We start from the raw sequence: 225,527 nt of genomic DNA, 5'->3' as shown, positions 1-225,527 counted from the left end.
AGCGGCCGCTCGCACAGCCCGTTTTTAACCGTACGACGCACCCGTGGAAAAAAAATAAAAATAAAACGACAAGTTCTTCTTCTTCTTCTCCTCCGAGCCATTGTGATAAATGTTATTTCGCTCGGCGCTGGCAGATAAAACCAGGTTTAAGCCTTAAAATAGGAGGTTTTATCTAAGCCGGCTTCGGAGCCTGACCTTTACGGCGGCGCGGTGCCGCGCTCGCAGCGCCGGGAGCGCGGGGGCCGGGGAAGGAGGGAGAGGAGGGAGAGGAGGGAGAGGAAGGAGGTTTTTTTTTCCTGGCCGGGGGCGGGAGGAAGGGTTGGAGGGGCTCGGGGGGCGCCCAGGGGAGCGGGAGGGCGCGGGTGGGTTACGGCAGCCGGCGGTGGGGCGGGCGGCTGGGCGCAGATGGGGGCGAGAGCAGCAGCCGCGGGGACGTGCACCGAGCTGCCACCGGGCTCAGCCACCTGCGGGGTGATGTCACCCCCAAAGCCTGGCCCGCCCCGACCCCTCTCCCACCCGAAAAGGGCGACTCTGTGGGAGCGAGCGGGCGTCGTGCCTGGGGTCCGCGTGCCCCGCGCCGGACGGGGACCAGACCCGCGTCCTCCGCGTCCCAGGTGAGCGCGGAGCCACCGAATTTAGAAAAAAAAAAACCAAAAAAAAACCAAAATAAAAGCAAGCCATTGCTCCTCCATCAGCTTTCTCTGTGTCCCCTGCGACCGTGCGAAGGTGACGTCCATACAAACAGAGTTGGTTTATTTTAATTTTTTTTTTTAATATATACACACATATATTTTTATGTGTCCTAAAACCGTAGAATGTCTCCAGCGGGAAGGCACTCGTCCGGATCGTCGACTCTGACCCATCTCTAGCCAAATGTCACTTCCCTTCACCCACCCGCAACGGCGGCGTGGTGACGGAGCAGGGGACGGTCCCTCAGCAGCAGCCACCTCTTCTGGAGGCAGCGGCGGCTGAGAACGGTCCCGTCGTGACGCGAGTGGTCGCCGGGCTGGGGCTGAGGCGTCCCTCCCGGGGGCTGTGGCTTTGATTCACGGCTGACGAGTTAAAATTTCTTACCCGCTTAACGGGTATTTCGGGCTGGGGGAAGTTATTTGTCGTCCCTCGGGCGGCTGAGTGACATTGCCGCGGGTGACACCGGCACCTCACCTGGATGGGACCCCGTTTTTGATGCCTTAAAAGGGCAACTAAGGAATTTGCGGGGAAAATTAGGGAGATGCTGCCGGCAGCGTGGGCTCGCCCGGGGCTCCGTGACGACGGCAAGCGACGGAAAACCCGGGAGAGAGCGAGCCCCAGACCCCGGGGCGGGGGGGGGGGTGCGCGGCACGACGGCAAAGGGCGAAAAGTGAGCAAACTTGGGGGTTTTTTTTTGTTCTTTTTTTTTTTTTTTTTTTTTTTTTCTGCAGAAGAAAAAGCCAGCCGCCCCCGCGCCAGGAAATCTCTCCTCTCCGCGGGGGCGGCGGGGGCCCCGAGATGAGTTATCTCCAAAGGGCGGCTCCGGGGATACCTAGAGATCTTCATCGGCGTGGATCTGGCGCGCCCCGGGGAGGAAATGTCAGCCTTGCCAGCTGGGGCTTCGAGTTTGCGTGGGTTTTTTGTGTAATTTTTTTTTTTTTTCTTTCAAAGCTCTTTTTTTTTTTTAGCGGCTCGGTTGGAAAATAGGAGCATCCACGCTTCCCAGGGTGGTTTCTCCGTGGACCCCATCCCACCGCCCGGATGCTTCTGGGATGGTTTGGTCCTTCATCCCTCCTGCTTCGCCGCGCGATGCCGGCAGGTTCCCAGCGTAGCGGCTTCTTTTTAAGGTGATTTCATGGAAAATAACGGGAGGCAGCATCCCTTCCCCATCCCCACCAGCCGTCTCAGCCCTCCGCTCCTCGCTGAGGCTCAGCTGTAAAAATTCGCAGCACCCCCAAAAGCCCGGGGTGATAAAACGGAGGCGATCGCCAGCGAAAAATCCCACCCTGTGCATCCCTGCCGGCATCCTCGGAGCTCGCACCCGAGCCCGGCTTCTCCGGGATTGAGAAGGAGCCGGGGTTTGCGGGGCGAGGTAGGGATGCGCAGCGGGTTGGAGCTGACACCTCTCTGCCGCGTCTAACGATGTGAAACTCCTCCACCCACGCCAGCTCCCGCTCCCCTCGCCGAGGGGCTTGACATTTAAGCTGCGGAGAGGCTCCCGCCCCACGGCTGGCGGCACAGCTGGCGGGGATGCACCTGTACCGCAGCCGGAAAAAAAAAAAAAAAAAAAAAAAAAATTAAAAAAAATCACTACCAGGCAGAAATAGGGGGAAACGGGCAGGTAAAAACTCCAGCGCGCTCATAACACAGAGGCATACGCCGCTCCGAAAAGTGCTCCGCACTTTTCGGAGCGGCGTATGCCTCTGTGTTATGAGCTTAAGAACTAAATATATATATTTTATATATATATATAATATCAAGATTTTTGCCTGGATAGGGAGCAGCTGGCTCCAGCTCAGCTCGTAAGCAACTTAAACTGAGGAGGACAGGCAAAAACACCCCTGAAATCCAGCGAGAGATTTCTGAAAGGCGGATGTTTGTCTCCCTCCTGTGGGTAGATGCCCTCAGCTGCCGTGCTCGAGCTGCCTGCTACGTTTATTTTAGGCTGGTGTAAATTGGGTAAATCAAGTTATTTTGTCATTTCACGTTTGATTAAATAGCCATAAAGTCAAGCCAGCCTCATGCAAACTCGAGTGAGCGACCTGTAGGCAGCAACAATTACGGCTGCTGTAATTAAACTTAAAAAGAGATAAAAAGGAGTCGGGGGCACTTTTTAAGGAATGCTTTCCTGGCCTTTTCCCAAAGCATTTGCACAAGCCTCTGCTGCAGTAAAGGAAAAAAAAACCTCGGAACAAGCAGAAAAGAACCCTTTCAATTCCAGTAAGGAGAGACCCTTCCCTCTGGGATTCCCCCCGTCCCCAGTAATCGCGTTGTGGCTGCTCAGAAGCGCATTTAACCCAAGCACCGAGTGTGATTTCAGCCCTATCTCGCCTAAATCCGATCTGCAAACCTTGGTTTCTTTCAACCTAGGAGCTCCCGAGAGACAGGGTCGAGCAGGAGGGCCGCGTGCGAGCCGCAGCCCTCAAAGAGCTGCGACAGCATAGAAAGATGAAAGTTCTCATTCCTGAAATAAACCTCAAGAACACTTTATTACCATTTATTACAAAAAGATTTCACAGCAGTAAAGTCCCAGCCCTCCGTAACTCTGCTCACTAAACGCCTATTTTCGTGAGCGTTTGTGTTCTATGAGCAAGACGACGAGTCTGTTCCGAAGGAACTTTATTTCCTTTGCGTACGACTTGCAAAATAAGTCCTTCAGCCTTTTGCGCAAGGCTCCCAGAGAAGGCAGGCTGTGGCAGCCGGGGATGTTCAGCATGCTCTCGAAGAACTCCTTCCACAGGTCAGCGTTGGCCAGCCTGTAAGGAGCAAAGACGCATCAAAAAATGTTTAAATCCAAGCTGTTAAAACGCTATTTCCCGTATTTCCCCCGCTCGCTCCCCAGTTTCAGGCTGGAGCGACCACGGACGCGGCTGTGACATAATGCAGTTTCCGGTGCGGTACGCTGCTTAATGAGCCAGTGGGATTTTTCCTCGTTAGCTGTTGTTTCCTCCTTCCCGGCAGCAAGAAGCGGAGGGCGCCGTGCAGCTCGCCACACCCACTGCTGAAAAGCTTCCCCTGCTCGAGTCAGTGAATTTTATGAAGCAGTTTCCGTGCCCCGAACGCCCACGATTTTTAGGGCATCAAGCAGCGGACACGAGCACTGCTGAGAGCTGTGACAGAAACGAACGTCCAACAAACCTGGCGTTAACGAGACGTCTTTCTAGCCAAGGGAAGGGTTGGAAGAGACTTGACACCCACCTTCTGAAGGCTCCCTCAGGCTTCCAGATGCCGTTTTCGTTCTTCACTTGCATGTAGGTACCAAAGAGCATGCAGTAGACCGTTGCTGCGATGCCAAAGTAGTCTGCCTGAAGAAAGGATACACAAGTTTTACATTAAAAATGTATTGAGACCACTAAAAATCAGCACGAAAAACACCCTGTGGAGTCACCGGGGTAAGAGGGTTCAGGGTTGTGTTTTTAAAACAAGCAGCTGAATCTACAACTCTGCTGCAAAAGTCTAATATCTCCGTACTCCATCTATTCACACCAGTCAGCTCCAAACATCCAGGCTGCCTACGCAATCCCATACCTGGTAATTCCACGGTTTCTGTGTCAGCATCTCGACACACTGAAATCCAGAGGTTTCGCACTTTGCGGTAAACGCCGTTCCTTCAGGAAAGAGTTTCATGTCTATACTCTGCCCCAAGTCAATGAGCGTCAAGCCGTGAGAGAGACCATCTATGTCGCACGTGTCGTTGTCCAGAAACCTTCAACCATGACGACGCAAAGCGATCACGTAAGTTATCAAGGCTATGATACCGCGATGTGCTGGCATCTCGGGTAGCAAAGGGAAATACTTGCCTTTCTCCAAGTATGAAATTGTCAGGCTTAATGTCACCATGAATGATTTTGCAGCTGTGGAGCTCTTCCACCATATAAAGAATTTTGACAGCAAAGTAGATGACAAGTGCTTGAGGCATCACCTTCTCGGGAAGCTTTTTGTAAATGTTGATGGCATTCTGTAAACCAAAAGACAGGGAAGAACCATCAGCTACGCAGAAACAACTTGACAGGGATGACAGGTCCATGTTGATAAACACGGAATACGTTCAGAAGGAAGGTCCCAAAAAGCAGAGAGCAGAGGAGACATCCGAATATTGCAATATAATAGCGCTCCAGAAAGAATATAGATGTTGCAGAGCACAAGCTGATCACGCTTACCAGCAACGTTCCATAGTTGTAGAGCTCACCAACCAAAATGCTTCCATTTTGAAAGAAATGAGCAGAATAAAAATGGATATAGAGGTGGTGTAGGCTGGGATCGAGCCTTTCTACCAGTTGTGTGGCTATGTAGAACTCCCAAGGGTTGGCAGGCTTCTGGACCTGTAACCGAAAAGTTGATTTACTAGCAAAATCTGTTAGCATCAAAGCAGAAGTTCTTCTCAGGTCGGGATTTCTGTTTGGTTTTTAACGGCAGACGAGGCATTTTTCCTCTTGAGTAAGTAAAATATTTATATCTACAGTAATTAACCTTAGGTTAGTTCACTCAATGATTAACGCTCTTCAAGTCTTCAGTGACACGCCACAAACCCATTCTGACTTATACGCTCTTCTGTGTTATTTAAAATGCCGGTCTTTCTGCAACATTCATGTTTCTGCTGGTAACAGACATTTTGTGTAAGAGAGGCAGCGTTTGAAGTCAAAAGAGGAAAATCCTTCCAATTCCTCTCTCTGCATTAACTACCTTTTCTCGCAGAACGAATCCTACTTGCAGGGCTGTACCAAATCAACACTGCTTACCTTGAACGTGACTTTCTGATTGTTTCTAGGGTTACAGGCATCCAGGATGGAAGCCTGATAGACTTGGGCAAAAGCTCCCTCTCCAACCAAGCAGTCCATGTGGAATGAGCCGGAACCTTTAGGAGATGAACAACGTTAAGTAGTCCTGCTTGCAGACTGCACAGAAGAGACATCACCGCTCAAAGAAAGGAAATAAAAAAATAAAATAGAAAAAAGAAAAAGCAGTAGCCCCATAGGAGTTATTGCTTTAACCCTAGCGCTAATCTTTCTCCGCGAGTCTGTTCTCACCAGCCAGCCTTTCCACAGCAGAGAGCCTTTACTCTTGAGAACAAGAGTGCTGTGGAGTGCCACATACTAAAAAAAAAAAATCAGTGTTTCTATTTTAGTCCGGCTCCCTGGAAGTAATCAAATTCCAAAGTGCGCTCCTTAAAAAGTAAACATTAAGGGTTAAATTGCATGTTGCAACTACTGTCGTACAGATTTTGTTGACACGGGACGGCCACTGTTCTATACAAAGTCTGAGAGCTGTGTCACAGACTACTAGGAAAGGAAAACTCCCTACGCGGAATGCCTAATAAAAATGCCTATGCTACAAAAGACAAACAAAAAAACCCAGGTCTCATTTCAAATCTGAGGTTTAGATAGTCTGGAAGCTATCTGGAGATACACAGAAGTCAGCTGAATTAGAAAAATACTTCAGAGGATCCCAGAAAAACTTCAAGAAATGCTTTCAAGTGAAATGTTTGAAGTAGCTCTTACCCAGCCGGAGTTCAGTCTTCAGTTTGATGAACGGAAGAGCAGATTTCCATTCAAAGTAGTTGGCGTAGGTGTGGAGTGGTTTAGGAAGCTCTGACAAGAATTTGCAAATCAATTCCTTATCCCAAGGGTTCTCAACGAGGACTTCAGGGAGAGAAGGAAAATATTTAAGCTATAAGAAAAGCATTGTTTCAAAGAAGTAACACAGCTTATACTTGAATGGGTATCACTGATTATTTTTTTTTTTTAAAAGGCTCTCAAAAGAGGGCCAAGTTAAGTATTCCTCAATTTTGACAATCCAGCTTTTACACCTCACAAGACAGCTTACTTGCTGCAGTGACCAGCCTCGTGTTGGAACAAAGCACCGCTGCAAGAACACGACACCTCTCCGGTCTCAGACTTGACGGAAGAAAATCGTAGGTGATTCTCCATACCTGCGGCTCTAACGCTCCGGACTGTCCTGTCCTGCCCAGTTCCAGTCAGCTTTTCATGGGAAATTTTGTCCACCCCAACAGACGAGGAATGTTCAGTTCTGCCGGTGGCAGTCTGCTCGTGTAATCCTTGAGGAACCGGAGCAATTCCTTGAAGTCCATTTCCTTGTTTCAAGACATTTCCTTGAAGCTCTTCTTGTTCCGCAATGTGTTCAAGAGCAGGGCTATACATTTAAAACAAGGTATTATTAACTGACAGTACTGCCACAGTATTTTTGCATCTTTAGTAAGCAAAAATGTGTCAAATGTCTGCACTTGCAACTTTGGCCATAACCAATATTAAGATGAATAAAACGACATTTCTTAAGGAAATAAGATTTGGTTGTATCGTGCTACCCATAGACTAATAACTTTCAAGTTTATCAGTCAACAAGTTCAGCCAATGTTCAAAAGAAAGCAGCAGTTTTCCATACACAGCCATTAAAACTTTCTGGACCGTTAACTTTTAATTTAAACTCAGCACTGCTGTATCCAATGCCCACACGTGTCAGAAAACTTAAATCACAGAGGAGCACTGCTGCATCCAATGCCCACACGTGTCAGAAAACTTAAATCACAGAGGCATTTTCAGGGCCGTTATCACCATACCCAGGTTCATTTAACTCCGCAGAGTGCCGAGATGTATGCTTGGCAGAGTCAGCCTGACACAAACACGTCAGCTCTGAATTATTTGGAAAACTTGAATCAAAAGCAGCGTCGCAGGCCTGTCTGCTCTGGCACAGATTTGCCTGGTGCTCTCAAGTCTTGAAAATCTCAGCAAGTCGTGACATACCTTAGCTTCTTCGTTTTTGTCTGCTTGTGCAGTTCTTCAGAAAACTCCAAATCCATTTGCAGCATGTCATCCCTACAGGCTGAAGAAAGGGAGCAGCAACAAACGTTTATTTTCCACAAAGGCAAGCAGGTTTAGAGTGCTCTTACCAAGACAAGAAGGTTCAGTCCCACCGCAGCTGTGAAAGTTGCTAAGGTATCACAAGAGCGAGAACTGAACAAGTTTATTTTAAGATATATAAGGAAAGAGAACAGCTTGATTTCTTTAAGGAGTGTATTCCAAGACTAGAGAGGGGCAGACAAGCGTAAAGGTGCCCCCAGAAGAAGGTGGTGCTGGGACTTCAGTCCATTTTTTGACTATTTACAACCCCTTGGAACAGTCCAGAATGACAGTTCTACAGCACAAAGTCTCTCTTGTCCCTCGCCACCTTCTCTCATCCCCCCAATCAAAAATTCTTGGAAAGCTTACGTGCTGGCCAGTGAGCCAAGCAGGGCACAGAAATGGAGATACGCCATACTGAATTAGATGCTCTCACCCTGAAGTATTCCTTATTTTTACCTTTGTCCTCCAAAGCTTGCCGCGAATGTGCCGACAGGTAATTAAACGGTGTTGATACAAGCTGGGCAGCTCGTGCAAAGTCTCTTGTGCTGTTTGGGCTGGGAGCTAAGGTTTTATTACTACATGGTACATTCCACACCGTATAATCATCCCTCAAGAACTCTGGGGTCCCTGTTTCTTCCTAGATGGGAAAAAATATACAAAAATTTAAAACTGAGCCATCAAAAGTATCCTGCCAGAGCTGCCCTGTAATCTACGAGCAGCCTCTGCAGTTTCAGTGATGTGGAGTCTGCCTGTGTCAACTTACAACCTTAGAAAAATGAAGGCATGGCAATATAACCTAAACGACAGGTTTACAGTTTTGTATCAGACCTGAATGCTGGCAATGGTCAGTATCACAGCAAAATGTTAGACAACAAAAAAATTACCATAGGAGTCTGAAAAAGTCTGTCTGGTTACTTGGTGATCACTTATGCATCTCCTTGGCTACGAAAACTGTTAGGTGGCTATCAGAACACTTAAGTCTCTCTTGCTCCGTCTTTCCTTCCCCAAAGAAGCCAAATCTACACATCAACTGCAGTTGGATTTGCTCTCCACTTCTAAGCTCCTAGAAGTTCCGCGAAAATTAACCACTGAAAAAGTCCATCTCCTTGGCAGGGAATGGGAAAGGGTACCTAGACTTCAGCGAGGTATTATTATCCCCAGGGATGCTGCAGGATTGGGATAGAACACAGGTAGAGCCAGCCACCTCTGACGTCCCCTATAACGACATAACCCATTCCCAAGGCTAATTCTTGCAATAAGACCAAACACTCACTCCTGTGCCCGCCGTACAGTCAGTCAAAGGTTGTTCTCCAACGGTTCTGGGCTCTTCTGGCTTGTGTTTATGCTGCGGGATCCTGACAGAACAGGTAGTTTAGAACAGGCAGACCGGTCATAACAAAGACTTGTTGGTTTTATTTTTTTTATTATTATTTTTTAAAGAATCCCATCCGCAGATACTTAGAGAAGTTGCAGTAGCTCAAAGAAACAAAGCTATCCACAGTGACCCAGAAAATTAAGCATCTAAAGCACGCTATCCAAACAGGGAAGTTGCGCAATTCCACAGAGAAGCAACTACAGCTTTCTCATGCCACTTCCACGCAGCTGCTAGGGGCTGTATTCAAGCCACTCCTGGTGCTACAAATACAGTCACAGCAAAATTGTACGGAATAGAAGCAAATCTATATGTAATTCTTAACAAACTGAACTCAGCTGTTATTTTTTGCTCCTTACCCGCTGTTCTCTTTTTCATTCTCATCTTCAAAGATAGAAAATGCAGGCATGACGGGGGCAACGACGTTAGTTTTCAGACCTCCATCAGGCTCTTAAAAATCAAAGATAATCAACATTACATTCACCCAACAAAGATTATATCAACAGTCACATTTTCATCCCTAAGCAGGCAACTGATGGTCATGGCTATATCCAGCTAGACAAAGAACATCCTCAGAATTACCACTCAAACCGTCTTCCCTATAAGCTCTTGGGGAAGATTTTTCCATTTCAAAACAAGACCGGTCAGGAGCACAGAAGCCTTCTTGGCTGCATCTGACCAGTTGTGCAATATCTCTGTGCTCACTGTTGTAAGCCACGGCTACTGCCCGGTTTTCAGACAGTTTGAGCTGTTAGGATAAGAGGGGAGTTCAGATACTAACACCCAGCCTGCAAAATGTTTTAGAAAAAAAAGCTTTGCTCGTATGAGTACTGGCTGTGCCCTTTTCAAAGTTACGTTTTAAATACAGAGAAGTCTCTACAGAGAAGCGACATGTTTAATACACACATTAATACGCTTGCTAACAGTAAAGAGCTTCTGCCGTTCTCAGACTGTGCATCAAAATTTAGAACCGGTCAGTAAATGAAATTCATTGTCAGGGAAGAAGCGGATTCTTTGCTCCACATCTAATCAAATAACTACTTACCTCAAAATTATGAGGACCAGGTAAGCAGGAAATACAGGAGTGAAATTTCAGGGACTGAAAAAAATAAGGAGTACTTACCGCTTTTTCTGCAAAAGACTTCAAATTGCTCCTCACTTTCTTCAAGAGGAGATGGTTCAGGTAAGATGGGTGTTTGAAACATATCCATTAGAAATCCTAAAAAAAGAAGGAAAAAGCACAAGAATATCACCCTCAGTAAAAGTAAAGAAATTTTCAGAGGTTCTTCCACTGTATAGTAGCCAAATCAAACGCCATAATGATAATATTCTTATCATTTATCAAATGCCAATAACTAATTATTCCCTCATGTTGCACTTAAACACTGCAGACAACTGGGCAAACACAGGAAGATCCAACTTGGCCAACACATACTTCTTGGCACCATAGCCTTTTTTTTTTTTCTTTCCAAGATGAGATTTCAAGTTCTCCCAAAGGAGCAAAGGCTCCTTTATCTTCTTAGATATTTGGAAAATTAATGAATACTACAAGCTTTTTGTTTTTTGTTTTGGTTTTGGTTTTTTTCTGGTTTACAGATATATATTCAGCTGCAGCAATTTGCTACGTGTTAGTGGTTAACAGGCTTACTGTCACAACAGAAGAACATGGCAGAAGAGCACAAAAGGGATAAAACAGCATCGGGATATTATTACTCCACATCTGACATCAGAAATACAATTGCAATTTCCCTTTTAGCATTTTGAAAAAGCAATGTTTAGAACCAACAAAGTTAATTAAATGATCAAAGCCCTTTTGCATAAGTCACCCCTGTTTCAGCTTTGGGGGAAGCTCAACATCAACCAGAGCTGACTTACTTATCAACTTCCTAACATTCTTCCACGTTAGGCCGTCGTAAGTCATCATCTCAGAGACAGGAGTGCCTGATGGTACCGACAAGAGCAGCCCAGAGAACATGCTGCCCAAAGAAGCCTGGCAGGTGTACCACCAGCACTTGTCCAGGAGGTTACAGGATGTGGCTGCTGGGATGTCATTAAAGCATCTATTTCCGCTCAAAAGCTTTGGCTCATCCAGACAATCACAACAGAAGAGTATCAATTTAATTTTATTTTCCTCTGTGACCGAATGGTGCACGTGCCCATCACTAGATAGCCTCCTTGTATATTCATCTCCACTAAAATTACCAAGATCCCATTAGCTCCAGTGGAACCAGCGTGTTATTCCAGACGCTTACCCAACGCTTCCTTCGTATGCACCGTAGGCGAAGGCTGCACTTTGAACGGCGTTGCCTGAGTTGCTCCTCCCAGCGAGGTGTTTGGAGTAGCTTGAGAAGCATTTCCAGAAGCAAAGGAAGAATTTCCAGGTCTAGATGCTAGAAACGAGAACAGCGAGACCATTTCTGAAGCGGCCTGGGATTGTTTATTAACACTTCAGCAGCTAGCGAAACGTTAGTAAGAGAAGTAAACAAGATGAGTAGCAGAACGACAACCCAGAATTTTGGGAGAGCAGATTTTGGCATGTTCAGAGATCTGCTTGGCAGGTTCCCAAGGGAGACTGCCCTGAAGGGCAAGAGGGACCTTGGACAGCTGGGTGGCCTCTGAGGACTCCGTCTCCAGTTCACACGAACAATCCATTTTGACACAGCGAGTCAAGCAGGCAGGAAGCCACCAAGGACAAACAGCAAACTCCTGACCGAGCTCAAACAAAAAGGAATCGCACGGGAGGTGGAAACAGGGACTGGCTCCGCGGAAGCGATATAGAGACGGTGCCCAAACATGCAGGGATGGAGTTAGAAAGGTCAAAAAGCTTAGCTAGGGTTGGAACTAGCCCCATGCTATTGATCCCCAGCCAGTAACAGTCACACCAGTAGCATCACCCTTTATCCAAAGTTGGCTTATTACCTTCTTTCACCTCCACAGAAGTAGTTAGTACGGTGGATCTCTTGTTAGGGTGCCTGCAAAGGAAAGATTAAGAACATGAACTTGAAATCAAAGTGATTATTTAAATTCCACGTTCAGTTCAGGACTTCACAGTAAAGCACTCTAAGCAGTAAGGAGGCCTTTCCCAGTCTAGACAAAGAAAACACCCCAGAGAGACAGCAGCTAGTCATCCTATGCTTCCCCCCCATAAATGACTCGTTTTAGTCACACAAATGAAGCAAGTGAGAGATCCTCTAGAATAATACTAGAGACTGCCCCCAGAAAGTTTCTCATACAGTCGCTACAGGGACAAAACCTGAAAGGCAGTAGAGTCCTTTCAAAAGGTTAAAATGCTGGCATTAAAAACTCTTCCTGGATATGGTTTGCCTCCAACCAGCTCCATAACATGAGCTAACGACAACTGGCTCCATTTCCCCGTGTTGGCCAAGCCTACGCAGCCACGCTTGCTTTGCCAACCCAGGCTTCTCCCTCTGTCCCCCAGTTTTGTTTCCTGTGTTAGCTGAGCCACACGAGCAAGAGTGCAGAAGATAAACACAAGCACTTTTTTTTTTTCTTCTCTGGAGACCTTCGTGGCCCACATGCAACGTAGGGGATCTGCATGAACTAAGCATATCCCGTTTATTTCAGGTGTGCTAGGGACAGCAATGCTGAATAACTACTTCAGTTGCACACTGAATTAGTTCTCAGTCGTTGCAATTAAAACACAGGGTTACAGGAATTAAAAACCAAAACGAAGACTGTAAGTTATATTAAGCTCAATCCATGCCTAAATATTGGTTTCCACAGGCTACTCCAATTTTTTTTTTTTCAGAGGAGAAAGAAAGAGACTGTTTTCAGGTTTTTTTAGTTAATTCTCAGCTGAAACGTAGATGCTGAAGGCTGCACAATTTGCAGAGCGAGAATCAGCCTGTTCATACGTACTGTTCTCCCGTGCTCCATTTAAGAGTCGTGTCGGGGTGTGCCTGTTCCCGAGCGGAAACATTACTGAACGGAGGGTGTAACAAGCTGTTCTGGAGTTCTCCCAGCTCTAGCTGAGTTACGACTGCATCCTTCTGAAGCGTTGCTTCCAACAGGGAGGTGGATGTCATCCAGTGGCCAGCGGGTTTCCCTGGCTGCAGTGGAAGAGCAGTGGATGGCAAAGCACTTGACGGAGGCTGGTCTGGCACCGGACCGCGGGCGTTTTGCAGATCTGAACTTTGACGAGATGCCATCTGGCTCTGCTGTAGAGCTGCGCTGGGTGTCACATGTGGATGCACCTTGAGGGATAAGAGATGTTTTTTTATGCTCAAAAATTCCCCCAAAAGTATAGCCATTGCCATTTTCCCTTTGATTTCTGCATACATAGAACAGGTTTTCAAGCATAAGGGAAATTTCACATGCCACTAAAACTAAATCGCGGAGAAGCACAAGTGAACTTTTGGGTTTAACAATTAAAATGTATTTCTCCAAGTATTTAAAGTTATGTCAGGTGTCTGTACTAGTCAGGTACGGCACCCTGGACTTCCAGATGTATTTAACAATCTACTCTAGTTACTGTCTAAAGCATCTTTAAATTTTGTGAGGTAGAATCTCAGACTCACAGAATCGTTTAGGTTGGAAAAGACCTTTGAGATCATAGAGACCAACCGTTAACCTAACACTGCCAAGCCCACCGCTAAGCCATGTCCCTAAGCACCACATCTACACGTCTTTTAAATCCCTCCAGCGATGGTGACTCCACCGCCTCCCTGGGCAGCCTGTTCCAGTGCTTGACAACCCTTTTGGTGAGGAAATTTTTCCTAATATCCAATCTAAACCTCCCCTGGCACAACTTGAGGCCATTTCCTCTCGTCCTATCACTTGTTACTTGGGAGAAGAGACAAACACCCACCTCCCTACATCCTCCTTTCAGGAAGTTGTGGAGTGATGAGGTCTCCCCTCAGCCTCCTTTTCTCCAGGCTACACAACCCCAGCTCCCTCAGCCGCTCCTCACAGGGCTTGTTCTCCAGACCCTTCACCACCTTCGTTGCCCTTCTCTGGATGCTCCCCCTGGGGAACACCACTCGTGACCGGTCACCAGCTGGATAAGTTCATGAAGACTGCTCCTGTTGATCACAGTACTTACCATCGTCTTATTTGGTTCAGCTGATGTTGTAGATGCTGGTTCCAGTCTAGTTTCCTCCAAGCTTTTGGTGAGCTGGGTGAGTTGTTCCAGCTTCTGCTGCAGGGCTTGCAGTTCAAGGACAGCTGACTCTTTTTTCTTTATGAAGTCTCTCTCTTCTTCCTCTAAGGATTAAACAATGATATTAAGTGAAACAGTTAATCAGTATCCAAATGAGTTTCTCCACACAGACAGTACAAGCTGCTGGAATTTAAAATGTAGATATATATAGTCTGGGCAACTGCAGGATGACACTCGGATCTAGAGATATAAGTTTGGGAGGAGATCTTTGCATATTTGCCCCAGGACTGTGCCTAACCTCTCAGTCCTGATCCCCCAAGGGAGGGCTGCACAACACCACCTCAGCACTGGCCTGGCAGCCAGCGGCTGCCCTAACGCTCTTCAGGGGAGTTCACAGGCTAGCCTTCCTCTCACCCGCTGTGCGCTTGTGGAGCCAGGCTCAGCCACTTGTTTCCAAAACCCATTAGCATCTTCTCTCCCACTGAATCTCTCCCTTTGCCACTGACCACAATTTATCCATTTCTTCCTTTACCAAATGAGATGATTACTTCTTTCCTCCAGCAGCAACTTTTTTGGTGGCAGAGAGCCGCAGCTAGAGCTCACATCAGGGTAACTAACGCAGCTAAGAGCTGCTCAACACTTTCCTCCCATTCCCTCAGAAGGAAAACCACTCTTTACGACAACCTAGGTGTCCAAAGACAAACCCAAGGGATGAGCTCAAACGGCAAACATCGATGCCAGTTGTTTGGCATGTCACCCGATGCTTCCAAGCTCACCCCACCTTATTTCTGTACAGGGATGCTAACCTGGGCTTTGGGAAAGTTTTCAGGCTTCAGCAGAGGCTGAAAAGAAATGAATGCAGCCAAGTACCAGTTTTCCAAGAATACGAGAATGTTTCTGAAAGAGCTAGCTGGAAAGAGAAGAATACCCCATTCTTGCTGTCTTCTGAGGCGCTCGTATTTCTTGAAGTATCTCTTGGCTCTTAGCTCCTCAAACGAAAGTTCAGAGCCCTCACACATGAGCAGGTTTTTATCGTACATGGCAACCTGCTGACATTCGGCAACAGCAGACGACGACTTAGGAAGGACTTCAGATTTGGAGATGTACGTAACGTACTTTCTGTGAGGAAAAATAAGAAAAAGCTCTATTCAAGTTTATCGGGTTTATTCTGGGAGTGTGATAATTTCCCCACAGTGTGACTTTAAAAAAAACCCAAACACTTACACTTCTTCTCTTCCACCAGAAGAGCAGGACTGAGCACCAGCAGAATCAGGACCCTAAGGCAGGGCAGGGGAAATAAAAACATAATGGAGAAAAAAAAAAAAAAAAGAAAGAATTCCAATATTTAACCATCCATTTTGACAAGATCAGCAACCAGGAAGCCCCTAATATTAATTCTGATTGAAGAGATGACAATTTAGACAATGAGCATGGCAAGAAGAGGTCAGAAAGAGATCTCTACAAGTTCTCTCATGAGGAAGTTTGTCCGGCAGGTAAGTTAGAGATCACCTGGGTTTGTTAGGAACAGATTGAACGGCCCCACGCAATTTCTTTCTTTGACAAGCTGTCCAGCCTCAGGGCTAAGGAACAGGCAGCTCCTCAACCTAAATTTTACGTGAGGGCTCCCCATTTTTCCCCCCAATGTCCAAGTTGCTTATGAATAGCCATTTACCTGATCTTTAGGATTTGAAACACCTTTTCGTGGAGCCATTTGATTTGCAGCATGCGAGGTTTGAAGTGGTTTTATAACAGCAGCACCTGGGACAGATAACCAGATTGGGGTAAAAGATTCACCTAACTGAGCTACAGCTCACAGGCAGATATCTTTAGCCTCACCTTGCGAAGGAGGGTTCCGAGGATCGTAATTCTGCAGCCAGCTAAATGGCAAGAAATGTCAGTTATTATCATTAAGTCAGCTGTCCCTCATTCCTCCCCACCTCCCAGGAACCTTTGATTTCCTTCTACAGCCATCAGGCGTTGAAACGTAACACTAAAATACTCAGATTAGCTACAGGACACTCATTGCTGTATATGGACATATCCCGTTAGCTTCGCGTTCCCAAAAATAAAAGAGCCTGCAATAGGCAGCAGTACATGGAAACCAGGTTCCTGCGTTTTCATCACCAGAGGGAACGCTTTCCAGTGCCAGCTCCAGCGCTCCCGACAGCTAAATGCAAGCTCAGCGAGTAAAAGACGCGCCGGAATTACCAACACAGCTGCTGCAGGTTCTCTCGCGGCTGCGCCTGGTTGTGAAGCCCTTTCTGAAGGACAGCTCCTGCGCTCTGCACGTTGCCTTCGTTGACAAGCTGCTGAGCCCAAGCAATGTAGAAGTTCGACGCCTTTGCACCGATTCCCTGTCCGTACAGGTAGTCAAAATACTGGCAAGGAGAACTGATGAACTCCGCCTGTGTAAGACAAAGCCACATAAGCCATAAGCACTTTTAAAACATCCAAGGAAGCTGCAGGCAAAAAAAAAAAAAAACAAACAACCCACAACAGTAACAACTTCTTAGTTAACATCGTAGGAAAACATTGTTTTCTCAGATAAAACCCGCTGGTAGATAAGATAACTCTCACAAGCTGAGCAGCTTAATGACACAGCTTAAAAACAAAATATGGTATCCTTCAGGCAGACTGAAAAGTTCTCAGAGCTCCTGGGGAGAGCGATCCATCCGAATTCCACGCCACATCCCCCAGGGCTCCTTTTTCTCTGCTGCCTTGCCCAGGCTTAGTCACTTATAGCTCAATCTGCACCACAAAGCGCGTCTGTGGGAATGTCTGTTCCAGACTGCGCTTCAGAACACACGAAACTGAGCAGGTTAAAGGAGAGCGGGCTACAGGATAATTAACTAGCCCACAGGTAGCTCCAATTTTCTGTACAGGCAGAGAACTATTATCCCTTATTATTGCGGGTACTGCTGAAGCTGTCAGGGCAGAGCTCAGCCAGCTGGGTGCAGGGCCCCTCTAGGGTGAAGGGCGTGGGGAGCCAGCTGTTGTCCTCCACTTGCAGGTGAAGGAAAAAGGCTCAGGCAGGAGCAAAGACATCCTGTCAGTTAACTCCCGGCTGCAAGGATGGTCCTGTAAGCAGAGCTTTGGGTTGTTTTTTTTTTTTTTTTTTACGATCACAGGCCCCTCTGCGAGGAACAGGACGCACTGTGAGAGGTGGAATCTATTTCACACAGCCTGGCAACAGCACCTCTGCTCACAGGCACGCCAGCCTGGTGAGCGGAGGACGCGGTGGGCAGGAGAACCGTAGGAAAGGAGGCCCACCCCGAGCGTCTGTATACAAACACACACAGTTTAGGAAACAGACAGAGAGCTCAAACTCTCTTCGCAGCCACAGAAAAGTGGGACAACTTTAATTTTCAGGCTAGCTTAATTCTCAGAAAAGTATATACCTACCAGCTTAATGCAGTAGCTAACAAATCGTGGGTCTTGCTGGTACCTCTTGTCGCTTAAGAACGTCTTCACAAGCTGCTCCAGGAGACTGGGCAAGCGGTTTTGTTTTTCCTGAAGGGGAAGACATCCTTCCACCCACTGCGCGTACCTGCAACACAGCCCCAGCCGGTTACACGCCCGCCGCGCCCCAGACGCGTCTCTAAGGGCCGAGGCAGGGTGGCGCTCACCTGTCCCACGGGTCCAGCGGGTCAGGCCCTTGGTAGGCCCGGATCTGGGCCTCGTAGCTGCTGCAAGGCAAAGGGCGGGTCAGGCCGGGCCGCAGGCGAGGCCTGAGGCCTGCACCCCTCGCTGCTCCCGCCCTAACGCACCCCCCCCCCCCCCCCCCCGCACAGCCTCGGCCCCATCCCCGCACACGGCAGCCGGCTGCCCCCCCCCCCCCCCCCAATCCGAGGGCGGGAGCCCCCCACTCACCGCACAGCCCCCTCCATTCCCCCCCACCCAGCCCCAACCGGCCGCCGTCGATTCAAATCCGCCGCGCAGGCGCGCCGCGGCTCCGCGCCGCCTTCCCATTGGTCTGCCGGCTCCGCCAATCCCGGGAGGCCACGCCTCCCCCCCGGGAGGCTGCGCTCGCCATCCCTGCAGTGCCCGGGCCGCGGGCTGGGCCCTGCCGGGCAACCGGTCACCCCCAGCCCTCTCCCATCGTTAATTGCGTCATAATCAGTCTTTTTTTTTTTTTTTTTAATCCAGGCTGTTTATTTAACGTACGAAAGAGCTGTTTAGTTCAGCCTACATCGGTCTGCATACAAAAGTGCTGTAATACACCATTCCGCGTACAAAAAAAAATAGGAATTCTGTAACATACTGAATGCGGCGCCGCTCCGCAGCCGGCACAGTCTGTACACCGCCTCTCCCTCTGCCTTCCCGTGAAGGTAGTTCCAGTTTTAACATTTACACAAGACTTTACAGGAGACACAGCTCCTACGCGCGACAAAGCCCTTTTCGGGATCAGCTGCCCCTTCCGCTGCGGAACGAGCTCAAGACCCCGGCCAGCTGAGAATCAGTTCCTCCTCGCAACCCAGAATCAGTTCCTTCTTGTCGACTGCCGTGGATCGGCCCCCGCTACGCGGCACTCTGTGCCGTGGGGGCAGCAGGGGCGGGGGACAAGTTTAAGATCTCTTCGAAGGAAGGGCCTTCGTCCTCAAGGGGTATCTCTGCCTCAAACATGCGCTGGAGCAGAGCGTCAACTGTCCTGTACCCTGCAGGTGGCCAAAAAAGAAAAATTAAAGCAAGCAACCATTCCTGTTCTTCAACAGAAGTTGCGTAGGAGCTTACTCAAACGCTGCTCCCTGTGTTTTACACTGAACAGGCCAAAAAAAATGTCCCAAACGATGTTCCCTGGTTATTTTACTCCATACACTTTCAAGCAATGTGAGCAGTTGTAAAGGGCAGAGACCATTATTTTACTATTTTAAGCACTTCTGTTCCCAGGTGTCCTCCCATGGGTTTGTGATCCCAATCAGCTGTCATACCAAGAAGCATGAGCTTGGGGAACCACAAGAAAGCCAGCAGAAGAAAAAGCAGTCGTAAAGGGGAGAGGAAAGGGAGCGTAGTCACCTCGTGATCCAAGCCAGGAGGAATGCAGAGCGCACACAGGAAGGAGAAAGGCAGAAAATGGCAGCAGCAGGACCTCAGCAACCGAGGCAGCATCTTCACAGACTGGCTAGTGAAGACAAGGGTGCAGAGAAGGACCGAGGTAGAAGAGAGGAAAAGAAGTTGCTACAGAAGTGAAAACAGAAGCAAATATTAGAGCGTCCACAGTTCTCAAAGTTTCCAGCTGGGTTTTAGTTCCTTTTATAGTCCAAAGGAAGCAGAAGTGCCTGGGAGCTTCCCCAGAGGGCTACAACGAGGGACAGGTCAGAGCCGTGGCCTCTTAAACAAAACACCGGGCACGCCGCAGGGCTGCACTTACGTTTGGAGGCGATTTTAAACACCAGCCCTTTAGACTGTGGCTTCGTTCCACCTTCCCCCTCGAGGTCGTGCTCGGCGCTCTCCATGTTATCAAGGAGCTGCTCATCCTGGAGCTCATCCCTATGCGAGAAGGGCCAGAAGTTACCCCGGGAGGCATTTTCCTGCAGTCCCACAGCCCTCACCGGATGTGCCAGGCCAGCCACATCCAGCGCGACCCTTTTGAGGGGCTTACTCTTGAACTCCCATTCCCAGCTCCTGGATTTTCCGTTCAATGGCTGTTTCCACTTCACTCTTCTCCAGGGAGTACTCCACAAAGAAAGCTTCCAAAATGAACGACACGAAGATACTGAAAGAGATGACGAGCAGAATTACACAGCAGCATTTCCTTACTGGCATCCCCCCTGCTTTCAGGCATCAACTCGGTATTCCCAGGCTCATTCCCAGTGCTCCATCCCCTCCTCTGGGGAAGATGGGGAGCTCCAAGAGCAGCACTCAGTGGAGTTAAGAAGATGCAGCAGGTTCCTCTATGACACACATCCTGCCTGTCTCAGAGTCACACCATCTGTGACCCCGGGACCACCAGTTCCACCCCAGCCGGGGGCAGAGCCTCTCTTCCCTCCGAAACAGAGGAGGGCAACCCAAAACTTACTTGACAATAATTATCACCATCACGATGTGGAAGGCAATGAAATACAGCTTCGCAGGCTGAACCGTCACGTTGGCAAATCCATTGGCAAAGAGTATCGGGGGAGTTAAGGAGAAGAGCGCTAAAGCAGGAGAACATCTCGCTGCAGGGTGGTGCTACGGGAGGAACCAGCTAACACCGCCCAGCGACAATCTTCCGAACAAAGCCCTCTGCAGGGACCGTGTTGTCTGTCACATCCATGGGTGTGTGAAACACCAGGGGAAGAACACGGATCCTAGTCTTGGACTTTCCACCACAAAGGATATCATGCCACTGATTGACTACAGTGAGCTCCATCAGGACGACAAAGGACGATGCAAAGTTGTTGAAGTTGTTCTTGCAGTATTTCGCACGGGCAAACAGCGAATCCTTGAGAGCTGCGTTTCCGCATTCCAGGGCGTGAGGAGCATTTGAGTTTGCTGGGAAGAACTGGATTTTCCCATGGAATAACTCCATGCCGATGATAGCAAATACACAGTACACAACCTGGGAAGAGAAACCCCGTCGCCTGCTTTTCCAGTGAGCAGCAAGCTCTGCAGCAAGTTTAGCGTTCCCGCAGGTTTTCCCGTTTTTACAGACACGGCAAGCTGCTGAGGAGCAGCACAGAGTCCGAGACCCCCAGCCCACACAAGGGCAATGACCAGGCAGGAAGAACAAGCCAAGAACTACAGCTCAAATACATGGAGATGAAATATTCTCAAATCATAAGCAGATAACTTATTTTTAGGAAATTATTTGAGAAACAGGTTTCTCATTCAGTTTCTTGCCCAAATCACAGTTGGATTCCTCACAGTGTGAAGCCCAGACTGCATGGAAGATCCCCACGGCCTCGTGGAGCAAAGAAGGACGCCCTGACCTGGCAACTAGCGGGAACCCAACCCCTTTGCACACATTTACATGTGCAGTGACCAAGAATCAAAACGGACACTTACGGTTCCAAAGGCCAGCCATCCAGAGATTTGCATTTATCCTCTTGATAACAGCACGAGCGTGAGACTTAAGACACATTCCTGTAAAACTGGAGTGCTTTGAGCTAAGATACCAAGATTTCTTACCAGAGTCAGCCCACCAAACGTCAACATTGTCGGTACGATGTTTATCAGCGTGTTCATGATGGCCCGGAACCTACAGCAAACGATTCACGACAACACCTGCTCTGGGGGAGGCTCTTTTAAAGCCCAGGCTTGCTTACAGTCACACCCCATCCAGCACATGCTCCCCACATGACCTTATTTATAAGAAAGTCTCCAGAGAGGCTGCAGCAACGGGGCTCGTCCCAGGCTTGTTGGGACAAGGCCGTGGGATGCTTTGTTGAGTGGCCACAGTCAGTGCAAAGCAGCTACGCAGAGCAGCCTCTGACACAGCCTGCCCTAAAACCATGCCCCTGTCCCACTCTCTTCATTACCTTTGAATGCTGTCAACAATCCTTATCAGCCTGAGGACCCTTAGGATGAAGACAATGTCCAGGATCTGCTGGCTGTTGTACTTCGTGGCTGAGAAAGGAAAAAGTTTTTTTTGTTATGAAACTAGTGTAGAGATAAAACATGCTCTCCTTGTTAAACCTTGTTTATAATAGGTATTTATGAAGGGAAAAAAAAAAGAAGAAAAGATTGGGTTAGTTCTTAGAAACCCTGTAGGAAATTCATTGTCCTGTCAAAAAGCCTCCCAAGCCCAAGGTGATGCCAAAAGGCGACTCAAGACCATCGAGTTTCCCAGAGGCATGCAGACTGTTTAAGCTGCACTTACTCGATTTCAGGGTGGTATTGAGTATCGTTGCAGTCAAGGCAGCAAAGATGATGAGGGTATCAAACCTAGCACGAGGGAAGGCAGTGCTGTTAGAGAATGGGTGCCTAAGCTGCCACACAACACAGGAAAAGTAGTAACCCCTCTTCCTCGCATCCGTGCCAGGCAGCCGTGCATCATCTCAAACGATTTGCAGGGTGGGACGATGGGAAACCTTTGTTTAGCAAAATGCTTTCCCCTGCCCAGCCGCTACCTTCCCACACTGTGGAGTCACCTTTGACTGAGCTAGCAGGGCAGAGAACAGTAGCCTGTCAGAGCCAGATGAGGCCAGGAAAGAGAACAACGTCCTCTGAGGCAGAAAGTCATTTTAATTACACCCTGGCACATGAGCTCGTGTCAGGCAGCGCGTCTCTCAAAGAGACTTTCAGTTCTTGAGGAGCTGAGCACAAAGATCTCACCACACTTCACACCGACTTTAACACAAAGATTCACCCCACTCACCAGTTCCAGAACTGATTTTTGCCAAAGAACGCCCTCGGTTCGTAAGTGTACACTTTCAGGAGTATCTCAATTATATACAGAGCAAGGAAGACCCACTCTGCGTAAGAAATATAGGGGCTTTCCTCATCCAGAGCAATGAAGATAGCATTTATTAGAATGATCACATCGTAAGTCCAAACAAATCCCCTGCAAGAAGAAAAAGATAAACGTTTGTCACTCGCAAGAAGGCAGAAGTTACACAGTTATTTCAGGAGATCTTTGCCTCCTCTCTCAAACACTGCCATTCAACAAATGATCTTTACCCATCAGTTCTCCCCAAGTTTGAGTTTAGGAAAGTTACTGCAGAGTTTGGCTTTGCCCTTCAGGTCCAACACAAAGCAGGGCACCCCAGCCTTCAAGGTACACCACAGCCAATGCTCTCAGCGTTAAACAAACTCTCAGAGACTGTCTGCAGCTGTGTTTCCAGTAAGCCAAGCAGCATTTTCTCAAGCAGAAAGACTGGACAAGTAAAACCAAGTACTGTACACAACTGGGAGGAGTGGCTGGTACACCAGGTGGGGTTTGTTGGAGCCAGAGGGACCCGGACAGGCTGCGGAAGCGGGCAGAGAGGAATCCCATCGTGTTCAGAGGGAAATGCAAAGCCCTGCTCCTGAGGAGGAACGACCTTAAGCACCAGGGCAGGCTGGGGGTCAACCATCTGAGAAGCAGCACTGCAGAGGAGCCGGGGGCAGGGTCTTGGTTGACATGCTGAACGTGAGCCAGCAATGCACCCTGGGCTACGTTAGGAATGTGAACAGGTGGAGGGAAGGGATTTTTGCGCCCCCATCTACTCAGTGTACTGGCAAGGCCACATTTGGAGTGCTGCGTCCACAGCTGGGCTCCCCAGTACAACAGCAACATGAACGTACTAGATCAAGGGCAGCAAAGGGTCACAAAAATGATTAAAGGATAGGATTATCTGACACATGTGTTCAGAGAGCTGGGACTGCTCAGCCTGAAAGAGAGAAGCGTCAGAGGGATCTTAATATGGATAAATACCTGATGGGAAGGTGTAGAGAAGATGGAGCCAGACTCTTCTCAGTGGTATGCAGTGAAAGCACAAGAGGCAAGGGGCACAAGTTGAAATAGAGGATTTTCCATTTAAACAAAAAAGCTTTTTTTTTAACCAAGAAAATTTGCAGAAAATTTATGGAGTCTCTATCCTTGGAGATACTCAAAACCCAACTGGCCATAACCCTGAGCGGCCTACTCTAGCTGACCCTGCTTTGAGCGAGGGGGTTACACTAGATCATCTCTAGCTGTTCCTTCCAACCTCAGTGACTTTGCAATTCTGGGAAGACTCAGATGCAAAACAGAGCACTAGGAGCTCATGGGACCAGCTTAGGAAGAGCTGACGAAACAGCAGCAGAGGATCACTTTTAAGCAGAGCATTAGTCTGGTCTTTCAAGGCAGGCCACGAAGCACTTCTTGCTTTCAGAATGAGCTATTTACACTTAGCACCTACAGAAGATCTGAACAAGTGGGACTGGAAGAGGTATGGACTCACCAATAGCCAAATCTAGTTTCTCCACGCAACTGGGGGTAGGCAAAGAGCAGGGCTGGTCCACAGAACACTTAAACACAACCCCCAGTGTTTACCTAAATGCAGTTTGCACTTCCCAGCATGACAGCTAGATGAGCTTTTGCTTGCAACACCACTGCTCTGCAGCCCTTGGAACGTTAAGAGCTGCTTGCTCCACTAGTAGAGGCTCACCTGTGCCTAACCATGCTGCGCAGGAACCGACTCACTGCCGACTTGTACACGCGAGGCATCCAGCGCCCCAGCGGGTGGCTGCGTATTTTCAGGGTAATCACCTGGATGTTGAGGAGATCTGCCAGTTGTACAAAGGACTTCTTCTCTGTAGAGGGGAAAGCACAACACCATCAGTCCGCTGTCATTAAAAAAAAAAAAGACAGCGTCTGGCAAATGCAAGCCTATACGCACACGAGTTGCGGCAATCTGGACTCAGTATCACTGCTCACCTACAAAACCCTTCTGCTCGTCATCCGAGATGTGTAGCAGCAGCTCTCGGTGGGAATTGCTGATATCTGGAGCCACCAGCTTGACAAGCTGCTTCCACCGGGCTTCTCTAACCACAAACTGCGCTCCCTCCTCTTCCTTCAGGAGGTTGAAGGCTTCTATCATCTTGCGGCGCTTCATGTAAGCAAGCTGACGGATCTCATTCTAGAGAGAGAATCAGGATTCAGGCAGTTTCAGTTACCCTTCCCCCTCCTTTGCTTTTTTAATCCTATTTTCATGGCACAGAGGTGCAAGAAAAGACTCAGAGGAACATATCTGGAGTGATATTAGACACAAAGTACAGCACAGTCCACGGGGTGAGGAGAAATGCTATTTAACAGGCAACCGTGGGCTCTCTGCATGGATCACTAGATTGTTTGCTGCTGGGAGATGCATTGAAAAACCGGAAGAAGAGACAAAGGATAATGTCTAACAGGAAGGAGATGGGGGGATATCTTTCAAAGATCACAGGATCTGCATGCCCACAGGTCAAAAAAAAAGCAAAGAGGATGTGTCCACACATGCTTCCCACCCATCAGTGAATGCTGCCGAGATCAGGGGTGGAGATCCTCCTCCGTACACAATTACAAGCAAGCTAAAGATCTTGTGAGGCTGCAGCCTCTGGGAAGACCTGGCAGCCTGCTTACTGAGAAAGAGCCAGTCCCCTCACGGGAGCACCCAGCAATTTCCAGCTCTCACCCTTTGATCGCAGGAGTACCGAACGGCACCTACTCAGTTTGGGTGGAAGAAGCAAGAGCTCCAGTTTACTCAGACAGCCCTTTACATTTCCTCTGCTTTAAGAGCACACGCAGCGCCAGCAAAAGCAGGCTGTGTATTTATAAACAACTAAGAACAGTCTCCTGCACAGAGACAGTGTTTTTGAGCTCTAACAGTGATAATGCAGAGACACGTGCCTCCTATCTGTTGGAATTTCTTGGGTGCACAGCAGCACAGAATATTTCTCTGTTAAATGCTAAAAGCAGGACTCACAGCAATCTCCGTGACACAAAAGGTGGACCTGCGCTTGTTACTTGCAGAGAATCAGCAGAGGCCAGAAGCTGCACTCCCTTCTCAACACTTTCCAGAAGCAGCTTTCCAAAGGAATGCAAATATTCCCTTACAAAGTTATTTAGAACAGCAAGCAGTCACTGATCACAATTCAACCCTCCAAACGTTACCTTCAGGTGTTTTTTGTAGTTGTTGTACACAACAGCCAGGAAGAGCGACATGAAGATGTAAGTGTTGACGATGACAAAGGCAATGAAGAAGAGAGCGTACCACGAGCTGAAGTCAAATGCTGGCATCCTAGAGAAGAGGAGAGAGATTGCTACTTGCTGAGCAGACACAGAGAAAAATAAGAGGAACCACAAGAAAACAGTCTTTCAGGTGGATTTCTAAGTACTGCTTTGGACAGACAGATCAAGGTTGCCAGATAATACCCAGGCTAGGCAAAAAGCTAAAACTGTGTCTTAGTTCAGTTACAGAACAGTTTTCTTCCACTAGATTTTCATCCTAGTTTTCAGTCCTCAGTTGAAGGGATGCAGGAGAGAAAGCAGAGATTAAGCTTCTGTCAGCGTGGCTAAGTTTAAAAGCAGTCTTGAGGCGAGGTCTCCATCATAAGCCGGTGAGTTATTGACTCCACAGACTCTCGCCGCACTTGGAACTCTCCTCCCACTTACTCTTGGGGGACTGGCTGCATTTCTCGGTCTAAGCAGCCAGGGTCCCTGTAACATCCCAGTTCTGTTCAGTACATCTCCAGCACACAGAGGAGCGTGCCGTTCCTCCCTGCCCTCCTCTTTGATGGCACTTTGCAGCACAGACCAAATTGGGAACGTAGTTAGAACAAATGAGGGTAGAAAGCCTGATCCCCGCTTAAGTTTAACACAGCTGTGCAAATTAAAGTCTGCACAGAAAGCCCTGCAAATATTACAGGAGAAAAAGTCATCTGATCACTAGAGCACACCCTGCCTTTTCAGGAAATGGCTTTAATCAAAGAGTGTGTGTGTTTGTCCCTCAGGTTTAAGCCTTCATCAGCTACTGGGTCATTTGGAAAGCAGTACTTTTAATGTAACTTTTCTAAAAGTAGTTCTAACTTCAGATTCTGGTTCAAAGCCACTTAAAAAAAAAACCAAACCAAAACAACAAAAAAAACCCACAGATGGCTGATGATTCATGAAGCCCCTGCAGGCTGGAAAAGTAAAAGCCCTGTTGCTGCTCTGAAATATGTTGTTGTGCAAAATGCAGTACTGTTCCAACCAGAGATCCTGCCGCTAGGAGCAGGACACCAGCACTCACACCGAAAGACTGCAAGCTCAGCATACATACATGACATCCGGGCTGTTCGCTGTTGTCACCAGCACATAGAGGTCAAACACAATTTCTAAGTAGTTACTGAAATATGGCAAGCCTTCTGCTGTCTTGAGATTCCTAGGAGGAAACGGACAATCTGAAGTCAAGCACAGAGGTCACGTGCCCCACCACAGGAACTGCACGTCTCAGCAGTGCTCGCATTCACTAGCAATCGTTTGGAGTTGCCAGATTCCCTCCCGCCCAGAAGTATCACACCCAGCTCTGAGCAAAAGAAGGATTCACACCTCTCACCAAACAGCTTCAAGGCCATGAGGGAGAACGTGAGAAGGCTAAACATGAAGAGCAAGAAGACGTAGGTGATCTCCGGCAGCGTGTTGCGGATACTGCGGAAGGCTCTCCGAATCTGCCGGGGAGAAGGGAAGCGTTTAAAGGCAAGGTGGTACCTGTTTTCCCCACACCATCCCAAACTCCTACATGCAGGGACAGGCAAGCAAAGTGGACACAGCACTCTTCTGTCACCTGGCAGGAGAGATTCTGACCCAGATGTGCCAGCTTTTTTTTCCCGCTAAAACCTGTGCAAGAGTACCAGGCCTTTCCTCCTCATTGCCCAGAGGAGATGCCAGAAGGAGAGACCTTATCTACATACCATGAACTGAGCCAGCCAAGGGACAGAGGCACTGTTGAGATGCTCTTGCTGCAGGGGACTGGTCAGAGACAGAAGCCCATCACTGCAGGCTACAAAACACATGCTCTGAGCCTGAAAATCCAACTGCTCCCTCCCCTAGGCCTCCACACCACAGCAGTTCATTCCTTTGTAAGTCAGGACCAGAATGGTTTGGGCAGCAGGGCAAAGATCTCCCCATGACAAGAGGAATCAGAGTCCAAATCACCTATCTGGGCTACAAGTTAAGTTTCTGAGAACAGTGTGACACTTGTGCTTGTTTTCCTCAGAGACTTCCAGAAATAAGTAACCTGGCCCCTGACCCAGGGAGAAAGAGTTCTCTCGTCTGCGGTTCTGCTCATGTTCACGCCTCCTGAGGACAGCATCTAACGCTGCTGGCAAACAGAGGTGGCTCCTCTGGGCAGGCTGGACTAAGCACAGCCCATGGGCTGACCTTACAAGGAACATTCTTGCTTCAGGTCACATCTGAGAGAAATCTTCACTCACAGGAAACCTAAATTCTGCCGCTTCTGCCCAAAAACCTTTCTGCTAAATCCCCTGCATCTCAGAAAGCAGCAGGCTGTCCAAAAATAGGACCCTGCATCAGGGGTACATCCCACCAGATCTCTTCCTTACCTGACGACTCTCCGCAAAGTTGATCAGGAAGATGGGCCTCACAATTCTCGACCACCGGATGCTCCTCACGTTGTATATTCTGAGGACCCCGTATATGGCCAAGTCTGATAGTGATAACTGTAGAAGAAAGAAGGAAAATTCCCAGAAGCAACACTGGAAATGCGTTTAGATGGTGAAGACAATAGGGTTAGCTGATACTGGACAGATGCACACACAACAGGTTTGTGAGAACAATCCAAGCTGTTGGGTTGACTTGGCCACAGCTCTTGTAGAGCACTTGTGCGTCATGTCTATGCCACCAGGAAAGCAGCAGGAGGGAAAAGCCACCTCCACACCGGCCACTTCAACCTCGCACGCTCCGCTAGGCCTAACTCACCAGGATCGCAACCATGATGCAGATGTTCTTGGTATCCTTCCAAAATACATTGCGAGGAGTGACTTTTGCAAAGTGTGTCAGTCGGCCAAAGAACACCAGAAGGCACACAACCTCGACCAGAGAAGTGACCTGCAGAGAGAGAAGGAACTCAAGTCAGGACAATCATGGGCAGCACTGGCCCTCTTCACACAGATGAGGCTGTTCAGGCTGGGATACAGGCAAAGAAAAAACAGGCAGAGTCAGTATAAAAGCTTTTTCCAGTGGGTTTTGCCGTCAGCCGTTTTACAGGCTCACACATCTGGCACTGAGCAATAGTTTCAGACTTCTTTTTGTGCAATTCCCTGCCACAGGCAGGTTAAAGCCAGGAAATTTGTATTTGCTTAGGATTCAAGGAGCACATCTCTCACAAACACGCTAGAGCAGAACAAATAAAGGCTACAGAAAAGTCAGTCCTAAGTGCAATGCTCCACTCCTGCTTTCGGACAGGAGGACTGGACTTGGGTCACAGAGAAGGCTGGAACTGTTCTCCGGGGTGCAAACAAGCAACATGACTTTGTCTGCAGTCACATCAGCCATTGCTGATGGCCACGGTGGCTTCCATAGTCCCTGTCTGGCTCCTATGCCCTTTTTTGTCTCCGTTTCATTAGATCCAAGACATCAACAGAAATATCAGCACAGTTGTCTCTTGACGCATTTGACAACTAGTTCCAAGTGAGAAACCCTCGCTTGCCCTACCAAGTGAGTCAATACTAGTTGCCTTGCTGCTTCTGCTCTGAAAACTTACCAGGAAGGGGAGCGGATACACAGCAGGTTCTTCAAACACTGCCAGGGAGAGGTTGAGGAAGATGAAGAAGTAGGTGGCTGTTCGCATGATCCAGTGGTTATAGAGATAATAAAGCCTGCAGAAAGAAGGCAACGGCACCATAAATAAAGGCTTCAGTGCACATTCCCTCCCAACACACATTGGGAGAACATCTCGTGCTGTCCCAAGCAGTCATGGAGGAAGAAGGGTAACAGTAGCACAATTTTTACCAGCGAGGGAATTGGCGTTTTCTTTCCTGGCCCTTCCTTATATAGTCTCATAGCTGATGGACACTATGCTCCCTCTCAGGCAGCAAAAAACCCAGGAAGGTAGAACACAGGTGTTTTCCAGTTCAGTTTAAGACCGCAACAAACAGATTTGTTAAAGCTGCTTCCTTTCTGTAATTGCCTTGCTCCTTAATTTGCTAAGCTCAGGTATCCACATGACACACAAATTAAGTCTGATGAGTTATCTAACACCCTTTCTTTGCAGGTTAAAAAAAGCAAAGAGATAAGAAAAGCCACCAGGCAGAAACACAGAGCTGCACAGTAAACTCTTCTGCATGCAGAGCTTAAGCAGTGTTCTGTCCCCTACGGCAGCAAAACCTCTGGTGAATGCTAGCAAGAACCATGCACACATCCCACAGGAGGTTTCACACAACAGCGGCTCCTCCGGGGACACGCAGCGCAGATCTGCAAAGCGTATAGTTTCTCTGCCAATAAAAAAAAAAAAAGCTGCCAACATCATCAAGCAGCCATCTCATCTGCCCAATAATAGAGGCCACAGGGTAGGTGATTACACAGACAACATGATATTGTATCCTTCATAACATTATCAAGACGCAACCACATGAAACCTACCCGGTTCCCTTCTACACCAGCCACCTCCTCTCAAGCGTTACACGTGGAAATAGTTAGCCTAAAGCAGTCCAGGCCTGAGGGAAAACTCACTGCTCAGCCTCTTCCCAGCAGCTAAAAGGGAAGGGAGTCACCCCTGCAGGCAAAACATGCCTGACCTGGGGAATTTCACTTATCGCCTATTAACACAAGCTTTTAATTGCTCCTGCCCCAGCAGCTACTGCCTGCTACCAAAACCCTGCTGCTTACACCCAGCACGGCCACACTCCAGCACCCCTTCCACACAGGTGAGGGCTGACCCCGCTTCCCACACTCTCCATCTCCACAGAGTGTTACAGCTTCACTCTTGGAAGATTTGATTTTTTTTCTCTAGCAAGCAAAAAAGGTTTTTATTTCCTTTCCCACCCTCAACGTACAGATGCACCGAGCCCCATTCGACTTACACATCTCACCTTAAATCCAGTTCTTTGCATCCCACCCACCCACCCAACCTTCTCAGCACCCAGCTGGCAAATGCCAGGTCCCCTGAACACGGCTGGGGCTGGTTTTGCCCATCCCAACCCGAGCGCCCCACAGCACCGTACACCGCCTGCGATACCAGTGCGGAGCCCAGCTCCGGTATAACGGTACAGGTGCTCGTGGAGACGCAAACCTGCTTACCTGACCGCCTCCGGGGAGGTCTTGAAAGGAATATTTCTGTTGTACTGCGCATCGGAGACAAACGCGGCTGCCAGCAGGAGATTCTGCGGGAAGGGGAAAAACACAGACAGCAGGCGTTGGAGCTGGGAATAGCTTTAAAGCAGAGGCTCAAAGGTCTCTTTCCCCCCAGGGCACGCCGCAGAGGGGAGAAGCGGGACAAGGGATGCCGCAACCTCGCACCCCCGCGCCCCTCTCCATCACCGTCCCAGCCCGGGACCCCCCAGCCCCGCGCTCCCGCTACCTGCGAAACCTCCTCCGCCATGGCTCGGGGCACCCGCTGCGCCGCCGCGGCCCCGCCGCCTTTAACGGTGCCCGCCCCTCCGCCCCGGCGGAAGCGGGAGGAGGCGGTGCCGCCCACCCCACCCCGCCCCGCCCTCCACCCCCGAGCCGCAGCCGGGATGGTGGCGGAGGCCCTGCGGCCCCGGGCCGTGCGCTGGGCGCTGCTGGCAGCCTTCGCGGCCGGGGTGCTGGTGGGCTGGCAGGCTAACGGTGCCCGCCGCCGGTTCCTCCGCTGGCGCCAGCGCTACCTCCAGCGCCGGCTGGCCGCCGCCCAGGAGCAGCTGGATGCGGCCTGAGGCCTCGGGCAGCGGGATGGTCGCCTCCCGTTGTCTCCTCAAGCGGCTTCGCCTCGGTGGACGCGGTGGCAGCGGAACCGGATTCGTCGGGGGAAAGGCGAAAGCCAGGTGGGAGCATCCGTGGGGTGCCAGGGCCTCTCTTCTGTTCTCCAGAAGACAAGATCTTGAGCCGCATGGGACCCACCTGATGAAATACTGAGGCCATACTAACGATGACACCAAACGCATCTCGGGCTGTCCACGTTCGTCCTGCTTGAAGTCTGCTACCGACCCGTGCTGCTGCGTCCTTGCCAGGAAGGACGGAACGATGGAATTGCTGATCCATTAAACTGGCAAAAATCGTGACGTGACGTTCCCAGGCGTGTTTATTTCTCCGCTAACCGAAAGCAAACCTTACGGGTGCTGGTAACGAGCGACAAATCTCGTTGTGAAAGTACACAGGAGAAATAGCCGTGGGGACAATTAAGAGGTGAAATAGCTGCCTGCGTGGGTAGGATGAATGAGCAGATTAAATGAAGGCTGTTTGTGCCTTGGAGTCTGAATTTCTTCTTCGGCTTTGGACGAAGAATTGCGGAGATGGCGGTGGTGTGCTCCTCCCTCCCCTCCTGTCAGTAGCGAGTTTATTTCCTTGAGGCTGAGAGACGGGGACGCTCCTGCATTGCACTGGAGGATTCACTGCATGCTGTGCAGGCTGCGGGTTTTCAAGTGTATTACTGAACTGTAGAAGTTTTAAAAGTCTTTTCGGAAAAAAAATACTGTCTAGAGCCCCTTAAGATGGGGCTTAAGATGCGTAGCCAAGTAAGCAGTCCTGTGGCTTTTTGGCAGAAATGAGGTTTCAGACCTTTGGCAGTTCCTCCAGTGCAAACGCTGGGGTGTCGCGCGGGACCGAGCGCCCGTGTTCAGTGGAGCTGCCGTCCGCAGGGGTCGGTGATGTGCTCTGTACCTGCTTTACCGCTGAAGCGCCCATACCTTTCCACCGTGCGCTTCTCGGTGCTTTTAACCTCCAGATAGGTTAGAAACGGGGGCCAGCGCCACGTCGCGGCCTCGTCCGTGTGCCGTTTTGTTGGGACGAGGGGGAGCGATCACCAGCAAGCGCGAAGCGTGCGCTCGGGCGCGTTCTCCAGCACAAGGCAGAAGCTGGGGTACCACCGCCTCAGGGGCTGCCCCGGGGTGAGGGGTTACCAGCAGGCCGGCTGTGTCAGTCCCCAGGCCAGGCCTGCCTGGGAAGCACGCAGGGGCTGGGTGAGGCCCTTCTGGCCCAAAGCGGGGTCCAGCGGGTGCCCCTCGCGGCGGGGCCAGCCCCGAGGTCGGGCCAGCGCGGGCCTGGCGATCCTTGGGGGAGCAGAGGCCTCGCAATCCCCGCTTCTCCCTCAGGCGGGCAGCCCGCGGCGCCTACAACTCCCGGCGTGCAGCGCGCCCTCGGAAGTGACGGCGTTGCGCCGCGCCGCGCCCGTTGCCTAGCGACCATGTCGGGGCGGCGGGCGCGGAGCCCGCTGCAGCGGGTGCAGCGGCGGAGCCGGGAGCTGCAGGCGCAGGTACCGGTACCGGTACCGGTACCGGGGCTGAGACGGGCGGGGAGCCCGGCGGGGTTCCGCCGGAGGCTGACGCGTCCCTGTGCTGCGTTACAGGTGGAGACGCTGCGGGCGGAGAGCGCGGCCCCGGCCTGCGGGCGGCGGGAGGCCCTTTGGCAGAGGTGAGGCGCTGCTCGTGGGGTCCCCGGCCGCGTTCCACGCGTGGGGAGGTGGCGGCCGTGCCCTGCCCTCAGCCTTCATCCTCCCCCGCTTCTGCTATCTGTCTTGTCTTGCTTTCAACGCAGATGCATGCAGCTGAAGAAACTGGTGGACGAGAATACAAACGCTCTTCGTGATTTAAAAAAAGTAAGTGTGGAGAAAAATTTATTAACGGTTTTCTCCAAAACGCGTCACGGAGAGCATTCAGAGAACACCAGCCTCCTTCGACCGCACGTGCCTCGGGACAAGAGCAATGCCTAGCGCTGGCCTGGATTCTTTGAGCGATTTGTTGCGTTCTTCCCCAGGCTGATGAGCCGGCGCCGGTGGGGAATTACAACCAGAGGAAAGAAGAAGAAGAAAAGCTGTTGCTAAAACTCGCTCAGCAGCTGCAGAAACTTCTTCTTACCTTGGATCGGGATAACGTCACTACAAATCATGCAGCGTAAGTGGCTTAAACAAATACAGTCTGTGCTTTTGTAGAATTGTATGGTTGGAAAAGACCCTGAAAAAATTGTTAGGTCGTCCCCTTTATTATCTTAACGCACTGTTAAAAAGGAAGTACTGAAGAGCCAGCTCTGCAGGGCTTGTTCTCTTCATGCAGTCGAGAAAGACTCCCTGGAATTTTTTGAGGGTGTTGCTTAATGGCTGGAATAGAACGTGGCTGTTGAGAGGAGAGGACGCAATGTGATCTGTATGCTCAGGGAGGAAACTCCGTTGGGATTTGGGAATGTTTTCAGATCAAGACAGGCAGTAAAACACAGGAATGCAAGTTCTGTCTCTGGATAATGTCCTTGCAGAGAAGCCCGTATTGCAAGGCTTTACAGCAAGTTTTGTGAAGACGATAATTTTTAAAGTTGGCTTTGTTTTGGGTAGGGATGAGGAACATCAGAAAGATCCTCAAACAGAAGGTGCAAAGGGAGAAAAAGATGAGAGTGAAGATGAAGAAAGCAGCGAGGAGGAAGATAGCGAAGAGACAGACGATGAAGACGAGGATAAACTGTTGGATGATCCAAACGTTAAAGAATGCGTTGCAGTTGGAAACTTTAACGCACAGCAGGAAGGGGATCTGACATTTATGGTAAATATGTCTCTGTAGGAGGTTTTTGACATGTCAGTACTGCAGCTCATTCTGCATTAAGCAATAGCTACAACTAAATCCTGGGGTTTAGCTAGTTCCTTGCAGAGTTTGGGAAGAAATGGTTTTTCTGGGTGCGCAGCTGGCTTGGTGGAGTCTAGTGGCCTTTGGCCACCTTCTGTAGTGGCAGGGTCTGTCGTGGTAGTCTGTGATCTCTGATTAAGCTTCTGTGGTTTTTTTTTTTTTAAATTGTGCTTGGAGCTGTTCTGAAATATTTGTTGTCTTTTGCCTCCGTTTCTCCTCCTAACGGCAAAGAAAGGTGAAGTCCTGCTTATACATGAGAAGAAGGCGGATGGCTGGTGGGTAGCCGAAAACTCGAAAGGGGAGAGAGGCCTCGTTCCTAGAACCTACCTTGCGGTTAGTGTGCTGCAGCCTTCTGTTCTAGTCTCACCTCTGTTGTTCTACGTATATTAATGATGATACAGCTGCATCAAATTGATCCTAATGCTTACGCAGCAGTGTTTTGCCTGTTACTGGAAATAGCACCATGTTTGTGTACCCGCCTGTGGAGGTATCTTCGCAAGGCGCAGAAGTACTGCTTTTGCTAGCTGCGATGACGTGCAGAGAAGTTTCTTGAACGTGAAAGTCATAATCTGTGTCACTAAAGGTCAGCGCCGAAGACTCCAAGCTGCTATGGACTAATTTGGGCTTTTCATAATTTATACGAAATGTGAGTCCATGCAAATGGAGTATTTTGTAATTTGATATGGAAGAGCCTTTTCAAAAATAGATTTTAAAGCTTTGTAACTTTTGAATGTTCATTTTTAGAGTGGCTTGCACATGTTAGTTTATGTACTTGCACACATACATCCAGAGTACAACTGTGGTGAACACTTAAGCTAGCGTTTCACTGCATGATGCTGATGTATTTCTCTTTTTAAAGAACGCACTTTGCAAATGCATTCTCTTGCTTACTTGTAGGAACGCTCCAGTCCCTCGCTGTAACAGCAGAACCAAGGGCAGTGCTCTGCAGTTACAGTGCAGAGTGGAGTGGTAGCTCATTACAGACACCAAATCTCCTCTTCTAAACTATCAACATGTGCTACGGGTGGAGAAAGCATTTTTTTAAGAACAGAACTGTGAAGGAATCAAGCACCTTCCCTTTCTGAATCTGAATTGCAGGTCCATAATGAAGATGTCGACAGCCAAGAGCAAAGTGAAGAACACATAGAAGTGGTGGATGAAACAGCAGATGGAACCGAAATTAAAAAAAGGTAAATGGAGCGTCGTGAAAGCAAATCAGTATAAAATTATTCTTCCTTCTCCTCCTTAAATCTCCTCCTAAAATAATTTCTTACAGTGAGAATACCTCACAAGGGTATTTGATTCTTTGTGACTGCGTTTTTATTTTCAGCACGGCAGACACTTCCTTTTTTTTTTTCAGCTTGCAGACACATTTTCACTGGGGTGGGTTTGTTGGGGAGTTTTGTTTTGTTTTGTTTTTGTTTTTCCCTGTCATGAAATCAAAGGATGACTGGGCCATGTATCAAGTTTGTTCCAGCTCACGAGACAGTCTTACCAGTTAGTCTTAATTGCTGGAAATACGCCGCTATTAGTATCTCTCAGACATATGGTTATTAAGCTGCTGGTATTTGAAGACAAACCTGTAATTCAGTGTTTAAATTTTTGTCCACACAAGGGTGATATTTTATACAAAATACATTATTTTTCTTGCAGAACAGATTCTCACTGGAGTGCTGTAAGAAGAGCTATCTCAGAGGTAGGTGTCTCTCCCCTACGTGGCAACTTCATCTACCGTAATGCTAATTATTTTGTAGGCGAGGTTTGCCTTTTACCGAACACTGTATCTCGCAGTACAGACCAATGTTTTTAATTAACGTCTCTATTTTCTTTTTTTTTTGTAGCAAGAGATGCTACAAAAATGTTCTGTAATGCTTCAGAAATAGGCTGCAGCCCGGCCTATGTGTCTGAATGAAGATGCAAACGAGAAGTCTTTTGCTTTGCCGCAGTAGTACCACACCGATTCTTTTTCAAGGGTGTGATTTTGTTCTGTAACTGGCTGCTCTGCTGCTGCTTTGAAACAGAAGGGGGATTTAACAAAATGGGAGTCTGGCTGGGTTCATACATGAAACGAAGTAAAAAGTCCTGAGGATGGTCCAAACTCGCTGCAGATGAGAGGAGGTGACTGATGCCCAAGTCTCTCACATAGGTTGTGCGAGAGTTCTAAATTAGGACAGAATTAGCTGTTAAATAGCAGGAATACTAATATCCTTTTTCTTTTTCTTTTTTTTTTTTGGTAATAGAATGACACAGTAGAGGTCCTGGCAACCATAGGAGCAGTTCCTGCAGGATTCCGCCTTTCCACGCTTTTCCAGCTCCTAGAAGAAGGTAAGGTTTTCTCACGGCCCTGCAGTGCAGGACTCTCGAGTGTCCGTGGTGAGTTTCTTATCCTGGTGACTAGCCTAGTGGACTAAAATCAGCATTGCTTAATTATAATTGGTAATCCGTACAGGCTATATTTGACCCATCAAATAGTGTATAAAGGGCTTTGTTTTCTTCTTCAATTGAGTCTTAATTTATCTGTGTGAAATCCTGGCCACACGAAGGCAATGACAAATTTCCCAATGATTTCAAAGATTCTCCTCTTTGGAAGATACTTCCTGTTGACATTGCAGAAAACGATGATTTTTTTAATCTTCCCTTTTTCTTTGAGATCTTTCGGAGTCTCTTCACAGAGAGACACATCTCGTATATTCCTAGTCTTTTTTGTTTGAAACTGTTTCCAGTCAATAGCTCTTTTTGTTAATTAAATTACTTTTTTTTCTGGAGTTAAATACTGCAGAACACTTTTGCAAATAGTAAAAGTACCCTTTTTAAAGGGTACTGGTAGAAGATTCCTCCATAGTTTTGTTTGGACCACTCAAATATTCAAACGGACTTTAGCCACATCTGAATTTTGGGTGTCATTCATTTTGTGGCAATAAAGATAATTAAAAAAAAAAAATCTAAGAATTTAAAAAATTACTCTTGTTGTAGGCGATCAGTTTCGAGCAAGTTACTTTTTGCAGCCTGAACTTACTCCTTCGCAGCTGGCTTTCAAAGACTTGGTGTGGAACTCTGAAAAAAATACTGTGAGTACGACTGGTGAGAAAGCTGCGATGCTTTTCCTTCGAGAGAAATGACGGGATCTGTAGATGTGGATTGCTAGCAATGTCGTATCAGTGTGTAAATATCGCTGTGAAACAGATGATGGATTTCAATGTCAATCTGGACTCCTTAGGCAGGAGATGTTATCACATCCTACTCTCCAACAGGCCAAAAATCGGTACAAGTTGGCGTGCTGGGTATCTTTTAAGAGTTTCATCTTAGGTTTGTGGGTTCCTTCCCTATCTGGGGTGAAGCAGATCTGCATGAACGCTACACTCAATCATCTCGGTAAATAAACACAAACTGGTACTGCACGCCGGAGGAGCCTGCAGATTTAATCCTCCTTCTGTTGTCTGTATTTCAGATCTATCCCAGACCAACTCGAGTATCCCTGATTGTAACTTTATGCAGCTGTAAAATGATTCCTCTCCCAGGAGTCAGCATACAGGTTCTCAGTAGACACGTTCGACTCTGTCTATTCGATGGCAATCGGGTAAGTTGTTTGGCTGTCAAAAAAAGTCTTGATGAGGTGTGGATCTTAGAGGATTTTTTTGCACGCTGGTTCCTCTGGTAGCCAGTTCCTCCAGTTGTCTGACTCGGAGAGAGACACACAATCTGCCTCCCAAGCCTCTTAATTTACTCTCCGATTAATCTGGCTCGATATTCGCCCGTGATCACAGTGTGACACACTACCCTCGCTCTCTCACTTGCAGTCACCTCAGACATGTAGGTTTGGCTAGTTGCTGGCACCTAGACGTACACACGCACATTCAGAATAAAGGGCCCATTCACCCAGAAAAAAAATTATAAATGGAGTTTAATGAGAGAACAAGACAGACTGCATTGATCAGGTGCCGGGCACGGCCAGACAAGCATACTTATCCCTCTTTTCCCACCCTTGTTACTCCACAAAGTGTTTTGATCCCTCCCTTTTTCTGCCCTTGGTTTCTCCCCGGAACAGCCCTATTAAAAGTCACGTGCGGTCCCCAAATGCCCATCCCCTGCAGGCCAGTGTCTCATGCCCCTAAGCAGTCTGTAGGGCAATCCAGCGAGCCACTCCTCTTGATTCATCATGATGGGAGTCACACCCAGCCCTCAGGCTGACGGCTCTCCTGGGCAGCCCTGGGAAGGGCTGGGGCGGGAGCTCCATTGCTCTGAGTCCATAATTTCGGTTCCCCCACCTGCCATTGTGCCTTTTTGCTCCTTGATGTTTGTAGAGATGAGTCTTTCCTGGGCAGATCTCTCTCCTGTGCCAGGCCTGGGAATAGCTGGGTCATATTCAGATTCCCCCAGCTGCCGTTGATCCTCTGTGCTCCTTTGTGCGTTTGTGCAGAGCAGCTTTTTATAACAGAATCTAACGCTGACGATCTGGCGGCTTTCTTCCTGCGGCACTGAATGCTCTTGGGGGCAAAGGGACTGTTACTGGTGTATATGAAGCAAGGATGGTTGGAAAGTGCTCTGTGGCTACAGAGGAAACTTCCTTGGTAGTCCTTTAAACTGAAGCCATCTGATAAAGTTGAAGAGCAAGTGTAATTTTATCTTTGCTGTACGCAGTCTTGGATTAATCTGGGATAATACTGCATTTTCTTAAAGCTGCATAGCTTTCTGGAAGAACTCATCTTAAGATTTTTTTTTTCACCACTTGAAATATTTTAGGTGCTGAGTAACATCCACACAGTGAGAGCGACGTGGCTACCTAAAAGTCCCCAGACGTGGACCTTTTCTCCAAGGGTAGGTATCCTGCTCAGGGAGGGACCTAGCCAGTAACTATTTGTTTACAGCATCTATTACTTCTGGTCTTTGTATTGAAATAAAATGTCTCGCAACCAAAGTGAACATGCAGAAGAGAAGAGACTTGCTGAAGTGCACGAATTCAAACGAAACCAAGTGTTTTAGCAAAAACACTTTGGAGAAATGAGTTAAGGGGAAGGAAAAGGAGCGGGAGGGACTGGTGATCCAGCCGGTGGCACTGGCTAACTTTGAATTGATATCAGGAGCCCACTGCATGGTGTTCACGGAGAAAGGAAGACACTAACCAGTTTGCATACGAGCTTTTGCTTTGATTTCATTTAAAAAAAAGCATATGCTTGCATGTTTCGGGTCCCGTGCATGGCCACGCTCAGAGTAGCGTTGTCACGTTTTACCCCAGTTGTTGCTGTGTTCTTGGAGGGAATTAAGTGCTTTTTGACATCTAAAGTTCTTTAGTAGCACACAAAAAAATGTACCTTGGTAGCATAGCTGTGTTTCATGGCAAGATAAAGAAGAAGGGGAGCAAGGTTTCAACTGAAATTGGCTGTCCACTCACCATTTTCTTTTATATGCACTGGGATTGGGTCTGAGATTGATGTGTTTGATTGGCCTTTAAAAATCAGAGGGTTTTCTTTTAATAGGTACATTCACCCTTTTAAATTTTTTTATTTTTATTTTTTTTATTTTCCCCCTCTCTGTATTAGGTAACGGGCATTTTACCCAGCTTGCTGGATGGTGACTGTTTTGTCAGGTCCAACTCTCTGTCTTCAGACATCGGTATATTATTTGAACTTGGCATCACTTATATTCGCAACGTAAGTGTGTAAAGTTGCAGTATACATCGTTCCAAGCACACGTTTGTAACGCGAACCAGCTGTCCCGTATTCGATATTAAGCTGCAGTATCCCAGCACCAAACTGTGAGATCCAAACAGAAATATAGCTGAACTTTTTGTAGCTTATCGCTTATAAGATTGTCTTCGGACTGCTGTGCTGTAACTGTTTAAATAGCACGGACAGTGGTGGTGCAGGGAGATAAGCAGAGCGTACATCTGTAGGGAACAGGACTATGCAAGGCCTGGTTGGTAAGGGATGGTTCACAGGGACCTGACGGGGCATCACGGCCCTCCTCATGCTAACGGGAGTAGTCAAGATGATGCAAAGTGTCTGCTTCTGTTTGAAGAGTAAGTTTAAATGAGGGCTGGAGCGTTGACAAATTCCTACCTTTTATCAGTGCTTTGTGGGTCCGGAAGGACGGGCTGGCAGACCGGATGAGCTCCCTTTCCAGGCACCGTCTCTGGTACTATGAATAAAGCCTTCCGGTGCACGGGGTCACTGGCTGGGAAACGGTAGATTCTGGAATCAGATGGGTAAATCCTCTGGGTAAATTTTTTTTTTCCCCCTGCTCCTTTCTGTCCTGCGTGCTTTAGAGCATTAGTGCAGGTTTGAGGTGTTTTACCTTTGTATCTGTACACTTCTTCTTTTCCAGGAGCTTGATATACTTAGGTTTCCCTGAAACGTGTATTTCTTGGCTTAATAAATCCTCATCTGTTAAATATGTTAATGGACAGTCAACTTCCGCGTAACTGTGTGCCGTTTGGTAAAACATCTTCAAACACCTGCAAATGCCTCACAGTCAGTGTTTGCTTACCACAAATCTGAGGCTTTTACCATTTTAATGTGATTATTCTGGATAATTGCTTGTGGTTCAGTTACTCAGTCTAGTTTAGCTACTCAAGTTATTTACATTTCTCTTTTTTTCTAGTCAACAGGTGAAAGAGGAGAGCTAAGCTGTGGCTGGGCATTTCTGAAGCTTTTTAATTCCAGTGGAATGCCTGTTCCTTCCAAGTAAGCTTGTTATGTTTTCCTTCTCTTTCTGTATTTATATATTTATGTGTATACATCCATTTTTGGCTAGCAGTAAGGTTCACATTTCATACTTACACACTGACAGAGGCAGGTGTAATCCTGACTAATGTGCAGGTTGCTGCGGGTCTTTCAGTGAGCGTGCTGGTCCTGCTTCCACATCCAGTGTGTGTTCTACTTAGTCTGAGGGAGGAAAGTGCTCTCTGGACCCAACATTCAGGTTTAAAGTGTTGCAAATTAATATTCCTCAGCGGCATTTTAAAGCTGTGGAAATACCCTAGTCAATAGGGAGTTGTGTAGAGTTTTGCTCATAGAAAATAGAATAATTACTTAAATTGAAGGTGAGAGTGTTTCTTTTTAATTCTGGCTCTTCTTTATGTGCGCTTGGCTGTATATATCCCTTTCTCATTTAAAAATGAGGAGACTGGTTTCTAAAACTTGGAAGCGGCTAAGAGTTGTTGTGAGTTTTATTAAATGTGGGAAAGCTTGCTGTTAGTTTACAGAATCGACTGATTGTAGCGCAGACTTGCAATAGTTAATTTCTCCTGAATACATAAAGATATATGTGTATCCTGAATATATTTGGATTACAGGGCAAAAAGAATGCCACAGGAGACTTCTACTATTCTATAAGCCTTTAACTCTCTAAATCTGATCTGTAACGTTGTTTGTCTATTCCATTAAGTTAAACATGGTACCCAGGGAGTGAAATTGCATGCTTGCTTCAACAGTGACGTACTCTCCACAGACCTGGGATTGTATTATTCTTCAACATTTTAAACCTTCCATAGCTAAGTATCTTTGATACTTAAGCCATGACTCCTCAAAAACATTTTAGTGGAACAATTGCTACATTTCATGTAAGAGAAATATTGGAGTCCTGTGGAAGCGAATAAGTGCTGCTCCTTTCTTTTGAAAGAACTAACTAGCGTCCTCATATAATCCAAGTTTCACATTTATCATTTGAGTTTTGGTTACTTAGTAGTTCGTTGTAGTCTTTTCCTGTAAAATACTAGTCATCACCTCAAGCACCGTGTCAGTGTTTCGTTTGAGACAGCAGGTTTCTTTCTTTCTCAGAAAGCAGCTGTGCTGTTCCCACACACCCTTACATCTTTTTACTGTAGCTGTGCTGCTCTTGTTTCACAGGATGTATGAACTGCTATTAAACGGTGGTACTCCCTACGAGAGAGGCGTTGAGGTTGACCCATCAATATCAAGAAGAGGTGTGGTTTCTCCTAAATATTATATAAATGAAACGATACAACAAAGGCTGTACCTATTTTACAACACGCAGTGCTCAGCCAGGGCTCTCCTTAGCATGCAGTCACCACAGCCTGGTTTGGTTTTTTGTGTTTATCCTCCACGTTACTCCATGCGTATTATGAATCCACTGTCCTAGAGAGAGGTAACAGCTTATGTTAGACCAAATATTGATAATATTGTCAGATGTTCAATTCCTCCTGGTTTTTAGACCATTGCAGTTTTAGCAAAACATCGAGCCAAATTTAAATGTCCATTCTTGTAATATAATTCTTAACTGTTCTTTCAAAATGACAGATTTAATATTGGGTATTTATTTCTTAAGCAGGCAGTGGTGTTTTTCATCAGTTTATAACACTCAAGAAACAGCCTGTGCTTGTAGTGAAACTGCAGTCATTAAGCGTGCAGTCGAAAGACATCCTGGAGTAAGTATGCACGCGTGCTGCCGTAACATGAAAAAGCGTATCAGATAGCCTGGAATGGTTCCAGAGATCTGAAGTGTTCCCTTCCCTGAAACACTGCCTCTGGAAAAATCTGAGGGTCGTGGCACCTGCATGTTGTACTTGATCTCTGTTTGACACTTATTAGCTATTTTGTCGAAAAGAACTTAAAAGTCTTTAAGTTTTGATAATACTGAAAACCACAACAGCAGGAGTCTGGCTGTTACAGCTTTACCAATGTACACCATCAAAAGTTGTGACGGATTCATGGAGATGCCAATACGAGCTAGTAATGATCTCCATGAAGCTGTCATTGCTCTCAAGTTTTGGTGAACGGTGCTTCTAGGAGCAATTTAGAATAAAAATCTCAACTGCATTTTGTTTTTTTTTTTTTTCTTTCCCCAATAGTTTGCTACCAGAAACATTAATTGGCAGTATGTGCTACATCCATCTCTTAATATTTTATCGACAAATACTTGGTGATGCACTCCTGAAAGACAGAATAAGCACGCAAAGCACAGGTAAGAACTGCTGTTGTGGAGAACTCCTCAGCAATGGAGAGCGTGCTGGAGAAAGATCAGGTTCCTAAGGAGTTACTCTCTCCAGAGTCTCCCGTTCGTAAGAGAAAGCAGGGGTCTGCAGGAGCAACTCACTGATACAGGGTACCCGTAGGATTTTGTTCCCTGGTATTGCTGGCACTGACAATCTCACAAGGTTAGGAAATCATGCTCCCCGCACGGAGGATTTCAGTGTTTTAACTTTCAGTCTGCAGCTGTTGTGAGGACAAATAGAAAGCTGTTGTCCCTTTTAACAACAGAGAAGAGCCTCTTGCTGTAAATACCAGCCCTCTGTGTTTGCATTTCAAACTAGTGCTATTTCAACTCGCATCTCGTGCCTTGCCCTGTTTGACATCGGTTCACATCGCAGAACGCAAAACTCACAGGAACAGTTTTGTTTTCTGCGAAGTATGAACGAAGTGTTTTCAGTGACATTCTCGTTAAAAATAGCCTATGTGGATAGGTAAAGGGTTACTTCTAAATAAACAAACATAAATAACAAGCAAATAAAGTAAACTATTATTTGGAAGAGAAATGTTTCCTTCTCACCATCTATGCAATGAGACGTTAGGCACGCACACAGGTTTACTCATTCATTTCTAGTGTATGCGTGCTCTCTGAGTTATAGAAGAGATTAGGCAGATGTTTTTGTCACTGAGGCTAAGTCATCCCCTTTATTTTTAATTACTATTTACTTATTGGCTAATGCAGCTGGGAGAGACAAAAGTGGAAGAGTTCTGGTTTTGGAAGTTAGTATCTCGCTCTGATTTCGCAGCTCTTTATATTATTCTTTCCATATCTTTCCTTCAACGGAACTGTAATAGTTTATAGCCTTCTCCACTTTAAAATCAATTTGAAATATGGAAAATGTACACTTCTTAACTGTACTACAGGTTAATTTACATTGGTACTGTAAAGTGATTTTCTTCTGTTTCCTCCCGTGTCTTCTCCAGACTGAATTACATACCATCTGTTCCTATGGCAAATAAATTTCTTTGTCCACTGACTAACTAATTTTAAATTTACAATCTTTAGCCATACTTAGGCATCTGACTTACAGGTTCATCTTTCAGAGGTGCTCGCAACGTAACTCCCTTCCCGATTTTCTTGAACTTTAATAGACATTCTGAGTATACTGACTTCAGTATCTGAAAGTCAGACCCTTTCATAAATTAATGCTTTATTTAATAAGCTTATCACAGAGAAACTGAAAACGCTTAGTTTTTAAAGGGCAGTTGAGAACTTACTTGATTTGATGTTTATGACATAGCACGGTAGAACAGGCCGGTGACCTCTCCTGGAGTTAAATTGCATCCATTTGGATTCAGACTTCATTGGAAAGGATTTAAAAGGCTTTACCCCAGTGTTTCAGAACTTGTTCTGGTAGCCATTTTCTACTTTTTTTTTTTTCTGGTGTAACAAAAGAAGATTTCTCTTACTTCAAAATCAACTGTCACTTTAGAAATAAGCAACTTAAAATGCCCGTTACATACATTACGGCCGGCCTGTTCAGCTCAGACGGGAGACCCCGCTATTACCGGGCGGCTAACCTGAGAGGCACGCGGGAGACCCACGCAGTCTGATGATGTGCCCTGCTTGGTAACTTTACTGTGCCACTTGTTACTGGCTTATCTTCAAATCACACACAACACGAGCCAGATTAAAGTAGAAGGAAGGTGTGTTTATTCATAACATCCAAGTCAGGCAGCACAATTTCAGATGTTTTTGAAAAAAGACAGGTGCAGAAACAAGGAAAAACACCTCAATCTACCCCTAGGTTAAATCAGTAAGGTCTCTTCCTTGCTGGCTTCTCCTAATAAACCAGCAATCCGTTTTTGTGTGTCTCCTCTCTCTCAGGTGAACTGTATCTCAGCCACCGAGAGGCTGCAGACTCAAGAGAATGCAGTTGTTAGCTCTTCTACCTTCCCTGCTGCTCTGGAGTACTATCACAGCTAGTTTTCCCTTTGGAATATCCTGAGGGGAGCCGATGTGCTGAATACCTGGGTGTGCTGGTACCTTGAGAACTATCCTGTTTCTTCCTTAGCCTTGAATGTGTTTGTTTTCTGTTTCAGATTTAATCTGTAATCCTATTTTAGCAACTTTCCCTCAACTCATGGATCAGCCAGACCTGATGGATGCACTTCGGGTATGTTATCTCCGTAGTGTTCAACTACATCTGATGTGTCAGGGTTTCCAGACAGTTTGCAGAATTGGCACAGGGGAGGAATGGGGAGTGTGAAGAAAGTGGGACTGTAACAGGAGCTTAAACTACTGTGGGACTGCAGTGAGGGAGATTTTTGCAGCTAAAAATGGAATTGCTTTAGATCTCAGTCTGATTTTACATTTAATTTCATTTTAGAGTGCTTGGGCAGATAGAGAAAAAACGTTGAAGAGATCTGAGAAGGTAATAAATTACAGGTTTTTCTTTGACATACATTCAGTCTAATTTGAACTTGTGACTTTTTGTCTCGGTGTTTTTATATGGTTGTTAGTGGGGAAGCTATTACAGGTTCATACCCAGCGCGATGTACTTCCAACACTTGACTGGTAAAAGCTTTCCACTGGTACAAAAGGGGCTGTGCACATCCCCAAAATAACCCTTCTTCCTCTAACCTCTGAGCTCCAGCCCTCCCACAGTCTGCAGGGAAAAAGGCCCCCAAATTCTGCAGATCTCCCTACCTCAGATGGTTGTAATCTCCCACTCTGGCGGGTAGAGAGCTGGAGAAGAACTGAATTGGCCATGTCACCAGGCTTACCCGTACCTTGTCCTACCTCCTGTCCTCTGGACAAAGGGAAGCTGCAGGTAACTCAATGAGAAAGGCGTTGGCTCCTGATCCAAGACACTTCACTTGGGAGCAGCAGAAGGGTATTTCATTCATTGTGCGCGCTACTGAATAGATACACAAGATGATCTCCCCGTTTATGCAAACAAACCAAAATGCTGTTGAGTCAGAATCGCTTTTTCAAGGCCACTCATCCAAAAAGAAAGCTGATCTGCTCAAAGAATTAGTAACTCCTCGGTGTCCCAGAACCATCCAGTTTTACCTGACTTGTCGTGTGCCCCTCCCATGGTAGGATTGCTGCCTGGTGAATTCTTACTCCTTGCATGGTTATATGACGCTTAGCTGCTAAAGCTCCTGCCGGGCTCTCAACTGTTCAATGCCAGTCATAGCACTCACGTTTCAGGAACATTTCTGGAAAAGTTGCGGTGGTCAACGTGTTTTCCAGGAGGCAGAGCTCTGCGCGTGTCCTTGCATGCAGGGGTTCTTTCCTGTCTGTTTCTTTCCTGTGTACAATACTTCTGTAGAAGTGCTCGGCAACACCGCATATTTGCACTGAAGTATTTTCAAATACTTTTCTCTGCAGAGAGATCGGGAATTTCTGAAGTCTCTGTTTGTCCTGGTGTACCACGATTCCGTCTTCCCTCTCCTCCAGTCCACTTTCCTCCCCGACTACAAGTGGGCTGAGGAAGAGTCTGAAGCATCTCGCTGGAAGGCGATTGCTGACTTTTTAAAAAAAAGCCGAGAGAACGATGGTGCACTTCGCTATCTGCTGTCGTCAGAAAACACTCACAAAGCCTTTGATATCTCAGAGCTGGCTTACGATTTCTTAGGAGAAGTGAGGAAAAACAATCCTGGAGTGTGAATGGATTACAAAAGATCAAGACAGGCTACGTAAGAATGGAGTAACAATCTAAATAAATTCTTACAAAAAAAACCCTGTGTACTGTCTGAATTGTAATGAATATTTTAACATATTTAACGCTAAATTATTTTATCAGTTTAACTAACGGAAATTATATTTTACGATGTTAGACAAGGCTGTGGTTGCCCGTTACCTGTTGTAGCCACGTCGAGTGTCGTATTTTGCTCAAGCTGACTCAGCACTTCTCTCCTCTCATGCAACTTCCAATTAATTTCCAGTTTTGTTTTAATCAGGGTGAACAAAAGACTCTTTGTCCCCCTACTGCAGCAGACTGGTAACAGGCAAGGAAAATAGCAATGATCTTGAAGAATGCTGCTGAGCAAGGCCAGCCAGGTTGGGACAAAAACTGATCTCTTATCCAAACAGTGGACAGCAGGCTGCTCTCTATTTAGACTGTTTTACTGTTTTTCTTTCCCACTCAGGAAAAGGTTGGGTTATTCACAGGAATGCGCTTGACCCACCTAATACAAATAAAAGCTGGTGAGAATTCAGGGCAGGCCGTGTTTCCCCTGTGCGTGGCTGTGCCGTACGGCAGCTCCCTCTGTGCTGGCTGATGAGCCGCGCGGTATTCCTCAGGTGGAGCAGGATGTCAAAAGCTGCTTTTCCCCGAGCGGTTTGTAACCGCAGGCCGAGCGTGCTGCCCGCTCCCAGCGGGAGGTTATTAATCCGAGGTTTGTTTTTTTTTTTTTTTGCGCTGGCATGTCTGGATGCTTTCTGCACAGGTACCTTGCTACCGTGTCCGAGGAGGCAGAAGTGCACTGAGTCACATGGGGCTTTAGATCAGAGCCAGTCACTAGTTTTGTCAGGTGTGAAATGTTTTGAAACAAGATTCTTCAAAGACCACATCGCGCTGCGCACAGCCCAAAGCCAGCTCCCACTGACAGCGTTTGTAAACGGGAGCCTCCAGACGTGCCGCAAAGCACTTCCCCCTGGCCGAGGAGGGGCTCGGACAGAAAGAAACCTCAGAGATTTGATCGTTGCTCTGTATTGTGCAAGAGCTTGGCACAGAAGCCAAACACCCAGGGCATCACTTGGCTCTCCTAACAGAGAGATACACTATCTTCCTACGATATTGTCCCCTTCCTGCTGCAGAGTATCGCCCGAGTTAGAGAGGACAGAATGACTTCACACTAGGCCACGAGGCAGAGATGTCACCTTCAGCCTTTCATCTCACCAGTTATCGCTGAATTACAGGGTGGGGCAGAGTCCTCTGGAAAAAAACGACATCCAAAGCGCGTCTGCCAGGAGGCAGAAGTTAAAGCTGCCCAGTAGCTGTCCTTCAGACCCTTCTGGGCACTTAGGAGCACGCGGGCAAACCCTTCTACCGGTGTGTTGAGCTGTCTGTCAAAAACTCTCGGCCGCAACTGAAGGCTGGACATGCCCGGTGGGTGTGGGGGACTCTGACGTGAACACGGAGCAGAAAGCTGAACAGAAAGGGGAGGAGGCAACAACAGTGGAAACAAAAATATTTCAGGTTTGAAAGTGTGCCAAAGACAAAAATCGACTGCGTGGTGCAGGATTCCACCCCCCCGCTCTTGTCGAAGACCTTGAATTGGTCGCGTGCCGGTGGCAGCGCTGGGGTCCCATTGCTCCCCCATCCCGGCGCTGGCGGCAGGGCGCGTGAAGCCAGCCGCAATAACCCCAGGGTTGCTGAGGGCTCCTTCAGCCGGAGGAAGCGGCACGGTGCCAGCCCGGGCCGGTTTCTGTGATTACGTCCCCGCGGGTGTGGCGGTTAAAACCCTGCATGGGAGCGGCGCAGGGGCAAATGCGAGCGGAGCGATCACAGATCGCAGCGTCAGCTGAGAAAAGATGGCCTCAGCGTCTCCCTCTGCGGCCTCCACGCAGACCACCTTGCCCTCCGGACTCGCCGTCTTCAAAACCATCCCCTACGCGTTCATCCTACCAGAGATCGTGAGTATGGCAAACTTTGCTGCATTAGAGCACCTCACTGACGGCTCTAGTGAATCTAAAAATCAGGGAGCAGCCCCCAAAATGATCCTGAAGACAGTGTTAATGGGAAATAAGGTCCTGTCTTTGAGCTTATACTGAATGCACAAAGGTGGTCTTCGTGATGTGGTTTTTTTGGGAACAGCTTGAGGACAAGATACACTCCAGCTCCATCCCAGAGCCCATCGTGCGAGGGTCGCTGGCTGCCGTAGGGCTGGGAGAGGCTGCCCTCCGGGGCAGGAGTAGCTCTAGTTATCGCACAGAAACTGCTTGAAAATCAAGGGAATTTTTTTCACTGTATGAAGTCTTTCCAAGGGCTTGAAGGCCTCACAAGGATGTCTTGTCACGTGTGACTCTTTCAATTGCTTCTGGGTCCAGAGGGCTGGCGGTGGGCCTGGCTGAGATAACCGCTGGTGTACTTTGACACGCTACACGGCGCTGGTGACCCACATTGGGTACAATCGCTGTGGCCGGGCTTTGCCGTGAGCTGCCTGTGCCAGCGGGCTCAGCTCCCCGCTGCGAATCTGGGGGAGTTTCATCCACCGGAGCTGGAACGGCGCAGGGCAGCGTGAACTTATCCAGATAACCCCGCGTGCCATTTGTGCACCGGAAATATTCTAGGTGGATCCAGAGCGAGCGACTCACTCTGGGTTGGTGTCTGGAGTCAGGAGGAGACTTCCTCGTGCCACAATTTCAAGCCCAGGAGATTAACCAGCGGGCAGGGCCGGGCAGACGCGGCCGTTCGCCCTTCCCAGATAAAAGTACATGTTCTGGCTTCTCTGCCAAAGCCCTCGGGGCAAGATGTTTACTTGCGTGGAACACAGCAGCAAACCTTTGCCTTCTGTAAAAAACAGTTTGAAGTATCTCCTGAGAGCGTTCAGGGACACCCGTGGCAGCTTGCGGTGCTGCTGTTGCTCCGGGAGGCTGGTCGGTTGCTGCCCAACGATGCAGGGCTTCCAACGGCAGCTGGGGGAGGCGAGGGAGGACTCGGGGAGGAAAAAGGGCTTTCCCCATGCCAAACTCATCGGAAGTTTGTCCCCGGCAGCTCTGCGGTACCTGGGTGTGGATCCTCGTCGCTGCTACCTCCGTCTCCCTCCCGCTGCTGCAGGGATGGGTGATGTATGTGTCCCTCAGCTCCTGCCTCATCTCCCTGCTGCTCCTCATAAGCTACCTCTTCGGCTTTCACAAAAACAACGAGAACTGGAAAGTGCTGGTAAGGAGGGGCTGGGACACCGGCAGATGTTGGCAGCAGCAGCGCGGGCGCAAAACCACTGTGGCTGGTGATGAGTTAGCTGGCCAGCTGCTGGCCCTTCTGCGAGCAACCAGCCCGTTTTGCTCCTTTTGCCTTGACTGGAAACGCTGAGGGAAGCTGTGCCACGCCACGAACGCTGCGTGGGCCCAGGGGAGGGTTCGGCGTGGTACGAGGGTTTGGTCCCAGGCCCTGGCCGGGCGTGTGCATCCCCTTCACGTGCAGAGGATGGACATCGTCCTTAGGGTGAACCAGAGAAGGACAGTCCCGAGCAGGTTCTGATCCTCGCCGCTCCCTTGTTTTGCAGGACAGTTTGTACCACGGCGCCACAGCCATTCTGTACATGAGCGCTGCAGTCTTGCAAGCCAACGCAACCATCCGCTCTGAGTTCGGCCTCAATTCGCCACTTCACTACCAGCTCAACAGTGCCGCATCGGTGAGTCGGTCCAGTAAATCCCAGACAGGTCAGAGTGCTCACGGTTCCCCTCAGGGAGATGCAGGAGTGAATATTAAAGCCACAGCAGAGCCATCCCAAGCCCAGCAGTGTCACACTGGTCAGAGCTTCAGCTCCTCGTCTCTGTTGTGTTGCGCAGCCAGTGTGGGCTTCTTGGGGTCCAGCAGCTCGTGGACAGCCCTGCATGGCTGCCTCCTGGGAAATGCGGGGGGCTTTGCCAGGTTGAGAGCACCGAGAGGAGATGGGGTTAGACTCTCCCAGCTGACTCCAGCTTTTGCTCTTCTTCCTCTCCTGCAGTTCTTCGCCTTCATCACGACCCTCCTGTACATCCTCCACGCCTTCAGCATCTACTACCAGTGAGCCCAGCAGCGCCAGCTTCGCCTCTGCAGGACGAGGGCTTTCCCAGCGCAAGGGATGCAGCCATCTTCCACCAAGGTGTCCCTGCCCCGGCCGCATCACCATGAGGGGCGGCAGTTGCTTTTTCACTTCACAGAAGGAGGGATTTTTGTACAGCGGTGTCGTGTCTGTGTGCTTGTGGGGACGTTTTGCACCTGGCCCACAGGCTACACAAGGGGAGGGACTGGGTGCAGGCTCTGAGCCAGCCTCCCGCTCTGACGTTCCACCAAATAATAGATGACCAAGGGGGGCGGGGGGGGGCCGGGGAGAAAGAAAAAAAAAAAGGAAATCACTGTTCCTTCAAACAATTTCCCTTCTTATATTTCTTGTCTCTGGTTCAGCTAGATCACTCCTAACAATACTATTGTGTTCCTTGACTTTCAGATCATTTCATTGGTATATGCAGTACTATAAGAATAAAGTGTCTACTAACAGTGTGACCAAACAGATTTCGACCACTATGTAAGCTATGTTCATTGAACAAGCTAATTTTACTCCATAAGAATTAAAAATTTCCTTTCAAAAGCCAGAAAGTGTTCAACAGACTTTTTAAACAAGTTAATCGTAGAACTTCCAACAAACTTGTAGATACAGTATAAAAGCATGGCATGAAAAGACTTATTACTGTGAGCAGTAGTTGTTCTCCATTGCCATTACAAAACCTGCAGCCGCAGAGGACGGTCACCGGCAGCACCATCACCTAGCACTGGTGTTACAGGCGTCCCTCCTCTCTGCATCTTCGGCGCTGGAGTGACTGGTAGAGGGAGCTCCCTCCTCTCTCTGTCTCAGAAAATCCTCCGCTTCTGGGATAGCGTTGACTCGCAGTACATCTAAGTAGAGAAGGTAGTCCTGGAGACAAGCCGGCAACGGCAATTCCCGGATAAACCGGTCCGATCGCAGGCGTTCACTCGTCAAAATGGACCGGATCTCAAGACGACAAAGATGAGACAGGGAAGGAATGAAGGCTGAAAAATTAAAAACCAAGTCAAACAGTGAACAGTGTCCTCATTTCAGGAAGGCACAGCACTACTTTACAGTCCCTACCCATATTTTACAGCACATGCATTAATTTGAAGTGGACAACGTAGCCTGAACCGAGAATACCTACTTAAAACACGCTGACCATGAACTGAACGATGTAATGAGTAAAATCCATTCAAATACATTTTATCTGTTTGTTTGTTTAGGGTAACTGCTACTTCTGCTCCCCGGTTTCTGGACAAGCTATGTCACAGCCTGGAAGCTGGCACACACAGACTTTTTTTCCTAACAGCACTGCTTACCAAAATGGCTCTTGGGAGTCCAAGTGAACTTCTCTTTGTATTCTGAAAGGTCTTGCTCTACAGCTGGAGGAAGTCTCTTCCAGTTTGTGAACTCCAGGATGAAATTAAGGGCATTCTTGCTTACAGAGAAAATCCTGCGTAACAAAACTCCCTTAAAATATCATTTTACACAATACCATAAATATAATAATGGAAACAAGGCATGAAAGCTTCACTGATTTGTAACAAATCCTTAACAACCTACATCCTAAGCACAGAAACAGAAAACCATTAAAGAGAAATACAAAGTAATGTTGACAGCACAAGCCTTTACTAATGCAATTTTATCTACCTCTACTTCTTTTTAAAAATAAGTTAGACTGTAAGAGGAAAATATCTGCTCTGAAATTTAAATGGCTCAGTAACAGGGAACATTCTCCTCTGCACTGATTTCTTATTCCATTTCCACCGTAATTTTACTAAGAGGTCAAGACACCAGAGCATCATAAACATTGCCATCACTTTTGGAAGAAAAAAAAATGCACATATATTCAGCTGCTTATTTATTAAAACAAAACAAAACCCCTCCAAATTTGCAAGTGTTTCAAACTCTCCTTCTACCACAGATTGCATGTATATGTATTCAGAAATCAGTACGATTTCCGTTTCAAGTCTTTCGCATGTGTCAAGGATTTTAACAAATAGCTTAGGTGAACAAAGTGTGTAAGGAGGTTTAACTGGTTTAGTATGTCACGTGATGAAGAGCCGTGCAATTTCACAGAACAGCTTCTCGACTAGATGTAGACAATCCTGAATTGTCATCTGACTGGAAATCTAAACGCTTTAAACACACAAAAATACCAGACTAAAAATAATTTAATACACTTGTTTTTTTACAAGAGATTAATGTCAAAGTTATATTATTTCCTTTCTAGTTTTTATTATTTCATTTTTCATGTTTGACTGAACTTTCATACATTCACTGAAAGCCATACAGGAGAGAGATCTCATTGCCTAGCCTTCTTTAATAGAACGGCGATTTTACTTTTCCCACTGGTAATCAAAATTGTCAGTGCTCCAGACTGACCAGTTTACGATTGACTATACAGTTGCTTTGCACAAGGAGCCAGAAACAGTTAATAAACCACGTGCATAAATGTCATTTGCTATCTACTGTCCCCCTGTTATTTTCCAGGACAGAATAGTTAATACTGAAGTTAAGCTTACAAAAACATCAGTTTTGTAGATTACGATGAGCTAAGTGGTATTTTTAGAAGTGGGTATTTAAACAAAGGAAGTGATTGGTATAAAAGTATTTGTGGATTACGTAACAAAATATCAAAAAGCATCATAGATGATATACACGGACAGTGAGGTTTGTTTACTCACTGAATCGCAGTCCTGTGTTTACTTTTGCAATCGCTTAGTCGTCTATGAATAAGTACGATCTACAGAAGCACAGATACACCCGCTTCAGAGATGCTCCTCTTAATTACTGCTCAGGAAGCCACGGATGCCAGGTCAACAGAATCTCGCAAATGAATGCACGTAAAACTACCAACGATATCTTAACCATGATATCTTTAACCGTTACGCACGTAATGAGTTTATATATCTCACATTATCTGGTTAACAGCTGAGACATGGTAGTAAAATTTAAGTGTCATCTTCACAGACAAGAAAAAAAACCAGCAGAAAATACAAATACTCCATAATTTTAAATATAAGTTCAAATCTGTGTGCCTAATTAAATACAAAACATCACCAAGCCGTTATTTGTATGTGGAATAATTTAAACAGAAACAAATAAACCAACCAACCAGCCAGAGTGGAATTTTTGCCATGTTATTCTCTTTAACACAATCTCTAACTGCACCTGTTTTCTCTCCTCCTAGCCTCGGCCCAGCTTCACCTTACATTTTTTTCCCCATCTCTCCTGACCTTCTCGGTATTCGAAATTCTTTTTGCCATTGCCATATTACACACACGCTATTTGCAACTACATTTGGGGGCTAATAAGAGACGTTCGATATAAAAATTGGGAAATCATGCCTTTCTCCAGGGTAGTGATAAAGCACTCTCCATTCTGGCTTTCTTCCTAAAAGAAATTTGTTTTGCTGAATCCAGCCATTACCAGTGAATGACTTATTTCAGACTTTCCATAATCCTCATCACTCCCGATCACGGCAAGTGATTATCAAGCACTATCCTCCGAAAGCACGCGTTAAATAACATTGGCAATAGCTTTGCAGATTAGCATACAAAGTGTAAGTAAACAAGCTGACATTATCTGCTTACCAGAATCCGCACATTAAATTCACGGGATTAAAACCAGCCAAGAGCAGATAAGGCAGCCATTCCTTGTACTCCTCCTGCGCTTTAATTGTGTAAGTGATGAACTCCGATAACTGGTCCCCAGAAGGCAGCGAACAGCCCAGCTTCAAGAAGCGTTGAAACAAAGTAAACTTTTCATGGAATAGGCAATGTCCCAAGTTAATCCCAAGTAAGGTGATCCGGTATTTCAGGAAAATATCAATGAAATAAAAAAACCTGTGAACAGCACATGAGGAACAGGACATCCAGTTAGTTTTCACCCCAGAAAGCATCTACCACTTCGCTGCTTACATCCAAGAAAGCAAATTTCTTCTACCCCAAATCCCCCCACACCAAAGAAAAACCCAGCATGCCAGTCTGACTGCAGTTCTTTCTGGAAAGCATCAGTTTAAAATGTAAGAACTAGTTCAGGAGACCACCACGTGCTTGCTACATCGGGTACGGAGATATGGAAAAGAACATTCTGCCTCGTACCCCGATGCGTGATTTCACAGGCACCGTTTTGGATCCGGATGAGTCCCTGCCTCAAGCAAATCAAAATCACCTGCAGCCTGACCAGAGACACAAGAGGCTGTAACAGGAACAGTCACTGGGATGCACTTTCACTATTTAGAAAAAAAAAAAAAAAAAAAAAAAAAAAAAGAATTCTCTCCTTGATTGTCCTCTCCCAAAAAGGCCCTTTTAGTTAGCCAGATAAACTCAACCAAAATATTACTGTAGTATTTTCACTTTGGGAACATTATGAAACTAGCAAGTTATTTATTGCAATTACGGCATTGTAGATTGATGGCATGTATTTGGTAAAGTTTCAAAAAAACTTCCTAAGCCAACTGCGATCCTATTAATTAACAGCATGCAACTAGTACACACTTTACAAACACATATTCAAACATATTCAGCAAAGAATATCCCAGAAAGGTTAATTCTCTCAATAGCTTTACCCTGGGGGGGAAAAAAAAAGCGCATCACCTCAAGATCATAATTTTTAATTATAACAGGCTTTCTCATAAAAAATAATTCCTGAAATAGCCTCTACCCACCTGTGTACAAGCCTCAATTGTTCACAGGGATGAGAACACCAAGGCAGGTGTTTGGCCTCTTGTTTTCCATGTGGGACTGGTTCTGATTTCTTTTATTTAAGGAAGAAAAATCAAAATATGAAATATTTTAACACTTCTTAGATTCTAGAAGTTTGTCACCTGCAAACATTTTTTATCCAAAATACTAACATAGAGAGAATGTGCCTTGGTGTTCTCATCCCTGTGAACAATTGAGGCTGGGATATTCTTTGCTGAATACGTTTGAATATGTGTTTGTAAAGTGTGTACTAGTTGCACGCTGTTAATTAATAGGATCGCAGTTGGCTTAGGAAATATTCTGTTAGAATCTGAGTTTTAAGAAGATGTAAAAGCCTTTAATAAAGATATTTTCCTTAATGCAGCGCACTAGCCACATTACCTCACATCACTGTTCCTGAGGAGAAGTGTCTACAAAGGGTGAACTAACTAGAATTCTGGCAAAATCTTAAATGATACATAGCAATCAGGTGAAGAAGCTTTTATACCTTATTATATTTCCTCCAAAATTAAATAAATTAAAATACTTACTCTTTTTGGAAAACCATACACATGGGCGATCTGCAGTTGAAGTTAAGGCACTCTTGCGCATCTGGACTGTAGCCTTCTTTGAGCAGCATTTCCAAACATTCTGTATGACCACCGTACACCGCTGAATACACAGGGCTCACTTTGTCTTTGCCTTTGTCACAAATCCGATCCGTAATTGGTATTAGCAGCTCTAATATCCTGCAAATATTTACAAACACTATTTATTTTGTGATCTTACGCAATAATTAATTGTAAACTTATGGGCATTTTTCACATGGCCGTTACAAGTTCGGGAGAAAATCCTACCTGTTTTTTCACTACTGAGGTTGCATAAAAGAACAATCTTTAGCATTTCATACATAGACCCTTAGCAAACATCGTGCTTTGGCACGGATTTAGGCTGGCAATAAATATTTTAAGCTGAACCAGAGACAGATATTCCTATTATCCAACAAACACTTTTACAGCAATACGCATATTAAATAAGCAAACTGACAATGGGAGTTGCAAATAAAATTAATACTTACTTCTGTTCAACAACACTCACTGAGATAGTGAAACAGAAAAACCATTCTGTTTCATAGCTCACACCTCTGGTTCACATCCTTTCCAGCTAACAAGGATTAGTGACAAACACCGATTCCTCTACTACTGGAACTTACTGGTGCTGCTCAGAGGTCGCCAGTTACTTATTGTTGCAAAAGACAGGAAGGTAGCATTTGATTTAAAGACATTTTTAGTACTGACAACTTCACTAACTCATCTTCAGTTTCTGAGCTACTACAGCCATCAGTTTGACGAGAGGCATCAATTTGACACACAAACTTTAATGACAACTCAGCTGATTACCTGCTTTTGCTAGGGGTTAAGATCGAGGCTCCTACTAATTCTGCAGTTAGTTAGTGTCACCATTAATATATTTCACTTTAAGTGCTGTCACACACGTGCAAATCCCAGCATTCCTGAGACACGCTTCTCCGCAATGGCCTGCTACTCTGGGAACTTCCTTCCGCTCATGGTTTTCTGCTGTGAACGTAACTTACATCACTGGGACTGGGGAAAGCTACAAATGCATTTCTAGCGGGATTAAAGGAACTGTTTTGTGGCTTTTGTTTTCTGTCTGGTTCAGCCAATTCATTATTTGTATACGATTACTTCTGCTACTTAATGGTCAGGACTAGAATTCTACGAGCTGTTCAAGTCATGTTCAAAGCACATGCTAGTGTCATTTATATTCTAAAATATGAAAGTAATATGGCTATTGACTGAACTGGTATCTGATTCAGCACCGTGGAGAACCCCCTAAACGCGTCAGGATACGGATTAGACAGACACAGATTAGATGCTGAACTCAAAATGGTCATTCACTTTACTGGAACTACTAGCAAGCACTTAAAAGACAGAAAGAATTAGAAATGCTAAACTACAAATCAGCTTGAGAACTCATTTTCCTTCCTTACAGAGCTGAACTTCCTCTTTGTCGATTAGGTTTTTACTACCAGAATCTTCTGTCTGAATGTCTTTGTAATCACCTACTTTTTATGGCCCATTTCAGCCGCTGCGTGAATAGGTAACTGCCAGTTATCCTCGTTGCAGTAGAGATTTGGATCTGCCCCTTTTGACAGCAGCAGTTCCACACATTCTGTGTGGCCCTCCTGCGCGGCAATCAGCAGGGGAGTGGCCCTGTCCTTAGCTTGGCAGTTCACATCTGCACCTAACAAAAAAAGCCAAGACTTTACGTCACCACTACAGGACACAAAATAACACCCAATTACTGTTATTCATTAATTGGTTTTCACAGAGTGACTTCCCAACACAACAAGTTTTCCACAGCAATAAGGAAACACCAACTAGCTTCTTGCTAACTTTTTAAACAGTCAGTGGTTTAACACTAACTCTGTCAAAGATCAGCACAGCAGGAGATAAAATGCTGGAGGAAAGGCAACGGGCTAGGCAACCTTTCGATTGCGATTATCCTTTAACAATCAATCCCTGTTCGGCAGATCAGTTAGTATGATTTCTCTGGTCAGGGCACGGCACCCTCAGGCTTAACAGTTACGGCAATTAATTCTGGGTGTCAGGACACACACGCTTAGACATGTAAGACTTGTTCATTATCTGAATGAAACTGTTGCTGTCACTTTACGACCAGAGAGAGATATTTTCACTCAGCCTGAACAATATCCTATTACAAGAGCAATGTCATCAAAATCAGACCACTACAGTAGCGCTACTGAGGGCTTCTAGAAGACCCCGATGATCCTTAATCTTTCCATTAATCTTTTTTAATTTATTATTTCCTACCATCGCTTGCTGAAAACTACCTTAAACTACTGAAACAAGATTTAAGCAATTAAGATGGTTTTGCATACCCATCTGCATCTAAAATTACATAAAAAATACTAAAATTTGAAGTTATGACAATTTTAGTTCTGCTTTGGCATGTATCTGGTGACAGGCTGATGCAAGTTTAAGAACCATGAAGCTAAATGAACGATCACTCTTACCGTGGGATACAAGCAGTCTTAAACTCTCCAGCTTTCCATACTGAGCAGCAACAAACAAAGGTGTAATTCCAAAGTCATCCTTAGATTCCTTGCTTGCCCCTTTCTCCAGGAGTATTTTCATTATCTCAGTGCATCCCTGAAATAAATGTTTTTATTCTTAACCAACAGAAAAAAAACCCCAGGGAATAGGTATAATCTATTTTTCCCATGCATTCCAAATAGAAATAAGAAAAAAAAGCAATACAGTCAATATTCTAAAGGTGTACCGAAAAATTAATGGTAGAAAAAAAAGATTAAGACGAGTTTAATTCTATTTTTCACATCTGCTCATTTACACAACACATAGAAATGGAAATTAAATTAGTTTATTAGAACCATTAAGCTAAGATATTTCTATTCTGGGAACAGGTGATATATCGCACTGATTACGAGATATTAAACAGAACTCTTTCTCAAAAAAAATCTTGTACAATATCTGAGCGTGTAAGTACATGCAATATTTGTAATACTTAAATAATTATTGCTTCCCAACATCAACATCTCATCTAGTTTCAGATACACTCTTCAGTGCACAGCAAGCCCTTCAGCATTTAGACAACCTTAACGTTAGGACTCCTAGGCTAGGTTAGGAAAAATTACCTGATAAAAAGGCAAAAAATAGACAAATTAGCACTCAGAATACAGCAGGTACAGAAAAATTATATGACACACTTACAGGTTACCTGAAAAGAAGCTTGGTGCAAAGAATTCCATCCAGACCAAGAATGAGGGCCTTCAACATTTGCTCCGTGTTGGAGCAGAAACTTTACAATGTCTACATGTCCATTTTCAACAGCTTCAAATAGAATAGTGAAAAAAGAAAAAAAAAAAACCAATTCTTATTAACTAGATTTACAGAACTCATTGAATAACTCAAACAGTCTCACCGCTAACTTCCTGACACAATGATCGTAATTCTTTTAAACTTGCCTTACATATGCTTGCCTTTTACATTTACACCTCCAAAATAGAGTTGGAGAACGGAAATTTACCCACAAAATTTTTAGTTATGACTTGTTAAAATTCCACCCATGCTGTGCTAACGCAGGTAACAAAAGCAAGTCTCCCTCATCCCTTGTTCCCGTGGAACAGAGACACAATTCTGCCGCAGGCAGGTAACTGCAGCAGCTTCCCAAAGCCGTGAAGCCCAGTGGCTAGCTTAGAACAAACTCCTCCAAACTTAAACCTCCTTTTAAAAAGTTTAAAACTGTTTTAAACACTTATGTAAAACTAATTTATAATGTGTATATTTACTTTATGCTACTGCATTCGCTGACAAAGCCTTCTTTAGCACCCTGATTCATCCTCAAGTTTTTGCCAACAACAATTCTACCAAGGCACTGTTCCCGTGTAACCGCCAAAGCCTGATGCGGTGACAGATGACCTGCCAAGAGTTGCTGCTGAATAATTTTTAGAGTATTAGTGCACGAGCACACCAAAGGAGTGCCTCTGGCTTGTAGTACTCAATATCCAGCACAGAGCTGTGCCATAGCCCCATTACACAGTCTGGACTAACCCGACCATAAACTTCTTCCTTTCTAAAAACATCTTGGATATGCAGCCCTAGGACCGTCCCTTGGCCCTGTCTAATCTATGTAAGCACTTACACAGAGTGTTAATTATCATGACCCAGTGCGCTTTTAGTGATTATTTCCCCACAAGTGCTGCCTGTTACCAACTGTTTTAAGCAAATAACCTATTTAGTTGTTTAAAAATAAAATGTGAATAGACTTGGAAACAAAGGTAACGTTGCAGCCGTGATGTTTGCCTGGGTACGGAGGTGAGTAAAACTATAAGTGTAAGTAATCAGATGATTTAAACTCTTGAGGATTCACCTAGGAACAGTGCAGTGGTCGCTTCAGTGGTAACTTCATTTGGGTCAGCCCCAGCTTCCAGAAGAACACGAACACTTTCCAAAGACCCGTGGCGTGCCGAAAGATGCAGCGCGCACATCCCTTCAAACGTCTTTGAATTGATGTAGTCATCAGATGGAGCTACAAATGGGAATAATGGAGGGAAAAAGAAGCATGTTTAGCAATGAATGAGAAAACACAGTTATTTTCTTAAAATAACTGAGATGTGTGGCCTACAGCGTATCCACGAACATGCTGTCACCAACTCCTTCAAACAGCTGCGTCAGTTATTGCTGGCCCTACGCGGACACCCGCCTTGGGCAGAGAGGGTAAAGTAATATGAAATGTCATTCACAGGCTACAACATGTCAGTTTGTCTTTACCAGAGCTGGTCAGTGTCTATGAAACTGCACAGAAATCTACAAAACAAGTTAGAATTATGGCAAGAGAAATCTATTTAATTTCTGTTTCATATCGCAGGGGGATTTAGAAGAAAAATCATGCTATTTCACACGGAATTTTCCTTACCTGCACGAACCAGCAGCCTCAGACATTCACTCGAATTGTGAGCTGCCGCTTCGTGGATGGGCACCCACCCCCTGTTATCCGGGACATCGACGCTGTACCCCTGCTTAATTAATTTCTTCAGCATTTTCACGTTGCCTTCTCTGGCTGCCAGCCCCACGGCAGAGCACCGATCAGAATAGGCCTCGGTGAAATCCATCCTCGCGTACGGCAAACTCTGCAGGGGGAAGGTGGGAGGAAGAAAGAGGAGAAGAGAAGCCTGTTAGTGCAAGATATGTGTATGAGGGCTCGGTTTGTGGGTTTTTGGGGAGGAAGAAAGAGGAGAAGAGAAGCCTGTTAGTGCAAGATACGTGTATGAGGGCTCGGTTTGTGGGTTTTGGGGGGGGAGTTGCGGGGTTTCGGGGGGACAATAGCTCCCTGGGAGGCACGGCTACGGAGGGCTGGGGCATCTTTTCCCGGGCCAACCGACCTCAGGCCGCCTTCCCCTGCCGCAGCCCGGCCGCCGGCGCAGAGGGAAGCCCGCCGCCTTTCCCGCCCCGCCGGCAGTGCGCAGGGCCGGGGCGGGGCGGGCCCCGGCAGTCGGTCGGCCATGTGGGTGTTCGGTTACGGTTCCCTCATCTGGAAAGTGGATTTTCCTTACGAGGAGAAGATGGTGGGGCGCATCGAGGGATACAGCCGGCGGTTCTGGCAGGGCAGCACCGATCACCGCGGGGTGCCGGGCAAGGTGAGGCGGGGCGGGGGGTGGAGGGGTGGCCGCGGGCCTGGGCCTCCCGGCGCGGCGACCGCCATCCCGCTGCCAGCCGGGCGGGGAGCCGGCCCGTGTCCCGGAGCAGCTTGCCGATGCCAGTCATTCCGGCCCTCTCCGGCAAATCCCGAGCTTAAAAATTGCCGCTTTCACTTCTGATTTATTGCACTGTGGCGAGAAGTGTTGCCTGAAGCCCCAAAATTCATCTCCTTCTGTGCTATCGGTGCAAAAAAAAAAAAAAAAAACCCAACCAAGCAACATAACGAACTTCAGAGAGAAGAGTGGTAACAGAAATAACTGTCGGTCCATTCTAATAGCTCAAAAATAACCGGATTAGTTATTAATCTAAATAACCAAGGGAAAATGCCTCGGTGTGCGTGTCAGGCTTTGAGGAGAAAGGCTAATTAGTAAGTAAAGGCCAGAAGCGTTGACCTGAGTTAACTACCTCGCTGTTTTTCAGCTTTTTTTTTTTTTTTTGCTTTCAAATGAAACCTCATGGAGAAAATATTTACCATTTGTAAAAAAAAAACAAAAAACAAAAAACCAAAACCCACCAAGAAACTAAAATTCCAAAGTGAGCATTCCCAATTTCATGCGAAAATACGTATTTTTAAGCCACAGGATGAGAATAACCGAGTCTTATTCTGCTTTGGAAACCTGTATCACCCTCCCCATCGAAGGGCTATCACCCTTCTATAATTCTGAATAGCTCAACAAACGTTCAAAGCAACAACAGGTTACAGAAGCAGCCAGCAAGTTAGGTGAATGACATTGATGTGGCAGGACTGTTATTTACAGCTGCAGACGCTGCTTACGATTTCGTAACCAGAAACGCAAACTGATCATAAACGTGTAGGAACTGACACTTGCGTACAGCTCGCTAACAGTTTACCTACTGTGAACGCCGGTTTTGTGTCATGAAAGTGCACTTTCCTGATCCTCTGACCTGGTGACTCCACGCTGTATCTGCGGCTGGCTCGGTCGGTTTGTCTCACTGGACAGCTAGCGTTCGCTTTCTCAGGGGGAACACTCATTTCTCATCTGCCAGTCATCCTTTGTCAAAGATTATGTTTGTGTGAGCACTGGGGAAATGTCTGTTCCTCTCTTAATTTGGGTGAATTGAAAAGGATGTGCAGAAGTTGTTAGGGTGGGGTATATAACAGCGTGATCCCATCAGCCTCCCCTACTTAGGAAACCAGGCTTTAAAAAAAAGAAATAAATAAAATAAAAAAACACAATCAGTCAACAGAGAAAGTCTTACTCTTCAGGCTTCAGAAAGGAATAAAGCCTGGACAGGCCAGTTTTTCTTCCTTTCTGCAAGTAGCCTTGGTGACCTCACTGCATTACCTTCTGCCGGGAGAGATGAAATTCCAGGGAACGCTCAGAGTGACTGTCTGTGTGCAGATGTTGGAAATTTTGCAAAATGGCCACGCCGGGTTACTACTAACCAGCATATTTCTGCCCCAGTGAAGGTCATACCCAGAACCTTCATCTGCAGGCCTACCACGCCTTAAAACAAGAAAAAAACCAACCCCACAGAAGCCCACGCTGTGTTCTGTTTAGATGCTTGTTTGGACAGACTGAGGATACAGGTCGTTATTTATGTAGACTGGTTAATGCATTTTATTTTATATTTTATACAAAACACTTAGCATTAACAAAATACGCTTTTTCTGAGCGTCAACAAGCGAATGCCTTTTTGTATTCCTGCAGTCTGTGAGTTGTTACTCCTACTTGCAAGGCAAAAAGGCTCCCTCAGCGCACACCGAGAAAACACACAGCTGGGACCTCCCGCTTCACCAGGCCAAACGCTCTAGGATATAAAATCTTTACAGTCCCTGACGTCGGAGATTAATTACATCTCTTGTGAGCGAGCTACAAACGCGACTGCCCCTTCAGCACTAACACGTTTTAAATAAAACAGTAATAGCAACAAAATAGTAGCCAACAAGTTAAAAAAAAATCTCTCCTGAAAACACTCATTGCTCCAACATTCCACGCTCGGCGCAACAAAAACGTACAGAGCACTTTTACGTACAATGGCCGCAAGCTTTTAGCGCAACACTCTGTTGACCTTGTACTCGCACTTTGAACTGCTCAGCTCATACTGTAATCAGACAGTTAACTAGTTATAAGGTGACGTTTAATCACGGGGACATAGTTTACAGGATGTTAAATTGGAAAAAGTTTTGTCAGGACACATCAAGAAATGGTTGATTCTTTCTTTTGCATTCTTAAAAAAAAATAATACTGCGACTTATGCCTTAGCTGTATTTAAAAAAAATAAGATTTTCAGAGGACTATTCCAAGTACTATATTAAAGCAGCTTGAATTTTACCAGGCAATAACAATGTTCCCTGGAATAAAAAAGTTACTGGCTTAGAAAGACTTGAGTAAGTAACAGAAGTGTTTTCATAAATGGCAAATTCAAATTTCTTAGTGCATGTTTCAGGAAGAAATGGCATCAGAATTGCAAAGGGCTGAAGCCTGAAGCTGTTATTATCACAATATGGTTTGAACCAGACTACTAGCTTGTTGCTACCAAAACAGTGAGGTCTGGCTTCTTCTTGCAACCCTCCTCCCTCCCAGCTTCGGATCGCTCGCTTTAGCGGCTCTCCCCAGTCCCGCACGGCACAGCGACAGGCCTGATGTTTGGGGAATCTCAATTCTGGCTCTGCCAGAGACTCTCTTTGTTCCTAGCCCTCCACTGTGCTTAGAAAAAAAAAAAACCAAAAAACCAGGGAAACTCAAGGACATGATTAATCTAGCTCCAGCTGTCTGCTGCTACTGTCCAAACAGAAAACTCGGAGTTTCTGCATGCACAGAATTACTGGGTCAGCTTAAGGCTAAATCATTTTAAGATAATGAAGGGCTTTTAGTTTGTTAAAGGTGAAACGGAGAAAAAAGGAGGTTGGACTAAAGGATCTCCTGAGGTGCCTTGCCACCTCCGCGATTCCCTGATTTCCCTGGGTGGTTTCTTCCCGTTGGATGGCTGCCAGCGAGGAGCTGTAGGGGAAAGGACGGATAGATAGGCTCCTATTACGCTGTAATGAGCCATGGGAAAATAGAAAAAGCTATGCTTTATGTTTCAATAAACTTTTGCTTTTAAGGAAACCATTTAAGATTATTACATTCCTGCTTATTAGCAAACTTAACACCTCCCTTTCTGAAAAATAAATAAATAAATAAATAAATCAAGAGGTTGGCTGCGTCAGCCTTCCTGGCAGCAGGCTGCATAGAGCTGACAAATCCCTCAAAGACATCTGGTTTAGGAGATCACTCAAGTTTGCCCTTGCCAGTACTTGGGCACGACAAAAATTATTTTGGTTTATGTTACACAGCCGGACATTTATAGATGTGTTGTTTTCTTTACTTAGCTTGCAGGGGTAATACCTGTGTTTCGTTTTGGTAATTCCACACAAGACGAGGACTCTGCAAAACAGTACAAAAAATATCCCGTCCTTCCCTAGACGGGAAGATCATTCTTTCATCACACAGCCAACCTGAAGATTTTCCTTTAGTATTTAGGCGTCAGGTACAGGCATTCCCGGAAATAAAGAGAAAGCTGTTTCCACCACAGAATGTCTCTTTAATCCGTCATCTACAAAATCTCAGTGACCAATTTGAGTACACAAGTCAGGGAAGTATTAATGGCTACGGAAAAAACTGAGAGCTGTATGGAAAACTAAGCCACACGTATATGTACACACATATTTATGTAAACATATACACTTCTGTAATAAAGACAAATGGTGGAGCCATCCCAGTCTCACATTAACATGTAAGAGTATAGCTGCTGGCCTAACTACACAGCAGTCGTCACAGAGGCAGAAAAATAAAACCAAAGACAAAATTTACTGTTCCATGACGTTGTGGGAGTAACCACAAGTATGACGACAATAAAAGGTTCTGTATTACCTGTCAGAGTCTAACACAGTGACATTAGGGATAGTTTTATGAGAAAAGCTGTCTTTAGGAGAATAAAACCAGAAAGTAGAATGGTGAGGAAATGAATCATTGGTTGGGGAGGTGACATCTCACAATTCTTATGGCAGAGCTGGACCGTGGAAATACAAAGTGCCTGGAGAGGGGCGGTCATCCTGGTCAGAAAGAGGTGTGGAACTGCTTCTCTATAAAGGGAAACAAACTAAAAATAGCAGGAATACGAAAAACTACCATAAAGCAAGGCTCAACTGGGAAAAAAAAAAGTGAGAACAAACAAAACTCAGTAATTACATATTTAATCTCTGGAACTCACTGCAATGAGATCTGTCAGAGTACATAAAAGGACTAGAACTACCTGGGCAAATGGGTAGAAAAGGGGATGTGTTGGTAACTAAGACAAAGAAAGATGCAAGCATAGGTTTTGACACTCTGTCGGCGGCAGGAAAGCGTATCGTGGAGTGGAGCATCCCTATTTGTGTGTACACCCACACACACATACAGGCATGCCAAGAGCTCCTTACGGAGGTGCCTCTGCGCGTCTTTCTTTAGCAGTACCAGGTGCTTAGGAAGAGAGTTTAAAAAAAGACAGCGTGCTTAACTGGCTGACCGCTGGTCTTTATCTCAGCATGGCAGTTCTGACAGTGTGTATTCCCAGTCTGTTAATTGACCTGAATGAATGCTAGTAGCTCTGCTTTCCCTTACCTCTGACCAAAGACACCTGTATGCTAATTCGATGTCAAAATTAGCAATTTTAAACTACAAATGCAGCTTTCCATAGGGTTTTATGTTCTAAAACTTTATTCTCCAGTTTATAGAACAAATGTCAACAGTTTTCTTTTCAGTATTTACAAACTGGCTTCTTACTCTTCCTGCAAGAAGCAACTCAGTGGAAAAATAAGCCATTGCCAAGGTATCCTCCCTCTGCCCAGTACAAGAGAATGAGCTGGGAGGGGGGAAAGAAGGGGAAAATAGCCTTTTGCACAATAAACTTTTTTTTTTCAGCTTTGAATAACATGGTGCTTACTAAACATTTTTATCAGATTTCTTTGTTCAAAACCATCTAATTAGCTAGGAGCTTTTAAACCTAGGAGTTGCCATGTGTCATACTGTCTAATTAACACTTTCTACAGTCCAGTTAGTGCAAACCAAGCCAGAAGTGGTAATACCTTGCAAGCTAGATTTCTATGTTACATTATTCTGCATGCCTGCGTATGAACTTTTTGAATGCATGTGAGAAGGTTCACCTCATCATCAGTCCGAAGATAAAAAAAATGGCATAGTATTGTGGAGAAGCAACATGGCTGAGGAGGACGCACTGAGGATAGTTTGACATTAAAGAATTACTGTCACCATTTTAAATGGTAGAATTGAGTCTGAACAGCACACACAAAGCAAGGGCATTCAAAACCTCCCCGTTTATGACTGCCCTTAATTTAACTTCTGTGTTGCAGACACCTGCCACTTGGAATTTAACATTTTGTTTATTACAGTTTATCTGATACAGATCAAAAGCTATTCTCAGACAATATTTATACTGGACCCCAAAGAAATAGACCTTATTGAGACTGTCCTGGATTAGTTCTCTGACCCCTTCATTACTTTTAATTGTTTTTTTTTCTTGTTTTGGTTTTGCGCGTGATTTAGGATAAAAGCCTCTAACTGAACTTTTTTTTTTTTTTTTTAATTTTAGCCTGGAAGAGTTGTGACCCTGGTTGAAGATGCTGAGGTATAGTACTCCTGTTCTGTTCTGTAGTGTACAGAATGTCGCGTTGCATTCTCAGCCTGTGTAGTAAGTCTCTATTAATTTTTGCTTCTCTACAAGCAAATAATTGAGTTATCTTTAGTGCAATTAAAAGTTCTCTCAAAATTTTTTGGAGTTGCACCAATGACTCTTGACTGTTTCAAATCAGTCAAACAAATCAAGACCACACTGCAGTGATAAAAAAGGAGATACCCTTGCTTTATTTTTAGCTACACAGATAAAATGCTTAAGGAATTAAATGCCTCAAGTGTGCTTTTGGTTTCTACGTAATATTGTGCATTATTAGCTCCTGTTTAGAGAAAACTGTCATTGGCCCGAGTCTCCAATGGGAGAGGGAAGAGAGGGAATCCCATCCCGCTGCTCCAGGAGAGAGAATCCCTGCAGGTACTAGTGCCTCCAGAGGAAGGGTGGCATGGAAGCAGAGGGAGGGCAAGGCCACACCACACCGGGCCATAAGACACAGAGGATGGGTATCTGGGGAGTTGTCAGTTTTTACTTACAGTTGCTTATCTATACAATTACCATCTTGCTGTCCTACCGATCTATTTCCCTGAAAGAGCAGCCACAAAGAGAGGTAAGTTTAGCAGCAATTGAAAACTTCAACTGTTTTTTGCAGTTAGCAAAATCAGCAGAATGCAGCGCGCTGTCTCCGACTGTGATTTTCTGTACCTTTCTAGTAAGGGTTTTGTTTCCATATTACTGAACGGCTGGGTACGGTTATGTTACAGGGACGCCTGTATAGACAAAGAATGGTTATGTTTGTTGTGACTCAGTTTGTATTGGTAAGCACACTTATTTGTTACCGTAGGAACTTTTTTCCCCTTAGCAAACCAGTTTGGTTTGGTTAGGGTTTTTTTTTCCCCCCTTTTCTCCAGAAACTGATGTGGCCAGATAATCACACTTTACACATAAATATCGAATGATATGACAAGTCATTTGCTCTAATACCAGTTACTCATTCTGCGGTTTAAAAAGGTAACCTTATTTTGAAGATATCTTAGCAGAATTCCCTATACTGAACACGAAATGAATGAGCTAGCAGTATTTGTCTGATGTAAATCTGTCTCCACCACACGCGTATATAATTTGCTATCAACACCAAATCAGGTCTGAATGGCAGATTTAACTGCAGAGAGTAACACGGGCAGAAGAGGCTGTTTGTAAAACTTAACGCATTTCCTGGGATAGCTGGAGTGAATCTGCATCCCAGACAGCTGAGTGAATCTGCATCCCAGTAGCATTTAGTGGGTAACAACAGACCATCAGCATTTTTCTGTGCTACTTCAAAACAAAACAAAAACCCCATGCAAATCTATCCCTACACACACCTCACTGATTTGTTTATATGAAACTTGGCAGGAGAGTGTAACTAAACCACATCACATTAAATACTTCTTCAGAGACGTTATCTGTGAGAAGGATGAAGAAATATTCAGATTCTCAAAGACAGGAATAAAATTTATCCTAACAGTGCTTGCTGAGGAGCTGGATGTGCCACGTTTCATTGTGCAGAATGAAGGTTAATCTCTCAGCTTTTTCTTCTCTGATTCAGTTTCAGAGCGGTAACGTTACCACGCTCATCCCTCCCAGTACGTGTAACAGATGTGACACCCAGGTCCTTAGAAATGAAACTGCAACTGAACAGAGAAAGGACCCAATCAAAAGTACTTCGAATTTGGCACTATTTTAAAACTTCTAATTTTCAGGTACACGTTTTGCGAGGTCCTTTTTGCCAGCGCTTTAGTAGCCCTGACAAGGCTATTTACTACTTCAAACTTAATTGCAAACCCTTTGTTTTGTAAGAAAGGCCTCAGCATTAGCAAGAGAGTGGATGATCAATCTGCGTAATTACCATTTGGACTGAAAATTTCCTACGTAAAGCAGCCCTTTTAGTCTGGGACTCTCTACAAACACTGTGAGAAACAGCTATAAAAAGATTGAAAATGGAAGAAAATTAATTTTTTAAAGAGACTTTTACCTAAATACAATAGAAATACATTAATTTTTGAGTATGCTTTTAAACACTGCTTGGATTTTCTTTCCTTCTGTCCTTCTGCAGGGGTGTGTATGGGGTGTTGCTTACCGATTGCCAGCTGGACAAGAATGTGAAGTAAAGGCGTACCTGGACTTCAGAGAGAAAGGAGGCTACAGGACCACAACCGTCGCTTTCTACCCAAAAGACCTGTCAGTGAAACCCTTTGATGTACTGTTATACATTGGAACTTGTGACAACCCTAACTACCTGGGTCCAGCACCTCTAGAAGAAATCGCTCAACAGATTTTTAGCGCAGTTGGTCCTAGTGGAAGAAACACAGAATATCTGTTTGAACTCGCTAGTTCTATGAGAAATCTCGTACCAGAAGATGCAGATGAGCATCTCTTCTCCTTAGAGAAACTAGTAAGGGAACTCTTGGAAAAGCATCGAAACCTAAATTGTCTATAAAGTAACTTCATTCTTTTAATGATCTTGCTTCATCTTCAGAGGAAGCGTTTTGTTGCACAGTGGGTTATATGACTTGGAGGCACGTTTCTCTGTACTATGCTGGCTTATTTATTTTAATATTGCATTCAAAATAGTAGTTGGTTATTAAAACACTCTTACAGAAATCATTCTTTCAGGACTCTACAGAAAGGGGAGCAGGGGAAGTGGTTTAGGTTTGAATTTGGTGTATTGGGTTTTTATCCAAAGATTACATCTTTATGAAAATCCCGAGAGAACAACTTTAGCTTTTTTTTTTTTAAATATAAATTATTATTTCAGGTTTAAAATAAATCTTTAGAATATTTTTAAGATGAAAATCTGCATTCAGATACCACTCTCATTGATTTAAGTGATAGTTCTTTCTGATTCAAGACCACAGGCGTGGAGCTCAGTGCAGGCAAAGAGATAAATGTTAAGTAGTTGTTGTAAATTGCATAGTAAGTGCGTAGTAGAACATTTATATCATCAATGTTCAACTTCACTGAAAGTTATTCCACTGAATTAGTCATCTTACCCTTTATATACTAGTTTGTCCTTAAACACAGAGGATAAACGGTTTCATTGTCAAGGAGATAATTCTTTCCCTTTGCTCACTATATCAAGCCCCTGAAAACCAAAGCACAGGGTACTTTGACACAAACAAGCCGTGACATCTCAGTGCCTCCTTTTATTTTTTAAGATTAATATAAAGAATAAAGCCCAAATGTTAACTTTAACTGAGAGTATGACTTGAAGCCACAAAGCGGCAAGAACGTTCAGAAACTCTCATCTCCGTTATTTGCCTTTAGATGATGTTGTAACCCCATCTCTTAAAAAAAATTCACCAATCTCTGAGGACAGATTTTAAGCCGGTAATTTTCAACCCCTGTTTCAGGGGTTCACGGACAAAAGGTTATTAAGAAAGGAACCCTCTTTTCGGTGAGCTTACATGTGTTGTATGGACATCCAAACAAAGAGCATTAGAAAGCGACCAGCTTAGGCTAGCGGGCTTACGTTACGCAAAACGTAAGTGAATGGAGTTTCCGCCCCAACAAGGGGTTTTGTCTTGCTTCTCAAACATTTAAGTTATTTCTGCTAACTTTTAACAAAGTCTATTTTTGTATGTTAATATGCAAAAGGTCCTATCTCAAACACCACATGCTGTCACATTTTCTCATGCAGAGAATGTCTAGGTGTTTAGGAGTAGCTCGGAAGCCTATACTTTGTGTCAGTAACTGCAAAACCCATACGTTTCTGCTGTACGGGTTGTCCACTTCTCTTCTTTACATTTTCCTGGTTTATGTTTGTAACTACTTGAAAATATCAGGGTTATCAAAATAGCAAGCTGCTATTATTTCACTTGGCCACCAACAGGAACATAAACGATTGTTAATAGGAAACCTTTGAGAAAGGCGGCGAGATGAGCAGAAAATAGGATATTAAAATTCAAACCTAAATTTGAGATACTTAGACCACTTAAAATATTTAACCAAGAAAGCTGTATTTTTTTTGTACCAGATTATAATTTTAGTATGCCTCTGGCATCTCTCAAGCACTGATTCATTGAGGAGGTTAAAAAAAAAAAGTGTATAAGTTTTTAGAAGGTACTGTTTACTATTAATAGTTGAATGTCGCTGCTTTAAGAGTACAGGATGGGGTATCAGTTGAAGGACTACTCTAAACTGCAGAAGCAAACCCTCTGGTCATACGAGCAAAATAATCCTTTGTACTGAGGCCCCATTCTTCCATTAGTACACTGGAGTTACGACCGTCCTTCAAAGGTCTTGATTCCCCACTGCACTGTGCTGGTTTAAGATCGCCCTAACTGAGCGAAAAAGCCACTCCAACTAATTCAGCTGCACAGCGGGAAAGAAGTACGGCCAGAACGTCCAGGTGGCTGTACGTACTGACAGTCAGTGAGACTCCAGAAGCTGGAGCTGTTTGAGTGACTTCCCACGCCAAAGATGGACCGTGGTCACCATCACCCACACCACCATTAGAGAGCAGGCTCCGCTACGCATGCGTTGATTCACCTTGACGTAAAGAGTAACTCTTCAGTGTTACTGGACACTTGACTTTTGTTAGAAGTGTTGCGTGTTATTTATTTCAGGAGTATTTAAGTGTTGAAAAGAAGAGTAACCTCAAGAACACCCAACCAACAACAGCACTACTTTTCTTGTGCTTGCTTTAGATTTAAGCAAGCGGTAGTGAAGTTCAAACACGTACAATGGCATGTCCACTCTATACATTTTTAAAAATTCTTTCCTCAAAGACTTAATCTTGTTCCTTAAAACAGGGCAGGGGGATGCTTGCACTCACTAACGATCCAAAACCATCAGTGATGATTCCCTTTTTAAAACTTAAATACAAGCACGGTGTTGGGGTATTGTGATTATATATGGCTCTACATGTTGTGTCTTTAATTACATGCAGGACATTGTTGGTTCATTTGCTGTCCAGATTCATAAAACTTGTGGTACTGTCTGTAATGATACATTCCAGTTTGTGCATTCAACTTCAGTACAATAAAAATGCATCACACTTACTAGTGGTGTTGGACAAAGGAATTTCCAGAAGTGTTACGTTTATTTAGAGTGTATCCATATTAGGATGGACATCCATGTGTGTCTTAATTGCATCTTGTTTTGACATGCTGTTAGATCTAATGACAAAAAACACTATTCAGGAGCTAGCTACTGTTACACAGTCTTAAACTGTGTCGACATTAGGAATTAATTGAAGCACTCGAAATATGTATTGGTTCTTGCTGTATGGGATTTGAGCCACAACTCTGCCTACAGCTTCAGTCACCAACAAAAGCTCAGTGTGCTTTCAGATCTGTTACTCACCACAAAAAAAAACCTAACGTACCCTTTTTATATGCCATATGTTTTGATTTTTTTTTTCCCTACAGGTTAGAACTAAATCTAAATTTGTGACAAATTGTAGAGATTTTAGATATGGCTTCATTATACAACCACACACACAAACAAACACTAAGCTACCTCAACTTGTTTCCAGCCACTGTTTAAGGAGACAATATCCATCCACGTTGTCAGATTTTACTCCCTGGGATCCACAGACTGGCATCACCGAGCGGTTGGCAAGCACCTCTGTCCTTCCACGCGTGAAGGAAGCAGTACATAGCAGTATGCAACCACATGTGACTGCACAGTGAAATGTCTAAAGCCATTAGTAAGAAAAAGGAACTTGCCCAGCAGTTGAAAGGGATTATCTTTGAGGAGTACCTAAGCTGATACAGCTGTAAAATATTTCGGAATCTCCCAAATAAAAGTCCTGTATTAATTTAAGTTATGGGGGAAAAGATGTAAGGTTTGTACTAAGACTGCAATAAGACAGTTTGATTTGTGTGGTATGTGGTCTTTCTAGACTAGACTGCTTTCTAGAAACTAAAATTTGATGAAAATCCTTCACAAAGATAACTAAAGTGCAGTTTAGTTGCACAGAATAATACAATGTTTGGTAATTCTTAAAATCACTTTAACACATTCAGTAAAACAATTTTCACCACAAATGCAAAAATAACATTGTGTCATACTGCAGGTCTTTAAGAACTGACAAAAACCAGGAAAAAATACAGTCTTAACAGAAGCTGTACAAGTCTGAACATTTCAGGCAATTTTGCTAAGAAGCATAAGAAAAAAAATGTACTTGTTTGCTCAAAATATCATGGATAACTTACCCCTTACAAGCAGGAAAAAAAAAAACCATTTTGAACACCACTTACCCTCAAAAGCTAAAGCAACACAGTTACAAAACTGATTGTGGAATCATAGAATCATAGAATCATCCATCAGTATTATATGACTGCTTTACATCATTATTTCCTCAAGTTCGTCACGTCACCAGTTTAACTGTGATTTGTATCCCTTCCCATCCCTTCTTTCTGGTATACAGGCTTTACTCAAACTAAGGACCTGAGGACATTGAAAGAACACAATCCTACAGCTCCCCCATCCGATCTGTTTTTGTATGTCTGTTTCTTGTAACAACAACAACAAAAAAGTCCTTAGGAACTGATTTTGCACTCTGTTCTGCCAAGCTGCTTGACTGGCAGGGGGATGCAGATGGACACCAGGATAGCAAGCCCCAGCAGGGCCCTGTATCTTGACTTTCTACCACGCAAGTACGTAATTGTCACAAGATTAGAAAGAGACTGTTTTTCAAGTAATTATGCTTCTCTAACAGTCTTCTACAAGAGCTGGACATGGACTGCGCGCTCACTTTGATGACCAACTACAACACAGCCCCGATTATTCCAACTTCACACTCCCTCAGTATTCCCACATTAAAGCCATCTCCTTGCTCCTCTGCCTTTTTATTCAAGCAGCTCCCTTTCAGTTGTTCCCCACCTTGATCTCAAACAAACGTCCTGCCTGCGTTCTTCTGGTCTTTTACAACTTGGGTCTCTTCTTTGTGGGGATTCTCCTGGCAAGACAACGATGGCAGCAAAGCGCAAAAGTATTGACTAGACCTGACGCAGCCGTTTAGTAAAGTTTTAAGCCACCTCACACCTGGAAATCATTCTTCTGACCAAAGCAAAAGTCAGCCCAGGGGTTACAAATCATTTACTCAAAACAGTTCGGACTCAAGACGGGTTTTTGCCAAGTGTAAAGGCGAAAGCGCAAACACACACACACGTAGCTGTGGCAAAACAGCGACGAAGCACGGCCTGAATGCAAACACCTTAAACCCAACCACCTGAACTCCCGGCGCGCCATCCCCAGTTACCTCTCTCCACCGGGATTTTTCCTGGTATCATCTGCTCTCTTGGCCTTCACACGCCTCTCTCATTCAACATTTCAGCTCCTGCTCTGCTGGTATTTATTAAGAATCCCTGTATTCTGCTGAAAACCTCACCACCGCCGCAAAACCCTCCAGCACGTTTCCGCGGTGCTGCAACAGGGCCTCTCGTTTTTGGGGTGACTTCCGCGGGATTCGGGCCAGGGGAGCTGCGGCAAGAAGCTCCTCAGCGCCTGACAGGTGGTACTCAGTAAAAAAAAAAAAAAAAAAAAAAAAGGGGGACTAAAACGGGAGAGGCGGTTACTTTTCGGAAAAGCCCACGCCACGGCGGCGCGGGGCCGGTTGCGGAGCCTGCAGCCGGTATCCTCAGGGCCGGCTCCTCCTGTCCCAGCCACGCAATAACACAACACCCCCGGGGGGCGGCCCCTCGGAGCGCTCCCCGGCTCCGCCGCCCCCCCCCCCGCCTTCCCCGCGCAGTTGCGGGTTATCCACACCGCAGCGGCGGCTCCCGCGCCCCCGCCATTTTCCCGCCGCTCGCTCGCTCACCCGCTTCCCGCCGCCGGCGCGCGCGGCTGCCCCGGATGTTGATGCGCGGCGGCCCGCCGGAAGCAGACGTGGCGGCGGCGCCCGCCCGCCCCTCTTCTCCCTCGCTCCTTTTTTTTTTTAATTTTTTTTTATTTTTTCCCCTTTCCCCCCCGCCCCCGTTTTTCCCGGATCGCCGGCCGGCAATGAGGGGCTGCCGGCAGCGGGCGCCGCTCCGCGGTTTGCTGACGGTGTTGGCGGTGATGGCGGCGGTGGCGGCGGGCGGCCGGGCTCTGCCACAGCTCAGCGACGACATCCCCTTCAGGGTGAACTGGCCCGGCAGCGAGTTCAGCCTGGTCGGTACCGGGGCGGGGAGGTGAGGTGGGGGGGGGGGGGGGGGGGTGTGTGCCTCTCGCTCCTTCTTCAGACCCTCCCTCACCGGATCCGCTCGGGTGTGCCCGTTAAGGGGTAACCCAGGCGGCTGAGCGGCGGTTATTTTTGAAACCACCCCCTCCCCAACGCCACAAAATGGGTGTTTCAGTTTGGGGGTGCTCAGCAGAGCTTTGCCAGTACGGGCTTTAACCGTCACCCCGGGGCCTGGCAGGCAGCGGGTACCGACAGACGCGGCGGGCCGTGTTAGGCCGTGGCCTGAGTCTGGCAGCTGGGAAAATCCCAGGGAAATCCGCCCCAAAAAGTCAACGTGGGAACGGCTGGTGGCACAGTGGCACGGTTGGGGTGGTGTTTCATAAAGGTCTTTCGTAAGAACTGGGAATATGTAAGCAGGAGTCAGACAGGCGCGGAGGAGAGCAGGAACGTGGCTGGAGGTAGAAGGATCGAGGCAAAGGGGCAAGCAAGCAAATACTAACGAGCTTAGATGCCAAAGCCCACTCTTGTGATATAATTAAGAGCCAGGAAATACTCTTGATCTACCTGCTCTGTGAATTAACTGTTCCGCTTATAAACTCAGGCATGTTTCTAACCAGTAGCATCAAAAAAACCCACCTGACTAATCCATCGGTTGTTTTCCCAGCCCACAACTGGTGTCCTGTACAAAGAGGATAACTACATTATAATGACCACAGTGGATAAAGAAAAATACAAATGTATACTTCCGCTGATAGCAAGTGGCAATGAGGTAAGTTCACTCAAGTCTCTTTTGTAATTATAAACTGTAGACAAGTCTCTACAGTTACTTTTTTTTTTTTTTTTAATAAAGCCTTTTTTTTTTCCTGTAAAAGGAAAATAATCTGTAGGATGCGTCACAGTTTCCCAGTTCATAGGAGGTGCCTGCGCTTTGTACTGCACGCTAGCTCTGTACTAAGTGGGGCCGGTGTGAACAGTCTTGCAGTCCGTATTTGGCAACAAACGGCTGCTGAAGTGTTCTGTGTATTGCTAGGTCTGTCGCTGATTGGGAAAATCTTGTATTTTAAGCAGTATTGTCCAATTCTAGGCCAGTAAACAACCATAAAGGCTGTTAACGCTGCTGTCGTAACTGCTGTATCTGAAAATACTATCCCAGTTGTGCTTCTGCCACCATAAAAGCTTCGTTCTCTGTCGTCTGTTCCCTAATTGAAAATCTGAATGTGCAATGTGGGGTTTAAATTAAAAAAAAGAAAAAAAAGTATATAAATACATTTGAGAAGGTGGATTGAGGAGTCCTTTGGTGAGGTCTATCATTTGTTCTTCCAACCGTTGGTTTTTTCACACCGCGAGAGCTTGCGCAGACGAGCCGTGCGCCTGTGTTAGAGACCTGCAGTTTGGCTCAGCCCTCGTCCTTTCAGTGGTGCACAGCACGGCGTGCTTCAGTGTAGGTGAGAAATCCTTAGTACTGGAGAACTGTGCATGGAAATCTCAGCAGCAAAACAGAGCAAAAATTACGCAGACGTAAACTTCTGTGGTGTCATGTATGCTTTTTTGATTCATTTTTTTTTTAATTTCGTCAAAGCTGGGTGGTGTTCCGGTTACGCCGCATCAGTACGGCATCAGCGTTGACTAACAAGCGTAAAGATTGTTGGTGCTGTTCTCCTGATCACACCCCAAGCTGCCGCTCTGCACACGAGCAAGTTGAGAGCTCCTGCTCTTTTGCCACGTGTGTATTTTTGAAACCACAAAACTTTTCTGTTTTGACTGCTTTATTTTTGACTTTCGTTTGTCTCTTCTAACGAAACTAAATTATCTTTTTCTTCTAATCGCCACACAGTTCCTTCAGAGCAAGAATTAATGAGGGTTTGTATCTTTTAATTTCCAATGAGATTTTTTTTTTTTAACTGTTGCAAATGGATATTAACTAACCAAACTAGTTTTTATTTTAATGTAATGAAATATCCTTCTATTCTAGGAAGAAGAAAAGGACTATAAAGGTCCTACTCCAGGAGAATTGCTGGAACCTCTTTTTAAGCAAAGCAGCTGTTCATATAGAGTATGTTCCTTCTGTGCTGATAATTTAAATGCTAATCAGAATTTTATGATCCCGTCCATTTCAAGGTTTACCGTAGAAAACTATCTGGATAAATAAACTTTGTGACTATATCTTAATATTGCAGATAAAATCCTGTATAATTGAACATCTCGGGATTCAAATAAATTAAGTTGCTAGAGTAGCAATTTAAAAAATGTGGATTTAAAATATTTGCACGCTTTGCCCGGTGTGTTTATTTGGAATGTCATAAAAAATGCTTGGGGAACATGGAGACCGTTCACTGGGCTATTGTTTTTGAGGATGCCCAAGCCCGCTTGCTCGGGCTGCGTTTTATTGCTGCAAAAGCCAAAATTTTGGGGCAGGGTGGGTAATGGTTCTAAACAGGATTTTTTTTAAAATTATTTTTTATATATGTATGTTTTTTAAGATTGAATCTTACTGGACTTACGAGGTCTGCCATGGAAAACACATCCGCCAGTATCACGAGGAGAAGGAAACGGGACAGGTAGGCTTCTTAAAATTTGATAGTCCCAGCCCTCTTTTCCACTGGCACGTACATGCGTAACTCCTCCAGAAGACTTGAATTCCTGTGCACTTGAAAAAAGTATGAAAAATGGTAACTGAAATTTGTTTTACCTTCTTTTGATTGTAGAAAATTAACATCCAAGAGTACTATCTGGGGAATATGATGCTAAAGGACCCATTATCAGAACCAGGTTTGTCTTGGATTATTGTTATTTTGCTGATGCTAATTTAATTCTTTAGGTTTTAATTACTAATGTCTGAGAAAAGTGCAGTAGAAAACCGATTCCCAGTGCAATAGGACAGAATTTCATATATTTATCTTTGGTTTTCAATGAATTCCTTTACATTGCATCCATCATGTCAGTTTTGCCATGCCGTCTAATTGAGTAAAGTAACTGATCTGCCATAATTAATTAGTGTCAGGGCATAGTATAAGAAATAGAACCAATATATGCCAGACCAGACTTTGATAACGTAGCTCGTGGCCACTCTCTTTCTGCGTGGGGAGAGGTGTCTTTCAAACTGTGAGCAGAGGGCAGAGCTCTGCTATTCTGTAATAAAACGTAGCCTGCAAACCCAAACACTTCCAGCCTTTGCAGGTAGACTTGATCCTTGGAACTGTTCGAGGGTCTTTTTTAGGGATCCTGCTGCAGACCTTCAGAAATACTGAAGTGCCTAAAGTGGGGCTGTGGTGGAAATTAGGTAGCTGGGCCCCAAACTCAAATCGCAATTTAGAATAACTAATTTTCTGAGCACCACCGTTTTTCTCTTCCTAGAAGTGATTAACTCAAACGCCTCAGTCTTGAGGGGGATGTAGCGCTGTAATCCCGTTCCTTTGGATTCCTGCCTGCAGCCTTCAGTTAGGTATCTTAGTCCTGAAAAGCAGCATGGCTTCAGAAACCGCACTGGTTGGCATTTCTTTATTAGTGAGTCACAGTGCTTGTTCCTGCTGTCGTCAATCCCGTGCAGAGATGCCTAATTCTCCCTAGATGCTGCTGCAACAGAAAACAAAATGTTTACCTTGAGTTACCACTGCTTTTGTGGGGCTAGATGCTGAAGCTACATGGGACGATACTTCAAGTTGTCGTATCTGAGGCTGTTAGGATGTTGACCCTCTGTCCTCTCTGGACCCCAGATCACTGTTTGTTTCCTTTCTTTCCTCTTTTGCACCTGCAAGTTCATGAAATTGACTCTTGACAGTGCATACACAAAGTCCTGGCTCATACACAAAACATACAAACTTCTCTGCCTGTAATTTCATTTCATTTCAAGTTCACAGACTTTATGCTTACCTCATTCTTAATTATTCCCTAGATGAAGAAGAGAAGGAAAATCCAAAAGAGAGTGCAAAAGAGGCAAGTGAAAAATATCTATTTTAACTTTTGCCGTCAGTAGTGGAGGCAATTTATACATGATGAGATTATGTATCAAAATGGGTATCAAAAAAATGAAACTCGGCTCCTGAGCTGCACTCTTCTCGCTTTTGATTATCAGGACCAGCTCAGAAAGCTTAGTCAGTCTAGTTAGTCACATTTCTTGCCCTTCCCCTTATTTACATTAAAGTTAAGCTAATCTTAAATGAGATGAATTGTGTAGTCTTCCTCTGTGAAGACAATACGTCACAGTATGGTCTAGCGACAGTTATTTTTCCAGCTACATCCGAGATCCCACATCCTATAATGACACTTCCGTGCATTTTGGGTAAGAAGAAATGCTTAACAAAATCCTAGAGCACAGAATTCCTCAGGGATTTCTCAGCTGGCTTGATGACCCATCCCACAGCACTCTGTGCTTCCCTTTTCCATTAGAGAACTTTTCCATTCGTTTAGGCCCCAAAACTGATTTCTGAGTTGCTAACTTTCCAGCAAAGCAGTGGAAGTACCCGAAGCATGCTGGAGTTTGGAATTAGCAATAGCAGGTTCGGCCTGTGGACAGACACGCCCCCTCCGTATTTCTAGTTATCCTTCGTTTTAATTCTGAGATGAAATTCTGGTCTGCGTGTTCTTTGTAACGCCAGTTTACTTAGCGCAGAGTGGTTCTTCTGCAGCGGAGCTCAGAAAATAGCCATGCCTGACGAGCGTTTCGGAGGTGGTTGAGAGAGCAGAGCCAAGTCAGAACGTATTTCAGAGGAAGTTAAGTCTTTTACTGACTTTTTTTTTGACAGTATTTGTGATGTATGTACACTGTCTTGGTTTCAGGCATAACGAAATTAGATTTGCAGTTTGTGTGGAATCTCTAGGAAGGAAAGGGAAAGGATACCTAACACAGCTAGGTGGTGCTTAAAGTCACCCCAAACTTCTGCGACTGGAGATTTATCTTAAATTCTGCTGGGGTGCCTTTCACTTATGCGCAAACAACAGCTATCTCCATACTGAAGCAGAGAGCGGATAAGTGACTGGAAGCCGAGGAGCACCCGAGCAATTAAGCTGCCGGCGTGTTCCCTCTTTAACCTCAGGCGTGTCTCATCGCTTCATTCACAATGGACCAGTTTTCAGGAGAAGTCAGTGGCCTGTGACAGGGTAGCAGGGTTTGAAAACCAAAGGAGGCGAGATAGAGAAGGATCCCAGCTCCAGGTTAGTGTCCTGACACAGAGGGCACCGCCGCCTTTTAGCACAGCGCCTGATTTGTTGTGCGCTGGAAACCTTTACTAGCTCAAGCTGCACAGGCAGAAAAAGGTCTAGTTTGTGGGTTCCAGCATTTGGCTTTTGCACAAACAGAATTTTTGGTACCCAGGAACTTTAGCTGCTTCCGATGTAGGAGGCAGGAGAGGGGTTTTTACCAGTTTGGGGAATTCTTAAAAGTGGAAGCTGGATGAAACACATGAAGGAATGAGTCTGAAGAAAGCTTACTTAAAATGTGTACAGAAGTGGGATTTACTTTGTATGTATCATTAATATTGTTAGCCAGAATAACAGCTGCCAGTGGATACTCAGGATAAGGAACAACCCGGGCTGGGAATGCTGAGGGGCGTCCTGCAGGTATCAGGATGACTTTGCAGGGGTGTTTTTAGGTTCTCCGTGGTGAAGGTAACGTGCCTGGCCAGCCCTGAGCTGAGTCTGGCAGGGCTACTCGCATCTCCCTGTCTCCCAGACTACAGGCTGACCACAGCTGGCTTGGTGCTCTTCCAAAACATGGCGCCCGGCTGGCAAGCTTTCTTGGAACTGAAACAGCAGGCAGCCTGTGCAGAGAAACCAGCTGCTTTTGCAGTCAGAGCTCGCGTGGCTTGGTGCATTTGTGCAGCGCTGTGCTGGGGGTAATACACCAGAACATGTCTGGATGTTGCAGAAACACCAAGTGACTACACAGGGGCTGATTTCAATCCAGTAATGCTGGCTCTGCGCAGTGTAATAATATTTTTTGTTTCAGAAGAGTCGAAGGAGCTTTACCGTGATTCTTAACTTTTACTTTCTTTCACCTAGATCCCTACAAAAAATATAGAAGGGCAGATGACCCCATACTACCCTGTAGAAATGGGAAACGGCACACCTTGTAGCTTGAGACAAAACCTACCCAGGTCAAGTACAGTCATGTACATCTGCCATCCAGAAGCTAAACATGAGATTCTTTCAGTAGCAGAAGTTACAACCTGTGAATATGAAGTGGTTATACTGACACCTCTGTTATGCAACCATCCTAAATATAGGTACGGTACTCAAATTTTGGCTAACGTTCTCACCTCACGTTGTCGCCCATTTCCAAGCACGTATGTGTTTCTGTAAGCCGTATATCCGGCTGTGGTTTCTGGTAGAGGGCTGTGACACTTGGATGTGCTCACTTTGGCAAGTGCGCTTTGGCCAAAAGCTTAAGCTTTCATGTGAAGTTGCAGAATATTTGCGTTTGGTAAGTCTCTAGTCATTGATCCCATATGAGAAGCAGATGGGAAGTACAGCTTTATTTTCAGCAGGTAAGTTTCTAGCCTTGTCATTCTGGAGAAACACAAACTAGAGCACTAAGGCTGCAGGCAGACTGAGAACACCCTATCTATCTCCTCTTTGTTTCCGATTTCAAGGTCTTGGGGGGTCGTCTTTGTGGTATTTAGAGACTGCAGATTGCGTATGTGCATTATACGGGTGCGTAGGCTTCAACTTCTCTCAGAAAACAAAAGTATGGTCTGCAGCCATAACCTTAACATCTGTTTTAGCAGTACTCCCAACTTAAGGAGCTCCCATCCTGCTTTATTGCCTTACCTTCAGCTGTAGAACTCATTTTCCTATGGAGACTTCACAATATCAGTGCTACTTTCCAAAAATCAAGTTTAGGATTTTTTTTTTTTTTTTCCCCCTCCCTGAATCATACCATGCATCTAACAGATACTCTTAGCCTCAACAGTCCAGATTTTTGACCTTTCAAGGGGTGTAAACAGAACTGCAAAGCGAGTATGACATACAAATGAAGAGGGAAATCATGGACAGGAGTTCTGAATTTCCTGTGTACGCAGACGTCAGATGTAATCGCTGTTCTGAAACGGGCAACAAAGCCTAACAAACAGAATCCTCAATTGTGAGTTTTATAAACACTTGCCAGTTGGAGTAAATAAGCTGTGCCATTGTTAAGTATTCAGTATCAATTAGAAATTCTCTCATGCAGATGGCTTGGGCAATGCTACGTTATCTGTTGCACTGTTATCTGTTTGCTGTGTGAGTCTTTTAAGCCTCTGTATCAGCAGGGGAACAGGAACTGCACAGGCAAATTGTTCTGTCGTTTGATAAGGATAAAATCTTGAGCTGCTGCCTCCTTCCAGAGGGAGGGCACAGAAGGCTTCCTGGCCGCTAGCAGGAAATACTTAAACATACAGGATCCCCATTCTCCCACTTACGTCATCTTAGTAAATAAAAAGAGGTGGAGGTAACGACAAACAAACCTCATTTTAAGTTAAGGGCACTTCTCCTGTCGTGGGTTCTCTGAAACAGCACTCCGCCGCACTTCAGCCACCAGCGCTTGTCCTCTGCACCCATTCTCTGATCCAACAGCGCACTTGCGTTAGCTTAGCAAAAGAATATCCGTTAGTTCTAGTTGTCGTTCTTACTTGGGTACAGCCTGACTTTTTTTTAAATTGGTGGGAACTGGGGACAGGGAGGAAGGCAGTGAAAAATAGTATTTGTCTACTGTAACTATTAGTCTGAATGTTGTTGAAGTAAAATGAAGATAAAACGAGGCTTCTGTGGTACCAGACTTATTTAATCGGGAGTGTAATTACTATTTAGGAAACGTTTTAAGTGGCGAGTGTTATGCATCTATATTATAAATTATTAGAAGTATAATAATATATATTACATCTATTATAATATCTATAATACTGCTGTGTATTACAGACTCTTCCTAGGAGGACATCACAAAAAGCCACCTCGCCTGTGACGCACTGTCTGCGTATCTGTTTTGTGAAGAAGCTCTCTCTAAAGAGGGTCTCATTGAAAAATGAGACACGCAGAGAGAGCTGAGCAAATGCCTCATTTGTCAGTATGATTTCCGTTTTGATGTTCACTTTCCTCTACTGTTTTCTGTGGAGGCTTCTCTGGTGTTTTAATGAGGCCTGCATTTGTGTAAACTAAGAAGAGAGCTGTGTTACTCTGCTTCATCTTTTTGCTTTTTCTTTCCTGAAATAAGCTGCTTTTTGCAGACACGGCTGGTGAAGAGAGCGCTAAAGGAATAGCGGTATACGTGCAGTATGAAAAGCTGTACACAATATAAGAACGTATTATTTTAATTACATAGGAGCTGCATCGATCGAGCTTTGCCTTTTCCTAGCTTCTGAGAGGGTTTTGTGGAGCCTCGTCACTACATTCACGGTACACGTGCAGTGCCATTCGCCTTTTAACACGCAGCTTTTGATGAAGAGTGCTTAGAGTGCACTGCCAGTTGTCTGGCAGCGTTAGGAACGAGACTGTGCTGGGCAAAAAGCGTGTTTACATCAATTGTAACAACAGCGTAGCTGCGACTGAGATTGTGAAATTCAAGAAAAAAAAACCACATACCGCAGCACAGCTCAGTCAGAAACTTGCAGCAATTAAAAAAAAAAAAAAAGAGTCTTGATTTCAAGGCGTGATAAGAGATGTGTTCCTGGCTTGTTTGGACAGGTTCAGGGCTTCCCCTGTGAATGACATCTTTTGCCAGTCTCTGCCAGGATCCCCGCTGAAGCCCCGTAATCTGGAACAGCTGGAGAAGCAGCAAGAGATGATGAAGATGCCTTTTAGAAGGGTTAAGGAGGTAGGAGTTCTTTAATTTTAAATAGAAACATACTTATTTTCTATGTTGTAACACACACAGCTTTCAGTTCTGTGGAATAAGTTCCCTTACCCAACTTTGTAAGACTGTGTCGGTCTTCCAGACGGTCTTTAAGCTTGTTGAAATCATCTATAACTTCCCTCATTTGGAGGAAAACAAAGCAAGTTTGGGCTGCTAATTTAAACCTTTGCAAGCTTCATAGCCTACGGTTTACAAATGTGTTACGTTTTTGCCTTTCAAGCTTTTTTTTTTCAGCCGTGCTGACGACAGTGAAAATAATGACAAGATGCTTTCATACTTTTTCCCACAGCCTACTTCACTTAGTATTAAGTAACTTCATATAGTTTACGAGACTTTGCAAGGGACATATAAAATCTAAATGTGTGTTTGGGTACACTTGAATTTCAGGAAGAAATGCATTCGATGAAAGAAGAGAAATTTTCCTCCATTCACAAGCCTCTTGCCGTTGGAAGCCATCAGCTGTTAACTGTGGGAACAACCCACATCTCCAAACTGACCGATGACCAGCTTATAAAGGAATTTCTTAGCGGTTCCTACTGCTTCCATGGGGTGAGAAATAAAGCTATGCGTAATAAAATTAATTGCACGTACTGGTTTATGTATTTGTTTAGTTTTCCCTGAACTCTGATAGCAGCATTCGTACACACCTAATAATTGCCTTTCCCTGCATTGATACCGGGAAGGCTTACATACCAAAGTCTGTGCCAGAAAGGTATTTTTAACCTTTCTGATGAAATTCAGTTTATCTGTCTGATCAGACAGTGAAATGAAAGCAGATAATGAGAATTGTTCGGCAGTAATTTTGTTAATGAGAGCAACAAAAAAACCTGATAAAACTTACTGGGAGAACAGCCAGCAGAAAAAAGGCATCTGAAGTTTTCCCTGTCTTTGAACGAGGAAGGTATTTCTGTAAAAGTTGAATAGTTTAAGGAATTTAGTCCCACGTGGATCCTTTTCGCTTAAACTCATCTTGGAATAGGTGGAGTTCCAAGACGTATGTCAGTTAGTCTAGTAAGCGATTCTCCCATAATGCAAACCTTGAATTAACGCAGGTAGGGAGTTTTCCAGCTAAAATAGCCAGTGGTTTCGGGTCTGGAGGGAAATGGATAAGGTTGTTTTGGAGTGTTTTGTTTTAACGTGGAGATTATCTCTCTCCCTAGGGCGTTGGTTGGTGGAAGTACGAGTTCTGCTACGGCAAGTACGTTCATCAGTATCATGAGGTATGTTTAAATGGTCAAATGCTCTGCCACTAGATGGCTGGCGGGGGGAAGGGTTTGAGAAGCTGCCTACAATTTCAGAACAGAGGCATCCCTTTCTTCTACAAGTCGTTACAATGTCCTCACTGTGAATCGTGTAATACAAGGTGTAATTACCAGCTTTTCCTTTTCTTAGGATAAGGAAAGTGGCAAGACATCGGTGGTTGTGGGTACCTGGAACAAGGAGGAACACGTGGAGTGGTCCAGGAAGAACGCTGCAAGAACCTACTCTCTCAGAGAAGACGGCACCCAGACAGTGAGGTACGCTTACAGTCAGCGCGCTGGCTGCTCTGGCGCTCTGTTCCTGAACTGGTCCCATACTGGGCGATAGGGAAGAATAAACACCAGGGCCCACTTCCACAGGGCGTGACTATTCCGTTTGCAACTAGATAGAATAAACTGCCAAGAGCAGTGCGTATAGATTTATCCCACCCCCAACCCCAATCAACGTGCCGCATCAGAAAAGGTAATTCAACATTTTGGATACGATGCAGAGAAAAATCCCCCAAGAGAACAACTGCTTGCTTCTGCAGTCACTGAAATACAGCCGTTACTACTTTGGTTTCTATATTAGAGTTAAATATTTGAAGACTGAGGAGATACTGTATCGCACAAATTAGCTGTGTGCTTAAGAATTGTGTTTACTATTTCCAAACTTTCTCATTCCAATCTTTTGGGGCAGGATGGTGTCGCACTTCTATGGAAATGGAGATGTTTGCGACTTAACAGACAAGCCAAGGCAGGTGACTGTGAAATTGAAGTAAGTTAACTTTTCTAGTAAATGGATGTTTTGTGTCTCTGCTTCCTGTGTCAGAGGGGAAGGCCTCGGTTGTCTTCATACATCTCGGAAACAAAGACTGTTAGCTGAGTAGAAATGCCGTAGATACTAGGGAAATACGTATCTTCAGTTTGGGCTTCTTACCTGCTGAACTCTGCAGAGTTTCTCCTCTGTTTTCAGATGTAAAGAATCGGATTCCCCTCACGCGGTGACCATATACATGTTGGAGCCTCATTCGTGCCAGTACATCCTTGGGGTACGTAAAGGCGTACGTGAGTTCCCTACGGTCAGGTGCACGTTTAATATAGCCCCTTCCTTCCAGTGACTCTTCACAACAGATTCCTGTAGCGCGCTTTAGCCCGAACACGCAGCTGCTCAGCACGTACTGCTTTGTGCGCAGTTGCGTTTGCTCAGAGAAGGGCGGGTCGTTATTAATTACGTTATTAATGTGCTATAGCGGTCATACCCAAAAGTAAAAAGCACTTGCTCAATGTCACAGTCTAATGTTTTGATCTCTTACGTTCAAGGTGGAGTCTCCCGTCATCTGCAAGATTCTGGATACGGCGGACGAGTACGGGCTGCTCTCGGTGCCCAGCTGAAGCCCCTGAAGCAGGCCACAGCTCTTGGCGGCCCACCTGCCTTTTCCACGTTAACGCCCCGGCTGTGGGACGCCGTTTCAGCCAGCAGCCTCACCAGCGGAGCTCTGTGAGATGAGGGACTCCCGAACCACTTTGTGTATAACTATCTGTATATAAGAGGTTATCGATGAACTTTTAATGATTAAAATCTTGTCTTGCACTTCCTGTTTGACTTGTTCTACGCTCCTCATCATCATCGTCAAGCTATAAATGACTACAGAAGGTCCGGCTTCACGTGTTCAGCTGCCAACAGAATGAAAAGGGAAACACCACATCTTGCTCAGGAGCCTTCAGCAGCCACTACCACACTAACAATCCTTCTGCTGCCCTGGCTTACTCGGTGCAAACACAAACGTTACCTCACTTTGCCTGGAACTGTATTAATATCATAGTCCTCCCTCCTCTTACCTTACCGTAACCCCTGCAGCTGTTATTTCTTCCCCCAGCCTGGGCTGCTTTCCAGGATTCGTGTTTATATATATATATATATAAAAAAAAATGCTGTAGGGTCCATCTTAATGATGAACGTTCTTACCGGCAGCAGTCAGATTTGCTGTTTTGTTTTAAGGCTGCAGAGGTATGGTACTAGCGATCTGCACCCAGCATTTTTGGTGGCAGAGAAGCCAGTATTAGCTGGCCCTCTCGACTCCCCCTTGTCTGTACTCAGCCCTGTGTGCCGCGCGTGCGGCTGAGCCATTTCCTTTTCGGTGACGGAGCCTGGGTGCACCCACCTGCCTCCGAATGGACAAGACCAGGCTGGAGGTCCATTTTCCGGTATCACGCCTACCTTGCAAGTAAGACTTTTGCTGCAGGCACATGAAGTTTCAGTCAGCTGGCAATATCCATCCCTAGAAGAGAACTGAAGTTATCTGAAGTTCTAACTGAACCGGTGTATGTTCAGCGTGTCGGCCACATATGTGAGCACGCTACGTTTCCTCTTTGCTAAAGCTGTTGTGCAAGGCATAGGAATTTCATAACCCATGTCAGACGAAAATCTGCCAGCCGCTTGGCATATGACTGGTAGAGCAGCACCCAAAATACCAACTTCAACTGCTGGGCTGTCGCAATAGAGCCCACTTTATTGCCTCACATAGTGGAAGACCAAAAGAGCAGCAGCAGGATGACACGGCATTTCAATTCAAAGTCATTGTTCCCGATGACGTCCTTATTCCTGATGGCTTAGCGGTGCGACAGAGGGAACGGAAAAGGGGGGAAGAGAGTCTTCTACTCAGATATTCCCTCCCACCCCCAATCTTCTTGTGAAGCATTAGATAAATAAGTTTTAATCCTTTATTTAGCCAGTAGCTTTTAGAAAATACATTTTAAAAGACATGAAATGCTGTGCTCTCCTGACTTTAGATCTTCAGCTTAGTTTCCCTAAGTTCTTTTACCTGCCGGAACAGTCAAGCGGACCAGTCTTCTCACTACGCATCTGATATGGATCCGGGTCCCATAGCGACCAAAGTTCGTCTGGCCACGCACAACCAACTTGCTGCAGACTCTGCAAAGTTTTAGGAAGGGCTCCCCAGCGTGGGACGAGCGTTTCGGCAGCAGCCCCCTCCGCTGCCTTAAACCCAGGCCACAGCCGTCACTCGCTCAGGCCCACAGCAGCAAAGACGCATCCCGAGTCAACACACAGCAAGAAAAAAAAAAAAAACACGTTTTGCCTTAGCGTCCCTAAGCTGCCTTTGCACCAGGCTGGATGAATTTTCTCATTAAGGCTCTGCAGCAGGTGGAGGTGTTAGATGCGTGCAAACCCTCACAGCAGTTTTATTTTGAGTGGCGCCTGCCCCACGTCTACTTGGCCGCTCTTAGGGAAAGGCAGCAGAGACGCAACCTTAGCGCCGGGCGGAGCGCTCAAGCCCCAGGTCTGAGGTGGACGTAGGTACACTGCCCCGCTGCAGAACGCGCACACGCGGCGCTGGTGGGGACGGCGTAGGGCTCCCTCAGCGGCTACCGGGTTGGGCCGTAGCAAAGGGCAGAGAAACCGCAATACGCCAAACCTTCCTGCGCGCCCCTCCACTGTGGGAATTACATCAGAGGAAAAGATAAGAATAGTTATTTTGCAGGATGTAAAGAATTCCACTTCCCCAGCGTGATGGAGAAGCACTGCTTTTTGACTAAGCAGCCTCAGCACCTCTGTGCGCTGCTAACGCCAACTTCTGCTGGTTTATGAGCAAACCACCCTTGCCAAACCCAGGAAATCCATACCCGGTTCTCCGTATTCCTCAGCGTCTGCTTCCCCTTGCACAGGAAGCAACATGCTCACAGATGTTCCTACCCTGTGTCCGAACTACCTGCTGGTGCACAAATCCCCAAAGACAACCAACGCGCTTTTCTCTTCCGGCCTTTCCCACCTCTCCCCAGCCAAGAGCTGATTTGGGAGAGAACCACTGAGGTGACGCAGGCAAAAAACCCGAAGGGTGTGACAGACTGTGAGTTCATACTGCTAGAAATAATTAATTTCCACAGAAGTTTATGCTCTAACACATCTCAATCTAAAAGAAATTGCAACTGAGAGTAATCTGCTGCTTCAGCCCTCTCCCAGACAAGCCCTGAGGTGCTGGAACCTGTCAGCACCAAAAATGGGGAAAAACGAGCCTCTTCCGGTATGTGGAAAGCACAAAGCAGAACTGAGGGGCGCAGGTTTCCTGCTGCTCTGCTCAGATTTATGCCTGAGATGTGGAGCAAGTTTGCTTCTTGGCCTGAGAGGTGGAGTTGTTGCCGTGCTCAGTTAAGAACTGGCAATGTGGAAACCGGTGTGAATGGCAGACAGTGAACTGGCAGCAATGGCACTGCTGTCATCTGCAATTAGCCAAAGGCAATTACATCAAAGGAAAGTAGATTTGGGAAAGTGAAACGTGCCACTCATCTGAGATACTCACCTCTACGGGAAGAACGAGCAGGTTTAGGTGCCAGAGCCGAGGATTTGTCCACACGGGAAGAACAAACATCAGCAACAAGCACTTAACAAACCTCCCAGCTTACCTGCACGGGAACGCTGAAAACTCCCTCGCGGGCTCCTCCTGCGCAACCCGAACCAGCGCAAGAACGGCAGCGCTCGCTCCTTGCCAGGACCTGCCGACGGAATATCAGAAAATTAAATCAGAACCGTCTCCGGAAGATGAGAGTCGTGTCATTATTGCTGAGTCGTTATTTGCGCTTCCACTCAAAGACACTGCCCAAATATTGCAGCCGTTAGTCTTCAGGCAATGGAGATCCGTCCCAGAGCTCATTTTTAATTGTCATTTAAACTCGGAAATTATTAATTAGCTGCAAGACTGGATCAAAAAGCAGAGAGAATATTTCTGTACGACATCTGCAGAGCTGACAGAGAGGAGCCAGTGGCTCAGTGCGCGGGGTGAGACGGTCCCTGGGAAGTTTCACTTAGCTGAAGGGTGAAATGAGATGATCCATCTCAGAAGGATTTTCTCCGGTGGTAAAGAAATGGAGGGGGGACTGTTCCCTTTTCCTGGTCATCAATATCTTACTTGTATAGCTACACAGACGACTTACAGTTTTCACCCTGCACCCAAATCTAAGCCTCCCAAAGGCTGGTGCTCATCCTCTCTGGGTTTGAGCAGGTCTTGCACAGGTTCACCTCTCCTCCCTCCAGTTACATTTCCAGCATAAAAAAATAAATAACCCCTGCAGAGGGAGAATGCACAAGTGGAAGAAAACCGGCTTCAGGGCTGACATCTCTCTGTTGAGTCTTTCTGGCGAACCACAACCCTGCCGTGGTTCTGCTCTCGGCCGCGCTGCGCGTACGTTCCCTGCTTGTGCACACTGACCCCTCTCTTCCTTCACAGCCCCCAAAATAAGAGTCTACAGGGGGCTGAGGGCAAGAGGAAGAATCTCTCCTAAAATGTCCAAAATGCTCTTAATTTCCTGTCTTTTCTACTCAAACAAGCTAGGATCTGTCTGGAGAATGGATGACTTCAGGGCAATTCTCAGAACCTGCCGGGACAGGAAGGCGCCTGGTCAGGCCGGAAAGGGAGCGCAAACAATCCTGGGGTTTTCCCGTCCCCCAGCACTGGACAGGGAGGCCTCTGGGCTGCCGCAAGAGTTTCCAGTCACTGGCAGTTACAAAACAGTGAAAAAAAAATATAATTAAAAATCAAGAGCAGATGACAGAGCTCTACACCTTCTGCAATCTGCTGACTCCCCGTCCGTTGGCACCCCGAGTCGGACTAGCTGTAAAGAGCGCACCTTTCAAGGCAGCACCACAAACACTGAAAAAAAAAAATCTCTGTTATTTCTTTCCTCCAGTTAAAGTGCGCAAAAGGTACAACCGCTCACTTTGCAGGAGCACTTCTGGCACGCCAGACCTCGTATTCACACCTACGAGAGCCCAAAACAAAAACCTCCCCATCTTAGGAAACGCACCCCACAGCACGTCACGCTTTTACGAGCAAACCGCTTTTATCGGCCTGCGGTCACGCTGGGTGCTTCCAAACCTCCCCTGCGCCGCGCAGGTAGGAGCGAAGCCAACAGACACCTTGGCACGACACCTTTTGTTAAAACAAGCAGCTTCCACCCTCGGCTTTCCCCTCAGCAACGGGCTGAGCAGCTGCTGGCGGCGGCGCGATGTGGAAAACCCTGCAGATTTCACCGGGGAGAAGCTTCTCTGGCGCAATCCAGCAGTTCCTGGGGGTGTCCCATCCTGTCCCGCCCCGTCCCGCTCCCGGCGCTACAAAAGGCAGCCGCGGCACCAGGTACCAGCGAGGGAGCAGCGCCAAGGAGAGCGGTACAAGAGGGGTAAGAGGGACGGGAAGGGTCGCTGAAGTACGCGAAAGCTGTTAGCTGCCTTCCAGCCTTAAATCTGCAACGCTTTCAACGCCCCGTGGGCTCGCTTACCCCTCGCTGCGGCTCCCGGCTGCAGGTTATCGCTGCTCGGTGCGAAGTAGTGATGCGGGGTGCGGACAGAGCTGGGAAGTCGCTGGGTCCCTTCTCTTGGGTTAAACCCGATGGTCCGAGGCTGGGGGTGGCCCAGGGGACTATGGTAACACCGGGTTGCTCACCTGAAGGTCTGCACCAGCGTTTTCAGGTAATAGATACAAGACGTGGACCGGAGGTCTCTGGAAACCAGTGCCAGGCAGAGCTGGGGAGGAAGAGGAGCTGGGCAGCGACGCTAGCAGGCAATGGGAAGTCTCCAAAGATGAACGATGCACAGGCAGTGACCTCTCCTGGTGCAGGCTGCTCCTACACGGCTCCGAAGTTGTGCTTCAAAGCAAACTCACTCTTCTCCTTGCTGTGACAGGTAAGGCTAAATAAACGGTCACCGGTGAATTCTTGGCGGAGGGGACGGGATCACAAGAGGACGGGGGATCACACAGTCACAGGGAGCCTCCTGCCACGTTACTCTTGACCGCGTCACTGAAGTGGCTGAACAGGTTTTGGATGGGTCAGACTTATGCCGCTGCTGTGCGCCAGGGCGCCAGACGTAAAACCTGAGTCACGAGCAGCGGTTAGGGAAGTGCGTTTCAGATTATGCAGCGGAAAGATGCTGCTGCAAGGGCTGCTCGCTGCCCGCCTGGGCTCAGGGGGAAGGAATTAAAAAAAAAAACCACATTCAGATTTTATCTATAATGATCTGAAATGAATAACACTCTCCTTCAAATTGTTCTCCAACACCATCTTTTAGTGTTGCCTCTTGAAAATAATAATAACGAAGCAAGATGTATTTTTGACGTAGATAAAAAGGAATTCATAGGTACAGTTAATGAAACAATTTCTGCACTTGAAAGTAAACCAGGATTTTTTTAAGGGTACTCATTAACACAGAGTGTGTTATAATGATGGATGTTACATTTCTTTTCTCCAGGATGAGGATCCTTATTGGAAGTCTTCATTTCTACTTAATTTCATTCTTACTCAGTAGAGGAAATGGATTCCTAACTCCGAGAACACCTGCAGCCCACGCCGTCCCGTTTTATAACTACTCCTATTTAAACCTCTCTTCTGTATCAGAAGCACAAGCCCCAAAAATGGCAAGAACTCTCGATTTCTCACATAACAACATCGAAAAAATAACCAAGAGAGACTTGGAAGGTTTTGACGTGCTGGAAGTTTTAGACCTTTCCCACAATCAGATTCAGGACATTGAGCCTGGCGCGCTTGCGAGCCTGCTCAGCCTCGTTTTTGTGAATTTGTCATTTAACGATAAGAAACTTCTCGTGTCGGATCTCCCACCCCACCTGAAGCTCTTGCCCACCAGCGAAGCCTCGGGGACTTTGCAGCTTTACAGGTATTTAGTCAAATCACCAGAGGCTGCTCTGGAGCCTTCTGCGTCCGCCGAGGAGCTGCCACGTCAGGGAGGTCCACCTGTGCTGCAAAGCGTTCATCCGAGGCACAGACGAGGTACGGAGAACCTTCTTCGAAGAGGAGAGAAAAACACAACGGTCTCTCCCACAGTCACATTAAAGCCCGATCTCTGCGGAGAGCCAGTAAACGGGACGCTCGATCTGTCCAACAGCAAACTCTCCGAGGAAGAGCTGATGTTAAAACTGGATCCGGATCTCTGCCAGGCTCAGCTGGACGGTATTTTGGAGCTCAACATTAGTCACAGTGACCTGGAGATGGACCTTCTGTCGCTGTTCATGCTGTTCTTGCCAATGACAAACGTGCGGTCCATTGACGCCAGTTACAACAGGTTAACAATCAACATTCTAGACGTCGAGGCCATCTGCAAGTTCCCATCCAGCAAGCTGTTGTTTTTAAACATTAGCAACAACCCCATCAACAGCTTGGATACGCTGTGCCTCCCTTCAACCATCAAGGTAATCGATTTGTCCTTCACCAACATAAGCCAAATACCCCAAAATTTTGCTAACAAAATGATGAACTTGGAAAACATGTACGTTCAAGGAAATCACTTCATATACACCGTACATCCCCAAATCACTAACGCAGCTCCAAAACCTCCCCCTGGATCCGTACATATAAGTGCCATCTCATTTGTCAGAAACCAGGCCGGTACACCCGTCGAAAGCCTTCCCACGAAAGTGAAACACCTGAAAATGTCCAACTGCTCCATCGTAGAACTGCCAGAATGGTTCGCTGACAGGATGGAAGAATTACTGGTTTTGGATCTCAGCAGCAACCGGATTTCTGTGCTTCCTGACTTACCCACCTCTCTGCAGCACCTCGACATAAGCAACAGCGATATCAAAGTAATACCCCCTAGTTTTAAATCTGTCTCCAACTTAACAATATTTAATATTCAAAATAATAAAATTACGGATATGCATCCGGAGTACTTCCCGTTGACCTTAACAAAATGCGATATTAGTAAAAATAAGCTGAACAGGTTGTCGTTAACGGACGCCCTGGAGAAACTGGAATCTCTTAATGTTTCTGGAAACCTCATCACCAGACTGGAACCCGCCAGCCACCTTTCTGCGCTCACTAATCTGGACAGCAGTCACAACTTAATTTCAGAACTCCCTGATCACTTTGGGAAATCTCTTCCAATGCTGAAATATTTTAATTTATCGGGGAATAAGATCTCCTTTCTGCAGCGCGGCTCCCTCCCAGCTTCTCTGATCGAGTTGGACATTAGCGACAACGCCATCACTACCATCGTGGAGGACACTTTCGGCCTGTTAACCAGCCTGAGTGTTTTGACTGTGCAAGGTAAACATTTCTTTTGTAACTGTGACTTGTACTGGTTCGTGAACGTCTACATCCACCAGCCCCATTTGCAGATAAACGGCAAAGGGAATCTGAGGTGCAGCTTCCCGCCGGAGAGAAGGGGCTTGTTGGTGGACAGCAGTAACCTCACGCTCCTGCATTGCTCCCTGGGCATCCAGATGGCCATCACAGCTTGCGTCGCCGTCCTGGTGGTTTTGGTGCTAACGGGCTTGTGCTGGCGGTTCGACGGGCTGTGGTACGTGAGAATGGGCTGGTACTGGTGTATGGCCAAGAGGAAGCAGTACGAGAAGAGGCCAGAAAACAAACCCTTCGACGCCTTCATTTCATACAGCGAACAAGATGCGAACTGGACGAAAGAGAATCTACTGAAAAAACTGGAAAAGGACGGGTTCAAGATATGTTACCACGAGAGGGATTTCAAACCAGGGCATCCGGTACTCGGTAACATCTTCTACTGCATAGAGAACAGCCACAAAGTCCTTTTTGTTCTCTCCCCCAGCTTTGTAAACAGCTGCTGGTGTCAGTATGAACTGTATTTTGCGGAACACCGGGTCCTGAATGAAAACCAGGATTCTCTCATCATGATCGTGCTGGAAGATCTCCCACCCAACAGCGTGCCACAGAAGTTCAGCAAACTCAGGAAACTGCTGAAAAGGAAAACCTACTTAAAGTGGAGCCCCGAGGAGCACAAACAGAAAATGTTCTGGCATCAGCTAGCTGCTGTCTTAAAAACAACCAACGAACCACTCGTGAGAGCAGAAAATGGATCTGCTCAGGAGATGTACGAGTTGGAATGAGATACAAGAACGTGTAAAGGTTGTGCTGCAGTCAAATAAAAGTGTTTTCAGTGTTTACCTGCTGCCAAGGCTGCTGTGTTGCAATGGGGGTTTGTCTCTGATCAGTCCCAGGTCAGGTCGCTAGTGGGTTTGTAGCACGCACGTTATTCCGTCCCATAAAAGAATCCGTTATCTGAAGGGCTGAGACCCGAGCCTTTTCTTCCTGGGGGCTCGATCTTCTTCAGCCATTTCCAGCATTTCTTAAAATGCTGTTGATGTCACCTGAAAGGAAGAACAGCTGGAGTCACGCTGCATGTCTTTTTGAGATTACTGCAGTGAAAAGCAGTGTCACTCCAAGGTACAGTTGTAGTTCAGACTCTCGGTTCTAGTACAGCTCAAGGTGGGCACACGGAGTGCGTCCGGGTAAGAAGAACACAAATCATGACACGACATGGGTGTCACCTTCCTTCCGCGGTTTAGCGAGAACAGATTACAGACTGACTCAATGCAGCCATCCCAGAGCTGCAATTGTAAATCCACGCTGCTGCGTCGCTTGGTTTAAGTAACTGGTGGAAGAGATCTGACCTCAAAATCTTTTAGAATTACAGATTAGCACACACAGCCAGACAATCAAAAACGAGCCAGCGGAGCGTGCCAGTCTCTGCTGTTACATAAATTGTGTGAGCTTTATTTAAATGCTGTTACCTCCGAAGAAGAAGCAAGGAAGTTTTGTATGACAGCATTTAGACTTGGCACAATCAGCCTGACCCATTTCAAATGAAGTCAGTGCTCCCTCACCTGGTGCTACTTAATAATTTCATTTATTGTATTCGAAAAAAATGGATTAACAAAACCCCAGCTAACGTGCACTTTCAAGAAAAATCAGACGGTGACACGACATAAATACCAAGTGAGAACAAATCACTTTGCGTAGGGCAATCCGGACTCACGTTAAGATGCGCAAACCCGAATGACTCACCAGCAGTGAGGTGCCCAACTCCTGAACACTCTTTAGCAACTTTCTGAGGTTGTGTAGATACTGTTTAAAGCTATTTGGCATTACCAGCATTTACGCTTTATATATAAAGGCAAAAAAATACAACGCTGCAGGCCACCAGCTGAAAAAGTGAGGTCTGAAACCATTCGCTGGATAACCCACGTGAAGTACCCGTCAGACCTTCCTAGTTTTTTCCAAACAGTTCTGCAGCGATGAGGTCCACAGCGCACATACGAGCAGTAAGAAAAGGACTTTCTAAGTCTTGAATTTGCCACCTTTCATATTCATGAGATGCTTTTTTTGTTTTTCTGTTACGGACTGTGCTAACGACAGGCCTGCTTTTTCTAAACCATTCAGCGTTCACATACTTTTCCTGCTTGCTCTCTTACCCATCTCCTCTCTTCACGTACATTTTCCATCTCCTTCGTCCAGCGCTCTGTTACTTCTGCCGCTTCCCCTCTCAATTAGGTGGTTGTTCAGGGGGCTAAAGGAAAAAAAAGAAAATATACACCACAGAAGAGTCTAAAACACGTAACTTTTTGTCATATGATAGCTGATACTATAAACATATACTGGCACCCAGAGTTTTCCCCTCCAAGTTAGTACGCTTTGTACCAAAGACAAATGCAAAGATGGAAAAAAACAAACAAGACAGATCTTTTACTTACCTTTTATAATCACTTTAAAAAGAACCACGTTATTCGTTTACAGAGAAAAATGCCTGAGCAGAGAGAAAAGACTTACGGAAATAATTTCAACTTCACATTTGTATTAGAAAGTTGTTCACATCCATTTTATTGCAAGAAAGCGGTCTTGAATTATTCAAAATTAATTAAAATTCAGAGTGTTAAACAAAGAGCAGTGTTCATAACGTAAAGGTCTTCCAGGAAAATCTTGGAAATAGTTTAGTTAACAAACAGCCTACACAAACGACAACTCACACATGGCAGTGATGTGAATGTTTTTTCTTTCTAAAATAACAAATCATCTTTCTGTCACAGTAATTTTGCTAAAGATGTGGCATTTTCCTATCACGAGGCACCAAAAGTTTGCGGCACGATTCTTTTGGAGATACTAAGGCTCTGCTGAAGTCCACAGAAGTTGAAAGGCGATTGCTTTGTTCTGAAAAGACCTGGTCGCTTAAAGCAGTAATGGTCAGGAATTTAAATGCCTCCAGATCACTCCGTTCCATGAGGAATTCCCACATCTGTCGCAACACAAGCGGTCGGATTTGTAAAAAAATATTGAACTTCTGTTGTTTACTCGCTGTGTCGACCAACGGATAAAGTTTGTAAGTAGACAGATGATTAATCTTTAAATCAAATTGACATTAGACTTCCTAAGAAAACCTCAAAAACTTGTAGTCATCTTGTTATGTGGTCACTCTGTTTGTAAAAATGTTAACAGCTGTCAGTTCTGCCAGGAATATCGCAGCCGAATCCCCGCAGTTCCCACTTTTATACATGGTCAGAGACAAAAACGCAACCGGCAACACCGCTCTGTGTGTGACAGCTTGCAAATCAGAGAATTCCAGACTGCGTTACTGTATCAGTACTGTAATATTGCAATATCCATCTTTATCCTCAAGTTAAACCTACCATTAGGTATTGCACAGTTATCTCTATCATCTAAAATACTGCTCCCAATATATTATTTTGGGATACGTAACGCCATCGATCCTTAAAGTACAGGGGAAATTAATAGATATACACTTCAGAGGTTGATTCCAGTGCCACAGCACTTCCCAGAAGTCCTTCCCCAGCGGCACCGTAACACTGTTTGTAAAACCTTGTCCTGCCTCAGGAAGCTGAGGCTGAAACCCTGAACTTCCGTTGAAGTTCACATAAATTTTGCCATTTACCTCAACGGAACCAGGATTTCACGCTGTGAACAGAAAGAACTTTTGTTAATCACTGACGCTTGCTCCAACAAAATACCACCCATTCTTTCAACCTTCTGCACTGGGAAGAGTTGAAACTTAAGTATCGTAATACCAGGTGTCCTCCCAATTCCTCCTGCTTGAAAATACGGCAAGTATGCCATTCAGTAGGTGATACTTCTGGCGCAGCATCAGATTGTTCTCCGATGAACTCTGCCCCGTGACGTCACGAGTCACACAGTTACGGCGCTTACTTTTCTAAACTTGCCCAGCAGAAAGATTTAGTAACAAAAACGCCCTCACGTACCAATTCCAAACACAAATCTAAAATACCGCCCTTTCTGATGTGCCGCAGAAATTCAAGAAAGCGTCACGGAAGTAATACCCTAGCACTCACTTCAAACGCAAATAGCTGGATGTTAAGGTCAGTGGCATTTTTCTGAACTGGCAGCAGTACCGGATCGATAATCGTTAACAGAAGCAAAGAAGGGGGACCCACCGGATCGGCGAGATCCGAACCCTCTCCTAAGTTACACGGAGGGCACGGGTATCTGCTTAGCAGAAGCACTGTCGCAGTCTCGCGCCAGGTCGGCGGTGGTGTGGTAGTGCATGGCAACGTAGGATTTGGCGAACCCGAAAGTCGAGTTCACCGGCTGCAAGCTGTTTGGGGTGCTCACTTCCTGGGAAGGGCTGCTGTTATAGATACTGTAATAGGGCTCGATTCGGGTGTTCATGGGGGTGGAGCTGCTCTGGGCGTAGTGCTGATGCCCGACGGAAGCCTTGGGGCTCAGCACGCTCTCCTTGGAGTGGCTAGGGCCGCAGGCTTGGTCCACAAACTTTTTCTGAGGTTTTGGAGACAACATGTACGCTGAATTGGTCTCGTGGTGGGAGGACTTGTTCCTGTTGACTTCCAGGCTGCCTTTGCCCACGGCCCGAAGCCTCGTCTTCTGCTTGCAGCAGAAAAACACGAGGGCTACGTACTGCAGGCACCAGAGCACTCGTCTCCGAAGTCCGGCGCTGTTGCGGGAATATATAAAAGGATTTAATCCAGATTTGAAAAAAATGAGGGTAAATCCACACAGCTCAAACTGGTAGAGAACAAAGCCGCCGCTGCTGGACAGCACGTCCTGCACCAAAGAGATGCCCAGCGGCAGGCAGCAAACCAAGACGGAGAGCACGATGACGACGCACGTCACCACCGCCCTGGAGTCTTTGGCGGTGGACAGGTTGACCGTTGACACCAGCTGGAGCTGGCCGGCGGCGGTGGCCGGTGTCTGGCCGAGGTGCTTGGCGTAGCCGTGCTGCGGCTTGCCGTGGCTCTGGTTCCTGTACAAGGCGGGCACGGCGCTCTGCGCGGCCGGGGGCCCCACGAAGGGCTGCGGTCTGGAGGCGTCCACGGCCACCACGGGCGGGCACTTCCTCACCTGGGCGTTCCTCCGCAGGGCTTGGGCAATCATGACGTAGGAGACTGACACCACGGCCACGCAGCAGATGAAGTCGGTGACGTAGAGGTAGAGGATGATCTTCCCCTCGTCGCTGGCGAAGCTGGACATGGGCAGGCAGAGGCGGGAGCCGTGGGTTTTCAGGGTGGCCAAAGTGGCCAGGGTGAAGCTGGTGGCCCACAGGAGCAGGGTGAGGAGGAGGGTGCAGGGGAAGGAGGCGGCGCGGTGCGGCTGCTTCCCCAGCACCATGCGCAGCCGGTGCAGGGCGATGACCGCCACCGTCTTGAGCGACATGATGATGAAGCCGGAGCTGGTGAGATGGAAGGTGAAGCAGAAGGCGGCTGGGACGCCTCGGGCCGAGTCGAAGAAGAGGACGAAGGCGAACATGGGGGCGGCCACCCCACAGATGAAGAGGTCACAGAAGGAGAGGTTGAGGATCATGAAGTCGAAGTTGGTCCTGAATTTCCTGAGGGCCGGGTCGAAGAAGGACAGGAGGACGATGAGGTTGCCGTAGGAGCCCAGGCAGAAGACGAGGGCCAGCAGGGAGGCGCAGGCCGCCAAGGTGGCGGCGTGGGTCCCCTCCCGCAGCTCCCCGGGGCCGCCGCCCGCGCTGCCGTTCCCGCCCAGCGGCAGCAGCGGCTCCAGCGAGGCCGCGGGGGGCTCCTCCTCGCCCCCCGCCGCCAACCGCCCCGACGCGTTCATCTCCGCCCGCCGCCTCGCCGCGCCCGCGGCCCAGGCGGGCCCAGCGCCGGGGGCTTCCCGCCCGCCGCCCGCCACCCGCACGGGGCCGCGCCGCCGCCGCCGTTCCCTCAGGGCTGCCCCCGACATGGCGCCGCCCGCCCCGCCATGGCGCCCGCCCGCCGCGCCCGGGCCCGGCCCCTTCTCCGCCGCCGCGCTGGCGGGCGGCGGCAGGGAGAGGGCTAGCTGCGGCCGCAGCCCCGCACAGCCCTGCGGGGTTCTCCCTGCGACGAGGGGTTTGCCAAGGCACGCAGACCACAGCCAGCCTCCCGCGCTGCCGAAATGGCCTCTGCGGTGCCTCCGCGTCGCCAGCCTGGGCAGGAGCGGTGGCACAAAGCCCTGACTTCCAGTTGCACCCATTGGCGCTCTGCGTGCGGAGTCCCGCGCCCCGCCGGCCTCACCCCAAAGCGCTGTCAGGGCCCCTTCCTCCGCCATCGGGCACCCGTGAAGCAGAAAAATGGGTTAAGATAATGCAGCCGGAGGTTTTGCTACAAGCCATGTCGTCTCCATGCCCCTACCAGGATACCAAGTCAAGAGCTGAGCACTCAAGGCTTTGAGGTGCTTCTGTCTCAACACCAGCAAAACGCCTGCCCCAAACCCATTAATCATCAAAATTTAAGGCACAGTTTTGCACGCTGCGTCTTCCCTTGCTTGCGCTTTTGCATTGCTTTCTGTGCAAACTCAGGAGGGCAGGGATTCCCTGTTTGTTTGCTTGTCTGCGCCCAGAAGCACAGGAGCTAAGGCAAAGGATGTTCTGTATTCCCATAAGAGGAAAAATAAATAAAAAAATATCAGTATTATTTCTTTATCTGTTTACTGACAGCTACTCCTGTCACAAATACAGCAGTTGCCATTTAAAGTGATGGAGAGTGTTGGATGCCTGAGCACTTAAAGGGATCGTTTTGAAATACCTACACGGGCTTGACGAAGAAGAGACGCTCAGCGCGCGGTCTCTGAGGCAGCACAGGCTGTCACAGGCAGACACAGCCGAGGGACCTCAACGTCAGGCACTGAAAATGCAGTTGGGAGAGATGAAAGTCCAGCCGGGCACGGCCCAGAAAGTACAGCAGACCCCGTACACCTGACTGAGGCATGAGCACTTGCCTTATACTGTACATTTCTACATATAATTATTGTGTATACACACACATTAACCCGTGTAGCGTCTTAATAACCTGCCCCTACCCCCAGCAATCACGCAGAAGCACGTGGTGCTTTGTAGAAGCATCATGACAGCAACAAAAGTGCTCGGTTGACAGTCAGTGCTACTTGCTGCTTTATTTTTCAACACATTTTGTTCTAAAACTAAGAGCAATTTTTTTTTTCCTCAGTAAACCTCTGACTCACAACAGCAGTCCAGCCTATGCGCCTTGCATGTTAAACACACTTCCAGCTGGCAATCCGTCCGGATCCGTTGTCACGGTCTGCGGCAGGGGAAGGGCAGCAGCCATCTGAGCAGGCTGCCACACCGTCTGGCAACCTGGGCGCCTGGGTCAGGTGCCTTTGGCCTTGTTGTTGTTCTTAAACTACTTGCATAGAGGAGGGAGAAGGGGCAAAAACCCAAACATCATGTCCCTGGTTTCCTGTGGCTTCCAGCTATGTGCTCTCTCAGCTTGGCTATCACCGTTATTTTCACTCTTCCTTGTATTTTTGTTCTTCAGTCATGGTTAATTTGAATTCTGTGGGTTGTTTTTTTTCACTGACAGGTTACGATCTCCTGCCTTGATTTTATTTTATTTATAAACATCAGAGAGCACTGAGCTGCAGGATTAAACGCAGGACTGGTTTGAGCAAGCCCACGGGGTTTAAAGGAGTTAGCAGGACTGAGACTCTGATCTCTCCTGTGCTTTTGAAATCACTATTGGACATGCTGAGAAATGGATTTAGGAGTCAAAACTGTAATACTTGGCCCTTACAGAAAGTTAGCTATTTTAGAACTAGTTATGTGCAAAGTAGCAAAAGGAAAATAGCATTTTGCTATTAGTCATACATCTAGTTTGTCACTCGTTTAATTAATGCAGTATTTAATAGGCCTGTGAGGAGCAAGAGTAGGTTTTTTTTTTTTTGTTTTAAGCTATTTTACCCCTCTATAGTTGCTAACTGTAGTTTGAAATGAAGGAAAAGGTGTTCCTCCTTATAGCCCGAGAGCTCAAACATTTCAGAATGCCAAAAAGTGCAAGGCGGGTAGCATTTTGGTGATGCACGCTGAGAAACGCTGCGGATGGCCGCAGGCATTCAGCAGAGAGTCCGCGAGCCAAGAGGAGGTCATCGAACGCAGGGCCTGAACTCGAGGAGCGAGGGGATGAGCTGAGGCAAAACGAATCTCCATGGGAACACCAAACACTTCACGGCCTTTCTGGCACAGCAAAGCAGCTCGTGGGCCTGCCGCTTTTTAGAAGAGCTGCCAAAGTTTGGGCAGCCTTGGAGTTCCTACTGCATAAGAAGAAATCCCAAGACGTTTCTTACCACAGTGTCAAGTTGTGCAGGCATTTACCACAAGAGACTGGAAATTACTTTTAATTGTGGAAACCTGCCCCCATCTCAGCCTAAGAGCAGTACCTTAGGATTTTAACAGAACAGCTGTAGGGGAAAGATGCTGAAATAAAAGGGGGAAATTAAGCCAGAAAAATAGAAACGATAGCCAGGAGAGAGGAGTAGCAGTTAAAACTTTTATTTCTTAAAATAATCCTTTCTTGGTGAACTCACCCAGACTTATACCTACATTTATTGCTCACCTCACTACATTTATTGCTAACACACATTTATCGGGTTTATCGCTGTTTTTGCCAAGTGTGCTAATCGCAAACAATAACTTAAACAAAATACCTGCAGCAGTGAGGCTGCTACGAGCCGAAGCAAGGAAAGTAGGCTGAACTTCCACAAGCCTTTTGTGGGAAAAGACATCTAATCTAGAATTAGGAAGGATCGTGGCCAGCAAGGCTCTGTCTCCTTTTCACCTTTTGAAAAAGTCTGCCTTGTTAGTATGCAGCTAATTCCTGTAAGCACCGCACTCTGACTCATCAGAAATCAAAGATAACTTTTCTAATAAACTTTGTAGGCAATAGTTGAAGTTAAAATCTTGGAAGGACAATGGCCAACAAAACTTTCTACTGCTAAGTTGGTTTTGTTTCCCCTTTTACATCTTACCAGATTATTGTGTTTTCCACAGCACAGGGAAAAAGGAAGCTGGAGTCTCCGCTGCAGATTCCAGGAAGTCTGAAGGTGTGGAAGAAAGTGCAAGACTGAGCACAGTGTGGGATGCTGGGGATGCCCAACTGTGAAAAGCTGACAGTTTTTCATCTGTTGTGTTCCAAGCACAGGACTCCCAGCAGCCTGGTAAAGAAGTAAAAAGGGTGAGAGGGCATATACGTGGACATAAAAGGAATAAAGTCATAATATACCATATCAGAAATAACGACCTGCATACCTCTTCCTCTTTCACTTAAAAAAAAAAAAATCCATATATAGATTAGCTCAACTTGTTAATAATACAATCCACCAATGTGGAGTCTGTAGTGCCACCCAAAAGCACAAATTAAAGTCTTATTCACCTAATTGATAATTTTCTTATACATTTTTATTAAAATGAGCATCATGTCTCTGCTGTGATTTCAGCAGGTTTTCACATGCACAAATACACCCACTTGGTTATGGAAACATGGGAGATCACTCCACTTAATACTCTAGCAAGACAGTTGCTAAAAACCCCTAAACAACAAATGAATTCAGCCTTACATCACCGCCATTCTTTGGTGCTTCAAACAGTGGTGGTCACTGAGATTATTTCTGCAGACTGACACGTGGTCACTGAGGCTATCAGGGCTACCAGATCATCTCCAAGATCTTTTTTTTCCCCATCTCCATTACTGTTCAAGTGGAAAAATTCTCTCTTCTCAACACTAGAAATGTCTCCCTCTCCAGACTGAGGTATCGCAGTTGTTTCATCTCTAAGGCTTTAGGGGAGAGACAGCATAAGACATCCAAGTGACGGAAAGCTCCGAACTCATTACAGGTGTATACTGCTTGGGGAAAGTTAGGGAATAAAGTAGCAACGGAGATGCGGTATTTGATGAAGACCTCAAAATTGTTCCTACATTCTCAGAATTGTTAGGAGACTAACCATCTTTCACCCACAAAAAGTCAACCAGTACAAGTTTGTTCACACTACCCTAGTGGTATTTTATCCTACAGAACTCTGCTTTGGATAGGCACTCTGTTTTCTGTGAACCCATTTGGATCAAGTAATTTATTGCTTATTTATAAACAGCTGCTGTGAATTAATACCGCCTACGTATTTGCCATCATAGCTCTGCCTACAGAATGATTCTCTGCAGAGCACTACAGCAAAACCTCCTCCACTTCAAACTGGTTTCTCCAGTTTTAAGTGTACTTCTCAGAAGTCAGTAAGTTTTTTGGCAAGCCTCACCAGGTACAAGACATCTTTACATAAATATAAAAGCCAATTTCCCAACCATTACAACCAGCTCTTTAATTAATCCTTAGTGTTGCCATAACTCACTGCCAAATCCCACAATACACACATGCTTCATAGGAAAAGTGCGAAAGCACAGTAAACAACCTGAAATTATAGTCTCAAAATAAGAAGTTTCCGCTTCAGAAGTACAAAAGAATGCAGATGTTACAAACAGTCCATTTATTGGGTCTTAAGCTACGTACACAATTGAAATAATAGTTTTGGCACTACGCTATACAGTGGTTACATCTGTGTGCTGACACTCATTACGTACTGCACCAGGAGCACCGCTGTGCTTTGGAGTCTGGAATGAGTCACACGCTCGGCGGACAGATCACACGAAACGTATCAGTGCTCTTGGAGGGTTGCACGGAAGTAGAAACACACGTCAGTTGATGAATTATTTCAGTGTACCTCACATTCTATGAGCTCATCGCACCAGAATATGTGATGCCAGCAGTTAGAGATGGCCACGAGTGGTGCATTAAAATCCGACTGAGACGTAGTAATAATGAGATACAAGAAAACCAAAACAAAACCTCTGCCTTTCAGACGTGAAGAGATATTCTGTTAAAGAAAATAATTTAAAAAACTAATAATGGCATTTGATTTGATACAAAAGCCAGAACCACTACCGTATTAACATCTAGGTATGAATCTTTACAAATTAATCTCACAATGGTGTTATGTAAAAGGTTGCAAACTGTACAATGCTTTGTCAATGCAATGCCTCTACAATTTATACAGTCTTTTACAACTATGTAACACATATTAAACATGTTGTTAAATAGCCAATAGATACCAGTCTCTGAACAAAGCTGCAGGCAAAGAAACAGAGCTTCCACAATCTCCAAACAAGATATGCTTGCTCGTACAGCGACAATCTTTTTGAAAATACGCTTTTAAAAATAGTCAGCCATTCAGTGCTTTTTCACACCGTGCACACATTTCATTCTGTGAATTCAACCACCACTTGATAGTCCGTAATTTCGCATCTGTGGGCTCTAATTATGTGGAAACACCCATAGTCTTTCACCCTTAAAAATACGCGGACAACCATAGATTTTTATTCCACACGTGGTCAAGCTATCTATGAAGACCTGGCCAGGCAGTAAGAGCTTTCACCCCCCACGTTCTGTCCTGCCACCACCTGTACTGCACAGAGAAGATCAGCTATTTACATTTCGACAAGGAAGGTACAAAAAGGCAATCCTGCCCTGAGGTGGACTGAATGATACAGAGCCCAGCACCTGATGGGCACTCAAATCCAAGTAGTGAAAAATAAACTCTGAGAAAGACAGGCTCCTGGCATTGTATGCGGACTAGGTAAGAAGTTGCATCAACAGAACTGGAGAGTTTCACTGAGAATATTCTGGTTTGCAGCACTCTGGTTCTGCATATCTTTGATGTCAGAAACAGCTGGGAAGAAGGGTCAGAAAAAGAGGGTAAGTAGTGTGCAGTGTAAGTCACTGTGTGCCAGAAAGCAGGAACAGGACTGATGTGTAATGCAGGCCAACGATAAGGGTCTTGCGATAAACTCACGATCGGGCTCTGTGAGCGCAGTTACGAGGAGGCTGTGGGGGTCCCACAGCTGCTCCCTGGGGAGGTGAAATTCTTTTTGAATAGAACCAGGTCTTTATGTTTGTATTTAAAAGTGGTTTTGATTAGGCATCAAGATTTCCAGCACAAAGTTTTCTACATGATAAATTTCTTTGAGTTTCCTTTATTTCGCAGAAATGTTCCTACATCCTCATTTTTCCAGGAGAAACCTGAAAAAAATAAAGAAAATTCAGATTATGTCTCATGCTATTACCACAGCACAAAATGAAAACATAAATAAAAACTTCTCTTGCAATACTGTCACAAAACATCACAATACAATAGAGATCAGAATCTTGCAGTGTAACAAAGAGAAACTCCAGGAATGGATTCGCTCTTTGGGGACATGCCTGTTTGAAGAGACCTGGTAGCAAAGCCATAAAGCGGAAGAGGAAACAGTTTGGTAGCAGTCACTCCCCATCGTGAGACGTAGATGAAATACCGGCCTGCGTGGTAGGCTAAAGTCCTCAGAGGCATCGGAAGTACAAAGCAGCAAGTACCTTGCCTTTAGTGGAACTGCCAGGCATTTAAAAGGCAGCCAACTGGCAGAAAATGGAGAAAAGGAACATCAATATTCAGGAAAACAAGTGTGAGTGTCTTAGCAAAAGACTAGTGTAATACAGGGACACACAAAAAGATGGACAATATTTAACCCAAATACACCTGATCCTGAGCAGACCACGGGAGGTGTGAGGGATGTAATTCTCCCTGTGGTTTAGGAGTCCTCCCTACTGCAGGCTAGAGTAGATTTCATAAGACTGATGTTTCTGTGGATTTATATCAAACATGATCTTACCGATCTACGCGTAATAGCACGGTGAAACCAAGAGGTCAGTAAGCACGAGTAGCTGGTCATCTGTGAACTGCTGTTTATGCTCCTGCCAGTTGTCATGATGGGTCCTCCGGAAGTTTGACAGCGTTTTTTTCACAGTCATCTGCAGAGCAGACAATCAGCATTAATCTGTATCAGTTACGGATTTAAGCTCCGTGACAAAACAAATGTTGAATACGACAAAAAACCTGCTGAGTAGAGTGCAGTGTTTGAGCAGTTACAAAGGCTAGAAGGGCTCTGGAGAGTTCAGCCCAGTTCCTCAGTATTTTAATTTTTACAGCTCTGGTTAAAGTCTTCTGACCGGAGTCACAACTCCGACATTCTTATAAAAAGGACTTTGACCTACAATTTTGAGTCTGCAAAAATTAATAGATTATTGTAAAGTTTAAGTGCACATAAGGTACACAGACGAAACAAAACAGAGGAAAACTATCTTCTGTTATTAAAAGAATTAAGAATATTATTAAATTAACCAAAGTCCAATCAGGTCAGTTTCTTGATTCAGTAAAGGACACAATAGTAAAGTTTCTTAAACCTAAGGACTTCTTCAGCCATAAGCTCACTACTCTGGTTAACACAGCAAAAGGTCGACAAAACTGAACAGACAGAGAGAAAAAAAAAGTGTTAAAGGCAACTATTTTCATTAAAAACTTGTTTCTACGGCTGCTTATAAAACCTTGCTTTGAAAGTTTGAGTGATTTTTTTGGTTCAGGTTGATATTTTCTAGAATGGCATGCACAAAAGTGATATTTTAAATTAAAAAAATACTGTTTCCTCATTGTAGATATAGTTCCTGCAGCTTTCAGTTTATGCTTTAAATTTGAAAGCAAGAACAGAACTATCACAAAAATGACTTACAAGCAGTCCATGACTTAAGCCATATTTGGAAGCATTTAATAAAAAGCAGCAGAAACTAAGTTTAATAGCTTCCTATTTATTTCTAGGAAAGGGGAACTAAGAATGGGTCAAGCATATTTTACATGTGTTACATTAAACAGAAAAATGATACACGCATTTTTACCTCTATAGGCTGCGGATCATTGAGATGGGCACTAAGATCCATCAAGAGCTGCGGCATCCAGGTGGGTACATCGTACGGACTTGACAAAATACAGGCGCTGAGTCCTAGCACCCCAGCGTGGCGTTTAACCAAGTCTGCAATTGCAGAATATTCATTTACATCTGGCAAGGTGCAACTACCTTATCTAAGACATTCCCCAATGACACAGCCCAACTTAAAAGTGGTTATCAGTGAAAATCTGGCTATTTTTAACTGATGGCAATAACTGAAGAGAGCCTGTGCATTAACAGCAGTGATCTAATTAGAGTAATGTACTGACACTAATACTGAGTGAGTTTTGATCCCGAATTTAAAACAAAACCAAAAAACCCTGCTACAGCAGAAAGATCTCTAGCTTCCTCAGAAAACCAGGTAGTTCTACTGACCATACAGTCAAATAAATTCATCTAAGCGTATGGATCTCCAGATTGCTTCTGCTTTCTTATACAGAATCATAGATTCATTCTGTGATTCCAGCTTCTCATAAACAGCTCATGGACTACATCTCCACTGTTCCCTATTTCTGCATTCAGAATGTTTTCTCAAACACCAGAACTCTTTGACAATGAGGAAACCCCGTCCCTCTGGGTCAAATTAATGTGACTCAGATGCACTCAACATTTGGTCAGAAGCCAAAACCCCTGACTAAGGTTAACTAAGGGGGTTTTTGTTCTGGTTTTGGTGTGTGCATGTGTTGGGGTTTTTTTAGAATTAGAAACCACACTGCTAACAGAAAGTGAAGTGGGTAAGGAATGAAATTATGTTGTGGCAGCTAAGGAAGTTTATTTACTGAGGAAATGGGTACTCCTCATCATCTGCATTTTCAATTCTGAACAGTGCATGCTGTAAATGGGAAAATATGTTTTGTGTTAATTCTGGAAAAGTAATAAACGAGTTTAATGTAGGAATACATAATAAACAAAGTTATTTGCTTTTTTTTTGGTAGTGGTGTATACTTATTCATCATTTATGTTGTAAATACAATTCTTGAAGCACTTAACAAGGATTAGGATCTGCACTACATTCACAGAAACAGTAAGATACAAAAGGACAAGTAATTTGCCATTATGGTTTATGGATGCTTAGGAAGGAAAAAAAAAATTTGCATGGGCAACAGGTCTTACGTTTATCTGGACAAATCCTATTCCATCTGGAGCACTTGTAGATTAAGCATTTAAGTGTAGCACTAAATATTTATTTCTTCCTAACGTGCTATCAACACGCATAGTTTTAGTTTCGGAAGCCATTTTCTTACCACCAGAAGGAATCATATCCACCGCTGCACCCAGGTCCCGCTTTCGTTTTTTTGGTAGCCTCATCTTGCACAGCTGTTCGAAGTGGGTCTGCATGGGCCCGTCCATAGTGAGAAAATTGCACTGTAGCAGGCCGCTTAGGGTGGTGGCAGCCATTTCTCTCACCTGTGAGCAGAGACAGAACATACCACAGCGACTAAGCACGCGTGCACAGCAAGAAGCAGGTATTTATGCTGTTACTGTCCTTTTAGCACATCCAGCTAGGGCACGTTACCAAACTCTGCCCAGGAAGTCTTTAAAATACTATCCTGTTTTCTGACTTTTGAATGAGAACAAGGTGTGCCACCCCAAATATAATCATTCTGCTTTACAAAATTTGTAATAGTCTCTGTACTAACATTAGTTTTAGCAAGGAAAAAACAAGTATACTTTATTCAAAAGGCATTTCGTTTTCCCCCTCAAATGTACATGGAGACGTTAAAATTGACAAAAGCAGAAGAGGTTTTCCAAGAGAAGGTAGAAGGTATGTTCATGAGACAAAGCTGATTCTGTTCTACCTGTAGCCCAAGAATTCCTTGAGAGATACAACAAATGCTGGATTAATAAGCAACGACAACTAACTTCAGTGGTTTATGACCGACAATTCAGTTCTGTAACACGCCAGCTTTATTTGCTTTGTTGTCCTGAGTACCAATTCTTTTTGCTACATGAATAAAAACAAATTCCAGGTTGGAAGAAATATTCTTCTCTTCAGTAATGCTGAAACCCGAAAGAACAAGACTAAACTAAGTTTTAGTTAGTTTAGTTTAATCTAATTTCCAAACCATTCAAAATACAGATCTCCTTTTCCATTCCCTTTAAAACAGCCACATCGCGTTGTCAGTGGATTACAAGTAGAGACAATTCAACCACTTGCTTTTAAAAGCAAGTATAGCCAATCAGTTTTACTAATTTATCTCATCTCCTTCAATTTTCCCAAACCACAAAGTTAGTAAGACCATATTTAAATTGGAGTCCTTCCAAAACTCACTGCCACCTTCAATTGCTGCAGGCTGACAAAAACCTCCCAACATTTACAAACTCGAAAGCCAAATCAACTTGTGGAAAGGCTGGCAGCAGTGGCCAGGCTGTTTGGCAAGTACATGCTGTTACACGTAACTGTAAACAGGACATTTGTCTACCTGCAGTACAAACACCTACCAACGCTCTGAATCCAGTGCGGCGGATTAGAATCAATTACATCCTTGAACATAATGTTCTGAACCTCCACAAAGCAGTAAGTATAGCTGCAAGTGCTGCGGTAATTAAACGTAGTAAGTTAACAACAAGCTCCGGAGACTTCACTTCATTCCATCTGAATTTCTACAACTTATTATTCAAACGTGATCTACTTTGTTAGCAGCATAAAGAAGTCCGAAGCGAAAGTCTGCCAGTATTGTTTATCAGCAATTTGTGAGTCTCTAAAGGACCAAGCTATTAAATGAAACATCATGTGCTAACGCAAGACCCAGAATAGAACAAAGCTTGGCTGTAAAGTGAGCAAGCTCCCGAGTGAACTGTACTCATTTACATCACTATTTGCTGCATTAAAGTCACTTTCATTTCTAAATTAATAATCTAACTAAAAGGAACAGTTTGCTGCAAAGCCTTTAAACTCATACATTCACAAGCTGATCATTCACCACAACATCTGACACTAATTTACAGATCATCATACTCACATGACGACTTACAGAATATAAAAATTACTTATAGAATATAAAGACTGCAGACGAGTAGCAGAGGAATACTCTTCCAGTCAAGCATGGCTTGGGTTGGATTTTTTTTGGTTTTTTCCCCTGTCAGAATTGACTAACCAAGGTCTACAAAACTGTTCAATCCTAGAGACCTGTCCTTAAAGTTGGACGCATGAAATCTGCGTTAGAAGACAGACTGTCCTAGGACCCTGTTCATTCTGTACGGCAGTCACACTGCTATTTACCGTTCAGTGTGGTCATATGACATTGTCATTTGCCAAGGTATTTGCAATGATTTTACAAAAAAAAATATGAAACCACCAGGAAGTTTGGGAATTCTAACAATATTAGAAATGTAAACTGTATATTAAAAGCAAAGAGCAAGATGAGCAGCATCATTCGGTCTGGCACCTTTGTGCCAAAATAAGCAACAAAAGTATCTTTAAATCCAAGATCCAAAGTGTCAGTTCCACAGGAAAGACACCAAATACGAGTTAAAGCTACGGATTCCATTGAAAGCACACTCCTCTTAAAAATCCAGCATTAAAAAAACACATAGGAATTACTGTGCAAGATACTGCTTCTTGCCAATTATTATCAAGAAAGAACAAGATTACTTCTCAAGCACAAGTGGAAGCTTCCATGGTAACAACACGATCATAAGCGGTTGTGAACACAGATAAGCTTTTTTGATTTGCATCTCTGTAGTGCAGAATAGGAACTTTTGTACATTTAAAATAACCAGATAAATTGTATTAAAGTGAATAAAAAGGTATTTTTCAAAATGACACGAGATGATGAGGTAAGTGCTCTGACTGGCGTGGGAAACAACTTCTCCTGGACTGCCAGCTTTTGCTTTCCAGCTTGCTACAGCAAATAGTGACGTGAAAGACGTGAGAGCTCATCTGAAGACGGGAATTGGCATGGATGCACGAGTAGTCCAAGCGCTGCTTTAAGTATCACATGCACTTACAGAGATTGAAATGTCAAACCTTTTAAGTCAGAAATTTTAATTTGTATATTCAAATTATTTCCAATTCACCGTTCACAAAAGCAAGCTTCACATCTCAGGTCTAACTATGGTTTCAAATGTAGCTTCAGGAAGACCTAAACCAGGATCTTTGTTTTGGCAGAACGGTATCACACCTGAGAACACTCTCTTTCTTCTTGAAAGAAAAGAAGTACCCAAAAGAAGGATTTCATTGATATATGCCAGCAGCACAAAAAAACAGTGAAAACCATGATGCAGGGTAAATGGAACAGCCTGGAGGTCAACACTGAATATTCTTCACTGGGCTTGAATACTATCAAACAAATTCACCTTATTTAATACAAGCCTTCAGTTCTGTAAATTAGCTATACAGAACATAATACTTTTGTGATTTGTTTTTTCTTTTTTCTTCCCCCTGAAAACAAGCTTATGATGCTGACAGCACTTCTAAGAGCATCCTGTGCACTCATACATGGATCTTCAGCAGTCTGCATGTACCACAGCCAAGAGTTTGGTATATACAAGGGAGATAAAATCCAAAGCTCAAAAGACGTACAAAAACTTGTCAGACTGACAAGTGAGCTTACAAAGTATTATCTTTTTGAGTCATGCAACATGATCAGTAACAGCACCTCCTAGACAAATTCTGTCCTGTTATGCATGCATCCTTCACAAAACTAAGGAAAATCTACTTTTAACTAAAGAAATACTTCCTTAGTGAACTGGATGTATTAAAAAGTATTTGTGTCATTAATAAGCTGATATGATTAAATGGGAAACAGACCTATGGAGTTGAATTTTCTACCAACATGCATGCTAATATTTATAGTTAAATGACAATATCCCTATTTCAGCTGTACTTAAACCAAGAATGAAACAAAGCAATGTTGCATTCTGTAGAAAAAGTAGGAACAATGGAACTTGTAAAAATCACTAATGAAGTATTTTCTGAACAGCTGTTTTCCTGGAATGGAATATTAAAAAAAAAAAAAGAATATGAAAGAAAGTCTATAAAGATAGTTCTATTTTCAAAATAGGAAGATTACTAAGCTAGAAATACTTGCTGTATTAATTTACAATTGGTAGTTTTTTCAAAAACACTTGACAAGGGCAAGAAACCAGTCATGTGGAACAAAGCATTTCAGAAAAGGCGTTACTTGCCTCAAGCTGTTCATCTTCCAGGAGTTTTATAACCAGCCATCTAATGTCATTGACTGCTTCTTTATTGTTGAGAAAGATAAAGAGATTGTAGAAGACCATGGTCTGGAGGTAGGTTAATATGGTATACCTAGCGTGCCAAGAATTGCTTCTCGCTGTCTAAAAGTAAAAATAAATAGTACGTATGAGAAAGGCAAAACGTGAAGGAAAGCAGCTACTCGATCTAAAGCTAACAACATTGAAGAAAAAGCTTTTGCGGACAGTTGCAAATAACTTCCCTTATTCAGATAGTTTTGCTTCCTATACACTTCCAAAGCACACAATTATTGTTTAAATAATAATTTATTAAGGTTTATCTTCCAAAGCAAACTGTTATTTAACATATACCTAATTATTTAACAGACACCTAATACTGTAAAAGACAAAGTAGGCAAGTTTCGCCCTTTGATTAATTTTTGACACCAGTCATAAGGCAGATATAAATCAGAAATTCCTCTCTGCTTGCGTGTATACACACACACACACACTAAATAGCGGATCTGGAAAGCAAAGTGTTTTCAAGTTCCTTTACTTTACTCTCCATGTGCTTACGGAAGTCCAGATCACTGAAAGCATGAGGCACGGATGGAGCCAGGCTTACAACAGTGCAGTTGCTATTTTGGCTGTGTGCACAGCTTACACCAACACTTTGCTAATTTTACTGCTGTAGATCAGTCTTGAATGACTACAGAAAAAAAATGCATTTCTTGCATAACAAACTGTGTACAGAACGAACCATTCAGGAGTGCATTTCCATTTCTGTGGTTTTTCAGAAAGCTGCAGCAGCTGATAAATATTCTGTAAAACTATGAACAGGCAGAGATTCAAGGGCAGTTCTTTATATGACAGCTCATTTTGAAAAGGAATTTTGAATCATGCTCATGAGGAGCCATGTTTGGCTTAAACTGACCTACTACTGAACAAGATTTGAATTTATTAATATACTGCTCAATTCCTTATCCAGATACAAGTTGTTTATATGTTTGGTAGTAGGAAAACAAACCAAAATACATTTACTGTTTCTAAGAATTTTTTAAAACTCTTCTAATAAACTCTTTCCTTTCACCTCTGAGGAAATGAGTATTTAATTCTCTTCAAATCACAACTATTGTACAGTCTTAAAAAACAAACCAGCACAGAGTGCATCAGGTAACAAGATGCTTTAAGCTCTTTAGACCATACTCACTTGTTTTAGCACCTGAAGTACCAAAGGCACTTGCTGAGGATACAGCAAACCCTGAGACATTAATGACAAGCACATCTTAGCGTCTCTTTTGAGCTCATCATAGCTATTGTCATTTTCTACTGGTGCAATCTAGAGAACAAAATCAGAGATGGGGAAAGAAAAAAAAAAAAAAACCAAAAGGCTAGTGTTAGTAAATAAGCATTGCTAACAGTGAAATATTGAAACTTGCTAGTTTAATCTCACAAAAGGAAAGTTATCTAGGAAAATACAGTCAATAGAATGCTGAAAGATTAAGTTAACTAGGAAACAGAATCAATATAATGTTAAAATATTGTCAGCAATAAGCTGTGGAAGAAAGTGAATAGAATCATGAGATTGTTGTTCCTTGCACCTTCTATTACTTATCTAACCAGTATGGCTAGTCTGAAGCTCTTGGGGAGGATTAAATGGGTGCCATTAAGACTTTGGGTCCCCACTGCAATTCTTTTGGTATCAAATACAACTGATCTAATATTGCAGATGTAGGTTCAAAACTGAGAGAAAGTTTTATCAGTATTCCAAGTTCACTTTCACATGAGTAAACCTTTATTTTGTGGTCACATACATTACTGTTGGATAACTTACTGATGTTTATATGAAGTAAGACCTATGCTTGGAGCATGCAAATACGTATTATTTCAGATACGTAGCACTGAATGACCCAGCTTCATTAAAAAAATACAGGGATCAGAGGTGCCAGGTAAAACAAGAGAAGTACCACCCTTTTCGAAACAATCATGGAACAAAAGAAAACAACTGAACTATCAGAACAGAAACAACATACACTATTCATCAACTAAACATTTTTTTCCCCCATGATTTAAACACTTCTGTCCCCCCACATTACCCATGTACAGGGCATTCACCTACAAGTCATTACTGCCAGGAAACCATTTAACAAGCGACATTACCAGCTGTAAACATAAATAAGCATAAAAAAAAAATCCATCTGGGCCTCCTCGGTATATTTTTATTACCATTTTTATGCATATTTTTATTACCGTTATTGGTTTTCTTTTTATTTAATAAGTCTCTTACAACTTTGCTTCATATATAGAAGCCATTTTTAATCAAACATGATTAATAAAGCAGCAGTTAAAGAATATACCTTGAAAAACAAGGGTAAAAGCTGGAGTTGCTCTGTGACAGCTGTGGAGAAGGACCGTCCTGCGCTTGTCATCAACCACTTCAGAACTGTTTTTTTATAAAGAGAAATGAGCACTGATTAAGAAGATAAAAAATAGTAATAATCCTCAAACAAATTATAGACCAAATTTACTGCAAGACTCATCTGGGAGACTTTCACATGTTAGACTGGACCTACACTAGGAGACTGACCCTGTAAGGGTGACTTTGTAAGCCTCAACCCTGAAACAACAGACACCTTGTCGCAGCACAGATTTAAGAAGTGAAATTGTGTACTGCAACTGTACGATTTGCAGACCTCAATCATCACGTCCTAAAACACCCCTCGTTTCTTAACTTCATTAAGTAACTCACTAGTTTTCAAGAGTTTAATGCCCTGAGTTCGCTCGTCTTGTTCACCAACTCCATTCTCTTCCATAACGTGATTCTGAATTTCTTCATCTGCTTCCATGAGCGGTTTAAGATTTTCAAGTATCCGGGTAGTAAATTCATGGACACGAGGAGATTTCGTTGCAGCAGTATTTGGCAAGGAAACATCTATCATGAATATGTACGTCAAAACACTAAAAAAAAGCAATAACATACAGTCAGTGTGGCTACTGTCTAGAGAACGTGGCTAAAAGTGATCCAAGATCAATTTGTTGAACTTTGAAGTGTAATACTTACAGAAAATTTCCTCTTATCGTCAAAGTTATTTAAAACTAAATGTTTTTCAAATACTCTTTGTAGATATTTGAATCAAGCAGGGTTAGATAATCACTAAGCTACAACAACTCCCCTTCTCCTCTGAACAGATCTACAACTAGTTTTTAAGTCACTAAAATGCTCTCTAAAGGATTCCCTGTATATTTATGGTTTATTAGGGCTGAGGTACAATAAGCTTGGGTTGTGGTATTGTAGTTTTGGATGGGTTGTTTTTTTTTTAATTTTTTTTTTTTGAGGGGGTTGTTTGTTGAGGGTTTTTTTTTTTTGGGAGCTTTAGAGATATCATCCATAAACAGGCCATATATAATAAAAGACAAAAATAGAGAAGTCATCTGAAGCTTTGAAGCAAGTCAGAACAATTAAAAAAATTGTTAACAATAATCTGCCTTATTTCTTTTACCAGTATTAACACAGAGATAAGCAGTCACCACTTCAGTGTAATTACTTGGATATTCAATTATCCAAATAAATTGAAGAGAAAAAAACCCCAGGAAGCGCAGACTAGAACACTGACCTTCCTATTCTCTCTCGGACGTTTTTGTAAACCTGCGTGAGTTTGGGTTCCAAGTACTTCAGCAGCCTGTGCAATAGCTCCGGTACTCTCCATTCCTGCTGGGCAAGGCCACCTTGCAGCACATACAGTCGGCTGGAAATCAGAACAGCGTGTCTTTAGTCTCACAAAGTTGTTCCTCCATTCCCCAGGCCCCTCCAAGCCTTGTTTTGGAATGTTCTGTGTGTGCCCATGCAGTAAAGTGTCTGTGTGAATTGCATGCAAAGATGGGTAAAAAGTACAGAATGAAAGAGCAGTGCTGCTGCTATGCCAGTTCCAAACCTTCACGTTCTGTTAACTAGATTACATTAAAAAAAAATAATTATGAAGAAACTGCCATTGTGTGGGGAAAACTAATTGGAAAGCCGTGCTTTTGTACCCCGCTTCTACAAGCCAGTTGGCACAATACGCTCTCAATGCGTTTTATCCATGCTTTATTTCCTTCTTTGTTCAGCCACAATAAAACAGTTAAAATTAATTTTACCATGCATCTACAAACGATCCTCCTTCACCACTCAATGGAGATTCCAACAGCAATTCAAATAACCAGTGCAGCTTCCTAGGATCTCTGCTCTCCTGAAAATAAATGGGAATCAGAGATGTAAGCAAGTTGGGGATTTTTTTTTTTTATATTTTGATAAGTAATGTATAAACAAGGAAAGTTTTGACAGAGATTTTCTTTGCATCCCTTGGGTTTATTCTATTAAGCAAGTGCAGTATCTTCTCGCAATGAATCTCAAAAGGAGGAAAACACAATGAAACCACACAGCTTTAATTATTTGGTAAATACAATGATAAGAATAGAAGGAATTTAAGATTAATTTTTGACATCTATGAATAATCATATAAAAAATTTCGCTAAGTAATTGCCAGGGTTCTGTTTGACAAACTATGCTGAATTTTGCTGAGTGATTTCAGAGAATCACGGGTCCAAGATATTTGTGGTCTATTATTTACCCTGCTTCTCAGACATCACAACTCAGTTCACCACAGTGTACAGAAGTCTTACTGTATGTTAGAAAAGAACTTGAGACTTAGTCTTCACAGCATAATGCTAAGCTGCACACTTTTAAAGCAAGAATGTGTAATTTGAGTTCAAAACTCCCACAAAAATTGAACACCTAGCAAGCACACACATTAACATTACCCACTAACCGTATACAGCTCTTCTAAAATACTTCAAAGGAAAACTGAGGCTTTATTTCCACTCAAAAATGCTATATTTAACTGTCTGCAAATGGCAGAAGAAAACAAAATTTCTAAAAAAAGCTGTAAGATTTTAAACGGATATTATTTTTATACTGCATTTACAGTTGTCCCTTTTCAGCTGATAAAATACACCCAAATACCTCTGTTCATACAGCTCTTATTTACCCATCATCTGTAAAGCTTGACCACCTGGCTACAGCTTCACCAGGCTAAAAAAGGGGTACTTACACAGGAGGTGGCTATGCACGTGCCCCAGTCGTTATACGTCTCCACCGTAATGTTGGATAAAGCTGTTCGGAGCAGCGGACAGAGCAGCTTCCAAAGTTTCTCCACCTGCTCAGCAAAAAGGCAAAAGACAAGATTTGTGTATTTAAGGAGAAAATGGCCATCTAACCTCTGTGAACCCAAATCCTTCCATCTTTTCAAATAATGGAAAGCCAGTACTGATTCTGGAAGCAGCTACAGTATATTTATAAAAGAAAATAAATATTATCAGAAGTAAGATTTCAAGAATCATTTTAGTTCTGTTTACAAGGTGCTTAGAAATACTGTGGACTACATATGCACCATTTTCATGGTGACTCAAGGACAATTGTATCAGAGACTGCATACTTTTGGTAGGACAGCAGTCCTTTACATCCCAGGGACTTTATCCCACCCCCAAATTTTAAGATTTCTTTTCTATTTTTCATTAAGGAATGGATTATTACAGAATTACTTTTCAGCATAGAAATTCATTTAAAGATAACCTAGACAGCTAGGTCTAGACGAAAATAAAGTTGTAGCAGTCAGAGGTGAACACAAGCACTTATTCCAATTGGAAATCACAAACCACGTCAGCTTTGCTGTCTCCTTACCAGCAAACTGTTCTTAGTTTTAATCCTGATGCATTTTACTGACACCATAGTATTATACAGGCATCAAACCAAGCTATGAATTGTGCTCAAAGTTTGGCAACAAAGCACCAAGTGTTGCAGCATTTTCCAGTCCTTCCTTGATCACAGGTGACACATTAAAAGACCTCAACTTCATATGTTTAATTTAATAATTCAAATTTATTCCTTAACTTCCATGAATCACTCAAAAATACTACTTCAGCACCTTCTCAAACGTCCAGTGTTTAGAACCCCTTATTAAGCCAGCTATAATTTCAGCTACACATCTCTGGGTGCTTTCATGGGAATCTGCCACAAGTTTTTCTAAATGGGGCTGAAGAACTGGCAGGAAGGCATCATCAAAGTTTCTGAAAAGGCCCTGGAAGAGAGAGAGAAAAAAAAAAAAAAAAAAAGATGTGAAAGTGTCTTCAGTAAGTATCTGTCTAAACCATTGTCTTCGTAAGAAGAACACAAGATCGTGATGTGCTTGAGATCTGAATATGCAGAAAGTGAAATGACTTTGCTTTTATATACAGAAGTGTCCTACGTACTTCTATATTACTCTAAATATGCCCCCCTATGGAGTTCATCGGAAGAGAGGATTAACAGGACTAATCATAGCAGCATACGTTTAAAAATAAACGTTTTGCCACAGTGGGGTATAAGCCAAGTAGTGTGTGGCTTTTCCATGCTCTAATAATTATCTACAAAATGGAAGCAATTTCATTGTTGAACTCTAGTTACCTTGAAGAGGCAAAATCTGCGAGGATTAAATTTGTCTTTTCCTTTTCTGTCTTCTAAAGACAAAAATTTTATTAACTGCTCAACGAACTTGGGATCAGAAAAGTGATCATATATAATTTGTTCTGCCTGTAACAGGAAAAAAAAAAAAAAAAAAGAAAGGATTAGCTTTGAGGTGCTTGATTGTCACAGTGATATCCCAATCTTTCTAAGTCCCATTTTTCACTTTAATTCTAATTTTTGCAAAAATCATTCCCCTCTAATTTTAGGGGGAATATTGGGTATTGTTTTGCAAGACTCCTGATTTTTACTTTCATTAATGACTTTGGATTGTCTTTTCTTTCACAAGCACAACCCCTACAAAGCAGTCATTCCCACCGGTATTAATTACCTTGTTCTAAACTCTGATAAAGATTTGAAAGGGAACAAGAAAGTGCTCGTTAATACAATTATTTCATGATCGCTGACAGAGAAGCTGCAATACATTAAAATAATAATTTATCCTTGTATGCTAACACAGTAAGTATGAAAATGAAGTAGAAAAATAGGATTAGAAATGTCTTGTGGGGATCTAGGTTTCAGAAGAGTTATCACTTATTGCTTGTAAAAACGTGATTATAAACACATAGCCATGAAACTGCGGAGTTGAGTTCAATCTCCTATCTCTGTTTGTGATCAAGCAAAACAAATCTGTTTCCACACATTTTGTGTAAGCGCTCTCTAAATGGCAATTAATATTTATGTTAAAAGAGAGAAGGGAATTTGATCTCTGCATTATCTCTGCAGTAATCTGTGGACAATATTAAAAAAGGAGGAGCACTAGTACTAAAAAAACCCCACAAAACTGACACATACTGAAACCCTTACCTCTGTCAGCTCATCTCTCCTTCGCCCAAGCTTTGGTTGATGCTCAACTGGAGCATAAACTGTCATAGTTCTGAAGATTAAAAAAAATAAATAAATTACAGTAACACACGTTTCAAAGTAAAATAAAGCTTATGATAATTTTCTATATTCTCTATATTAAACAGGATTTGTCATCAACTCCAAAAGAGCAAAATTTAAGACAAAAAATCAAGTCTGTTATTATAAAGGTTTTGCTTCAGCAAGCAATTCAGAATTATTAGTGATAGAACATTCTGCATATTTTGCAACTATAGAATTTTCAAACATGCATACTTCATTTTAAAACCAGCACTTAAGTAGCCATATATGCCTATAACACCCACAAAACAAACAAAAAACCCCCAAAAAACGAAACAAGAATAAACACCAAAGTGGTAAACGCAGCAACGGCCATAAAGGAAGAAATAAATTGTACTTTTTTTTTGTTTCAATTTAAAAGACTAAACCCAACAAACATTATTTAATTTCCCACAGATTTTTTTTCCTGCCGACTCTCACAGTTATATGTTAATGCTCAAAGACGCTCACCGAGGCCAGGTATAATACCCCCAGTGTGTCTTCTCCACAAAACAACAGGACTCCCAGGCTTCCTTAGTCTTTGGTAAATTCTGACTGTCGTAGTGCAGCCACTCATTATCCGGTCTGTCACCAGCCTGAATGCTGGAAGGCTTTGGGTTTCCACCTGGTTGAAGAGGAATTTATACTCTATCCAACTGGTTCATTAACAGTCCCAGCAGATGTTACGACTTACTTTTATTAAAAGATTCTCAAGAGCCTTTGTGTGTCCCTCCCCACAATCAAATCTGTACAGAGATTTGCCCCAGGAGATTAAACGTCACACTAACAGTAATAGAAGAGATTCCTTTAGTAGTTTATATAAATGTGCCATATAAAATTATTTAAAGAATAATAAAAAGGAGATATACAAATTATTCTCACAAATTACAAGGCTTTCTGAAAGGACTATGACCGTATCTCAAATTTTAACTCACTTCAGGTAAGCGAACAGCTTAATGCACACTTGCAAGTATAACACTGCTTTAAAAAAAACACCTGAAACATGACTGATTATATTACCTATTTTGTTTGCTTATGACATTAGCAACTAGAGAGAAATGAAAAGTTTGAGTTTATGTTTAATTTAACCAGAAAAATGTGCTTTAAAAAAAAATTAGAATAAATGTTAGGAAGACGTTTCTTACGTTAAATAAAACCTACTTATTTCATAAGGGCAGATGGGCACTTTCTTGTGTGTTCTCTTAAGCTGCTTCAGAATACCAGCCACAGCTGAGATGGCCACCTAAGAGAAAGAAACCAGCGTTAACGTATCCATTCCACACACTCGTCTCCAGGAAGAAGTGTCTAATCAGCTCATCACAGACACATTTTAAGCCAGCTACTCAGTGCCCTAAAAAGCCAGTGACCATTACGGTGAACTTAGCGCAGTGGCTGATCCCTCCCATAAAGTAGTAATCTCAGTCAGTCATGGCGATACAGGACATGACTCAAGCGTGAGCTTTACAGCCCACAAAAACCTCCTCACTAATCATTTTCAGGAAAAAAGGTGGTGGTCTTTAGTTCCAAGCCTCACTGAGGCAAGAAGCAGAATGAAAGGTACAAACGTAAGACACAGATGGCTCCCTTTAAGTAATAAGCTGCAGATGGCAAAACTAGACATCTGCAGAAGAAATTCTGCAGAAGAATTCTGAAGTAAATAAGAATGACTAGGTACATTCCACATTTCCACAGTTTATAGGCTTTACACCGTATGTCATGGCTGCAGCGCTGCCAAGACTGTCATCTTCTTGGACTAGGAACTTCTGTGCACATACATGGCTGGCAGGGATGCACACCTCAGTTTTTGTGCTTTATCACAGCCAAACACCACAAACATTTGATCTAAACCCCAGTGAGCTGCAAAACAAAAAGGCGGAGTTATGTTCTTTTTACCTTACGAACTACGATTGCATCGTGGTTGAGACACTGCACGAAAAACTTTATGGCACGGACAGGCAGTATCCTATCATCCCTCAGGAGCAGAGACAGAAAACCAATGCTTATGTGCTCAAACTTCCAGGGACTAAAAAAAAAAAAAAAAAAAAAAAAAATTCAAACCAGACAATAAGTAGCATAGTCGCATGTGCTGCTTTTGCACAGAAATCATTATATGTATTAAGATTACGTAAATACGTTTGGACTAACGTAAGTAATGTTCTATGCCACCACTATAGTTAACGAGCTTCAGGGCCATTTAGGGAAACCTCCAGCGTTCTGGGAACACACAAGTGCCATCAAACACTCTGTTAATGGTGCCTTTTGATCTTGGCATTTCAAAGTGAAATACAGACCTATAGCAGTATTTTTTTAAACACAAATATTATGCTACCAATGAGAAATCTATTTGGATGCCAGTATTATACAAACAGAGCCAGAGCTTTTTTTTCCCCAGAGAAAAAAAAATTATTAAAAAAATAACAATTCAGACTAATTAATGACAAAGCTTAACTCCAAGATGTGATGACACCTTATACTAACAAATCAAGCTCCCGATGAAAATGAATTCAAGACTCATTCACTTCTTTACCTAGGAGACAGTAATGCAAGACTCCCCTACACTGACCTTTCTCTCCCTGTTTGGGCAAGTAGAACCCACATGCAAAAGCACGAGGACTTCCAGAAATTCAATTTCTGCAGATACCTTTGCAAAAGCTCTCCAAGAATACCATCCATTTTATGCAAGACTACTACTAGCATACAGCTTTTGGACAATTATCTTGAGGTTGAAAAAATATTATTCTGTTCTGATCATGATAACCGCACTTCTTGATGCAACTGATATTTATTCATGTAGCCACCTCCAATCCACCGCCCAAAAAACTCTCTTGCACACAAAGGGAGACTTACAGATTTCTTTGTTCCACACAGTCCAGCAGCATGTTGACCAAATTTTCATAGTTTCTGAGGGAAAAAAGGGAATCATGAAACAGATGCTACTGAGAAAATAATTTAAAAATAGAATAAAAGTTCCTCAACAAAAGGTGGATGAAAGCAATACAGTAAATGCAGCACAAACTGGGAGGACAGGGAAGAGGAGGAGGAGGAAGGAAGGAAATATGAGCATACAGGAAAGAGGCTGCCAAGTCAGGAGAGAAGATCCACCACAACAGTCCTTGGACAGTCTAAATTTGTTGAGCTTAAGATTTAGTTTAGGACTTCTGGATTATTACATTTGATGTAGAGTTAATATTAGGCAGTGCAAGCTGGCGTTAAGGGAAGTTTAACTTACCGCAAAGCCTCAGCGTTCTTTTCTTTCTGTCGCTGAACTCCTAACTGAATTTCTTCTGAATGAAGACCTGTGAAGTTTGAACCTGGATGTTCTGATTTTTGCAGCAAAACAGCTATCTCAATGCATTTCTCTGGAACCTATTGGCAGGGAAAGCAAAGATTTGGGACTGAGCAGCAACTTCCAAGTTTCATGTATGTTTGTTTCTGTTTTGAAATAAGGAGAGTTCAGAATCATATGAAGAGTGTGGAATTTCCTGTCCGCACAGACAAATCCGCGAAAAACTACTGAAGACAACTTTTGTGTTCACACAGCAGAATTGTTTCACCAAGTACATGTTTTATTCTATTTTAAAATAAAGGTAAAAACAATCATTGATATTTCATTAAAGCATAAAAATGCTTTATTAAATAATTTGATTAATTGGCACTCATTCTTAAAAAATAAATACCCCATTGATGGGGCAATAGGCAGCTGTGTAACGAGTGCAGTGTGTTAGCACAGTAGGACAACGCTACAAATACTGGCAGTGTTAATTTGATGACACTGTCCTACCGACACATATCTCCATACCTGGTCAGCACGACCCATACTAACACTGAAAGGCAACTTAAACCTCCTTTCTGTAACAGGCTTCCTTAGAGGTTAACAAAAAGTTACAAATTCCAGTAGTATTACAGGAAGCTCTGTAACTTCAGTCTCAAAAATACACATCTACGTTCCACAGAAATCGGAATGCGATCAACACCAGAACCCTAACTCGAATAATATACAGGAGTCTTAAGCAGTTACATCATCAAATGCTTTCAAAATCCAAGACATTCTCCCCAAGTAATCCATCACTTACAGCAAAATCCAGTCCAATTGTTTCATACTGCCTATGGATTTTTTCTGCTAGGTCGTCAAAGAGTCTGACTATGGATGGTTTTTCCAAGGACATAGCTTTGCTGAGCCCAGAAGAAACAATTGCTGGCCACGTCTGCGCAATGCAGTCCCAGTCATGAAGATTTGCCAAACACACTCCACTGTGATTTCCAAGGAGACAATATAAGGCACCCTGTAAAATGAAAGAGAGAATTTCAGAAACTTAAAGCATTGTATCTATCTACATAAGCATGAACCCACACAGAATAAAAATTCATCTTCACATTACTGAATCATTAAGATGTACCACAAACATTCAGCTACGTGGCCTCATTGTCAAAACACTGAAGATTTTTCACAGAATTCTCTTCCTACTAAAAAAACATTTAATGAGATCGGAAGGCCTGCCAATTAATTTATCCACAGAATGGCAGACTGATTTCAGAATTACTTTATAAAGGAGATTATTAAATGATCAAGTACCACACCTGGCCTTTCTGTGAACTTATTCATGCTTAGGCTGCAGGCAAATCATTAGGCTGTTAACTAGGCACAGAGTCATGCTGATAAACAGGCAAATCCCACTTTCACCATTAAAAATTCCCCTATAAAAACACTTTCAAAAGACACAGACATGAAACAAAGTTAACGAGACTGTACTTTAAATTGCTTTTGAGTGACATCTTGCCGGTCTGGACGCAAGAACTCCAAAACCAAGGGAATTATATCTCTGCAGCAAAAATTGTACGTTCCCAGAGCTGTGAAAAATGCTTGCTGAGCTTTACTTCTGACCTGTGGGAAGACAGACATTACTAGAAAGTCTTTGGAACCAAAAATACACTATATAAAAATATTCTTATCCATTTCAGTTACTTATGCACAGAGTTTACATGATGTATTTGTGCACAGGAACAAAATTATTTGTAGAAAGTTGTAAATAGCATGCTTCCTCTCACCCTTGCTCACAGTTGTTTATAAAAACTTACTTCTCGTTTCTAGCATTTACTTGAGAACAGCTGCAAAGTTAAAGAAAATTCTTTACCGTGCCAAAAACATAATGTGTTTTTAAGATCATTTGAAAAGCAAACAGCTAGAATAACAGATGCAGTTAGCAGAGCTCTAAAGAGAACATAGACATTGTGGATGGATCTGAATTTATATACACACAGAGGTCCCACCGGGCAGAGTTCAGAATCCATCTATCAGTACACTGGTGTATTTTTAGGAACTAGAATGCCATCAGAGGCACTTCCTAAATGTAGACTTGGCATTCCAAACAGTGTCATGAATCACACCGTCACATCTGAAAACCTCGACTTGGTACATTTTTATTAAAATCTTACATTGAATTATTGTGTTTTAGAAGCCTAGAGTTAATTCCCTCAAAAAAATTCAAAACATGTAACCTAAATTGGCAGTCTCTCCACCCAGCTAAGTTCTTTATCTGACAAAGAAGGGGCTTAAAGCAAGAACTATGCCAAAACTAGCAACTAATGCAAGTGAAATAAGTAAGTAAATATGTCACGTTGCCATCAAAATAAATTAAAAAAGTGAAGATCCTGAAAGCATAACTTGAAGAGATCATCAAAAACTCCATCTGTTTCAGTTTAAAGGGTGTTGTTCCTTACCTGACCATATGAACTTGTGGACAAACACAAAAGATCTCTGATCATCTCCTGGTGGGAAGTTTTATATTCACAGCCTTCCATCGTCAGTGTTCTGAGCTGAAGTGCATAGAAAAGAAAGGACAGATTGTTTTTACATCTCACGCATGTAAGAGAACCACTAGTGCGGGGTTATTGCATCTTTTGCTAAATGACAACACAACAAATCAGCTTTTCAAGTAAAGTAGTTAGTGAAGGTTGTAAGTGAAAGTGTTACCTCATGCTGCAACATAACTCTGTCTATCAGCAAAGCTCTGATATGCTGTTTCTTTCCTTGAAGCTGTAACAAATAAATAATTATGCTTAGATTTCAGAATTCATAGTAGCAATTTGCACTGACTAAATTCCCCATGTACTCTTTTTCTTCTAGAAACAGGCAAATTTCATGCACAAATTCTTCTTGGCAGACAAACTTGATTTTTTTTTGCCCTGGTTAAGTTTTCCATTTGCCTACTACTCTGTAAGGAAAAGGAAGCTCTGCTCGCAGAAATTTCTCAGTTAACAAGGACCAGAATTGGAGCATCCTGCCAAATCTCACACTTTGCTCCAAGGATATATGCAAACTGGGGGTTACTGCAATTCAGAAATGCTAAGCAACTTACTTGTAACATTTCCAAATAAAGGTACAAAAGCACTGCAGACCAATACTCTTATCAAGGAATTAGATTTCAAAATTATTAAAACTGATAAGGACAGTAATGAAAAGATTAAAAAAGTCTTTCTGAACATTAGGAACTATTTCCATCCCTCACCTAAGCTTTACAAAGAAAAATCACTGACCCTGTTTTCCATGGATTTTTTCACTAGATTAAAGCTTTTCCACCGTGAATCAAACTCATGCTTGTGGGATCCTTGGAACTGTAAAACATCACTAATAATCTGCAGAAAGAAAAAGATGACCAGGAGTCATTATTTTGGAAAACAAGTAATGTCGTCTTAAGTATGACAATTATAAGTATACCTTTATTATTAGAAATAAAGACTTGGTATCATCTTCTGAATTGTCAAGTATGTAGCCTGCAATTGGAAGAAAAATAGTTTATTACCAGACAGGAAAAAAGCTTTAAAAATTAACAATCATTTCATTTCTACAAAGCTTAAATTTAAGAGTTATTGGCAAGGTAAACAAGTTTCTCATCTACAAAATTATACTTAACAGTACAACACAGTACTTTTTAAATAGAGGAGTGGTTAAACTTACGCAGCAATTTCCTTGTAACCCTTGCAATTGTTTCTCGATAATTCTCTCTTGATAAATCTACAAAAAAATTAAACGTTTTCTCTTTATTGTACCATAGCATAAAAAGCAATTTATAGATAAGTAAACCAGTGGAAAGCCAGAGCAGATTATTCAGAAGTGGCAGTATGGACTATTATAGAAATAACTCTCTCTTTATATTTAAGGACACCAATTCCATAGGGCCTTCTTTTATTTATAAAGTCACCAATATGTTTTTCACAGGCACATAACCTTCTTTAACTGCCTTAACAGTTGGCTTCATTTCTAACCACAGACTGAGGCAGATTACTTCGCATATGAAAACTGAGTAACACATTAAGCAGGGTAAAAAAGAAAGGCAATAGAATACAGATTTTACGTATTCAGGTGATCAAGCCAGGAAAAGACTGGGGACTTACTCCCCCTTCAATATATGGAGGGGAACAGACATTCCCACTCTAAACAACAAAAAAATGCAGAAGAAAGAAGGATCAATGATATGAGCAGTCTCCTTGGAAAGTTTTAAACCAGAAAAATCTTAATTGCTGCAAAAGACCACTAAGCAGATGCCTATTCTCTATTACATGTTACATGGCTACAGACTCACCACTTGCAAACTCATGGACTAGATTTTAGATGATGTATTAAAGCACCTAAAACCATTTAATAGTCTGGCAAGCAGTTACCATGTGCCTCAGTTGCTTATTTAAATAGCCCATCTTCACTTAGAAGAAGGTGAAGAACGCACTCAAAGCCTGAAAAAATAACCTACTGTTTTTACAGCAGGGGGAAAAAAGAAAAGAATGAAAACAACACTTACAACCCATCTGAACAGAATTAGGATCTGCTTACCATATTCAACACCAGTGTAGAGTTTTGTCTCTTCCAAAGACACCAGGCTTGGGACCCTGCATGAAAACAAACCAAGTATTAATACACACTACGGAAAACATTCTCTATGTGAATTTAATTGATATTGGATTCATTTTAACAAGTTCAATTTCCTGCCAGTAGCACCAAAGATGTTTGGATTTACTAACAGTATGCCTCCGTTCTAACATTTATAAATTAACCAAAAATATGGCTCAGACTGTCCAGAGCCAAGTACACCATAAGGACACCACCCTGGCCCTAGAGCCTTGATTTCTCCTTTAACAGAACTTCATCAGTTCATTATTAATAACTATACCAAAAAGTAAAGCCATGCCTCTTTCACGATTTGGGTTAAACTTAGCTGTCCAAAATATTTTTTTGAAAGTGAATTTTTAGTCTTTGTGGATTTGCTTTTATGTAACCACACACACACAAAAACCAAACAAAAAACAACCAAAAAAACTCAACAAACCAGACTCAGATATCACATGCCAATAAATTTAAAAGACCTGCATACACTTGGGTTTTTTGGTGAGGGTTTTTCTGTTTTGGTTGTATGTTTTTGTTGTTTTTTTTTTTAAAAAAACCTTACCACTTACTTACATAATATTAAACAAATAGTATCAGCAAGTAATCCCTATAAAAATAATCTTCACATAAAATTGCACTGACAGCATAATCAGAACAAAGAGGGCTAAGTGAAACAATGTGAATCTACTCCTGTTACAAATGCTAAATGACACATCAGAAAAGACTACAGATTCTCCATCTGACCATGTGCTACCATACTAGAATACACGTTCAGATTTTGGGTAATGGCAAACTTCTGTCTCTCAGAAACAGAAAATAAGGGTCATGTTTCTCCTGTAAAAGTGAACACATTAAAATATGAGCGCTACAATTATTGTGCTGATTAGATGAAGGAAAAAATTTTCCTACTGTAGAGGTAACTTCAAAAGAATTACAGCAACAAATCACCAAGCAGCAAATAGTTACCACGCTAGCGGAAAGCAGTCTCTCACATTCATCTCTGCAGTTTATTTTAAAGCAGCAAGGTTTAGAACTTCAATCCAGATTCACTCATTTTCTTCTCCCAAAGCAGGTCATAACTTTCGTTACATTCTCATCCCTCTAGAAGACTACCACGTTTATCTAATACTGGGATTTAAAATCCATCCACCCAAAACCCCACAAATCTCACACCTAATGCATGGGAATTTTATGCAACACCACAGGTCAATTATGACAACCAATAATGAAATAAGCATTTGGCCAGCTTGTGACATCTGTGACATACAGTCAATATAAAATTTTCATAATTAGTTTTCCCTGTTACTTGAGCAAAAAACCCTACTTCCTCCCTCAGTCATCTTGCTTCATACTAGTCACTGTTACAACTGAGTCACTTCAATTAATGACCAAACCAAGAACAGCGGTCTCCTGCTGTTACAGCCTGCTCCTAACGAAGACAGCAGCATTTCTCCTCCATTCCTGCCTGTGCCTTCCCCTGCCTGTCACCCAAGTAAGAATGCAAACAGACCCCTGAAATAAGGTCTGCAAATCTTGAGTAGCTTTCAGTTGTCACACAGAAAAATAAACCCCATATGTTTGGGGGAAAAAAACATCTCTGGAGCAGCCTGCAGGCAGGCAGAGTTCACAGCACAAACTAAACCGTCACATCTAGTTCATCAGCCTGCTGCACATAGAGTTTTAAAGTTCATTCTACCCACATATTTCTTCTGCTCAGGTTCAAATTACAGAGCTCCAAGCTCTCCTCCAACTGTGTGACTTTCATTCAGCGAGCAGGCTAGATGATTATAAAGGAACAAATACTTATCATCTGTCTTTCTTGGCAAGAATCTTCAGATACCCTGAACCATCAAGATGAGAGAAAATCTAGCAGTTACACCTACTCAGCTCTACTTCACAGCCAGCACAAATAACAGCGCCGTACTACACGGTGTGTAGCTGTGGTTCATTGGAGTGAAGTGGCGTAGGAGGTATTTGACAAGGAATCTCACGTGCCAGTTTGTTTTAGAAGTATATACGTAGAACTTCTTAAACTTAAATGTATCAAGCTATTTACCAATACCTGTATTCAAAAAATATTCCTGTACTGCCATTTCAGGACAGGGAGTAGCATCACTGCTAGTGGTAAGTACTAACTGTGAATACACAGTACTTAAAATCAGGGTTTTCTGTGTAACTGAGTTGCTTCCAATAAAAGCCCTTCCGTTTCAAATCCGAGTGCTTTATGCACGTTCCCCCTACACATAATGAGAACAGCCTTGGGAATGTAAATTGCTATCTTACAAAAAAAGATAGAAAACGCACAACCCAGAAACTCACAATACAACAACAATTAAAATCAAACTTTTTTCTGTTTTAATAGTGAGTTTATCAAAAGACACCTCCTACATTCAAACTGGATGTAATTTTATGGACATATGGGATAGAAAACAGTAGTTACACGAAGCTGTTTCATACTGCTTTTTAAATCACAAGATATCTCCCTCATTACAAATATTCCAGTTACTTCTTGGGGAAGGAAAAGCAGTAGGGAAGGGCAGTAAGGCAGTAAGGAAGGGAGTAAGGCAGTGGAGAGGACATTATTTAGTCCACTTTACTAAGCCAAAGTATAATCCACTGTGCACAAACGCACTCTGCTTCCCTCAGATTGTCTCCTTCACTAAAAAGTTTGTGATTTGAATTATCATACGAAGAATAAGAACTTAAACAAAATTCATTCAACTTCGGCAGGCAAATTCCACAGTCCCGTGCAAAGTCACCGAAAAGATAAATTGCCTTAACTATGTTTCTAACAAACATTCATGGAAACATAAAGCTTGGATGCAACAGTATCCAAACAGAAAGTTTGGGCAGCAGATGTTTCATCAATATGTGTAAAGTCTGTCCAAAACCAGATAACGGTGGATTCTGAAGCTCTGCAGATATCTAGTAGAATGAACTACTAAGTTCCAAAACTCAGATTATATGAGAAAAGTCTGATTTTAATGTCTTTAACAACAAATTGACTTTGGCACGTTCTCATGTAAATTGCCTATATTTAACGAGACAGCACAGATAACTAACAGAATGAAGCAAATCTTCCATGAAGTACACAAGTAATTTAGAAGTTGATGATAGGTTCATGCCCTAATCTGTACATTTACAGACCTTTTCCAACAACAGAAAAAGATGATGCTAAACACCCCACACCAAAACAAAACCAGAGATAGCCTACATGAACACAGTCTAACAACAGCTGTAATTCACTTCTTCACAGATGGTGAGGTTCTTTCTCCTGCCAAAGGAAGCTTCAGTTGTTGACAGAGAGCCTAGACAAGGGTGCAGAACCACTTAGTCTTGCAGAGGTGCTTCATCCTTGGTTAACAGATTACTAGAGCTACAACAGATTTTTTAAATTTTTTTTTTTTTGTGGTGTTAAAGACTTTTTTGGGGCCAACATAACCAAGTATTTTGAAGAACCAAAGATCCTTTCCTTTGAAGGACCAACACCAGGAACTCTGTCCTTAAATCTGCGAGCCATATGAATTGCTGCCTAAGCAGGATTCAGACTGAATCAAGAAGCAACGCTAACACTCCCACATTTTCCCAACGCAGCCCAGCAGCACATTGCTGGTACAGGAATAGTCTGTCTCCTCGAAAAGTGCTGGAGTCCTTATTTTAGAAGACAGTCATCATCAGTCTGAATATCCTGCACTGCCTCTTTCACTAAAAGATTACTTCCCTGAACTTCTTACATAGTCAACAGCAAAAGATGGTCTCTCTACAAAGCTCTTCAGCTTAACAAATGCTCTAACGCACGCTCAACAGAAGCCTCTCCCACTGTACAAGAAGCTCACAGCACTTGAAGTAACGGCATTTGAGACTGTATGAATGCTCCCTGGCACTTTTAGTAGCTGGCACTTGGGCAAAACAATCTCAGCAACAACTTCATAGTCACCAAATACAGACTGTGGCCACAAGCTTAACTGAAACCCTCTGTATTTTAAACAACATATATGACAGGAATACCGAGATCAAACTCGTAGTTGCCTCTAACGTTAACACGTCAACATACTTTCTCAAAGAAGCCAAAATCAAAGCAACAATCCTATCTATTAAAAACCAGTCTGTTTTAAATCCTGAACTACTGTAATGCAACAGAAAGTTCCTATCACTTCCAAAACGAAAGTTTACTCCAGCGTTTTTGCCAGAGTTCTACTGTATACTGGCACCAGCAGCAAGGTTCTGCTGTGACATTATTCACAGGGGTCTGAGCACACAAACGGGACTTATTTCCTATTTTAGGATGAGAAGATAGCCGGCAAGAAGTTAAGTTCAGAATGTTCATGATTTTACTCGTTCAGGGTGACAGGAACATTAGTGAGATGGAAGTGCACCATGGTTTGAAGGCTTCTTGTAGAGGAGGGGAAACGCATGAGTAAATGTCTAGCTTCCATTTCCTTTACATAAAGTAACATCAACAGTGCAGTGCCATCACCTACCTTTTTAGAATGCTTTCAAAGTCTTGCACGAAAAAAAGCACTTAACATTCCTTCATGTTTTAAGTATTCAAGTGTTTCTCTAAGTCACAAATTTCTGTATCTTTACACTACTATAGGAATTCCTCAAAAATAGCCACTAGAAGCAGGTGTGTGAAAATAGCAATTTAAAAAAGCACTAAAAACCAGTAGGAAGTAATATAATTGCTAAGAAAGTGTGATAAAAAGATAAATTTTACTTACAGATGAGCCACCCTTTCTCCTTTTAGAGGAGGCAGAAGGTTTCCAGAACCAATCAAGCAGTTATGCACTATAGCAAGGCACTGCTGCACATCATCTCTTAAACAAAGAAGAAAATCTGATTAGTTATCTGTTAAATGCTTGAAAATATACAGATGATAAACCATATCTTTTTGGTGAAGTTTTGTAAAAGCTTTTTTATTCAGTCATATCGCTTCTAAACACAAGGGGGAGCACCAGAGAGATCAAGCTGTGCTTTTTTTGATCCAACCTAATTCTGTTCCAGAAGTCCAACATTCAGTTTCGTTTTCTGAAAAACTTGCTTTGGAGATTTTATATTCTGGAACTGTGAAGGTAACTTCAGTACATTGGGATAAACTAATGTCAAAACAGACAGCTTCAGCCCAAAGAAATGTTTTGAAGAATTTTAACTAAATCTCAGATAAAACCCATGAAATAACTCCTCACTCCAAGGCCAAGAAACGTCCTTCCCACCATGAGCAGGAGGAGGGAATACTTTCTTTATGAGTGAGTATTTTACAGTCTGAAGATAAATTATAATGCAACAATATGAACAACATTTTTCTGAGTTACTTTAGAGAATTAAGGAATTCTCTCTAAAGCTATCTCATCTAAAGTAGTAGCCTGTACTATAGTTACAAATTTTGCCCTTAGTTCTCGCCTTTGTGCTAAGCAGCTCTGATTTGTAAAATAACTCCTTTCAAGCCTCTTAAGAGGCTCCTTGACTGAACAGCTCTTAGTACTCATGCATCACTTATCAACTCTCTAAGTACATGTGTTCAAAGCCTGTTAGAATTTTTCATTTTATCTTTTGTAATAGAAAATCTTACTCTGGAGCTCCTAAATATATATTAAAAAATGTTTGATTTCCAATTATTACTTAGTGGAATACTGGGAAAAAAAAATTGACAAGAATTCAAGCTCCAGGAATATCCAGGCCCATCTAGCATCCTATTTATTCACATCTGTTACTCCCTCAGCAACTAAGGGTCTTCTCTACTCTTGCAGCTTTGCTATCTTGCCTTCCAATTTAATTTGCAATTCATGCACTCAGCTATATTCTCCCAAATCACCACCATTTATTTCTGTTAGGTAACACAGTGAGGCCTTGATCAAATCAAAGTCCAATTCTATTATAAATTAACAGCTTTGCGTACAAGGTGTCAAAGGGAAAAGGAAAAAACCTAAAAGAAATAAACATACAAAACAAAAACTTCAGTAGGAAGCATATCCTTTCTTCTTGCAGTCTAAGTGTACTTTCTGATTGCAGTTTGGTGGCGTTGACTTGTCAAGCGTATATTGTCTTTTCCAGTTAAAATGTGGGAACTTGGTCAGACAGAAAAATATTTAGGAGTCCGATAGACCATGTCCTGTTTCATGTAGGGCTGCACTTTACAGCATGAGGCACAACGTCACATGCTATAAACACCAACTGAAGTATATATAGCTTCAAGGACATGAAGGTTTAACACGAGAAAGAAAGAATGTTCAAGATTCAATGCTTGTAAACAGCTTCAGCTATTTGATACTTGTGAATGCTCTAGCACATACTAAACTCATCATTATCTTGTGCTTAGGAAACTATCCTTACGAAGCCATGGTTTCGCACTAACAGAGCTTAACAAGGTTGGGCAACGATGCTCTTGCCCCCGTTCCCATTTGTTATGCCACTGACTCTGCTGTCCCTCCTCAGTTTCAACACTGCTGCTTTTTGCAGGGACACGCTATGTACTGAATCCATTTACTCATAGGAAGGAAGCAGAGAGGCAGGTTTCCAAGCCAAATCAGTTCTGTGTTCCACTTCATAGCTTAGGAACACAAATGTTTGTGCCAAAATAACAAGATAAGAGACCAGAGGAAGAGCTTTTTTGTTGTTGACTACAGTTAAATGGAAACATAATTTGCGGTGTGTATTAAAAAAAATATTCTGGAACAGAAAAGTCTTTATAGCAACATAAAGTGTCTTAAGATTATTTTTTTTTAAAGAGTCTTTCTGTTCAAAATGTTATTTGTTTCATGAAATGCACTTCCAAGCTACACGTATCCTCAAGAGTTAAAAATCTTTGAGATCTTAGAATAACAATCAAAGATAGTGTAACATTATAGTTTTTACTCCTCAATTTTTGTAGTGCCAGTATGATTGTCTTTAACTACTTAAACCAGACATGAGTGGATAAATGCACCTTCTCCATACTATGTATCACCACTAACCTGGACATTTCTAGTTTCCCAGTTGCATAGTGCTCTAGTTTGGTGAGCTCAGGCTGAAGAAAAGTATCCAGCAAATAAAAAGCGAAGTTTATTTCCTCAGATGAAGGAACATGCCACTGGATGTCCAAGCTCCACAGGTCACCTGGTTTACCCCAGTCCTATAGTAAATACAGACATGTCTTATTAATCAAACTATGAAGCAAATTGTCTTTTTTAAAAAATTAACAATGAATATTACTAAAAAATCCCCAAACACATGAACTAGCTACTGCTGTAAAGCAGTTATCCTGACAATTCCAGGAAAAAAAGAAACCAAGAACACAACAAAACCAAAGAGAAATCCCAAACCTGCTATAATGTCTACATGTACCTGGAAAATAACACTTATCTGAAAGGACTAACAGGAAAAGGAGAGTACCAGTCTAATTGAAATATAACTACAAATTCAGAAATATTCTCAAATACAACTCAGACTTTTGATACTCCTACAGAGAACATAAAGAAGCTGGTCCATTTAATAATCCTTCTTTTCAGTTTTAAACCACAATCAAGAAACTTAGTACTTTCATTCTAAAAATATAAAAAGGGTAAATTTTAAGTTGGACTTTCCATACAATGCTAGGTCATCCCATAACAAAGACAACTTTTTCTGTTTTGGCTTATAAGGAGCTCAGACTTGCTACAGAACTAACACCACTTCAGTATTTGGAAGAGAAGAGCCATTATTTATTACCAATTCATATTCAAACACCAAGTCCATGCCTAGGACTATAGTAATTAATAGGTAGGTCTTCGTAGTCTTCACTTTCCATTTCCTGTCTTTGTCCAATTTTACATGGTTCTAAGATATTTTAAAATTTCACCATCTGTTCTTAAAACGCCTGACTGATCTGACTGGATAAAACGTACAGAGAGGTACAGTAATACACAATGTAGCCTGCTATTACGTCTCTTCCTTGGAAGAGTGGGCTACTCCTCCATGAAGATCACTTGAGAAAGTGACAGAACTGCACCTTCACACTGGGGCAGGGTAGGAAGCATGTAAGTGACAAACTCAAGTTGTTAATAGCAATTAAGAGTTGATAGAAGATATACTTTCTAAAGTAGCCACTGATGTATGGAACAGCAAAGTAATTGTAAATTTTTTTCAATTTCAGAGGAGGAATTCAATTTTTTTAAAAACCCTATTTTTGTGCTGGGGTTAAATGTGAGCTTAATTAAGATTTTTTTGTTTGTTTGTTTGTTTTCAAATGAGTCTCTGGCCCAAGTGGATGTTCCCACCAGCTTATAAAACTGTACTAGCTGTCAGTAACAAGCATTAGATTATCTGCAGCTGCAAAGCTAAATAAAAGAACACTTTTCAGCAAAATGCAGTTTTATATTCAAATAGGCCAGCTGAAAACTGCTGCACTGTTTGTCTGTAATCACAGTAAATTGACCTCCAAGTATTAACAGCAGACTAGCATATGACTTTTGACAGTTTGAGTTATTTCTAATATTGCCACTTCTACTTTCATTTTATCTCAAGCTCAGCCTAGAATCATTGTCCATTTGTCACTCTGCCTATCTGACCAGATCTCCTGTCTTGCAATTTTTTGCACTGCTGGACTAATTTTTCCATGCCCTCACCACTACTCGTTATATCTGATAACCACATTTATAGGAAGAGGAACAAGGAAAGGTTGCAGCTCTCATCCACAAAAGCAGATGAAAGACTAAGTTTGTCCCTAGTGCAACAATGCTTCCTATGACTGGATATTTAAGTTAAATTCTCCTGCTAAACTCCAAACTTAACTGTTTATACCACTGTACTTCATGAGAGCTGGGTCTCCATTAAATGCATCATATATTACAAGATTAAAAACACGAGCAGGCGCTCTTGCTTTGCGTTATCTTATTGTAGTCATGCAATCATTGTAAAACACCTGTCATAAAACACTAATATGTCATGCCACGAAACTACTCAAAACAACAGTCTGTATTCATTTTTTGCTATCAGAATAATTTTAAGTAACTGTAATGTTATATGTTTCAAAGCCCAAAGCATCTTTCAATTACACTTTCCATTGCTGCTACCTGTGTTCAGAAATCTCCAAATAAAAACAAATAATATAGTGTATGATTTTTTTTTTTAAAAAAAAAAGTCAAATCCTCTAATCCTAAATAAATGAAAATCCTTGCCTTGATAGGAAAGTATTCAGAAAGAGGCTTGTCAAAGCCACCTGGCACACTGCAGTACTCTGTGGGGTAGATAAGTGTAGCAGAACGAAGAAGGTGGTGCAGTAGGTTACAAGACAGAATGTAACCCTGCTTACAGGTTAAATGTAGGGTTCGCTGCAGTATCTCCCCAAGCTGCTCCCTGTACGGTAGCAACTTCTTTCCATCCACTCGAGTGATCTAAATAGGAAAAACAAACATTTCAACGGTAAACATAACTGGTTTTGTTCTAGAGGACTAAAGAGAGGATTACACCGCTCAACCGATCCTGTACCAAGCTTCATTCTGTGCATCGTACTGATTTTTGATTAAAGACTGAACTTGCACATGAACTACCACTTCTACTCCTGTTAGTAAAGTTTAAGGAACACGTAAGAACTGTGATACACACTGCTTCTTGATCTCAGTCAAAATTTTCTAGCAATACTCGTCTACATTTTGAGATTCATTTTAAAAGATTTATCTTTACCAAAAGCATCTTATGATTTCCCCTGCACTAATCCCTCTTCTCTCTACCCCTCAATAATTACATTAAATGCTTTATTTTCTTTCCACATACACATCACATGTTTATTTTCTTCAAACAGCAGCCACTTATGTCCCATTTAAAATTAGATAAGAAAAACAAGTTATGCAATGTCATTCATGCAACATTTACTTTGTTTTAACAGCAGAAATTTATTTTCTTCTTGTTTCAGCGACATTAAACAAGACCCAATGATAAACATGCATGGGGAGAACATTCTTTGCAATACCTCTGACAAAAGCTGAAGATTCCAAAGTAACTCCTTATCTAGTTCTTCGTCATGTAATACATCATCATCTAGAGGAACAAGTGACAAGCACTGCTGTAACTACGCTGCAGTCAACTTCTCCAAACACGCTAAATCATAAACCAGACACTTGCATCCTTAAAGCTAACTCCCAACCCTTCTATCACAATTGTTGGAATGTTGTCCATGGGACATCGCACCCATGTCCAACTGGAAGTTACTTCAGCTAATTTAACATGTTGAAGTTTTTTGAGAAACTGAGGAATGTCTGGAGACATTTTAAACTACCACATTTTTCAAGAAGAATGCTCCTGCAACTTGATAGAGTTCTGTCTTGAAGTTACACATAACTAGTCGTTGATTTTCCTTTTTAGAAGAAATAATGGACAGAATTAATTTCCCATCATTTAAATAAAGTTGTGAAAAACACACAAGTTTTAAATATTATTTTCATGTTTAAAAAAATTCAGCCCAAAACAAAGCAAGTAACACCAGAAATGTTACAAACTTACTGACTGTGAGGTGAGTTATGACATTGCAGCAATGTGGTACAAACAGCTTCAAGGATTCCTCAGGGCGGCACTGGAAATAGCATCATAAACAGCCCATTTTAAAAAAAGATGCCTTATGGAACTCGCAGACACATTGGTAAAAATCTTCTAACAACATTATTGAAAAAGAGAGAAGAATAGATTGTATCTCCAATTCAGTCTAGAGTCAGCCTGACTTCATGATTTTTAAACACTAAAAAACCCCTAAGTGTAACACAAATGGAAAAAAATTCTTCATGAATTAGTCTCTTGAAATATCACTATAAGCAACCATCAAATTTTAGAAGACATAATATTAAGAACCACCTGTATTTACATGAAAAATTAAAGATCTTACGTAAGAAAAAGCAGTAGTATTGGCTTTTTCTTTTTTAAACTAAAGACCAAGTGAAGTCAGAGCATTTTCCTCTCACTTTTACTGCAGCTCGGCACATATCGGCAACCATTCGACCAGCTACTCTTGTCTCAAATATATTTGAAACAGCAAAGTTAAAGACCTTCTCCAAGGCAACCTAGAAACAAATACAAAAAGACAGAGGTTACTTTTTTAAAAAACAGAAAACTATGTATCATAAAACATTTGATGTCACATAGAAGGCAGCATCTGTACATAATACTGTATTCTTTTTTAAATAGAACATGCAACCGTGATTCACTTTAAAAAAATAGGAACAGAGCTAGGGGAAGCAGTTCTGCAGAACACCTAAAGTAGAGTAAAATGTAAGTACCATCGCAATTAAAGCTGGCAGTACTATAGAATAGAAAGATTTAAAACTTACGCAAATAGTAACTACTCAGGAAAAAAATCCTAAATGTTATCAGTACACGTGACTTGCATTCTGTGCAAAACCGATGTCTAATTGTACAGCTACTGCCTTAAGCAGGAGAATAAAGGCTGCTACAAAAGTAGCAATGACAAAAGGTTTCTTAAAATAGTTCCAGTTTGCAGATTTCACTTTTTTTTTCCTTCTTATCTATTGCAATACTCAGTTACAGTAACACACTGGAACAGGAAAATACATGACAGCATCCACTGTCATTAAAATAATTCAGTTACAGTAAGGTCTATATTCCCCTCCTCCCCAAAGAGTTCATAAAAAAAACACACCGAGTGCTTTTAATTCGTGACATAATGGGAAACTGCCCTCAGCTACAGATTGGAGACACTTCTCAAATATTCACTTTGGGAAGAAAGGAGGTCAGATAAATCATCTTGGCTAACTTAAGCTTGAGGTGTTTCTCAGAAACTACACAGAAAAACAGTATTCCCTGAATAGGTCACAATCTGCTGAAAGGAAAACGATGCTATTTCACATGTAAAAGTGAAATAAAGCCAAGACGTCCCTTAGTTAACAAATAAAGAGGGAATTAACTATCGACTATTTAAGTGGCCAGCATGTTTTAAAGCAGCTTATTGCCATCCAATAAGTTGCAAGGCAAGCTGAGCTATATACAGTATAGATCACATATGATTACTTTAATAATGAACAATCAGGAAAAATACAAATTAAATACTGCATGACAATGAAGAATTAACTTACGACTTACATTAACCAAAAAACTCCAGACAAAATAATTCTAAAGTGTCCAACGCAATAGTTCAGAATGTACAAAACCTAGCATCTCCATATATATTCATAATGTAATGTAAATAGATTAAAATGCATTAACCCAGCCTGCAAGGAAAGAATCTGTGTAACAACACGGATTCTCCACCCCCTGCCCTCAGAGTTATTTTAATCCAGATAATTTTTCTGATCCCATTAGCCAAGTGGCTCCTTGAACAGCTTCTTCTGCCCAGCTGAAGAAGCGGTAGGGAAAGGGAGAGAAAAGGAAAGCAGGGGATTGGGTAGGTTAGCATTACCATCAAAAGACATGAAAAATCCCAACCTAAAATGATAAAAGTGATAAAATAAGCTGTTAGAATGATTTCTCCTAATGTTTATCATCAGTGGGCAAGAGAGCATCAAGAACCTAAGAGCTTTGTAGTGATGTACGTAACATCATAAGACAAACGGACATGAAGTCCTAAATTCCCCCCCTAGCCCTTTCCTCAGTTAATCAGGAAAGGTCACAACAGAACAACGAAGGAAGGAAGGATCTGAACACACCAGTCATTCACAACAGACAATTAAGCCTCAAAGTTAGGTGGAAAGCCCATATTCTACATACCTTAAAGATATCCTTTGAACACTGAGTGAGGATTGTACTGAAAGTAGAAGAGAGACCTAATTCCACTAGACTCTCTAGATGAGTCATTTTCTCAGTTTCCGTCTCCTCTCTGGTTTGTTCTAGAGTGCTGCTTTCTATAAGTCCAAAACATCTACACAAATACAGTAATTACAATGTTAGTAAGCAGAACATGAAAGTTTTGTTAAGTTCTTCACGTCAGCTTCTTGGCTTACTTACCTATCCATAAACTGCAGTACAAAATCCTCAAATTCCGCAGTTGCAGAGCACAATTCTCTTTCCACCTACAGTTTTCCGATGCAAAAGAAGCACAAAAGGTTGGCTTTTCTTAAGGAAACAGAACATAAAATTTATTTCCTGTATTAACTACTTCAAAAACACTTCCAATTTTTAAGTGATACAGACCACAACGCATTTCCCGTTACAGTTTGTATAGTCTCACGTACACTACATGAAACAATTATTCCGTTCTCTTTACTCTGTCCTGTCCAGTTTCCTGGCCTTGAAGTCTAGCCAAATAACCTCTCAGGGCGAAATTGGGTCTGCCTCCCTGGATACAACCTCTGGCCTTACTACTGATCCTCCTTTCCAGCGGGAGGTCAGCAAGCGCCAGCTGCGGTGGCAGACTTGGCTCCGCTGACATTTACATTAAACACTCAGCGTACAAACTCCTCTTCATTTTTGAGTGCTGCAGCGCTGGGGCAATGAAATTAACCTCCTTCTAGCAGCTGAGTGTTCAGAATCTGTGCAATCTGTAGCTGACACTGCTGTTATCTCATCTGTAGTACGCCAGATATACTTTCACTATCACTTGAACTGCTGTATCAAAAGCAGGATCAAAAGCCTAGCGAAAAGTAGAAAAACAAAAACTATTTCCCGTTTGTTCCTGTATTTTTTGCTGTGTAAAAAAGGACAAAGTGTTAGAACAATGCTGGAGAAATGGAGTGCGAGGAGCTCTAAACCAGAGGTGTATATGAGCAGCACTCCAAAGCAGCACAGAGGTGGGGGGACCATGTCCGATAACACAGGGACAGCAAAGGATAAAACACAGAAGAGGGAGATGAGGCTCACTGTCTAATGATGATACTATCTCTTGCTTGGAAGAGATTAACAACCATCTGAAGATAAAACAATAGGATCCTAATCAGAAAAGAGAAGCATGACTGCAGGAACACTTTAAAGAGAAGCGAGTGTTTTGATATTATCTCCCATAAGAGGAAAATAGCCCTGAAAAGTTACAGAGCGCATTACTTTTTTGAAAAATAAATACAAACAGGTTTGTGGCTTTTTTTTTTAAACACAAGAGACCAAATTCCTTCTACAGATTCCCAGACAATCAATCTGTTACCTTTTACCTCACTCCAAGTTGGATTAGTTTTAAAATACAAATGATGTATACACATCTTACAGCAACACTGTAGTAATCCCCTTTATTTTGGCTTTTTTTTTTCATTATTACCTTAATGTTTTATGGCAACAAGAAGTTTCAAATATTTTTTTCAAATAAAATTGCTATTTTACTAGATTCAGAAAGATTTAGATGGCAAGGGACCTCTGGAAACCATGTAGTCCAACCTCCTACTCAAAGTACGGCAAGCTCAGAGTCAAATTACACTACACAAGGCCTTTTGCAGTTGAGTTTGCACTTCCTGAACTGTTTGAATTTAACATTACCTCTACAGCAACCTATCACTAAGAAGCAATGCCAGACTACATGGCCAATTTGCATGCTGATGCCAGCTCTGCAACTCTGACCAGAAGCAACCTGATCCACATCTTCATTTTTTTTTTGGTTGCATTTTTGTTTCATGCAGTTTTACACATACAGAGTAGCAAACCTGTTACAGTTCTGAAGAGATTATATTACATTGATAGAAATTAAACTGAAAACCAGGTTACAGTTTTGTTTATATAACTGCAGAGCACTCTTACCTCTGAAAGATCATCTCTTTCTTGCAGTACAGAGGAACAATCTACTAAAGGCACCAAAGTAGAAAATGTTGCAATGAACTGGAATGTAATCTGTTGAGAGTTGCAAACAGCTCTTTAGTAAGTGTTACTGTGTTTTACACATTAAAAAGCTTTTGCAATTAAGGTATGGGAGCTATTGCAAATCACTGCATTAAAAAAAAAAAATTCTAGAGTGTAATTCTTCAACCCCAAAACTTCAACCGATATTTCTGCCTTCATATGAAAACCTACCTATGCAAAACCCGCTTGAATTTCTGAGTAAAGTAACACTTACTTTGTGCTGAACTTTAAAGTTACAAAACCTTATAATGTTTACCTTGTTTCAATAGTCAATTAATGGGATTTCCTGAAGATGTGGGCTTTTAGGACCTAATTTAATGAAAATCTAGTGATAAAGGTCTTTCCATCAATCTTAAAAGATCAGAAATATCAGTAGGAGCTTTGGAACAACTATTTTATCTTATTTTTTTAGAGCTGCCCAAAAAGTCAGTACAATGCTTATCACAATCTGGTGTTAAAGATTCACTCGGCATTGCCTGACAAGCCAACAGCATTATCGTAAGTTAGAGGCTTGTAATACTAACTTTTTACAAATCAAATCGTGCAGGAACAAAATCAGGCTAAGAACTCCCGGAAATATGAGTTACTTGGTTCCATAAAAAAAAAATTAAAAAACAGCTTTCAGAGTGAACTAGCTGGCTAACTCCTAAAAAAAATAAAGATTTATACACTCACCATACACTTGCTGAAGTCATTTGGATCCACCCCAGGCAAGGCTCTCATCAGCAGAGGTAGCATGTGTGTTGGACCTTCAGGAAACCATTTCCCCCCAGACACCAGACTACGAGCTACTCCAATTACACAGCTCAAAGTAGCTGTGAGCTGATGAGGTTCTGTCAATGTCTCAAGTGCAGGATATGTTCTATAAAGGTAAGATCAGTCACATTAGGAACAATAACGTTTCTAAAGTCTTCAAAGAAAATAAAAGCGGATTGTACATGTTATATTCTACAGAAAGGGTACAAAATTTCTCCTAGTAAAATTCAAGCTAATCGTTTGTTATGGTTTTTTTTTTTCCCCCCAATGGACTGAACATTGCTCTGCTAGAAAATGTTCCTTTAATTTGATCAGTCCTATTCACAACTAATTCAGGATTAAATAATTTGTTAGCACTTGCAGCACAGGAATTACTAACCGCATGGGCTCCTAGATTCAAAGCTATGGTGATTTTCTTGAACTTTAAGCTAACACAAACTGTGTACTTAGAAGTGTAAGGTTCTCGTGGCGAGCATGAAAACTTGCCTTGACTACCTCTGAATAGATAAGGGACACCTTACTTAATGTTACATTAAAGTCCGTACCTTTTTTTATAAAAACTTAGGAAGTTACAGTGATTTTTAAGCCTTTTTGACTCTAAGTACTTTTTAGCAAACTGCCTAACACTTCCTAGTGTTATCAACAACCTACAGTTCAAACAAGAGCCACAGTGCTACCCCTGCCCTATGTCATTCAGAGCACAAAGGACCTACATCTACTCCACAAAATGAATTCGGAACTGCTGCCAAGGCAAACATACCACTGACAGTTTGAACTACCGAGCAGACGTTCAGTCTGCTCTCAAACCAGAAAAAGTAGTCATAGCCAATACAGGCATCCATTGCTGTGCTTCTTGGAACTGTTACGCTTGAAATGTTTTCATGTAAGAGCAGATTTATCAAGTTTTTACAAACAGTTGAGTCAGTAAGGTATGGAACTCAGGAAGGGCTCTTGAAACACTCATTTCTCCGCCGTTTTTACAACACAGGTTGTTAAAGTACAGAAGACTGCATAGGAGGAGGAACATGGACAGGGGCTTGGAAGAAAGCTTTTCATCGGGGCAGGAAGGAGTTACATTTTTCTTTCGGAATTTCAGGCACCAAGGCATTAGTAACAGTACGAACTAAGTATTTTACATAGGCACGTACTTTAGTGATTTGCTTATGAAGGGAGAAGCAATGACAGTAATTTTAAACAATCTGTAACTGTAACGTACCCCGACACAAAACAGAAATATAAAACCTATGCTTACTACTACACAAACACGCAATACCATAATTGATATTTGGCCCAATTAGAAGCTAGTGAGAAGGCATAAGGTGGCTCTTGAATAAAAGGTACAAAGTCGCTTTTTAATGGACTGACCCACGATCTGATTGCTCAGCGGTGTGTATTAGCAGCTCCTCTCACTGCAAGCATTCACTCGCAGCAAGGAAATTGCTTCTCATTTACTATGACTGCTTTGCATATTTATGTGTTGGGAAGGGAACAGGGAAGCTGCAATGTTTCTGTAGAACTTACTTCTCAAGTACAGGTGGAATTACTAATTCAGGACGCATCAGTGCAAGGTTCTGCAGGGCTTGGGCAGCCTCCAGGCTTCCAGTTTTACTAAACATAGCCAGAAGGACAGGTTGAATAATGCATTCTACAAAGTCTGTAACATCCCGATCAGTAAGTTTATGACTATCAGGCACAGGAGTTAACCAAGTCATTTTCTTGTAGCGCTCACGATGCAGCCTTCTGACAACACCACTGGGTAACCTTTGAAGTAGTTTCATCAGTTTGTTCTGTTGAATATATAAAAAGTGCTTTGAATATATAAAAAATTACTTGGCAGTAGCAGAATCTGAGCTGCTAAGTGTCTAACAGACAATTAATAAGCTAGTATCTTGAAGTTATACAACTACAATAAAACTCAGAAAAGCTCCAAAATACAATGTTCACAATTTGTCATTAAACTTCAGTTTCAGTTCCCAAAAGATTAACAATGATGCTGCCAGCACTATGCCTTATGATTGAAAAAAAAATCATGAAAAATATATACAAAGTATATAATCAAGAATCAAGATTACTTACCAGTAATTGAGACATTTTTGAGACGATTCTCTGCACGTAAGCAGAGAATAAACAAATATCCTATTCTAGAAAAAGTCAGCGCCTTCGGCACTGCTTTGACTGGTCTTACTATTTTAATCTGTACTTTCCACCAGCCATCACAGGGAGATTCTTACATCTTCTAGCAGGAGACTCCACTAGCTACACCGTCAAAAAAGTTACGCTTCATCAAACTAGATATGCATTCAAATCTTTTTTGCTTTGCTTAATAAAAACTAGACTTTGCTAACTTGGAGCAGTAGGTCAGTAATAAGAAAGCTGGGTCACACAAGTAATACTGATGCTGCATATCACTCTCCTTTAAAGTGCTGACTTCTTTTCCCCAGTTGTACGGGAATTAGGTCTAGTTTTGGGCTTTAAACTACACTGGGGTTAGATGTCTGAAGAATATTCCCATTAGCTGTGGTCCTGACATCAGAGTATGATTTGAATGACAGTGCAATCACATATCTTGAAAATTAAAGCCTCAAAATATTATACAACCAAGAGACAATCTGGCTGTTGGAGCACATAGTGCATCTATCAACATGTTTGATTTCATCGGTTTGACCATTCAAGTTACAGCCAAAGTTATTATCTAGACACGCAGAAAACTCACCAGCCAGCGCCCATTATTTGAAGGATGGTAAAATGAGGCAATGCTATTGAACAATCCTGACAAGTGCTTCTGCACTAGTTTACTTGGTCCACCCTGTGAAAAATAAACCGCAGAACTTTATTACATGGATTAAGTTAAAATGAACAGGTAACACAGCAGTAAGAGGTACAAGTGAGCACTCTCATCTACCACAGTAATCACACCTGCAAATCCCCTCCTTCCCTACCCTCGGCTCAGCACTAAGCAAGCTCTCTCCATTTGATCTGATGAGGTTCACCCTGAGTCATTCAATTGTTCAGCAGAATGCCACCGACAGTGGCTATGAAGTAAACCTTTCCACCCACATTCCAAACTGACAGCAAAACAGTGTACTTTAAAACAAAATTCAGGCAAAAGATAGCCTAAAACACACTTCTGCGGTGAGCTAAACAGAACAGACAATTTTAAATACATATTTGCTTAAAGCTTTGCATTAGCTTTTGTTTCACTTTATGAAAAAGTTACTAACCATCATGGCTGTGATCCACATTACCGCATGTCCCACATCATAAGCATTTGTTAAGAATCTTGGAACAACAACTTGATTGCTTCCCACTGGAAGATTAAAACTCCTCAAAATTCTGGTAAAAATCTAGAAAAAGAAAAAAACATTGGCATAAACTAATAAATTATTTTATTAACAGGCATAAAGTAATTTTCTAATCAAAAGGTGTTTGGTGGTTCCGGGTTTTTTAAACAATGTAACTGCTATGAACATCTTTAAAAGAATTCATAAGCTGGAAGACTCAAAGGTCATATATACTATTTATCAAAAGAATATCACTAAGGGCCATTTCCACAAGAACATGGGATCAGTTACACACTACATTTGTCATTGGTTTGGTTTTGAGTCAGGTGATAACAGTAACAACTGTCTGTTTCAAAAGGATGGCTCAAATTTTCAAAGTTAAACTTAGATCTTCAAATGAATGCACCTAATTTGAAAAACTGGGCCACTGCAGTATAAAACCCATGCAGGGAATATGAATTATTCTTAGCATAGTGACACTGAAGACTTATCTCAAAGTAAATAAAATAATGTAATAAAATGAGAAATACTACCTTTGGTACATACGGATCCCAGTCTATGTACCCGATGTTGTCAGCGGCCAAGCGAGCAAAGAGATTTACTAGATGCTGAAATAACCATAAAAGAAGGAAGTATTCATTAGAATTTATTTATTATAGAAGATGCACAAGCTCCTCAATCTACTTCACAGATGCAAGATACGCCCCTGTACTAAGCTTCAGAGTCCTTTAAATGCTACCAATATTTTACCAGCTGTGCATAGCAGACTATTCATCTCCAGGGTAAAGGTTTGGAACAAACTCCAGGTGACAGTTAGAAGAGAGATTTCCCAGCAAACCTGCAACATTGTTTAAGCAAAGCAAAAATCCCACAACAGACCAGGCTCTACTTTGGCAATTTCATTGACTTCTCTAACAGAAACCTGCTACCTTTACAGTCTTTATATATTTGGGTTTGTTACTAGAAAATGTCCTAAGGAATATTCTGAAGAATGCAATTCTGCCAACACACACACACACAGATTGGGAATCCTCTCGTATGCCAGAATAATAGAGATAGGCTCTGTAGAAGACAGGAGGGTTGGGAGGACTAAACAAAAAAGGAGATGAAGTTTCACTCTCATATCCTGATTGAGAGAAAGCACATAATCCACCAACATCCCTTTAACGAGCTTGTCCAAATCAGGAAATACTTATCAGGTCTCCAAAAGCCTCGATGCTTCTATCAGTATCTTGAAGCTATGGCGAAGCAAAAACGAAGGGCCTTAAATAATCCTGCCTAATTCAGAGACAGATATTCACCGAAGAACAGTTCACTTCAGTCTGAAGGACACAATAGCTTTGGAAAACCCACAAATTCAATTCAGGACAATCCCACCTGACAGAGTCTGAAGACAAGCATTACACTTTCTTAAATGATCTGTCTTTTTTGTCTGATACTAGGAAATATCTACTGAAAAAACCCTTTCCATGCACAAAGGCAATTGATTCTATAGCTCCCCTTCAAACAGCAAGTCTAACTCCAGCCAAAGCAAGCTGAGAAAAAGCTTGCAGCGTACCAAGGCTTAAACTGGATTGCATAGTCAGATCCCGTATGTCTAATTATCCGCATCCAAGCTTGATGAAATGAACAAGTCCACCCTTAAGACAGCAAAAGAAACAAAAAGTGAAAGCTCTGGGGGAAAAAAGAAAATTGTTTGTGCCTTCTGAGCAAACTGTCAGAATGCAGTGGATGAGGGAGAAAATACCAGAGATAACTTATGAAAGAGTGTTGATGGTAATTTGTTAAGACTGTTTGACAGAAACAAACCAAATAGTCATATTAAAGTGCAGGCTGTCAACTTTCTGTCAGAAAGAGTAGACAGAATTGTGATTTTTTTTTTTTTTTTTTTTGGATGGCCATCAGAAAGATGCAAAGGTATCTGCATATAATCTCAAATAAAACTTTGGCAATCACCCCTGTTCAACACTGCCAACTGTGGAAACAAAGACTGCCTTCCTCTTTCTGGTTTGATTCATGTTTCATCGCAAACAGACCCACATACAAGATTTTTCACAGAGAAACTGCCAGAAACGGAATATGCTACAAAGGTAGCATTCAACGGTGTTTTGGAAATCAGGTTTCTCCAAAGATACTGAGAAGCCTTCCTTGTGTACATAGGCAGGAGATCAGTAAAAGGAGCGAGACGGTCAGTGAGCTTGTGTTCATACTGAGTATGGAAAAAATCTGGGAATATGCCAAGTGTCACTGCAGTGAAGGCAAGCCACAGGCCAGCTGACAACAACAGCACCTAAGCTGCTGGTGGTGTTGTCTCCAGAATGAGATCTTGGTTTATTTCCCAAGTTTGTATCTAGTCACATGAGACACACAAAAAAGGCAGACAGGTACACAGTAGACCATTTTCCTTGAAAGATACAACCCAATGGTATTTTTTGCCAAGGGGAGTACAGGTTCTTTACTGTATCTAAAACAAAGATGAGAACAACTCATTGCAGTCAAGGCAAAGCACTGCTACTCAAAATTAGGGATCATGAAACACGTATTAAGATATAAAAGATGGGACTTAAAATTATAATTTATAGAAATCACAATAGCACTTTGCATCATTATAAGCATTAGCAAGCAGTCTGGAAAGTGGCAGCATTCCCAAGGCTGGAAAGAAAAGCTGCTTGAGCTAGTCATTAAACAATGTTCACCAAGCACAAGCGCAGTCTCATTTATTCAGCCAGTAATTGCCCGCTAACAATCACAAAATTGTCTCTGCTTTCTTGTACTAGTTGAAACAGACATTAAAGCACTTCAATGACTTCCAAGCACATTGCAGGAATATTTAAATGGATTTCTTCTAGCATAAGTGAAAAGTAAATACTTACCCCTTCCCATTGGGGAAGATTTTGAACTGACACCCAAAGGCCTATAAATTCATCAAACCAAAGCCTGCAAGAGAACAGAATCAAGATAATTGTAATGTTGTGAAAGAGGCTCCCTCACTGGGTATTTATCCCTCGCTTTACCAGGTGGTCTCAGGAACTCACCTGCCCCTCAAGTCGTTCAACAAGAGCAGGGATCAACATGGACACCTTTGTATCACTTTGTGTCCCTCACAGCATCCTCACTATCCCCTTCTTTGACCTCTCCTCTCATTCTCTTCTGTTCTCCTCTTTTCACACAAGTGTTTCACCAGAGTTTCCTTATGTACTTCAGCTTCGCTATTTCACTACATATTGCAATCTGAAGCGATTGGGCCTGACTAACAGGTCTGGGCCAGGGCTGACCCACAGATGATCCGTATCGCATTGCTACGGTCAGCAGGATTGTGCTGTTTTAATTGCAACTTCTTCAGTGTACACAGAGTGTGAGAAAGTACACTATAAGAATAATTAACAACTCCTTAGCCTTGTGCACAAAAAACCCAGGAGATACGCAAGAGAGAAATGTTACACCACAGCAGCTCCCTTGTTTCCTCTTTTGAGCATTTAATTCAATTTAGTCTGCTTTGTTGTATATTGTGTGCTTTACTCTGGAGTAGAAAACTCATTAGAGAATAGGTGCTAAGATTCTCCCAGGTTACTTTTACAAAAGAAGAACTCTGACAGAATGTCTGTCTTGAACTCCTTCCAAAAATGCTGTTAAAAGGCACCATTCATTTTCCTAGTTGACTTCAAGTCATCCTGTAAAAGATGATGGCTTGCATTTCAACGGAACACTGTACCAACAAGCATTCAATTACACTTACTTGAAACCTTTCTGGTGAAGTTCAGGAGGAAGGGTAGTAGGTAGAAATAGTTCAAAATAGGTAATAGCCTTTTGCATGGTAACATCAAATGGACACATTAAAGGCCTCCACTCATCTAGCATCTCTGCAGTGGCATCTTCTGGAAAATACCTGAAAACAAGGAAGCCATGCAACATATGTAGATTTGGCTTTAAAGTTTGCGGCTTTTAAAAAACATATTTAAAACTACCTATTCATTTGTCAGAAATCTGAGTTCTACAGTAAGATCATGTACCCAGGGGAAATAGGCAGTCCTCAACTCCATCTAACCTTCACAAAACACAAGGATCTAGGACACTGTGGTGCATCATTTTAAGACCACGAATGTAACAAGATTCTGTCTTGTTGAATGAGAAAAGATTCTGTATAACGCAAAACCATTTCAGTGTGAAGACAGGTCAAAACAGAACAACTACTATTCGCATTTGATGCAATATAACAAAAGATTACTTAAGGCACAAGGAACATTTATCGGAACACTACAAGAATCTTGAAGTGGTTATTTAATTTCTTTCAAAAGAAATGAAATATCCACGCAATGCAGTATTTAAAATGCATACCACAAACAGCTGTTTATACAACATAACTATTGCAGTCGATTTCGGGCCAATTGGAACGCAATGTTATCAGTGTCCCAACCTTAAGTCAGAATTTGCAAGAGAAAAATACCACATTTTCATTTTTAAAACAATCTGCTTCAGTGACTTTCATATTCATAACAGATACCAGGAAAATCAACACTAAAAACGGGTTTTATTTAGCTACAAACCCACATATATATGGGAAAAATGTAAGGCTGCTTTATCTTTTTGTTCCTCATATTACCAGTATGGGTTTAGAACAGCATCTCCTATAAAGGACACTCAGTAACATCAGTGTGTGAAACAACTGCTCCAGGAAAGCAAACAATAACTGCAAATGGACGTATGAATGGTAAATAAAAGAGAACAAGTACCTTCTCTGCATCTTTGCAGTATCTTAAGCTGCTAACAAAGTCAATCACTGCAGAGAGCAAGACAGGTGCACAGCGAATGTAACGCCACAAAAGAGCAAAAGCAATGGTGGCCTTAGCTAGTGATATCCTGGCTTACCTAACTGTTAACAGATTTTCAACCAAGGCTGTTAAAAATAAAAAAAAAAAACAAAACAACCTTACACTTTGTTTAAATATTATAATATGGAACACGCCTGTCATTTTGTTTTAATTTTAAGCAACCTGTGAACCTGACGTATTGATCATTCATAACACAGTAAACCAGAACAGTCTCTACCCTCCACTCCAAACTTCTTATCAGAGTTGGGACCACATCAGCCAAGGAATGACTAGTAGAGTGGGGTTTTGGTTTGGGTTGGTGTTTGTTTTTTCTTTTTTTTTTAAACCACTTTCTTCTTAAAGTAATATTAACTATACAGCGTTTAAAAACCCACAACAAACACTTACGGTCTGCAGCTCTTCACAAGTGTTTTCAGAACACTTTCTACGGAACTGAAACAAGAGAGGAAACATCAGGGAAACATCTGTACTGCCAGATTCCAGTGAGAGCATAAAATAAATAACCATTTGCTGATTTTTCCCTCAAGAGCTTAAGATAAAGTTGATGCAATTAGATGTCTTCTGTGAACATGCAGTAGCCTTCTACACAGACCTGATCATAACAATTAACATTGCTCTGCTAAACTCCTGGTTCTACTTTTCATATTCCACTCCAGTATTTACTGCATTTAACTGAAGAGTGAAGAATTATTATCGTTTCTTATAAGAAATACTCTGCATTTTATCCATGAACAACCAGCAGAGCAAGGTAACCTCTCAGGGGAAGTTGAAACACAAACAGAAAAAATAGGTTTATGGACTTCATAAATATTTGTAAGATAAATAAAGGCAACAGACTTCAGAAACTTGTTATTATTAGACTCCAAATACCATGTCTATCCTTTTCAATCTGGTTTTGGTGTTTGTCCAGTGGTTCTAAGAAAGAGAAATTAACTACTGCAAATCAAGGGTTATTTCATTAGCTTCCCTCACAATTAACAGCTGATTTTAAAAGTGTTTTCATCCATAGCAAGAAAAATTACTTGAGAAATAATTTTAACACAGATTGTCACAGGATGCCATCAAAGGACTTTAACACTAAGTCTCAGAATAAACTTAAAGAATAAAAGGGAAGAGAGAGATTGATCAATGGAACCATAAAGGCAGTAAATTGTCACGCTCTTCTAATCTTCTGTTTATTAGAAGACAAGCTCAAGAGTAAACTGCACTCTTACAAAAAAAACCAAAAACAAACAAACAAACAAAAAAAACAACAAAAAAAAACCCCCATTCCTTGCTTGGAGAAAAAAAAATTCTGGCAGAAGAACTTCCTACATTTTTAAAATGAACTTTCTGTACTCTTAATAGAAAAATGGCATCCTTTAGTTCTTCATAAAATACCTAACAAACAGAAATGCTATTTTGATCAGAAAAAGATGATGCAAATGTATCATCTTTAATATTTTAACGAAGATCAGTTTAGGTCAATTAAGACACACAAATACTGAGCATGCACACACTCTCTCTCTAGTCCTATGCAACATAAACTGATCCCATACAAGCCAGGAGAAATATCAAATGGATAAACCACTATTTCCCTTCAACACCTCAATGTTCACTGCAAGCCAACAAAAGCCCACCCAGCCCTCAGTTCAAGCAGCACTCTAGAAGATGCAAAACTCTGTATTTTATGCAACAGTGACAAAGTAAATCCGTGACCTCTCCCAGAACGAAAATTTTGAGCCGACTGTCAGCTTCTAAAATCTGAAGAGGAATGGCCAACCATTCATTAAACAAAAATAAGACCAAACTCTGCAAGAAGCTTATAAAGATTCTGGGTTAAAGTGAATGCTGTTCTTGAAAGAGTCAGGCAATAGATAACAGTTGTTCCAAGCATAGATAAACAAAGCATGAACCAGCAACATTCCTTAAGAACATTAAAGCTTAACACAAAAAAACATTTGTGTGACAAAACAAATAGAAAAGCTACCCCCATACTATCACACTCCACTGAAGTAAACTATTACTACGGAGAAGCTGAAGTACAGAGGAATTTTAAGAAACACTGATGCCAGAGATCGGTAAGTCTTTCAAATTCACAAGTTTTCGGTCAGATCTCAGCATCTGTTAGTGAAAGAGAGCAAAAGAGGAAAAACTGGAATGGATGTTCCCTCCTGACTTCTGATTACAACTTTAGAATGGAAGCTAGAGGAAAAAAAAAAAACACAACAGCAGACCATTTTGTACATAAGGAAACTTCCATCTAAGACACAGTTAAGCTACAGAAGACATCTTGTAAGATTCCTGTTTGATAACTACTAGTTAGAAAAGGACAGGACGATATAGGTGGGCAGAACAAGAGACTGCTGGTTACTGCTTTCATCATCACTTTGAACCAACCCTCTCAACTGTTTTAGCAGTGGCTTCTGTTCCACTTTTGGTCAGACTTTCTGCATGCCCATTGCTGCAGAATTGCGACTGATAACGAAGTCGCTTACACTGGAAGGTATCTCCTATTAATCACTGAAACAACAGTGTATTTAATTAAGGAAAACTTCTCATCTCATTCAGTTTTCTTTGCTTTTAGTTCCTCCTTACTACCTGAAGTACTACTAGCAAATTATCATTATGTCTTGCCACGTGGATATATTAAAAAACACCCAACAATGCTATTAACCCCTGAGACTAGTCAACATTTTGGCACTACACGATTATTTTCTTCTTTTGGAAAGGACATGACCACATTAATTTGTCAATCTGGAGTTTTTTTTTCCCCTGCATTTTCAAAGAGAAACATATTTCAGTTAAAACAATTAACATATAAATTAACACTGTTGACTTTTCCATTATCAAAAAACAGTAAAAGCACAATTTTCAGTTTTTCAGGACAGATTCAGGCCTCAAGTGAAATTTTAGCCCTGCAGTGGCCACTCCAGTATAAGCGCTTAAATTAAGACAATGAAAAAAGCAACCAGCTACAGTTTCACAAATTATTTTAGTGAATTTCTAACTATGATAAGCCAAATATCAATCTCTCATTGGATTAGTACAACTAATCTCTTCCTAAAAAAAACCCAAACGAAGCAAAAACCACTGCAATTCCACTTCCTCTCATACCAGCTTTCTGAATGTATATATACATCAAAACTCCTGATACGGTTTTCACTGCAAAAACCCACATTAAACTCTTCTGATACAGAAACTTAGTTTCACACTTCGCAAGTACAAAGCTGTTGCTGGGTGTATTTCCCAGAACCTATTACCTCACTGCTAAAGCACTTTCCATGATTTCATCGTTTTTAATAGCAAGGTACGCTTACTGGGTAACATGCACTCCTACCCCAATACTGATTTTGTCCATATTCAGAGACAGCAGTTACTCAAAACGTAAATTCTATCTTTAATTTGACCCTTGAAATACAAATGCTGGTTAAATTAGTTAGCATGTAGCCACTTTATCAGCCACTTCACACACGCTATCTTGTTCCCCAATTAGAAAGGTTTACATACAGTGCGACATTCTCATAAACAGTGGTGTAATGTTAACGTTCGTTTTCCAATACAATTATTTATGCAGAAAATTACACCTGTGTGACAAGTGTTACAGTCTAACAGAACATGCAGAAGATTACACATCGGCCAGAGCTGAACAAAAAAAAATTCATTCTTACCACCTATGCAATACATTAAGCACAAATGTTTTAGGTGAAGACAAGCCTGGTCGATATGAACTGAATGTAAAAAAAAAAAAAAAAAAAAATTAAACCAAGAGTTAAATTAACAGCTACAAATCAAATCAACTCAGCTTTCAAAAATCTCTTGACTTCCACCAAAAAGATACCCCTCAAAACTGACGGTTAAAAAAATAAAAAAACACCGTATGAGAACAAATCGCACTGCATATTAAGATGGAGTGTCTGATATCCAGTACAGTCAATAAAAGCTAAATGTTTCAGACAGACCATCACAACTGATATCTATCTCCCAGCTTAACCTCCTTTTCCCCTCTTGGAAAAGTCCCCTCCCCACTACGCAAGTTTCTCACTCAGTAAAAGAAAAGTGACTAGTCAACATCCCCACAGAGCAAAGTATGCAGTTTCAGCAGCTGCTGGCATACGCAGAAAATAAACCAACCAAAAAAGGCTCTGCTCATTTGGATTTTCACTTTCAAGTAATAACTACAATTAGCAAAATAATGCAATTTAGCAAATTATGTTTCCAGCTACGGATCTATGAGAGAAATTCAGCATGAAACACTCCGTAACAAGTTACAAGGCTACACATGTTTTCTGTTCATGTCACTTAACAGCAATAGGATCCTCCACTCAGTAAAAGGAATCAGTGGTAGCAAGTTCATTTGCTTGGGTTTTTTTAAAGCCAATTAAGTATTTTTACCTGCATTTCTTTACATGAAGTTTCCATTTAAATACAATGCACCATCCGTGTAATATCTTTTATAATTTGTAATCTATACAGCAGGACCTTCTCTAATTGGAACTACTGGAAAACTGTAATTTTGGAAATGTGACAGATGGGGAGGGATTGGCAGCACAAAGAAAGCAAAGAAAACAAATTTTCATTTTTAAATCAGTAGAACATTTCAAAAATCCTTAACGGGAAAAAATCTGATTCGTCCATATAATACGATCACTTTGCCGATATACATATACACACACATGTATTTTCTATAAAAGTTACTTCACTTTTCTTTCTATACATATCAATTTACACTGAGATTACAGATACTGGAAATCATTACAGTACCTATATTTAAGAACAGTACCATTTTTATTTTTTTTTCCCCCAAGTTCTTTCCTTATTGTGTTATAAAACAGAATAGCAGACATTTAACTAGAATATCATTAAAAATTTAACATTAAATCTGTTATACTGTGGGTTATCATCCTAAAATAAGTTGATGAAGACCCCTGTCCCAGCATACTTAGAAATGAACTCAATCACAGTCATAACGAGAGAAACGCCATAACAAACAATTCATTGGCAGAAGGATATACACGATTTAGTACAGCTTTGCATGGAATTACTGCAACGTACTTCATGAAAATATAAGCAAAATATTTACTGTGTATCAAATTCAGGATATTAAAAGCAAATTTCAAAGTACTTTCAAGCATTACAGGTACTTGTAGTCTATTCAAATGTTTTAAAATGCAAACTTACTTGGGAAACCAATTTAGTCCAAGATGTTCTGTTTTAGAGTATAATATCCTTTCCAACATTTCATAAAGCGGTCTCCATGGTAACTCTAAATCATCCCTGGAAAGCAGTTCTTTTTTCCTAATAGAAAAAAAAGACAAAACGATGAGTACTTTAGGATTAAACATTTACATCCACACACTGCACATCAGAATACCCCAGATCTCTGCTCCGAATTATGCTCATCTGCAGCATTTGGCACAAACTGCAGGGAGGTCAGACAAGAAAAAAGTTCGCCACTTGCAGCATTTCTGCATGAACAGAAGCTGTCAAGATCTTAAGGAAAAGTCTGACTAAGTGACATAAACATTATCAAGTTGTGAGACAGTCTTCATCTTTTCCTTATCTGAGATTCAACCTTAACACTTGGCTCTCTGAGATGTTTTCTTTCCCTAACAGGAAAAAACCCTGCCATTCTTTCACTTCCAATACCAATCCTAAAGCTCTGAAAGGAGAAATGTGTTTGCATAATAAAAACTCTTTTTACCCAACATCATCTGTACAGGGAGATTAAGTGAAGTAACCTGTAACAGAACATACTATTATAATAATGTACATAACAACATTAAAGAAGCAAAGTGATCAACTACTTAGAGACATAAGTGTCAGCAGAAACCTGTACTTACTTTAACAGATTTATCAACAGGCGCGCAAATCCTTGCATCATGCTGATCTCCAGTTTTGGAATTGTTACCAACTCATACAGCAATTTGATAAACAGCACGTGATCTTCTCTGCTAAATTTTCTCCCATATAATCGGATGTATCTACAAACAAAATACAAGATGAGTCAGCAACATTTGTAAACATTTCCAGTTTAAGACCTGAGCCAGAAGTCATTTGACTTGCTGTTTAATGAAATAAAACTGAAACCTGGTTCACAAGTTCAACAAATAAGAACCTGAAGATACACAGCAAAGGAAGATTGACAACCATTAACTACAGAAAGAAAAAGAATGATCAAATAAAGTTTACAGTCTTCTAAGATTCTACAAATACCATAGAATCAGGCTCACACCAAATACCACAAAAGCAAGGATCATATTCTTTCACCTCAGTGCAAAATGTACTAACCATTAAATCTAGTATTACCATATCTGCACGTATTTAATTATCTAAAAAAAAAAAACCAACCACCAGCCAATCAATAACTGTCGCAAGCAGCCTTATTATACTCTATCCTTTTCACTTTAAGGAGGAGACAGGACACAATTCCAAAGCTAATAAAAAACCCCAAGTTTCAAGTAAAGTCCAAATCTGACAGGTTCCAGTAAGGCTGAACGACTGACTGAGCCACTGAGTTTTGCTGGTGGTGTGTCCCACTGCTGAAAGTATAGATACACTGGGGCTAACTCTGGTAAAAGTGCTTCCTGTTTTCAAGTTTAGATTGAATAAAGGAATATGCTTCAAGTCTTAAAAGACAATTGGCAACAGCAAAACCCATGTAAGGTTCCAGCGTAGCATTTTATGTGTCACACAACTATAAATTACTGCTCACCTGGGAAGTACACTTTCCTTTTATTACTGCCCCAACTATTATTAAAGGTTCACAAGAAACCTTACTAATACACCCTCCTCCAAGTGGCAGTTAGATAAAGCATACAAGATACAAACTCCTACAGAACAATTTTTTGAGGAGCCCATTCACTGGTTTTCTTTAAGGTTTAGTAGAGGTTGGATTGATTTGTTGCTAAATATACAGCAGCCCAACATCAAAGCTTGTTCCGGTAACGTGAAGAATACCAGATCTCACACTGCTTATTTGGTATGCAGGGCAGCACTCACTGCAGAATCCTACGCTGGAGTCACCACGTGAGAATATTAGGAAGGAAACATCTCTGAAGGACCCCTACTGGAAAATACTACAGGCTAGGTAACTGTAAAGGGGCAAACATCAGCAGTTACTGATCTGACAGCGAAAACACACTATCTTGATTCACAGATTTGGTTTCTGAAATTGACTCTTGCGACATTGAGGAGTATTCTATCTGGTGAAGTTTCGAATGCTTCAGCTTCCTCTGTAGATTTTTGTTCCACGTAGGACTGTCAGTGGGAGAACCGACCACTTGAGAACTGAAGTTCAGATCCCTTAAAACACGAAGCACACTTCACACAGTGACACAAGAACACATGGGACTTGGAGTCACTGCTTGGGTACTTTTTTCCTACTTCCCCACATCCCCATTCCTCAACTTAAAACAAAATTATCTCTGAACTTTCAGGATCACTCACAGCTAGTCATCTTACCAAAAGGAGTTACCTTCCTGAAATATACGCGTACCAAGTCCCCTTGCTCTTTCCTCACAAGATTTATTTTCCCCCCTGTTTCCCTTGAAGACACAGTGGAACAGCTACATGCCTCTGGCAGACCAATAATCACTATTTTTCAGAAAAAAAAAAAAAGAAAAGAAAAGAAAAAAGAAAAAACACTCAACTCAACAGCTCTTCTTTTCACTCCCCTCTTCCTTTTCCCACTGATTTCAAGGAGGGGGATTTTTATATTTGATGGGCAGTATTTTCAGCTAACGCTCATTTCAACATGTTTTACTTATTTCAAATACAGAAGGAAACAAACAAAATAAAGGATAACCTACTCTTCTACCACAGGAACCTAAATTATCTGGATTGTTCAGAAACATTATCTACCTATAGAATTACACAACCAACAGCTGAACACCTACACTTTTCACGTGCATAAAATGGACATAAAAAAAGAATCCTCTGGAGAGGAAAAAAAAAAAAAAAAAAGTGACACTATTTCCTGAGGGCTTACAGAAATACGCAACTTCATCATACTTACTTTAATTGCAGTACTTTACCTTCTAAAAGCACACATTGCTCATACACTGTATGGGAAGAACCCAAAGGAAAAGCGCATGCCTTGAAAACAGTCTGCTAGACTTAACAGGCAAATCAGAGGCACTTTGTGTGAGCAGGAGATGACCAGCCACACAGTCCTGTCACTCCCACTTCAGTCATTTCCCTGGGCCTTCACTTACTACTTAATAAAAGGGTAAGACAGTGTTTGATGCAATGACCACGCTTTACAGGAGTTTGCCTACAAGCGTTTTTACACTTTTCTTGACAGTACACATCTGGGAAGGAAAACAGCAACACCAAAGGCTCATTTCACTGAGGGTTCTGAAATAAAATTTAACCTTTAATAACTTCCATTTCATTATCCTTCAGCCATATGTACTTGCATGTACTTCTTCCACTCTCATAACACTAGGTGTAAGGTAACAAAGGATACTGGTTTCATTTCTTCATGTATGATTAGGGAAAAAAAAAAAAAAAAAAAAAAAAAAGAAACAGCAGAAGCCTGAAAAATAAGTTTTAACTCCAAAGAAACACTACACAAGAGATCAAATTAATCTGTCAGCGTTGCTATATATAACCAAAAATAAAATGTCTGGCTGGTTACCTTCCTTGACATTTGCTAACAGCAGTTCATACAAAATGCTGTTTAATTAAGAAATAAGAGGAGTAAAGTACACAGCAACGTACTGAACACAAAGATGTCACTATGCCCAAGAAGCAGAAGTAAATGCCAAATTGCTCTCGTATTTACAGCTTCTTTATTAAGGTGGGGGAGGCAGATTTTAAAACTGTCAATTATTTGTCTTAATCTAGTTGTGTATTAAGACAATGGCAGAAAATAATTCCTTCTTGAAAGGGGCTAGTCGCCTTTCCCTCAAGATTAAATGAGCAAAATCTAACAGAAGAGAACTGCAATATTTTCAGAATATCCCCTCACAAAGGGTGCAATACTGCCATTACTAAATAAAAGAATATACGCAGAACTTCATGAATCCTGAAGGATTCCTAGGGGCTAATCACACAAATGCATGTTCACCACATAAATAGTGGCTCTTCAGGATAATAATAATAATAATAATTGAGTTATTGGGAAAAAAATAATTCTAGAACTAAATTGCTGCAAAACAAAAAATAAGACTTCTTATATGAAAGCACTGAGATGATTCTTGAAATCTTAATTCCACTGCACTTTTGAGTCCTTCTTTAAGAAAAGCATTAAAGGTTTTATGAGCTCTCAACCTCTACCAGTCAACTGCAAAAAGGATAAATAAATTGACCAATAAATTGTCCTTCTTTGTGCCGGTCCACTGGGTTCTGATTTGGAGTTGAGCCTCACGGAGAGGAAAAAAAAAAACAAACCAACAAAACCCACCCACTCACCAAAACATGATTAGGTAAAAATTCTGCTTGCAGCTTCATTCTCTCTCTACTGAGTATAGGGTCTCTGGAGATCACAACTAAAAAAAAAACCAATCAAAACCAACAAACCACCAACCAAAAAGCCAATTCTCTGTTCTAAAAGTATTAGGTATCCAATCTCTCACTCCACAATTACAATAGGCCTATTTTTAGGAAACATACTGTCGTATCAAGTGGACATCCTGAATTGCCCTAGAAAGTTGGCTGCTCTGCTACAGTTAAAACCTTCACGATGAAGTAGAATAGAGCACTCTCTTCAATTTCCAGCTATCTATTTTCATTTTCTAACGTACAGGACAGGATTATGATCGGGCTAAAAGTCAGTTTTTAACAAACGATATGAAAAACAATGAATCATGCTCAACAAGACTATTTAAACCACATGTACACACACATCCCTTATGCATCCAAAAGGAAAGTTTAGATTCTTCTGATAAAGATGAGAGGGAAATGGATGTAGAACAAGATTTACACACAATAGTGATAAAAATACTTCAGGAAAGTCCCACTGAGATGCTTTCATCCTCACTGTAACTTTGTGCCCTGCCATTCTAATTCAAAACAATTGAGCTGCACTTTTTCCACACCTTGCAGCAGGGCAGTTAAATGTCATTTTGTAACAAGCCCACACCTGACACGCACATAAAATAACATTGTCAGGAATGGAAACGGTGTCCCTCAGCTCCAAAAACTCTACCCTTGCCTACCGAAGTAGAAAGCCCAGAAAGACATTTGTGTGTTTTCCAGGCTGCAGAGTCAGCTCCATGCGCAGTAACTGTTAGATGTTCATATTATACTAATAGCCTGTAAATGAGCGTATGTCCTAAAAAAAAAAAAAAATAAATCTATACACAAAGTTTCCATGTAAAACATGAACAAGGGAAAAATTGAAACAGTGGTCTATTTTTGACCTAGAGACCATAAAAGAGCATGACGCAAGTCCATTTAAGCAAATGATTTCGATACAACCTGCTTTGTCCCCCCCACACACTGTAGCAAGTTATACAACTGAATTCAGTCTCCTGCTTTCACAACCAGATTAGCGTTTCAGAAGATACAGATTTTACTAGCCGAAGTTGGAGGAATTTGGGGGTAATGATCACAGATTTAAACGTCATTCTTCGAGGCAAGCAGTCTTACTTGCATAAGTCATCTCACTAAGTCATAAGTTCCTTAAGTAACTGCACTATTCCTCCTGCACAGGAGAGAAAGTTCTCACCACACTCCGCACATGCACCCCAACCAAAGAACCAGTCTGCATCACTGGAAATTATGCGTAAAAATATTACGCAAACGAGCTGACATACACTATATCTGATACACTCCAATTTTGCCCCCCCCCCCCGCCTACTCAGTTCATGTCATCAGACAACGAAACAGCTGCTCTTAAGATAACTAGGTGCAAGTCATGTTTTCAGCTGTTGGGACTACAAGAAATACAAGATCTCAGGTTCAGTTGTTGTCATGAAATAGTAACTGATACTCAAATTTTTAACTCGAAAAAAGATTTGAGTTTCACTTTCATTTTTTGTACTCTACGGGGTTTATGCAGGCTGTATAAAGTTGCGAGTACCTGAGGAGGTGTACCTGTACATGCTGCATGCAATTTTTTCTTTACTTGCATATATGTACAAATTACAATGCTTGTATTAATATTTGTATTTATACAAGAATCAGATCAAAGACGTGTCAGCCACGGTTCTGACTTAAAAATCATTTCACAGAATATTGTGAGAATATTGGCTTTTATAATTCGGACATTTGCAACAAAGCTAAACGGCGATCATACGACTATGAAGACTCCGGACATTTTTCCCTCATCAAACAAATGTGCTATTTATTATAGCTGTCCAGCAGAGCAAATGGCAGTAAGTTGATTTGCAGATGAATCACCCACTACCAACAGTCAGCAAAACTGTAATTTTATTGTCATTATCTGTAATTTGACTTAAGTATGACACCGGAACACCATGCAGTCGGAAGCATTTCATCTGGGCCTAAACTTTTATTAACGTATTTCATCCGGCAGAAGTATTTTGTCAAGTTACGCTAAGAAGCAAAACACCTCTCACGTTAAGCACGCTAGCTTATTTTTAAACCAAGCCCACTGTTTCCTTCCCTGCCTACATCCAAACATATTCAGACTTTCACTGCATATAACGTGCCACAAAGAAATCCTGGGACTAACAGGCATCAGACAAGCTGCAAACACACCCAACAAATTCAAACTTCAAAGAGAAGGTGGAAAACCTCAAATTAGAGCCTCCTGACCTTTCTGTGATTCATAAAGTAGCATAGCAGCAGTTCTCAACAGGCTAAATTCACTGCCCTGAAGCCTAAACCGGTAACAGTAATTGTAACTTCAGTGAGTAACAGGGCGATTCTAATACCACCCCGCAGGTTTTCAAAGGACTTGTGCGCCACAGTTAGCCTATTTAGCTAACGCCGACGTCTCTCGTAGTAAGAACTGCTACGATTTCTTTCAATGGGATTAGCACACGAAGTTCTGTCACCAAGGCAAAGGCAACAGGTACCACTGAAACCAGTATGAGCTAGCAGATGGCTGGTGTGGGGGGGAGGGAAACAGTATTGAACTGGTTCCAAGCAAGTTCAAACTCTCACATAACGCAAACATGTGAGTCATTTTGCAACCATTGATGTAATTCTATCTAAGAATGTCTCTTGGCAAATACAGACACTTACATTTCAATACATACCTATCAAACAGATTAGACTGCCAAATACGTACTAAATTCTCAATTAATAAAAAAAAAATTACTTAGGTAAGGAGGAAAACTGTAAGCGACGATCTCGAAACTGTACAAAATGCACATATTTCAGCATTTCTCGCACACAGGAAACACCACTTACAAAGGCACACAGAGCATTCCGCAAAAAAAACATTATAAACATCCACAGAAACACGCTTTATTGGTTGAAGCTACAGGAGTCATTGCCATATGATGGCACTTTCAGTGTCCAAAAGAGTGGCTATTAAGAAAAAAGGGTTAAGCACGCCTTGTGAAATTCGCTAAGAGGAGCCTAAGTTCTAGTCGGCGCTATCTATGAAACCACCGTGTTCTCATAGTGGCCGGCACAGGCTGCAGAGCCAACATCAGCATAAACTACACCGCACCACAGTCCAGGCGCAGTATGAAGGGCACCGACAGCGTTTACGCAGCACTAAGCCACAATTTAATCCCGCTAGCAGTGAACTGACAAACAGCCTTCTCTTGAGAAAGACTTCGTGTTCCTACAGCAGAAGTTACACGGAGATGGTTATCTTGCACAACTCGCTTAAAAAGGCAAGAGGTGAAACAGGTGGTCAAGTATGTATTTAAAAAAAAAAAAAAAACAAAAAAACCAAACAAACCCACAAGAGCTCGATTGGTAAAGCTGGGAAAGTTTCAGAGAGGAGAGGCGAGCTCTTGGCCGCGAAGCCATCACCTTTGTCCCCGTTTCCCATCCCGAAGCACTCGCGGGCCTTGTGTAAGGCGGGGGCCGGGCCGGGGAGCTCGGCGGGGCCCCGGGGCCGACCCGCGGTCCCAGCCGCTGCCCGCCGGGCTCTGAGGAAGCGGCGCTGGGAGGAACCGTTATGAAGCTTCCGCCGCTCTCTCCCAACAGCCCCGGGGCGGCCCCGCGGGGGAACGGATGAGCCCGGCGCCCTCTTAACCCGCAGGGACGGAGCCCCAGCGGCCCCGGGGGGACGGGAAAGGACCCGTTTCGGGCACTCACGTCGAGAGCTTCCTGGTCCAGAAGAGCCCCCCGGGCCACAGCTCTTGGAGCTGCACGGCCCGGGCCAAGTTGTCTTTGATCTGAGCGAGGAAGCGGGCGGCCTCGGCCTCCAGGCGCTCCCCGTAGGGCAGCAGCTTGTTATAGACGATCTCCTTCTGCGGCGGCGGCGCAGCCATGGCGAGCGCTCTGCCTCTTTCCCTCCGTCCGTCCGTCCGTCCGTCCGTCCCTTCCCGCCCCGCCGCCGCCACCGCCCCAGCTGCGGGCCCGGCCCCCGGCGCTCCGTCACAGCGCACCGGGGCAACGGCCGGGGAGGGAGGGAAGCGGGCGCCCCGCCTACTTCCGGCGCGGCGGCGGAAGGCGGCCCCCCGCCCCGCGGTACCGGGTGTCCCGTTCCCCGCCCCCCCCCCCCCCCCCCCGCCTCTCCTCCCCGTTTCCGTACAAACGTGGCGTTTTCGCGTGGAGAAACGCGGCGAGGCGAGTGCGTGGGTCACTGCCTGTGTGTCTGCCGCCGCCGGTTCCACGGGTTGGGGGGGGGTCGCCCCTGTGGGCTCGGGGAGCCGAGTGGGGAAAGGGGAGGGGTGCAGCCCCAAAATTGTCCGTGCGGGCACCCAGGTGAGGGAGTGGGTGCGGCGGGAAGGCCCGAACTCCCACGCGAGTTCAGAGTTCACTCGCTGTGGCTTTGCGGTTTATTAAAAAAAAAAAAAAAAGCCCCCCCTTTTTTTTTTTTTTTGCGTACAGCTGCCACGACCCGACCATAAGTCAGAAGAAAAACGTTCACCTTCCAGCTGCTCTCAAGAGCAGAACTCCGGAAAAGAATTGAACATTGGGTCTCCACCCCCCAAAAAAAAAAAAAAAAAAATTTACCTTGGCGTGAAGCAGAGATGGACTTCGTGATGGAGATAATGAGCCAGGGGGCTTGGCAGCAGATTGTGTGGCTGTTTAAGAGGCTTATTTGAAATAATAACGCTACTCCGTACCGCGGCGCTGCCCGGGCCTGCCGTTGGCCTGCGGGTGCAGGATAAAGCCCGTGATGGAGATGCGATAACAGCGATCAGTAGTACTAACGCTGTTATCTCCAGCTGTCTCCTAAATATAATTGTTAATTGAATTTTCCCCACAAGAATTACGTTGCGACCGTGCAACAGCTGCAAACTGATTAGATTTAAAGCTACTGACAAGGGCAAATCCTGTTTTCTGATCTTTATGCTCAAAGTAGCTCTGCTTAAAATTTGGAAAAAAAAAAAAAGATAGCTAACTAAATAAGATAGCTAACTAAATGCTGAAACATATGACAAACAGGGGAAATGCCACAGAAAACCTAAGTGTGATAAGCAAAGGTCATAATGCTCAGATATTGCCATGGCATTTTCCTGAAGAGTGCATTTATACCATCTCGTTACGTGCCTTTTGCACCAGGTATTATTTGTATTTCCAGTCCACTGCAACAGGAAACCATCCTGTGTGTTAGATTCACCTACACCTCTATGAGCAGAGTCACGCTACTTTGATTTACTGAATGAGTTTCTGTCCTTTCTGGCCTGAATCAAAAATAAAATTTGATTAGTGTCAAGTTTCTACAGAGCTAAAGTACATCGTGGTTTAGCGTTTTGTTTTGAAAACAGGAATAAGCAAAATGTGTAGCTAAACACTATGGAATGAATAGTTTTATCATCATTTTGAACAAGGACAAATCAGATAACTGGCCCAGAAGCTGTAATTTAAAAAAAAAATAACAATCCATGTTTAAGGATAAGTGAAAATGTATGTGTCTTGAAACAAATAAAAAAAAAGTCTAAAATTGCTTATTTTCTGTCACAGGCAATTCTTCTTTCCTACTTAACCACAATGGTGGTTTGTCCAAACAGCTGTTTCCAATGTATGAAAGTGTTTATTAAATTTGAAACACACAGACTTTGTTTGGACTTGGAAAAAAAAAATCAAGATTATAGTCCAATTTTCTGAAACTGAAGTTGGCAGATACATAAGGAACTTCAAAGCTGCATTCTGTTGCTTCATAGCTACGTTATCAGGAAAACACACTCTCGCAGTTTCTGCCCTTTCTAACCCGAGTTAAAACTGAAGCTCAATTTTTTTTCATGTTTCCAAGTGCTTATTTCACATTTTGCATCCTCTTACCTCAGGGAGGCTATTTTTATCTGAACCAGCAAGCCTGCTCATCTGTGACCCTTGGACCTCTGACACACCTTCCGCCAGAATTAAACACTTACCTGTGCTAAGTACGCCACCAGCACCGCAGTACTTGTTTGACTTCCTCATTCTCAGAAATCCGACTCCTGTTTTCAGAACCTGAAACAAGGAAAAAGGAGATCCTGAGTCCGTTTGCAATTACAACAGTAAGCATACATATCGTACTTGCATTTTCAAAGTATTTTCTTCATATTGATGAATTTACTAATTACATTTACTAGTTATTAAAAAAAAAATAATCCTTTCCCCCCCAGTATGCTGGCATTCTGTTGTTTAAAAGGAGAAAAAAAAATGATACGTTTTGCCCAATAAGTCAAAAATAAATTTGTTCTTCCAGTTTGCAATATGTTTTGGCTGCAGCAGTGTGTAAAAGCACATTTGGTTCCCGAGTCATATGATGGAGGACTAGCTTTCATAACAAGGAACCCGTCTGTGCTACTTGCATCAACAGCTTTTTCCTCTCTTACTAAGTAGGAGGAATATGAATCGCGAGCAACCCAAATATGGTTGCCACCTGTTGTTTTTGGCATTAAGTCTTGAGAACTGATGAATCCAAGTGTTGTAGTTGTGAAAAAAATACGATCTTTCCATTCATGAGAAATTTCGACTCTGAACAGTGCTTTAAGTCACGTTGCGCATCGTTCACACGTTCCCTTGCTGGACGGCTTGCTGCCTTAGGTCAGCTAACACCAGGACTGTCATCGCTATTTAGGAAACTTGCCACTCAACGTTAACCGTGGTTCCTACTATCTCAGTGCTCCAGCAACTACTTTTCCTATGCAGACGTTTTGTGTAGTGACCCATCTGTCCTTTCTGACCGAAGTTAAAAGTTGAATCATTTGTTTGTGTGACAGACTTCTATAGATTTTAGACATTGCAAAAGAACACCCACTCCAACACGGGCTTCATATTGCCCGTATCATAGCTGTCCTAACCTGGGACTCCCTCATACCTCAAAGATCCCCATTGCAAAAGTAAAGGGGAATAGCTTGCTTTCTGAGGTTGTCAGTGATGAGGATCCTTAGACTTTCTGTCATCCCTGTGTTTCTGAATTGGTCAGTTATCCAAAGCAGGCACTGAAAGACGCCAAAGAGTCAGGAAGTTGCTGCCATCCGGCTCACCAACTTTCAGACAAGATGGCAGTAACTTGCTTTCTCCAAGAAGCAGCATCTGTAACTACTAGGTGCAAGTTTTTAGACTAATAAGGGCATTTTCATTGCAAGGAGCTGCTCCATCCTTCAGGATGGGGACGGGGAAGAGCCTGTAATTACAGCCTGCAAAAGCAGTTACTCCCCTGCCCCTGGGAAACTGAGCTGCTCTGAAGATTTTGGGTAGTAGCAGTTCCTTGTCTGGTATAAACAGTGAAGAGCAGTAATTACAGCTGCTCGCTTCTCTCCCCTCCTGCCCCCAGGAACTCAACAGCAGTTATTTTCTTGAGAAACAATAAGCAAGATGGCAGCAGGATTAGTCAATCTAACCCATCTTCTGAGGTGTGGGAATGTGATTTAAATCACAGACAGAGACACTGATTTTAAAAACGTATCTATGCTGGTTTGTAGCTGGAAAAATCTCGTCTGGAGACATGTGACCTCCTTTCCCTTTTTTTTTTTTTAAAAAAAAAAAAAAAGATACTGCTCTGCCTAAATATAGAGAAAATTTTAATGAGCCAGAAGACAACAACTTCGAAACATACCTATTGCATAAACTTCTATTTTACAGAGAATTTACCTGTTTGGAGGATGGGGGTAAGAGCGATTACAGCATCTGAATGAGGTGCCAAGGAACTTAAGCCTCCCGTATAGCATGGGACAAAAATAGGTTCTTCTAAAGCGTGATTCAGAGTAACTAATTTTAGGTCCCTAAAGTAAGGCTGTCTAAATACTCAGTGACGTGTTTCAAGTTGGATGAGGAGGCGGGTTCAGCATCACCTAAGGCACGTACACTGAACGCTGATATTGCCCTGTTTCTATAATGCCTGTTTAGATACAGATGTTCTACGATAAATGTCTCAGTTTAGCCTATATTGAACAGAAACCAAAGGCGCTTGTCAAGGGGTTACAGTGTTAATACAGGCACCTGTATAATCTGTAAAACTTCACTACATAGACAAGGCAACCAAATATGCGCAACATTGCTGTCCTTCACTTAACGTTCCTGGTGGTTCTGTTTATGAGAGCTCAGGCAGCTGAATTCATCCTCAATTATATCAACTCACAAGATATTATTTGGCCTCCTTCCTTTCCCAGCTGAAGTTAGTGGGTTACTGTTCTTACAAGGATGGACAGTCACTGTTTGTACAAAAACAGGGTCAAAATCCTCCTGGGGAAACAAATTAGCAACATTGGCTTTCCCTCTCCACTCCCTGGATTTGTTCTCTTTAGGTGTCTTATTGCCTAAGACTTGGAAAGCAAAATTGTCTCAAACCCACACAAGAGCATCTGGCTTTGACAGTCTGTTTCCTCTCCATATCTGGAACTCCTGAAGGTAACCCTGAAAACTATTGTGCCTGCAGGGAGAAAAAGTAATAGACTTGAGCCTCACTATAGGAGCTTACTGTTGATTTCTTTCCAAATTATTCATAGCTATTTGAAATAAATAATAATTCCTTGGATATGAAATGAAACTTTCCCTGAAGTTGGCTGCATTTTTTTTTTCTCCTTTTCTTCCCCCTCTTAAGGCACTGCAGTGGATTTTTCTGTTTCACTGTCTTGCCAAACAGAAACCAGCTGCAGAGGAGCATGTGATGACAGTGAACTCTCAAAGGTCAATTCCAGGGATTCTGCTGTTCTAGGAAATCAAGGAAACAGTCCCTTGGCAGCCTGTAGTCACGTGCATAGAAACTGCTCATTATGAACTTCGCAGTTTCATACAGCTACTCTGTGTTTGCCAAAGCAGAATTGTGGCAGCCTTTACCCTAAGTGCTTAAGCATCTGATGGTTTGGGGTTTTTTTTGGGTAATAAATGCATCTGCTGCATCTTCATCTGCAATCCTCAGTTCTCTGGTTTGTCTATTCATTTCTCTCATTTCAGTCTCCTTCTAATTCTTAGGTAAGCAAAATGGCAACTATATATAACTTTTCTGGGCAGGATTTATCTTTTGAAATAAAAACAAATTGTGAAATACCAACTTGTAGTATAGACAGTAGCCTCCTTCACAAATAGTCCCACTGACTTCAGTGGGGCATCACACACAGCAGTGTGCTTCTTCGCATTAGAAGATGATAAATATTTTCTTTTAGAAAAGTCTTCAAAACTCATTTGGATATTGCTGGTGCGTGGAATGAACCGGTGAACAGGTACTCTTCATCCTAAATTATCTGTAGTCTTTCCTCTTTTGTATTAGGCATTAGCTGAAAATGTAAAGTCTTCCATGTTGTTCCAGTTAGGAGAAGAAACCGGCAATGTCTACTTAAAAAAAAACAAAACAAAACAAAAAAGTAGGTGATCTGTTTTCCCAACTCAGGATAAATCAAATAACCAAAAATCTTTGTTTGGTTTTTCAACATTGTTTCAAGCAGCATTCAGGATAAATAGTTGTTGTGTTCATCATGGCCATAGCTCAAGTGGTTGTTCAGGCTTTAACTCTTTGGGTGGATTGTGCGTTCACCGTTTCAATGTGTGGATGAGAAATATTTAAATATTAATTATGCAAGAGAGGCAAGCTCACTTAAATATTCCCTTTAAACAACCAAACCTTTCTCTCCTGCTAAAGAATTATTTATACTTTGCACCTGGCTGCACGGTTTTATGCATTGAATCTGCATAGTAGAGTTTTTGGCACGTTTCTAGAGCAGCAGCTTCTCTCATGGGGTATTATGGAGACATCCAGCAGATTAACAAACCTTTGAGAGGATCATGTGAAGCAAGCTCAGAGCTATCTAGCATTCATTTGGTCTAACGTGGCGAGTTGTTTATGCTTATGTCCTAGTAACATGGGGATAATGAGTCTAATTGTGTCAGGGGCATGATTATGGCAGAACAGATCCTGCTGACTAAAACTGGGATTCAAGGAACTGTAAATGGGTGAATTTTATTATCGGGTCAGGTGTCCCGTTAAGAAGAGTTCAAGGTGAGACAATGATTCTAAATAAACACTTCATAACAACCTTGGAAATGTAACAAGGCCAGTTAGGATAGAAAGAATGTTCTCATTAAGGAACACAATAGGCCTGTAAATTCAGAGAAACCCCAGGGAGAGGGAAAAGTCACTTTTGCCACGTTTGTATATTGTAACTTAAAGGCTAAGCCCAGTGGAAAACTGAGCCATATTTAGTATAGAGCCAGAAGCTGTCCTTCTGCTGGGCAAAGTACCAAAAACTGGGTGAAAGAACTAAGGAAGCTTAAAAAACTCCAGTGACAAAGAATCTGTCTTGAACAAAAAGAGCAGAAAAGATAGCTTGTAATCTCAGAAGAGAGCTCTGCAGGACAATACAGTAGGCGTTAACTGTTATTTCCTCAGACAGAGAGTGATACCACTATCTACAACCCCCATGTGTTTTCTTTTCCAGTAACATTGCAATGGATGAATACAGAATCTGATTCATGCTTTTGTGGCTTTGCCAAATGCATGCTCAAATCTTATACCCATGCTATGAATTCATCTGCTCACCTAAAGGTCTGATGAGATGTGGCTGGAAAAGTAGTTGTCCTTGGAGATTCCAGTCCTCTTTGCCTGGAAAGCATCAAGTAAGGGACTGGCCATCAGCATCTGGAGTGGTATCAGCCGGCTCTGAAATTAGAAGAAACTGGGTCAGAGTCACTCTGGTCATCCCCAGCAAACAAACACCACTGAAAAGCAAGCATTCGGTATTGGGAAGTTGGGAGGAAGGGGAGTTTGGGGTGGTGTCGGGGTACCAGAGGTGTTACCAAGTAAAGATCACTTTCAGATCCCAAGAGGACATACAATGGCTTGATGTGCTTTAGCTGCCGAGCACACCACCTCTGCGTCACATCAGCTGCAGCACTTAGACTGTAGGCCACGAGAACAGCCATACCAGCTAAGACCATCAGCCCTGCGTACCTAATGCTGTCGTGCCTCTGCACAAAATGTGGGATAACATCCTCCAGCTCTCCAGGGGCTTTTCAGGGAGCAGTTGGTAGCGTCAGAGTTGCATTGTTCAGTATCTCCTTCTGGTTCCCTCATTTTGAATTTTTTTTTGAACTTAGATATTCACCTCTTTTCTCATTAGATTTCTGGGCTCTGTGCCTTTTTGTCTCTCCAGCCCATGCAAACATTTCTTTTTTCCAGGAAAGCTTTCAGTTTCTTTAAGACTGACCTCAGTCTTTGCTCAGTCAGTCTTTGCTGCGGAAATGTGCAAGAACAGTTTCCTGTGACAAGACTAAAACTAAGAACTAAAGACTAAGAACTGGGCATGCATACAATTTTACTTCCCCTCTGTATACTCTCCATTTTCTTCAGTTCAGAGACAGACATCCCGAGTCACAGGCTATTTCATTGTGTTTAATAGCGCTAAATTGGTTTTTTATCCCCTCAAGCATCTGCTTTTTAAGCTCATTATGTTTTGGCATCAATGTTGTACAGCCGCAATTTGCGATTCATGCACAGTGTGAAAATTTGTTCCCTTTTGTTTGCCATAAACTTGTTACCTGGTAATTTTGTTTGATGCCCGTGAATTCCCATACGTGAGAAATAACGAGGCCTATTCACTGTTTAGGATTATACAGACCTGTGTGGTATCCCCTGCCCTGCGCAGTGTTTAATAACACTGAATTTACTCTGACTTTTTAATGCCCAGTCATTTAGTGTAATGAGATACTTCTGTAGTTCTTCTCAGGGGCACTTGTTTTCACTGCCAGAGTAACCTGATGCAGGATTTTGTCAAAAGCTTTTTAAAAATCCAGAAATACTCCATCAAACAGATCACTCTCTTCCTCATAATCACTGATTTCTCAACAGCATTCAAATTGACTCAAAACATGAATTCTTGCTACAAAAATCATGCCGATTCCTCCAATTTTATCCGACCTAGGAATGTTTTCACTAGGTTGGATGGGGAAGATGGCATCAAGGTAGTATAAAACTGGATGGGAGTCTGGGTCCGACAGCATGATAATATGACAGTATCTATTGCTAAATCTAAGCAGCTATTCCGACCCCCCACTCCATCAACACCAGTTGCTTGGCCATCACTGGTTCTCACATACCCCCGTAATAACAGCAGATAGCTCGTTTTCTCTATTTCAACCCAAATTGTAACTTAAGCTTAAGAATCGAAGTGGTAATCAATTCAGTGACACTTGACTGAAATACCTGATGACACAGGCTGCACTAATACATTTCCAAAATACTAATTAGGATTTCTCTTTGTTGTTTTTGAGAAGAAATAGTGGGCTAATGCAGTTAATAAGAATGAATCAAATAGTTTTACAGAACTGCAAAATTCAATAGCTGTCAACCCACCTCCATTGTAAACCATTCCTTTACCAACCCACACTCTTTTGTGCTTTCTTAGATCTTTTATAGAGCCCTGAATCCTCCACAAAAGCTGACATCATTTTTCTAGTGGCTGTGGGAAGGGTGATGCTTCGATTCCTCATATTTCAGTGAGAATAAAGAACTAACAGCCTTAAATGACCACATCTCCTCCTCAGCGTGTTGTGTAAGAAGAGAAAATATAACCATCAGCAGCATCTCAGTCAATGTTTTCCCCAAATTTTAATGTGTTTCCTGTGAATGGATATTTCATAAATCAAATGTCAGATAAATCTCCTTCTGCTTCCCTATCAAACCATGACTTCTAATGTGCTCTTTCTAAATGTCAGAGGATGGCCTGGGCTCCCCTTCCTCACCGAGTCCCAATCCTTTCACACTTTCTCTGTTTCCCTTTGGAGCTCACTGATGTCTCCAGTAAAACCTCAGAAAGCATGACATTTCAGATCGTTAAATAACAACCCAGGTAAAATAGAGGACACAAAGACAATGCCAGAAGAGCAGCTTGCTAAGTTGAAGAATTTTAACATTCTGTTTGCATGCAGAATAAGATTTTTCCTGAATAACATTGCTTTTACATATTTGTTAGTTTAGGAACTAATCTAATTTGCATAAAACTCCTAGATCACAGACTCACAAAATTAAAATATTATTATGGTTAAATTGCTCCTTTTTTTCACAAGCTGCTCATGAAGTCAAGTTATACTTATCTTCTGTAATGAAATTACACTCAGTGAATTTAAATCCTTGCAGCCATTATGGGAGATAGGTTTCTGTTTAGATTTAGTCATCAAGCCAAGATTTACTCGATCCATTGTGCCAGCATAAGACCAACAGACTTACCCCAAATTGCACCCTCTGATTCTTCTGATTTAGAACTCAATAATACAACTTTATCAGTCACTTTTTGTTTAATATGAGGGTTGTAGGGTTTTTTTTTTGTTTGGTTGGGGTTTTTTTTGGTTTTTTTTTTAATTTTTTTTTTTTTGCTCTAAGATGGATCAGTTCACATTCTCATGTTTTATTTACCAACACTTCATGATTTAAGAGAACTTTGGACTGATGATGCAAGTCTCCTGGGTTGATTTCCTCATACTCATCATTTATTTGTACATAGTGGTTTAGTTCCTTATTATGCTTCCAGATTAAAGTTTTTACTACTACTAACTAGAACTGATTCACCTGAAGATTCTTTCTTTTTATATATCAGTGAAAATAGTTTTAAAAGCTTAACTTAGACTGAAAAATCTGAACTTTATTTTCATGTGGTTTTGTTGGTGAAGGTTTAGTGGTTTCTTGCCTCAGATCTTTATGTGGAGGAGTGTTAGGGAAACTAAGGCCTTTGACTTGGCAATGATTAAAAAAAATGTTGAAAAGCAGACAGAAGTTTAGTTTCATGAAATATTCATAACTATATATGATGCCAGATAAAATTATCAAGCTGTGAATATGATCACCAGCAAAAGAACTTTGGGGATTACTGCTTTAACTTAAAAAAAGTTTGTTTCAGAGGAAAAACGCAGTTGATAGGTCTTCATGCTGTAGACAGAATCAGGATGTAGTAGATTAGGACTTTAATAAAACAATAAGTCTTCTATGGAATTTGCTGTACCAGAACATGCTTGTCCTACATGTAAGCTTTCAGAATAACTATTTGAAAAAGCACAAAGTAAAATAAAATCTACACAATACGATCTAATGGCTTCGCAATTTTCTATTTGTCACCATAAAACTTGTGTTACTTTATGTAAGCAGTCCATGATTTTAGAGCACGAGAGGGACAAATTTAGGTCCCATCCACGCAAAGTTTGGCTGCAGTCCTGCAACCTGATCTGTGTAGGCATGACCCTTCCTCTGCACAACACTCCGGTGCTTCAGTGGGCCTCTGCACGGGTGTGTGGGTGCTCCCACACAGATCAGGTTGCTGGATTTGGGTCTTGCATTATAAATGGATCAGGAAACAAGTGGTGCAACCAGGTCACCTGCCTATGCTATGGGTACACTATAGATTAATCTATAACATGTTTAATCAGTCAACCATCAAGAAAATATTTTAGCAATTGTTGGTTTTGTCCATGTATTATTCAACAGTCTTTTTTTTTTTTCCCCCCCACAGAACAGCAATTAAATCCTCTTTCAAAACTGAAAGCAGTAAATCTTTCAGCCATTCTCTTGAAGTTTTTCCCTAGGTTACACAGTAATAATTGCAACATAAATATCCAGGTAGATCATTCTAAAAAAAGTCATAAAATTTATATGCTTGAATTTCAAGTTTTGCAGTTCTACAGCATAAAGTAGTTTTTTGTTTACAAGGCAGCTAAAGAAAACAGTTTCCTCCTCTGTTGTTCTATTTCAATATGAGACTTGATTTTTGCAAAACACTAGTTTGTTTTTTGGCTTGTTAGCTTACATACAGATGCTGTCTCTTAACAGACACCTTTTTCCACACTTCTCTACACAGTGCTTAGACTCTCTATGGTACATGAATATACCCTATGAAAGGCACATAAAGCCTAAATCTTTACTTCAGTTGACACTTGTACATCCACTCCGCTTGATTTTTAGTTTTCTCTAAAGCCACCCAGTCATGGCTATTGGTAACAGAATTAACAAATCCCTTACAGGCTAGGAACACTTCATTGTCTTGCTCTAAAGCATGTGGAATGAAAGTTGTTCTGTATTTACTTCTGCCCAATTGCAGCATTCTATTCAGTCGTTCTGCAACAAGCTATTGTTTTATGTCTTATACAGAAGAAAGCAGAGTAAGGCTCTTCGAGAACCCCACCGTACCCTTATCTTGTCCTGCAGGCTTCTAAATATAGTCTTTAGTGCTTAAGAAAAGAAGACAGCTACTGATAGCCAGTGATCTGCAGAAAGAGGAAAAAATGGGGTGAAATGAGGCCAATTTTCATTTCACAGATGGTCAAGATTAAGTCTTCAAAAGGTTTTTGGTATATTTAGATGGGATGTAAATAAGGACTGCAAAATAAAGACCCTAAAGAAGCTTTATACAACTTGAAGTAAAGTCTGTAAAACTGAAAGCCCTATTGATTTTTATTTAGAAATTAAGTAACGAGAGTGAAAACAATATAGGAGGAAAAAAATGCAATAAAAGAACAAGGAAAAGAGGAAGGCTACTGAAGAAGGGAAAAAAACCTAACTATTATTTTGCTTGAAAAAGTATACACAAAGGAAGGATAAGGCATTATTTAAAAAAATAGATAAGAGACTAACACACATTGCATTTGACAGAAAATAAGCAATAAAAACAGCTAAAAAGAACAAACTAAACTTGCATGGCTTCTAACCTTCTTCCTAGGTATTCAGCACTCCCTAGGTAACATGATAATCAGGCAACAGGCACAGTAGCTTCTTTTATCTAGAGGCTTTGGCTCATTTGGGAAACCACTCATCACAACCAGCTGGGGACCGTTTGCAAGTGAGTCAGGGTTAGAGTTTGGTTTGGATAAACAGGGGGATGAAACAGAGTTGCACAAATATTAAACATTCTAAATAAAATATACAGCTAAAGATATCAGCTAGCAAGCTGATAGCTGAGAAAGAGGGGTGAACTCCAAAGAAAAGTCAGAAATGTTAATAGTTTGTAGACTGTGCAAGAAACTCCACAAAAAGGTAGCAGGAGAGCAGAAATGCAATCATGGCAAGTCTGAGGAGAAGCCATGTTAAATTAAAGTGGCGCAGAAAAATAGCAGCATAGTTACAAGTTGAAGGATGAATTAAGACAGCAAGCTGGGAGGTTATGTGCCTGATGGGGCATCTGAGTGAATGCCAAAGACAGTAATTGTAGGAGTGGAAAACATCAAGCAGATACTGTGGTGTGAGGTGACAGCCACATAGAGAGAAAGCAGGAGTGGTGAGCATTGAAAGAAAAAAAGGCTTTAATGGTTTTCCAGCTGTGCCAGAGATGAACAAACAGCATACAACTTTCAGAATAACTTTGATTTAACAACCAAAACAAAAGTTTAATAAATAAAAGATTCTTTTATAAAAAACTTGTCATTGACAGCGGTCAGTGTCATGGGCACCAATAGGTCTAATCGTCCTGACCAGCCTCACCTGGGATCCAGCCACACCCCCTCTGCTCCTTGGTCCAGGAGCTCCATTTAAGCTCGGGCTGAGCAGATCAGCTTCACCTAAATCACAGGCAGGTTAGTCTTCAGTCTTGGTTTTGGTTCTTACTTTTTGTCTTGCCTCTTGGATGTGCTTTTCTTCTGTGTTGTAGCTGTTTGTCCCCTTGCTCCTGGATGGACCGTGCTGCTGCTCCCTGGCTCTGCCTGCCCTGCTCAGCTACTGTGGGACTGTGTTGCTGAAGTGCTAGGGTCGCTCTTGGCTCCTTGCATAGCCACACTTGAGCAGTTCCCTGATGTTTGGCTGCAATGGCACTGCTGTACATTTTTGGTGTTTTCCAATAATGGTAGTCTTTACTATATTCTTTCTTTATTATATGATTGAAAACAGGATAGAGGGAAATTTTACAACACTTGGAACAAGTACTGGGAGACATTTTTAAAGGCTTAATGCTCAGAGTAGAGGCAGATGATCTAGTGGTGAAATTAGCCCTATCTACAATAAAGTTTTCCCAATGGCAAAAAGATGTTTTCAAGTAAAGCAGCTTTCAGAATAAAAAAAAGGCGTTTCTGCACAAGCTTAAGTTGCAGTAATAATTGTTCCTAGATAACATGGTGCTGGGAGTGAAAGTCAATCTGTATATCAGAAGTGAGAACACAAAACAATGTCACCTGAAAGAGACAAAGGAATAAAAGCTGACTAGCATGTACTTGAATTAACAAGGATATGTAGTGATCAGAAAAGTGAAATTAATATGATGAAATAGGAGATGGATCTTGAAAAAGCAACTGCTGTGAGCATAGCAAAGGCCTGGGTAAACTGGCACTGTAATGGTCATCGCTGGAATTCACTGCAGCCTGGAATCTCTCACTTAAGTATTAATCATTACTGTTGCTGCTTTGTTTTAGCAATTAAAAAAGTCACCCTTATTTACAGAGCAGCAAACTGAATCCAACATGTGGCAGTAGCTATGCTGGCAGCAGTATGAAAGACTCTGTATTTTATCTACAGATATTATGGCATTACATTTTCTGTTCATCTTCAAGCTCATCCTAAGGGTACAACAATTTGTTCATTGCAGGAAAAGTTAATAATAATTTGCCTTCCTCTGCAGTATAATCAAGGAATATATCTTATACCTTAACAGATGCAGGTGTTGAGCATTTTTCACAATTGGCTGTAGCTTTAGGAAGTGCAACCAGCTGATTTTTCTCAGGCCAACATCCCTATGCTTGAGCTAACAGCTGAAAGGGGGGGCGGAGTTCAGAACTTCATTGACTTCACACAGAAGTCAATGTCTATGTTTCTTGATAGTTTATCCTAAAGCCCTCTTGCTAATTAGGGTATTTAAATACTCTTTATTTACTGTTATGGATTGCTTGGACTGTAAAATATTTGGTGTTTCCTGCTACCTTCTTCTGGAATTCTTCAGGTTCTCCATGGTATCTCTGCTACTTGTAATGAAATAATGAGAAACTCAGACTTCCAAGATGTTTTTATGGAAAAAAAATTTAAAATCTTAAATTGCTTTTTAATAAAAAAGGCAATAGCTGTGGGAAGGTAGGAGATGAGAGTATCTTTGAGCCAGGAAGCTCTCAAGGACAGCAACAGGAATGGATTTTCATCCAGAGAATGAGCCAGTGCAGACATGAGGAGATTTAACTGAGTGATATTGAGAAAACTTACTTGAAAGATCAAAGATCCTCTTGGTAAAATAAAAGTTGCCATTGCCAGTACTGGAATGTGTAGACAGCAAAGTGTAATGGGTACCAGAATAAGCTCTGGTTTCAAAGCTTGCATTACAATTCTTTATACTGTAAATAGGCTGCTATTGTAATTTTTTACCTGTCTTGCTCTTCACTGCTGATAGATGGCAGCAAATGACAAAAGATTTTCATCCTGTAGTGCATTCTGTTCCTCTGTCTGTAGAATCTTCCTTTTTAAAAACAAAATGGTGCTAATTCCACAGTAGCAAAATGTATGACCCCTGTAAAAGGCAAGGATTTGATTTAATGTTATACAGTTAAAGTGAATGATGATATTTTGTTCATTGTGTTCCCATTGCCTGTGATACTGGAAGTTTTCTGAATCTATGTGAATCTTTTTGTTCTGCACTGAATTGAATGGTTGCTTCTCTATTACTTGATGTGTCTTGGAAAAGCTTTTTTTTTTTTCTAGGTCTTGATCTATTTTTAACTTCCCTCTAGTCTTGACATCCAAACATGTAAACAACTCTGGTTATGCTGCATTACTGCTAGGATGTGAAGGGGTGTGTAGGAGGGAGTTGCCTAATGGAGAGAGCAAATTTTTTTTTGTAAAGTCAGTTAACTTGGCTTTATGTCCTGGTGAGTAAGAGAAGGCTGAGTTCATTTTCTAAGGTTGGTTAAGTAGAATTCTGCTGGAATACACTTAATTTTTTTTTTTTTACAGAAAACAAATACAGGAGGGAAGCTAAACCACAAGCAGACACAGAAAATCTTTGTGGTGTTTGGTTGGAGGCTCAGCCTACTAAACAACTGGTTTCTGGCCTGTATTTTTGCAGGTGTAGCATCTAAATAAAAGAAATTAGATGCAAACAGTTCTGGAAAGGTTTGCTAGTTAAAACATGAGTACTAATAGATGTCACTGAAGGCCTCGTGAATAATTTGCATGGGGTGAACTTTCCATCTTCATGGTCTGCTGCTCCAGTTGAGGAGTCTAGCCACTTGCTGGCTTTGGTATTTGCTTCAGCACAGTGAATAAGGAACAGAAATGATTTTTTTTTTTTTTAATGGTTTGGATAAAAGCTTAAGTAATGTGGAGCTGTGAGAAAAGTCAGTCATGCAGCCCTGCCAGGGAGGAATGCCCAAGATAGATGTTGGAAGGTTTTTGGTATGTTTTAGCTCTCAATACTTAACTTTCCACCTTATCAGTCAAAAATATCTGTTCAGCACGTATGGCAAATATTTTTTTTTAAACTTTTGTTTCAAGGATTCCTGTAAAGCCCCGAGAAAGGCTACGGCTGGTTACCTGTCATGGGACGCTGGAGGCGGGAAACCCGGTCGGGCCTGTACGCTTACAGCACCGGCCCTGAAACGGGAGACAGCTTCCTTCAGACCTTTGTCCTCTCAGCACTTCTAGTTTCAAATACAAGAGTGAATTTTGGGGTGCTGTGCCCCCACCCCCGCCTCCTCCCGCCCCGGAGCGCCCCTGCGTGAGGCGGGAAGCTTGAGCCTCGCGCGCTCCCGTCCGCTCGCCGTTGTTTGCGGCGGGGGGGGGGGGGGAGGACGGACTCGGCGGCCCCGCGGCCCGGGAGAGCAGCGCACAACGCGGCAGCCGCTCTTCGAGCGCCATGTCTGCCCTGGGGAAGGCCTCCGGCGCGCTGAAGTCGGTGGATTACGAAGTGTTCGGGCGAGTGCAAGGTAAAGGCGGGCTCCGAGCTGCGGGGCCGGTTTATGGGGGGGGGGGGGGGGCGGGTTGCGGCGGCGCCGCCGAGGGCGCGCGGTTGTGGCGGGTCGCGCATGCGCGCGGGGCCGAGGGAGGCGGTGATGGCGTCGTGTAGGGGGGCGGCCTTCTCGTCCTCAGCAGAAAGGAGCTAAAAAAACGTTGTAAAAAAAAAAAAAACAAACAAACCCGGGCCCCTGGGGAGCGCAGGTTGTTCTGTCAAAGGCGCTGTCCGTTACCCGCGTTTATGCTCGCGTCTGCGGTCAGCGTGGGTCTGTGGGAATGCAGCCCCCACCCCAACCCTGTGTTGGCAGCAAAACCAGAAAATGAAAATTAAGTCAAAGGCAACTCCCGTCCTGCACTGTCTTCGTTAGAGAAAGCCACGTGCGCTGGCTGCGTTAATTAAAATAGTCGTTTGCTGAAGGGAAGGGTGAAGGCCAGCTCGTTTCCCAAATTGTATAGAGTTGGCCTAATGTTAAAATTTCATAACTGCTCTCTGAAATTTCAGTAAGAAAAGACCACAGATGACTTGTATGCAGTTTACTGCAACTTTATATGAAGCAAAATTCCTAGAAGTTGTATTCTTTTGAATTACGTTAATGTCTCTTTCTTTCTTTCCTAGGTGTTTGTTTCAGGATGGTAAGGCCATGTCTGATTTCCAGTTCTACTTTACAGTATAATATTTCCAGTGCTAAAAATACAGCAGCAGGTCTGTAGGCTATAAACATATCTAACTTGAACTTTGAGTTCCAGGTTACAGTTAACTACTGCAAGTGGATTTAAAAGGGGGGAAAAAAATCTTTTATATTACCATTATATTAAAATGGATTTTTAAAAGCTTACTAATGTGTTGCTTGTTTGTGTATTATCTAAAGACTGTGTTTGCATTGCTTGTGATAAAACAACCCCAAGAGCATTATAACGTTTTAATCTTTAGAAAGGTTAAATCTGAAGATCTTGACATTAACTTCTGAAACAATGTATTCCGGTTTAATTTTTTTTAATGGCAATTATAGTATCAGCCTTTAAATAAGCTTATTTTCTTTCCTTGTTACAATGTGCTACAAGTGTGCAATCTTGTATCCCAGCCAAACGTTTCCACCGGCTCTGAACATGCAGCAGGTAGTTTTGCATTTCACAGAACCCCAAGAAACAGGAGAATATGTTTGAAATAAGAACAGTTCTTTGCCTGAAAATAGTGGACTGTGCTTAATACGAGACCTAGAAGTTTTCATTTGTGGTTTATATGTATTGGCACCACAGTGCCAGTCCTGAGCTAATAAGTGGTTTTGAGAAACAGGTTGTCAGCTGCATTCCCATGCTTTTGGACAAGTTAGTATGGAGAAGCTGTTCATCATAATCTTAAAATACTCTTCGTTGTTAGCAACACCTTTTCATTGCTTAGACTACCTCAAAATTTGTTTCATCTTTTGGAATGTAGTCATATTGACCGGAGGTTTGACTGACATTAGAATAAATGTTGAAATATAATACAGTGTGCCCATTTAGTACGTCTGTACTGTTTTGAGTGTTACTGCACATACTCTAAAATGTTTGGTGGCTATTTCTCATCAAAATGTGTTGAAAACTCTCAGATCTTATTGTTAGAGCCATCAGCCTGTTGATGTTTGGTAATATAGGATAAAATCGTAGGCCATGTAGTCTTATATTTCTTACTAAATGTGCAAAAGCAAGACAGAGGAAGTACCTTGAATGTAGATAAATTTGCTGTTAATGAAGTGTTGTGTATTGGCTAATAGTGTTTTTTTATTGTCCTACGTGGAACAAAAATGTAATTTCTGCAAAACAAGCTTTGTTCCCTACCATTTCAGTGTTTAGAGACAAATTATGAAAACCATGCTTGTATTTTTGTATGTACATGAAAGACAGAATGAGTTTTTTTTTAAAAAAAAACTCAGAGTACTGAAGTTCCTGATCTCATCACAAGTGAATAGCTGGGAAGCGGTAGTTTGTAATGCAAAAATATTTGAGAAACAGTATAATTGGATTATCCCATTTGCTGCTATTTAGTTGTTGCTGCTGTTAGTAGTAATGCAGCAGCTGGGGGTAAACTTAAAGGATGAAGGTCAGGTGGAAAGGATTTCAAGTGAAACAGGAGAAAAGGAACTATGAAGTTTGTACATATAGCAGATTTTGAGTTTAGACACTGATCAGAGGCAGATGAGCAGTGATAGCTATAGGAAGGGACAGAATAAGTATGAGGGAGTTATGTGGAATTAGTCCAGCCCTTGTGAGCAAAATTGTGTTAAGAGTTTCTAAAATAAGGTCTTTGGCCTCCTCGTGAATGAGAAAAACCTTACACCATCAGAAGATTTCTGTGTGTGTACATATGATAAAGCAAAGAGGAAGGTGACTTTTATTGTGAGCTGTGTACTGGCTTGGTGGAGCCATCATATCTATATGTATTTTAAAGAAAAGTATTAAAAGCTGTGAAAATGGAAGTGGGAATTAACTTGTGCATTTATTATGTCTCTGTAAAATTTCATTCGTGTTAAAAAGTTAGCTCCTTCTGCTGCAACTTCAGAGCTGATAGGAATATCTTAATGCCTGAGCATAATCCATGGATTTTCTTAAGTGTAGGTTTTAAAGCTGTGAAAATGGAAGTGGAGTTTTAAGTGATATATATGTGTATGTGCTGACACTGATTGTCCTCTTTCATTATTTTTCAAATCAGTACACAGAAGAGGAAGCTAGGAAATTAGGAGTGGTTGGCTGGGTTAAAAATACCAGGCAAGGAACTGTAACGGGCCAAGTTCAGGGTCCAGAAGATAAAGTAAATGCAATGTAAGTATTTTTGTGGTTTTGTTCGGTCTTAGTCATTTACAGAAGCATGTTTAATACAAAGTGACAAGTAGACTCATCTGTTCAGCAATGTAATAGTATTTTCAATAATCAGTTTTAGTTATGAGGAGATGAGGACATACTTTTTTTAAGCTGTAAAAAAGTCTTCAAGCTTTAAAAATAGTGTGTAGCATCAGCCAGTTTTAAATTCTAGTATCACATGGTTTGTCAGTGAATTTCCCCAACATACTCTTTACTTGAAAAATTAAGAAAAAGCTTTTATTAATATAGGTGAGCAAAAATCTGGATTTTAATTCTTCAAAACTTGTTACAAAACAGACTGAAGAACTTCTTGAAATGCTTGCTCAGCTTGTATTTAAATAAATTTAAAGGAAACTCTGGTTAAATATGATTTTTTTTTTCCCCAATGTAAAAAAGTAAATACACATTTTGGCAAAGGCCAAAAGGTAGTCCTTACCATCTGGAAATAGATTTTGAAATATTCTGCTGTCTTTAACAGAATGGATTATTTTCTTTATTAAATTGTCAATTTAAAAAAAAAGCTATCGCTCTGAGGAAATGATACCTGGAAAAACATAAAGCCCAATTCAGTTGCTTCCAACTGTCATTTTTTGCAAGTGTGTATAGGGAGATTGGGAGTTTTAAAAAAAAAAGTCCGTCAGTAATTCATTCTCTCAACAAAGAACGAGTGGTGGTAAGACTTTATTTTGTAAGCTGTATTAGGGATGGGCAATTGTTAGTGCAAATTCTGCCAGCGTTTTCTGACACAGGAGTTGCTTCAAAACTGAACTTGGATGAAGTGGACTTGACTTTGCGGAGAAAATAGTGTTACACTTTCTGGTAAAAGGATTTATATATGATTATGTAATGTGACAGAAGTTTTGTAGTAATTTTCTTTAGTTTTAAGCTTTAGGTTGCTTATCTTGGGCTGCAGGACTTTTACAAAGCCATAGAAGTATGGGTTGTTTTCCCAGATCAAGTTTATACTTATTTTCTGGGAGGTCTTTAATAGCCTGATCTAAATATTTTATGCATTTGGTATCTTGGTGCTATTTCTAGTTAATTTAGAACACTGAGAATGGACATGTGAGAAGTCAGGACTTGGTTTCTATTTGTGGGAGTACTTTTTCATTTAAAAATTTCTAGTAAGTTGTTTTATTCTCATTAAGCAGGCTGAAGTGAAAGCACAGCTTACCTCCTGGTATTTTTTTTGTATTTGCATGAACTGTTATCTGTGTCGATGGGATTTAAAGGAAACCATGCTTACTGCAACACCAGAAAGTTTGTGTGTAACATGGGATCTTGCAGTAGAGCTGCAAAATTAGACTAACAAGACTAGGCTTGTTCTCAAAGATGTATTTGCATACAGACTGTTGCAAAAGGAAAGAAAAGTTTTCATTTTTTAATTGTTATACAGTTTTAGGAAGGATCAGCTAGCTGGATTGCAACCCAAAAAAGTTGAGCCTTTTGATGTACCTTGTGTTTAATATTAATAGCAAATAAAAAGTTGGTTTGAGTTGCTGTTTCTCCATTTCATTCTGGAAATCAATGCTTTCCTCTGTGGGAATAATGTTGCAATACTACTGTTGAAGTACAATTCTGATGTGTTGAGATACAGATTATTGAATTGGAGATCTGAGTAGAATGCTGAAGGAGAAACAGTGCACTTTTCCTTGCTCCCTGTGGGATCTGATATATTGAGTTTATTTTTGGCATTAAATTGCTGAAATTGCATTGTATATGAGCAGCTACTTTGAAAGCCCTTTCTGCTAATACATGTTTAATAAAAGCTCAAAATAGGTTTGGAAGTGTTTTCCAGAGGTTATATAGCATTTTTGTAATGCTCAGTCATGCTTCCTAGGAAATCATAATACTGTGTTCTAGATTCAAGGGTTATTTAAAATGCTGTATTAAATAAAAACAAAATGAGACTTGCTTCTGCTATGGCAAACTAATATAAACCAGTAATCTTAAACATACATTTGTAATAAAACTGTGATAAATAATCAGGAGGAAAATCTGGCACCAACTTCCTATGCAAGCTCTGGTTTCTATTTGCTAGATTTTCAGAACTTAAAATTGGCTATAGGTGTATGATGTGTCTTAAAAATTTGGAGATACCTATGTTCAGAGAAACTGAACACATGTCAGAGAAATACAGTACAGGAATCAATATTGTAAGATACTTCAAGAAAGGCTCCCGGTGAGTGCCATTTCAAATATTGGAAGAATGTGTTACTTTGTAGAAATTTTCCAAGAACAGTTTGTGCAGTGTCCTTTGGACGGATATTCACACCTGCATGAGTTTCCAAATTAAACTTTAGGCACAAAGTGGACTGATTTTTCAGAGGCACAGCACTTGGACCTTTAAAAACAACATATTAATGGTAATAAAATGGTTTGTCAGTGGTTTTACTGGTTCTGGCTTGGTAATGTTAGTATTTTTTTAGGGGGAGGTGGAGGGGATGTTTTGTTCTAGCATAAACTGTTTGTCTTTTTGTGATGCTAAATAGAATCAAGAACATAAACTAAAAAGAGTAGGGATGCCATAAGGAAGTACAGTTCTAGAATAGGTAAATAGAAAAAGCAAGATGGGAGGGTGGAAAAGAGGGATAAGGGTTTGAGAGGAGGATAAAGACAGGGCAAGTGTAAAATATGTGGGAAAGACACATGAGGCAGTTTAACACTACCAGAAGCATGGAGTGAATAACAAAGCATGCCTTTGTTCTGGAGCAGTAACGCGGCAGACTTCTAACCCAACGGTTTTCCAGCAGCAGTCCTCTGCTCCTGATTTTCTGACCCTTTTAATTCTACTTTGTGTCACTGCTTGTATTGTGAGGCACAGCTAGGAAATGTCCAGTACAGGCTCAGGAAACAATGCTGTTATGTGATTTTTTTTTTTTTCTTTTATGCAGACTGCAGGGTAAACAACAGTCTGGAAGGAATTATGAGGACAGTCCTGGTGATCTATTGTAAGCATTATTGTAATGCATGTGTAGAATTTAGATGGAGAGGGATCAGAACCAATGTAAACTGGAGAAAATATGATTTAAAGCAGAGGAGTTGGAGGTATGACTATCCATCCATACCTAAAATTCTCTAATGAAGTGACACTCTGTTAGAGAATTGATTCTGAAAATCAGTTGGCCAGGTAGCTGATGATTTTTGGAGAGTCTTGGGTAGTCAAAAATATGACTTTATTGTGTTAGAACCGAGGGATTAGGTGTGGGAAGGCAGCCAGAGGCTCTGTATCTACTGCTGCAGGTGCAGCACAGAAGTGTTTGCTAGTGGAGGCAGTGGTCTGAGGGTTTGGTTCCTTCATGTCCTGCCAGGGAAAAGAACTGGCCTTTCACCTCAGCATGGTGTAGCTTAAGCAGATTGAAGCTTGGATTTTTCCCTAGAGTATGGAAGTAGTTGTTTCCCTGCAGACATAAAATACGATTATGATTAATTACTTTGGAAGATGGCATGCAAAATATAGTTTGCTCTGGAGCATGTAGCAACTTAGCAGGGGTGTTCCGACTCCTGCAGATATAAGTGGAAAGTGATAGGTAAATATGAAGGATGGGGATCTGAAAAGTATTGCCCGTGCAAAAAGTTTTGTTCCTTATTGGACTGTTCACTTAGTGTTGAACCTGGGTATAAATTTTTGTTGAAGTGGTGCTGGAGGGCTGACTTTTGATTTACCTTCTGTGGTGGTGAAATCTTGATCACACTGAAAACTGGCAAAACTTACTGACTTTCCCGAGGCTAGGATTTCAGTGTGAATTTCGCTGAAATGCAGGAAGCCTAAGGTATGGGTGAGCAGGTTTTGATTTTCGATATTTTCACTTCAAGATTTGTCTTCAGTTTGTTTTTAATGAAAAACTTTTACATTCTCAAAGACTAGGTGACTTTTATGTGTTTTGAACCTAACTTTTAATTTTAATTGGGAGATCTTGCAGACCATTTTAGGGGGTATTTTTAAGAAGTCTCGAGAACATTTATTTACCTGTAAGCTTACTTTGATATCCCTTGCTTTTTAACCTCTAGATGGAGCTATTTGTTCTGTAGATACTTTCAACTGTACATGCTTCATTTGAAGCAAATCTGTTTTTAGACTGTTATGGTAGAATCCATCTTTGTCTGCACTACCTTTTCCCCCTACTGTATTTTACAGTCCCGTCTGTTTGGTACTACTGCTCCATGTAGATAACACCTGTTATCCTGAGATACTAAAAGCTCATTTTCAGTCTTTTACCTCTGAGAAAGCCAAATAATACTGAAGTCACAAGAACAGCAGAGCTGCAGCATTTCTAAAACATAATGACATGAGGTTTTATGGTAAACTGGAGGCTTTTTTTTTCCCAGCCCAGATATTGTTACATGGGGTAGAGGAGGTCGTCCTTTAGTTTCACTTTTTTTTAGGAAATCTTATCATACAGTGTTTTCCATTATAGTATCTTGTGATTTTTTTTCCATTTTATTCATTGAATAAGGTTAGAGCCTTCGTACTCATTGTGGTTGTTGCCATAGCAACCTGCATTGACAGGCTAGAAATCACTTTCCTATGAGAATTTTTTTAACTTTGACATATTTTTTTAATTATCCATTAAAGGACAATAAGAATGTTGTAGATTGTCAAGTTCAGAATTTTTTTCCAAAAATCAAAGATGTCAAATCAGGCTGACACTTTACGATGTAAAATCTTTGAACGTTTTTTTAGACACAAGTAATATGTAACAGCACAGTAAGTATTCTTAGAAAGGCATGATATTAAATATAGATTGCTTGGTTTGGAAATTGTTTTTAATTAGTAAATTTATGCTAATTTAATTTGAATGGTTTAATTTTTAACATCAATGTAGTTAAGAATTAAATATAGAAATGTCACAAGACTTGAAAATTATTTCAGTGTGTCTGCATAGAAAAATCCAGATTTTATCATGTAAAAGGGGAGAAGGGAGCTCTCTGTTAATATTGCAACTGTCATTCTGTGTCCGTTTCATTAGTCAGATGTATCCAAGATTCCTGTCTGTACCAGCTGCCATTGAATAAATACTTTTTTCCTCAATATAATTTCTTCATTGTTTGCAGAGAATAGCCCTGATGGTATGAAATGGAACTAAATGCTAGCAAAAAAAAAACCTTCTCCATATTTAGCCTATGACTGGGTTTCTCAAGTAAAATTCTAGACCTTAATACCCAATTTATGTTGAGATATAAAATGAACAGATTCTGTATTTTGAGAATTTTTTGTTTTAGAAAGATCTGCTTTAAAGTTTTCAGCCTAATCTAAATGTTGTTAAGGAGAAGAAACTGCAACACTACTTTGCAGACAAACCTAGGCGTAATGGTAGAAATGAATCTGCAGAGGACACTTGTGCAGACAAAGTGGTTTAGGTTTTCAAATATACTCCAGATATCTGTGATATAGCCAGAAGCCTGCTATTGAAAAGAAGACAAATGCAGTTGAGTGAAAAGTTCAGAGAGGTTGGACTTATTGATGGATTAGGGAGAGAACATGGAAGGCAGTTTGGGTTTGGCAGCAATGGATCTGTAAAATACTGTGATGGTGGATTGGGGATCAGTAGATTCAAGAAGCGGTGAGTAACATCAGAATAGCAGAAAAGATACAAAACTTCTATGTCTAAGGGGCAAAGAGGGAGTGTGATACAGTAAACAAAGGTATGCTGTAACAGAAAAAAAATCATTATGGGAGGATTGATCTTAGAGACAGGAGGAAAATCCTGCAATCTGTAAGTGCAGAGGAGAATGTCAGAGGAATGAGCTAATTGCAGTGGAAGTGAAATACCAAGGAGAGGTTGAAACCTCTCTACCTCTCCATGGTAGAGAGGATTTAGCAAGAATCACCTTAATCAAGTACTTCTAAAACAAATTAGATGGGCTGTGAGAAATTATTACCACTATTGAAACATGAACGCAGTTGTTCTCAAGATAGGCTCCAAATTCATAGGTGTACATTTTCAGGGTTGCATTTATTAAAAAGTTGTAAAAACTTATTACTGGACTGATTTGATTACTAGCCGTTTAATGAACGCTGGGTGAAATTCCATTCTATCTTTGATCTGATGAAGGAGCAGGTAGACCAAGGTGATTGTTAGCATCCTGCATGTCTGGAAAAGCATACAGACACAACCATTGCAACTGCTAGATTTGAGGTTGATCATGCAAAGGGCACTGGTCATATGCTTCAGTGTTACAGAAAACACTTATAAAATGTGGGGGCTAATATTTTTTTTGCTATGCTTATTTTCTATGATAAAATACATCTGCTCTTATGCAGAGCACTTGATGTTTACCTTGTGTCTTGTCAATGGGGCAGCTATGTACCACAATAGCATGGCTGAAGTATTTCCTGGACGTGCTGTTCTTGGGAAGCTGACAGTGATATTTTGAAGGAAAAGGGGAGAGGGAAATTAACATCACATTCTCTAAGCTTTTTTTTTTACTTTGCTAAAATGTGAAATAGTGAAAAAGTGTCAGGATATGTTCTCATTTGATTGTAATGAAGTACAATTTTTACATTAATCACTGCTGAAAGTGATTTACAGTGTTTCAGTGACTCCATTTTTCTTGTCATTTTTGCTGCTATTATGGAGTTTTTGCAGTTCAGTGTGGGTCCAAGTATAACAAACTAAATTTTTTTGTTTGGTTTTATTTTTTCAAAGGTGAAACTAACCTGTGCTGGAAAATTGTGTTAAAGGATAATCTTTGTGGCTAGTATGATGGCAAATATGACTGTCTCTCTTCATACCAAACATTTGAGGTATTAATTTCTTATCTGTTATTGTTTTGATTATTGCTTAAAATATACAGGCTAAATTGTGAACTATTATGCAGGCTCAGACCTTGGTCCTGTAAATGAGATTTAATAAATGTAACTGATGGTTGGCTGGGAAAAAAATGGAATTAAGCCTTGGGCTGTTAGCAGTTCAAAACTAGATAAATAAAGAACTAATTACACTTTATTGTAGGAACTGTACTCTGCTTGCAAAGACAAGGAATGGGTCATGTAAGTCAGAAGATGTAGTGGTGGGTTTATTTTTTGTTACTGGTTCCTGAGAGTAAAACCAAGAAGATATTAATGATTCTTACTGAAAGAGAGCTGCATGCTTCCTACACAAAACCGGAGGCCTGGTGGCTTACCTTTGTTCTGCCCTTGACACTGTATATTGTACAGCAGTGCCGACTGTCCTGTAGTGAAGTCCGCTCTTCTTTGTCGCTCAGGGGCATAGCAAAAGGCGATTCTCTCCCTGCGGACCAGGTGTGGCTGAAGGAACAGAGGTGTAGCTCTCCAGGGAAGGTCACACAGCCCACCAGTGACAGAGCTAGAAATAGAAGTGGATTCCTGGCACAGGTCCTGTCCTTTAGACCATGCGGGATTGTCACTGTTCTTTGAAATGCCATAAACCACTAAAGCTTTTAACCATGGTTTTGTATTTCTGGATATGGAATAGTGCAGAAGAATGTTTTCCACACCCCTGTTTCTTCTGGTGGGGTATAAAGATAGCTGTCTTGTATGTCCTTGTAGATTTTTAAAATCTAGTGATTTTTACAGTTGCTGTGGATTTGCATAGCTCAGTGGAACTGGAATTCCTTATAAAGCATCTGCTTCCATTTCTGATCACTGCATTGTTCATACTAATACATTTTGATAAAAATAGTGTAACAAATTATGCCAAAGGTAGGCTTGTAATACAAATAGTTAATTAGGATTTACTAAATACAGTCTTATTAGAGGTCAGTCCTCATATTTTCCTCACCTTTTGAGTATCAGATTGTTTGAAGGAGTGCAGGCTAAGCAGTTTAGTCACTTTTGAGAATAAAACAAAGGTCCCTGTTGAAGCTCACATGTTCTCATTGACACTTAAGGTTGCTAAGTTAGGACATTGTTTACTTCTCAGCTATTATTCTAAAATATATATTGTAGTTTAGTCTCATACCATAAACACAAGTCTACTGAGGTATTTTCATGTGCTGAGGGGAGGGGGCCGCTTCTCAACAGCTTATGGTATTTGATGCTTGAATTGATTCAGTGAAGAATGTTTCTTCCTTCCAGCTCCCTCCGAAGCTGCCAGAAATGTCCATTTGCTTTAGGAGCCATATGACTCCTTTTGTTCATTAAAACTTTAAAACGTTCCACACTCTGCATGTTTGTAGGTCTCTGTAAAGGAAAAAAAAGTTGCTGCAGGCCTCTCATACATACCTGGTCTCCTGTTCTTATTGCTAGTGGGCATATAAATTTGTTTAAATGTTAGATACACAGGAGGCAAAGCTGCTTTCCTTTTATGTTTATAGAGCATCTGCCAGATGTTATTCCTGCATTTAAACAGGACTGAATTTCTGGAATTCTGCCTTCAGAATAATGAGTGTTGGTGTATACAGTATCTTGGGAAACTTAGTGTATGATCTCAGGCAAGGTGCGTAACTTTTTTTTTCCTACTGTGTCTCTCTGGTGTCTGGCCTCTTTGGAACTGGTGGCTCCACGGGGATGTTACATTAATGCTTCAAAGTCCTGTAGCAGTGTTAGTCTTGCTCTGTCAAGATTGCTGAGACAGTCTGTGCCTTCTGAAGGCACAGTCTTCCCTTGCCCGTACTGAAATGGCCAAAAGCTGTGGGACTCTGTTTTCACACCAGTGGAACACTGAGGTGGAGCTGCTGCACTTTGCTTCTCAGCAGGGTTTTCTAGCTTGAGCTTAGTGCTTCACCAAAGATACTCTGTAGCTTCCAGCCACCTTAGCACATGGCAGAGCTTGCTGATATTTGCCTATATCAAACTGCATAAACATAGTGGGAAGGAAATTGAGTGGCTTGTTACAATTTCCTGTGTAGGAAAAGACTTGGATGCTAGTGAGGCTACGTTTATTCATGTGCCTGGATTACACACACTTGGTTGTACATAAACCACAGTGAGTTTATATATGGGCATCAACATCACAGCTTGTATGTGATGTTTCAAACAAGTCCTAAAAATAAAAAACAACTAATGTGGTTCTTAAAGAACAACTTCAGAAATATAATTTTTTTTTCTCTTTTTTTTGGTCCAAACACATTTTGCTTGACCTCACATTTTGAAGTGTTTTTTCTACTGCAATCAGTTGGGGCACTTAAAAATGTGGTTTTTCTTAAACTGTGTTGCTTAGGGCTAATGTGCTTCAGTGGATTAGGCACAAAGATTTTGTCGGATGGTTTTGGCTTTTTTCAGTGTTGTCCAGGAAGCCATGCAGAAAGTATGACACAAATTCTATTATGTATATTTTTGGTTTCATGTAAACTGTTTCTCCCTAGGTAGGTACTAATTGAGGTTAGCATGAACCAAGAAATAGCCAGGGATACCTACACTGTAGCTGGATATCACAGGGGATCTTTGCCTTCTGAAAAGTGCAAGGTGTAAGAATTAACAAACCTTCTGTATGCTGAAAGGGTAACTAACACTGTTTACACAGACATAATTTGAGGGTGTCCACTTGATGTTCTAACTTACAGAAGCTAACCGAGAAGGAAAAAAATTTAGCTAACTGGTCTAAAAATGGAGATTAAATGTGCAGAGCAATGTTAAAAGATAACTACTGAATTTGTGAAGTCAAGCATTCAGAAGTCAGGATAGGCTAGAAATGAGTTGTACTACAATGTGCTACAACGTCTGTTTTGTTCTCTGATCTTCCCACTTGATGGCTGATGGGGGGGTTTGTTTTCCTTGTGTGTGCTGATTATGTTTGAAGATTAGTAGCCACTTTTCTATCTTAAGAGGGCTGAAGAGTGTTATTCTGGGTCTAGAGATTTGTGTTTATAATCCACAGGAGAAAGCAACATTAAATGAATATTAAGCTTGCATAATGTAAGGAGGAAAAGACCTCTACAGGAACACTGCTGCTGCAGGACAAGTGTTATGAACTAGGCAAACAGGTTCAGGATTAAGCGAGTAGCCCTTGTGTCTGGTGAGAAATCAGGAGGGAATGTCTTTCAGATGTATTACATCACATGTATAGTGTGAGATTCAAGAGCTCTTCCATACCAGTGCAGAGATTCTGTAGTCCAAATGGACAGGATACAAAGGAGGGGGCAGATAGCTAATGAATGTGGTGGGTGGGTAGATTTGATTTAGTTCTGAATTCACCAGTGTATTTGTGCACATACCCTATGAATCTTGCTACTACTGATCTTACTGACATTGTGGTGGTAAAAATGCTGAGTTGAAAAAGCATTATCTCTCTAGGATTTAAGCACTTAGCTAGGTAGATCTAGGACTTTAAGCAAAATCTTTATTACTTATGCCATGATGCACAGATAGCCAGAAAGGAAGAGGAAGCTAGTTAGAGCTTGTTTTATGGGGAAAGAATTCTAAAGTCTTTTCATGTTGCTGAGAGACTTGTTTGTTTTATTCCACAAATTGCTGTAGTACTGATTTGATTCATGGACAAGCTGTGTTCTGTTTATTTACCATGTTTTTACAGAAGATAAGTATGTTTCACACTTATGTCCTTATATATCCTTTGCCAAATGGAGAAAAACAGTATCACATTTGCTTCTGATGCAGCTCTTTGTGCCGCTATTAGTGCATTGCAGCAGTAGGGGAAAAAAAAGTATAACTTCATTATAAAATAAACTCAGTTTTACCTTTTTCTTTTTTTCCCCAGCTCCTCCCTCCGCTCCGTTGTCTTAAACTCCAGGGAAGTACAATGTTTATTTGCTTGATGTGGTGCCCTGAGATTTTTCCCTTGAACTATGCTGGATGTTACCAACTATCCTGCAGAGTTAACGTTATTTGTTGTATCTCTGCCTTTGTTTTATGTGGCCCCTCTGAGGGGGATACTGAAGCCTTTTTGCAGACACTCACTTATATAAACTTGGAGAAGACACTGGGTTTGATCTTGACTTCCTTTTGCTCTCACGTTGATTTACTATATTCCCTCAGTTACTGGATTAGAAGTTTTCTTTTCAAAACTGGTATTCTTTGTGGTGTTTTTCTGTAGTTGGGGTGAAACAGCTGGCTGTTTTAATCTATAATGAACACTCTGCTTGTGTACCTTAAATGCTTTCCACTGGTGTTCAGGCTTGTGATGCGGTGGGCTCTTCCTGCTTGTTTCCCTGCTGCTCAAGGAACAAAGAAGATCAGTCTGGAAAGTATTCAGAACTTAATGAAAGAAAAGCAAGCTTTAAAATGGGCTGCTGATATTATGTTTGGAAAAGATTCCTTGAACTCCTTGTGACCACGCTGATGGGAGAGGGTCCTGGACAAGTAGTTCTCCTTCCCTTTTTTGACTCTGTAAGCCATAGAAATTTAATATATACTAGAAAACCAATCATCTGGAGCAACAAAATCAATCTGTTCCAGCTCACAAATCTCCCAGCAATCATTTAATGAGACTTCAGTCATATTTTTGGATCTGAGCAGAATTTGGTCTACCATACAGGAACTCACCTGAAATCCTGTTATACTGTACAAATGCCAATCGTGAGCCTCTGGCCCTGCTCGTTGTAGAATACAAACAATTTCTTGAAATTAGATTTCAAGGTCACTACTAGGAAACTTTTCAGACAGCACAGCTGTACCCCACTGCCAGTCTGTGTAGGTTTAAAATATTTAAATTTAGATGGCTCAATATTTTGCGGAGGAGATCTGTAAGAGTTTAGGAATATGAGATTGTTTGGCTCTGTGTTTTAGGAGGGGTGGAGAAGAGCAGCTGCTGCCAGTCTGAGATCTCTCTGACCTGCCCTGCTTTTGCAGACTGGATCCAGGAGCTGGAGCCTGGAAACTGAGATCTTTGTTGTCAGTCAGGGGTTTGTAAGGACTCTGGCCCGAAGGGAGCTCTGCAGAGGCTGTTGCAGAGCCAGGAGTGTTGGAAGGAGGGGTCTTGAGCAAGTCTGCATAGCACAACTCTCTTAGGGCTGTGAACTCTGAAAGCTCAGGCTCCCTGCAGCCTCACAGACAAACTGGCAGCATATTCTGATGAAAACCACTTTGCTAGAGTGCAAATTCTGTTCTTTTTGGAGATGGATCTGTTCAAACTCTTAGGTCAGCTGCCTGTCTTCCAGTGAATCACACCTGTAACCTATCTGTAGTTGGGAGTATATATACAGAATTTTTGTGCTGCTGCAATTTACTGTTGCATGTGCTGTGCCCTACTTGGCTGAGAAACTGTGCTTGAGCAGTATTACTCGGCTTCAGCAACAGTAATTTGCTATCCCCCTCTGTTCATCACAAACATTGCTCATATGATGTCTACTTGTGTTAGAAAAAAGCTAGGATGCAGTCAGCTTTGCAAAAGTTCAGGCAAACAGGGCTCCCGTGGTGCCTTGCAAAATAACTGTCCACGTGGCTGCTTTTCCAGATCTTTTTGTTAGAACATGAGTTGCTATATTATATTATTCCGCTGCCCTCACGAATGCTCTGCAGTAATCCCCGCAATGTGTTGTGTGAGACCTGCTAGGGAGAGCAAAGCTGATTGAATGCTGGCTGTGCTAGTGATGAACCCTGTTGTATTCACTTGTTTTCAGCTTTCCTCTAACTGCACTATCCTCTCAATTAGGGGGAAAAGTGCTGAATATTACCATGAGTGGAGAGAGATACATCTCTGCTTCGTTTTAGAGCTTTGTGCCAAGGATGTCAGGATCCCCTGAAGATCAAGTTCTAACGGATTTCTGTATTGTCCAGTTCACACAACACATCAACAGTTGGATGTAAAGCTGAGCTGTTGGGACCTGGTGTTAGCCATCCTAGGGGGTGTTTGCTACTGTTGCAGTAAGTGATGTCATAAATACATCAGTAGCAATATAGTGCAACTTCAAAAACCAGCTAGAGTTCATATTTACTTTTTGCTGTGGTAATGGAGCTGAAATTGATAGCCATGAGGGTACTATATATATTTGGAATGTGGGCTGAGGCAAATTTTGGTAAACACTTGTCTTGTCAAATTCCTAGCACAATTGTGAATTAAAATTGAAACCAATTCTGTTGAGTAGCTACATATGGATTATTTCCACGCTCTAGGGCACAGAGTAGCATCAGTACAGTCTCGTACAGCAAAGCTGTGGTGTAGCTGAGAGGGAGGTGTGGGACTGTTGATATCTGGTCCTGCTCTAATCATTGGAACAAAGTTTCTCCCTTTAAGTTGCTGGGGTTCTGTGCATTGGTAGCTCATGTCAATAAAGCACTGAAGAATAACACATTGTTCTAAATTCCAGGGTATTGTATGCTTTTATCTAGTTTCTAATAACTGTATTTGGACTGTTTCAAACTATTTTTTTTTGCGTTATTGTATCAGCTGATTTCTCTGCGCCAGCTGGTGCAGTCAGTTTCTGCTAGGTTCAGAAGAAATCATGTCTTTCTAATCTCAAAATCCCCCTGATGTTAAACAGTACAAAGAGAATAAATTTATAGGCTGTAGTCAGTCAGGATCCCTTTCTGATTTATTAATGTGTTATAAGGGATTCCAACTACCAAAGAACATGGTAAAATTAAACAATTAAGCTGGAGAATAAGAAACTACTAATTTACAAATGGAAACCTGTAGCACAGAGTGAACTGATTGGCTTAACCACACAGGACTTTTGCTGCAGACTCTGAATTCAAGTTGTTTTCAGACTCCCAGTCCAGTCCTTCACCACTCTGTTCTCCTTGTCCTTCTGATCCTGTAGTTTATAACAAACTGTTCAACTTTGTCTGTATTTTGTAGTTGTTAATAAGAAGACAAAAGCTTTTTGTAGCTCTTGCACAATAGAAGTGAAATGACTGTTTTGTATGCCAGCTGGCATTTTTTTGTTTAAATACTAGCATTAATAATAATTAATTGGGTAATTACATAGAAACTTTCTTCCTGGCTCATGTCCATATGGATAGTATAGGCAGAAAATTCTGAGCCATAGCAATGTGGAGTGGAACATATGAGCAATTAATCGTTTCACTGAGTACTTGTAAACAAGGTCAGCTCAGCAGGCATTCAGGAAATATCTTATGAAATGTGATGCTGTCTTCATCATCCTTTTAAAGGGTTTTGGTGTAGGACCAGAACAGCAGGCAGAATTTCTCTGCCATGCTGTTTGAGAACACAGAGCAGATTTCTCAGGACTTGCAGACCCATAGATAAACATTTAAAAAACAGACCTGTAGTCTCTTATTAAAACTGTATGTTATTCTCATCTTCTGAAAGCTGTTCTTTTGCCTGAGTTTAGTCACAGTTATTGAGTGAATTTAGGCTAACAAAAGCTATTCAACTTACTGTCTGGTTTACTATTTTAGCTAATATTAAGAGATGCTCCTGTTATTCCCAACCAGAAACATATAGAAGGCAGACAACTTAAATATTGAACCCCACACAGTCTGAGAAACGCTAAGTATTTTGCTTGATTTTGTTGACAGCAATCTTAAGACTTAAAAATCAACTTGAATTTTCTAGTTATCTGGCGCGTAAAGTATGCCTGCTGGGAGAAAAATGCAAGTTCCAAAGTATGGAGCACATATGGGACCTGGGCATGAAGCAGCCTGTTGATGGGATAGGTGCCAGTGTTTGCCTTGCCCAGTGAGTTAAAATGTCATGTTGTTATGTGGGAGGGGATGCTGAAGCTTGTGGGACAGTGCTGTGACCAGTGCAGGGATTGCTGAAGAATCCTTCCTGCTAGAGACCTGCCTGGTGCCTTTCCCCTGACAACAGTGCCCCTAAAGAAGCCACGCTGTGCTGTTGGCTCTTCTCTTCCTGACTGTGCTTAACTTTCCTCCCAAATGGAGGTAAAAAATGAAGTTAATGGTTTTAGTTGGAGTCTTGCACGGAAACCTGTCTTCTCAGATAGGGGATAGTGTCACTGGGAACGTGACTCCCTGTAGAAAGGCATAAGAGGTCTGTGTGACCTTACTGAAATGCTCTAGATGTTTTTAAAATGAACATGGAGCTGTGGTGTCTTTAGTGGATCTCTCCTGGTGCAAGGGTCTGTGCGTATCTCCCTGACAGCATCACAGCACTTGTTATGGGAAATATTTGCCCTGCTACGCTCCATTGCCAGTTCAAAATCACAGCATGTGCTTTGAGATACGGGGAACCTGACAGAAATAGCTTATTTTCTTATTCCTTGCCAAGTGATATGTGGGTTTTTTAGGGAAGAAAAGGCAGAGAAATGCCAGAGTACTGGAGGCAGTAAATGTGTAGTCCCTTTTGGTTAATGTGAGTCAGTGTTCCAGGATAGCAAAGTGAGTGTTTGCAGCGGTGGTTTCCCCAGTAGGCAGTTGCTTATTGTTGCTGCTGTTAGGAAAAAAAACCTTGAAGGACAAAGTGGGGAAGGACAGAGAATTTATAGTAGTTTCAGTAATGTGTGATGTCAATACAGTATATCTGGTATGTAGCAGGTGTTCCTTTTAAACAGCTGTCTTTAGGTAGAAATAAGTTCTCTGATCTACACCTCCTAAAATACAATCCAGAATTGTCATGTTCGGCTGCTCACAAGATTAGGCAAATCCAGAAGGGAAGGTTAGCAGTGGTGAAATGAACACGAACAGAGGTGATGAAGGCTTGCCTGAGGGTGGAACACGCAGTCCGTTTCAAGTTTGTTGATGCCCCTTGTTTAGAGCATTGGTTGGTAACCTTTTTCTCCTCTGACTGCCTTCCTGCTCTTAAAGTGGATCAGCAGTGTAAAATGCCAGTGGCTTTTGGAATTAATCTCAAGGTCATATCTAAATATGGGAGTACAAAATAGAAGGGCTGTGCTGTATATTCCCTCTGTTTGCTGTAGGCAAGCGTAATGTATATTCTAATCATTATTATACAGTCATCTTAGTCTTTACGGTGAACTTAACATTTTTTTAAAAGTTGCTATGTAGTTAAAGAAAACAAAATTGTAGTCCATGGCAGTGTAACACGAGCCACTTAGTATTGTTTAAAATGAGCGTTTATGTTTAAATAATTAATATATAAGAAAAACTTAGCATATTAACTTGTGCATCATTGCCATTATAGACAGTATTTCAAATAGAACTTTGTAAGCTTGCCCTGTGCTGGGGTTTCAGGATTGATATAGTGAGAAAAAGATAATTTTCTTTGCTTTGGAGTTGGTGTGGGCAATGAAATGGGATTCACTTAGGAGGAAGGCATAAGATGAAGGGTTCTAAGTGCTGATGTGGAAGAAAACATTAGTTCTGAGTCTATAACCAGCTCAAAGAGGAAAGGGTAAGATGGGCAGGGGAATTAAGTACTTCTAAATGATTTTTTTTTGGTCCTTGATGCTGTCACTCTCTAATAGAAATAGCAGCAGCTATCTTGAGACCAGCAGACATGAAAATCCATGGGCACTTTTGCTCTGCCAGTTGTTCAGTCTTTACTACAGCTTGACAGCAAACTAGTTCCTCTTGTGGCAATTTGAGTTGTAGTTTTGGCTACGTTTATACCACTACAGTGGGACAAAGTGACTGGATGACAAATTCTGTCGTGAGGAAATTTAAGCAGTCTAGTGATATATCCGGAATAAATAAAGCTAGCCTCATAAGGGCCTTTTCAAAGCGTATAGATCTTGATGGAAAGATTTTTTTCAAGAAAGGTGAAAAAGTAAATTCCTTGAGAAAGGGCTAGAACTTAAATAATTCAAAGACTGCTATTGCTCTAGCAAATAACTTCTTTGTGATCTGGTTGGTGAATAAGATGTCTAGAAAGGGAGGTTAGTTTTCAGTTCATTAACTCTATAGAGAACAGTCTGTTTTGTGAAGCCTGTCTTAAATTGATAATATTTAATTTACTAATGACTCAGTGATTGCATCTTGTTTGACTGCATGGCTATCTAAAGACTTTGTGACAATACTTTTTTTTTCTTAAAGCCTTAGTGCTTCATACAAACCTGTTATGCAGGAACTGAAGTTCTGTTTAGTTCTATTTTAAAGAAAGGTTTCCAGCCTTGCGTATTGCGGAGAAAAAGCTGGCACTGTTAAGACAGTGCCAAAACTCAAAGGCAAGCACAACTCAATTTTATTTTAAAGATCTCGTAAGAGTTCACCTGGTCTCTTGATTTTCTGGCACTTGATTAATAAACCTGAATGTGAGGGATTAGTAATAATTTTTAATGAAAAGGAGATACTAAGACTATTATGAATAGTTTCCAAGTATTTAATTTATAAATTTATTTGTATTTCATATGTTTAATTGATGGTTTGTGTTGTGTTTCTATTCCTGTAGTTGTATACAAAATATCTCTTGATTGATCACATTTAAATTATGGTGGTCTTTAAACTGCCTGTGTTCAGTGGAAAAAATGTGTACAGAGCAGGGGTGCTACAGGAGGACTGAGTGTCAGAATTAGCGTGTGAAGACGAGATGACACAAACTGCTTTTGGTAGGAATAAGCTTTAAAAGTAACATGGTGAACTATAAATTACATGTCTAATTTGTAAGATGTGGTGAATGGAGTCAAGGAAATCTAAAGAAACTTACTCCTTAGATCTGCCAGATACTCAAGAAAAACAAAGCTTGAACTGTTTCTTCCAAAACCGTGTCATTTTCACTTGTTTTCGGTATGTTTCTGGAGTAGTTATTTCGGGTGCAGTCATGGATCTTTAGTGGGCATTTTTTCAGGTAGTTTCATGTTATTAGGTTGCTAGCACAAACCAAAAATTGACAGGATAAGGATTTTCTTCCTCAGGATCTGTTTGCAGTTTCTGAAGATCCTTAGCTTGGGGAGCAAAACTGGATATGTTTGAGATTGGCAAGGTCTTTGGTACTGAGCAAATTCTCTTTAGCTTTCCCTTTAGAACTCTGTAGGGTTTAAATGGTGCCAAGAAACTATTTTCCGGTTGACTTGAAGTGTACAGTATAGTTACTGTCAAAGTTTTTTACTTCAGTGTGTAGGCTTCGTTTTCCATTCTGTGCCCTTGCAAAAGAGGCACAGTGAGCAGCTATTTGTTTTGTTTTCTAGATGCATTTACCATTTCCAGAGCTTATCCTGATGTCATCACTCACTTCTGACTCATCATGTAGAGGCTCCCTTGAATCCTATCTTTTCCTGAGTAAAAACAAACCGTTGGTGATATCTACAACAGTAAAAACTGTCAGTTGTTTAATGATTAACACATTGAGTCAATGTCAAGCTAAGGAATCATATTTACTCATTAAAAAAAAAGAACTAATTTTGGCAATTAACCCTCACTAAGGGCAATAGGTTGCCAGAACACATGATCACCAGTGCTTTTGGATTTGAGACAATCAATGGGAAGAAATCTAAAAGTTGAGGGATAATAGTGGGAAATAACTGGATAATGGGAGAACTTTTATTTCAGATACCTGTATGTACCACATCTCTGCTGTTGATTGCTCCTTGATGTCAGCTTGCTAATATTAGGTGGTGCTGAATGCAAAATAATAAAATACTGTGGCCTGAAGGCTTCCTTGTGTGAATGGACAGCTACTCAAATATGTAAAACAAAATTTCTTATCGGTATCCTTAGGCTGCATTGTTCCTGTGCATAACTTCCGTGCTCCTGTGAAATCTGTGATTGAGGGGGAAATGAGAGCGCAATGTTTGTGATGGATCTGGTGTATTCCTATGCTGAGCGCAGAGCACAAGGATGGGGGTGGACAGGCTGTGAGTCTCTGAATACCTGGAGTGAGAAGGTACATGCAGGTGCCATCTCACATGGCTCCAGCTGCTACTAATTCTGCTCTTATTTAGTAGGAAGCTTACAACTGTTTTTGGCTGAAATTATGTGTTCTCTTAAAAGCTGTTTTCAACACTGATGCTAAAGGGGAGCTGCACGGATGCGGGCTGTCACATAAATATTAGCGATAGGCTGACACTGTTAGTTTCTGGAAAGCATCTGGTATCTAAATGTGCAGGTATGAAATGAATAGCTTCAAGCAGATTTTGGCAAAGACCAGAAGAGATCCTGATATTGTTATAGTAAATGAATCTTAAGTGGGTTGGGAGTTGTAGTGCAAATGCACTTCTGTCAGCTTTTTAACGTACTATTTTTTAGATATTGCTTATATGAAATCACTACAGACAAGAAGGTGAAAATAGGCCTGAAATGGCCAGGAAACTGTTTAGGTCAAAAATCTCTGCTAATGCTGCCATGAACTTAAACAGAATACTAGTAAGAATAAAAAGGTGACGAGCAGTTTTGAGATGACATCGCAGTAATGAAAATGTCTTTGACTAAAGATATTTAATAAGCTAAACTCTAGGATAATGATGTTGATAGTAGGCTTCAATCTTTAGTGGGATGACTATGAAAAGCCTTTTATTTATCTATCCTACAACATCTAGACTTTCATGGCTATATGCATTGTGCTAAAGAACATAGCTATCTAGACACTGTATTTACACCATTCCCCATCAGTCTTTGGACCCACTTCACAGAAATGAAGGTATTTAAGATACTTTTAGTCATAAACTCTAGAACAACTCATGCAATCATTCTACCTTTGTCTCTAACTTTGTTACTTTACCTTGTCCAAGGCCAGAAAAAGAACCTCTGACTAGCTCGCCTGTGCTCCTCTCCTCAGCCTTCCTGTCTGAGTTGTTCCTGACTTTCTCATTGGCATTTAAGATTCACTGCTAACATCTCCCTTCTCTTCTAGAAGTTACGCTTCCTTGGTCACCAGTACAATGTTTTTGGCTCTGTGTAGCTATTTGAAGTAGAGAAGATTTAAAGGTGCTTGTATTTGGAGGATTTGGTTCTCTTGTCATTTAACCATAAATATATGTATTTTTTTACTTATTTTAAATTCATCCTTGTTGATATGCAGTGTAGGCTTTGTAGTTCAGTATTTTCACACTAGATGTCAATCTACTTGCATATGTAGAAGTTGCTATCTGGTTTTTGCCTTCTAGAGATTTCTTTCATGAGCTGCGCTAGTGGAATCCGATTTTCCATCTACTTTGCAGGGGAATGAGGATACATTTAAATACAAATTTTTCTTTTGGTGACTGATATTGAAGAACACTTCTTCCAACTAAGACAGCACTTTGGAGATTGCCAAGTCTAATTAAAACTCTTTATTTTAATTAAGCTGGTTGACAGCTTTAGTTAAAAATGAAATTTCAACAGCACGGAAGCAGAAGTTGGAAAGATTTAGGTAGAAATATTTCTTCTAGTTGCTGAACAGCAGTTTAATGTACGTCTTAATATTTACTGTTGATAGCTGTTCTTGCTCTTTGAACATTGTAGATATGGAGTTTAGTAAAATGGCAGAATACATGTGACTAGTCTCTTGTTGGCTGTGTAAAACTTGTATTTGCCAGAAGATATTCCAAGTTCCCCAAAAATGGAGGCTGCAGAAAATGAATGCTAAGCTAGAGGGGATTACAGGGGTGTGCTCATGTCACCCCACTTCTGTTCTGCTTATTCTGTTCCTGTAGCAGCCAGTGGGATGAGCCAAATTAAACTTACTAGGAACACTGCTGTCCAAACAGTGAGTATGAGAGGGAAACATGAGTATGAAACGTTTGGAAGTCTGAAAACATTGATGATAAGCATACATACAATTAATCTTTTCTACTGTCTTGCACAGAAAAATGTATAATTCAGAAATGTAGAGAAACTTGTTTCAGTGCTTATTTCTTAATGTCTTTCCCTCTTTCCAAATTCTTGCAAGGTCTTATTGAAATGAGAAGATGTTTGAATTAGAGAAAGGAGGAACTGTGATATATTGTGGTGTGCTTGCAAAACAAAACACAGTTTTAAGCTTACAGTAGCAGACATGACAAGAGACATTAAGTCCATTTAACATGATATTCACCTGCAAGCCAGGAGATGCAAGTCTTGGCTCACATCTGTACTTATTCAAAGATGAATTTCTGGATGGAGGTGTCTGTGGCTGATGGAGGTACCTTGAAATTTTTCAGAGGAATATTGAAATGTTTCAGTGATTAAGTAGTACTATTTTTTAAGAGGTAGGAGGATTAGGAAGAATAGAAACACTTCCAAAAAAATAAATCTTAATTTTTCTGATATTATATCCTGCTCCTGCTCTATCTCCTCTTTTTTTTCTGTTCAAATTCAGAAATCATGGGGAAAAAAGAAGCTGTCTGAAATGGTTAATACTATGTGGAATTCAGGTCCTTAGCACCACCAGTCATTGTACTTTACAAACCTGCTCTTGCTGCTCTCTGCTGCCTCTTCTGAAAAAAGCTTGGTCCATTTTTAGATACCACTAAACCAGCTAATTGGTCTAACAACAAGTGTAGCTTTTAACAAAGGTAAACCTGATTCAGTATGAAACTGTTCCTAATATGCTTTGTCATCTCTGCCGTCCTGGCTGGCTTCCAAAACTGGAGTTAACCCTTGTCAGTGGCTGTGGAGGTTTTCCATGGGCAGGAGGGCCTGTCCTGTGGGCTGGAGCACTGCCTGGCATCTCAAAGGTACTGCGTGCTGGTGCCTTCCACCTGAACTGCCGCGACTCATGGCAGCATGTCCCAGCTTAAACCCTGGAGTTCAAAAGCTTTTTTTTCTAGACAATCAGTCTTTGAAACATGTTTTAATTAGTGCCTGTGTAAGATGAACTTGACCCTAGTTGGAAATATTCAAACAAATTATTTCCACTATGAAGATGTTTGCATTATACTCTAATTCTGTCAGATTAAATAATTTGAACAGCAGCAACTCTGCCCTTAATATCCTGCAGGAGTTTGTTAGAATTTGGGTGTATTAGTAGTGGTATACCCATGTAGGTAAAATTCTTCTTAAACATTATATTGGTTTTTGAATATCCCTGCCTGTCTGGATTAGAATTATTTTTGTACATCTGAATAAATCAATGGAAGTTCACATATTTCTGAGTTCAATATGCTTTATAACTGCATGCTAAGTAATTGCATTAACTACTGAATTCTTCAAAGCTTTCAGTGTGTGCTTTGCACCAAATAAAATACCCTATGATTTTTTTTAATTTTTGGAGTAAATATTGGTTCCTTACCACTAATATAAATACTCTTTAAGGTTTTCTCATCTCTTAAATTTTTAAAGAGATGAAAGATTCCAAACATCACTGAAGAACCAAAGCTGGCCAGCGTTTCTAGTGATTTGGAGATCTGGTATATTGTTCAGAGATTCCTGGCAGGTGTATGGTAGAACATGGTCTTCATAGTTCTGCTTCATTTATTTTGTGTTACTCCACAGGAACTTAACATCAGTTGAAAAGACAACTTCACACAGTGAGTCACCGTTCCCAGGCAATGAGCTGAGCAGGGCCGTTACTATTACTCTGTAGCTGACTGCTCCCAACCCCGTTAAAAACTTTGCTAACCGCTGCTGCGCTGAGAGCTCCTTCTAACTTATGGGGTGAGTGTAGAGTTGCTTGGGCCGTATTCTCTGGATACTGCTGATAAAAATAGCTGTTGAATGTCTGTTATTGTAACATAAAGTTGTCTCAAATACCTATTAAAAATGTTGAATGTACATAAAGTAATAATCAATGAAAAAATTTTGCTTTTAAAAATCTTTTGATCGGCTGGAATGATTTGTATCTTCTAGCCAGCATCTATCATGCAACAGTTTCATTATCAAAAGAATTTTGCCATAAGGGAAGTGTTTTGCATTCCTTAGCAAACAGTCTTTTCCAGAATTCACTGAGGTGCCCTGAAGAGCAATAAATAATAAGTAATTGCTTGGTATTTGGAATTTTCTTTAAAAATGAATTTACTTTAAAAATATATTGGTAAAGAGTGCAATTTGAATGTTACATATTAACATCATAGAATAGAGGTTTAGGTGTGCTTTACTACATTTTACACTACAATTCCCAGTTTTAAGTGCTTGTTAACTTTGGAGCAACCGAAAAAGCGACTTCTGTAGAAGCACAAGTGGTTCTGTTTATATGCGTCCTCATTTGAAAGTGTACATAGCTACTGGTTTCTCTTGTCTTCATACTTGAACAAGCCTTCACTTTGATCCAAACGCTCATCTTTGCCTGTCACTTGATCTCCATCATACACTGGAGATGTTCTGTCTCAGGTTCTACCCTTGATGTGATGCCTTACTGTGCATCCTTTATTCCTACCACCTACAAGCTACCCAGCAACCAAGTAACCTCATCAGGAGGTTTAAGGTGGTGTCCTTATTCTCCATAGGCTTTCCTGACAATGTTTGTGGTCCTTTTGAGCATAATGGTGAACACCAGAGGGTGGGAATGCTGATGTGTGGCGGAGCGCTGCTGTAATATGTTCTCCTGTCTTTAACTGTGCATATTTAGGCGTGCTAGTGCTGTTCATACTTGCTTCTTGCTCCATCTTTGCTACATTTTACTCTGCCTTAAAACAACTTCTTGGTTTTCCTCTGTCTTTTCTCCTGATGAGTAGTTCTCTTCTGTCTTAAGTGCCAACAGTTCTTAAGGAAACACGGTGCCAGCTGCATCTTTGATGCACTTAGCAAGGACTTGTGATTTTTTTAACTGTCAGAACTTGCTTGTGGAGCTCATGGCAGGCAAGGTAAGTTAGAGATGTATTCACAGTGCTCAGATTGTGCAATAGAGTGTATATGCAGCAAGGTAGCCTTGGTTTGTGAGAGTAACAGTGACAGATGGAGGAAAAACTGGAGGGACAAAAATATTTTTGCACTTACTAATGAGTTGGAAATCTACCCAATATTCTGGATTAAGTGCTCTTTGCATCCCCCTTAGCATCTGTCTGGTTTTGGGCCTGGTGTCCAGCCAGGTTTCTATCAGGATTGTGTGGCTGTTCTATGTACATGTAGCAACCTTGAACTGTTTATGGTTTATGTTAAAACTACAGCCATGTGACTGTTTTCATCCTATGTGCTCATAGGATGTAATTGTGTTAAAGCTATACAGAGAGACCGAGGCCTGAATTGTTTACGCATAGTTTTCTGTTCTGCTAATTTTTCTCCTTAGGGTACTCCCTGTTACATTTTTTTCTTAATCTTGTAAGTAAGGGCTGTGTACATGTTTAGGTAAAAAGAAAAGTGTTTTTCTTTTTCTTCTGCCAAGCGCCCTGTTGCTTCAGGACTTTGTTTCCTAGTTGGTATTTGCTGGTCATACCAGCGGTGTATCAATTGTGTATGTGGGAAAAATGCCCGAATTGTTTTCCTAATAAAATCCATGTTGTGCATTTTGTGAAAGGTAAGAAACTGTCATGCCTTTATCCAGTTCTTGTATCTGAAAGGCTGGATGGCATCCATCAGTGTTGTGGGTTTTGGCAAGAGTCTGCTCTAGGAATTTGGAGTGGTCTTTGCTCCAGACACAGTGAAGGAGCAGTAGGTAGGCCCAGCACCGTAACCTGGGTTTGAATGCATGGACAGGAGTCTTGGGGTTTTTCCTCAGCCATCAGTTACAATTTGATTAGTTCAACAGGGTTTTTTTTTTGCTTTGTTTTTATCATTTTACTGCTGCTGCAAGAGCAAGGCAAAGCAGTAGATTATTAATATTTAATTAAATACTCTGAATCTCAACTGTAATCACATTGCTTTTTGCCTGGATTAAAATGGGTGTTGTTTCTTCAAGTTCATATTGGATTTCTTTGTCTAAAAAGTTAAATCTGGATTTCATAAACTAATATGCTTAATCCTTGAGTTATTTATATTGAGATGTGCTTACCAGTTGTTTGGGTACATTTGTGATGGAATCGGATTCTGGGGTTAAAAATTTTTATAAATGAATATCCTGAATAGGAAACTATTGATGAAGCACTGTTGAGAGCTGAAATTAAAAAAAGACTCTTCCCTATTTATGAATTTTTGTCTTCCAGTTTTGGAAAGCTAAGTCATGAAAACTATTGAACAATTAAAACAAAAATGGGGTGGCATAGTTATTTTAAAGCTGCAATGCAGAGTTTTATCTATTTGGGGGACGTAAAGTTAAGATAACATGGTAGTGTTTTTCTACATACTGTATCAGAATACATGGATAAATGAGCAAAAATGCATAAAGCAGTAAAGGTTGCTTCTGTCGTTAAAGTGAAGGAGAATGAAAGAATAGAATGATTTTTACCATAGTAGTAAAAGATCTGTCAATACTTGAATTATGAACTCTTATTTCCATTGTTTAAATAAATCAAAAAATATGTAGGCAAGACTGTAACATCCTGTATTAAGTTTAAAGCCAAACAGATGTACTGGGTTTTTTTTAAGAGGATAGTTAAGTTAAATGTGGGAACTTTTAACTTGTAGCACAGTGGTGTTGCTTTATTGATGCTACACAGAATACACTGGGAATTTTGTAGAAATGCAGAAGAGTTAGACATATGTTTTACTTTAAGCCTAATGAATGTTCTGTGGCTAAATTCCCTGCATTGCAATTAAAACTGAGTCAACAACTGTGTACTGGATTGTTTATGATATTATATGTGTTTAATTTTTAGAATCAGCATTACAAGTATTCACTGTGTAATGAATTGCTAGCAGAAGACCTTGGTGACTGGATTGTGACATCTGTAGACTTCTGAGTACCAGGATTTCCAGTCTCCTGGAGTTGTTTGGTGTTCCTAAATAATTCAGCATGTGGCTGGCTATGTGTGTCCAAGAGGAAGTGTGCTCTGGTGATGAAGACAGCTTTGGTATTCAGGAGCCTGAGTTATGTTTTGACTGACCGTAACCTTTGAAAAATGCAGGTCTTCTGAACTGGAAACCTATGTGTATCTAGAGTATATTCTATCTAGAAGTGTCACCGTAAGGGTCTAACTCTTCATATGTTCTCATCTATACTATGTATAATGCAGATTCTGCCCCATGTAGGATGTATATCTGCTTACATAGTGCTAGCAGTTGTGTTCCTTCAGACGTCTTTGCCTCTGTTTTCTAATGAGAACTTGCATAGAATACGAAGCTACTAACTTCTCCAAGTACAGGAGAATGATTCTGTATGATGTCAGAAATGAAACTTACTTTGCACTTCTTGTATTTCTGTAACATGTTGAAAGGAATGGTGGTCACGCCTGCTTATTGAAGATAAAAGGATGAAGGTCTAATTCTGTGTCATTGAAAAGACTTCACTGATTTCTGCAGGGTGAGGATTTCACACAATTGGGCTCTTCTCCTATGGAGAGTGCTCTGGTATAACCAGCTTCCTTCACCGGAAGGAATTATCTGTGAATAAGACACAAAGAAAAGATAGATGGTCAACTAAGACCATTAATTGACTGATCTAAAAAGTGGGAATTTTTCCACTTCTGCCATAGATTTCCACCGTGGTCCCAGTCAAGTAATGCAGACTAGGCTTTTCATGGGATCTGTTTTGCTCCTTTTACTGGTACCCAGTTTGCGACCCTGCAATGTGACTTGCAGAAGAGATGTGCACTGAGCTCCTTCCTGATCTCAGTTACATCTGTTTGGTGACTATATGATAAAATTTGTCTTAAGTATTCTTAAAAATGAGGCCTGAATTACCTTAGAATGGGCATTCAAGTTCCTGGAGTCTTTTAGTGTCTTCATGTGGTGCCAAATCTGCGGTCTAGCCACCCCTTTCATCTGATGTATACTATATCCTGAATTTCACTGCAGCTGTTGTAATGTAAAGTTCATACTTAACTGATATGAATTATATAAAGTGTTTGGGCTATTCTGGACAACAGGAAACTGGAGCATACTCTTGTTTTTATGAACTGTTCTGACATTAATTTTGCAAAATTATTATTTTAGAACACTACCCCTAGTCATACACCTCTAATGTTTGCAAGCTTGAGCAACTCTTCCTCCTAAATTATGTCCTGTTGGTTTGCTTTTAAGGTCTTGGTGTTCCAAAAAAGACAAACACCTTTTATTCTCTATGCACTTATAAATGGCCAGACAGACCTCATGAGCAAACTCAAAAAGCATGAGTGTGCCTTTTGAGTTTTATTCTAGGAAACCTGCCAGTCTTCAAAACCAGCGCTTCAACTCTCTGCCTTTGGAAATCTTTGTTACTGGAAACTCCAAGTAACTCAAAGTTTATTTTGAAATGAGCTATTTCAAATACTTTAGTTATTTCTTCACTTTAAGTAGTAACTTTGTGTTAGCACAGTTGAGTCAGGAATGTTACAGTTAGCAAGGAAAGGGCCAAAACCTGCACACAGGTGATCCCCACGTCATGGCCATTACAGGAAACAGTCAGGAAAGACATAATGCAACTGAGCATCTGTGACTAACTGGTGAATTATCCCAGTTCCATGGGTTCTGTTGGAAAGCCCTTTCTGTGGGGTGCATGCAAGCTTTGCAATGAATAAAAAAAATTGTCTCAAAGTGGTGTGTCATGACTAGCCTGGTAGCATTCACTACTTGTCCTTTTGTGCCTTAATGAGGCACTGGCAATTAGCTACAAACCCTAGGCTTTGTCAAGCATAATATTAATGAAGTATTTGTACATAACAAATTTCAGTAAAATTAGCTGCCAGTGAAATTACTGGTTTTCTGGGATTTTTTTTTTTGTAGTTCTCAACTCACATTACAAAATGTAAATAGTCCCTGGAGCAGTCCACAGTGTGAAAGTGTCTGCTTTAACTGTCCAGGCAGAATAAAATTTCAAAAAAGGGGGAAGGGAAAGAAAGAAAATGGCATGAATTACAGAAAACAAATGAGATGTTTGATACTTTTTGACAGCCCCTGAAGCTTGAGGGAAAGATGGAAAAATAAGATTTATGAGTTTAGGAACATATTTATACTTTGCCAGTAATTCTGTTAGAATCATAGAATCATAGAATCACATGGTTGGATGGGACCTATAAGATCATCTAGTCCAACCATCTTCCCACTACCATTGCTGCCACAGCTACTAAACCATATCCTGTAGCTTCTCATCAAGCTGCCTCTTGAACACTGCCAGGGACGGAGACTCCACCACCTCCCTGGGCAGGCCGTTCCAGTGCCTTACCACTCTTTGAGAGAAAAAGTTTTTCCTCAAGTCCAATCTAAACCTCCTCTGGTACAACTTGTGGCCATTTCCTCGGGTCCTGCTTGTTGCCTGGAAGAAGAGGCCAAACCCCTGTTCATCACAACCTGCCTTCAGGAAGCTATAGAGTGCAATGATGTCTCCCCTGAGCCTCCTCTTCTCCATACTCAACAATCCCAACTCTCTCAGCCGCTCCTCATAAGACTTGTGCTCCAGACCCCTCACCAGCTTTGTTGCCCTTCTCTGGACATGTTCCAGGACTTCAATGTCTTTCTTGTAGTGAGGGGCCCAAAACTGAACACAATACTCAAGGTGCGGCCTCACCAGTGCCGAATACAGGGGGATGATTACCTCCCTGCTCCTGCTGGCCACACTATTTCTAATGCAGGCCAGGATGCCGTTGGCCCTCTTGGCCACCTGGGCACACTGTCGGCTCATGTTCAGCTGAGCATCAACCAACACCCCCAGGTGCCTTTCCTCTTCACAGTCCTCCAGCCACTCAGCTCCGAGCCTAGAGCGCTGCATGGGGTTATTGTGGCCAAAGTGCAGGACCCGACACTTGGCCTTGTTGAACCTCATGCCATTCAGCTCAGCCCAGCGATCCAGCCTATCCAGATCCCTCTGAAGGGCCTCCCTACCCTCAGGCAGATCAACACCGCCACCCAACTTGGTGTCATCTGCAAACTTACTGAGGGTACACTCAATCCCCTCGTCTAGGTCATCAATAAAGATATTGAACAAGATGGGCCCAAGTACCGACGCCTGGGGGACACCACTTGTAACAGGCTGCCAGCTGGGCTTGACTCCATTAACCACCACCCGCTGGGCACGGCCCCCTAGCCAATTCTTTATCCAAAGAAGGGTATACCTACCCAGTCCACAGGCAGCCAGTTTCCCTAGGAGAATACTGTGAGAGACCGTGTCAAAGGCCTTGCTGAAGTCCAGGTAGACCACATCAACAGCCTTTCCTTCATCCACCAGTCTGGTCACCCAGTCGTAAAAGGAAATGAGGTTGGTCAAGCACGACCTGCCTTTCGTGAACCCGTGCTGGCTGGGCCTGATCCCCTGGATGCCACTCATATGCCGAGTGATCTCACCCAAGATGATTTGCTCCATAACTTTCCCAGGTACTGAGGTCAGGCTGACAGGCCTGTAGTTCCCCGGATCCTCCTTACGGCCCTTCTTGTAGATGGGAGTCACATCGGCAAGCCTCCAGTCCTCCGGGACCTCCCCAGATAACCAGGACCGCTGGTAGATGGCCGAGAGTGGCTCGGCAATCACCCCCGCCAACTCCCTTAGCACCCTAGGATGGAGCCCGTCTGGTCCCATGGACTTGTGGCAGTCCAGATGGAGAAGGAGCTCTCTAACTGTCTCCACCTGTACCACAGGGGGTGTACTCGGCCTGGCATCCCAGACTTCCAGATGAGGGCATAAAGTGCCCTGAGGATAACTGATCTGCCTATTAAAGGCAGAAGTAAAGAAGGCGTTGAGGACCTCAGCCTTCTCCTTATCCTCAGTGATCACATTCCCCGCTGCATCAAGTAAAGGGTGTAAATGCTCCTTATTTCTTCTCTTACCACTGATATATTTGTAAAAGGATTTCTTGTTCTCTTTTACTGCAGCGGCCAATGTGAGTTCATGCTGAGCTTTTGCCTTCCTAACTTCCTCCCTGCATACCTTAGAAACTTCTTTGTAATCTCCCCAAGTAGCCTGTCCCTTCTTCCAGAGGACATAGACTCTCTTTTTCTTCGGAGCCTCAACAATAGTTCCCGGTTCATCCACACCGGTCTTCTTCCCCTACGGCTCGCCTTACAGCATTCAGGAACAGCCTGTTCTTACCAAGCATTTCACCAAATATCAAAAACTGTTGTATATTGAGAAATTATAACATATTACTCTGCTCTTAAAGCACTTCTGTGGGAGACAATAGTTGGGTGGCAAGGTGGCATTGCCTGAGGAATGCTTTTGAAAAATCTAGTAATGTCTAATTTTGTATGTAAAGCAGAGAGCGGATTTCACTGAACTGTTCCTGCTTATTTACAAAAGTCTTAGTGTTTCATTATTAAAAAATGCATTCTTAGCTCATTGCCCATAGTTCTGAAAAAATGTGTTTTTAAACAACTGAATAAAAACAAACAAATTATTTGGACTAGGAAATATTAAGACCAGCTCAGATTTAGCTAGCTGATACCCATGTCAAAGGAATACACAGTTATCCTAAAAAAGGATCAATATGTTTTCTAAAATGGAAATTCTTTGCAGGAGAATATTGCCCAGCTCACTACACATGTAATGAGCTGGAGAAGTGTTGGCTGGGTCTGTTAGTGTGTTAACCAATGTGTTTTTTCCAGATTGCCTCCTGATGCATCTTTCTCCTCTGGCAGCTTACATCGCATGAAGCACAAGGGACAAAATTGAGATTTTGATTGTGCAGGTCAAGATGCTCATTAATAGTTAACAATGCCTTTCTGGAAGGAATACTTGAAAATAGTATGGCCCAATCGTCTTCCAAAGATGATTTCCTTGGGTTAGACCTTTTCCAGATGTTTATTTCTTGTAAGTAGTTGTAGATCTTTGTTTAAATTTTGTAAAAACAGAGCTCAAGTCTATCTCGCTGTCCTCATTAGAAATGTTACTGTTGACTTGAGTAGAAATAAGGTGTTGTCTTCTGCCTTTATTCTAGTTCTTTGAAGTCTGAAACTCTCAGTAACAAAAACATGTACTGCTGAAGAGTAGATTGTAATGAATCAGTAGAAGATGTCCAAAACTAATAGCAAGTTTAGGAGGAAAGTTCAAGCCCGTTATCCTCATAAAAATAATTTAAAAAAATCAGTAAATCTGCTGGTTTGCTTTCTGCAAGTGGTAACTTTGAGTAGCATGTACCATAGTTGAGAAAGTGGTAGTTTAGGATTTCCAGTCTGGGTTTATTTTTGTAAGAAAAAGATGTTTTTTTTTTTCTAGAAAGCTTCTTATTTCTTGATTAATTTTATTGCTGTTGCAAATAAACAGGAAATTTTTTTTTAGAGAAATAGTCTGAAAATCAAGCATAATAAAAATATGTAGTACAGCACAGGAACCACTGGATAGCAAAGAACATGTATCATCTTATTTCAATAAATATTAAGTCTTGTTTAAAATACCAATTTTTTTACACAAAGAAGCATTGAACCAAAATATGTGTTCATGCTCTGATAGCTTCCTTAAATAGCTCGCAGCTTTGATGTTAAGTGTGTTTATTTCTACTGAGCATATTGATAATGACAGTTTGTAGACCACAGGAATGGACTTTGCCATGGGCATGCTTGCTGCACTGTTGCCACTCACGTGACTAGGTCATTTCTTTTTCCATTGAGCTTTTTGTGATATTAATAGTATATATTAAAGGTATTAGCCTAAGATTGAAAGTATAAAGCCTAACAATTAGAGATTTGAGTAAAGTACGTATGTAGGAAATTGGGTAGCTTACAGTTGAGTTACTTTTGTTATCTCTTACTCAAGATTTCCACTGATATGTGCAAGATACTTCCTATTGGAGTAATTTGGGATCGTGACTTGAAAGGCTTCTTTAGGTGATGTGTTTTCTGCCTGCCTGCGAAGGTAGCCTGTGTCGCCTTGCGGACTTAAAACCAAAGCGCCCACAAGTGAAATGATAAATTTATGGAACTTAAAAAGCCACTAGTGAAGAACAATCTTCAGATCTTTCAGGAGTGGTATTTTTAATGTATACGAAGTCATAAGAAAAACATAAAGAAGTAATATGTTAAAGAATGAAAATAATTTCCTTAGTGTAAATGAAATACAATTCTTTGGGATATGACAATGTGGAAAGATGTAGTCACTTCCATAAGGCCTGTCGGCCCTTCCAGAGGGGACAGCATGCCAGAGGCTTGGCACATCTGTCTCCTCTGCTGCCTTAAGCAGCTTGTCTGGAGTTTCACCTCAAGGTATGGGAGACAGGCTAGTCTTTGGGATGCATATGACTGGTTTTAAATACAAGATCTATTTCTGTTGTTTATGGAGACAATAAATAATACATATCAACAAATCCTAGTTCTTGGCAACAAACCTAATCAATTGCAAAGGGGATTTTATTCCCAGGGAATATTATATACACATTTCGTACACCGTGGGTGCAATGCTGCCATCCTTGTAGATGTACCATGCTGGGTTCACCTCAAGACTGCGTGCTGGAAACAGCAAATAGCTCTTGTCGAATAAAGAACCCAATAGCTGTAACGTAGCCTTATATTAATCTTTTGCTTCCTTCTTATTGTAGCTGTATTTATAATGCAGAAAAATAGAGCATCGTGAAGTCAGTCTTGACAAAGCCCACACTTTCTTACGGTGTAAAATTTAAGCAGGCTATTAGCTACTATAATCTACTTGGTGTTTTTCTGAACAGTTGTGCTCTCTAATAGAACATTACTAAAACATTTTCCTGTTCTCTTCATTCATATATGAAAATGTCTGCTATTTTATATCAGTTGCTTTTAAAAAAGCTCCTTGAGATTGCGTGTTGAAAAGCTGGGTGTAGCTGCTTCCTTTGAAAGTATGCAATTTAAATTACCAAATCAAATCACCTAGTGTAAAATTAGTGGAATAAAGGGGGCTGAGCTAGCTGAATGCTTAATAAGAAAAATTCAAACCACTTTTGCAAGCTATAGGTAAAAAGAAAAATAAAATTCTCAGATGAATTCTGGTTTTACTACAAAAATGGGCAGGCAGATGTTTTGTACATACAAAAACATTTGTATATGCAGCTCAACATGAGGGACAGCTGGACAACTAGCTGCCTACCCTGTGCTCATATGTGGATGCTTATTTAAGGTGCTGATGGAAGCAGTCACTGGCATGTTTGGAACCTGCTAGCTCCCTGAAGTATTCAGACAGGGGTATTCTAGGGAAAGGTAATTTTGTGTACAGTGACTGCAACACTGGAAATATTACATATTCTCCCTCAGACTTGCTCAGTGCTCTAGAATGTAATGCTCTGAAAATAGTGTTGGTTCACTTTTAAGGTCTCAATTTTTTTTTTTAATTGGAGAGGGCCAGTTTGCAACTTCTCAGTGGATCTTGTCGTTTTTCAGTTTTAGCTATCCTAAGTACTTGTAAAGTAAGGGGAGACAGAGGAAAATAGCTGGAATCCCAGTGGTACTTGAAGGAATTCACTGTTTTGGTCTGGCATTGCTTTTAGTTCTTGCATAATAAATTAATCTGTATTTTTCTGTGTAAACTTCTCTTCTGAGAATTACATAGAGGATACAGCAAGCGTGGTAATATTGGAGTTTGTCCTCAGAAGGCTTTTATGTCTGTCTCCTCTGCTGAACCTCGTTACCAGAGAGCAGAAGAGTGCAGTCTTGAACATTCTTGATTGCATTTGTCATCTGCAGTTTTCTCTCATTTGAAAGCTTTCCTGGACCTGTGGATGCATGTTGGTTTGGTATGAATTCTGCAGCTGGGTGGCTGTAACTGGGCTCCCTTTACTGCAGTGCCTGTTTTGTTTTTTACCAGGCTGTATAACAAAATGGATTTCAAGTAAAACCGGTCAGTGTGATGATTCATTATGGTCTTCCAATAGGGTTGCTTTGAAATGGCCAACATAAAGGTTTAATTGACATTTTTAGGTATGAAATTGATGGTGAGAGGCAAATAGTACTTGTTATTCAATCTGTAATACAGCCATGTGTTTTAAATACAGTTTGTGGGTGATGGATGCTAATTAGTTTCTAAATGTTAGCTCTAACTTCTCTTTTCCAGAAGCCTGAGTTGGTACACTAGCAGCAACGGTTCCTCCTTGTTTAACCTTCCTGTGGCCTTAGATTTAATAGATGTGCACTGAGGAGTAACTTTCAGTTGCGTTCTGTGCAAGGGAGTGGGGTTAGCCAAAATTCCTTGTCTGCCTTGTGAGCCAAGTCATACCGTGTAGAGGCAGACGTATTACAAGTCAAAAATACAATAGGCCTTTTTGCTGCTTCTGGCTTTCTGGTATGTTTACTGCTTTGGGAAGAGAGGACACAAGCTTAACAGGAAATTCTCTTTTGTCTTGTACTTTCTGTAGGTCGCCGTGTACATAAAAGCTGGTTCAAGTTACTGAAATGGCTGAACTTGGTTTTACTTTTCATTCTTTTCTTTGTTGGAACAAATTTCTGCAACATTGCTTAATTTTTTTTTTTTTCTGATAAGATCTATTGAAAGAAGCCAAATGTGACTTGCCTAACATGGCTTAAACAAAGCGGTATTCTGATAATGTCCTAATAAGAATCATAAGAAGCATGTTTTTATGTCCAAGTAGAATTTAATAATTTAAAGTTTACCAAAATGATTAATAGGAGAATCCAAAACAGAACTTTGCACTGTATACAAGAAAACATTCATTCTGAGATCATTCAACATAGACATTTAACATAGAACAGATGTGAATAACAAAGTAGATTTGAGGTACCTAGAGTCAAATTCAGTGCTAATGCAAACTAGTAAAGATCATATTTGCATTAAACTCTTGCCAATAGCATATGCAATATGTGTTTAACATACAAGTCATTTTTGAGGTTTATATATAGAATTGTGACACCAGGATATGTATTTGAAGCTTATTTGGTATTGTCACACTTAATTCATATCTTGAATATATCAGATTCTGCTAATTTGCTGTTGCTGTTGACGTTACTTCTGAGTAGTACCTTGAAGAAAAGCTCATCGTGTATTCCCTGGAGAACCGCTGGCATTGAGTGCAGCAGGGTTGACAGAAAAGGGAAAAATATAAACAAATTAACAACATTCATCTGACAGCTGTGTTTAAAAATACAAAATCAAATGCTAGTTTTGATTGAATATCTTTCTCCCATTTCTAAAGCAGTTCTACAACTTCTACTAAATATCCAATGGGCCAAGAAATTCCTGTTGTCGGGATGCCCGGAGCAGCTAGTGAACAGGCAGCAGCAGCGCAGTCTTCCCCACACCTACAGTGCTATTCTGGGGCACCGTGCCTACGCCTGAGCAGGTTGTGTCATTTCTAGCCCATCCACTTCTTGGCCTGTATCCTTAGACTGCTGCTGGCTTTCTCGTTTTTTATTTTAAACCTCTGAAGTAACCTGTCACTTGGCTTTGATATGGTGGACTCTAGTGGAGTCCTCTTAATATATGTGTTGGAATTCCCCTCCCTTGCACTTTGCCTTGTTCTCCCTCTACCATTTCCCCCTTCCTTTGGCAGGTGCATGTATGCAAACAACAAGAAGGTGCAATTAAGCGCAGACATTTGCTTCTGACCTAGCGTGGACTGCTGCCAGCAGTGGCTTTGGTGTATCAGGCAGTCGGCACAACAGTCTAAAAAACCACCTGATACCTTTTTGTGCCTGAGGAGGTGCAGCAGTTTCCATGGCAGCACAGAGGTCCCTTGGGCAGAGCTCTAGAGGCAGCCGCATTTCAGGACGGGTGACTTCAGGCTTTTACCCTGAGCTGAAGCCTAGTTTTGAGAGCTAAAAAAAATTACTAGGAACAAAGGATGAGGGCTGGTAGGAAAAATTTGACTGTACATATTGCTTGAGTCCTCTTGACCTTATCCTGCACCAAAATGTTAGTAATTTTCTCCAGAACCCCTCACATTTTCTTTAGAATCTGTTTTCTCCACCTTACTAAGGTCTTGATTGCTTTTGCTAAAATTAAAATGTTAAATGTGGCTTTTTTCTGTGACTCAAATCATGTCAAACAAAACAATATTTTCAAACATACTTTAATTACTGAGGCTTTTATCCTTCCTGCTAGTTTATTCAAAGCAACACTGAACCCTAGCAATCTTACGTCCAGATTCCCATTTTAGTATCGGGCTCCTGCAGCAGGAGCAGAGGTGTAGGGAGAATGGAATGGCTCTAGGGTAAGCTGTGAGATGTCTTTGTGGGCTCCTAGAAGCATTGCCTAGATGTGAATTTTGGGTTTATAGAAACAAAAGTTTTAAGTAAAATGTTCCTAGCCCTCTTGATTGTGGATAAAAGCTTGAAAACCATGGATAGAGTTCTTACAAAAGCTCAGAAGCCAGACAGCAAGGAAAGAATTCCATATTCCTTCTGCAAACACTTAAATACCAGGATTTATGAAAACTTGACAGTACTGTTTCAGAATACAACAACATTTTGGAGGTATTTTATAAATATTTGCAATCCTAGTCTATACACTGTCACAGATGTAAATACGATCTTCAAAAAGCAACATTCTCTCCAATATTTTATCCCAAACAAAGGGAAATAAAGTGTAAACAAGCCAGTGCTGTTATTTTCTCTCCCTCTAAACAAAAAGCAGACATTTCTCTTGTTCTACTAAGTGACACTGGTTAAGGTGAAGAGAAACAAACATATTCCTAAATTGTGCCTAGCTCAGCAGGTATTGATGCTGTAGGTCATTTTCAGGTCTGTATCTAACACTGTAGACTGTAAATAGTTCCAGTCTTGGGACAAAGTAGTGTGGCTTCTTCTGTGCAGTAAATGAACTCCTGCAGAAGTGTCCCATGTATGGTTTGATACGGAGCGTAGCACAGGAAAAACTGCGTTGTTCATTTACGGATTTGTTTGGCGTGCTGGCTGTGTAAAGGTGTGGAAAGGCCTGTTTCTTCCTGCATCAGGGTTGGTTACTTTTTCCTTATCCAAGTAGGAAAATATTTCCCTCAGAGAATAGTGCCAAGCAAGCCATTTATTTTGGAGAAATTTGGTTTATAGCACAAATTTCAGTTTAAAAAGTTAGTCAAGGAACTCAAAGTTACTCCACTTCTATTTCTCTCGCTATTTCTGCGAGGATCTAAATTAGGATGGTGCAAACCCAGCTCTTGAGATGTCGTTTTCCAAGAATATGTTGAATGGAAAGAGCCCGGTTGTCTAGGTAACAAGCCAAGAGACACTTGGCAAGGTTCAGTTTAGTTAATGAAATGATAAAAGGAAAAGAATGACTGATCCAGTTGTTTTAAACTCCTAGGAGTAAGCACCATGAATATTGAGATAGAGGAAGCGTGTGTTTAATTTTGGCTGGGAAGCTGTTTCAGGCAGGCTGTCCTAACCAGGCTGAGGAAGGTAAAATCCAGAACGGTGAGGAAATGTGTGCTGTGTGCCGTCGGTAACAATGCCTGGAGTGTCAGGCGCGCTTGGGAATGTTGTCTGGGTTGGTTTGGGGGTGTTTTTGTGGAGGCTGTTTTTCTCACTCCTGAAGATAAATAGGTAGCAGCAGTGAATTTTGAAATGGATGCTATAAATGGCAAGCGAAAACTCCAAATGCTGGTGATTGTAGCTAATCTCTGGAACGTGTTGGGCAATCTGAAACTCACGGCGATGTGAAAGAACATTAAGAAGGCTGAGTGAAGCAAGAGGAGGATACTGAACCTTTTCCTAACTTGAGTCTATTAATCTGGATACTAATGAAAGGTAAAACCATTTTGAAAATACTTCCCTTATCAAAGATACTGGAGATAACATTCTCGGCTCTGTAGATAAATGATGAAACAGCTATTAACTGTGTACTGCTTTTAGCAAATACTGATTTCCTGCTTTCTTGGCTTGTAAAACTGTGCTGCTTCATAGTGTTCAGTGCGTGGTCTGTCACTTGAGCAAAGCAAAGGAAGATCAATCCTGTTGCAAAGTATTAACATCTCAGTGAGGAACTGAGCCCTGTAGTCATGCAAATCCCAGGTAGGGAGCAGTTCTGTGTCACTTCCTTCCCTACTTCCTGCCTTAAATAGGAAATAAAATACATGCGTCCTATGAAGGGTTTCTGTGGAGCTGAGTTGTTTTAATTGGATTTTTGTAATTTTGTAGTTTATCCTTAGTCATCGCAGAGTATATGGAGCTGACAGTGAATAAAGCTTGCTCTGTCTGAAGTTTGCAGAGTTACTTGCTTCATGCAGCGGAACTTGGGAATTGGAAGCAGCCATGGATAGGTTTTGCTCTTATGTACAGTTGGGAAGGCTGGGTGAGGAATCTTTCTCTTGGGTTTTGTCTAGGACAAGCTCACCTTTAAAATGGTGGAAAAAATGAAATGGTCTCTTCACTTGTGGATATCACATTAGTCTTCTAAAAAATAGTAGGTTGGGTTTTTTTTGTAATTCAGCATTTAAAAAAAATCTCCTTTTTTTTCTCAGTTAAGGATATCCAGCTATCTTAGTCTTTTCTGCTAAATAAGCCAGGAACTTTTCAGATTTTTCAAAAAATGGAGCAAAATGGACTGGTCCATTACTAGGCTTTTTTTCCTTTGGTTGAAATGCCTGATCTGCCTTTAGGGCTCCAGCGCAAAACGGAAAGTTGTTTCACTTGTACTCCTGTTCCTCTGTTATACTCCTTACTAGAAAGACTTCATCTGAAACAGACAAGAAAGGAGGTTGTTCACAATATGAAGCAAAGAACAAGAGGTGTGAAGATGTGCAAGCATCTGAAAAATATTTATTTTAATTGCTGTATACTAAATTAACGCTTGTCACACTTTGAACATGAGGTACCTGTATCTGATTTGTTTTCTACGCAATCTTTCCATGTAGAGCCTCTATTTTAGTGGTCAGATAGGAAGGAGCTCACGGAGTGTTTAGATGCTGCAGGTCTGTAATCCACCAAGTGTACTCCTAGGGTTATATTTTAAAATACATGAGTAGTAGGAGATACTTTCTTAAAGTGTTAAAGATGTCTATTTTCTCATAATAAAGAGACTGTGTGGAGTTTCAAGGAGGAGGTTAGTTGTGTAGGTCCTGCATACAGATTTGGAACTGTCCATGCTGGTGATGAGACCAGTCTTGTGAAGGACTAGCCCACTTTGAAGAAAATGACTTGTCTCTGGTAACCAGCTAAGATATTTGAGATATTTTGCAGTGTTATGTTGTGTCAGAAATTGTCTAAAAAAAAAATCTTGTAATGTATAATCTCTAACAAGATATATTTCTATGGCTCAGGTGTTTTATTTACTGGCTCAAGATAAGCAACCTCTATGCACAATTCTCATGAAGACATCAAAATTAAGTCTCAGTGAAGGAACATTGCATTTTATAATCCTCAGTGTGATTTTTTTTTATGGATTAATTAAAATAACTTAAGATATAGCCTTTAGGATCTTCAAATTGGAATTTGTATTAATGGTGATATTACTTTTTAATAAGTTATGTATCTAAACCAGTTTATGCATCATTAAAGTTTCTAAAAGTATTTATTTGGAAATATGTTTCTCTTTAAACATGGTACACTAAAATACTTTCTCTTTCCTATTTCTGAGACCTTAGTATAACAGAAAATACTGAGAAAGTACTTTTTGTAAATAAACTTTCTGTAAGCGGTGTTGTCTGCTGCACTTCCCGTGTTTGTGCACCTCCTTTTATCACACAACGGTTCATCACTCCTGGGAATGAGCCGATAACTGCGGGACAGGAATACAGTGGGGGGGTGTGTAGGAGCAGCCATTGCACTGTTGGCTTCTGGCCTCAATCACCTGATGGTAATTTGTGTTCCATGCTATCCTCTAGTGTGCTGCGGAAGAAGTCAAGCACCAGCATAACTAAAGATTGGATTATTTTGCAAATACATGCAAAATTGCACTTAATGCCTGTATAAAACTCAGTATTTTATTACAATTTAGTATTGCTTTGTGACATCACTTTGATTTCTTTTGTCTGCTTTTTGTCTTTTTGCTTTTTTTTGAGCTTAATTTTCATTTCAGTTTCCATTTCTCTTAGTTGTGAGAAAAGGATAAACTGGCTGTTAGAATTCTTTCTCTAATATTTTTTCAATTAGAATGGTTTTTAGTTCTTTGCTAAAAGTATAGTATTGAATCTGCAAAGCTAATATCTACCTATTTTAATGCTATTAATAAGTACTTAAAAGGGATCATTAAAGTAAATCTGCTTTAGTCTTTAGCCAGATGTAGTTTTGTGTAATATTCTGTAATACTACTTCAAATATTGACACCTTTTAAATAGGGTGTTTTGCTTTTAATGGAGAAAGGGAGGGAAAACAGAAAAGAACTAAATATACTCTTTATATGCTAATCCTCTCATTTTTCTTTTTCTTGCAGGAAATCCTGGCTGAGTAAGGTTGGAAGTCCAAGTTCTCGCATAGACCGAACAAGTTTTTCCAATGAAAAGGAGATTTCCAAGCTTGACTTCTCAGGTTTTAGCACTAGATACTAATAGAAGAGAAGATCACGAAGCACAAAACTATGAAGTTTCTGCTGCATGATATTTTCTGTGCCTCCATAAAATGTCACAAGAGCATTTGGATGCTTTCTATACTAGGGATAAATATAAATGGCCCCTGCTCACATGAAGTAAGAATTCTTAGTTGCCATATTAGACACACCATGAATGTCAATATCTAATTTATTGCATCTTGAAAGCTAGAGAAATCATTAAAAGTGTCAGTAGTTATTTTTGAACAACGAGAAGAATTGCTATATATAACCATATGGAACTTAATCTTTACACTGTGATTCATATTTTCGATGCAAAATAATAAATTTCTGTTTAATTTCACCAAAAATACTTAACTACAGAACTGGAACACTGAGATGTATTCTAACAGCTCTGTATTACAGACCATGTTATTTGTGGTAATTAAAGATGTGGTAATTTAAAATAAATGTGTATTGCCTCAAACTAAGATTGTCTAACCAGCTCTGGTTTAAAATTCTCTATAATAATGTGGATAAGTCTTGGAACGAGATGATGACATGTGGCCTCTCACCCCTTTTCCTTGTCTACCTACAGCTTACATCCACACTGACTATAAAGGATTTTTTGATCTTTGCTTTTTTGATGTTCTTACTAAAATTGAATATTTCAGTTATTTTCCTCATGGATGTGGATTTGCTCCTTAGTATTGGAACTTTATTCAACATGATGCACCAACATACATCATGTCAAGTACATGAAAGGTCTTGATAAACTTGTGCTTGCCGTAAATATTGGATAAGTCTTTGCAGTATTGGATGAAATTCTCATATGTAGTGCTCTTCACAGGCACCCAGGAGTCTGTCAGGGCTGAAG

At 42.1% G+C, this 225,527-nt stretch overlaps 12 protein-coding genes and 2 long non-coding RNA genes across 20 annotated transcripts; 7 read left to right on the top strand and 7 right to left on the bottom strand.

The window, feature by feature from the left end:
• Nucleotides 1-3,208: 3,208 nt before the first annotated feature.
• Nucleotides 3,209-18,262, bottom strand: BUB1 (BUB1 mitotic checkpoint serine/threonine kinase). Its single transcript, XM_086744680.1, has 25 exons — nucleotides 18,228-18,262; nucleotides 17,665-17,724; nucleotides 17,441-17,585; nucleotides 16,247-16,443; nucleotides 15,875-15,915; nucleotides 15,711-15,796; nucleotides 15,263-15,315; nucleotides 14,967-15,157; nucleotides 13,982-14,142; nucleotides 12,799-13,133; nucleotides 11,839-11,891; nucleotides 11,172-11,309; nucleotides 10,043-10,138; nucleotides 9,279-9,369; nucleotides 8,821-8,902; nucleotides 8,004-8,184; nucleotides 7,449-7,527; nucleotides 6,620-6,840; nucleotides 6,189-6,329; nucleotides 5,430-5,545; nucleotides 4,851-5,012; nucleotides 4,491-4,648; nucleotides 4,219-4,396; nucleotides 3,889-3,995; nucleotides 3,209-3,446 (listed from the first exon to the last, which is right to left on the bottom strand). The coding sequence occupies exons 1-25, from the start codon at nucleotides 18,260-18,262 to the stop codon at nucleotides 3,251-3,253; spliced, it is 3,303 nt and encodes a 1,100-aa protein (XP_086600806.1). The 3' UTR covers nucleotides 3,209-3,250.
• On the bottom strand, nucleotides 18,161-31,093 carry LOC104475382 (two pore channel protein 2). The gene is made up of 20 exons (XM_086745416.1): nucleotides 30,976-31,093; nucleotides 30,696-30,778; nucleotides 29,161-29,275; nucleotides 28,377-28,505; nucleotides 28,001-28,117; nucleotides 26,988-27,106; nucleotides 26,719-26,820; nucleotides 25,572-25,698; nucleotides 24,357-24,558; nucleotides 24,088-24,232; nucleotides 22,335-22,520; nucleotides 21,837-21,901; nucleotides 21,496-21,583; nucleotides 21,146-21,215; nucleotides 20,357-20,576; nucleotides 20,055-20,145; nucleotides 19,638-19,751; nucleotides 19,409-19,525; nucleotides 19,052-19,187; nucleotides 18,161-18,693 (listed from the first exon to the last, which is right to left on the bottom strand). The coding sequence occupies exons 1-20, from the start codon at nucleotides 30,994-30,996 to the stop codon at nucleotides 18,604-18,606; spliced, it is 2,337 nt and encodes a 778-aa protein (XP_086601542.1). The 5' UTR covers nucleotides 30,997-31,093; the 3' UTR covers nucleotides 18,161-18,603.
• Nucleotides 31,092-31,650, top strand: MTLN (mitoregulin). The gene has a single exon (XM_086745415.1). The coding sequence runs from the start codon at nucleotides 31,133-31,135 to the stop codon at nucleotides 31,307-31,309; it is 177 nt and encodes a 58-aa protein (XP_086601541.1). The 5' UTR covers nucleotides 31,092-31,132; the 3' UTR covers nucleotides 31,310-31,650.
• Nucleotides 31,651-32,761: 1,111 nt separating this feature from the next.
• On the top strand, nucleotides 32,762-46,985 carry NPHP1 (nephrocystin 1). 3 transcript variants are annotated; one of them, XM_086744225.1, is made up of 20 exons: nucleotides 32,762-32,844; nucleotides 32,938-33,002; nucleotides 33,126-33,186; nucleotides 33,345-33,481; nucleotides 33,913-34,117; nucleotides 34,430-34,531; nucleotides 35,297-35,388; nucleotides 35,852-35,894; nucleotides 36,439-36,523; nucleotides 37,172-37,266; nucleotides 37,647-37,775; nucleotides 38,939-39,013; nucleotides 39,736-39,846; nucleotides 40,796-40,878; nucleotides 42,043-42,119; nucleotides 42,485-42,581; nucleotides 43,005-43,117; nucleotides 45,226-45,299; nucleotides 45,513-45,557; nucleotides 46,520-46,985. In XM_086744225.1, the coding sequence occupies exons 1-20, from the start codon at nucleotides 32,776-32,778 to the stop codon at nucleotides 46,796-46,798; spliced, it is 2,037 nt and encodes a 678-aa protein (XP_086600351.1). In that variant the 5' UTR covers nucleotides 32,762-32,775; the 3' UTR covers nucleotides 46,799-46,985. The 3 variants fall into 3 exon arrangements, with proteins under 3 accessions (XP_086600351.1, XP_086600350.1, XP_086600352.1); XM_086744224.1 differs by having other exon boundaries at nucleotides 42,482-42,581; XM_086744226.1 differs by lacking the exon at nucleotides 39,736-39,846 and having other exon boundaries at nucleotides 42,482-42,581.
• On the bottom strand, nucleotides 39,841-45,232 carry LOC147601484 (uncharacterized). 2 transcript variants are annotated; one of them, XR_015258099.1, is made up of 5 exons: nucleotides 44,401-45,232; nucleotides 42,173-42,291; nucleotides 40,490-40,649; nucleotides 40,255-40,386; nucleotides 39,841-39,948 (listed from the first exon to the last, which is right to left on the bottom strand). It is a non-coding gene; the product is annotated as an uncharacterized LOC147601484 (long non-coding RNA). The 2 variants fall into 2 exon arrangements; XR_015258098.1 differs by having other exon boundaries at nucleotides 39,856-40,386.
• A 336-nt stretch (nucleotides 46,986-47,321) lies between the features above and the next one.
• Nucleotides 47,322-50,939, top strand: MALL (mal, T cell differentiation protein like). Of its 2 annotated transcripts, XM_010127366.2 has the most exons (4): nucleotides 47,322-48,769; nucleotides 49,851-50,018; nucleotides 50,362-50,490; nucleotides 50,806-50,939. In XM_010127366.2, exons 1-4 carry the CDS (start codon nucleotides 48,668-48,670, stop codon nucleotides 50,866-50,868), a joined length of 462 nt encoding a protein of 153 aa, XP_010125668.1. In that variant the 5' UTR covers nucleotides 47,322-48,667; the 3' UTR covers nucleotides 50,869-50,939. The 2 variants fall into 2 exon arrangements, with proteins under 2 accessions (XP_010125668.1, XP_086600357.1); XM_086744231.1 differs by having other exon boundaries at nucleotides 50,362-50,873.
• A 661-nt stretch (nucleotides 50,940-51,600) lies between these two features.
• Nucleotides 51,601-75,216, bottom strand: ASB3 (ankyrin repeat and SOCS box containing 3). Of its 3 annotated transcripts, none has more exons than XM_086744227.1 (10): nucleotides 74,697-75,216; nucleotides 61,035-61,248; nucleotides 60,489-60,647; nucleotides 59,337-59,449; nucleotides 58,615-58,750; nucleotides 57,644-57,821; nucleotides 56,108-56,305; nucleotides 54,465-54,716; nucleotides 52,188-52,321; nucleotides 51,601-51,869 (listed from the first exon to the last, which is right to left on the bottom strand). In XM_086744227.1, exons 2-10 carry the CDS (start codon nucleotides 61,228-61,230, stop codon nucleotides 51,601-51,603), a joined length of 1,635 nt encoding a protein of 544 aa, XP_086600353.1. In that variant the 5' UTR covers nucleotides 61,231-61,248; nucleotides 74,697-75,216. The 3 variants fall into 3 exon arrangements, with proteins under 3 accessions (XP_086600353.1, XP_086600355.1, XP_086600354.1); XM_086744229.1 differs by lacking the exon at nucleotides 74,697-75,216 and adding an exon at nucleotides 61,672-61,733; XM_086744228.1 differs by lacking the exon at nucleotides 61,035-61,248.
• Nucleotides 61,621-72,230, top strand: CHAC2 (ChaC glutathione specific gamma-glutamylcyclotransferase 2). Its single transcript, XM_086744232.1, has 3 exons — nucleotides 61,621-61,755; nucleotides 67,412-67,447; nucleotides 69,543-72,230. The coding sequence occupies exons 1-3, from the start codon at nucleotides 61,621-61,623 to the stop codon at nucleotides 69,924-69,926; spliced, it is 555 nt and encodes a 184-aa protein (XP_086600358.1). The 3' UTR covers nucleotides 69,927-72,230.
• Nucleotides 75,217-75,334: 118 nt separating the features above from the next.
• ERLEC1 (endoplasmic reticulum lectin 1) lies at nucleotides 75,335-87,249 on the top strand. Its single transcript, XM_086744230.1, has 14 exons — nucleotides 75,335-75,586; nucleotides 76,261-76,365; nucleotides 77,569-77,649; nucleotides 78,077-78,154; nucleotides 78,302-78,365; nucleotides 79,489-79,529; nucleotides 81,594-81,817; nucleotides 84,249-84,378; nucleotides 84,805-84,966; nucleotides 85,578-85,637; nucleotides 85,810-85,934; nucleotides 86,356-86,433; nucleotides 86,632-86,707; nucleotides 86,979-87,249. Exons 1-14 carry the CDS (start codon nucleotides 75,437-75,439, stop codon nucleotides 87,048-87,050), a joined length of 1,446 nt encoding a protein of 481 aa, XP_086600356.1. The 5' UTR covers nucleotides 75,335-75,436; the 3' UTR covers nucleotides 87,051-87,249.
• A 661-nt stretch (nucleotides 87,250-87,910) lies between these two features.
• On the bottom strand, nucleotides 87,911-92,142 carry LOC147601483 (uncharacterized). The gene is made up of 3 exons (XR_015258101.1): nucleotides 91,947-92,142; nucleotides 90,078-90,167; nucleotides 87,911-87,937 (listed from the first exon to the last, which is right to left on the bottom strand). It is a non-coding gene; the product is annotated as an uncharacterized LOC147601483 (long non-coding RNA).
• An 84-nt stretch (nucleotides 92,143-92,226) lies between these two features.
• Nucleotides 92,227-95,615, top strand: LOC104473348 (toll-like receptor 2). Its single transcript, XM_010125500.2, has 2 exons — nucleotides 92,227-92,349; nucleotides 92,914-95,615. Exon 2 carries the CDS (start codon nucleotides 92,915-92,917, stop codon nucleotides 95,537-95,539), a length of 2,625 nt encoding a protein of 874 aa, XP_010123802.2. The 5' UTR covers nucleotides 92,227-92,349; nucleotide 92,914; the 3' UTR covers nucleotides 95,540-95,615.
• A 1,671-nt stretch (nucleotides 95,616-97,286) lies between these two features.
• On the bottom strand, nucleotides 97,287-100,538 carry GPR75 (G protein-coupled receptor 75). Its single transcript, XM_086744392.1, has one exon. It carries the CDS (start codon nucleotides 100,536-100,538, stop codon nucleotides 98,925-98,927), a length of 1,614 nt encoding a protein of 537 aa, XP_086600518.1. The 3' UTR covers nucleotides 97,287-98,924.
• Nucleotides 100,539-105,205: 4,667 nt separating this feature from the next.
• PSME4 (proteasome activator subunit 4) lies at nucleotides 105,206-166,043 on the bottom strand. The gene is made up of 47 exons (XM_086744208.1): nucleotides 165,755-166,043; nucleotides 158,407-158,547; nucleotides 157,745-157,861; nucleotides 152,972-153,016; nucleotides 151,492-151,641; nucleotides 150,629-150,692; nucleotides 148,289-148,363; nucleotides 147,696-147,818; nucleotides 147,188-147,280; nucleotides 145,996-146,261; nucleotides 144,394-144,580; nucleotides 143,620-143,709; nucleotides 141,907-141,971; nucleotides 141,670-141,820; nucleotides 139,911-140,009; nucleotides 139,459-139,528; nucleotides 138,929-138,996; nucleotides 138,138-138,353; nucleotides 135,957-136,114; nucleotides 133,728-133,823; nucleotides 128,956-129,011; nucleotides 128,086-128,142; nucleotides 127,846-127,901; nucleotides 127,665-127,763; nucleotides 127,102-127,164; nucleotides 126,849-126,944; nucleotides 125,881-126,012; nucleotides 125,204-125,413; nucleotides 124,360-124,496; nucleotides 123,978-124,031; nucleotides 123,024-123,153; nucleotides 122,292-122,373; nucleotides 121,602-121,755; nucleotides 121,035-121,104; nucleotides 120,171-120,296; nucleotides 119,653-119,805; nucleotides 118,780-118,884; nucleotides 117,827-117,918; nucleotides 117,307-117,438; nucleotides 116,442-116,650; nucleotides 116,050-116,135; nucleotides 114,903-115,031; nucleotides 113,681-113,836; nucleotides 109,795-109,957; nucleotides 108,501-108,634; nucleotides 107,444-107,582; nucleotides 105,206-106,817 (listed from the first exon to the last, which is right to left on the bottom strand). Exons 1-46 carry the CDS (start codon nucleotides 165,928-165,930, stop codon nucleotides 107,448-107,450), a joined length of 5,466 nt encoding a protein of 1,821 aa, XP_086600334.1. The 5' UTR covers nucleotides 165,931-166,043; the 3' UTR covers nucleotides 105,206-106,817; nucleotides 107,444-107,447.
• A 15,733-nt stretch (nucleotides 166,044-181,776) lies between these two features.
• ACYP2 (acylphosphatase 2) lies at nucleotides 181,777-225,137 on the top strand. The gene is made up of 4 exons (XM_086745464.1): nucleotides 181,777-181,903; nucleotides 182,548-182,564; nucleotides 184,621-184,730; nucleotides 224,558-225,137. The coding sequence occupies exons 1-4, from the start codon at nucleotides 181,834-181,836 to the stop codon at nucleotides 224,670-224,672; spliced, it is 312 nt and encodes a 103-aa protein (XP_086601590.1). The 5' UTR covers nucleotides 181,777-181,833; the 3' UTR covers nucleotides 224,673-225,137.
• Nucleotides 225,138-225,527: the final 390 nt, after the last annotated feature.

Source organism: Chlamydotis macqueenii, chromosome 3 (genome assembly GCF_036417535.1).
Source record: "Chlamydotis macqueenii isolate bChlMac1 chromosome 3, bChlMac1.mat, whole genome shotgun sequence".
Classification (NCBI taxonomy): Eukaryota; Metazoa; Chordata; class Aves; order Otidiformes; family Otididae; genus Chlamydotis; species Chlamydotis macqueenii.
The sequence above is the reverse complement of the archived record's forward strand: the minus strand, read 5'-3'. Positions and strand labels throughout refer to the sequence as shown.

What these genes read in the sequence shown, in the direction of transcription:
- BUB1 (XM_086744680.1), bottom strand. Translation starts at nt 18,262, where the DNA reads ATGGTGTATTACAGCACTTTTGTATGCAGACCGAT. An exon ending in AATGAAAAAGAGAACAGCGG is followed by an intron (nt 8,903 to 9,278) that starts GTAAGGAGCAAA and finishes CTGTTCTGTCAG; the next exon opens with GATCCCGCAGCATAAACACA. An exon ending in CCGGAGCGTTAGAGCCGCAG is followed by an intron (nt 6,330 to 6,619) that starts GTATGGAGAATC and finishes CTCTCCCTGAAG; the next exon opens with TCCTCGTTGAGAACCCTTGG.
- LOC104475382 (XM_086745416.1), bottom strand. Translation starts at nt 30,996, where the DNA reads ATGGCGGAGGAGGTTTCGCAG. An exon ending in ACTTTGCGGAGAGTCGTCAG is followed by an intron (nt 27,107 to 28,000) that starts GTAAGGAAGAGA and finishes TCTCCCCGGCAG; the next exon opens with ATTCGGAGAGCCTTCCGCAG. An exon ending in ACTACAAAAAACACCTGAAG is followed by an intron (nt 24,559 to 25,571) that starts GTAACGTTTGGA and finishes TTCTCTCTCTAG; the next exon opens with AATGAGATCCGTCAGCTTGC.
- MTLN (XM_086745415.1), top strand. Translation starts at nt 31,133, where the DNA reads ATGGTGGCGGAGGCCCTGCGGCCCCGGGCCGTGCGCTGGGCGCTGCTG.
- NPHP1 (XM_086744224.1), top strand. Translation starts at nt 32,776, where the DNA reads ATGTCGGGGCGGCGGGCGCGGAGCCCGCTGCAGCGGGTGCAGCGGCGG. An exon ending in GTCACTACAAATCATGCAGC is followed by an intron (nt 33,482 to 33,912) that starts GTAAGTGGCTTA and finishes TGTTTTGGGTAG; the next exon opens with GGATGAGGAACATCAGAAAG. An exon ending in AAGGGGATCTGACATTTATG is followed by an intron (nt 34,118 to 34,429) that starts GTAAATATGTCT and finishes CTAACGGCAAAG; the next exon opens with AAAGGTGAAGTCCTGCTTAT.
- MALL (XM_086744231.1), top strand. Translation starts at nt 48,668, where the DNA reads ATGGCCTCAGCGTCTCCCTCTGCGGCCTCCACGCAGACCACCTTGCCC. An exon ending in CGTTCATCCTACCAGAGATC is followed by an intron (nt 48,770 to 49,850) that starts GTGAGTATGGCA and finishes TGTCCCCGGCAG; the next exon opens with CTCTGCGGTACCTGGGTGTG. An exon ending in ACGAGAACTGGAAAGTGCTG is followed by an intron (nt 50,019 to 50,361) that starts GTAAGGAGGGGC and finishes CTTGTTTTGCAG; the next exon opens with GACAGTTTGTACCACGGCGC.
- ASB3 (XM_086744227.1), bottom strand. Translation starts at nt 61,230, where the DNA reads ATGGATTTCACCGAGGCCTATTCTGATCGGTGCTCTGCCGTGGGGCTG. An exon ending in TGTATGGTTTTCCAAAAAGA is followed by an intron (nt 54,717 to 56,107) that starts GTAAGTATTTTA and finishes TGCTGTTCACAG; the next exon opens with GTTTTTTTATTTCATTGATA. An exon ending in AATTTAATGTGCGGATTCTG is followed by an intron (nt 52,322 to 54,464) that starts GTAAGCAGATAA and finishes TTTGTTACGCAG; the next exon opens with GATTTTCTCTGTAAGCAAGA.
- CHAC2 (XM_086744232.1), top strand. Translation starts at nt 61,621, where the DNA reads ATGTGGGTGTTCGGTTACGGTTCCCTCATCTGGAAAGTGGATTTTCCT. An exon ending in ACCGCGGGGTGCCGGGCAAG is followed by an intron (nt 61,756 to 67,411) that starts GTGAGGCGGGGC and finishes TTTTAATTTTAG; the next exon opens with CCTGGAAGAGTTGTGACCCT. An exon ending in CCCTGGTTGAAGATGCTGAG is followed by an intron (nt 67,448 to 69,542) that starts GTATAGTACTCC and finishes GTCCTTCTGCAG; the next exon opens with GGGTGTGTATGGGGTGTTGC.
- ERLEC1 (XM_086744230.1), top strand. Translation starts at nt 75,437, where the DNA reads ATGAGGGGCTGCCGGCAGCGGGCGCCGCTCCGCGGTTTGCTGACGGTG. An exon ending in CTTTTAGAAGGGTTAAGGAG is followed by an intron (nt 84,379 to 84,804) that starts GTAGGAGTTCTT and finishes CTTGAATTTCAG; the next exon opens with GAAGAAATGCATTCGATGAA. An exon ending in GACGGCACCCAGACAGTGAG is followed by an intron (nt 85,935 to 86,355) that starts GTACGCTTACAG and finishes CTTTTGGGGCAG; the next exon opens with GATGGTGTCGCACTTCTATG.
- LOC104473348 (XM_010125500.2), top strand. Translation starts at nt 92,915, where the DNA reads ATGAGGATCCTTATTGGAAGTCTTCATTTCTACTTAATTTCATTCTTA.
- GPR75 (XM_086744392.1), bottom strand. Translation starts at nt 100,538, where the DNA reads ATGAACGCGTCGGGGCGGTTGGCGGCGGGGGGCGAGGAGGAGCCCCCC.
- PSME4 (XM_086744208.1), bottom strand. Translation starts at nt 165,930, where the DNA reads ATGGCTGCGCCGCCGCCGCAGAAGGAGATCGTCTATAACAAGCTGCTG. An exon ending in GGTTACAAGGAAATTGCTGC is followed by an intron (nt 127,902 to 128,085) that starts GTAAGTTTAACC and finishes TTCCAATTGCAG; the next exon opens with GCTACATACTTGACAATTCA. An exon ending in GGATATGATTCCTTCTGGTG is followed by an intron (nt 108,635 to 109,794) that starts GTAAGAAAATGG and finishes CTGCAATTGCAG; the next exon opens with ACTTGGTTAAACGCCACGCT.
- ACYP2 (XM_086745464.1), top strand. Translation starts at nt 181,834, where the DNA reads ATGTCTGCCCTGGGGAAGGCCTCCGGCGCGCTGAAGTCGGTGGATTAC. An exon ending in GAAGATAAAGTAAATGCAAT is followed by an intron (nt 184,731 to 224,557) that starts GTAAGTATTTTT and finishes TTTTTCTTGCAG; the next exon opens with GAAATCCTGGCTGAGTAAGG.